A 270711-nucleotide genomic window follows, 5' to 3' on the forward strand; every position below is an offset into this window, starting at 1 on the left:
GATAAAATAAGTGACTGAATCAAATCCAAAGCTGTTGATGTATGATTTGCTGTCCTCCATTATTGTCACAGTGGTGGACGGACTCAGGCACAGACTGAGGTAGCACGGTTCAACAACACTTAATTAATCACTCCGATGCACTATATATGTACACGTGAAAGGGGGGACACCAGGGTCCCGGGGGTCAATAGGGGGGAAACACACGTCTTCACACTTGCTCCTCTCCTCGTCCAAACACTCCTCACACGAGCAACCCACTCACAGGGTCCAGGAATCAAAACGGGCGGGTCCAGATAAACCTATAAACATAGACGAGGGTAAGTCGGCGGCAAGCACGGGAACAACTAATTCACAATGAAGCCAGGCAATACTGATGAGGGTCACTCAGCCACTCATTCCAGTGACGAATAGCTCAGAGCCCCAGCCTTAAGAAGAGCCAGAGATCAATTGCAATTCACTCAAGATCAGCTGCAGGTGCGTGGGCCAAGGGCGGGAGCCCAATCAGAGCTCCGCCCAGGCAGACGGGTAGGAGGGAGAGAGAGAGAGAGAGAGAGAGAAACAACAAACACTTGTGGCCACACTGGGCTGGCCGGGGAGGCACAGGGACTATGACAATTATAGTTTAATGTCATAGCACACTAACATTTAGGTGAGGGATTCAGTGGCAACTTATTCTCTGATTAGAGAAAACTAGATAAGGTTTCTTTATCAGCTTTTGAGTGAATTGTAAATCTTTCATTTGATGCTCTTGATTCAATGAAATATATAAAAGATACCTTTTGCACCCCTTTTAGCACTTTTTCAGGTAACTATACATACATGTCTGCTAAAAAATGTTGTTGCTCATTAAAAAAAGAAAAACAAAGCAACCCTTGAGGCAGTCATTTCTTTTGTCTTTCTTTACTTTGTACATCAAACATGTGCAAAAATGACAACTCTGCAGTTTTGAGTTTCAACTCTTTCAACAATTCCTAAACACACAGAATCCAGCAACGCCAATAAATCCAAGCATTAGTTGTAGTTGATTTTTGTACTTTGACTTAAAATATGTAGACAAACTGTAATGCTGATTAAAATAATTAGATCACAATAGTTAAGGATATTCATCCTGAAAAGTATGTGAATATGTGCTTAATGGCCATTTATTCATTATTTGTAGTTTAACGTAACCAGTGAGCCCAACAGCATACACACCCATATGGAAAAGATATATATAAATCTTATAAAGTTTGTATCTGTCTTGTGTGAAACTTGTAGGAAAAGTATACAAGAGTGAAAACAGATATAAGATCCCTTGAAAAATCATATAAATGAAACTTGTATGTTTTGTATACTTACTAAAACAATATATGAAAGTAATGAGAAAGTGGCCACTTTCATGAGTAAATCATATAAGCCTTATCGCTATATGAAGTAGGCCACATCTTATGCAAGTCTTTTATACGTTTTTACTATTTCTTTTCTTTAAGGGCACAGGTGTACAGCATTATGTACATTAGAGCTCCTAGTAGACTTTATTAATCGTACTTAACTCTATTAGACTTTGATAGACTTCATTGTACAATCCCTTGAGTAATCAGCACTGATACCTGCCTGGTGTCATGAATGGGAAAGGGTAAACCGATTCATTAGGGTCATTAGGTGGACACCCTGCGTCCTCAGTGTTTTGTTGATGTTATGCCCACAACACTTCCTGAGGGCTCAACAGCAAAACCTGGTGTCCCAGATGTGCCCCCCCCCCCCCCCCCCATGCTATTACCCCTCAATGGTCATCACACTGCCCACTTGTAATTCTTTCTAGTATTTAAGAAGATGACCACAAAATAAGGTCTGACCTGAGATTAGTTTTTATTATCTCTGTTGGAAACACTAGTTTGTCATCGAGGTTGACCTGCAACTTCCAGTTAAGAAGGCTGATAATTTCACTGGGCATTCTCCTGCTCGCACAAAGGCAATGGTAATGGGCAGGCATTGGAGTGAATTGGTGGCAGATCTTCTTCCTTCTAGGATACATGGCAGTTGTCTCAAAACCTGGTTGTTCTCCAGGTATGGTGGCCTTGGGACAGTCAGCCAGTAAGGATCTGCCTAGAGTTGCTGAAGTTTGGCACAAACCACAAGTAGGATCTTTTGGGGGGTGTAGGAATTACATTATTGGTGGTTCTGATTATAAAGCTGATTCTGGTTCATTGTGACTCCCAGAAATCTTTCTAGGTGAAGTTTCGATGTTCCAGGTTTTCCCACTTTGTCTCCTGGCCCTGATTGGATTGTATAACTGCCTTTCTGCATCGTTCTCGACCTTCTTGACACCAAACCTGTTCAATTACCAGTCTTCTTGTCTGGATGGATGCAAAAATCTGATCAGAATCTGAATCAGAAAGACTTTATTGATCCCCAAGGGGCAATTAAGAGTGTGTGTGTGTCCTGATGTGTGGAGAGTGGGAAGACAAGATTATTTCCAGATGATGAAAAGTGAGACTTTGGATGGGTGGCTGATACACTTGGAGCCTGAAGCAGGAAGATAGAAGACCAAGGTAAGTTAAGGGGAAAAAAGCTAAACTGAGCCAAACTAGATATCACTAAAGTTTCTGTAATAAATTGGTGTGAGTGGGTGTTGATCCAGGCCTTTTGTTTGCAAGATGGGGTCCTAAGATGGGAGGCAGGTGCATCAGCCAGTGTTTCAGCCAGCAGGTAGGACCCTCTTCTAGGAAGACCTTGTAGGCAGGTGGGTACCATGTACATGAAGCAGGGACAGAGGAGAGAAAGACAGAGAGCGGCAGAAAAAAAGAGAGAAGGAAAGAGCCAGGCCACCAAAAAAAAAAAAAAAAAAATCAAATAGGATGTAAATAAGGTGGTAAATAAGGAAAGGTTGGAGATTACTCAGAGTTATTCATCTAGGAACCAGGAATGTTGGTTCCTAGTTGTAGTCCACATGATACCTCTGATCCACACAAATCCCAAGACCCATGGTTCCACAGAAGAACAATGGCAACACCATCAGTATACCTGTTGCAACCATTTTCTCACATGACTAATGTAGGTCATGTAATACAATTCATTCAGCCCACCTTCCTCCACGGGCACGTTCTAATACTTGCATGTCCTTTCACAGATGTCCTAACACAAGTCAAACACAGATTTGAAATTTTCAGCAATTTGTTCTTCATTTGCTCTTCTTTAGGATCAAGACATGAGCTAGTCTTTTCTCCCCACCATTCAGCTGTGGAGACCCAAAACGCTGCTGCCAGATCACTAGTTTTCCTTTTTTGGACTACTTTTGATAGGGACTAACACCGCTGCACCGACCCACTCACATCCCTATTAGACTTTGACCCTTGTCAAAGTTCCTCCTTGCTCTTGTCCATTTTTCTTGCTTTCAAAACATCAGCTTCAAGAACTGTTCATCTGTTGCTTGGTATATCCTATCTCTTGACAGGTGCCACTCTTGTTCTACTTCACTTGTCACTGTTTTTTATATTGTGGCCAACAGATCTATACTGCATGTTTGCCTGGGCTGGAAGAGAGATACAGAGATACTTAAGCCAGTAGACGCTCATTGAAGTTTTTCTTTTCCTATTTTGTTTAATCTCCCTTAGAAACAACTAAAATATTTGCTACTCGGAGCTGTAAGACTGTTAAACAATGCAGTCAAGTTAAAAACTCCTACCACCGTGTGAGTCAACATTTCTCTGAACGTTATCGAGAATAAAAGGGAAAGAAAATATTGTTTAAAAATGGTTAAAAGATTTAAGTGTTGGAAACTAGTGCATTATACTGCACAGGTTTTCCAGTAACAGTTGGGTCTTCTGGTTGTCACTGTAAGCCGGCTATGGCAGGGACAACAGTATGCTCTTTTGCATACACAAAAGCAATATCAGAGGGACTTTATGCATTTTAACAGCTGGATATCTTTCACTTTTAAAATATGCCATTTAATTACCGACTGGCAGCGTTCTTTTAATATAGTCTTGCTATGCTTTAACACAACATACTGTATGTTGTTGGTGATACATACATTTAAATAGACTCTGAGTCCTGGTTATTACTATTGTGGCACATATAGAAACTGTAAGAAAACTAGATTATTCTAGTGGACATTGTGCTTTGAGAAAAATTAATTACCTGTATAAATATATTCACATCTAAAGCCAGCATATTTACATTTTACTGTTCACATAACATAATGGAGTTAGGGGAAATGTATTTGCCACTGAAGGCTTGTGATAGAAATATATGCTCTACCCAAGAGTGCTGATAACAAACTCTAAAACTGTTTGTGTGTTTTCTGTTTCCTCCTGCTGGCACTGTTTATTTTGAAGCTCTTCGACTGGGAAAGCGTTGGCCAACATTTTTTCATCTGACTCTACACAAAACAAACACACACTTGGATTACAACTATGCCTACTTAGCACGTGAACAATAGCAGACAGAAGAAAACTAGCTGCGTCCAATTTTGTTGGACTGCTTTAACCCTAATCTATCCAAGGAATGCTGACTAAATTTGCTGTGTACAATTGTTTTTTTTTTTTTATTGTAGCTGCAATTGAAGCAGATTTAGAAATACGTTTTGTGTGTCCACACTTACAAGGCAAATACTGAGATGCAGTCTACAGCACTTTTTTCAAACCTCAGGTGATTTTTTTGTAAGTATCAGACCCATTAAACACTGACAGGGTAAGAAGCTTCCAGGCAAATCTTTTCTTTTTAATTTAACAGATGTTTGACAGGTAATGGAAAATATCCATTATTAATGCAGTTTGGGATGACATAGTATATGCTAAAGGGGGCCAGGGAACATTAGCATGAATAATATTTGTCAGCAGGTAACAAGTGCAATGACACTACAAGTTCAGAAGCCATTTAAAAACCAAAACAATAATTTTGCAGTATTACATAAATTACCCTGGTGTACTTAAGAACCTTCACTTTCTGTACAAATATATGACAACAGTGTCAGAAAGTGTGAGAGAATGTGCTTGACAGTGAAAGAGAGAGAGAGAGAGAGAGAGAGAGAGAGGGGCATGGGAGAGAGCAAAGATAAAAAAGAGTTGAAGTTTAAGGGCCATAGAGAAAATCATCCATCCATTTTCTTAACCGCTTATCCAATTCAGTGCCACAGGGGGGTTGGAGTCTATCCCAGCTGTCACTGGCCAAAAGGCACGGTACATCCTGCACTACTCCAGGGCCAACACAGAGAGGCAGATGGACTGTCATTTATACTCTCAGTCACACAAGTAGCCCAATAAGAATCACCAGTTAACCCAACATCCATGTCTCTGGACTGTGAACCAGGAATCCTCTTCCTGTGAGACAACAATACTAACCATTGCACCAACATGGCAAATGCAGAATTGGCAACCCAGTGCGGGGCCATTTAATCTGACGCAAAGCAACAACATATTTCTCAGTCTCCTTCTCACTCTCTCTCTCCCCCTCTCTCTCTCTCTCACTCACACACACACACACACACACACACACACACACACACACACACACACACACACACACACACACTCATTTTCACATCTTAATGAGGACATCTAATTGCCATAATGCTTTCCCTAGGTACTTACCCTAACCTTAACCATCAAAAATAAATGCCTAAACCTAACCATAACCTAATTGTAACCCTGACCCTAAAACCACATTTTGAGTCTCAAAAATTCCTACAAACTTGTGGGACAGGCATTTTGTCCTCATAAGTTACTGTTGGTCCCAACACGGTCCCCACAAGTATAGTGGCATGCCAGTTTTTTCTGTCCTCACAAAGATGTTTAAACATGCGCGAGCACACACACACACACAACCCCGTTCAGCTATCTTAGTGAGGACCTTCATTGACATAATGGTTTCCCTAGCCCCTAACCCTAACCATTAACCCCTAACCCTATACCTAACCATAAACTAATTGTAACCCTGAGGTGTGTGTGTGTGTGTGTTCCTGTCTAGCTATCATTGTGAGGACCAAAATCTGCATTCTACTATACTTGTGAGAACCAACAGTCACTTGTGAGGACACACTCGCTGGTCCTCACAAGTTTGAAGGCCTTTTTCAGGCTCAAAAAGTGGTTAGCTTAACAAAACAGTTTCCCACTTTGCCTCACTAGATGGCGATGTGTCTGGATCATGTTTACGTATCGTTTCTTTGCATGATACAGCTTCTGCCTGCATTTGTGGAAGGGTTCCTGAGTCTGTGAGGTCATTTCCATGACAGAATCATGCTTGCTTTTATTGCAGTGCTGTAGAGTGGCCAATGATCACAGGCGTCTAATATTGATTTTCAGTCTTCCCATATGGAAAAGAAATAGTAAAAACTTATATGTGATTACTCATGAAAGTGGCCACTTTCATGAGTAAATCATATAAGGCTTACATGATTTACTCATGAAAGTGGCCACTTTCTCATTACTTTCATACATTGTTTTAGTAAGTATCCAAAACATACAAGTTCCATCCATCCATCTTCATCCGCTTTGTCCGGGGCCGGGTCGCGGGGGCAGCAGCCTAAGCAGAGAAGCCCAGACCTCCCTCTCCCCAGCCACCTCCTCCAGCTTATCCGGGGGAATACCAAGGCGTTCCCAGGCCAGCCGAGAGATATAATCTCTCCAGCGTGTCCTGGGTCTGCCCCGGGGCCTCCTCCCGGTGGGACATGCCTGGAACACCTCACCCAGGAGGCGCCCAGGGGGCATCCTTGTCAGATGCCCGAACCACCTCAGCTGGCTCCTTTCGATGTGGAGCAGCAGCTGCTCTACTCTGAGCCCCTCCCGGATGGCCGAACTTCTCACCCTATCTCTAAGGGAGAGGCCAGCCACCCTTCGGAGGAAGCTCATTTCTGCCGCTTGTATCCGCGATCTCGTTCTTTCGGTCACTACCCACAGCTTGTGGCCATAGGTGAGGGTAGGGACGTAGATCGACCGGTAAATTGAGAGCTTCGCTTTTACACTCAGCTCCCTCTTCACCACGACGGACCGGTGCAGCGTCCGCATTACTGCAGCTGCAGCCCCAATCCGTCTGTCGATCTCCGGCTCCCTTCTCCCATCACTCGCGAACAAGACCCCGAGATACTTGAACTCCTCCACTTGGGGCAGGAACTCATCCCCGACCCGGAGTGGGCACTCCACCCTTTTCCGGCTGAGAACCATGGCCTCAGATTTGGAGGTGCTGATCCTCATTCCCGCTGCTTCACACTCGGCTGCGAACCGTTCCAGTGCGAGCTGGAGGCCCTCACCCAATGAAGCCAACAGAACCACATCATCTGCAAAAATCAGAGATGAGATTCTGAGGCCACCAAAGCGAAAGCCCTCCGCCACTTGGCTGCGCCTAGAAATCCTGTCCATAAAAATTATGAACAGAACCGGAGACAAAGGGCAGCCCTGGCGGAGCCCATCACCCACCGGGAACGAGTCCGACTTATTGCCCGCAATGCGAACCAAGCTCTTGCAACGGTTGTATAGGGATCGAATGGCCCGTAGCAATGGGCCAGACACCCCATATTCCCGCAACACCTCCCACAGGACACCCCGAGGGACACGGTTGAATGCCTTCTCCAAGTCCACAAAACACACGTAGACTGGTTGGGCAAACTCCCATGCACCCTCAAGTATCCTGGAGAGGATAAAGAGCTGGTCCAGTGTTCCGCGACCAGGACGAAAACCGCATTGTTCCTCCTGTATCCGAGGTTTGACTAGCGGACGAACTCTCCTTTCCAGCACCCTGGCATAGACTTTCCCAGGGAGGCTGAGGAGTGTGATCCCCCTGTAGTTGGAACACACCCTCCGGTCCCCTTTCTTAAAGATGGGGACCACCACCCCGGTCTGCCAGTCCACAGGTACTGCCCCTGATCTCCACGCAACATTGCAGAGGCGTGTCAACCAGGACAGCCCTACAACGTCCAGAGCCTTCAGGAACTCGGGGCGGACCTCATCAACACCAGGGGCTCTGCCACCAAGGAGTTGTTTAACTGCCTCAGTGACCTCGCCCCTGGAAATTGGCGGGTCATTCCCCTCATCCCCAGACTCTGCTTCCTCCTCGGAAGACGTGTCAGTGGGATTAAGGAGGTCCTCGAAGTATTCCTTCCACCGCCTGACAATTTTCTCAGTCGACGTCAGCAGCGCTCCGCCAGCACTATACACAGTGCAGGTAGAGCACCGCTTTCCCCTCCTGAGACGTCTGACGGTTTGCCAGAATCTCTTCGAGGCAGTCCGAAAGTCTTTTTCCATGGCCTCTCCGAACTCCTCCCACACCCGAGTTTTTGCTTCAGCCACTGCCCGAGCCGCATTCCGCTTGGCCTGTCGATACCTGTCGGCTGCCTCCGGAGTCCCACAGGCTAACCAAGCCCGATAGGACTCCTTCTTCAGCCTGGTGGCTCCCTTCACCTCTGGTGTCCACCATTTGGTTCGGGGATTACCACCACGGCAGGCACCAACCACCTTGCGGCCGCAGCTCAATGCAGCAGCTTCGGCAATGGAGACGCTGAACATGGTCCATTCAGACTCAATGTCCCCAGTCTCCCTCGGAATGCTGTTGAAGCTCTGCCGGAGGTGTGCGTTGAAGATCTCGCGGACTGGGGCCTCTGCTAGACGTTCCCAGCACACCCTCACTACGCGTTTAGGTGCACCAGGTCTGTCCAGCGTCTTCCCCCGCCACCTGATCCAACTCACCACCAGGTGGTGATCAGTTGACAGCTCAGCCCCTCTCTTTACCCGAGTGTCCAGAACATATGGTCGCAGGTCTGCTGATACGATTACAAAATCGATCATCGACCTACGGCCTAGAGCGTCCTGGTGCCACGTGCACTTATGGACACTCTTATGTTCGAACAGGGTGTTCGTTATGGCCAAACTGTGATTAGCACAGAAGTCCAATAACAGAGCACCGCTCGGGTTCAGATCAGGGAGGCCGTTCCTCCCAATCACGCCCCTCCAGGTCTCGCTGTCGTTACCCACGTGAGCATTGAAGTCTCCCAGCAGGACAACAGAGTCTCCAGGTGGAGCACCCTCCAGCACCCCCCCAGGGACTCTAAGAAGGCTGGGTACTCTGAACTGCCACTCGGCGCATAAGCGCAGATGACAGTCAGGACCCGTTCCCCGACCCTAAGGCGCACGGAACAAACCCTCTCGTCCACCGGGAAAAACCCCAACGTACCGGCAGCAAGCCGAGGGGATATTAGGATACCCACCCCAGCCCGCCGCCTCTCACCAGGGGCAACTCCAGACTGAGACAGAGTCCAGCCCCCCTCCAGGAGACTGGTTCCAGAGCCCAAGCCATGTGTAGAGGTGAGCCCGACTATATCTAGCCGGTACCTCTCAACCTCACGCACTAACTCAGGCTCCTTCCCCACCAGAGAGGTGACATTCCATGTCCCTATTGCCAGTCTTGGCAGCCGGGGGTCAGTCCGCCAGGGCCTCCGCTCCTGGCCGCCCCGCCACCCGGCACACAATGCACCCGACCCCTATGGCGCCTCCTGCGGGTGGTGGGCCTGCGGGAGGATGGGCCCATGTCTCCTCTTCGGGCTGTGCCCAGCCGGGCCCCATGGACTAAGGCCCGGCCACCAGACGCTCGCCCTCGGGCACCCTCCTCGGGCCTGGCTCCAGGGCGGGGCCCCGGTAACCCTATCCCGGGCAGGGTAAACTGTTCCCTCGGTGTCCTTTTCATAAGGGTCTTATGAATCGCTCTTTGTCTGGTCCCTCACCCAGGGCCAATTTGCCATGGGAGACCCTACCAGGGGGCAAAAGCCCCCAGACAACATAGCCCCTGGGATCCCTGTGACACACAAACCCCTCCACCACGATAAGGTAGCGATTCAAGGAGGAGCAAAACATACAAGTTTCATTATATAATTTTTCAAGGGATCTTATATCTGTTTTCACTCTTATATGCTTTTCATACAAGTTTCACACAAGACAGATACAAACTTTATAAGATTTATATGTATCTTTTCCATATGGGTTGTCCTTTGCACACAGAGATTTCTCCAAACTGCCTGAATCTTTCGATGATGTTACGTTGGTAAACAGCTACCAAACTTCACTTCTGAGAAACTCTTTTTATAACAACTCATGTTATACTGAATTTTTTATGTTATTTGGAAATAGTAGTTTAAATACAAATGCAAAGATTCAAATAAATGGTGTTGACACTGAAAGAGTCAGTGAAAATAAATTTCTGGGGGTAATAATAGATGAAAAACGTAACTGGAGAGCTCACGTAAGATATATTCATTCCAAAGTATCACGTAGCATTGCAATACTAAATAAGGCAAAACAGGTATTCGACAGAACATCACTTCATATTCTATACTGTTCACTGGTTTCACCATACTTAAGCTATTGTGCAGAGGTCTGGAGCAATAACTATAAAACCACATTACATTCACTTTTTACTCTTCAAAAAAAGCAATTCGAATCATCCACAATGCAGGTTATAGGGAACATACAAACTCACTATTTTTGCAGTCTGAAATAGTGAAAATTGACGATCTAGTGAAATTCCAAACAGCACAAATTCTATTCAAAGCAAAAAATAAAGAACTGCCAGGTAGGGATGGGTACCGGTGTCTGGCACCGGTTCTGACATAAACGGTAGTAACCAGACCGAAAAGCAGCGCACATTTCAGTGCTTTATTTCGGTGCTTTTTTTTCCTGAGCTGTGATACACTTTAGATTCTAGCCAATCATTTTACGTTTCCGAGGATAGTAGGCGGGGCCAGGTACATACGTTCTGTTAGAGCAGAGCTACAGATTAAAAATGTCCAAGGCGAAGCGGTCAAAAGTCTGGCTGTACTTCACAGCAAAATATGCAAACTCAGCAGCCTGCAACAAGTGCTTTAAGCTGATACTGTGATACTGTGAAACTGTCAAAGGAGGTAACACCTCAAATCCGATGAAACACCTGGCGACGCATAGCGTCTTTTTTAAAAGCCCAGAAATGCGCCGTATTTGATAGCTTGCTGCGAGACCTCACACCGAGCACATCTACTGCGGGTGGGTTGCCTGTTATGCAACATCCCCCAAAAACACGAAGAGGAGAGTCCTGGCCCCTAGCCCTGCCAGTGTAGCAGAAATGATGACGGATGATGGTGGCAGCAGCCGTTCTTCTCTGCGTGAGTAGCTAATTTACGTTGAGTAGGCTAACCACGTTATTACATTAATGCATGTAAGGTGAACTAGCAAACATCATCATAGCTACATGCGGCTGTCCTCTTGTTTGATGGCAGATGCTCCCTTCACCCTGGCTAAAAAGGCTAAAATGACCAAAGAAAAAGTGGAAAACAGTTAAACATGAGAGGTTTAGGACAAAGTTTGTGTTTTTTCCATTGTTTAAGCACTGCTTCCAGCCAAGAGTGATACCATATATGCCCCATAGCTGCAGAAAAGGCTAACATTGTTATATTTTTACAAAAAACAGCTGAACATGAGAGGTTTTTGGACCAATTTTGTGTTCTCCATTCTTTAAGCACCGGTTTGAGCACCGTTTAAGCACCGGCACCGTTTCAAAAGTACCGATTTGGCACCGGTATCGGATAAAACCTAAACGATACCCATCCCTACTGCCAGGTAATATTCTGAGTATTTTTTTTTTTTTGAACGAAGGAAGTTATAATTAAGGGGTTTTTGTAACTTCAAAACAAAGAAGGTACGTACTACAAGAAAAGGCTTTTGTGTTTCTGTTCATGGAGTGAAACTGTGGAACAGTCTGAATATGGAATTAAAGCAACGTCCAAACATAAAACAGTTCAAAAAGAGTTATAAAAATATGATCTTCTCGAACTATAAAGAAAGGGAAAATATTGAAATTAAGTGAATGTCTCTATTTAAAAAAAATACATAAAAAATTTCATAATGTGATATTATAGTTAGAAATGGCACGATACCACTTTTTTATGTCCGATACGATATCATAAATTTGGATATCTGCCGATACCGATATGAATCCGATATAGTGTTTTTTAATCAACAAAACTGTTTTTTTAATATCTTGCTGCACTTTGTATAAGTTCATACTCAAGTTTAAATAAACAAGAACACTAAAGCTATTCTGTTATACCTGTATGCAAAAAGTACACTGCACCCAAAATATTTCATAGTTCAGCAAAACTGATCAATCTAATAAACTTAAACCTACACCATCCTCCCTATTCTGGTATTTTAAAGAGTACTTAGCAGAAATATTAAGCAACCTAACTAATAGGGTTGCAAACTCCCAGCAAAAAAATAAAAATACCCCACCCTCCACCTCATGATGCTTAATCGACGTAATCAACTTTAATTTGATGCAGTGTGGAAAAAAAAATGCACAGAAATAAATTATTTTTCAAGAATAATTAAATAGATTCAACATCTTTCTTCAACAGAACTGCAGACTGCACAGATGGTATCTTCCCAACAGAAAAAGTACTATAGCTTACTAGGGTATATTAGACTTAACAGTTACTATATACAGTAATGGACTTCTATACATTTTACATCAGATTAAAACTTTGGGTGTAAGATTCAGATAATGATTTATTAAAAGCTAGACATTTTAAATGAGAATAAGAAAGAAAAGCATGTCTTTGTGCCCCCCTTTTTCCTGTTAATGCCCTATCGACCCCCTTGGCTAAACTTTGCTAGATCCGCCCCTGCACAGTTACCAGTAGTGATGTGCGATACCACTGATTTCCTTTCCGATCCGATACCAAGTAATATTCAGGGTGGTATCGACAATACTGATCAGATACCGATACTTTATTTATTGTATCTCAAATTATAGCGTTATAATGATTACAGGACATCAGATTACTTGTTCTTATCACTTAATCAGTAGCTGTTTTAGATACGGGCAACACGGCCGGTTGCCCGGGGTGGCACCGTGGTGGGGGGTGGCATCACGGGCATCGGCAAAAAAAAAATAAAAAATTGCTCGTACTCATGCTGCGTGACATCATGCCAGCACATACTGGGAATGGCATAGGCACCGATCGGTTTTCTATTGCCCATTTGCTGGGAGTAAGGGCGCCCTCCGTTTGCGAGGTGCGCCTGCTGCTTGCGGCACAGGGAGGAGAGGCCAGGGCGGCGGGGGATTCTCTGGCTGGCTGGAGCAGCGTCTAATAACCAACTCGCAAAATAAAACAAAATAAAAACAAACCATATAGTATATAGAGAGAGGTTGAGCCCCGGCTCGGACAGTCTCGGTCGTCGTGTCCTTGGGCAAGACACTTCACCCGTTGGTGGTGGTCAGAGGGCCCGGTGGCGCTAGTGTCCGGCAGCCTCGCCTCTCTCAGTGCGCCCCAGGGTGGCTGTGGCTACATCACCAGTGTGTGAATGTGTGTGTGAATGGGTGGATGACAGGTTGTGTAAAGCGCTTTGGGGTCCTTAGGGACTAGAAAAGCGCTATACAACTACAGACCATTTACCATTTAATGCACAATCCTGTGTGTGTGTGTGGGGGGGGGGGCAGAGGGAGTCTTCGCCCAGGGCACCAAACAGGCTAGGACCGCCACTGCTGTTAATAATGCAGAGTCCATCATATAGAAATAAAAAAACTGAAGTTGTGCGCTATTTGAACACCTTGCCTGCCTGCAGCACTAAAGGACTCCCTGAGAGACGTCTGTCTCGCCCTAGCAGCACCTGTCCCTCTCCTCCTCTTCATTTCGCCTCAATATTCTCGTCATATTCTGTGATACGATTTACTCTGAGGTGTTTGACAAGGTTAGTGATGTTGCCACAACCATACATGCCAACCCTTCCGATTTTTTTCGGGAGAATACCGAATTTCAGTGCCCCTCCCGAAAATCTCCCGGAGCCACCATTCTCCCGAATTTCTCCCGATTTTCCACCCGGACAACAAAATTGAAAAACCATGTCGGGTTATCGGGTTAAACATGATATATAAGTCACTTTGATAACTTAAAAATGTTATTGTTTGGCTTTTTCAGTGTTTTATTTGTTCGTGAGTAAATCGGTTTGGCTGAGATTAAAGTTATTAGATTAGATTAAATTAAATTTAACTTTATTAATCCCTCGGGAGGGTTCCTTCGGGGTTCTGATACAGATGAATAAATGTCAAACAGAAAATGATTAAACAGAAGAGTTTACGTCAGTGCCCGGTCATATTTTAGATAGAAAGGAGCAGACGGCAGAGCTTCACTTCTTTAGACCGCGAAGGCCGGGTCCTCAGGTGGAAGTAGCCTTTGAATTTGGATACTCCCGCTGTTTCGGGGCCGTCCAATAATAACGGTGACATTTAACGTATTTTGTCCGATAAATAAACACTGTAAAATGTATTTACCCCCCCCCCAACAACCCCTTTGAATGTCTCCCTAGTATGACACCTGTTCTGGGAATTTCTCCTACCCCGTAAACCGTCCTACCCGTTGTTCCTGAGCATGTGCACGCATGCGCACAACACAAAAAGGGAAGCTAAGCGCATCTGGCTGTGATTTCACGCTACTCCGTTGTCATATTTGCAGGAGAATAGGTAAGTAGTAAGTATTAGTACTTTTTTATTGACGTTGATACTTGATTTTTTAAGCCTTTGTGATTGCTTGTCAATATGAAAGTGAAGTCGCTATCTGCTTTCTGCACAAAACTGTCGAATTTGCAGCTTTGGTGAAGTCTGCTGTCAAGTTACTGGACACGTGGTATTTGCACAACACTTTTGAGTCCGCAGCTTCGGTGTTTTAAGGCTGTTTCGGTAATGTCGTTATTTAATAAGTTAAAATATTTGCATTGTTAACTGCACATATTGAAGCTCATAAGAAAATGTTTACTTACAATCGTAGATATGGAGAAGAAGTGGGAAGAGATTTACGCGTTCATTTCTGCGGGCTCCTACCCTTCAGGATATGACAAGGCTCAGAGGCAAAACCTCAGAAGATATGCCTCAAAATTCAAACAAAAGGGTCAGTAATTTATTGTTAATACTAACAACTCATATATGTGGTTAAATTAATTTCTAAATATATATTGTTTTACTGCAGATGGAGAACTCTTTGTTGGAACCAGAAGAGTAGTAAAAACCATGGATGATGCCAGGAAGATATTTCATGAGTTTCATTCCTCTCCAATTGGAGGACACACTGGCACACACAAAACGCTAAATGTCCGATAATTTGAAGACGCACACAAAGTATTGTTGCTAAATTGTTTGTTTGTTAGAGAATATGTCATTAAGTGTTTTCGTTTTGTTTTTGTTTTTTTTACAAATGAGAATGTTGAACATTTACGTGAACTCCATAAATATTTTTACCTTAAAGATTCTGGAATGTGACCAGTGTCATGAAGTTGGGAAACCACTGACTGCTGTGCAACCATTGCAGTGTATTCAGGTAAATATTATGCCCCGTTTACCCATCAAACTATGCTTGTAGCTCATATTCATAAAGGCAGGAGGGTTTGCCACCTAATTTTAACCATCAATGTCAATGTGTACATTATACAAATTGTTATTCAAATTATTAATTTGTCCTTGATAGGTGTCTGAAGTGTGGGAACTTATTGGTATAGATCTTACTGGACCTCTTCCTAAAACTTCAAGCGGCTTCCAGTATATACTTACTGCAACTGACTACTTTTCAAAATGGGTTGAAGCTTTCCCATTAAAAACAAAATCTGCATCTGAGGTAGCCCAGCACTTGTGCTCCATTATATATAGACATGGCTGCCCCAAAAGGATTTTGTCAGACCAAGGCAGAAAGTTTGTGAATGAAGTAACTGTTAAATAATTTTCAGTTACATTTTTTAACTTTACTTCACTGGGGTCAAAGATTTTTTCTTGTGTGCTTGTATAAGCAGTATAACCTTGTCCTTATCTGTTGAAGCTCAACTCTGATCTTTGCAAGTTATTGCAAATTGAAAGAAGTGTCACAACAGCATACCATCCACAGACCAATGGTCTAGATGAAAAGACCAATGACAACATAAAAAGGTATGCCTAATTTTTATCTATCAGTTTTTAATAACATTACTTATGTTATTCAAACTTAATTGTTACTTAATAATTTATTAATTTCTTTACTTCTAATTAAACTTTCTGTCTTACTTACTGTCTTTACATATTTCTATGCCTGCATTTAGAGCCCTCCGAAAACTGGTGAATGACCAGCAGAATAACTGGGAGCTGTATCTAGATCCCACCCTGTTTTCACTGCGGTCAAAAGTACACACCACAACAATATACACACCTTTTTTTCTGATGTATGGAAGAGAAGCAGTATTTCCATCAGAAGTGCCTGCTCAAGTGCCGGTGAGTGTTTGTCAAATTCTTTCTATGTTAGAACTAAGAATTGAAACCATTTAAGAAAAAAACCCAGTAATGTCTTTATGAATATGATATCATCTTGTTTTAATTGCTAATATCTACAAAATTTTAGATTTCCAACATCATTCTGCCAGACGACAAAAGGTACAGTGACTATGTACAGTCTGAAAGTGAAGCACAACATGCAGTTAAAGAAACTGCACAAGAAAACATTGCGAAGTCACAAGACAAGCAAAAGGTTGTATATGCCAAGCGGGCCCTGAAAAAGTACAAAAATGTTGTGTACAATGTAGGGGATCAAATTCTGCTTCTAAATATGAGGAAACGTGGGCGAAAAGGAGGAAGACTTGAACCGGATTTTTCAGGTCCCTACACAATTGATGACTTCAGTGGAAAATGTGTTAGACTGAAAAACGCTGAGGGAAATACTTTAAAAAGTCTATACAGTATTGACCACATTAAACCCTATAGAAGAAGCCACCCTGTCCAAGTCTCAACTCCAACTGAACCTGTTGAGAGTAGCACATCTTCTGAGATGTGGCCTTGCAGTCCTCAGCGTCATCATGAAGCGCTGCAAAATAACAGATCCTCTGTCATTCAGTTTGCACCAAAAATAGCTCAGGTAAAATCAGTCCAAGCACCAGAAGAGCTTGTACCAGTGACCCCCCAGAAACCCAGCGTGCAAGAAAAAGGTGGCATAGCTAAAAATCTCATTCTGATCGGTTGGTCAACTGTTGCCAGTTTGGCTAGTCGAATGGATAGAATGTTTTATTTTTTTCTCCCCTCTTACTAATTTTGACCTGTTGGTCCAATTTTGGCTAATTTCTGATTTACATAAAGCTACTCCCCTCTGGCATGTTTATTTTGTTGGCCCTTTGGCCCTTGTCTGCTTGTGGCCCATTGGCCATTGACCGTGATTTTCAAATGGCAACTGTTATTACTAAAGAAACTTATCATATTTTGTTTTTTAGTGAAGTGGCTTTGGGCTGCAAAGGACACCGGGCGTGTGGAGGCAGTGGTTGGGCCATGCAAATTGTATGACTCTTCTTTTCGCACACTGGAGGACAGTGGGTGGCTTTCTGATGAGGTAAGAGAAGTAATCATTTTTGGTCGTAGTGGTGGTCTGTAAAAATAATCTTCTTTTAATCCAAACAGGTCATTGATACATACCTGCACTGCCTCATTAGGAAACAAAAAGGCAAGTAAGAACGTATGCCGGTTATTTCACAAAGGTATTTTATACAATTTTGTAATCTTTTAAAAAAAACAAAATCTTGCATTTTTCAGAAACCCGTGTATCAGTTGTCTTGCGTTGTTGCAACCTCTCTGTTTTCTGGGAAGTTTAAATGTGTCAGCAAGGTAATGTAGATGTTAAACCTTTATAAACTTAAAAATATTCCACAGATGTTGTTTCCGGCTGAGGACATTTGGTTGTGCTCACTGAACTCTGGTGCACACTGGATCCTTGTGGTACATGTTCACACCTCATGTGTTTTTTCTCTTTTTTGTTTTACTGTTCTTTTTAGCAGCATATTCTTATTTTGAAAATGCTTACAATTGATTATGTTTACTTAAGTGAGTGTAATACACATATTCTACTAAATACAATTTTTATTTTAGGTTGTCAAAATCTCCTCACAATCTGTACTGCTGTTAGACCCTCTTGGAAATGAAGGTTGTTATGAAAGGAAAGTTATGCGTAACTGGAGGTATTCATCATTCATTAATTTTCTGTTTTGGGTTGTTTGGTTTGTGGGTTTTTTTTTTCTTTTTATTTAGAGCAAAATGCTGGCTACATTTTAAAAACTTGTTTTATTTTTATTAGGAATTTTCTGAGGATGAAAGGAAAGGAAGAGTCCCGAGTGGATTGGAAAATGGAGACTCTGCCACACAACAAGCAGATGGACTCCAGCAGTTGTGGAGTTTTAGTGTTGAAGGTATTTAATAAGCAATTGTATTTAATTGTATTTATTGTATTTAACTATTGTACTATTCTTAGTTAGCGTATTGTCTGTCTTGTCTTAATGTTGGTTTAAAATGGAGCACTGTAACAAAAAATAATTTCCCCCAGGGATCAATAAAGTATTCTGATTCTGATTCTGATTAACTAGAATTAAGTTAATCAATTCCAATTACTGTAACATATTTTACAGTTTGCCAAACACTACCTTCTGAGTGGAGAGGTTACTGTCCACTCCAGAAGCCATTGGGCTGCAGCGCACTGAAATTGCTTGCGAACTGCTAGAACATGAAAGTAAGTTGAGTCATGTGCTTTTGTATTGCAATAGCACTTTCAGTTTTGTTTAAAAACTGTTAGGTTGAACGCCAGTGTGTTTCTAGGTAATGCTGATGACTACTGTGTGGTTTGTTCCATGCTGGAAGCCGATCCTGAGTCCAGTATGATTGAAATGGTAAAACAAATAAACCACAAATGCAATATACAGTGGCTTGCAATAGTATTCGGCCCCCTTGAACTTTTCCACATTTTGTCACTTTACAGCCAAAAATACAAATCAATTTTATTGTAATTCCACGTGAAAGACCAACACAAAGTGGTGTACACGTGAGAAGTGGAACAACAATCATACATGATTCCAAACAATTTTTACAAATTAATAACTGAAAAGTGGGGTGCGCGTAATTATTCAGCCCCCTGAGTCAATACTTTGTAGAACCACCTTTATCTGCAATTACAGCTGCCAGTCTTTTAGGGTATGTCTCTACCAGCTAGAGACTGGTAGAGACATTGGTCTTTCACGTGGAATTCCAATAAAATTGATTCATGTTTGTGAATGCAATCTGACAAAATGTGGAAAAGTTCATGGGGGCCGAATACTTTTGCAAGCCACTGTTGTAATTATTTTCTCATCAAATTCACAATGTTGGTTAACACACTTACACCCCCTACCCTTCTCCCTCTTCAGGTGCAGTGCGAGTTTTGTTCCAGATGGGCACATTTTGGATGTGCTCAATATGAGAGCAGCCTGGTCAAACACCTGTGCGACAAATGTGCATAATTTGTACACTGTTTCTTTTTCAGTTCTTTCTCCCTGTGTTCTGTTGGATCTATAAATGTCAAATATATGTATCTGTAAATATATTCAGTAAATACAGTGGGGCAAAAAAGTATTTAGTCAGCCACCGATTGTGCAAGTTCCCCCACCTAAAATGATGACAGAGGTCAGTAATTTGCACCAGAGGTACACTTCAACTGTGAGAGACAGAATGTGGAAAAAAAAAATCCATGAATCCACATGGTAGGATTTGTAAAGAATTTATTCGTAAATCAGGGTGGAAAATAAGTATTTGGTCAATAACAAAAATACAACTCAATACTTTGTAACATAACCTTTGTTGGCAATAACAGAGGTCAAACGTTTACTATAGGTCTTTACCAGGTTTGCACACACAGTAGCTGGTATTTTGGCCCATTCCTCCATGCAGATCTTCTCGAGAGCAGTGATGTTTTGGGGCTGTCGCCGAGCAACACGGACTTTCAACTCCCGCCACAGATTTTCTATGGGGTTGAGGTCTGGAGACTGGCTAGGCCACTCCAGGACTTTCAAATGCTTCTTACGGAGCCACTCCTTTGTTGCCCGGGCGGTGTGTTTTGGATCATTGTCATGTTGGAAGACCCAGCCTCGTTTCATCTTCAAAGTTCTCACTGATGGAAGGAGGTTTTGGCTCAAAATCTCACGATACATGGCCCCATTCATTCTGTCCTTAACACGGATCAGTCGTCCTGTCCCCTTGGCAGAAAAACAGCCCCATAGCATGATGTTTCCACCCCCATGCTTCACAGTAGGTATGGTGTTCTTGGGATGCAACTTGGTATTCTTCTTCCTCCAAACACGACGAGTTGAATTTATACCAAAAAGTTCTACTTTGGTTTCATCCGACCACATGACATTCTCCCAATCCTCTGCTGTATCATCCATGTGCTCTCTGGCAAACTTCAGACGGGCCTGGACATGCACTGGCTTCAGCAGCGGAACACGTCTGGCACTGCGGGATTTGATTCCCTGCCGTTGTAGTGTGTTACTGATGGTGACCTTTGTTACTTTGGTCCCAGCTCTCTGCAGGTCATTCACCAGGTCCCCCCGTGTGGTTCTGGGATCTTTGCTCACCGTTCTCATGATCATTTTGACCCCACGGGATGAGATCTTGTGTGGAGCCCCAGATCGAGGGAGATTATCAGTGGTCTTGTATGTCGTCACTTTTCTGATGATTGCTCCCACAGTTAATTTTTCACACCAAGCTGCTTGCCTATTGTAGATTCACTCTTCCCAGTCTGGTGCAGGTCTACAATACTTTTCCTGGTGTCCTTCGAAAGCTCTTTGGTCTTGGCCATGGCGGAGTTTGGAGTCTGACTGTTTGAGGCTGTGGACAGGTGTCTTTTATACAGATGATGAGTTCAAACAGGTGCCATTCATACAGGTAACGAGTGGGGGACAGAAAAGCTTCTTACAGAAGACGTTACAGGCCTGTGAGAGCCAGAGATTTTCCTTGTTTGAGGTGACCAAATACTTATTTTCCACCCTGATTTACGAATAAATTCTTTACAAATCCTACCATGTGGATTCATGGATTTTTTTTTCACATTCTGTCTCTCACAGTTGAAGTGTACCTCTGGTGCAAATTACTGACCTCTGTCATCATTTTAAGTGGGGGAACTTGCACAATCGGTGGCTGACTAAATACTTTTTTGCCCCACTGTATATACTGTAACTATAATGGAGTGAGTTCATTGTCAAAGTTTATATAGTCAGGTGTTCCAATCACTTCAATAGTGACAGCTGTATAACTTAAGCACCTTGGCATGCAGACTGCTTCTACAAACAAGTGCCAAACCATGCTACTGTTGTGATTATAAACTAGAAGCATACTCTGATAGGAAGAATTACGTGCCAAACCATGCTACCTTTGTTAATATAAACTAGAAGCATAATTCTGACGGGAAGAATTGCGTGCCAAAACATGCTACCTTTGTGAACGTGACCTACAAGCACACTTTAATGGGTAAAAAGAAGTGTCAAACCGAACTGGCTTTATGAATATCAGCTAAAAACATACTCTGATGGGCAAAGTTAAGTGGCAAACCGTCATACCTACTTAAATTGGTGCTGGAATTATTGTTTGGCAGCAGAAATGTGCATAAATTTCGTACAGTAGGACATTTTGCCAAAGTAGGGCAGTTTGTCATATGGCAGCTTAAAATTATCCTACTGGTAGGACGGTTTGCCAAAGTAGGACTGTTTGTCAGGGGACACCGTAAAATTATCCTACGGGTAGGACGTTTTGCCAAAGTAGGATGGTTTGTCAGAACACCACAACACCTCACTCTTGGAGCACTTTTTTGCCACATGTATCGCTAACCACGTCTCAGCTGTTTGTGGAGGTAAAATACGTCCGCACAATTACGCTCAGCCATTGTTGTGCGTGCGCACACCAAGGTGCTGCGAGACATTTATACAGCCGTATTTCGGACATGACTATGAAAGGCGGAAGAGGAAGTAGTTCCTTTGAATGTAGACAATCCGAGTGTTATAGTTTCTTTCCATTGTGTCCCTGTTGATGATAAACTACAAATTTACTCTAAATTACTAAAATATCGATATTTTAATGTGAGAATCGATTCTAGAACATAAATGATTGGCATCGGAGGAATCTATATTTCAGGATCGATCCGCACATCACTAGTTACCAGCCGTCAGCTACATAGAAAAGGATCCTGGTGTAGAAAGTAATATTAAATAAATTCTAACAACAGCTGATCAAGCTTAAACGTGCTGCTGTTGTTCAGCTGCTGGTTTCCTCTTTCTGGTGCAAAGTGGGCCAAAAACAAAGAAGAGAGACGGACTCGCGACAGAAAAGCCGATCAGCTGATCATTAATCAGTTTCAGGATTGAAGCACCAGCAGGAGAAGGGAGGGAGAGAGGCAGTCGCTCCATATATCGGTTGTTAAGCTTAACATGGGAATGTTTTACAAACATTCAGAGATGAACTTACACATTTGCTTTACTTCTCTCTGGGATAACTTCCTCGGAGATGAAATGCCACAGGTTTGGTAGCGAGGCTACAAATACACACAGCCGCTCTATCACGTGATGCATACTGCTGCGAGGTGCTACGGGTATGAGCCGAGTTATGCCGTGTCACAAGTTTTGTGAGGTGCTCTTTTGATATTTAATGGATCGGATTACATTTTTTATTTCTCTCCGATATCCGATCCAGTAATTTATGTCAGTATCAGACAGATGCCGATATGTAATATCAGATTGGTCCATCTCTAATTATAGTATATAGTATATCAGAAATCTGTTCACTATTTTTTGTTACAAATTATATCAGTAAGGAAGCTGACTAAATATTAACTGATAATTTATGGCAAAGGGGTGGGATTAAATAAGTGTTTACTTCTTCCCACTCCCTTTCAACATGTAAATTAATCAGAATGTTTTTTTGTATGTATTTTGCATAGTATTTTTTCTCTCTTATTTTCTTTTCTAAATGTATCTGTATATTGTTCACATGTTGAAATAAATTACCAAATTACCAAAGAAAACCCAAAAAACTTAGTTACAGCCTTGTTCCAATCTTGCTGTGCTTCACATCACAACTTGTTTGTTTTTTTTTTAGATGTGTTGATGCCATTAGATTCAAACTAAGATTTTTATTTTTCACGAAACAGTAAAATGTCTCAGTCTAAACGTTCCATCCATCCATCTGTTTACTTCTGCTTATTAGGAGTCATGTGTCTACGGTGATTTACTGAGCATTTCATAAAAATGGTGGCTGCAGGACAAACTGAAGCAAATTGGTAGAGCGGTGACTGTCAAAATTAGTACAATGCTCTCCTTGCCCATCAGCTGCAATTACTCTACCTTCCCAGGAGTCTAGTTTGATCTCTTTTAGAGACAACATATCTCATCACCACACTGCTGGTGAATGTGTTGCCTTTTGGAAGGCAGTCTAACCGGGTTTTGAAATCAGACAAAGCAAGTTTCAACTACTTAGGTTTCATTTGGACTCTGGCACACAAGTTATCACTACTGAATTTCCAGGGTAGAGAGTAAAGACTTGAGCTGGTCCCTGAGCTTGTCTCTGAAGCTCTGGGTATGAACGCAGAGCTCCAGAGCTTCAGGAGGCTTTAATTAGCTCATCCTTTCAAATGTAATAAGGTGTCTGTTCACATCTGACTCATCAGTCTGTTACAGAAGGAATCAGTCATTGCCAGATGATTCATCTTCCACATCACACTGAGATACTGTGAGCCTAGAGAGCATTTTAAAACTAATATTGTCTGCTCTTGTCACTGAGGGGTTCACATCAGCCATCCCATTTAAGGCTAAGTTATTGAAGAGACTGTGTACAGACAGTTTATCAAACAGTTTACAGTCAAAGTGATACATGCAACTCATAATCGCAGATGAATTTTTAAATTTAAAGATGTTTAGATTAAAATGAACAAAAATTTAAATCATTTTCTTTCAACGAAACTAACACAGGAGCTATTAAGCCATATAAATACTTGACCCCTTAACAACAATCTCCTCCACTCAGAAACACAGCTACTCTGGCTGCTCCCTTATTCCCCAGGGGCCACCACAGTAGATAGCTCCACATGTGTTAAGTTGCCAGAATTGTACACTGGATGTCCCTCCTGATGCAACCCCAAAGGCTTGTGTCTCCTCCTGGGGGTTAAACTGGGTATTTTTTGCTTTTTATGCGAATGTGTAAACCACTACACTCTGGTCCTCCACTCAAGAATCCTGTTAAGCAAACAGTGACTTTTTTTCCCTCAATTTCTGAACACCCTCCACAAAAACTGTTTCCAACAGCAATTTTCTTAGCCTGTCAGTATGGCATTGTGCTGCAGAACAAAGAAACCAGCTAACAAGCCATCATTATCACTTCAGGGACCCAGAATACACATTCCCCTAGGATGCTGAAAAACACAGACGTAAAAACAAAAATATCATTAGGGATTTTAAAAAACCCACCAAACATATATTCCAGAGCAGAGTAGAAGTGTTTTTTCAGCAGAAGAGGTGCATAAAAACCACAGCCCTGTCTGTTTGCGGAGCTCAACAAGACCATTACCACAGGGATTTGCAATGATCAGCTTCACATTGCTACAAATGCTATGATTCATTTTGTCTTAATGAACAATTCGTTTGTTTTTCAGGGCTACGCCAGGTCACTTATGGCGGCATCCCATAAGGCTTTATTGTTTACAACTGCAGACAGAGTTGGGTCAAAGACTTCTTGTGTTTCAATGTCAGCAGAATAAAGAAAACAATGCCACAATCAGACCTGCCTTAATTGCAACACTGCAACCCATAAATCACACTGACGCATGGACACATGTAGGAAGACACACACACTTATACACACTGTGTGTGTATAAGTGTGTGTGTCTTCTTTTTTTAATATATATACACTCACACAACGACAGGCAAGCATGCATTATACAGTACCATTAGAAATGCACACTGGCCAGCGTACACACAAACTATAGTACTTCATAAGTTTCTTAAACCATAGTGCCTCTTCTGGCTTAAAGATAGATGCAGAATTTTGGCTTAAATTAATGAAAAGAGTAACAACAGGCTTACTTAGGTGTTCAAACATACAGTCAAGTAAATAAATACATTACAGGAGGGTCTTTTTGAATATCTTTTTATATAAATTGTATGTCTGGTAAAATTGCATGCCGTTGTTACATTTTTTTTAGTCTGCTGACTAGATCACCACCTTTAAATTTTAATTACCTAACCCTAAATGACTTTAGGCATGTCAATAATGGTCTAGAATGAAACCTACTCACTATGAGTTATAAATTATAAGTCACTTACCTGACTTATAGAAGTTTGTCCCATGACATCATGTGCACATTGCTGGAGAGATGTCCCCTATATTGGATGAGATACCACCATCTGTTGTGAGGGGAAATGTATATTCCCTAATGGTTGGTGAGTAGTGCTTGTAGGTTTCTGGCTGTCAGTAGGTGAAATTGGTCACGAAGAGGGTGCTGCACCAAAAATCTCCTTTGGTTTCTAGAAACTTGTTGGCCTCTTTCTGTAGCCAACATGTTTTTAAATATGCACCTTTTAACTTACAGTGGGGCAAAAAAGTATTTAGTCAGCCACCGATTGTGCAAGTTCCCCCACTTAAAATGATGACAGAGGTCAGTAATTTGCACCAGAGGTACACTTCAACTGTGAGAGACAGAATGTGAAAAAAAAATCCATGAATTCACATGGTAGGATTTGTAAAGAATTTATTTGTAAATTAGGGTGGAAAATAAGTATTTGGTCACCTCAAACAAGGAAAATCTCTGGCTCTCACAGACCTGTAACGTCTTCTGTAAGAAGCTTTTCTGTCCCCCACTCGTTACCTGTATGAATGGCACCTGTTTGAACTCATCATCTGTATAAAAGACACCTGTCCACAGCCTCAAACAGTCAGACTCCAAACGCTGCCATGGCCAAGACCAAAGAGCTTTCGAAGGACACCAGGAAAAGTATTGTAGACCTGCACCAGACTGGGAAGAGTGAATCTACAATAGGCAAGCAGCTTGGTGTGAAAAAATCAACTGTGGGAGCAATCATCAGAAAATGGAAGACATACAAGACCACTGATAATCTCCCTCGATCTGGGGCTCCACGCAAGATCTCATCCCGTGGGGTCAAAATGATCATGAATGACCTGCAGAGAGCTGGGACCAAAGTAACAAAGGTCACCATCAGTAACACACTACAACGGCAGGGAATCAAATCCCGCAGTGCCAGACGTGTTCCGCTGCTGAAGCCAGTGCATGTCCAGGCCCGTCTGAAGTTTGCCAGAGAGCACATGGATGATACAGCAGAGGATTGGGAGAATGTCATGTGGTCAGATGAAACCAAAGTCGAACTTTTTGGTATAAACTCAACTCGTCGTGTTCGGAGGAAGAAGAATACTGAGTTGCATCCCAAGAACACCATACCTACTGTGAAGCATGGGGGTGGAAACATCATGCTATGGGGCTGTTTTTCGCCAAGGGGACAGGACAACTGATCCGTGTTAAGGACTGAATGAATGGGGCCATGTATCGTGAGATTTTGAGCCAAAACCTCCTTCCATCAGTGAGAACTTTGAAGATGAAACGAGGCTGGGTCTTCCAACATGACAATGATCCAAAACACACCGCCCGGGCAACAAAGGAGTGGCTCCGTAAGAAGCATTTGAAAGTCCTGGAGTGGCCTAGCCAGTCTCCAGACCTCAACCCCATAGAAAATCTGTGGCGGGAGTTGAAAGTCCGTGTTGCTCGGCGACAGCCCCAAAACATCACTGCTCTCGAGAAGATCTGCATGGAGGAATGGGCCAAAATACCAGCTACTGTGTGTGCAAACCTGGTAAAGACCTATAGTAAACGTTTGACCTCTGTTATTGCCAACAAAGGTTATGTTACAAAGTATTGAGTTGTATTTTTGTTATTGACCAAATACTTATTTTCCACCCTGATTTACGAATAAATTCTTTACAAATCCTACCATGTGGATTCATGGATTTTTTTTTTTCCACATTCTGTCTCTCACAGTTGAAGTGTACCTCTGGTGCAAATTACTGACCTCTGTCATCATTTTAGGTGGGGGAACTTGCACAATCGGTGGCTGACTAAATACTTTTTTGCCCCCCTGTAGAAGGCAGCGTTCTCTGTTTCCAGTTTGAAAAACACTTTCAAGTTTTACTACTTTTTGGCTAATAGTTTGTGAGTAATGACTTGCTGTCTACCATGCAAACAATGGTTTGCCAGTGGTTGTCTGGTGATGTATCTGACTAGTCTTTAGGCTTGTGTAACTCAGGCTTTAGCAACCGATTTCCCAGCAGCTACCATGAACCTCGAGCAACTACTCATCAACCAGTTGGGGAAAAGTTTTTTCCTGTTGGTTGCTAGATGGTTGCAGACCAATCCTGTGTGACTTATGCCCTTACTCGCTTGCACCACCTTGACACAATGATTGTCACACATCCAAAAAGGGAAGACAGCACTCATATGTGTGCAAAGGCTCATGTTTCCAGTGGGTTACCAGCTGCTCTTTGACAATGGATTACAGCAAATCTCAGTGTAGGCATTCATGGTTAGACCCTGAATTTACGCCACACTGAACTTGGTATCTTGGGTTTCAAATAAAACAACTGGTGGACAGATTATCATGAAAATGGATGCATACAGTTATCAGACCCCTTTCAGTGTTTATTTATTTGCTGATCCACTGACTTTTTACCATCAGTTTCAACTTACTTTATTACAAAATACCTAAACCTAATCATACAAATCCCATCATCCTCAGCTGTAATGGGCTACATTACACCCACTCAACATGACAATTTTAGCATTGCGGCTTCTGTTGACTCGTATCATAGACTTGCTTTGTTATAGTCAATCCTTTTGCAGTCAAAACGATTGGTCAGCAGGAATATTTTATATATTTAGGATAGGAATCAAGGCCATGCATGGACAAACATAGACCTTACTTCATATTACAGACTTTGTATTGGAGCAGTTTTCAGCTGTGCAACTGCTTATACCAGCTAGCCAGCCTACATGTCAAAGAAACAAAATGGTAAGGAGAAGGGAAGAAGAGAGGGTCATGTTGAGGATTGTTGGCATAGCAACGGTGGGGAAAATGGAATGGGATAACAAGTGATGTATCTGCAAAATGAATGTCAGTGGAGATGGTTTGTGATAGTGAAAAGGTTCTGTTCCATTATACCTGACAGGTGCTCCTAGTTATTTAGTTAGCTAGAGTAGAGACCCTGAGATTCCTGTGTCAGCAAGAAGAGTACCTGGCACTTCAGCATACAAAGGACAAAGGCAGAAGTATAAGTCTCAGACTAAAGTGAATATGGAAGTGGAAGTTCAGGTAGAAGTGTGGCAGTGCAGGCTGTTTGTGGTCCAGTGTGATAACAGTATCCTCTGATGTGGTAGACAGATTTTGTTCTGACTGACTGAATTGTTCCTCTGTTTTACCTACAGATAGGTATAAGAACCAGAAAGTGCTAAATATAAAAAAGCAAAATAAGCGCATGATACCCCCAATTTTGTACATCTGCTGCAATGTATTGAATTAATCTAAAAGCACATCATTCATGAGGTCTATAAATGAAAATGTTTACATCCTTTCCTGATATGCACAGGTCCTCTGGGTTTATTTTAATTAGGGTGCAAATTATATCAGAGTAGGTACAGTAAGTGGGCAAGACAAATTGCATAGGAAATGCCACATTAACATGTAATAAGACTGAACTAAGTAATCCCTAATTATGTTGCCCTTTTAGAAAGGGGAGCGTGTCTGTGATCCTGTGGAAAAAGACCAATTTTCTGAGTATGCTACAAGTGTTTCGGGGCTCATATGCACTTAGCCTATAACCTTTTTCATCAGGAAATTGTTATACACAAATTATGCCCACGGGTATTATTACATGTAAAGAATGGTCAGTTTAGGCTGGCTCCAAAACCAAATAAATCCCCAAATGCCCTAATGTCATACTCAAATGCCCAGCATCATAGCAGAGAAAGGATGTGTACTGCCTGTACAAAGAATCGTTTTGGTCTTTAAAGGCAATAGCCCACTGTGCTGCTGCTTTGGTTCACGGTTCAACCCTCCTGGATGGTTTTGATCTTTCTGTGTGTTCTCCCTGGCTGTATGGGTTTTCCTTGGCTGTATAGGCTTTCCTTTGGTATTCTGGCTTCCTCTCACAGTCGTAAGACATATGGAGTTGGTTAATTAATGAGTCTAAATTTGCCATAGGAGTGGATGTGAGAGCGTGTGGTTATTTGTCTCTCTGTGTTGGTCCTGTGATGGACTGGTGACCTGTCAAGGGTATACCCTGCATTTTGCCCCATGAAAGCTGTGATGGGCTCCAGCCCCATCTGTGGCCCTAAGCTATATAAGAGCTTAAGAAAATGGATGGATGGAGCGAACTTTATTTAGGCTTAAATGTTTGACTGACAGGTGGATGCCAACACAAGCAGCTGTAGCCAGCAGCTGTCTGCCAGGCTCCATATCATCCAAAGAAGTCTGAACTCCATCTCTGATAAGTGAAATTCAATTATTTTATTTATAGGCTGCTAGGCACTAATTAGGAAGTATTTGTGTGATGAACCCATAGTGTCTGTGGATGCAGCTTGCTAATCGTTTCTCTGTGGTAAAAACTGATCCAGCACAGTGATATGAAGGTCGCAAAGTCTGACACTTTGACTGGAGGTGAACATTTTTTAAACAGGTACAACAACATGGGTATCACTTGCTCAATAGCATAGGGCCTGCATTTAGTCTCAAATTTGTAGTTTTGCTTGGGGAAAAGAAAAATTGCTTTTAAAACCCTGGTTTTGACTGGTAATAATGATAAGGTGGTGCGTTTGAGCCATCTGGTCTCACAGTTTTGCTCACACTGTTCCTCACTGATTTATTTTTAAAATTTTCAATATGAAAATTTAAATTAAAAAACCTACCTGGGGCTTAAAGGGCTGACCAGTTCTGCAAATTTTGGCTGTTAACTTGGCACACTCTACCCTCTCCTCTCATCTAACTCATCCAACTTTGGTTACTTCCAAAGACCATGCTTCCAAAGCAAACAAACAGACATTATGGAATCAAAACTCGTGGCTGACATTATGATGGTAAAAATATTATTGTGTTTATATTTTTTTCGGTTTGTCTATTTCAAATCACGGTGCGGCGTAAAGCCAATATATAATATTATCTTAACAGTATTCACTTGTGAAACAAATAAAAAAACAAACAAACAAAAAACATCTTTTACTTTTGCCTTTTGAAGAGAAATGTGAAGAACTCCAAAAGCTGCACCAATCATCGTTTTGATATCTGATGAAGCCACTGTCTCTGTGGTTATTCGTGAGAGCAGTATTTGATGGACTGAGATTGGAAAACAATGGCTAGGCCAATAAATCACACAGCCACAAAAAAAAAAGGAAGAGTCAACTTCAGGGTTTAATTAGTCCACCAGCCAATTTTAAAACAGACATACAGTAGAAAATGTTGGAACTGACTAATACTGCTTATGACAAAAAGCAAAAGGGTCAGATTTGGGCTTTCTTCTACAGTTTACAGGATTCAAAATGTCATACAGCAATTTGAAAAATCACTGTAAATGTGTTTTCTGACGTCCACCTAATTTGGGCCACACAACTTGAAACCTGGACAAGTTTTACGGGAAAATTATAATGAAGAATTTTTTATTTTTTTTTTATTTTTTTTAAATGTGATTGTCTTTGATACTTTTGGTTGTGTCAGTATATTTATATTGACTATTCTGATTTAATCAAAATTTGTCCTTTTGAATCCTAAAAAGTCAGTTTAATGTGAACTATGCAACAGGAGGTTACATAAACCAATATAAGGAGGGAAAATGTAGGGCCCAATAAATCTCTTAAACCAACATCAACATATTGAATTCAAAGCTAAACTCACCCACAGTGAATGACATGTCTCCAGGGTTACTGGTATTAGTTATCTACAAATTTTCAGTTTGCATACCAGATCAGACTCACATGCCTCCTTTTAAATAACATCATGCATGGATCTGCTTTCTGGAGACAAAACTAACTGAAAAGAAACTAAAGCAAAACAAAACCATACATCACTTTAAAAAATGTTGCTATACATACAGTCCTTCCAAATTAAACTCTGCTTTTATTTACAATACAAAATTTCTTTTAACCTTACTCTCCTAGATTCAATAATTTCTGACAGGGAAAGAAGCCTCTAGAAAAATAACAGAAAGTCGCAAAAATTACAACAAACGTGATATTAAAACATGGCGATTTGAAAAAACAAAACAAAGCGGTGTAGATGGTGCGTAGGAAAGAAAACTAGAAACAAAGAACATACATTTAATTTAAGCAACAATACTAATTTCACATTTTCTTCTTGATGCTGTGGTGTTGTGGTATCTTTTTGTAGTCCATAGCTCGACCTTTTCTGAGTACTTTCATGAAAAAACTGAATGCACCATCCTCTTGCTATGGTAAGGTGTACAGTTTAATAGCGGCTTCAGTCTCTTCTTCACCTCTCCTTCGTAACCCTCCTTCCCTTGTTAGTCTGAAGGCATTCAGGTGAGTTTCTCTTTAGTTCAATGAAAACACCCAGTACCCCCTATGCAATGTTCTTAATTGCGTTCTCATTAAGCTTTTCCATGTAGTTCCTAAGATCCTTTGAGTCTCCGAGCTCGATGTCTGGACATACCCATTTTATCTCACTGGTCTGCACTAGTGCTAAGGGGCTGAGGGCAGGACACCCATTACTCGACTTGACACTTGAAAAAGTGGTGAACTTCACCCTCTTTCTCTTGGTGGTGGGTGAGTTAAGTGACTCATTCCTGTGATCCCTCCCACTTGAGCTACATCCTGCTCCACCAGTATTACCTCGCTGGAGGCCTCCATTTAATAGCTGACTACCTTCTTCTAGGGTACCGCCCAGTTCATCCTGCTGCTGTTGTTGGAGACACAGCCCCTCCTCTTGGCCAAGCCAAACCCAGTCATGTGCATGAGGCATTGCCTCTGGAGCCTCCAAGGAGAACTGCTTGCTACGGTACTTGTATGCATAAGAGATGCAGTTAATGAGAAAAACCAAAATGGCCAGACAGAAAACTCCCAGCAGGGCATACATACCGATCTCCAAGTCCGTCAGGCCTCGTCGGGAGGTCAACAAGTCCTCATCGGTGCTGCGGCTCCGGGGCAGCTCGGCCTGATCGGGATATTCAGAGAATTCATTTGGAGCCCTTGCTCCAACTTCTGCTGAAAGACGGCCCCCACTTGGCCTTACTGGAACATGGCCCCTGATGGTAGTGGCTCCACGGTTATTTAACCCAGTTTCCATGTCAGAGATAGATCCGCCATAATATGGAGGGTCAGGGCGTGTACGTCGGCCACCTGGCTGTCTGAATTGTTCCTCTGTTTGACCAAGTCTTACATGTGTGCTCGCCATTCCTGTGGCTAAAACAGTATGTCGTTTTCCCTTCTGGCACATTTCTGATGGGCTCATTTCAACACGTACAAGCAAACCTTGACCTTCTCCTTTGGCAACAATGATAGGCCACTTCCATGCTGGACTTTGCTGCACCACCACAACCTGTTCATCCAATGAGGTGGCTGCCAGGGTAAAATGGGCAGGGTTGTAGTTATCTAGAGGAGTCATGGATCCGTCACTGAAATGAAGCCAAGCACTGATGAGGGACTCCTAAGAAATCAAAACAAAAAAACAAACAAACAAAAAAAAAAAACCCAACGTTACACAGTAAAAATAATATTCTTCACAATTCTTATTAATACATAAGGACCATAAACTAAAAACAGACACTAAAAAATAAAGTAGAGGAACATGGAGGACAGAAAAGTCAGTGTTAACAAAGGTTCATTGAAACAATTGGATAGAACGGATACAAAACTATTCTCCTGAAAGCTAAATATCCTTTCTAGGGAAAGAGACTGTAGCCTACCTTCATTTGAAATTATAATTATAGGAATAACAGAGCTGTTCCATGGTTAGAGATGCAAATCAAAGAGAAAGCTTTGTATATGAAAAGTGAATTAATTCTAAACAACAATGAATACCATAGACTTCGTAATAAACCTAATCCATTTCTAAACTTGCAAGCTATTATGACTGAGCTGAGCATAAAGCCAAATATGAAGCCAAATCAGACTCACAGAAAAATGCTAATTTTGCATCAACAAGTCCACTCTAGTCTTACTGTTGGATGAGCAGTTATTAGTCAAATTGCCATGTAAAATGTTTATATGTCTATATTACCTATATTATATATTATTATAGAAGTCATACCTGCTTGAGAGATTCAATAACTTCCTGTGTTGTTGCAGTGGCAACAATAGCCCTGTTGCTGCCTGGGCTGAGCTGCAGGGACAGAGTTAATCCAGATACCAACTGCACCCCTAGCTCTGTCACGCTCACTTTATCATCCACCACTCTGATGCTCCTTTCAGCCAGGACTGATGATGTCAGAGGGGACAGCACCTGGAACACATAAACAAACAAACAAAAAAAACCCTTATTGCTTTGTTACTAATGGTAGTCCATTAGGATTTTGTTGTTTATAGTGGTGTCAACGTAAAGGATCAGATGTCTTTTCCCACAGCCCTTCTGCTAAATCCTGGAATTTAAATGGAGTTTTGGCAAAGGTAGTTCCTTCTCAGAATACATATTTACAGAGTACGCCAACTGTTATCAAATTTAAGTCGGTATGTGCAATCACCACATATTGAAAATGCATGGTTTTAAACTGCTCTCCCAAATGACACAGAATAAAAGTATTTTGTGACAACCTGGTCGCCAGGAAGACATTGTTTGTCCATGTTTTTGTATTAGAAAAAAACAGTAGTATAAAACTAAGGGAGATTTTATCGTTGATTTCAACTGTAGCCACAGCTCACACTAAACATTCCTGACTTTGGAATAAATAAATATAATTGACTTCTTACTAAAGGAATAGAAAAACTGACCTTGCTAATGCTTAGGAAAGTATAAACTAGAGCAAAAACCACAGTTACAAACATAAAACACCATCCTATGAACAGACACATTATAAACACCAAAAGAAAAAAATGTTTTAATGATTTATCTTCCCTGTGAAGCCCTCAACTATACGTTGGCTTCCTAAATTGGCACTAAGTCATCAAAACTTTGAGAACTATGCCCTAAGGGTAGCGCCCCAAGAACTACATAACTTCAAGGGTTATTTTTCTGTTTGTATTCACATCACCAGTAGGAACATTTGAAATTATGTAACAGCCGTCTGGCATTTGGTATGTGTCACAGTTGGGATGTATTTCCTCCACAACATAGTCTTATTAAAGCCTTGGCTTCACTGTCAGTCCAATGTTTTACCAATGTTTGTTTTTTTTTCTTCTTTTTTTATCATAGCAAGAGCTGGTGTCAGTCTGATGCTGTGTCAATCAAAGGTCCCTGGTGTGCCAGGAGAATACGTACTGGGAGCTAGGAGCTCAGAAAAAGCCCTGAGAACTGACTTCTAAGGCCTTTGATGTTTCTTAGATCCTGCAGTGCAAGCACAAAGAAAGGCGGCTCTTCCTTCCACAATTATAAGAACTTCCTACGGTCTAAAAGCGCTTCATCGTAGCCATTATGACTTAAGAATGATTGTGGTCAAAGCAGATTTAGTTTCTTGAACACACAAAAAAATCATACTTTTTCAGCCCTGGAACAAAAAATGCAGTAAACGTATGCTTTTGATTGGTAGAGAAAGAAAATACTATTCTTTTGTATTCTTTAACCTAAACTTTCGTATTTTATGATTTTATATTCTGTGATTATAAAAACAGGCACATACTAACACATGAAGTGCTCCTGAACTCACATGGCAAAAACGATCTCCTCCCTAATAGCACACTCTCTAAGTCTCTGAGTTGCCAGAGGTGTAAGCATGTAAATAGTTGTGATATTGTTATGATATGAGAATCCCTCCCATCCGCTCCAATTAGGGCTCCCGTCTCTCCTCCTGCCGCCCCCACATGGCTGCATTTACCAGCCATAATGAACTGTCAGCACAGATCACTGCCTCATTTGTACAGACCAATTCCATGTTTTCTTCTCTTTGGTTTAGCTCTTTGCATTTTTTCTTTGCATTGCTAGTCACACAATGAAACTGATATCTGAATGTTAAACAGCATAAATGAGCATGGTCTCAAAACAGGCATCAACCTGATCTTTGATGTAAAAGCAAACATTAAAGAACCAGACAGCTGGTAAATATGAAGATTGTTGAATATTTTCAAAAATAAAGAATAATAAAAATAAAGATACACACTAATTGATGTGAAATCTGGGTTTTTCTTTTTTTACAGACAAAAAGGAAAGCAAAATGAGCAAAAAAAAAATACAGCTGCTGGTTTGTTATATTATTTTAGAGTTTGCAGCAGCCGTTTATTCTTCAAGTAAATCCACCATCATTATCTTTTCTTTTCCTCCAACATTGGATGCTTAGATCTATTTTATTCCACTTTACGATAAAATTAAATAAAAACGGATTTGCAGATGACGCATACTTACTAGGAACTTAAGATATTAAAATAGAAGCAAGGAAATTGGTATATAAGGCAAAGTTTGAGAAGTTAAGAAGAAGTCCATTTTGGAGAAGGATAAGAATGACCTGTATCATTCTCCTCTAAAGGTATAATCTATAAACCTACTATAGAGCTGTCCACACGATGTCAGAAGTGATTTTAGCATCGCTCAAAAAGGAACAATACTCCTCTCCACCAAACCCCAACTCCATACTAACAATGCCCACACTTTGTACTGCTCTCATCTTGGGATGTCAAGATTCTTTCCCCCAGTTCTGTGATAGAAGTCAGATCCCTTCTTCTAACCCCTTCATCAGTCTCCTTTGTCCATTTTTTAGAAATGTTCTGTCTCTGCTTCACACCATTAGAGAAACCGCAAACACTGCTTTTGGCCTACATCCATATTCGTGAGAGTCTCCCAGAAGACTTCCAGAGATGTCAAGTCCCTTCCTTATTCTGGCTCTAGAGTTTACAGATTCCTTCATTCTTTCTCGAGAGAGCAATTAAGTACTCCTTTCAGGTTTACCACTATCTATTCACAGCTGTCAGAGCTGCCTTGTCTTGTATGAACCTGAAATCCCATGTGCACCTGGAACTAGTCTGGTGCAACCGATACTAATATATAAAATCTACTGAGGCTCACACAATGAGTCTCAGACTTACAAACTAACAAAGGTTAATAGCTTAATGTGTTTTGCATGTAAGCACTCTATCCATAACATGTGAGAAAGGCAGTGCTTAAATGGATTTGTTACTTTCTTTTGCCACACTATCAAACTTGCAGCATAGTGTATATCGGCGATCACATTTCCAATTCCCTACCTGATATAGAATCTTCTAGAATCAATGACCTTTTGAAATCTTTGCCTTTAGTTACACATAATCAAAGTTTTCCATTATAATACTTCAAAGCTGAATCTAAATGAAACTGTATTACCACTCTATCATATGGTAGCACTGGAAAAGATAAAAGGTTATACTCACAGCACTTTATTATGTGGAATGGGCCTAAATTAATTTAGACTATTGGCTGATTTAACAATCTACACAACTGTCAGATGTAAAACTGTAAATGCTACTTTCTAGGTCTAACAAGACCTTGGGTATATTTTTTAATGGGCTTCCATTTATGAGTAACTACTTATCCTATTCAGGGTCCATGGCTCGTGTATTTACGAAGAAAAGAAAAAAAAAAAACCATTGCAACTTTGCTTTTCAATCTTCTTTTTACATATCTGAATAAAATCAACAGTAGAAGAACAAAAAAGACAAAATGTTTGAAAATAATGAGTATATGTTCCTCTTGCACATTCCTCTAATAAGCTACACTTGCGGGTTATTAGTGTAATACTACAATATGTCCACCTGTATAAATACTATTTTTAAAATTGCATTTAAGATGTTGGGAATGAACCAATATAACAAACCAAAAATTGCAGTTCTGCCTCTGTACACTGCCACAGTGTATTTTAAATCAAACAATCAATTTGTAGTGCAGACTTTTAGTTTCAATTCAAAGGGTTTCACAAAACTTTTCCATTAACACTTTAGGAATTACACACATGCACATACAATATACACAGTTCCCCATTTTTGGAAGCTCAGAATTAATCCGGTCGTTAAGTCTGACGTCACTAGCCGTGTCTGGACCTAAACTCCGCTGCAGGTCCATATATCAAACGATCACTATGGCATTACTGAGAGTTGAAAAACTGTCTAAAGTCTTTCATCTTTAATAAAATGATCAGCGTTCTGCTCTACCAGGTGTAACAATTGAGATTAACATCCAGGCATCCATGAAAATGGAATTTATGACATTTAACGGAGTTAGAAGTTAGCAGGAAGTTAGCTCGCTAGCTTCTATCTAAATACAATATAGCATGTCCTGACTGCGGGGTTTTGGAAACAAATTAAAACGTACAGCTCTGTTATCACTTCCAACATAAATGAAGACAGAAAACTAAACAGCAGTGACGTTTGTAGGGTTACTGAAGTTTGGCTAGCTGGTATATAATGATGTGCTACGTGACCGCTAGCGACACAGCTATGTTAGCATAATATAAACAAGCTAACTTTTTTTTCCACTCGATAAAAGTTAACGTGAGTGTTCTCGGTGGTCAGGAACAAATGTAATCGCATGGCAGGATGCTGTAAAAGGACCAAACTTCAGCCAGGAGAATAACTGAGATAATCCATCCACAATACGAGGTTAGTCATTCATATACTGCTGCATGGGCTGGGCTGTAGTTACATCCTAAGGTTTTAAAAACTGAGCTTAAATAAATGATTAGTGGTAATAAAAGCCGAGGGAGGTCAACAGGGATCACTGACTGTTTTAGGAGCTTTTTGAGATTAAATAGAAGAAAATACATAACATTAAACATGTTAACAACACAAAAGCCATATTAAACGCAGACTACTTTAGGCCTGGAAGTAGGATTCGTCACGTCATTACTTAACGACCGGATAGGACGGTTGACTGAAAAGCGGTTTCATGGTCAGGTGAGATCTGACAAATGAATTAGGCATATCTAAAGTTGACTCAAAATGTTGAATTTGTATTTAATTGCTTTGCAATGTAATTTTAAATATGAAAGCCTAACAGATGTGAGTGCAAGTAGGGGAGGTTGTTACTAGGTTGGAAAAAAAAAAAAACATAAAATAAATAAATCAGAAGTTTAGCAAAAAAACTTTAGTGTCCAACAGAACAATTTAATACATTATTGAAAAGAAGGAATGCACTGACTAGCTTATAAACACCAAAAGGCCTCAAAGACTACAGAAGACAACGAAGTTATTATTTACAACAGACTTATTTCCATGGTTAAGAAAAGCAACTTCATGAGATCTAACCAAGTCTAACCAAGTGAAGAACACTTGAGAGGGGGTAGGAATTCATTTGCAATGTCTGCAATCAAGAGAAACCTTAATAAATGGAAATCCAGAGTAAGGTGCAAACCACCGGTTTCCCAACAAAACACAATGAAATGAAAATTAACTTGTGCCAGAATAATGTGAAGGAAGGAAAAAGTACGGAAAAGGAAAAGAGCAACTGTAGTATACCTCATTACCTGTCTAACACGGCGGAGACAATGTTATGGGATGGACATGTAAGACTCAATAGCATTGATGTGACTGCTGATAGATGTAGAATGAGATTTTCTGAAATGTACAACATTATAATCTTCTACGGTTCAGCCAAATGCAACCCAAGGGTTAGTCAAGGCAAAGACATAAAATGTTTTTTTGTTACTGAAGACAAAACTGAAGGCTGAGAGAGAGAAGTGAAAGTGGCTGCAGTAAAGACTTAGCAGAAAATTTCAAGGGAGTAAACAGTATTTGGTGATGTCCATGAGTTCTACGCTTCAGACAGTCATTGACTACAAAGGACTTTGATCCAAGTCTTAAAAATAATCCTCATATTTTGAAATTATGTTTGTATGTCCGATTAATGTTGAGCCCCTGAAAATGGGAGACCATGGATAAGAATATCTCCACAGGAAAAAAACCTTGAATTAAAGCTGGAAGTGCACTTCAATTGATTTTTTGATTTAAAATCCACTGTGATAAAATGAGAAAAATTGTTTCTTTGTCCAACAAATTATGGACCTATAATGAGAAGCACAAGTCATAGAAAGCATGATGCTGAAATAGGTTGTGCTGATTTTAAGAGAAAATAAAACATAAAAAGGCTTGAATACCACCACCAGTAGTTCATTTGTCACGATCCACAGTGGCAGACCGAGTGGAGAGTGTGTGGAGGACTCAGGTGCAGACATGGGCGAAGACACGAAACTGAGTTCAAACGAAAAGCGAGCCTTTATTTTGGCTGATGACATGGGGGTCAAACAAGGCAAAAGCATAGTGACGAAACTAAACTATAACTAAACTGGGAAACTGGTACTATGATCCCACAGAAAACTATGAATGCAAACATGGTGGTTGAGAACACAGACGACGCAACACTGAACACAGCAAGGCTGAGGACTAAATACACACATGAGGTGATCAGGGGAAGTGGAGACACATGGGGACACAGCTGACCAGAATGAAACATAATGACAACACAGCAGAGAGTAAACTAAATGCAGTGAACAAAGAACAGACTCTTTCAAAATAAAACAGGAAACACGGAGACATAGATATGAAACGAACTAGACAACAAGAGCCACACAGACATGACACATAACGGGTAGGCACACGAACCAGGGAGACCGACTACAGGGGAAGATGACAGAAACGATAACATGAACTTGACAATATAAGACACACAGACATAAACACATGAAGGGCAAGGGAGACTTAACACAAGGGTAATACAATAACAAATGAGCTAGAAAAACTTAATGAACCTAAACAAACAATAAACATCAAAATAGACTGAAACTCAAAACACTGGGTCGCACGACCCAGGACCATGACATCATTAGGCTGACTGTTGGGCTTATGGAGCTGATTCTGTCATTTGTCCACCTACTACACTAAGCTTTAACATGATTTCACTCGATGAAGCCCATAAACTTTGACCTGACCAGCATGGCATGCCAAGCACTACACTAAAAATACATAAGCTGATAGCACACAGGCAACAACGTTGACTTAAAATGGACAGCTGGATAGCTGCAGACTATTTAAACTTTCTCTGCATTTTGATTTAATTAACACAAGCTTCTTTCATACAGTGGGGCAAAAAAGTATTTAGTCAGCCACCGATTGTGCAAGTTCCCCCACTTAAAATGATGACAGAGGTCAGTAATTTGCACCAGAGGTAAAAAAAACCCAATGAATTCACATGGTAGGATTTGTAAAGAATTTATTCGTAAATTAGGGTGGAAAATAAGTATTTGGTCACCTCGAACAAGGAAAATCTCTGGCTCTCACAGACCTGTAACGTCTTCTGTAAGAAGCTTTTCTGTCCCCCACTCATTACCTGTATGAATGGCACCTGTTTGAACTCATCATCTGTATAAAAGACACCTGTCCACAGCCTCAAACAGTCAGACTCCAAACTCCGCCATGGCCAAGACCAAAGAGCTTTCGAAGGACACCAGGAAAAGTATTGTAGACCTGCACCAGACTGGGAAGAGTGAATCTACAATAGGCAAGCAGCTTGGTGTGAAAAAATCAACTGTGGGAGCAATCATCAGAAAAGTGAAGACATACAAGACCACTGATAATCTCCCTCGATCTGGGGCTCCACGCAAGATCTCATCCCGTGGGGTCAAAATGATCATGAGAACGGTGAGCAAAGATCCCAGAACCACACGGGGGGACCTGGTGAATGACCTGCAGAGAGCTGGGACCAAAGTAACAAAGGTCACCATCAGTAACACACTACAACGGCAGGGAATCAAATCCCGCAGTGCCAGACGTGTTCCGCTGCTGAAGCCAGTGCATGTCCAGGCCCGTCTGAAGTTTGCCAGAGAGCACATGGATGATACAGCAGAGGATTGGGAGAATGTCATGTGGTCAGATGAAACCAAAGTAGAACTTTTTGGTATAAACTCAACTCGTCGTGTTCGGAGGACGAAGAATACTGAGTTGCATCCCAAGAACACCATACCTACTGTGAAGCATGGGGGTGGAAACATCATGCTATGGGGCTGTTTTTCTGCCAAGGGGACAGGACGACTGATCCGTGTTAAGGACAGAATGAATGGGGCCATGTATCGTGAGATTTTGAGCCAAAACCTCCTTCCATCAGTGAGAACTTTGAAGATGAAACGAGGCTGGGTCTTCCAACATGACAATGATCCAAAACACACCGCCCGGGCAACAAAGGAGTGGCTCCGTAAGAAGCATTTGAAAGTCCTGGAGTGGCCTAGCCAGTCTCCAGACCTCAACCCCATAGAAAATCTGTGGCGGGAGTTGAAAGTCCGTGTTGCTCGGCGACAGCCCCAAAACATCACTGCTCTCGAGAAGATCTGCATGGAGGAATGGGCCAAAATACCAGCTACTGTGTGTGCAAACCTGGTAAAGACCTATAGTAAACGTTTGACCTCTGTTATTGCCAACAAAGGTTATGTTACAAAGTATTGAGTTGTATTTTTGTTATTGACCAAATACTTATTTTCCACCCTGATTTACGAATAAATTCTTTACAAATCCTACCATGTGGATTCATGGATTTTTTTTTTCACATTCTGTCTCTCACAGTTGAAGTGTACCTCTGGTGCAAATTACTGACCTCTGTCATCATTTTAGGTGGGGGAACTTGCACAATCGGTGGCTGACTAAATACTTTTTTGCCCCACTGTATATCGCTTTATCTGTAATTTAAAGTTTCCTGTGACCAGCGGTGAAAGAAGCACTTGTTCTTGTCTCACACATTCACATACTACTAGCAGCCATGATACTAACAAGTGAAATAAATAAGGTCGGATCTGTTGTGGTGGCACAATAGTAACCCATGTGGATTTAGAGTAATACTGTAGTATAGCTGATTGAACATATCCTTGAATTTAAAAAGAAAATGGAAGGTTTCACAACGCCATTCGACTGCTTCAACAACTGATGTTCATTTAGTGTGTGAGAACATGTGCTATACTGAGAAACGCCTTATTGGATTATTGGATAAATAGTATTCTGAGATACACGGTGAAAGGGTCACAGAATGAGAGGCTGCACAGGTGCAAGCTTTTACAAGACGTGCCATGAAGGCATGTTTCTTTGTCAACTCATGATAGGCTTAAGTGTTTGTTCCATGCTGCAATCAATATAGTTGTTTTTATATCTTACTCCGTTTAGACTAAAAAAACATTCTACCATACTCTGCACAGACTCTTTCAGTCCATAACTGCTTCACCATATGTTCATCAGCTTATTGTTAACCTTTTATGTCTGTCTCTCTTACTTTCTATCCATCTATCTGATTGATATCTATCTTTATATCTATCATGACCCCAAATTGGATAACTTAGCCTCTTAAATGTGATAATATGATGATTATTTATCTGTGGCTTACAAGTTCAAATAACATTTTGAACATTAATATTGGAGCAGATGACCATTAACTTTTTAAAAAATGTAGTAGACTAATGGTATCTTTAGTGGAGAATTAAAGTTATGCTTTCTATGTGTGTCCTGTCCCTGCATTTATAAACAAACTAGAAAGCCACATTCTGCTCCGCATTGACAAAGCAAAGCGGCTGAGCACAGTTTGGAGCTTTTCAGCTTGAAAAAACTTGAAACCCTGTTGGGTAATATTGACTGTGACAATAAGACGGATAAGACCAGAGTCAACAGTGGTCCGACTTTTTCTATTCAGTTGTTTTGGTCCATCGTGCTTGTGCTTTGCTTAATTCATACATTTCTAATACTTCAATGTCAACCTAATCAAAATACTTTGCATTAAAAGAGTCTAGATGAATGGATTTGCTTTATTGCTTTTAGACTTCTCATTGTAATTTTCCTAATCCACTTGCCAGGTTACTTTACTGCTGCGTCTATGTCAGTTTATCAGTTCAAATACGTCTGATATTGTGCTCACTTGTGACCTTTTGTTTGGCTGCCAAAACAACCAAGCCAGTCAGGTCATTTAATCGAGTAAAGCTGCATGTTTCCTTAGTAACAACAAAGACTGTATTGCGATGGCTGATTCAAGCATTAGTTACTGCAGCTTCCGTGACAGTTACAATTTAGGTCTATGAGATGAACGTGTAAATCCCCACTGATCAGTCATGGCAAAACAATCCTGACAGCCACACTGCAGAGACATGCAGTACAACTTCTGCTTTAGAAACTGTGATAAAATATACATAAATACAACCTGTAGTTTGGTGTTTCCAGTGCTCAGCCCGATTACGACTTGGTCATCCAGAAGCTGGGCAACCTTTGGGTCCTCCACCCTCAGAGACTCCTTCACCAACTGTGTCACATCCACCTGCCAGTCGGTGCCCAGCAGGAAGGTCTGCTGGCCCAGTACATCTTCCTCCATGGCTCCTCTACTTTCACTGATGTCAGCCACAAAGTGGGTGAGGATGCGCAGAGTGGTGCTTTGGTACTGGGCAACACAAGCAGTCTCTGTCCTCCCCTCTACTGGATTGACACCATCCTTATCATCTGTGACCCTCTCGTACCTAATGAAGAATGAAAAGAGGAAAACACTGATCAACTGCTGGCAAGCCTGAAGAGCAGGGATATCATAAACCCATGTCAGACTGTGTTTGAGGTAAAAAGCGCTGAGAGCTCTCTGTGGACTCTGTGTCACCATTAGTGTCCATGAAGTAGAAACTCTCTGATGTAAAGTATTTACTGCTGTCAAATCATCTGCTGTGTGCTTTGCTGCAAGTTCGCCTGACTTTCCAAAAGTAATAGCCTCCCATTATTTTCAAAAATCCCTTAAAAACAGCTTGCAGAGAGAAACTGCCACCCGGCTTGCGTTCTCATTTTCTTTAAAAGAGCAACTGATATTTTTCTGTGTACCTGCTATTTATTTGGCTCACAGAAAACACTCTGCAATTTTGGCATCTCAGAAAATGTTTCCTAAAAAAAATCAATGTTTTTAAACTCACAGCTGGATATTTGTAAAGCATTTGTTCTACACTCTTGCTCCTATTTAAGTGGAGCTTATACAGCCCTTTATTTTTATTTATCTAAAAAAAGAAGCCAACCAACCCCCCACAGATAAATCTGAACATGGTGGAAAAGAATGAAGGAGAAATAATCCTTTAATGGTAGCAACTACAGAAATCCGTTTTTATTTGCGTGCTAATAGGTGCACACCTAGCCCAGACCCAAGATGGCAGTAAAATACAAAACCAGAAATGTTCAGAGTGACAAGTATTTGCAATACTTGCCAGACCTCACAAATAATTGCCTTAATCAGTATTGTTTGGCCTATAAAAGAGGTTGAGTCTTAAAGAAAAAAGGTTTAGCAGAGAGCTGAAGCTCCTCCTTGCCTAGTTTGCTAACGGCCAATTTTTTGGATCAAAGATTTTCATTTCCTGAAATTCTTTTTTCCCCATTCAGGGCTAAAGACAAGAGGGACCGCTTACCTGTTATCAACACACAAGTCAAGCATCCCTTATGGTACCAGCATGCATCAGTTCACATGCCATGAGTAACCTGCACATTTGGAGCAACATTTCCTGTCATTCAGAGGATCTTTTTTCAGTAAAGGCCTTGCTAATTTAAGCAGGTCAATGGCAAATCACATTCTGCTGTTATTACACCAACCTTAATTAAAAGTGTTTGGATATTAAACTTGCCTGCTGTCTATACCTGTCACCCATTTATAATAAGTAGAATGAGAAATATGAGCTCTCTTGAATTTTTATCACATATGAAACAAAAATGGACCCAAATGCTTACAGTATTTTAAAAAATGCAATGCAACACAGTGGTAAACATGCCCCTATTTGAACTTTGTGCCTTTGTGCTACTTGTTGTCTTCTGTTTTCTGAATTAATTGCAGTGTTTAAATCATTTGCAAAGGATTTTTTTTTACACACCAACTGGAAATGCTGTTGTAATAATAAAAATGTACATTTCTAAAATACTGTAAATATCCCACTGGCCTGTCTGTGCTGTATTTTCTTATTGGTATGTCTTACTATTCCTGTTAAGGCACAAGACACACACATTATTCTCATCCATCTCCACTTTATATTCCATTAGTATATATCACTCGCCTATAAATCAGTTTTTCTTCTCTCTTTTTTCGTCCTGTGCTATGCCATCATCATCGCTCTCACACTGTGTGTCTGCCTCATTCTATATTCTCAACATAAACTTGTTATTGGACTTCCTTGTAATCTATTTTTCCAACTTTCTTCCTCTGCTTTTCTCTCCCTCTTCTCCTTGCTCTCACCTCATATTGTCTTATTCTTTCAAGCTCTGCCTGCCTCTTTTTACCGGTCAGGTGGCCGGGGGTGGAGTGACAGTGACAGTTCCCATTAGGTTTAATGAGGTATGGCCGGTCTGGCAGGAAAACGGGCTGACAGGTTAACATGATGTGGCCCAATGGCTTGGCTTAGTTATAACCTGCCTTCCCCATCCCCTCCCAGGTTCTTATTCCACATCAGCAAAAGGACGGCACTTTAAACCAAGGTGACACTATTTGCTGGCATCAGAAACAGGTGGTCAGGACATGTTTGTTGCAGGAAGTGAGAGGTCAGCCATAGCACTTTTGTCAATGTACGCATAAGCACACTGACCCATGAAAGCATTAATAAACCAGTGCCACCCCTGTTAAAGTACACATAACACACGTTCTTCACACAGTGATGCGCTTGAAAGAAATGATTGATGTGATCTTGCTTAGGTAGCAGGGGGCATTTGTGTTAGAGTGCCACCCTGTGGGTGGTACGCTAACGTGAGGAAATGTGAGGTATTTCTGAGTTGAAATAATCTCTAAGACTCCTTAGTTAGCATTTACAGTGCTTTCTTTAATTGAAAACATAAATATAGCCCTCCAAGGCCTATCTCCCCTCACCACACTCCCTGCCGGTGACTGATGCCCTCAGGGGTCGGTGCATTGGTGGTTCTTGGTGTCCGGGGCTGGGTGCTCAGGTATGTATCAGCTCACTCCCGGTGGCTACTTGGCGGGGCCTGGCGCCTGTTGCTCGGTCAGGCCTCCTCCGGGGTGCGGGTGGCCCTCAGGCCTCTGGGCCTGCAGCTTGGTTCACTCTGGCACAGCTGGCTGCCAGCAGAGCCGGCGGGCACGCCGGTGCAGCCCCCTCTAGCTTCTGCTCGGTGGCTACTGGGTGACGCCTTGTCTGGGGATCCTCAGCCCTTCCCATGAGGGTGGCACGGATGCCCCTCCGGTGGTCCTCCTTGGGCTCTCGCACTCTGGGGCCTCTGGATGTCTGGGGCCTGGATCTCCTCCATGCCTGCTTCATGCCCTGGGGGACAGGGCTATGGCTCTCTACATCCTCTTGCAGACCATTACATGTGGAAACCATTTGAATACAAGCGCGCTGATCCACACAGGTATGCACACGGGTGTTCACTGTTCGTAGACTTAAATTACACCTTTCTTGGCTACTACTTCAAAGCACATTGTGCGCTGTCAGTCCTGCGTGCTGCACAACAACATTGAATATTTAGTATTTACTGCTGTTTACACTTAGCTAGATTAATGCGATGATGTTGTGTTTAGTATGTTGCTTTGGGTTCTTTTTTGCTTGTTTTCTATTCTTTCTCTCTCTCAACAGGTGATCCAGGAGATTTTATTATTATTTTTTCCCCCTTTCTCACTGTCCCTCTCCCCTTCTGTTTTTCTTTTCCTCTTTCTTTCTCCCTTTCCTATCCCTCACTCATGTCTGTCCCGTCTGTAACAACTGAAAATAAAATAAATAATAAAAACAAAGGTCGATCAAATGGACCAATACGGCAATGCCACGATGATCCATTTGGCAAAATAAATCCATTGGGTATCCTTGTTGGTCTTCAGACAACAATTCTGACGGCTAAAGAACCAAATGGGACAGGCAAAAAACAAAACAAAAAAAACAAACAAAAAAAAACATAAATATAAATTAAAAAGTGTTTGTACACATGATATATACACCATAACTACCCCTGTTGCAATAATGAATGACATTATTTTGACATATTTCATCATTACATACTACATAACATGTTTTCCAGTTCAAAAATAGTAAACATGGCCATTTTGAAAGCGGCGTCACTATTACTGAAAAAAGAACAAATTTTAAAAAACTGTCTTCATAAGAAGTTGGGCCAACACCATGAGTGTCCTGATGGTTGAGTTGGTGCCTATGAAAGCCATGCCATATGACCTACATCATATCAAACCACACAGACTGATTTGGGCTGACCCTTCCATCCAAGGTGACAATACCGATATCCATATAATCTTAAACTTACTTACCTTACCTATTCTGAAAGCATCAGAATAGGTAAGGTAAGTTCTTCTGTGTTAAGCACATTGAGTTTCACAGCAAACTGGGGCTCTAACTGTGACGACTGATTCTATCACTCATTACTCACTGCAACAAATCATGACGTGTATGTCATCTGCTAGCTCATGTAACCGCTGCTTTCATTCCACAGTATAATTCATGAATGTATATCTTGGCTCAAAGACAAAGATGGTAAACACTGGGGCGCAGGGAACAATCTAAATCTTGTTCACTTTATAAACACAACAGTGCTCTATTGTTTCTTCAACATAGTCACTATAAATATGATCACAGTAAATCATAATTATAAAAGCTATTATTAAATGTAAATTAGTCACTGTGCTTCACTGATCTTTGATATTGAAAAGGGTTAGTTCTATTTTAATCAGCAGAAATCATATTAGCAGAAAGATCATTAATTTAAATATTTTTATTAGGATCATCTTGTACAACTCACGCTGCACTGCACAGATCATTGTACACTATATCTCTTTACACCCTCAGGAATATGCTCAAGCTCTGTAATGCTCAAAATTATTAGTCATTCCTTATTCAGTATAAGTACTTTTCCCCCCCCTGTAGACCAGTCCAGTGAATTATTAGACACTTATTATGCAGCTGCACTTGCATTATGCTTCATATGTCTGCACCATCATTACTGAGCCAATTTCACGTGGTCTCCATTTTTATTTTTTTATTTTTTTAACCAAATGAAAAATATGATTGTCATAAAGGGATTGTTAAGAACTTCTCAGGTTTATGACCTACACAGAGAAATTTAGATTTTTGATTCTTGTGATTTTTTTAAGTTGCCAACTTTTCTTGTGATATACAGATGTGGGATAAAGCCCCCTCGGCCCATCGGAGTCAGTTTCTGAAGTGATGAAAGTGATGATGTGTTTTTTTTTATTACAACATGCAACAACATAGACACAACAGACAGTCATGACTTACCTCCTATTGCCCATACTAACAGGGACCTTCCAACCCTTAATCTGACTGAGCTCAGGGTCAGCCACATCAATTAGCAAGGGCAGGCGGGGCATCCATACGCTCATCTCGAGTTGTGCATTCAGAAAACTATAGGTGAAGTTAAGCATCACCCTGTTTTTTCCTCTTGTCTCCTTTCCATTGACATACACATAGTCACAGCGCTCTGACACCTAAAGAATAAAGGAAAAATTGCTGTGAGAGGAAGATAAGATGCAAACACACTATCTACAGTTCAGTCAGATCTCTCAAGTCATCAGGGCAGATCTTTAAACGGTTCCTATAATTAGATCTAAGCGTGATGAAGGTGCTTTCAGTTATTGCTGTCCTGTTCTTCGGAACAAGCTGCCTGCTGACCTGAAATCAATTACATCTGTGCATACATTAAAAACAGACTAGAAACCTTTTTATTAACACAGGCCTACACTCAGCACATGTTTTCACTGCCTTTGGCATTGTAAACCTACACAGGTTTTTATGTTCTTCTGTGTTAAGCACATTGAGTTTGCCATTGCCAAAACAATTTACATGACTTAAAGATTGCAAAGTACTCAAGAACAATCTCACTGCCAAAAAACAACAACAAAAAATAATAAAATAAAATAGGAATAAATAATAAAGCATAATTAGACTAGAGATGGCACGATACCACTTTTTTATGTCCGATACCGATACCGATATCATAAATTTGGATATCTGCCGATACCGATATGAATCCGATATAGTGTTTTTTAATCAACAAAACTGTTTTTTAAAATATCTTGCTGCATTTTGCAAGTCTGCAAGTTCATACTCAAGTTTAAAACAACAACTACACTAAAGCTATTCTGTTATACCTGTATACAAAAAAAATATTTCATAGTTCAGCAATACTGATCAATCTAATAAACTTAGACCTACACCATCCTCCCTATTCTGGTATTTTAAAGAGTACTTAGCGTAAATATTAAGCAACCTAACTAATAGGGTTCCAACTCCCAGCAACAACAAAAATAAATAAATAAAAAATAGGGAACCACCCCTCACGCTCCACCTCATGATGCTTAATCAACGTAATCAACCTTAATTTGATGCAGTGTGAAAAAAAAATGCACAGAAATCAATTATTTTTCAAGAAATATTAAATAGATTCAACATCTTTCTTCAACAAAATTGCAGACTGCACAGATGGTACCTTCCCAAAGGAAAATGTACTATAGCTTACTAGGGTATATATATATTAGACTTAATAGTCACTATATACAGTAATTGACTTCTATTCATTTTACATCAAATTAAAACTTTGGGTGTCAGATAATTATTTATTAAAAGCTCGACATTTTAAATGAGAATAAGAAAGAAAAGTATGTCTTTGTGCCCCCTTTTCCCAGTTAATGCCCTATCGGCCCCCCTGGCTAAACTTTGCTAGATCCGCCCCTGCACAGTTACCAGCCGTCAGCTACGTAGAAAAAGATCCTGGTGTAGAAAGTAATATTAAATAAATTCTAACAACAGCTTATCAAGCTTAAACGTGCTGCTGTTGTTCAGCCGCTGGTTTCCTCTTTCTGGCGCAAAGTGGACCAAAAACAAACAAGAGAGACTCACGACAGAAAAGCCGATCAGCTGATCATTAGCAGTTTCACGATTGAAGTAGCAGCCGGAGAGCGAGAGGCAGTCGCTGTAATGATAGTTGCTATTGTTGAAGCTACCCACAGGGGGCGCTCTGGAATCAATAAGATATACAGAGTAGAAGAAGAAGTTATCGTGGTAGAAAGAATAATAAACAGCTAGCTGAAGCTAGCACCAGGAGCAATTCTTGATGTTTTATTCATAGAGGAATAAGAACATTACATGGTACCAGGAGTCGGGTTAAGAAAAAGAAGCAACGCAACAAGATGGATGCAATAAAACCGCCAAGTCCGTTGAAACTGACTGGAAACGTGGATGCAAGTTGGAGGACTTTCAAACAGCAGTTCAAACTGTATATTGCAGCTGTCGGAGTGGATCGACGGGCAGATGAAAGGAAAATAGCCATGCTGCTCACCATCGCCGGCACAGAAGCAATAGAGGTCTTCAACACTTTTGTGTTTGCTCAGCCCGAGGACAAAGATAACTTTGATGAAGTCATGAAGAAATTTGACGAGCACTGTCTGTCAAAGAAAAATGAAACATACGAGAGATACGTCTTTCGCTCACGCTTACAGCATCAGGGTGAGTCATTTGATAATTTTCTCACAGACCTCAAGATCAAAGCTCAGTCCTGCAATTTTGGTGATCTCAGAGACTCTATGATACGAGATCAAATAGTGTTTGGAACTAATGAGAAGAAGCTCCGAGAGAAACTGTTGAGAGAAACAGAACTAACGCATAGATGACCTCATAGTCTGGGGAAATTGGAACGGATAATTGGAGGTGAGCTTCCCTCCCTCCAAGACATCTACAGGAAGCGGTGCCTGAGGAAAGCGGGGAGGATCATCAAGGACTCCAGTCACCCTAGCCATAAACTGTTCAGACTGCTTCCATCAGGAAGGAGGTTCTGCAGCATCCGGTCCCGTACCAGCAGACTGAGAGACAGCTTTTTCCATCAGGCCATCAGACTGCTGAACACGTCATAGACACCTCAGCTTCACTACTGGAACTTCAACATTATGCACTCCACACTGTATATAAATGCCACTTGTTTTGCACATATTCAACTCTGTATATTTTATATATTTTATTATTATTATTATTATTATTATTATTATTATTTTATTTTTTTACTATTTAATTTGTAAAAATGTGTATACACACACACACACACACACACACACACACACACACACACACACACACACGTAGGAAAATATTTAGTATACACATCCAGAAATGCATACACTATTATATATTGTACATATATTTATTAGTTTCAGGTTGGCCATTCTTGTATTTTGCTCGTTTGTGTTGTTGTGTTTGCACATCTCTGTTGCTTGTGGGGCTCGCACACAAGAATTTCACTCGCATGTGCTGTGCCAGTGTGCCTGCACATGTGATGTGACAATAAAAAGTGATTTGATTTGAAATACAAGGCAACAACATGATGAAAGGCTGGAGAAACTTTTGTGGAGAGTTAACAAGAATGGACTTAAACTGAATAGAGACAAGTGCCTCTTTGGTGTTTCAGAGATGACCTTCCTGGGAGATAAGGTTACAAGTGAAGGGGTGGAACCTGATCAGTCAAAGGTACAAGCCATATTGGATATGCCAGCACCCACTGACAAAAAAGGTGTCTTGCGAGCAATGGGGATGATCAACTTTCTGGGTAAGTTCATTCCTAATCTTACCTCCAAGACAGCATGCCTAAGGGAGCTGCTACAGCACAACACAGTGTTCGAGTGGACGGCCCGGCATGAGAAAGAGTGGAAAAAATTGAAGGAAACTGTAACTACAGAGCCAGTCTTGACATTCTTTGATCCATCAAAGCCAACAAAAATTTCAACAGATGCCTCAAAAGATGGCTTGGGAGCAGTTCTGCTCCAAAGGAACAAAGACAAGTGGCAACCTGTAGCATATGCGTCCAGATCAATGACAGAAACTGAACAACGCTATGCTCAAATTGAAAAAGAGACTTTGGGCTTAGTGTTTGGGTGTGGAAAATTTCACAGCTATGTATATGGATTACCAACCTTTACAGCAGAGACTGATCACAAACCTCTCATCTCGATCAGAAAAAAGAACCTCAACGACATGTCACCCAGAATTCAGCGCATGATGATGGTGTTGCAGCGCTATGATTTTGAGCTGATCTACACGCCTGGGAAATATATCGTACTTGCGGATGCTTTATCCCGAGCGCCAGCACCAAGTGGTGACAGGTTAGTCAGCGCTACAGCCGAGGAGGCTGAAACACATGTAAACATGGTAACTGCCTCACTCCCAGCATCAGATGTCATGTTGCAGCAAATTGTACAGGAGACGACAAAAGATCCAGTGCTGCAGAAAGTATCCCACCTTATACAGAATGGGTGGTCAAAAGGAGTCTGTCCAGGGTTCTACTCTGTGCGAGCTGATTTATGCATGGCTAATGGGCTGGTGCTGAGACAAAACCAGATTGTCATACCGCAATCCATGCGGAAAGACATGCTTCAGCGTATCCATGAAGGACATCTTGGAGTGGAGAAATGTAAAAGGAGAGCGAGAGAAGCAGTTTACTGGCCAGGCATCAACAGGGATATTGAAGAGATGATACAGAAATGTGAAACATGTCTCAAACATCACTACAAACAAACAAAAGAGCCAATGCTGGCAGCAGACCTACCCACTGCACCATGGCAAAAGGTAGGCACGGATTTATTTCATCTGGATGGCAAGGACTATGTTTTGGTGATTGACTACTATTCTAATTATCCAGAAGTGGCACAGCTTTCCAGTACATCAGCACAGTCAGTCATCACACACATGAAGGGCTTTTTTGCCAGACATGGAATTCCACAGTGTGTCATCAGTGACAATGGTCCACAATATGACTGTAGAGAATTTAGTGACTTTGCAAAACAATATGGATTTCAACATATCACCTCTAGTCCCTTGTATCCCCAAGCGAATGGACAGGCAGAAAAAGGAGTCCAAATAGTAAAGAGATTGTTCAAAAAAGCAAGAGACAGTAAGACCGACCCTTACCTGGCTCTGCTAAGCTACAGAGCTTCATCCCTGGAGTGTGGGGCATCACCTGCTGAGCTACTCATGCATCGCAAGCTCCGCACCACACTTCCACACATTTCCAAGGAAAATGACAATGCACATGACAACAAGCTGACCGACAAAAGGATGAAACTCAAGCACAGACAGAAAATGAACTATGACAAAACTGCAAGGCGTCTGGAACCTCTTCAGGAAAGAGATGTTGTGAGGATTGCAGGTCCAGATTTCTGGGACAAAAAAGCAACAGTTCTCAGCGAAGTAGGGCCCAGATCGTTTGCTGTTCAGACAGAGAATGGACAAGTGTTAAGAAGAAACCGGAGAAGTCTGTTAAAGACACAGGATGTTAAACATCAGGACACAGAGACTGGAACTGAACAACGAGGTGCTAACCCTGTTGAGCACCACAGTGAGCCTCCTTCAACTTCCCCAATGTCTGAGATACTGAGAAGGTCTACCAGACCTAAGAAACCTACAGAGAGGCTCATAGAACAAGTGTGAACTGTTGTGGTAAAGAATTGTTAAAAAATAATAATAATAAATCACAAGTAAATAACGGATAATAATTCATTTAGAATAGTAATTGTTCACACTTAATTGAGACCTACTGAGTTATAATGTGTTATTGACTGTTTAAGTTGTCAAAGGTGAAGAGTTCTAGTGTGCTCGAGGGCTGTATGGGATTCATTTGGCTCATTCTGGAAGATGTAAGGTATACATTTGGATTTATTTTGTTTGACTTGTGCTACAACTTTTGGTTATAAAAAAAAAAAGAGAACACTACTGAATGTAGTTTGTTGCACAATTTATAACATGTTGAATGTTAGACAAGAATGTTCAGATGTTACAGAGTAACAGTTCTCTTTGGAATTGTGCTTATTATAACACCAACCTGTTTGGATAGGGGATGTAATGATAGTTGCTATTGTTGAAGCTACCCACAGGGGGCGCTCTGGAATCAATAAGATATACAGAGTAGAAGAAGAAGTTATCGTGGTAGAAAGAATAATAAACAGCTAGCTGAAGCTAGCACCAGGAGCAATTCTTGATGTTTTATTCATAGAGGAATAAGAACATTACAGTCGCTCGTTAAGCTTAACGTGGGAATGCTTTACAAACATTCAGAGATGGACTTACACACTTGCTTTACTTCTCTCGGGGATAACTTTGTCGGAGATGAAATGCCGGGTTGCTAGCGAAGCTCCAAATGCTATCCAGACCACTGACAGGTCCCGCATGCCACAGCCGCTCTATCACGTGATGCATACTGCTCCGACGTTCTGAGGCGAGTTACGGCGTGTTGCAAGTTTTGTGAGATGCTTTCGTGATATTTAATGGATCGGATTACATTTTTTATTTTTCTCCGATATCCGATCCAGTAATTTAGGTCAGTATCGGACCGATACCGATACGTAATATCGGATCGGTCCATCTCTAAATTAGACATAATGTTTTCATATTGCCTATCTCTCCATCCATCTGTCTGTGCAACTCTAATAAACACGTTATTTCTTAAAGAATACTTAAACATGACTTAAAGATTGCAAAGTACTCTAGAATCTGATTGCCAAAACAATCTAACCGGGAAAAAATAAGAATAAATAAGCAGATACAAAAATCCACTGTAGAAGTAAAGTTGCTCTATTTCACCTTTTTTCTTACATAGTAAGTAAATCTGATCATTTAGGCTGCTTTGAAAAAGATTTAAGTGCTTGGATTACTCAATTTCTTTCAGTTTCTTTTCAGTGTGTGTTTGTGTTTGTTTCAGAACCGCTCTATTCTTAATGCATGCCTGTGTGTGAAGCATAGTATGTGCACAATTTATGTGACTTTGGTCCAACTTAACAGATGGAGCTACAAAATGACACAAACCTAATTCATCTAGCCAGAGAGAAAAACACTTGCTCAAAACAAATTATGAAGTGTCTGGATAAAGTACACCACCAGTCATTTGCCAAAGTTACTCTAATACATCTCCAACATAAAGAACTGATACAGCATGAACATCAGAAGTATCTGTCATTATCTCCAAAGCCCCAGAATCTCCTTATCAAACATTTCCCCCTTGACGAACAAATGTATTTAACAGTCTGTCATTGAATTTTGTTTGTAATCACTTGCATTTCATTTTTTTTCCACTCTCAAATACCATATAAGCTTGATTGGCACAACTGGTAATTTCAGCACATGTCCTCAATACTGACAATTGCTTCTTTATAACAAACCAGTCACAAGAAGACTGTCATCTGTCGCCACTTCTTTGCATATAACTTGGCAGCTTTACTCTCGAATGATGTCAAACCAAGCCCTCTCTCTGAGGAACAAAAGTGACAGCTTGCTGTCTGTCAGTTTTCTCCTCCTCCTCCCTTTCATTTCCCTTTTCTCTTTCTCTCCCACTCCTTCGCTCTCACCCTCAGCCTTCTCCAGCATTACTGCACCTCCTACATATTTCGTCTTCCTGTAATGAGAACAGGTTGGAACTCTGAAAGGAGGATTCTTAGATATGAGGGAAAGTTTAGGGTTTCACCTCGATGTATGCTAAATGGAAATGTAAAGCGGTATGAATGCAATTCATTTTCATTTAAAGTTTCCAAATTATTTGTCTTAACTTACACTTAACTCACACAAGGATAATTTCTTTGTTCTTGTGATTTTAAAGTATGAAAGGCAACCATCCAGAGAGTAAACTAAATCTATCTACTTCTGCATTTTTTAGTCTCACTTTTTTTTGCTCTTTTATTATGCCTCAATGCTTAAGACATAATGTTTTCAGATTGCCCATCTGTCCATCCATCTGTTTGTCTAATTCTAGCAAACGTGGTATTCTTAAATAATACTTAAACAGAACTTAAAGACTGCAAAGTTCTCAAGAATGATCTGATTAAACTTGGTGGCAAAAGACCAAGGTCACGGTGACCTTACACAGCACTTTTTTGGCATTAACCGAATAATTCACTTGCAAAATTATGATAAACCTCATACAAATGTCTACCATGCACTGCAAAAGTACATAAAACACACTAGATATTGAACAAAATATGATGGAACAGATCCAAACGTGACAGAAAACAAAACATGCCAAGGATTGCATCTGTGTTTTAAGGGAGAAAAACTTTTGCTCTTTTGCTTTTATTCTTGGTTTGCTTTGGTAGCATTTTTTGTTATTTCCACCTATTCAAGCACACTAAACACTGCATCATACTAATAGGATCTAATAACATTTTATAGGTTAACTTCACTGTGACATCATAATGAAAAGAAAAGTAAAAACAACTGTTTTCTTACTGTTACAGCAGGGTACACATGAGAGTTACTGACTGAAATAATTCTGTCTGACTAACCTGACTAAAACCGACTCATGAGAGAGCACTGTATTTAACATTTATGAAGTACTATGCTTTGGGGGTTGCAAAATTTCTAAAAGTTCCTAAAACCTAAAGAGCTAAAGCTTAGTGGTTTACTGGATCCGTCAAGTGTTCTACATTATTGGGATACAAGGAGAAACTGTAGCGCAACACTTTAAATCAGAAAATAATCATCAGAAAATAAAAACTTGCAGTGCAGTACAGCAATGATGGATCTATTGTCTTTTTTTTCCCCATTCTAAAGCTGTGACTTATATGAGGGGGCTCACAGGATTTGGAAACAATGAGCATTTTAAAATGGGTTCAATGGCAGTTTGTGTCTGGATTGCTATTGAAACACTCTTAAATACACCACGCTATAAATGTCGAGAGCAAGCCAGATGACTGGGTGAACTTCAACACAGTATTATTATATGTGAAGTGTAAAGAAGAGTACTTGCTGTGATTGAGGCTGGAAGTTACACTACATGGACAAAGGTATTGGTCCATTTTAAACCTCAGGTGTTTTCAGTCCTATTTTCACAGGTAAAATCAAGCTCCTAATCATGCATGCAGCATCTGTAAAGCAAGCGCTCACTGCATTCAAGTACCACAGCTGCAGAAGTCAGTTGGTATAAAATTTCTTCCCACTAGAAGATCTAGTTGCTATTTAAGCATATTGTGATCATACTGCCCTTCAGTAGAGATTCAAACTATAGACTGAATGTTTTTTGTAAAGGTAACTTTTTTGCTGAAGTTCATAAAAATGTATATGATTATTGCATTTTGTTTTTTTAGTCATGATTAACATGGCATTAATCATGTAGTGCAGTAAGCACAGCAGTCTGTTGAAGGTATTGTATTTGAATATAATGTTAGGCAGAAAACAATGTTTTATTTATGCACTGACAGGCTACTTACACTTTTTCGTGTCTTGTCTTGCAGGACGGGCTGCACATCTGGTTGTGTCGCTCCACTTTTTTCTTCCTAGTTTGATGTATTTTAAAACTTGGGTTTGTTTTTATGTTAACTGGGCCAGGCGCAATGTTAGTCGGGCAATGTGCAGTCCCTGAGTTGGGGTTAACGCCTCACAGGAATCAGGCCTTGCATTGGTGTGTATGGCAAACTGATTTGCTGTGTCTATTATAACTTGGTTGCAGTGGTATCAATTATTTCTTAGGGGTACACTTAGTGCATGTAATAAGCACCCCTGTGGGATCGTATTTTTTTGGGGTGGATTTGGTTAAAAAAAAAAAAAAAAAAAAAAAAAAAAGCACCTGTAAGTTTCCTGTTGGTGAAAGCGAGTTATCATGTGATTGCTACACTGCTGACGAGCTGCACCATTAAAGGTACATTATGGATCATTAGTGGTCTTTTATTATGATAGTCTGATTTGATTGCAAACTCTCTGAAATAATAAAATTGTATACATTTTGGATGATTTTGATCACTTGTCCCATTTATTCTGGACTCGTCCCTGCATGATTTCCTGACTGGAAGTTTGTAAGAGCAGGATCAAGGCCTCAGTGCTCACCATGGGTGTTTTTGATCACTACACGTATATAACTCTCTTATGTTTCCCAGTGTTTACCAGTTTCCTGTCTTTAATGACCCTATGTTTGTGTCACTGTTGTCACTTTGGGTTTCTTTTGGTAACTACATTTCCTTGGGCTTCTTTTGTTGTTTTACTCCCTATCTTTGTCCCTTGTAATTATCTGCTCTGCCCTTATTGTGTTCATCAGTTGCCTTTGCCTTGCTCTTCCACTTATCTTTGTCAGAGAAGTGCCCTTTGCTCATGTTTCACCTGTGCTCTCCTTTTATAGCACGTTGTGCCTTCCTCTGCTTCCCTTTTTTGCTCATCACTTTGCTGCAATCAACTTTAGATCATTTACCCTGTGTATTGTATCTGGATTACTTATCACCATTTGGACTTTATTTTTGAAGTATCAGCTTAGTGAAATAAAGCTCATCTTTTGTTTGCTTAACTTAGATTGTGTCTGCATTGGGGTCCTCCTTTTTGTCTACATATAACATAAAGAAAAGAAGGATTTAACTTCAAAGTCTCAAAGAAACAGTGAAGTGGGGAAAAATAAAGCTGTTTTATCTTGAGATGCCTTTGAAAATAGTATGAAGAAAAGATGGGTACTGCTTACTGTTCTCAAACCCGACGAGCGGGCAGGGGAGTAGACTACTGAGGTCAGCGTCACAATATGTGGTACTACTTCAGTTGATAATTAAACCCTTTGAGAGATCTCCCTCTTTTCTTCTATCTGATATGCATGTATAGTAAACACAACACACTTGTAGCACTGTTCTTTTTTTATCACGCCTACTCACAATCAAGAATAAACACTTTTATTTTTCTTATTTTTCCCCAGTTATATTTTTCTTGCTTCTCCTTTCACATAACGCCGCAGAGACGGATAATAAATCTGCTGTGGTGGTAAACAGCTCACAATTATTTCCTTATTTTATGTTAACAATAAATCCTTTGCAGCACTTCCCAAAAATTCAGTAAGGTTTCAGATTAATTGAAAATCAACTTACAGAGATTTAAAACTTGCTATATTCAGACATGGTGAGCAGTTTGTCACCTTGACAGTTTGATGGTGTTATGTAATATATAAGTGGTATGGATACAGACTCTCTTTCAGCATGATGATTGTTAATTATTCCTCCTTTAAAACAAGAGCAGAGTATAGAGTATGTAATCAGTGTTTTTTTTGTCTGTTTCTCACCAAGATTACACAAAAAAGCTGCCAAGCTGCACTTCATGGTGGCGAATTGGAGCACGAGAAAAGGATACCCCCCCCCCCCCCCTTCTAGGGTTTCTGTGATTTAAACCTGACTTTTTCAAACAGCTTTCTGTTTTTCCCTTGCCATTAAACTAATGTATTTTGGTACATGTTTTGATGTTTTGCTAGAAGAAAACGAGCACCTTCATTTTGATTTCACTGTGCGAAAAACTCTTGAAGCCCACAAACAGAAGTGTTATTCTTCCTGTTAACGTACCTGCATGCCACTAGAAAGCTGAGCATTAAGGATGAGATAAAGTGGAAAAAAAGAATTCATGTTGCACGAACCTTGATAACCTGTTCATCCGTTGACTTGCACTCCACTGACTCTGTAACATCAGAGACCGCACCATCCGTCCCTACAGTGACGACCTTCAGCGGAACAGCGACAGTACGCCCAGTGAGCACAGCCGTGTTGAGAATTTCAGTGTCCTGTCAGGTGAAAAAGAAAGAAACACACACATACTCTTAATATTACTATTATTATAAACTTTTTTGCTGCTGCCTCAATCCTGGTTTACCCCAAGTTAAGAATCCATTGGCTGATTTTCTACTAGATAAAGCAGCTGATGGGCTGAAAGTTGATGATGAAGCAGCAATGAAAAACTTGGCTACAGCTTTTCTACAAGATGACCAATAACATTCAAAGAGCAATCACCAGAGGTAAAACATGAAAGTGTGAAAAACATGTATGTTCTTGAAAGGCCACTCGAGGCTGGCTCTGAAAGCGGATCAGTCCCTGTAGATTCCAATGTTAAAATACAGCTAATATATGCTTTTACAACCTGCCACCAAATAATTTTCATTGCTTGAGTTGATTTCTCCCTTGACAATAACGAATGATTTTTTTTCTGGTTTTTTTTTTAACTCATCTGTTTATATTTTACTAAGGATTTAATTTACTTCTCTTTAGTAAATTTGATCGCCTTTAGGGGCGATCGTGGCTCAAGAGTTGGGAGTTCGCCTTGTAATTGGAAGGTTGCCGGTTCGAGCCCCGGCTTGGACAGTCTCGGTCGTTGTGTCCTTGGGTGAGACACTTCACCCGTTGCCTACTGGTGGTGGTCAGAGGGCCCGGTGGCGCCAGTGTCCGGCAGCCTCGCCTCTGTCAGTGCGCCCCAGGGTGGCTGTGACTACAATGTAGTTGCCATCACCAGTGTGTGGATGACTGGATATGTGAAGCGCTTTGGGGTCCTTAGGAATTAGTAAAGCGCTATATAAATACAGGCCATTTACCATTTAGCCCTTTTGGCATGTGGCTGTTTTGAGGGACAGGTGGGTGTTGATTAGGCCACTCTAAATCTGCTAGCCTTCACCTCAGCTAACTGGTGACAACGTGTTGATAGTGTTTGTGGTGTTGGTGCATCGGTGCCAGCAAGCCTTATTATTATCTGACAATATAATATCTGACAAATAACAAGGCTTGTGCTGTGTCTTCATTATAATGAAAGCTGGACCAAAAAGTCTGTGCTTCACTTTTGGTGTTTTTTTTATTTTTATTTTGTACGAATCAGCAGAGAGGTGTACTATGAATGGAGATTAGGTTAGCCAAGACTGTTGAGCTTAAGGTCAGAGTTTTCACAAAAGTGTCACTTTTTTTTACCTTGATAATCACCATGGTAGTACGTGCTCAACTCAAACTGGCTCTCAGCAGACGGTGTTTAGTATTTTGGTTTAAAGGGGGCTGGATGATCAGGAATTTTCTGGAATGCATGTTATAGATGCATAAACTGCATAAACTGCAGCTGTTGGAGCTCTGATTAGAAAGATGATTAGTAGATTTTTTTTTATCACCAGTAATTTTCAATCATGAAAATTAATTTTGCATTAATAAACTAAAGGGATTTCCACATCTCCTTTCCACCGACTAACATTTAATCCTTAAATGTATCATAATTTTCGAAGCTCTATTGTGCAGCTTTCCTGTACCCAGCAGCAGCGAGTGTGCACAGAGTGGTAAAATAAACACAAGTCAATGTTTTTTTTTTTCTTCCTGCTCAGCGTGTTTGTAATGATTGTGGAATCAGAAGATTAATGATCATCTGCAGCATTACTTTTTTGTCTTATTTTCAGCACCAGTTTTGCATTTTAATGCTCACTATATATCTTTATAATGTTCATAGATCTTTATTATTCATCAGTGTGATGATGTCTCTGATTAGAGTAGGTGATCCTCAATGGAAGCATGCAGCGAGCCTAATGCAGAAAGTCTGGTTTAACAGAGGATGCTGATAACCACCATCATGATACTCGTCACCTCTGACTGGGGTTTCACATTTTGTCTAGCTAGCTAATGCAAAGAAACACTAGTGAATGTTCTTCATAATATACCCCCTCAGGTCTCTGTCTCCATGGGATGCACCCCTCAAGTCCATGGATACAATTTACTAACCAATTTTGCTATAGCATTACTGTATCTGATAACTTCTGGCATTCCATCCTCTTGTCACTTCTGGTTACAGATGCCAATGGAAACAATGCAATAATGCATCCAAGACTTCAAAAAATGGCTCTAAAAACCAACAGCAGTTACATCCATTTTTAATAATCGAGTCTATGATAATATCACTTTCATGCTGGAATACTGAACCAGCATGAAACCGATGATCTGACGACTTTTGATTGTTACTTTCTACTGACACCTTCATCCTCCTTATTAGCCAAACGTTTGGTGTTGTTGATTTTACAAATACACAGGATCATTTTGTGTGTAGAGAAGGTTCTATTCTCGACCATCATCTTTGTTGCTATGAATATTTTTTGTGAGCTCCATCAAAGAGCAGAACATTTCCAACAATATCAACGATAAAGGTAACGCTAATACTCAAATACTGCAGGCAAATTAAATGTAAGATGATATGACATTTATGTGTAGACTTGGAAAAACACGATTTACTTACTGGCAGCTTTCCAAGTTATATACATAAACATAAACAGGATAACAATTGGCTAAAATAAAAAAGAATACAAATACATAGCAGGAATACCAGTGTGTTTCAAAATGACCTAAATGCTTTCTGCACACTAGTGCAAATAAAACAAAGCAACCAAAAATCTCAGTGGTGGCAGGGCAAGGGTTATTAGAAATGCCCACTGTGTATAGGCAAACTTTTGGCCTGTGGGGTGGGGGTCATAATATTTAGGCAAAAAGCTTTAGTGCTCAGTCTTTTGTTTTCTAGCTAGACCAAACAACACTTCGTGTATGTTTGCATACATTAAAAACATGTATTGTAGAAAAAAAATATACGTTTTATATTTATAGTGATATCCCTAATGAGTCTTCTATATGCTGTGAACCTAGTTTCAAATGCCATTTATTATCCGAAGGTCAAATCTCACGCAACTATAGACTGTAGTTATTGCAAAAGGTTTTTTACCTCCGCGTTCAAGTAGCCCATCATACAGTAAGGATGAGCAGCAGCTGTGAGAAGTGCTATTTACTGCTACAGAGATCCTGCAAAGCACAAGTGAGGCTGTGTGACTGTTCACTTAAAGATCTTTGAGAGCAAATAGTAACGATTTTTTAAATGGACTTTTGCATCAGTCAATAAGCCTGCTTTTTTCATTTTGTTTACATTGCATAGAATGTATGAAGCAGCAAGTCTTCACATTTAACAATCCTGAAATAACTAAGTGTGGCATTTTTTAAAATAACTCGAATGATTACAAGATTCTCAATCTCTGAACGATCAAAAATGCAACATTTCTATGTAAGAAAATATATATAAATCTTTATTCCATGCATTTTTTTCCTACCTTCTTAAAGTCTGATACCTACATCCCCACAATACAATATTCAATGATGGGTGTGATGGTTCAATCGAAGATTAGAAGCAGCTAACACAGCTCTGGGCTACAGAAATGTTGTAAGCTCACTTCTAATTCTCCCCTTGATTTTTTTTTAATTTGAATGTCTACTCTTTAGCCCAGCCGATACCGCCCCGAGAGACATCACTTATTAGTTTAAATCGATTTTGAACAGCCCCCTCTTGAACCACGTAGGGCTTTACATCACATATACAGTGCTAATTCTTCAGATCAGTAAACAGATGCCTAATATTGTTCCCTCTACTGGTTTACATTGCAGTGAGGTCACAGTATGACAGTTATTCGAGTCTTCCCAGCTATTCACCATTATTCCCCAGAACCAACCTTAATTAAAAGAAAAAATACAAAACATTGACAATAATGCTTCACACCAAATTGCAGTCATTCCAAAGCTATAGCTAGATTCACTTGAGAATGACAGCCCTTACAGAAGAGCAGGAAGAAGATAATGAGATCAATTAAGACAATGCCTGGTAATCCTTGAGCTCTCAGTGTGTTCGTCGTATAGAAGATTTGCTATAACACTAGATCATTCTCATCACTGCTCAGTTTAAATAAGACTACTAAGAGCCTGTGAATGCCAAAGGCATCTATTTGTTCATTAAAACGGTTGCCTTTTTGTTTTTCTTTGTCATTAACTATCCCCCGTATCTGCAGACATACACACAGAGAAACTGCTTTTTAACCTTGGTGAAATGTGTGGTGGTGATTCCATGCTGTTTTGTTTAAATATTTCTTGCTTGGCTGATAGAGCTTTCTCAAGGGATGTGTTTGTCCTGCCACAAGGGAAACAAACCCGAAAGTTAGAATGAACAGAGGGCAAATTCCTGCAAGTGAGCAATTTAGTGCTATCCTTTACAAGCACAATTGTTAGGCCTCTTGTACGTTTCAAGTTTCACAAAGACAAACAAACTTGCAAGTCTGCCTTGTTTGAGTTTCAGATCATTTATAGTATATTGATGGTAAAGCATGGGATATACAGCGCACAATTCATTTCCTGAAATGGATTTGAAAGTGAGGCTCGTTTTTCACAGATTCAAATGATATTCAAGCATATTTAAATCTCCAGCAATCCAGTAAAGCCAACACTCAACAAGTGAGACATCCATATAAACTCTAGTCCTTGTTGTGAATGATAAATATATCTGCTGCTAACTGCATGGTGCTGATGATACTAAGCACCTGTAAAAAGTCTTCTCTGTGTGATCACTACTCCTACATGTAATGGGAAGTACCTTTTTTTTTTGCTTAGTGAGCCATTACAACTGGAACAGCATGATAAAAAAGAGGTCTTAATGATCTTCGGCATGTATTGCGGAGACTGTCCATTCTCATAAAGAACTGAGTAGTGAACAAGATCAAATGTAATCCACATAATGACAAAAAAAGTGAAATTTAATAAGAGAGCATTAATGATGCATGAGGCAGCAAAGGAAGCGTCTTCATCTGTAAAACCCACCTACGTCTCATCAGCCACCGCCTGGCTGTTCAATATTTCCCCTGTGGATGAGAAGGTCTGGTGTGTATTCCTCATTGACGAGGCGTACTTGTACACACCAGCAGATAAGCATTTATGACTGAAAATGACTATATTATAGACTAATGTGCACACATACACGTAAACAGCTAAACACATAAAAGTGCTACATATATTGCATAGCAACCCACAGTATCAGTATACATATGCAACAACTTAACTTAGACACACACTTGCAAGCACAAAGACACCCTACTTTTTTTTGCCCAGCTCAAAAAAAAGAAAAAAGAAAAAGAGGCATGTCTCCCCCCTTCTCATGCTGCAGCTTATCTTAACAACCTCTCATTGCAGTGCAGAGAGCAGGGCAAGAAAAGAGAAGAAAGAAGGCGAGAGAAGGGAGAATCAATAAAAGGCCATTATATTTCTGAGCAGCAGGGGGTAGAAGCATAGAGTGTGTGGGGGCTGATATGGTTGTGGATGAATGATGTGTAAGGTAGCAGACAAACTACAAAAGTCCTGCTTGGAGAATAGTTACTGTATGTAAATGTGTAAATGCTCAAGGACAAAATCTGCTGTTGTTACCCAACTTTGATTTAATATATATGCTTTATTGCAAGAGGGCATTATTATTCTGCCACTTTGGTTTCAAGACCTGCGCAGATCAGACAAGTCCAATGAAAAATTAGGAACTGATGGCTCTTTTCACACATAACGACTACGCACAACAAACCCCTAAAGTTCCTGCACTTTTGGATAACCTCCCAGTCTCTGCAGTGGAGTCCCTCTTCTGTATGGCAGGCTTGTGTGAATAATGACTAATGTTTATACCCCTATCAGATTGTTTCATCTTACGACTGCAGCTTCTTTGCTCATTCATACAACATAACGTATTATTTTCCTCACATTTTTTTGCAAACTTGTTCACTGTCAGTAACAGTATTTGGATGCTAGAGCAAACGCTAGGAAATAGGGTAGTATTAATAGTAAAACACTATTATTATGAAAAAAAAACCAATATACAAAAACTACTGCTAATAAAATCATAAAATTGTGATTTTGTGTGTAGTCTCTTGCTACGATACACCTTATAAGCACAAGAGGTCTAAAGATGGAGTTAAAAGAAATTACAGCATAATGATAAGTGACTACTAATCCATATAGACTTATTCAAAGGGTTTAAACGAGCAGGGTAGGGACACATCTAAGATATGCTGGTCTTAGATGTGGCCCAGAACACCTTTTAACCATGGCTAGCTGTTTATTATTCAGTCACTGAACAGATGCCTCTGACCCACAGAAAACCACAGCTCAACTGTTTTCTAAGCAGCTGAGATTGGCAGGAAGCTCACAGGTCCTGTTCTGTGTTGGCCAACAGTACAGTAGGTTTATATTGCCACTGCAGCACTCCATCCATTCAGTTCATATCAATTATCAATCAAAAAGTCTATTCCCTCTAGCACCTATATAGTCTCCCCCTGCCACTCAAAAACTTTGGAACATCTTAAAGTGTATAGTAGGAGATAAAATGAAAGCAAAGGCAGGGGAATCAATGCCTCTAAGGATTTAATTTCTTTTTTCCCACTATTTTTTTTTTTGTTAGAAATGGTGATACAACAGAAGGAGAGAGCGGTGTTCATACAATGTAATCCTTTTACAGTTATGACTTGGGAAAAAAGGCACAGCAGCCAAGGTGTTCTGCACTGCAGTGCTATAGTCGGAGAAAAACCGGAGCAAGGTGCTGATAACTGAAGTGATGAGTGATGTGATGGAGCGAGCAAAAGAGGGAAATTACTATTTTGTTGCCAAAGTTAGGAAGATGACAGTCATTTTACGTGTAGCTGCTGAAACTTAGCAAATCGTCAGGGTTTGGAGTTTTCATTTTAGGGAGTGAACAAAAATACTCCATAGTACTTACAGCGGAGTATGCAGAAATCCTACATTTTGCTAGTAAGCTAGGTATTTGATGAAAACACGCTGAAAGTCAATTGAATCTGGAGTTTTTTTGAGGATGAAATAAGCTGAATAATCAGGTTCTGCGTCTCCGCTGATTTACCTCAATTGGCATAGCAGCTATAATTGCAGTATTAGCAAATAAAGAGTTGAAGGCAGTTTGGGGCCATTCTGCATTGACCATGAGTAAGAAATACCACTATTGATTATTAAATTGGGGCCTACAGTGATTTATACTCTCCTCATTAATTAGATATTGATTTATAACTTCTTGTCCTGGCAATGGGTTGGGTTTGTTATTGTGTACTGTGAGCTCTAAATACTTTTAGTAAGATTAAATATTAAGCGTCTGTTGTTTTTTCCTGCCTCATACTTCCTCACTTTAACATAAGGAGCGGAAATGCCAAAGTCAGCAGTGATAAATTGGCTGTCGCTGATAAAGCCTGTCCATATTCTGAGGACCTTTCTCCTGTCTCCGGCTGAGGCCATTTGATTAGAATAAACCAGAGAGCACTATACTGGACCATGGCCCGTGCTGGCCAAATAAAAGACCCTCAACCCAGCCTGACAGAATGAGGGAAAGGGTAAGGAAGGCAAGCCAGCAAAAAAGTAAACAAACCACAACAAATGACAGAACGGACAGGCTTAACTTCAAAGTAAAGCCTGACTGACATACATATCTTGGGCCCTGAGAGAGGCAAGAGAGACATGCTGGGCGGCAGAAGTGAAATAGTTTGTGTGTGAGTACAGAGGATATGCACACATGTCATCCTCATTCTCTGCCGCTCCGCTTCATGCTCACTGTTACACAACCCACCCTGAAAAAAAAAGGTTTTTGAGTCCAACCAATGTGATCATTCACATTCTTTAGATTTAGAAGTTGCGTGTCAATAAAATGAAGGTACCTGCTGACACTGCTATTTTACACTACTGTGCAAAGGTTTTGAGCCACCCTTCATTTCGTTCTTGCATAGGATATAGATTCAGTGATTCAGTGAAGCATGCACATGCAGAAATTGCTATACAGAAAAGACGTTCGCAGGATTTCGAAACTGGTATGACATTACTCAGTTTTTGGTTCCCCCCCCGCAAGATCTTTATAAAGTGTTTCCTTAGAGCCTCAGCTTTGGTGTCAGCTGGCCTCTAATGCAGGCATGTGCATAACACAGAAGGAGGGAAGGAAGGAAAAAAGAAGAAGCAAAGAAATTACAGTCCTAAACAACTAAATAAATAACAGAAACATTGTTATTTGAATAGAGTTTGCTAATTTTGATCTCCCTGACTGTCTGCTGTCTCATCTCCCTCTCCTGCTTGCTGTAGGATGATCAGGATCAACAATGACAAACAAGCCTGATGCATAAGGAACATTTTTCCCCAGAGCGAAGGTGATAAAGAGAATTTGTTTATTCAAAAAGCACAGCATAAAGATAAGGCAGAAAATTAGAGACCCATATATACACAAGAGGACTTAATTAAGCTATAAGGGGCATTATAGTTGCATGCAGATGGCTAATGTTGCCCTGAGGGCACTTAGCATGCCAATGGATAGCCTCACTGCTTCCCGATTAGTACTCTGTCATGTCATTTCCAAATACTGTTACTGACAGTGAAACAGTATGACTGATAGCATCTTGCTTGAAAATTGCTGGCAAGTTCTGATGCAGTGATAGCACTTTGTATAAATTATAGATATACGACCCTTTATTTTGGACTTGGTTTAGGCAGCCAAGCAGCATGGGAACACACAGGGTTTCTGCTTTCTCTTCTTCTTTTGTTCTTTTGATTTTCGAAAGCATTTGTCCATCAAAGTTGATTGCCAACTTAAAATTGCAAGGACAGTAAATGAGAACACCAAACTGGGTACAGTGGAACCCCGACTTACGAAATTAATTAGTTCCCGAGGGTCTTTCGTAAGTCTGAAATTTTCGTAAGTCAAAGCACCCATCGCGCCTTTTGAGTGAACAATAGGCTATAGGCTAATTGCTAACGGCAACAACAATACGTCGTTCAAGTGGAACAGCGAAGCGCAAGTACGAAAGCCAAGGGGTTGTCACATGATTCGGAAGGCATTGTGGACATTCTGGGCTCAGCCAATCAGAGCCAGCGGATTTCGTAACACGGGCAGAAATATTGCCGTTCACTATTGAAGTGAACAAAAGAACATTTGCTGTGCTTTGATCGCAGATGAGACTTTCTGAAAGCAGAAGCGGCTGTTCAAAGTAAATAATGGCAGACTGCATCGTTCCTTGAGAGTGTGCCAAAGTAGCCGCTATGCGGGTATTTTACATTTTTTTTTCCCTACATAGTGACAAAGACAGGTAGGCTAACAGATGAGAAGCCTTGACTACAAAGAAAGTTTCTCAGTTCTGTAGCAGAGAAATACTCTCTCTGGTGCTGACTTTGGGCTTTGTAACTTTACACACTGCTTAAACGTGGGACTATAAATCATTTAAAAAAAGGAAAACCCTCTTTAAAAAAAAAAAGTCACTTTAAACCACTGAATGGAGCCAAAATGAATAAATCTGAATTTGCCCTGGTGATTATAATTCTAGACAAAGGTGCTTAACCACGGCCACAAATACAGTTAATGCAGAGCTTCCTGCTAATGGTGCTGATTATAATGTTATGGGACTGTAAGCACAAAGCGAATGTTATTGAGTTTGAAATAGAGTGAGTTTCAGAAGCTATGAATAAAATGCTAATGATTACATTTGGGATGTACTGTAAAGAGCTATGGGGGCCAACTGGCTGTCTCTTCTAATGAGAGAACAGAGAGGCAGGGAGCAGCAAGAGAGGGATCAAAAATTCATGGGGGGATGCAATAAAAGTAGTGCACACTCAGCTGGCATGTTCTCTGCATGTACCGTCTTTCAAGCTTATTAATGAAACACCACCATCGTCTCTCTTTTCCTCTCTCTTTTCCTGTCGGGCCAGATTGTGTTCAGCCCTGCAGTTTTCTTTGATTGTCCCGTTAAAATCAGAGTAGCCAATATCACTTAACACAAACAATGTAGCGCCATTTGTCTTGGTGACGTCGAGCTGGCATTCACAGGTCCAGAGTTCAGTTCAGTATCTCAGTAATGCACGAGAATTCTCACACAGTAAGAGGAAAATAGCAGTGTCTTAAGTGCAGACAACTTCCTCTGCGCTTGTCCTCTATTAAATGTATTGATTTATGAGATTTCAAACAGGAGTGCGTTACAAACTGAAGACGAGAGCCACTGAGGGTTTCTAAATGGAGACAAAACTGCTCATCTGAACAACCCATACAATCTAGTATTAACTCCTAAAAACTACTCTCGTGAAAGCAGTTTTCAGTAGTACTAAACTCACAAATTTTCCAATAATAACTGCCACTTAATATTAGCAATGCAATCTCTCTATGATTTTGTCTTTCTTAAGGGTAGCAATAGATTACATATATCTACAAGTCTATTATTTCATCTTCAATTCAATTCAATTTTATTTATATAGCGCCAAATCACAACATAAGTCGCCTCAAGGCGCTTCATAGATACAGAGAAAAACCCAACAATCATATGACCCCCTATGAGCAAGCACTTTGGCGACAGTGGGAAGGAAAAACTCCCTTTTAACAGGAAGAAACCTCCGGCAGAACCAGGCTCAGGGAGGGGCGGCCATCTGCTGCGACCGGTTGGGGTGAGAGAAGGAAGACAGGATAAAAGACATGCTGTGGAAGAGAGACAGAGGTTAATAACAGATATGATGATGCAGAGAGGTCTATTAATACATAGTGAGTGAGAAAGGTGACTGGAAAGGAAAAACTCAATGTATCATGGGAATCCCCCGGCAGCCTATGTCTATTGCAGCATAACTAAGGGAGGATTCAGGGTCACCTGGTCCAGCCCTAACTATATGCTTTAGTAAAAAGGAAAGTTTTAAGCCTAATCTTAAAAGTAGAGATAGTGTCTGTCTCCCGAATCCAAACTGGAAGCTGGTTCCACAGAAGAGGGGCCTGAAAACTGAAGGCGCTCCCTCCCATTCTACTTTTAAATACTCTAGGAACAACAAGTAGGCCTGCAGAGCGAGAGCGAAGTGCTCTAATAGGGTGATATGGTACTACAAGGTCATTAAGATAAGATGGGGCCTGATTATTTAATCTTCACGTCAGAATTCTCCTTTCATATCCAGAAAAAAAAAGAAACACGCTTTGAATGCTAAATTACTTGCTTAGCGCACTCACACAAGATCCTCATTGTCTTCAGTATTCATCTAGCATTCTATAATATCCTGTTCTGCCATAAAAGGCACAAAATTGCGAGTCATCGGTTGAACTACAAATTGCTCTGTTCAATTTTCCTGGAAAATGCATCTCCTCTGAAATTATGAGCTTTGACCATTGCTGCGGGATGAATATCCAATACTGATCTCTCGCGCTCTCTTAAACACTGACTGCAGAAAGCTTATACCTGTAGAATTCACAGAAACATGTCTTCAGTAAAAATGAAAGAAAATTAAAAATGTCAGGGTATGCGTAAACTGATCTCACCCATCTTCTGTTTAAACATGCGCCTTCTTATCTACTCGTTCGTACTTGTTTCTTCTTGACCTTTTTGTGCATGCACACAAATGACAAATTTAAAAAGCAATTCTAGGCATTTTCAGCTGTTCAAAAAAAACCCTTGTAAGAACAACAAAAAAAAAAAAGGAAGAAAAAAAAAAGACAAGTTCTGCACTTCATGTTTGGCAGCCAGGAGGTACTGGGTGAGTGTGAGCATGCGTGTGCTTCTCTGTGGGAGTTAAGGCCAGAAGCACTCACGGAGAGATGAGAGTTCTCTTGAACAGGGGTATCTGGCATTCTGTATCCAGACAAGTACTGCTAAGTGCCAGGAATGATTGGTGTCTACCTACACATACATCCATCCATCCATCCGTGCATCTATTTTTTACACATCCTATCGGGTTCGGTGTTTTGGAGGAGGCTGGAGCCTATCCCAGCTGTTATTGTTCCGAGAGGCGGGGTATACCCTGGACATGGCCATCTAAGGTGCAGTTTGCTCAGACAATGACTCGTCTACCTTTAATTTATTAGCTGGCACTTAACAAGCAATATGTGCTGTCAAAGCATGGGTGCCCTTTAGAGAGCAGAATTTGTTTTCGGAAGTCAGAGAGACAACTAACGTCTCAAAGACTGCACCAAGACAGTGTCCTACATATGAGGAGTGAGCAAAACGTTTTGAGAACTGGCTAAGAGTAATTCACATGATCTTCTCTTATATTGCTTAAATATTTTAAATGGGGCTGCTGTTTTTAGATCACTCTGTTGAAGTACCATTATGCGCCCTTGTAACGTAGTTGATCCTTCAGACTTTTTGTAAAGTGGGCCAACTTGCCAGTGGTGCAGGTAGTGTGTGAACACTGTGTCGGTGTGGCCACAAACACAATCACAATTTTTAACTAACTTACAGCACTAGTAAAGATAGCAAAGTACTGTTGTTCTAAGATTTACCTTCGTTATTGCAGTGCACTTTTACGTTATCCAAAAGTTCTAAATAAAAATTCATTTTCCTGTTGTGTGGGCTCTTAGTTCATTTTAGGTCTTCAGCCTTGGTGTATTTAGGCTTCTTAGCTAAATATTTTACTTCATTTATTTATTTATTTTTATTTTGTGTGTGTGTGTGTGTGTGGGGGGGGGGGGATTACAGAGGCATACTGTTAATGTTATTGTTTCTGTTTTTTGTCACACATATTGGTTTTGCTTTACTCCTTCAGTTTCCCCATTTCCTCTCACCTTCTCTGTTAACCGGTTTCTATCTTTTTTTTTTGCCAATGTGTTATCTGTCTTAGAGTAACTTCCTGTTTTACTTTGAAGGTTATTTTCCTGTGTCTTCCTGCCTTTGTTTCTTCTCCTCACTTTCTTGATTATATTCCCACCTCACCTGAGCATGCCTTTGTCCCATTTCCCAGCCAGCCCTCTGTATATATCTATTATTTTTTTTTAACAGATCATTTTTTCCTTCCCGTTTCCGTCGCCTGCATTCCCGAGATTCCTGCTGTTGCCCCTTTGCCACCCCATGCTTACTTTAACACTAATTGGCATTTAAATAATGTTTAAATAAGACTTTAACAGAAAATGTTTATTACTACTACTACTATTAATTTAATAACAGCTAACTAATTAGACCTATTGACAAATTGTTGAATCTTTAATAAGACACATTTTCTTCTTAAATCAAAGTTTGCACGCTGTCAGTACTTTCTGAAATCTTTATTACAATACATCTTTGCATTTTTTCCATATCTCTTTCAATTAGTTGTCCATTAAACTTTTTAGTATTACTATTATTTAATACAATATAATTGGAGTGTGCATTCTCTTTTATTAAGCCACTAAAAGTGGAGAAATGTAGCCAAAGCCTTAAAGCTGCTCTACTCGCCACAAACCATAAATCAGCAGTGCACCGCTGCCTCACAAAATGAGTATGATAAAACTTTATGAAGTGCTTGAAAGCATTTGATTTGTACATGGACATAATCAATGACAAAAATTAAAACTGCCCTATTCTCTCTTCAGCACACAGAACGATTTTCCTCAAAAACAATTAAGAACAATTCATTATGTTTACAGTGTCATTATGATAATACAGTTAGCAATCATAAGCCACTTGCCAATTCATCCACATTTGGATTGTTAAAATCCAACTCAATTTAACTTCTCATTCTGCAAATTGAGAGCGGCGTTTAAAAGCTTCATGACGATTAGAAGTTAGTCCAAGCTTTGTTTTAAAAATAATAATTGGGTCTGGGTTTTTTCTTCAGGACTAATAAATGATGATTGCTTTGCCATACTTTCATATGGCAAATTATTATTCTTTATAAAGAGGCTAAATACTTTTATTTAAAGTCAGAATCAAAAAATGCACAATGGCCTTGCTAAGAAACTTGTAGACTTTAAGACTAAAAATGGGAAATGAAAATAAATGAAATACAGAGTGGCTCCTAATTAGACAATACCTTGTTGTTCACTGAACAGGACATGCTGCTTTTATCCCTTTTATCATTTATACATTATAAAAATGTTTTTAGTGTGGGAGAGCTGTAAACTCTTTAAAAAGAAACATGTTTTTTTTAAAGTATTTCCACTGGACCTTGAATGTCATAGTAAACAAGTAAAAGAAACAGTTGCCAAGTAACTGCCAAAACTATCTTGTTACAAGACATGATTGAATGTGGGTGTTCATCTTGTACTATGTTTAGCTTTAAGTTGATCTCACAAATCTAATGGGGTTTGTGAGGTTTTCTTCATTACAGCTCTCTTTTTGCTCTTTAACTTTCCAGTGCATCCACATCTCAGCATTATTAAGATGCCGAGACATTTTCCATTGTGTTGGGTTTTATGATGTCAAACTCAAAATTAGTTTAATTTGTTGACATGGTTCTGTTCTGTCGTATGTAAAACCAGAAGAGCAACACTCCTGTGCAGAACAGAGGAGACGTCAGTGGAAAGCGGCTTGTAAAAGGGCAGCAGTAACTATAAACTAAAAAAGCACTGGCTATATGAGATTTGCCAGTTAGATTTGTAGAAAGGAATCAGCTGAGCCAACAGCTGATATTCTAGCCTGCCTGAATTAACACCAGCCTCAATGCAATGGCCGCCAAGTTGAAAGTTTATCTTATTAATAGCTACTTTGAGCTGCTCCCTGCTCCCATTCACAAGGGGTTGCCACAGCGGGTAGCTCCGCATTGATTTGGCAGAGTTTTACACCAGATGCCCTTCCTGATACAACCCCAAAGGGACTGTTTCTCCTTTCGGGATGAAACTGGTGATCTTGATAGTTGAATGCATAACACTAGGAGTCCCAGGCTTCTACCTTTCTACCTTTAAAACCCTCCTACCAGCCAAATGGCTTTTAGCTAGGCTTTAGCTTCAGCCAAGTGGAAGCTAAATTGGCTAGTCATTCATATGTAAATTAGGTTGTTAGCTGGGAATTCTGGAGGGAGGGGAGTGGGGGTGTGTGGATGAGGGGGTGGGGGAGCTGCTAAAAGCTGTGAACTTCCTTTTGTGTTTCATCTTGATGCATTCTCAATCATCCAGGGAAATAAATCTCCAAAAGTCACCAACTTGGAGTGTTTCAGTTTGCCATCTTAGGGAGAAATCAACACACATGGGTGTTGGTCCTTTGTTGCTGAGATTTATTGATAAAAACAGTACAAAAAACCAACCATTTGTACACATATTTACAAATAATAATAAAAAGTGAGTGAGTACATTTCAACATTTTCAGCAATCACTCACAATCCTGGCACTGCCATGGTATCTGTAGTCTGCATTTACCACATGTGTATCTGTAGCAGTGAACACATCGCACAGTGGCATGATTGTTCTTGCAATTGTGTTTGACCTGACACATGGCTCTTTTTCCAGGACTAGGTGTGGAGGGTTGTGTCCGAAGCAACTGTTCTTTTCTTGCCTTCTTCTCAGCTACATGACAGTGAGCCAACTCTCTTGCAAGCTCCACCACATTTACATATGAATGACTAGCCAATCCACTAGTGGATTGAGGAATTTCCCTGCGAATCTTGTTGACTGTGCCGAGGATGGTGGTTTTCAGTCTAAGAAGTTTTTGCGCAAGTGAAAGCGATGTGAAAAAATTGTCCGTGGTAACATTTCTGCCCTTGTCTAGGAATGGTTCCATCAGCCTCATTACTACATTTTCAGAAAGTCTCTCCCCAGTGGGACGATTGGGGTCCTTGCCAAGATATGGGAAGACATTGCAAATGTACTTGGATTTTAGGTCGCAAGCCACCCAAAACTTGATCCCAAACTTGTCCGGTTTACTTGCAATATACTGCAGGAAACAGCACCGAGTCTTTGATGGGAAAAGCTGTTCATCAACGGTGATATGTAGACCAGGGTTGTAGCACGTGATGCAGTTGGTGACCAATGATCCCCACACACTGGAAATTGCAGCGAACTTATCAGTCTTTGCTCGATTTGCTCCATTGTGGCATCAATCAGACCACTGGTATAATGTTGAAATGTACTCACTCACTTTTTATTATTATTTGTAAATATGTGTACAAATGGTTGGTTTTTTGTACTGTTTTTATCAATAAATCTCAGCAACAAAGGACCTACACCCATGTGTGTTGATTTCTCCCTAAGATGGCAAACTGAAACACTCCAAGTTGGTGACTTTTGGAGATTTATTTCCCTGGATGATTGAGAATGCATCAAGATGAAACACAAAAGGAAGTTCACAGCTTTTAGCAGCTCCCCCACCCCCTCATCCACACACCCCCACTCCCCTCCCTCCAGAATTCCCAGCTAACAACCTAATATACATATGAATGACTAGCCAATTTAGCTTCCACTTGGCTGAAGCTAAAGCTTAGCTAAAAGCCATTTGGCTGCTCTCCGGGTTTTAAAGGTAGAAAAAGCCAAATGGCAGTCCGTGGTGATGTAAGTGATAAACCACTACATTATAGAGAGTTATGTTATTAATATAATATTACTTTTTGGGTGGAAATAAGTTCAAAAGCTACTAGACATCTAATATAATCTCTTGCTTTTGCTTTCAGACTACCACTTAACCAATTTAAGGCTGTGGGGTAGAAGTAGGGGGAATCTATCCCTGATTTCACAGGCACTCCACCAGTCTGTCACAGGACTAACACACTGAGACAGGTAACCTTTCACACTCACAATTTAGATTCAGCAGTAAACCTAGGAGTACCCCACCCTGGATTCTAACTCAAGACCTTCTTGATCATCCTTCTTAATCATGTTTTAGTCTTGTTCTCTGCAATTGAAAAACAGGCTTTGTTGGATATAGGTCACCTTGTTTCAACAAGCACTTCATTGATGCATTTTTAAAAAAAATGCGGTCTCATCTGCTTAAGACAACTGTCCTGCTGCATGGGTCACATTTAGCTCAAGTTTCCACCATTGTGTAGGATTATATATCACCTGCTACCCTTGTTTGAGCTCTTCACATGCCAAAGTGTGTTCTGTTTCTACCAGGTAAGGTCTGCCCCAGATTCTGTTTATCTTATGTGTCTCGATAAATCTTTTGTTTTCTTCTCAGTATGTCAGTGTCCAAGAGCTAAAGTTGGTCTGACCGAATCTGTTGATGTGCTTTTTTTGAGGCATTTTAGTTTCATGTAGACTTCTGCACTGGAAGTTGAATACACAGACGACTAGTATAAAAAGCATCACCAGGATGCCACAACCCTTATACATATAATATATGCATTATTTATCCTTTCCTAATTTCATCAGTCAGTTTCATCTGTCCCCTGTCAACCCCAAATGACCCGGGTATGCTGTTTTTTTTCTCCCGTTGTTTGGTAGGAGCAACTCAAATCGCTCTTTTGATGTTGAAGGTTGCTGACGACTGGTTTGGGGTAAAGTATCAGACACAAAGTAGTAAAACAGTTTATAACATTGGAAGTAACAACTTTGCAAACTTACTGTGGCTCTAACTATCTGTGATAACACACTCAAAAAACAAATGCATGTAGTGTTGATGGGTTATTTTAAGTTAGCCTAACACTGAACTTAGACACATATTCCCTTACGCACACATGCTTCCAATTTCCAACCAGTCACTCCTCACCATGGCCAGTGGCACGATGCCACCCAGGTCCTGCGGTGCCAGACGGATGAGAGTCTGCACTTCACTGGTCAGGGTGCGCGTGAGCGGATACTCGACCTGCCATGCCACCTCCCTGCTCCCCTGAGTTACCATCAGCCCATTTACCTCCAAGTCTACTTGTAGCACTCGCTGGTAGCCCACTGCCTCCATTCTGCAGAGAGAGGATAAAAATTTGTATGTCAGGAGTGGATTTTGATAAAAGGTTAAATAAAAGGTTGGAGTCAAAAGGGATAAGAAGGTAGCAGGGAAAATAAGGTAAAGCAAGGAAAAAAGAAGCAAACACAAGAACTTGAAATAATGTGAACACACAGGAATGATGGAAGGATTAACAGGAGGGGAAATAAAACATCGGTCAGCCCATTCAGGGAAAACTACCTAAAAAGAAGAATTACACTTTACATTTTAATCACCTATTTAAAAAGTTATGTAGCACAAACACTTTGATGGTACCATTAAACCATTAAAATTCCATGAACCACGATGTGTGCAAAAAATAAATAAATAAATCGTTGCAATATGAAGTCTGTCTTGCATACTGCCAGGGCCATGCAAATTATTTTCCAGCATCCGATGGAGATGCAAACAAAGCAGAAAAACAATGAATGTCAAAGAACACCCATCAAACTTATTTGATTTGCTGAATGCTTGCCTTGATCAAGCTGCTGCCTTTCACCTCTCTTTGTCGCAGCTAAAAATCAATGCCGCACCATTTTCTGAACAACCTGAGACTGATATACAGAGCACGCACTGTCTTGAATAATACAGTTTACCAGATTGGAAGTCTGGAAGTGACTCACAGAGGTAAGTGCTGAGGTTGTGAGAGTCTGCTACTTTAAATCACAGCGACAACAAAAGCTAAAAACAACTCAGATGCTTCCTATAATTTAAAAAAAAGAAGATAATAGGCATGAAAATTCAAGATGTTGTTAGCTTTGCATCTGTTTATAATGAGTACTATCCTAATTATATCTCTAGCCTAAAAAGTAGGTTTGCTTTTTCTGTGTCGCAATCAATACAAGGCTGGATAGAGTCCAAACTGAGGTTCAGGAGGTTTTGAGGGATAAGATCCAAGGTTTTTCTTGAACATATTTTGGCCAAGTCTGCAGTTAAATATCCCCAAACTCTCCCTTATGTTCACAGTTCAGACGCTAGCCCCATTTCAAAGTGCAGATTTAAGGATCCACTCCGGTTTAAAAAAAATAAAAAGAAAGAAATGCAAGGGAGGACAGTTTTGAAAACTGAAATCAGTGTGGATGAAAACTGCTTAAATAGCAATTCTAGGTCAGGCAGAAAAGCCTCTCAGTTTCAGTGGGTAATATTCTGAATTATACAAAAACATGCTTTCAAATAACCATTGAGAAGGTTTGGCTCTGGATGATCACAGAGGAGCACTGCTGTGAATCTGACCCCACAATGAGAAATATTAAGGTGCAGTTCCGTTTGAACAAAGCAGAATTTCACGGGTGAGTAGCATTGTGCCAAAGGTAGGGGTTGTTCTTTGTACTGTACTAACATTCACAAAGTTAAAAGTCATGAGATTTTTACACAAAGGATCTGCCTTCCCTTCTTTTATCCCCAATTTTTTTTAAAAACAAAAAACAAACAAATAAGACAAATACTTTTTTGCTGCATTGCTCTATTTTGTACACCCATTTAAATACAGGTTTTGAAATTCAAAGAGAAAAATGTATCAAAAATGTGCCACACTTTGGTGCCAGTATGGTTCACCAGGTTAATCCATATGCTGTAAGGCTACTGCAGAGACCTGGGTTCGAATCTGCCCTCAGGCCTTTTACTGTCTGCCGTCCCCTCCCTATTCCCATATGGAAAAGATATATATAAATCTTATAAAGTTTGTATCTGTCTTGTGTGAAACTTGTATGAAAAGCATACAAGAGTGAAAACAGATATAAGATCCCTTGAAAAATTATATAATGAAACTTGTATGTTTTGGATACTTCCTAAAACAATATATGAAAGTAATGAGAAAGTGGCCACTTTCATGAGTAAATCATATAAGTTTTTACTATTTCTTTTCCATATGGGTTGTTTTCTACTCGCCTTTACAGAAGTTTACAGGCTTCCAAACTCGTATAAAGTTGTTTTGAAATTGCACAATAAAAATATATATCAACTGAAGAAGAACGGATAAGATCTGAATGCTTTGTTAATCTTGTCATAGATTGGCGACCTGTCTATTGTGTAACCCTTCTTTTGTCCAGTATCAGCTTGAATAGGCTCCACTCTACGGATCGGTGGATAGCTGCAATTTGGTCTGTTTGAAAGCAGTATACAATTTATGAAGTGTCTGTTGTGATGCACAAGATCATGGGAAATGCTGGTAAATTTGAACGCAAACGTAGGTAAGATCTGCTATTAGCATACTATCCCCACTCTCTCAGTAGTGTTCAACCTAGCTAGAGAGCAGCTTTGATGGCAAAGATCCTACAACAGGTGGCCCTGAAATGTATTAATAGCAATAACATGGGACAGGGTTAGACACAAAAGATGGATCGTGCACAATGCCTGCCATGCTGGGCTGTTTTGTCTGAATACAGAATAAAAGCGTTTTGCTTTTTGAAATAAATAATCAGGATGCAGATGGCAGAAAAATGGATATTTGTAGAAGTTTCTGTGCAAGATGCAACAATCACAAACCAATTTTTGTACCTGACAGAGCTGGGTAAATGGCCCAAGCAAGGCAAAAAGACACCCAACTAACTAAATCATGTTGGAGTCTGATAGCATTCTTTTTGTGGCAACATCAGTTAAATATATCCATCACTTTCACGTTTTGGTAAGCCAGGCAGAAAGAATCCCTGTTAAATGCAGGAAGGCCTTTTAAATCCTTAAGTTATTTAGGAAAGACGTGCATACTAGCTATGTCCTTATTAATATATTGGTACAAAGTCTGTATGGCAAACAAATTCTAATGTTAAGTAAAGAACTGATAAAAGGAAACGTTTAAACCAAGTGTGCATAAATAATAAAATGTAACAGGGTTCTGAAACAATCCACAACTCATCAGAAATACCCAGTTTTTCCATTAAAAGTAGTGCAGAAAAGAACTCGAATTTATGCGATCTAGTTATTAACTCACACATTTGATCTCAGTGCTGCTCCTTTGCAAGTTGTGGCAAGTTGGAAAGATGAACTAACACTCATCTGTTTTGGTTTTCCACGGAATAGGATTTGAGAACAGTTGGAAAATATTGTCAGTAAATTTTGTAATGTATTCAGTGTAAAGTAAGGCCAATGTACCCCGCTTTGTACAAAAGATGGGGAGAAGGAAATACATTCTCCTTGAATTAATTACCCCATCTCTATCACATCTTTCTACTTATATTACTCTCTGTGTTGAAATTCTACACAGTTCAATCAGCATTTTTGAGGTTGGATCTGTGCCACTGGAAAAACTCTAAAAACTAAAATGAGGGATTAATAAAAAATAATAAAATCAAACGATTTGCCAAATATTACATTAGAATAAAAGAGTTGTGTTGATACTATATGAATAAAAAAAACATGCTTTCATGTAGGGCACACTTAAGCAATTTCTTGACCATTTTTTGCCCTTTGATTTCCCTTTTAAAGTAAAAACATCAAAAGCAAAAGAGAGGAACTGATGAGCGCAAACATCCCACATAACGCCATGCTGTAGATTTTAGTTCTATTTGGTTAGCTGTATTAACAGATTTGTTGAAAATCCTTACTTCTGTCTGCGGACAGAGTATCAGTCATTTGTTGGAGCTTATTCAAGCCCATCCATTACCTCTTTTTCTTTTCAGTTTCTTTCAGAGACAAAAATTTGGAGTGCCACAAAGCCACAGTATCCTCTACTGCCTGGCAGCATCCTGGGCTCAGCGGTAGTGACTGTAGTGATTATGTGATTTACGCTTTATGGTGTATAATTACATCCAAATCAATTATCGGTAACAGACAGTTTTGCTTTACAATGTAGCTGCAAGCAGTCAGAGCTTCAGTGCTGAACACAAAACGACACCCCCGCTTCTCCAGCCTGTTCCTCTTTGTGTTGGTTCTACAAGGTGGGTTTTTTCCCCTAATATTCTTCTCATCATCCCTTCTTCATCTTTAATTTATTCCTCTTGCTGACCCGCAGTGTGGTGTTACTCTCAATAGAGGGCAGTGCTCTCTCTCTCTCCCCCCTCACCCCTTCATCCACCATGTGTTTGGGATGATGAATGTCTGCAGCGCACCAGCTGGAGAGGTCAGGCCGCTTCTCTGTGTCTCATTAGAAACATAACTGCACCGTGTGCCCTTTTCTCACTGCGATTACCATACAATTTAATACACTCATACACTCACTGGCAACTATCACTGCTCTTGCCCTGAATTGTGCATGCGGATAAGAGCAAGAGGTTGACACGGAGATAGAAACAAAAAAAACACAGAGCAGAAACAGGGTTAGAAGGGCTCAGATAAAAGCAAAATGTCTACAAGGATCACAAAACTGGCTCTGCCACTATAAAAGCGAGTAGTGACAATGCCCTGGTATCATAGTGGGTTTGTTGTGGCAAAATGAGGTAGAAAATCGCTCATGTCAATTTGAGAAGGCTTTTGAGGTAGCTCCATTTGTCAGTCCTATTGTTGGATGTAAAAGCACAAACAGAACAAGGTAAAGGAATCCACTTAGATGAAAAAAAAAAGAAGCTCACACTTTCAATTCTGTAAGATACATTTCAAACACATCCTTGTAGCAACAAAAGGACTCTGTCAAAAAAAAAGTATAACTGGGAAAAAAAAAAATGACAAGAATGAAATTCCTTTTGTTCGTAAATAGGAAAATAAAAGTGGAGCTAAGGAACACAAAAGCCCTGTTAACCATACAGTCATGTTTTCCTCTTTTCACTCTTAAAACCTCTGTGGATATCTGTCTTGGAAAAAAAAAGAAAATCAGTGAAAGAAAAGTCTGCTGTCTCTTCTGGAGACCTGAGGGGGTTCGTTTCATGCACAGCAGTGATTTGGTTAGCACTGACAACAATGATACATCAAAGACCTGAATCTGTTTCAACACCGCAAATTGACAGTGAGTCCAGCAATGGAAGGAGAGATTGTGTGTGTCTTTATGTATTAGATTGTTATGTAAAACACCTTCTTCCAGGTAAATGTGAATATATAATTTTTCTTTTACTCATATGTGAGCAAAAAGAAAGCAGGACTTTTGCAGCCGGTGTGGAGATATGCTCTGCTATGGCTGTGGCACTTTTTGTGTAGTCAGATTTCAATGATAGATTTCCTTTCAAACTTGGTTTTGTTTGTTTGATGTGCTGTAGATAGGCCGCTTGTTTTTGTGACCCAGCACACATGATTTCCTGTGTGTTTGTCTACTGGGTCATACTAACAAGAGAACGGGACATCTGCATGAAAATGCATTCCAAGATGGACATGATAGACCTTTTGGCAGCAGGAAAAAAATGACCAGATGGAGGTATTGTATGGAGAACAGTGGGTACAGTTGTCTTGGCCATAACTGAATCCTGACTTGTGAGACCAGCGTTAATTTAAAAATGTGATGATGGGTAGGATGAAAACCCCCCAGCTGTCCATCTATTCTTGCATGAATCTTGCTTGGATTTCTCTCTGTTAGTAGTCAGATTTTCAGTTATAAATTAAAAGTAAGGTCTAAATTCAGAGAAGGCACTTCAATCAACTCAGTCACTAGCTTTATTTCTTGAAAATACCTTCTGGAGATTTTTCGAAATGTCCTCTGCGCCTGTCATGAAGGCTTTGTGGTGTGGAAATGGAAAACTAAATGCTAGTTTCTCCTGGTTACTGGAGTGTGTTAGCTGGGTCACATGGACCTCACAGGCACAAGGTGGATAAAAGTCACAGCGACAAGGTTTTATTATTCAATATAAAGCAACATCAAATGAATAATTTGGCATTATGGTAACAATGTGTAACCAAACAAAATGTGACAGAGGCATATTTTATGAGGAGTCACGTACTGGAGCTATTTCTTGGTAATGGCCAGTAGGGTGCCGTGGCTTCCTGTAATTTGCTGGTTGCCCGACTGTGACAAAGTCCAGGAAGTGGCAGCTGCAAGTGAGAAATAACGTGTATGTAACAAATATTTTTAATCTCTCTTTTCCGACACAGATTAGATAAATGAGCGTCAATAGGGAGCTAAACAAGAGCCACAAGGCTCATGTTTGCTCTTCAGATGGAGAGGGTATTAAGTGGAGCGCCAAACAATGCTGTATTATTCCATTAATGCAGTCCTTATCATGCTAAGAACTGTATCCCTCCCTGCTTTCTAAATGTCTTGGTGCACTGACATGAACGATTTACTTTTGCAGCTGTTTTAATTATTTGTAGTTCAATTACTCTCCAGCTGTGTGGCTGACTGTTCTCTGTGTCGGAGTCTAGATGTCTCTCAAACTGAAATACATTTTGATTCTAATTGGTTTGAAGACTTCAAGGGAAATCAGATAATAGCTCCAATGAATAAAAGCTGGTTTCAACAGGAGCTCAATCTGCTTCTTACTGTGACGCAGCTATAAAGGCCGTAGCATATTAATAGTAGAGACTACCTCTGACTCTACTAGTTCACCTGAAGCTAACCTAAATGTGTGTGTAATGAGGTCATTTAGCCTGATGTATTTGGGCGTCATTAGACTATTGGGATTAACTCAGGATCTGGTGGCGGAGATACCAGAAATTTTGTGTGCTGATGGCGTGTGTGCTTCCTAGGGGGGTTCAAGCTCCTCTCTAATGAGTTTCACTTCTAATATTTGCCTTTTCACTCTGATTATCTTATTGAAATGTTAACTTGCTAACAACATGCCTTCTGTAAAGACTGAAAGGCAACAGTAGGTCACTGTTTGGAGAACTGCTGAGTTATTTAGAAAGGACAGGGGAGTGTAAACCGGGTTTAAGTGTCAAAATATAGCTCAAATTTGGAAATGGCATTATTAATTGCCTTAAAAAGGGCCAGCTTTCTTAATAGATGACAGCTCACTGAGCCAGGTTACAGCCAGTAATAAATGTATGGAGCTCACAGAAAATCCACTCTAAAATCCCAAACTCATAGTGTCTGGGGAGCTAGTGGCTTCCCATACAGTGATGTCTGTTTCATCTGGTATCACTTAAACTCATCAAGTTTAAAGAGTGATAAAGACTGGCATATGACAGACAGATAATGAAAGAGATCATAAAATGAAACCATGTCAAGAGGCAGATGGATCGTAGAATAACCAATTTATGTATGTGGGAGATTTCCCTCAGGATCTATCAAACACTCCACGTCAGCCCTGTCCTTGTCAGTACAGATTAGTTTGCTCTCACAGTAGGACTGCAGACTGTGGATTGGGTGGGGACTAAAGGGGGGGGGGGGGGGGGGTGAGAGAAGAAGAAAAACTGAAAGAGAAATATTGGAGTCCCTCTCCAAAATTGCCTTTTTGGTTCGTCTCATCTTCAATATTTTCTGAAATAACCCCCCTCTGTTTTGGTCTTTTGTTGCCTCGCATGCCTATTCCTTCACTGACCTCTGTTCTTCCTTTTCATCCTCTCTTTTTTTCCCCTCTCTAGCTCATCTTTGCTGTCTCAACTCTCTCCTTCTGCATTTCTTCATATATTTTTTTTCCCCAAATGTTGTGTGAAATGAAACAGATGTGGCTCCACGCATCAGCCAATCAAAAGGCACTGTTGCCACTCTACACCATATTGTAACAAAAGGCAATCAGACCCTAAAAACGCAGTCGGGGAAACAGAGACGTGTCTTGGAAAATTGAAAATATTAACGTAGTGTAAAAAACCAAAAAAAAAACCCTCAAGCTCATCTTCTAAGAATTTAATATGAACCCAATAACCAGAAAGCCTTATTAACGCTTTTAAACTTGTGTGTACCCACAGCCATGTCCTTCTCTACTATATAAATGTGATTTTAGTCTGTTAGGTGGTCACCAGGCAATGTGACTGCATGATAATAAATAATATATATCTTTATATTATAGTTTGTTGATATGAATTTAATGTCATTGGTGTGAAATGAATTGATACAATGCTCTTATAGGTTTTATAGGCACATACATGCTAAAAATGGGTAATTTGAGAATATTTGAAGAAGGCTGCTAGGCAACATGATGACAACCTAGGATCTGGCATAGATGAGAACCTTAAGGAGCCTAAGATGTACCTGTGTCAAATTTGGTTGCTCGACTCAGGATTATGTAGGAGGAATTTGAGGATAAGCAGACAGACAGAAAGTTGGTGCATTACAATAAGACACCAGTGATGGTATTCAGTGTTGTAGTGTTTAAAACTCCACTCATGTCAAATAAGTGGAATTTTTTCAAAAAAAAAATAAGAGAAAAGGTCCGCATTGACCTCCTGATTACACAGCAATGATGGTGCCTACATTTAAAGGGAAACATATTTTGAACGCTTTCATTAAAATCTAAACATCAAACAGAAAACGTAATGCTTCTTTATATTGATGCCTTTGCAAACTAATTGTAATATTAACCTCCTGAGACCTCCTCTTTGATATTTGGGCATATTGGGGCCCGATGAATGTAAAAACAAAGAATTACCAGATTTTTTTTTTTTACCTTATTTTTGTTTTTAAGAGAAATAAGAGCCACATCTGAGGATATTCGTTTACATTTTTGATAGAACAGTAGCAGTATAATGTCCTTGTAAGTGGATATCAGGCCCTTGCAGAGCAAAATTGAGTATTTTGGGCTAAATAACCCAAAATGTGATGCCGACATATGTGGACGCCAGGTCCTAGGAGGTTAACTAAATGTGGTTTTTTTTTATTTTTTAGAACCATAGCCTTTATTGATTTTTTTCTGAAAAAACATTTCTAATTTGTTTTTCCTGCAGTACGTCCTTCTAATTACTTATAAAACAGTTTATTTCCCATTTTGTTTCACCAGTTGGAACTAAAGAAAAATGTCAACATCCACTGAATGGATGGCCATGAAAATTTGCACAAGCATTTGTGATTTGTGTAAAAGATCTTGAGCCACCTGACATTTCTGTATATTTTACTTCCTTTGAATTTTATAAAAATTATATGTTAATTCTTAAGAAGTTGGCAACATGCTGGTGCAGTGTGTCTTTAGCACACATGAGGAAACATGAGGAAGCTGGACAAGTTATAGACAAAACAAGATGAAAGGTGATGATGTTGATAATGTCAATCTACTGTTCACCCAAGCCTGATCAGAAATGATCTCAGTGGGAGGGGGAGGGTGGCGGGATAGAGGTACAACAGTGTCGTATGGAGGTTCTGCCGTGATTTGGGAATGCATCTCAGCCACTGGTGTTGGGAATCTTGTAGAAAGTGATGGAAGATTGTGATTCAATATCCAATACCATCTAGAAAGAATTTACAAAAGAATCTGTTGGCTACTGCTTTATTTTTAGCATGAAAATGCAGTAAAAGCATAGCTGGATAGAAAAACACAATAGAGCACTACCAGTCATGGATTGGCCACCCCAGAGTCCGGACCTCAAAAATATTGAAGCAGTGAGGGATCATCTTAAAATGGAACAAAAGACATTCATCATCCAAAGAAGAGCTTTGAATGTTCTTCAATAAGCCTGGACAATTATTCTCGAGGACTACTTAAATAAATAATAAGAAAGCTTTCTTAAGGTTCTACTGAGAAATATTTTCTAGCAAATTATAAAGGAATGAGAGGTGACTCAAACCAAAAGCAGGTTCTGCTTTTTTTTTTTTTAAATTTACTTGGCAAACTAATGACACACCCATTGCCCTGTACCTTGTGTTTAGAGCCAATTAGCAAATACAAGTTAATCCATTAAACTGTCCTGATCGACCCTGTCTCAACTGAATGTTAGATGCGCCATTGTCAGCACACAGCCTGTTGATGTTAACATTTGTCTTTCAAAAGCAACACTATTTCTAGGTACAGTTTTTCAGATCAGAAGCAAAAGATGAAACATATTGATTTTTAAGTATTTATCCAAAACAATATTCCTATCTTAATCATAACTAACTGGTTTAGTAGAATACACATGAGGTATAGATGAAAGATTTGTACACCTAACCATCCAGCAAATCCCATTTACATATTTTAGCAAACTCTTTTCAACTTAAATTGTTTTTCTACAAATAAATGCAGTTTCTGTAAAGCTTTTAACATTGTCCTTTGAGACACCTACAAGTGTAGCATACAAGATTAAAGAAATTTGTGAAAGCTGGGGAAGTAGCATATTGAAGTACAGCAGTTTTTTTTTTTTTAATCAAATTCATTTTTATTCAGTTTATCAGATTATCAAAGGCCACACAGTGCCAGACTGGAAGATACCAGCTTTCATCGTCTTGTAACTATTGGCCACTAAACCGCTCCCAAGGACCAGCTGGTGGTTGTAAGCCATGCTGAACACAGTGAAAATGATACAACGCAATCAATCAGTGTATAAACACCATCTTCGCTCCCTTTATTGATTTCAGAAAGCTGTAGCAGTGTTGGTAAAAATCTCCAGAGGGCCATGGTGCTCATCCTCTTATCCTGGACAATGAGATCAACTCAGCGTGACTGCCTAATCTCCCCCTTGGAGCTTAAACTCTCCACCAGAAATGGCACTTCCCCTTTTCCTTGTTACTCACACATATACACACACAGATGACAAGAATTAGATTAACTTGTCCTTTTCATTATTTGCCCCTGAGTTGGTCCTTCATACTTTTAAGGCTTGTGAGAAGCATGATTTGAGGCTTTGTGCACTGTGGCCTGAAAGGCATCATTAAACAGTGTTCTTGTGTACTTTTGTCTTTTCATCTTGCTTTTCTGATTTTGGCTTACCGCTCCAGCCACTTCGTACATTGCCTCTCTTCTTTTTTCCCCTGTTTTGAGTCACTTTATCTCTCAGTGGGCTATAACGATGTGAGAACAGAGGGAATCTAGCATGTAATCACAAGCTTCCTCCCATTTCACTTCTCTTTCCTCTTCTGATCTTAGAACTTCAGTAGTTATATTTGGCTGTAATGTTTATATACAATCAAATGGAGCATCTAATGCTGAAAAACCTCCTCTAACTTTAGAGTTTACTACAGTGCAAAAATGGTTCGCCAAAGTTTGCGGCAGGCAATTTACTGCATCACATAACGCTGAAAGTAAGTATAACTGTAATACTGCAGGTGTCTATGAGTGGTCATTAATGTGAGTAATGAGTGTGTAATTTGCACAGATGTGTTTTCCAAAGTTGTGATCACGATGCCAAAAATGTGACAGTTCATGTTTAAACTTAGATTAGTTCTGTTAAATAATATTTTTTAGTTTTTATGTTCAGAAATCAGCAATAACTGCAGGCTGTATGCATCACTTTCTGCCTTATGACTCAACTTGAACAATCTCCAGTTCGTGTCATTGCCCTGTATGTTTACTGGTTTGTGTATATGAGCAGAATTGGTGTTTTCAAAAGGTGAAAAGCTTCAGAAATGACGTTGTGACTTTTGACTTTCTATTAACAAATGGAAATGTGTTACAAAGATGCTAAAGTATAGACTTTTGCTAACATGTTTCTGTCAGAGTCCTGCACCTTCCTTTATATTTTCTGTAGTTTAGAAAGTCAATACACCTTCTGACTTTGGAAAGTTTTAAATTGAAAATGACAATGGTTACTTTTGTGGAGGGTTTTACCTCTCTGTATTTGCTTTGCATGTGTAATACAGGGTTTTTAAACAAAGGTCGGGTGGCTAAAAAAAGACAACCAAGTTTGAACTCAATATGGCAAATACAGGCCAACAAACACTGCTCAATGTTAGAGCTGTTTGGATCACAGAAAGAAAATAGTCTAAACAGATAAAGAACATGCCATGTTTTGTTCTTCTCCTTGATATCATTCAATCAGTGGTCTAACAGGCTAATTAGTGAGCTGCAAAAGGAACCCCAATTCCCATGTAGCTGTAGAAAAGTTACAGTGGGTGGCTGGTTTGATTTTAAATGACAACGTGAACTCAATATACAGAGGATGCAAGTTTCTTTCATTTGGACTAAGGCATTTTTTTTCTCAGACTGTGCATTTGATGATAAATGACCCAACTGCTGCAGACCAAATCTTTCTACAAATAAACCAATCTGAACCTGGAGATAAATAAAGGTCAGAGCCCTGGCCAAAAACACAAAAAGGTGGCAGCCGGTTTGGACAGCCTCACAATAGGTTATAGTGGCTTATCACCCTAAGTTAATTAAATAGTGAATGCACAAGAAAGAAAGAAGAAGAAAAAGCACTGCCAAGGCTTCCATCGAGAAATAAAAAATCAAAAATCCACAAAGCGACAGAGAACTGATGGTGCTGCAGAGGAGCTTGGTCTGTGGGACCAAGAGATGCTTTTGGTAATGCTGGCTTCTTTTAAACAGGGGCAAACAATCAATTGGTCCCTCCTGACAAAAGTGAGAATGAGAAAAGCTAAAACAGATAAAAACAAACAAACAAGAAGACACCAAAAATGGATTGAAGAAGGAGTGAATACAATGGGGATGCATAACGGAGCCAATAAAATGTATGTCCTCATAGCTTGCAAGTATTATACTTTTACCATGAATACACTGAGGGTGTAGTAAAATCTGTAAAAGAAATACTGCTTAAAATTATGAATATTTATGATACTTGTCTCAGCTCTTGTAGGTTTCCAGTGCAAACTGTTTTTTTTGTTAGCCTAATGTATATTTTGTGGTACTTGAACTTACAACCACAATTGCTAAAAAGTTGGGATGTTGTATAAAACAGAAAAAATAGAATGCAATGATCTGCAAATTTCATAAACTCATATTTTATTCTCAATAGAACATAGAAATCAAATATTTAAACTCATTAATTTTCCAGATTTTTTATGAAAAATATCAGGTTTGTTCAAATTTGTTGGCAACAACACATCACAAAAACGTTGGCATGAGAATAACAAAAAGCTGGGCTGATCTAGCTGGGGGAATCGCTTTGCAACCAATTAGATCGATTGGCAACAGGTGATATAACAAGAGCATCTTCACTTGCTCTGAAGTAAAGATGGGCAGAAGTTTACCAATCAGCAGAAAACTGCAGCTACAAATTGTGGAATAATTTCAGAATAGTGTTTCACAATTGTGAAGACTTTGAACATAGTATCATCTGCGGCACAGATAATGTCATCAAAAGATTCTGAGCATCTGGAGAAATCTCTGTGCGCCAAGGGACAAGGCTGAAAATCAATATTGGATGTCTGTGATCTTCGGGCCCTCGGGCGGGGCCACATTAAACACAGGCATGATTCTGTCATGGAAATCACTGCATGGGCTCAGGAACAGTTAAAAAAAAAATCACTCTCATGCCACCCACAAATCCAGGTTAAAGCTCTACCATGCAAAGACGAACCCATATATGAAGAAGCTCTGGAAATACTGCCATCATCTCTGGGCCAAAGGTCATTTAACATTGTTCTCCTCTCTTGTCTAAAGAAGAGGGGATGCTACACAGTGGAACTACAAACATGGCTCTGTCCCAACTATCTTGAGAGATGCTGCTTCCATCAAATCCATCAAAATGATTCTGATGATTTCTTGCTTCCTTAAAGTGGTGCATAAATGCATTTAAACATTTGATGTGAATAGAATTAGATTAGAATAAAGGCTTGTGAGATTTGCAAATCACATTTGCAAGTTGACATTCTGTGAACAATGCTACATGCATTGTTCACAGAATGTCAACTTTGAGGAATTCAGGCTGTACGCTAACTAAACACACACACATGACAAAGTAGTGAATAAAAGGCCATGCAACCCTCACTTTTTCTCTTTCCTTAATTTTGCTCAGCACATCTACACCTTATAAATACTCCCCCCCACCACCGCATTTAGTTACATTGATTCAGTTTTACTGATTAACTGGCCTATAATAGATATCTACACTTTCTCTTAAATTTCATTGCCTTTTAATCAGATAGGGTCCCATACATTGTAAAGAAGGTGATCTGCAAAAGTCGTTTTTAAAAAAAAGAAGAAAAAAAAATTGGGAATTCAGTCATTTGTGTTTAAATGTATAGCCTGTGGTGGTAGCACTGTGCCCCTGGTGTAGTGCTGTAGACTTTTTTGGGAGCCCTTTGTCCGAGCCTTGTTTACTTGTAAATTCTAATGAAGTCCATGTTTCATTCAAAGTAGTATTAGTGCCATTGTGGGTTATTTTATTATACTCATGGGTCATCATTAGACTGTTTTTTGTTGTACTTGTTTGGCTGCATCTGACACAGGAAATCAATATGAACACAGCATTAATTGCTCTTGACGGAAATTGTGCATTTTTGTTCTGTTTTCTTCATTTTTTGCCTCGGTACATGCCAGAGAAATGGTTGAACAAACTGTCAGTGGCACTAAGCCACGTATCAGACATCTTGGTTTGTATTGCTCTCTCATTAAAATATACCAAAGTGGAAATCTTGTTTATATCTTGAGGGTTTTACATGCATCATCGACTTGTATGCAGTGCATGCTTTCAAAGGCAGCCTTTAATATTTTATGCTACCTTGAACCACTCTAGACACCTGCGTGATTTCTGGCCACAAATCTCATACTCTGTCTCTCTTTCACACACACTCTCTGAAGTACAAACAAATGTAAACACTGGCAACAGACGCACATGAATGTTCAGGTCTGACACAAACATAAACAAACAGGCAGACGCCTCCCTGGATGAGTTCAACTGAATCGGTGTATCTGGCAGGGTTAATAAGAATGCTGACCCCCACAGTGACCCTTTTCTGATCTGGGCCCTTACTTCTTCTCCCCTGCCTCATTAATCTGTCAAGTAAACAGAATCCTTGCCTCTGGATAAGAGAAGCATTTGATGGGAGAACGAGATATAAAGGCTTTTTTTCCTCCCCCCATCCTGTACATTCTGCTTTTTTAAAGGTCGCAGTTCACTGGAAACTACTTTTCAAGCTTGTCTAAATTTTTCTCACTCTTTCATCACATCCCACTGAATTTTAAATGACATTCTGGGAATTCTGGTGATACATGACAATGTGAGTACTGTTATGATAAGTGGAAAAGGATGAGGTCTGCTAACTTCACTCCATACGCTATGTTTAAGTTGGAGTAGGGCTGTGTGCTGGAAATCCCTTGACATCTTCCTGCACCACCTCAAAGAGAACTCTAAAGCATTAACAGGGGCCAAGGTTTCAGAGGATGATTTATTAGAAGATGAAGTGGATCAGAGGGTCTAAGCCTAGGGTCCCAATGCCAATAGGCCTGCCTTATCAAACACCACCAGGTTCCATTGCCAATCTCCAGCTTGTCTGTGGGCAACACCCCACCAGCCCTGGCTTTGGTTGCTGATAAGTCAGATTGAGGAACTACAAAGCTTTGTTAGGAGGAGAGAAGAGGAGACCTCAGAATGAGGTGTATTCTTCATTCCTAAATAAATATGCTCTTAAACTATCAGGAAGAGGTTATGTTATGAAGATCTTTACACAAACTTTCTATTAACTTGAATTTTAACACTCCAGAAAGAGTTTAAGGAGCATGCCTGATCTGATTTGGGGTTTTTGATAAAACCTGCAGTGTAGGGCTCATGATTGGTAGTGAAAGCAATAACGTTAACATGTGGGCTTATGAGATATACAATATACAGTGAAATTTTCCACAGTTGTTTGGACAATAATCATTTATTTAGGCAGATCCCGCTCCAAATATTTTACAAACACCAACCTGTTAAAGAGCCTTAAGGTGATATCTGTGTTGCTCATAGTCACTTCTCTTCTCACAGGGCTCTCCAATGACGAAAAGCTCTACTGAGAGTAATCCGTGTCCTTGCCAACAACAGTTTTCTTTCTGAGACTATAATCCTTCTTCTGAAAACTGAGTTTATCTGGAGCCTTAGAAACTTTGCTTGAATGCATCCAGGTTTTTCTATAGGCGTTGCTTTATCCTGCTCTGTCTCTATTATTGCTTCCACTTTCAGCACACGCAAACCACAGCTTGCTGAAACCACTGCTGATTTTGGGGCAGAAGTCTGAAGTTTCAGTCTTATCCGGGACCAAACTTTCACTTGTTTAATTTTTACTTGCTGTTTGGTTACGTTTTGGCACAAAAATGAGAAAAACAGCACTGCTTCGGTGGACAACTTGATGAAAGCTGACGAAACTATGGGTGTGCAGGTAAGGTGTGGTAGGGCAATATGGCCAAAAATATTTATCATGATATATATTTGAAAATTTGCAATAGAGATAAGCGGAAGCGAATGGATGGATGGAAGTCTAACTTTACTCAATTCAATTCATTCTTTTTTTTTTTTTTTTTTTTTTTTTTTTTTTAAATGACATCAGAAACAGCAGTATGCGACATTACGTGATGGCAGAGCTTCAGTTCATCCTTTGTCATTTTTTTTTTTTTTTTTTTTTTAATAAATAGGACAGGGGGAATGAATGAGAGAAAGAGGGGGAGAGAAAGAAAGAAAACCAAAGGGGAGAAGAGACGGTGAGAAGGGGGGGGAAGAGAGAGAAAAAAAAAAAAAAGAACTCCTGGGTCACCTGTATGGAGAAAAAAAAAACAAACAAAAAAAACAAACAGAGGAGACAGCAAACAACAAAGAGTAACATAATAATAGAGAAAACAAAGCACCATCACAATAAACTAGCTAGTCATAGATATCAATATTTACTAAATAATAAACGATATTGTGCAGCACGCAAGATAGACAGCGCACAGTGTGCTTTGAGGCAGCAGCCAAGAAAGCTTTAGTCCGCGTCTGTGAATACCCATGTGTGCATACCTGTGTGGATCAGCATGCTTGCATTCCAAAGGTTTCTCCATGTAATGATCTGCTAGGGAGTGTGGGGGGGCCACAGCCCCGTCCTCTAGGGTGTGAAGCGGGTATGGAGGAGATCAAAACTCCAGACATCCAGAGGCCCCCAGAACACAAGAGACCATGGAAGACCAACAGAGGGGCAGCCGCGCCACTGTTCCAGTAAGAGCTGAGGAGAGTCCCAGATGAGGGCTCGCCCAGCAGCCGCGGAGCAGAAGTCAGGGGGAGTTGCAGTGACGCGCCCGTGAGCTCCGCCGGCCCCCAGCTGTGCCTGAGTGACCGAGCCCCAGGCCGAGAGGCCGGGGGCACCCCACCTCCAAAGGGGCCCGAGCGAGCCCCAGGCCCCGACAAGCGGCCGCCAAGGAGTGAGCCGGTGTGTACCCGGACGCCCACCCCCAGACACAAAGAACCACCAACACACCGACACCTGAGGGAGTCCGCCACCGGCAGGGGAAGTGGTGGTGGGTGGAGATAGGCCTCCAAACCTTGGAGGGCCTGAGGTGTCCCCAGAGAGGTGGCGTCTGATACCCAACCTGACATATAGACACAGACATACAGGCACACACAGACACAAACATCCATTCCCACCCTCATGCTCTCATATGCACTCACTCCACACTCAACCAACGTGGAGACAGACATAAAGAGACGTTGTACACACGATCACACTCCCCAAGCGTACTCTACAAACCGGGTCTAGGTACCCTTGCCCCTGGAGGGGGGAATTGCACCCAGACCCAGGTGGTGTTACCCTTTTCCCTGCGGTGGGGAGAGGCAGACCACCCCGACTCCGCAGCAGCAGGGAGGCCCCACACCCCAGACCGCAGTCGGACGGCCAACTCCTCCTACTAGCCCTCCCGCTCCAGCAGGCCGCAGAGAATGGGGGTGGGAGAAGACTCCAAACCTCCCTCCACCCGCTCATTGTAGTGTTGATGCATATGTGTTCTAAGGTGCAATTAAAACCCAGGAGGGTTCTTCTTGCTTCCTCCACTTCTGTGCCATTGATTCAATAATGACGGTATAATATGGCTCAATCCTAGCTATGGGTTTCTTAACTTCAGAAACACAAGTACAGTTCATGGGAACAGTTTGCAGAAATAAGCTATGGAGTCATTTTCTGTCGGAGAAAAAGGCTTGATTAATTTGCACTGTGCGCAACTTGTTTAGCAAGGGCTTGAATGTAGCAGACATAAAAGTAAAAGTCACGCACTCCAGTGTTAACTTGACAAGACTGAAATTGATGCAAGCGCCAAACAAGTGATAAAGGAGCACAGTAGAGACAGATAACAGAAGAAGTTATCCTCCTTCCTCTTCTCCTGCAGATTCTCTCCATCTGTGTTTTTTGGTGCATAGTCAAGGCCACATTCAAAGCCTCTGAAGGCTCAATCACAGATGATTTACTTCACACAGGCAGATACAGTAGTTCACTGATGTTGTGTAGTTCAAGGGTACGAGAAAATCCACAGCAAACATCTAAATTCATGTCTTAAGTGGTTAATGGAGAAGGTTAGATGGAGGAGAAGGCAGAGTGCTTCTACGAGGATGGGGCATAAATCATTCCCCTGAGATTTAATTAATTATATTTCATTAGTGGCATTTGTCATGTTGATTTCCATTAATGATGGCAGATTGGAGAGAATAAATAGGACTTGTGTTTTTATTTTTATCCCATTAGATTCAGGAGGGAGTCTTAATGATTAAAGTATGAGAAAGCCCAGCAACACATAGGACTCATCTGCCACTCATGTAAATTAAATTCTAAGCAGTCAATATTACAGATACAGCTAACAATCTCACAGACAGTCTGGCTTGGGCCACTGCAGGGATCTTCTTAATGTAAGAGAGGTAGTGTTTTTATCAATGCATTAGTGACCCTATGGGCAAATGCAGGTACAAAACGATATCCGAATGATTGCTTAAAAGGATCGTGGCACGTATTCATATATTTTTCACACTAAATTGTAAGCTACCTGTACCTGCGATAAGCCCGCTAAAGAAAACAGCAGTTCACAAACATACAAATTAGACCACCTGGGAGGGTAATTGCTTCGTCTCCCCTATCCATCAACTATAACATTGCACTTTGAAGACCCTTCGCATATCCAAGGACATGGAAGAAAACACATGCACAAACACACACCTACACACACAAATGCATCTTATCTCCTCCTTACACTGGATTTTTCATCTGTCTCGCACTACACAAGCTCCTTAAATCTTTCCGCTGGGCCTTTTACAGTAGAGGATACCGTTTTAACCACTGTTAACTGGGCACATTACAAAAATAGGGAAAACTGCTACACTCCTCCAAGGCTCTTTGTAATGGTATCCAATCCTTAAATTTCCCACCTAATCAAAAACACACAAATAAGTGTCTACGTGGCTTACGATAGACCCTTTGCAGGAAGGTCATTAAGATCCACGCGACTTGCTGATGTATTGAGAGTTCCTTCATTGTAATCAGATTGCACTGAATGGACCTTTGATTTAACTCCAGTTGTAAATGCAGTCCCACCGCTCCCGCTTGGTCTGGCCATTGATTGTATTTGTTCATTCGCCATGTGAGCTAAGCTCAGTGCAATCAGAAAGAACAGCTCGAGGCCCTCTGACCTCTTCTCGTGAAAGCAGGAGAACTGAATATTGAACTCCTTTCTCGCTCAATCTTCACTCATCATTGTTCTGTCAATTACACCAGCTACTAACAACTCTCTGGCATGGAGTGGAGCTGGCTTACAGACACACACACTCTCTTACCCAAACAATGCAAATGTACATAGGCAGAGGTCCAGTCAAATGTCACTGGTGAATAAACACACTGTTCTTTATGCAAGCTCTTGCTCTTGTATATGTATATATTCCCAAACTGAAACTCTGCAGCCTAATTTTGCATACACAAATTCTAAAATGGCACATAAGGAATATTATCATTATATCCATTGTGGGATGACAATATTGCTCAAAATAAAAAATGGCATCATATGCCAATGACAAATGTCTACTATTTTCTAATGACAGGATTTACATAAGAGAAGTCACACAATAAGTGGCTCGCATTTCATATCAGGCGCAGAGAAAGTGAGCGAATCTGTCATCGGGGTGGAGAGAAGAAGTGATGAGCAGGGGAAGGCGCAATCATCTCCTTCCTGACAAGGCTTTAGGCTATTATTACCGTATCATGAGAACAATCATTCAAATTGTGTTAAAATGTACATGTGGTTTCAGGGTCACTTAGGCTTGCGTAACAATATTATATATACAGCACAGATTTCATATAAGGGGAACAGAGTGGGCTGCTCAAAACCCTGGCCCCAAGTAACCTACGTGTGATTGAAGACTTCATGCAATACAAGGATCATTTAACCTTCCGTGTATTTTTTCGATCCTTGTCGTCTATGATTATCTTCTTATCTATTTAAATTAGATTGATAGATGAGAGGCCTTTATTGAGATTTTATAGCATAGTTTCCTCTCCATTGAGATAGATGTCTGTCTATTGAGATAGGATAGATAAACTATTATCTATCTTAGGCATTAGAGTCATCTTAGACAGATGGATGTCTAAATATTTATCTGTTCATATTTCTTTCAACATGGTTTTGCTGCTGGGAGTGTCCTTTATAGAATATGATATGTTTGAATCATATGTTAGAATGTGATTGTTTTTATATAAGAGAAAATAGCCATCAGGGGATTTCATCCAATAATTTTTCAAATATTACAATCCATAAGTAAACGCTACCATCAAAGGAGCCATAACACTGCTGAGGCACAAAGAACATTTACACAGTCAAATTCATCATTACCACATCAACAACATAACATGATGAGATCCTGTCATTATATGTTTCAGTGGAAAGTCGATATACAATTACTGTCCCTAAGGTCCACAACTATCCATAGATCTCAGCGTAATAATACACCATATGTGATTCACAGGACTCAAGTGATGTCTTGAAGAGCGATAAAGGAATGCCTAGCAGAGGCAATCTCAAACCTTTATGGACTTTTTAATACGGGAATTGTGATTTTCTCCTTCCTGGGAACCGAGTATGCTAATCATTTCAGTCTAAAACAAGTCTGCCATTCGCCTCAATGATGCTTGCTTCCTCTGTTTCACATAAAGACCCTTAGAGGCGCATGTCACATTCCCCAGCAGATGGCTGGGGCAAACATAGAATGACAAGCCTCGATTTCAGCAATGCTTAAAACATGATTTCATCAACTGTCGGAAAACAATTTGAATCTTTAACCTATTTTCACACCGGAGTTTGCACACTGAGCGGAGTCATCAAAGGCTCAGCAGTACACTGAGACTCTTTGTGCAACTTCCCTGTAATCCTACCCCTAAAATAAGTTCCATTAAATGGCTGAAACAAGTGCAAACATGATGAAACGCACGCACACACTGTAAAGCACACATTGTTGGCTCGAATTTAATTCCATTTATCCCGGTGTCTCGTTGCATTCTCACTCGAGACGTGTTGTTTGTAGATAGCGGCCCTACGAACTTTGGTTTGCAGGCTTGCATCATTGTGTAGGTGTTGTAAGGCTGTCTTGTCAATCTTTTAGGTTAAACCTTACTCCTCCACACTTACAGCAGGGGTTCTCTCTAGCAACAATAGACAAATTGAATGTAGTGACATGTGTCATGATCCCATAGACTTTGAAGGTGAAAAATGCTGGAGAGTTCTGTTTCTTCTGTGATGTTTGTTTGGGTAAGTGTTTCAGATAGTGCCCATGCTGAGTTGTACACATACAGTACAAGCGGGACTCTGTAAATATTTACATTAAGACAGCACCATGTAGTTTTGCATATATCAAAGCACATAACCTCATTTAGAGATGTACTGGTTTACATAAAGAGAGCTTCTACTTTTACATCTGTCAAGCCTGAATAAACACCTGAGCCCCTTTTTATGCAAAGGTCACATCATATGTTATACCTGGAGATTATTTATATTACAACACATAGGTTACAAATCTGAATTTAAGCATGATAATTTAAAGCAGTACATGAGGAGATAAAAGGGGAAGGATCCAAAACAAACTGGTCTGCCAGTATTAAAAGACTGCATCTTAACTGTTACTAAACCATGAACAATGAACAAATGTCACGCATGAGGAGACGTTCAGTTTAAATAGATTACACTGGTTTTGCAGTGTAGGTGCAGTAATCACATAACTACCAATGAACAAGGCCATTGTAAATTACTTTTAATGTAACTCTTTATCAATTAATTTACTTTCCTAGGAATGCATAGCATGTGGCTTGTGTGCGCTTTACTGGTCAATAAACAAAAAAGCAGCGTCAGTTTTTTTCATTCAAAATGTTTTTGTGAGAACATATTGATCTGCACAACAAACAGGTTATTTGCTCTGTGTGTGTATTGTTTGTTGAGTTTATGACTTGCTAACAGGTGTTGGTGAAAACCCAGTGCTGTTGGTATTTACAGAGAAAGTGCAGTGACAAGATTGCATGTAAAAGGTGGGACTGATTCTGTTGCATAAAAAGAGACATTTTGCGCCATGCAAAATATACAGAATATTTTAAAAACGCACGTAAAATGATTTATTATCATTTGCAACTCGCAATTTATTGCTAAGTGCACCAATATTTAATGCGCCAAAAAAGCATGTCTTAGTTCATTTCGATATTTTAGACTTAGACTTAGATCCTCCCATGACTTATGTGGCATATCGGGCTCGATCTTGTGCCCGGGCTTCAGCTTCTTCCAATGATATATTCGATGTCTAGGTCTTGATGGAATGACTTCCGCCAGGTGTTGCGGGGACGTCCTCGTGGTCTTTTAACACCCAGGGGTTGCCAGCGCATCGCTGTTTTTGGAATCTGTGCGTCATCCATGCTGAAGATATGGCCGGCCAGTGGGAGTCTTCGGCATGCGACGACTTTGTGAAGTTTGACCGTGCCACTCCTTTGCAGGACCTCCTCGTTGGTGATGTGGTCGGTGTAGCGAATCTTCAGAATCTGGCGAAGACATCGCTGCTGAAAGACGTCGAGCTTGGTGTTGATGCAGGTCGACACCTTTCAAGTCTCGCTGGTATAAATGGCGGTTGGGATCACGAATGAATTAAGCAAGCGGAGTTTGATCATTTCAATATCTACCACTAAAAATGTCTGGAGAGGGACCCTGGACATTTAAGCCCAGGACCTTCTTGCTAACCTCCTCCACCACATATCTGAGAGTGGAAATAATGCCTTGAAATACATGTATAGCCACAGGGTTAGATTTAAATTTGTCTCTGATTGTGCTGCAGTGTTCAGCTATGAGAGATTTTCAAGATCTCCTTGTCTAACCAGTCCACATGGACATTTAAGCACGCCTATGACACTGACAGTAGAACATGAAATTACCCTTTTAATGTTGTATTTTTCCCATAAGAGGGTGGGTGAATTGACACGCGAGACCACAAGGGTAATTTTCAGAGGGAACAGAGCTGAACATAATGAAGGAAATGTGAGGGCGATAGAGAGGGAAGACAGCATCTTAAGTAGGTTAGAAGGCCTTTTAGAAAAGCAGAAGAAGGCTGAGAAAAACACTTCTTATTTGCTAGATACATATCAGGAATGTGAGATTATTTTGAGTGGGTTTTAGCAAGGCAACTAGATTGATATTGAATTATACAGGTCTTAAAAATTATTTCTCTCTCTCTCTCTCTCCCTCTCCCTCTCTCTCTCTGGATACAAGAGTAATCACTGGAACTGCGTAACTACTTAATTCTATTAAAATAGGACACACAATATTTCTTAAGCGAAGTGGGATGATAAAATTCACTGTGAATAATAAAGTTTCTGTGAGCTCACACTATAAAGAATAGCCTTAGTTTTTTCTTTAATTAGCTGTAAATCTATGAAATTAATGTTGAAACAGTGAACCGAACATGTTTTCCTAGTTCATAAGATTATGGAATTCCTGTAACGAAGCATCTGATCCTGTATAAAATAAGTAAAATGCCTTCAGCAATTTAACACGTACTGGGTAAAAAATGAATTCCCATCAATAATAACAGAAAATAGAAGTAATTACACAAAACTGTGTACTGTAGCATTGGAGTCCAATTTAAAAAGAATATGGCAGCTAGCAGGCACCGTTCAAAGGGGTGCCTGCCTGAATATATAGGGATTCAACATCCATTGAAAAGTGCTGTGTGGTTTCAACTTCCTGTGCTAACTTCATGACTCTGATGAAGTGTTCAATAGTACAGTTTTTACCTGTGGTTATAGAAATTAATACAACAAAAAACTGAAACTAGTCAGGAACTCCATTTGTGTGCATGTTCAGATTAATAACCTCATTCAAATAAGGTTTTAACCCTGCTGTGAAAGCACTGACTTGTGAAGTTGGTCTGTAGTCCAACTTTCTGTAGAAGTCAGCATTAGTGAGATGTTTTCATCTCCCAATCATATGACATCCTATCTAATATGACCTTCATTTATCAGCACTCTGAATAACCTGTGTCATCTTTTTTCCTTTGAAGGAAGATAAAATTTGAGATTTTTCTTTTAATAAGAACCAATTTTCAGTCACCAGACCAGTGAGTTTGTCTGCTACACCTCAAATGACAGCTATCAAAATAATGTGTACTTTATTTGGAAAGGATCATAGGCTATGTTGCAGGTATTCCATAGTACTAGAACCACCAAGGGGGTCATTTTGACCCCTTTTCATTTTAGAATTGAGTAACTCTTACAATAACATCCAATAATCTCATGTTTCATGACTTTTCCTGAAATGAGTTTATCACGCAGTGAATTTGGGGGTGTGTGGGATAAAGAGAGAAAAAAAAAAGAAAGCTGAGCACCATCAAGGATGTCAGTTTGACTTCCATAGAAATCAATGTAAAATGCCGCAGTCAACATTCTTATTGTTGACATGCTTTTTCATATGAAGGCTGATATGACAGGAGCCAGAGGTAGCTAGATACGATTGATAGAGAAATAGGCAGTAGACTAAAACATGAATAATTAAAAGGTAGGAGCAGAGCAGAGCAGAGAGCCTGGCAGGTTGCTGGCTGTGCAGAACAGTGTGAAAAGTACTAATCTGAGGAAATAAAAACTAAAATCCCAACTAGAGCAACCGAATCGGACAGATTTCAGGCCTGAGGAGCAGAGCTGAGGAGCTGAAGGGCTGCAGACTGAGGCGGAGCAGTGTGGACGGTGGATAAGAGAGGATGACTTGGCTGCAGGCCTAGTGAAGAGGAGGCAGAGGTGGACAAGTTGATAAAACGTCACTGTTTTAATTTTATAATCATAGTTTTTGATATGTTATGTATATTGTTCTGTGGCACTGTTTGTCCGTTAGTGAATTCTAAAACATATTTTGTCTTTATGATCTGAAATGAAATAATCTCAAATATTTGTAAAACTAACGAAACCTCCATAATCTTAAATACTTATTTTCCCTGAAAAAATCCTTTTGCATTCAATTAGATAAATCTGAGGTTTGAATGAGGACTTCTTCACCCAAACCAAGCATCTGGAAAATCACGTCAGACAAAAAGAACATACACAGGCTTGAATAAAAACGTGCATCATTACTTTTTTCCCTACCTGTCACAAACTGAATGCCTTGCTGCTACCCACTGAAAAGGAACTGAACTTAGAATTATTTGTTTGTCATTTCAATATTCAGCGGTTTCAAAAGCTTCAGAAAATGTAATAAAATAAAAAAAAAAAAGCTGGCACATTCTTGATACAGATCCATCACTTTTCTGCACCCTTTTTCTGCACCCTCATGCGGTGCACAAAAGACCTCCTGACCTATGTAACATGTTGGCTGGCGCATCTTCCCACTCCATCGCACTCACATTCACTCATTCTGTTGTGGTCATTGCCAATGATGCCATTTCACATATAAAACTAATTCATCCACCCCCTAAATGGGAAAGAAATACAGCATAAAAAAGGTCATTTTGTGTTCTACTGTGAAAACCTTGTAGAATACTTAAATCTCCATGTGGATTGGATCACCATCTTTACAAACCTGCATAGCTGAACACTTCAGCGCTACTGAAAACACAACATAGTAGGGAAAAACAATATTTCACCTCAGATAGAGTTAATCAAAAATCCATTAAGAGGGGAATAGTCTTACTTAGGTTGATTCACTTTCTGCATTTAATTTTTGCCTGACACTAGAAAAACAGACAAAACAGACCAATAAGAGCAGGTATCATACTCAGTCTTTATTATTCTGAAATTGTTCTGCAATGTAAAATTATGATGACTTTAAATATCATCTATAGCACATAATGAAATGCACTATTAATATCATCACAAGATTCCAAAGAGAATCAAGAAAAATCTTTGTGCGCAACAAACAAAGCTGAAAATTAATACCAGATGTCCGTGATCGTTGGGCCCCCAGGAGGCACTGCGTTAAAAACAGCTATGATTCTGTCATGGAAATCACTGATGAAGAAATGCCCCCATTTTCTTTATACAATACAAAAACCGTGTGTGTGTGTGTGTGTACTGTATATATACTTCACCAACACAATTGATTTGATAAAAGTCTGTGCAATGCATTCATTTGAAGCTGTTTTTCTTTGCCGTACCAAGTAGTGGTTACATGCTGCTGCTCTTGACTCACTCTGTGAAATAAATTGACGTTCATTTATGCTCTCAGACAAAAACAAAACTAAGAAACAGATGATGAGAGTACATTTCTGTTGATATAAATGGGTGGGGATGTCACCCGTACAAGCTTAAAAATAAAACAGTAAGCAAGAAATAGAGATTTGAACTTAGAGACATCTAAGTAAGACCAATTCATCTGTCCAGATAATCTGATTCAGTTGTTTTGTTTATACCCCCTAAACCACACAGTACAACATTCCTCTGCTTTAATAGCAGAATGTGTCAACAATCTAAAACAGAATTGCCCTAATGCCTGTACCATTCTTCTGAGAAACGTGAATAAATGCAACTTTAAGAATTGTTTAAGGAGACATTCAAGGCTGGTAACCTCCAGAAATCTGAAGACCATGAAAACAGGTAAGTCAAGTATGAGGCACAAGTCATTCACAACTAAATACACTTTTTTTTAATCTCCAGGTTTGAAACCATAGAAAACCCAGAAAGATGCTGAGGTGCTGGAGTCTAAAAACAGTGGGCTTAAGATAGAGTGGAAGTCTCAGAGGGTCAGACTGCCAATGTCTTTCAACACTTCGATGAATGTAATCCCGTTTGCTCCAACAACATCAGTGCCTCTATTCTAAAGACAAACAGTTTTGGATTTACCCTGCTGTGCCAGCCCATTTTCCCTAATTTTCTCTCTCCACAAACACACACATCCATCCACACAGCCTGGGAAACGTCAAGCAGCCTAGTTCTACACCCCAAGGAGTGCAATGAGGTTTAACCCGTGGCCCTAAACTAAAGACTTAATAAGTAACTAATTAGAGAAACAGCTCTCATATGCTCTCTGATGCCACACAGGATAAACCAAAGATGTGAGAGCCGAACACTGAAGATGTCATTTCCACCCTTGTGCACCTTGTGTCAATATATCCACTATTACTTAAACAGCGTATAGTTGTGTATCCCTCAAACAGGGATCAGTCTTTTTTGTGTGTGTCATGGCCTATTGCCATTTACAATCAGTGCCTGATGTATAGCAGTTAAGTCCAATTAATTCTTTGGTTCTTATATTTGGAAAGCAACTTCAAGTTTTCTGGAAAGCAGAAAAATTGACCTCTGATCTTGACCTTGAGTTGAAGGTCACAGAGATTTGAACTCGTCTGAGATTTTTAGTAGATGTACCTGTGGTATCAATTTCCTACATTGCTTCATTCTTGAGTTGTTCACAAAGTTGGGTATCGACGCCACCCGCTAGCCTGCCAGCCCCACCAGTCCAACCAGCAGAGTGACAACATCAGACTTTTACACTGAGGGGTAAAACCATACTAAAGGAATCCACCTTGTAAAATCCTCTCATACCAGAAGATCATGAATAAGGTTTTTATCTGAAGCTTGTTCAGTTTGTTCTTTGACAGCGTGCATCCATCTTTGAGAAGCAATATTGTAATCTTTGATGTTGATTATGTCGAGGACGTTGTCATTGTCCTCGCTCTAACCTAGACACTGAGTGACATTTAATTTCTCTCTGTTTGTTATTTAACGCTGTTCATCCAAATTTGGCACTACACTTCCAGATAGAATGGCTATTGAGAAAAACAGCACGCATAAATTTAGCCAAAAAAATAGCTATTATCCAACTTATCAGTAAAAACACACAAATAAAGAACTGGCAGATGACACAGCATTTATCTTTTAGTGATTAGATCAGGTAATATATTTTATGGTCACTGATTGAACACTCAATTCACTCTATTCATAGTTAAATCTTGCCAACAGTGTTTAGTTGTTCACAAATTATGTCATATCAATTAGTGCAGATATGATATTAAGTTTTAGTCTTAATATACAGTACCTAAGTTATTTTGTACACTTGTTAAAACAGCAAAAGAAAGCATTGTATATGCTGGATGTACTTTAAAGAAAAATGTATAACTGTATAGGAAACTGTTGCTGACTGAGCTTAAGTTAGGTACAGTTAACTCAGAGACACCCTGATGTTGCCTGGGACATGATCTAGCTGACCTTTTTCTTTAAGACAGGAATCTAGGTTTGATGAGTTGACACATGGGGGTGTCCATGCGTCAAGAGGAGGGGTCCAGAATTAACATGAAACTATGTTTTCTATGATTTTTGCAGTGATTTGTGGGATTAACAGTTCATTTACAGGTATTACACCTATACAAGTGGTGCATCCATGTTCAGATGAGGCTTTGATGGTCCATAAGTGAAGTTCACTGAACTAAAGAATGTGGTTTGATGATGGTTGACGTGCTTTCCAAATAGAAGGTTTTTCCTCCTAGCAAGGAAATACAGGTGCAGCAGTCAGAGTATTGCTGAAAGGAATCTCCTGAGAAATTTTCAGAGGCCCAGTGAGAAACAAGAACCATTCCAGGCATAGCAGACAGCCCAGGCAGTGGTTGAGGTCGAAGGTTGAGCTGTTTGGGGCCCATCATGAGATCAGATTTCGGAGCCACAGCAAGGACCACGAAGCTGCGTTGGAATGAGACCTGTGCTAAGGGGGCTTTCCAGAGGCCAACAGAGGAGATTGTGGACAACAGACGGGCACCTGAAGGATTAGGGGAGCGTGCCAAGCTCCATCGACAGCGCAGGAGTCCAAGGATGGCATCATGATTCTGGGTGTTATTTTTGACTCTGAGCTTGGTTTTATCCCACATGTTAAACATGTAACCAAAATTGGATTTTATCATCTAAAAAATATAGCCAGAGTCCGCCCTATTCTCTCTCGGGCCAACACGGAGATGCTGATGCATGCTTTTATTACCAGTCGCATTGATTACTGTAATGCCCTGCTCTCTGGTCTTCCTAAGAAGAATATTTCAACTTTACAACTTTTGCAAAACTCGGCAGCTCGTGTGCTGACGAAGACCAGAGGGCGGGCCCACATTACACCGGTTTTAGAATCGCTGCACTGGCTCCCCGTGTGTTTCAGGATCGATTTTAAAAGTTCTTTTATTGGTTTTTAAATGTCTTAATGGTCTTGGGCCTTCTTATCTCTCAGATCTGCTTTTACCATACGAACCCTCGCGGACCCTGAGGTCCTCTGGTACTGGCCTTTTAATTGTCCCTAAAGTCAGGACACATACTCACGGAGAGGCAGCTTTTCAGTGGTATGGTCCTCGTCTGTGGAACAGCCTGCCGGAGGAGCTCAGGGCCGCAGAGAACGTACATGTTTTTAAGAACAGGCTCAAGACCCACCTTTTTAATTTAGCTTTTACTTAGCGTTTATTTATTTTATGCTTATTTATTCTATCCTGTTATTCTATTATTAATTTAGACTTTACCTAATATTTATTGATTTTATTCTTATTCATTTTTTAATCTTCTTACTCTATTTATATTTATATTGTATCCTGTTCTTATTTATTTTATCATTTTACCCTGTATATATCCTATTGTGTCATATCTCCAGTGTTTCCTCAGAGGGCGCTCTCTGCACCGGGGCTGTGATCGACTGTGGCTGCTGGGTCTCTGGGGTCCTCTCAGCCTGGCTGGGGGGCTCCTTGGCCTCCCTCCTGCTGTGTGCCCAGCCTGGAGGCTGCGGTCTGTGACCGGCTCCCGGTGCAGACGGCTCCCTGTTATAGTGTTTCCTCACTTGGCCCAGCCCAATTTTTACTCTTTAAGTGTGCTCGTGTGTGTGTGTGTGTGTGTGTGTGTGTGTGTGTGTGTGTGTGTGGGGGGGGGGGGGGGGGGGATATGTGTGTATTCACATCATTTATGTTAATGAGAGTGTGGGGAGTGAGTTGGAGGGTGGGGTGGGCTGTTTTTAACTATGTAAAGCACTTTGTGCTACATTGTTTTTTGTATGAAAAGTGCTTTATAAATAAAGATTGATTGATTGATTGATTGATGATTCTGTGAAAAGCACAGGAACCAGAAGCTATGGTGTTGCACCATGACCACTTCTACAAGACTGCTGAGGTGACTCAACAGGTGGGATCATAACAGCAGTAAAGATAACTGGATCCAACACTCTTTCCACAGAAGGGTTTTTCTGCAGAGGATGGAGAGTGGAGGAGTCATAAGTATCCCCCACAGGACGAAGGCCTGAAGTGAGGTGATGGGGGTTGGTAGAGGCCATAAAACAGGAGTGCTGACGAGGCCTGCAGCTTTGGAGATAGCTGAAAGCCTCATCGACAAACAAAATCAACTAGTATGTTTGAATGCCTATGCTACATACATTTGGACTCTGGTCCTATGGACAGTGATGGAAAAAACTGGAAGAGACATTTATGACGCCCTGCAGAACAATGTATGAACGTGTGATTAAAATGTGATTTTTTAGTCTGAAGTCTAAATTTTGTCATGGTGAGTTAAAATGTACTGGACCTGAGAACTCATGATACTACCCTACTTATTTAAGGTAGACACATTAACAGTTACTGCTTATTTCTGTAATCTCTATTTATCACGATTATCTGTGCCTTCTCGAAATAGCTTCCAAGTCCACCTTTGACTTTAATAGATCATGGCGCTGCAGAGATTTCTCTCTTCCCCTTTTGTGGCTATGTTGTCAGTTTTCATTACCTAAGAGGGAAAAATGCTTTCATCTAAATTCCCTAAAATCTATGTTTGCTATTATAACTTTTGTAAGGTTTTATATTACATTAAATCTTCTTGTTTCCGCTGGTCTCTTTAGGGGTCTGCCTACATCTCACCCTATCACATGCATCCTCTTCTGTCACACCTGCCCTCTGCATGTCCTCCTTCACTACATCCATGAGTCTGCTCTGTGGTCTTTCCTCCTACCTGGAAGCTACATAACAACATCCTTTGTCTAGCATATCCACTATTTCACCTCCGCATGTTTTCAGACCATCTCAGCTTTGCCTCTCTAACTTTGCCTCCAAACTGCTCAACCTGATTTGTCCCTCTGATATACTCATTTCTAATCCTGTCCATCTTGGTCACTCCCAGTGAAAATCTTTATCTGCCACTTCCAGCTCAGCCTCATGTCTTCTTTTTAGTGCCACTGCCTCCAAACTATACATCATAGTAGGTCTTACAGCCATCTTGTAAACATTTCCTTTCACTGCCATCCTTCTGTCACAAATCTCCCCTGACACTCGTCTCCACCCACTCCACCCTGCCTGCACTCTCTTCTTCACCTCGCTTGGACTCACCTCCCCTGTGCACTGACATTGGTATTACATTGGCTTTGGCACAAAATAAATATTGTGGGAAGATCTGCACTTTCCAACTTTAATCAACTGGTGGATTAAAGTTGCTCCTTTAGGCACCAAATTAGGGCTGCCACAAACGATTATTTTGATAGTCGACTAGTCACCGATTATTTATGCGATTAGTCGACTAATCAGATCATCATCATCATCCAAAATAAACAAAAAGTCCTTCAAAAATAAAATGCAGCAACCATCACTGGACGTAAAACTACAGCTTATTGCACCAGCAGCATCTGCTCTTATATAACTATCATTAGCTTACAGCTTTAAGCTTTTAAGGTGCTAACTAAAAATAAAGACAAGATGATAGTTTATTCAATTTTAATGAAATTTGCAGATTGTTTCGGTAAAGTTTAATAAACTCCTTGCTATCTAAAATATAACAGGACACCGGAGTATATTCTCCAGCATCTCACACTTCTGATGATCAGCTGTCTGCTTGACGTTTATTCAGCTGTGTAAAAACTATAACTTTAATCTCAGCCAAACCGATTTACTCAGGAACAAATAAAATACTAAAAAAAAGCCAAACAATAACATTTTTAATTTATCTAAGTGACTCATATATATTTAACCTGAGTCGCGAAAGACGGCGGTGGGTTTGAAAACAATTTGCCGGGAGTCCGGTGTTCTCACGGCGCTAGTGAGCCTAGCCCCCGGCTAGCTATCGAGCTAGTGGGTAACAGATGTCTCCGAAAACGTCGGAGCGCTTTTGAAAATATGCGGTGTCCTGATAAACTGAGCCGATATTTGAGGTTTACACAGCTACATTCTCGCCTGAAAATATGTTAAACGTTTATTTTGTGACCCAGAAAGAATAATAAGAGTAATATTAAAACTAACTAGCTACCGCCATTGTTGGAAACTAAGCTGGGCCGCGCTATGAATTCTGGGACACAGCTGCTTCTTCTTCTTCGGGGTTTAACGGCAGCTGGCATCCTTGTACATGCTGTGCTGCCATCTTCTGTTTCAGTCCGTTATTACACTCTTAAATCCTGCTATTATTCCTGCGTCTTTTGTGATCTTACAAAGCTTCAAACGACACGTCGACTATTAAATCAGTCGTCGACGATTTTGATAGTCGACGTAATCGTGACTAGTCGACAAATCGTGGCAGCCCTACACCAAATGTTTAAAACTTTTACTGACAGTAGTATGCAATGACACAGATTATAACAGCAGGAAAGAATAAAGCTAAATGTGTACAAGAAAAGACAGGGAACACTGCTGGAGGCAATGTGGTGTTGCTTCGTGGCCTCCAATGAAAGTGGGCAGATGAAGTGACAAAACCACACAAACTCTCTACTGAGGTCGAACTGCCCCGCCATCATCCTCGGGGTATACATCTTTGAAGCTCTCCTACTGATTCTGTTTTAATGCTCAGCAAAGTAGGTTGATGGACATCTGACCAATATCTTTTAGTCAATGCAGTCAAATAAAATGTCTCCCTGACTATGAACATACTACTGATGAGTACGAAAAAAGTATGTCAAAAGCAAGTACGAGAGTTAAAGGATTATACACGTATTTAAGTGAAAATTATTCTAGATTGTTTTTTCTTTTGTTATAGAGTCTCAGCCCACCAGCTGGGACTCTGACCAGTGAAGTTTATTTGAAAAACCTCTGGGAGACAGTGGACAATAGGATCCCCCTGCTCAGGAGACGAAGCATACTGTGATTTGTGTATTTTATGTTATTTACATACCTTTATTTTTTATGTATTCCACATATTTTTATCTTTTCAATAAAATAGAAAAAAAACAAAAAACATGACAGCTGCCGTCTACCAGTTTACAACCCTCAAAGAGATTCTTAATTACAGTTATGGTCATTTCATGCACAGGTGTAGTAAATAACAGAACACTAAATAAGTTACAGATTTTCCACATTACTCAATTTGATGAATAACCCACAAAACTTGAAAGCCCAGGTTCGTGGTCATTTCAATACTTCAAGGCAGTCTTTTGCTGAGTGGTGAATTGCAAGGTATAGTACGCAGTCAACATGTATGACCTTGATATGAGCGGTCCTGTATAATTCACTGTATCTTCCCCTCAGCAGGGCTGTGAAAGAGAAACATGTAAATGATAGATGACTTGTCTTTCATCACTGCCGTCACCTTGACACCCAGGAGGAAATAACAATCCAGCCAGTGGGGTGTGTCACTTCCTGTGTGGAGCTACTTTGTCTTTTCCTAAAGCCATTTAGCTGCAGAAGTGAATGTCAAGTACTGTAGACTGCCACGCACAGAGACACGCACACAGTTATCACTCACTGATTGAAAACAGCCACCTCTGAGCAACAATCACCTACATGCAGTGCTTTAAATCCTTTTGACACATAATGACTTTAACTAAGTTTGTTCTTGTAAATACTTTTAAGTAATTGCATTGTATAGTTGTAAATTAGAGGTTTGCTAGATTTCAGCATATAAAGTATATAATATTTATATACATTTTACCTGATAACCACTTAAGTGTAGCATAATTACTAGTTACCAGCACATGAAGGTTTCACAATCTCAAAATGTTTTTAACACGTCCAATAATACTTACACATCTGTGTCAGTTTATCTTATTGTCTTGGAAATCTGATTTTTATACTAACAGCTCTTTGATATTTCTTGAATCCTCTTTATATGTAACACTAGTTGTCTCTGCTTGTAATTAGAGTATCACACCATGCTATAGACATTTTTGGATAGAAGCTGCAAAGGATCAAGTATCAGTACCAAACTGCAACAACGTGAAATCTCGAGAGGTGTCTGCAGTAAAACAAAGTCTAAATAACTTGCTTAATGTAATGTATGTATACTTGACATTCAATTAATTTTATAAGACTTGAAAGTTTGCGATAGTACAAGATGTTAACTGGAAAACCATATTTGTTGTTCACCGTTTTCAGCTGTGCATTTGGTTTCCCATAGCAGGACTGTTCATGTTTGACTGATACTTAATGCATCATGCATTATGTAACAGTGGATTTCAATAAGCTGTGCGTACACAGAAGGCGTAGTGTGCCGAGATGCTCAGTGTGACTATGTATGTGTGTTTAAGTCCAATACTAAATTTAGGGTCGGCTGAGGTTTTTCGAAGTGCTCAGTACCTGAACCCCTCTAAAAGAAATTGTACCTATGCAAAACATGCTGAAAATAAACTTAAGTGTAACATTTGCTTTTGTTGCATTTGCAGGCAAAGTATATGTATTTTGATGAATGACTTTAATGTGCAATTACAATGCTACATGTTCAGATATCCTTTTAAGTATCTAATGGTATGTAGACAGAAAGAAAAATATCAGATATTACCAAAATTATCCTTTAAGTCCAAGCATACCTTAGACTTTATGTTCCTCAAACAATTCATTTTATTGACTACACTTGGGACTAGCTGAGAACCTGCATGAATGGCAGTGCCAAAGATTAATGTTTAATAATGTTCTCCTTCATACTCTTTTTTTTGCAATCGCTCTTTCAGCACCTGAGAAACCAAGCGGGGTGCTGCTGTTTGGTTGTTCAGCAGGGATGTAAGGTTATTATTTCAGTCACACACTCATTAATTCAGTAGAAGGAGGGAGTCAGACGGACCTTTGACTGAAGCTGTTCTCCTTCCTGTGGCAGTGCAGGGTGACAACTCTGTGACCTTCACTTCTGACATCCTGACTCACCGTCCACATAACTGGGTTACTGGCTCTAGCTCCCAAGAATGCCACTCCATCTTTCAGCTTGACCCTGAAACACAGAAATATACTGGTCAAAAGTCCATCCATCCATGAGCATGACAAGGAATGGATGGAGCCTATCCCAGAATGGTGGTGGTGGGGGTGTGTGTGTGTGTGTGTGTGTGTGTGTGTGTGTGTGTGTGTGGAAGAAAATGTGGCAACTCCCACTAACAGTCAATTAGGAAGAAGGAAAACGGAAAAAAATGAGAAGAATCAGCAGCTGAAACATTAGAGACTGTAAAGGTTAAGCACAACACTTAAGAACCGTCGAATGCTGCTGGATGGTCTATGCTTGAAAAAGTTTACAAGTCAGATTTATTCTATTAGCAGTCGTAACACCAGGATGACAGATGGCATGCTAGCTGAACTAAGGAGTCAGGGTTAGTGAGTTTAAATTAAATTCTGCAAAAGTTAAACAGAATTAGCAAACACACTGTAGTATCTTGTATGGCAAGTCTTGTTTTGCAAACAAAAATAAGGGCAACAACTTGGCACCAAGCACCATTTCAGACAAATTGTGTCCATTTTTTTCCCTCTCCAGTATCTACCGCTTTCATGCCACTTCTACCTGCGTCCCACCCTTTTCCCCCCTGCAATCGCTTCCATTACTCATGGTCACAGTCTGTGGGAGGATACTGAGATAGTGAGAAACCATGACCTCCCCTTCTTCCAGTATGTCAGCAGCTGCTTTCTGCATTTTCGTCTGTCACATGAAGTTACTTCCAGTTCTTTTACAACATGCCAACCCGCTCTTTTTCAAACCTTTGGCACAAATGTAGCCGTATGTATCAAGTAGAAAAGGAAGCAGAAGAGGAAGATAGATGGCACGTGAAAGCTGCTCTAAAGTAAAACACCGGAAAACAAAAAGAAAAAAAAGTGAAAGTGAAAAGGAACATTTTCATTCACTAAAATTTCAGCGCTGGGTAATTTTCCCCCTACATCAAAATAATTGAAGACTGTCCTCATTCTGCATCTTTGAAAGACTTGTAAAGGAAGAAAAAAACATGAACGTTAACGGGGGGAGATGACATGACATTCTGTGAAGCAGTGCTTAGAAGAGAACAGTCATTACATCTTCCATGTTCAACCAGTCTCCTTTGATCTTATCATGGTCGCTGCTGCGGTAATAACTGGCCTTGTGTTGGTCGCTGCCTCTGACGAGCAAAGATAAAGGCCGCTGGTGTGGAAGGCGCAGGCAATAACTAGGAGGAGACAGCTGATTGCTGTCTGCCCCCCTGTATCCAAGTTGTCACCTTAGCCACAGCACAGTAATTACCACAAACTTGCAAGCAGATGTAGCACTGACAGAACTACAAAAGGACCAATAATCAACTAATTTCATGCAGCATTCTGTATGCTGCATTGATCACATCTCAAACTCCAATTTCACAGAATAAATGCACTGCATTTTCCTTATTTTCCACATCAGTTTCTAGCTGGTGCAAAATGAACTTGAACAACAAGTTGATTTGTCTGTTTATGCTGATACCTGCATTTACAGGGGGCGGTTGGCCAAACTTAACTTTTACAATATGCTCTGCATTTCAGAGTAAATGATCAGTTAATCAATACGTTGTAGTTGATGAATTACACTCCACTACAGTGTCGATGTGCTCTGTGTTCTTTCTTTCTTACTATAATATTCTATTTTTCCTGAAATTCATCCACTCTTTGACGTAAAAAACAAAGCATCTCCTATAGGGTCGGAGCAGGGGGCTGAATTAAGAAATGGCATGTTGTAAATGAGATTGGTTTGGCTAATGTGATTTCTGGGGGAGGGAGGACAAACGGGGGGGAGGCAATAAAGGAAAGCAATTTGAAGGGAGCTCTCCTTTCACATGCATCAGCACATGAAGCTGCCTCATTAATTCCATGAAACCGTGCATCAGTGGGATGAGTATTTACAGATGAGATGAGGTTGTCAGAAAAGACAGGTTTCAACTCCACCCAACTGAGGCTCAGAAATGACACACCAGAATGGCCATAGTCCAAATAACATGTCAGCACACCTTCCACTCTTACATCCATCTTGCATACTGAAAGAAATACCTATGTGCATTAATATTAATGCACTTTACACAGCAGGAAATTGAACAGGATACAAAAACACATTGCAAACATCCTGTAAGATCAGGTGTTGTACGTTACGTATTTCAATCTGGTAATTGCCCTGGATGATTAGGTAAGGAATTGCCAGCTATTGTGGATAACTATTGTGGCTTTGGGGCTTGGGGAAGTATGCCCGTTTCAAATATTATTGGAATTCATCTAATATTTCACTCAAAAACAGAAATCTAATAGTGGTGCTGCAGAAAGTCATTAAGAATTCTCCTTTGAGCTCAACTGCACCAAATGTCATGACAATCTAGCCTACAGTTGTTGAGACTTTTCACTCTGCTGGACCAAACTGGGTGGCAGACAATCAAACCAACACACTGAATAAAATATACATGCATGCATTTATGTTTTCAGATGCCAGCAGTTCCAGCTTAGCGGCCCCACCAGTAAAGGCTGAATCACCTTCATACACTATTAGGGCCACTTTCTACTAGAGATGGCACGATACCACTTTTTTATGTCCGATACCGATACCGATATCATAAATTTGGATATCTGCCGATACCGATATGAATCCGATATAGTGTTTTTTAACCAACAAAACTGTTTTTTAAAATATCTTGCTGCATTTTGCAAGTCTGCAAGTTCATACTCAAGTTTAAAACAACAACTACACTAAAGCTATTCTGTTATACCTGTATACAAAAAAAATATTTCATAGTTCAGCAATACTGATCAATCTAATAAACTTAAACCTACACCATCCTCCCTATTCTGGTATTTTAAAGAGTACTTAGTGTAAATATTAAGCAATCTAACTAATAGGGTTCCAACTCCCAGCAACAACAAAAATAAATAAATAAAAAATAGGGAACCACCCCTCACGCTCCACCTCATGATGCTTAATCGACGTAATCAACCTTAATTTGATGCAGTGTGAAAAAAAATGCACAGAAATCAATTATTTTTCAAGAAATATTAAATAGATTCAACATCTTTCTTCAACAAAATTGCAGACTGCACAGATGGTACCTTCCCAAAGTAAAGAGTACTATAGCTTACTAGGGTATATATATTAGACTTAATAGTCACTATATACAGTAATTGACTTCTATTCATTTTACATCAAATTAAAACTTTGGGTGTCAGATAATTATTTATTAAAAGCTCGACATTTTAAATGAGAATAAGAAAGAAAAGTATGTCTTTGTGCCCCTTTTCCCTGTTCATGCCCTATCGGCCCCCCTGGCTAAACTTTGCTAGATCCGCCCCTGCACAGTTACCAGCCGTCAGCTACGTAGAAAAAGATCCTCGAGTAGAAAGTAATATTAAATACATTCTAACAACAGCTGATCAAGCTTAAACGTGCTGCTGTTGTTCAGCCGCTGGTTTCCTCTTTCTGGTGCAAAGTGGGCCAAAAACAAACAAGAGAGACGTACTCCCGACAGAAAAGCTGATCAGCTGATCGTTAAGCAGTTTCATGATTGAAGTAGCAGCCGGAGAGCGAGAGGCAGTCGCTCGTTAAGCTTAACGCAGGAGTGCTTTACAAACATTCAGAGATGGACTTACACACTTGCTTTACTTCTCTCGGGGATAACTTTGTCGGAGATGAAATGCTGGGTTGCTAGCGAAGCTCCACATGCTATCCAGACCACCGACAGGTCCCGCATGCCACAGCCGCTCTATCACGTGATGCATACTGCTCCGACGTGCTAACGTTCTGAGGTGAGTTACGGCGTGTTGCAAGTTTTGTGAGGTGCTTTCGTGATATTTAATGGATCGGATTACATTTTTTATTTTTCTCCGATATCCGATCCAGTAATTTAGGTCAGTATCGGACCGATACCGATACGTAATATCGGATCGGTCCATCTCTACTTTCTACTCACTGTAGAGCCTGCAACAAAATTGTATATCGTTTTTCATTAACTCTGATTTCCAGTTTATTGTAAGGGATTATACAGGTTTTGCCTCAGTGCAATATAAAAAAAAAAGGGTAAAATAAAAAAATAAAGAGGTGCCATTAACTTTAAAAAAAATAAAATAAATACTATTATGAGTACTATTCACGATTTCCTCTTAAGACACAGGGGATCCAGAGAAACATAACAGTGCAAACAGTTAAACATGCCATAATTGACATACAGGTAAAGGCCCCAGGAGACAGACTGGATTAAGCATAAAGCAAACCTGTTTATTGAAGCTGTTTGCAACGTCAAGGCAAAACTAAATCCACACACAGGGCAGAGGGACAGATCACAGACACTCTGACAAGAAAGGTGCAAGTTATTTATACACACAGGGTTAATTAGGGGAAGTGGACACAGGTGGGGAAAACACACATGTGCAAACAGTCAAGGTACTGTGACAAGGAGAAGTAAAACTGAATACAATACATATTCAATTCAATTTTAATTCTAAAGTGCCACCTTACCCCAACAATAAGACAACCCGCTTCAAGCAAAAGCTTGGCCACAGTGGGAAGGAAAAACTCTGTTTTAACAAGGAAAAACCTAGAAAGCAGGCCCAGGGAGGGGCCTGTTAATGAAGTTAATAAATGTGTGAAAATGACATGAGAAACAAATTGTCAAAATAAAATGTGCTGCAGTTTAAAAAATAATAAATATTCCTCTACAGTAGATTCAGGAGAAAACAGCCTTTGGCTTTCCTACAAAGTGCCCCTTTTTAACTCTCATTTGAAGATCTCCATACAGGGAAGAAGGAAACATCCATTTGCTAATATCAGGAGTAGGACTTTAAAGTTTATGACTTAATATATTTGTAAAAATGGAATAACTATGTGTTCACGAACTCCAGATTCAAACTTGTGAATGATTATTTTTTTCTATTCTTTTTTTTTTTTTAAACACAGGAGTGTGGCTGCTAATCTCTTTCAGCCCTTCACAGCAGCTGCCAACAAAGCCAACAAAATGTGAATGTATTTTCTTCTAGAGATGTCCATTATAACTGCAGGATGTTGCAGTTAGCAGCTTCGGTGCTGGAAGTTAACAATTTGAAAGAAGAAGCTGCATAACTAAACTTTGTCACGAATTCGAATGTCAACGAACAGGCAACTGTTTGACACACAGCATGAATACTTCTAGGATTTTTGGTGAGCCTCCTGCCACTGTGAACACATTTCACTTCTCTTTTATTTAGTTAACGATAGTTTTGACCCTGAAACAGCTGTGTTTAGTGAGTTCATGAAACGGTGAAGCAGAACGAGATCTGGATGATCTCCTCAAACAGCGTCATCTCTGCTCTCACAGATTGCAAGCGCTAAAAGTCAGTTTCTGATTTGACTGATGTTCGTGCTGTTGACTGTTTCAAGAGCTAAAAATCAGAGGGAGGGGGTTGAATATTTATCCCCGCAGGAGATAAAAAATAATCAAGCAGAGGGAGGGAAATCCCTCTCTCCCTAAGCACACACCCTGGTAATACACAGTTGATGATCACTAACTAGGAGATCTTTTTATTTTAACTGCTGATATTGGGATCGTTGAGAGTTATAAATATCTAGGTGTGGTACTTGACCGTAAACTGTAGTGGCATCATGCTGATGCCACTACTAAAAAAGTTCAACAAAGACTGTTCTTTTTAAGGAAAATGAAATTTTTTAATGTCTCATCTGAGATGTTGTCTTTGTTTTATAGAAGTTTTATTGAATCTGTGATGTCCTTTTGTATCGCTGCCTGGTTTGCTAACTTGACGGTGAAGAATAAGAATCGGTTGGGACTTCTGGTAAAAACTGCTAGCAAAATTTCAGGGCGCTGGCAAGATGGAATTTTGGCCATCTACAATAGAAATGTGCTTAGAAAGGCGCTTTCTATTATTAATTGTTTGAACCACAGTGAGTTTGAGTTGTTGCCGTCCGGCCGCCGTTTTAAAGAGACCCTGGGGGGAAGACTAAAAGACTCGAGTTTTCTTTTATCCCTACAGCATCTTGTCTCCTGAATTCCTGAAGGCTCTGGACATTGTAGGGCTGTCCTGGTTGACACGCCTCAGGGCGTGGAGATCAGGGGCAGTACCCCTGGACTGGCATACCGGGGTGGTGGTCCCCATCTTTAAGAAGGGGACCGGAGGGTGTGTTCCAGCTACAGGGGGATCACACTCCTCAGCCTCCCTGGGAAAGTCTATGCCAGGGTGCTGGAAAGGAGAGTTCGTCCGCTAGTCGAACCTCGGATACAGGAGGAACAATGCGGTTTTTGCCCTGGTTGCAGAACACTGGACCAGCTCTTTATCCTCTCAAGGATACCTGAGGGCGTATGGGAGTTTGCCCAACCAGTCTACATGTGTTTTGTGGACTTAGAGAAGGCATTTGACCGTGTCCCTCGGGGTGTCCTGTGGGACGTGCTACGGGAGTATGGGGTGTCTGACCCATTGCTATGGGCCATTCGATCCCTATACAACCATTGCAAGAGCTTGGTTCGCATTGCCGGCAATAAGTCGGACTCGTTCCCGGTGGGTGATGGGCTCCGCCAGGGATGCCCTTTGTCACCGATTCTGTTCATAATTTTTATGGACAGGATTTCTAGGCGCAGCAAAGTGGCGAAGGGCTTTCACTTTGGTGGCCTCAGAATCTCATCTCTGATTTTCGCGGATGATGTGGTTCTGTTGGTTTCATCGGGTGATGGCCTCCAGCTCGCACTGGAACGGTTCGCAGCCGAGTGTGAAGCAGCGGGAATGAGGATCAGCACCTCCAAATCTGAGGCCATGGTTCTCTGCCGGAAAAGGGTGGAGTGCCCACTCCGGGTCGGGGATGAGTTCCTGCCCCAAGTGGAGTAGTTCAAGTATTAGTGGTAGGGGCTCAGAGTAGAGCTGCTGCTCTTCCACATCGAAAAGGAGCCAGCTGAGGTGGTTCGGGCATCTGACAAGGATGCCTCATGGGCACCTCCTGGGGTTGGTGTTCCGGGCATGTCCCACTGGGAGGAGGCCCCAGGGCAGACCAAGGACACACTGGAGAGATTATATCTCTCGGCTGGCCTGGGAACGCCTTGGTGTTCCCCTGGACAAGCTAGAGGAGGTGGCTGGGGAGAGGGAGGTCTGGGCTTCTCTGCTTAGGCTGCTGCCCCTGCGACCCGGCCCCGGATAAAGCGGAAGAAGATGGATGGATGGATGGATGGATGGATGGATGGATGGATGGAGATGGCATCTTGTCTCCTTAATGGCAAATAACTGTCCTTTGACTTTTTTATCACTATTATTGTCATTATTTTATATTATTGCTCTGTTTATTTTTATCCTGCTGCTAAACTAATTTCCCCTTGTGGGACAATAAAGAAATTAAATTGAATTGAATTATTCATGAATTTTAAAAACATATAAAAAGGAAGAAAAAAAAAGACCATTAATGAAAGACAAGGATCCCAGTAGTAATATAACATCCTCCAGTGGCAGTAGCAAGGAAGATTTCAAAACAAAAGCTTGCTTTGGATACGATAGTCTGATTTTAATCACTCTGACAGGATAGACAGTCACAGGATTTGAGACAGAAAAAATTTAAAATGCAGGAATAATTGCCTTTAATGACCTTTAATAGAGTACACACATACTCATTTAAAACTGAGGCAGGACAGATTTGGAATAAACAAAAAACCCAGGACCCAGAAAATGAGGAACAGCATATTACCTTGAAAGGAAAAGTTCACTTCAAGATAATAATAACTAGACGGCATTTAGCAAATGATTGCACTTTCAGGTATTATATCCTGCTGTCACTCAAAAGCATCCTTTCTTACATGATGTGTAAATGGCCTTTTGATAATAATGGAGGAGAATAGGTTAGGTAGGTGGTGGGGGTGATGTTGAGAGCATAACGGTCTCAACATCAGGGGAGATCTTGGTGTTAAAGGTATGTGAGCAGAAAAACAGATTAGCTGTGAGGATTAAAAAAGAAGGGTGTTGTGTCAGGGTGGGTGAAAAAGGCCAGAGTATGGGGAAAACATCCAGCAGTGGAAAGAAGCTAAAGTGAGAGATAATGGATAAGAAACTGGAATATTATATATATAGCAATGGCATTTGCTGTGTGTTCTGATTATACATTTTCAACCAAAAGAGACAGAAATTTATGTCAGTGCCATTATCAAGAGGCTACCTGAAAGGTTTTGAGCTCTAAGTTATAATAATTTTAGTTTAAATGAAAAGAAAAGGGAGAGAAATTATCCCTTGTATTACCCTTAAGGAGAAAAAAAACAACAACTCCCTTTTAACAGGAAGAAACCCTCAGCAGAACTAGGCTCAGGGAGGGGTGGACATCTGCCACGACCTGTTGGGGTGAGGGGAGCAAGAGAGGACAAAATCATGCTCTGGAAGAGAGCCGGAGATTATTAATAATATAATTGTTTCATCGCAGAACAGGTAAGGGTTTTGATTTTTGTTCTAAGAATGAACACATTAGGGGAAGTCAGCATTAAAAGAAAACTTTTAGTGAATATAAATGAACGTGAGCACAACAGTTTTGATTTGAGCTGTGTCACAAAAAGTACCTTTGGTTCCTACATCACCTAACACCTCTTACAAAGGGGTGTTAGGTGATGTAGGGTCACAGCACTTATATATACTTGAAACCAATGAAAGGGAAAAAAATAGATTGCAAATTGCTCTGGTTGGTAAACTCATTGTTAAGCATATTCCAAATTGATTTTAAAGAGGTATTTTAGCTGAATTTAATCTACAAACAGAAGGGTAAAATTGGCCAAATTGCATTTAGGTTATTTAGTCAGCCTGTGTTCCATAATTCTCAAACACCTGCAGCTAAATCCTGTTACGAAATATAAACAGACAAGCTGTTGGGTATAACAGCCTAGATTTTCTTTAGGCTTTTCTCTGTTGCTCTATATCCCTGTCCTCAAAAACGAAATAATCTTCACCAGCACGGGGTAAAATTGAATTAGAAAGTAGCCCCTGACAGCACAACCAGGCTGGGACCTGGACCAATAAATTAGGAGAATGAAACAGGGCTGCACAGGAGCTTTGAGTCAATTAGCTGAAGAGTAGTTGTTGGCGGAGTGTTTTTCGGGGCGAGTGGACACAGGCAGATGTGGAGATAAAGAGAGAGCTAATTCAATTAATGAGTTTGATGCTGTTCCTCCCATTATCAAAGCTAGTTAAAAGTGCTGGTGCGTAGCAATGTTGAGAACTGAGGACAAGATTACCACTATCCAGATAAAGAGTGCACACCAGACAATGCTCATCTCCACCCATGCATGCCGCTGCGTTTCTCTCCATCTCAACCCTTTGTGTCTTTCTCAGCACATCTCTTTTCCCATCTGCTTTTGTCTGTCTTTATCTTTTTCCTTTGAAACATTATGCTCCTCCTCACTGCATCTACACACCCAAACCTCCCTCACCTCAACTCCATACCTCTAGAGTTCTCCATCTGTCTTTGGTGTTCTGCATTTATTCATAAAAAAATGAATCACACATCCTTGAATCGGTCATGCTTATTAATTTTATGTAATGACCTTATCTTGGTTGATAAATTTTCATCAGACAATTTGAAGCACTAATGAGTGAAACATGTTAATTAAGAAAAGCGTGTACAAATAGCCGACAGTTTGCAGGAACTCCTTCCTAGTTTGCAGTGTTTTGGTCCAGCACACCTGTAATTAGGACTTCATAGGGTATGAGACCGCTGCTGAAAGTGTTCACAGGTAGTCTTTCTACCACTGTGGTCCAAGCTTTGATGAGAAATATACCACAAGCAGTAGCAATGTCTCAGCTGTTGAATTGATTAAGCAACTGGTCATGTTCATGTGGCTTTAGTTTACATCTTCTGCCATTACTACAGTAGGTTAAATTTCAATTTGTCAGCACTGTCTTTGCTTTCTTTATGGTAAGTATTAAAAACCAACACAGGTTTGTTTCTGCTGTCTCTTGTAATCATTGTGCATAAAATCAGTTGGTGATCAAATCCATAACCTTTACATTTTGGGACCAAAAGACGTACCAAATACGTCTGTTGGTTCAAAAAATAAATATTTGTTTTGGACTTTAAAACAATTCAGACATGAATGATTGACATCTTTATCTGTTCAAGTGATCAATCGCTCACCTAATCATCTGCATCCATGATGATTAGGTGAAAACTGAAAAGTGCTGAAACTAAAGGCTTAAATGGCCTCTAACTTTACCTTTCTTATTTTCACTTCTTTCTACCATTCCATGTGCGAAAGATACAGGGAAAAAAAAACTACCATGTTTTCGTGAGTTATGCTTCATTTTTTTTTAGTTCTTTGGGTAACTGCTATAGCTCAGGAGATCAGGAGATCAGGAAATCAGGAGATCAGGAAATCAGGTAGCCCTCAGCTGGAAGGCTAGTGACTCCTCCGGTCTGAATGCCAAAATGTTCTCAAGGAATATGAGTGTCCGTTTTAGATAAAGCCCCAGTTTAACAGGTCTAGAAACCAGCTGGCCACCCTCTAGTACCTACGACTGCTAGGGGAAAAAATTTATATTTCCCAAATGGTTTATGAATGGTTGTTCCAAGTGTTAGGTAAAATTGATGACAAAAAAATAGTAGATTGCCACGGTCGGTTGTAGTTACATTGAAGACACCAACCTGTCTACAAACACTTGCCTAATACTTCCTGAGGAGTTGTGAAACTGAAAAGTGCAAGAAACTAAAAACAGAGACCATAAAGTATAAGTTATGCCTATTGTTATATGTTGGCTGTAATGGTTAGACAACTCTTACTTTGAAAGAAAATGTTCTCCATTACACTTTTTCAGTTACACTACTGCACAACGAATAGTTGGCGACTGTTTGCAGACAAGTTGGGGGTCTTCTAACTTGTTGGCATCTTGCTAGCAAATTGTCAACTTTGGCAGTCTGCTAGCCACTAAAGCAATCACAACGAGGTTTTTCCTCTCTGTGTGACCAATTTCAGCTTGTGACAACCAGCAAACAATCGCCAATCATTTGGCCACAACATTTTTCCCCTAGAGGCAGCCAGGAAGGTACCGAACAGTCTCTAGGCATAAACTGGGGTTGCACAAATGTGTCCATCTGCGTATACATTTCTGTTCAGACAGCAAGAAGAAGGGTTTTTACCCATCGCACACATGCTCCCGTGCAGTCCTCCAAAATGCTAACTGATAATTGGCTGACATTGGTTTGATGAGAAAAGGGAAAGGAGTAACAGCAGAATTCAATGGGAATGGTACAGTAGAACTGTGAAAAAACTTAAAAGATCAAAAATTTCAACACAAAAATCACAGACAGTGGCTGCAGTCGACATTTTTCACTGTTGTTAACCCTTGTTTCACTTCAGCTCTTTGTCTGTTATAACTCCGCTCTTCTTCTGATAGACCAACAACAACACAAATAAGATTGACCCACAGACCAGGTGTACCACATGCACTGCCGCCATCTGACAATGAAGCTCTCTGCAGGGACACGGGTCATCCGCAGACTCCCAGTGGACCGCAAACGTGCTACCCTCGCTGAAGGATAAATTCCACTTGAGGCCACACGTACTGTTTGCATAAACTATAGAACTCTGTGAAGCTGGCTTGTACTGTCAAGTGTAGTAGTGTATATAGTGTTCATAGTGTCAAATGTAGTAGTGTATATAAAAATGTAGAGAAGTGCTAAATAAATCCCGAGCCATTTACAATAATTATGAAATTATGAAACAATTATAAGAAAAATTCAAAGGTGGACTTTCATATGTAAATCACACTATCAAAGATATGTAAAACTAATGAATCCTACAATACATATAAAATATGTTTTTAACTTTTCAACTTCTTTTTCCATATGCATTGACCACCTCGTTCTTTACAGAATACGATCCTAAACTAGACAGCATATATATTCGTTATAAGGACATGTTAGCTGTGAGGGTTAAAAGCTACCAATCTATCAAGGGACAAGGATGATCAGAAGTAATACTTAAAGTGCCACTCAGTAATTTCAAACTGTGGTGGATTGTATTGAGTGCTACTTAATTGAGTAGATGTTGTCTTTCACTAAACACTACCCACATTTGTGCATGTGGCTATACAAGGTCTGCACTACCCAAGAAAATCAGTTTTCACTTGTAGAGGAGAGAAGAGCACAAGATTGCCTTTAGCCAAAATCTTTCTTCATCCATAGCTCATCCCCGAATAACACACAGAGTGTGGTTATGCCTCATATGCAGTAACATCTAACATCTCTTTTGGTCTTTTTTTAATTAAAGGGAAAAGCAGGCAGATGACTGACATATGAAGCTTGGACCTGAGCTCTGGGAACAAACTCTCGCCTTTAAAAGAGAACATGATGAAATAACTGTCAGAGAAGTGTGGCTGACTTCAAATGAGAAGAGGTTAGAAATGTGAGCTGGCCATACCCTCATGACACGAAAGAATCCATGACAGATCAAGAGAAATCACATGGGCAGGAGCACTGAGAAATGAATTTGAGTGAAATTCAGAGAAGCCCCTGAGCGGGGAAAGGAACATTTAATTTAAAAACCCAGGTTTAATACATACAGCAAATCTTAAATATAGGACATCTTAGTACTAATAAAATCATTATTTTCCTGCAGCAAATAGCAAAGGTCCCAAGGTCATGATGGCCTTTGATCCTTGAACAGCTGAATTGATATAATTTACACTCACAATGAGCAGTCCTATCATTCTCAAGTATACTTTTCACTTGTCACACAGCACCATTTAAACAGCATCTGAACAGTGATCAAAATGCACATGGCTTCTATAACTGAGGCAATGAAAAAAGGAAAATTCCCAATGTAATGGCTAAAGACCAAATTCAACCAGCCACATACTTAAACAAATGAGACAAATTGGGTTCTAAAAACATGACTCTTTGAGCAAAGGCCTCAAGAGTGCTATGACTGTAATATGATGAGATAGCACTAATGTTCCAATTTTTGTACAATAAAGGACTGCTGTTTTGGCCCACAGTGCAATCCATAGAGAAACCATACTATAAAAGCGAGGAAAGAAGATGTAATTAATGCATTATTTCTTTTAAAAATGTAGGAAATGTAGAAATTGTAGCTCATTAAAAATAAAATTCACAAACGCTTACAGCTTAGAGCAATCAATGAGTTTCTTTAATCTCCCCCAAGCTCTCATTATCTCCCTAAGTCACATTATTTTTAATGCAACAAAGAATATGTTATTCTAAATAAAGAAAAAAGGCTATATGTGGGTGGGTATTGACTGAAATGACAAGGAGATCCTTGTGTGTGCAGCGACTGTGTACATGAAAGCGGGCCAACGGGATGATGACACCAAGGGGCGTGACAGTGCAACACCCACAGTGGCCAAAAGCAAATCACCTCCAGTATATCACAGCTTGGTTCTCATCACCATGCAAGGCTTGAAATGTAAAATTCAGGAACATTACCAATCTGGTGCCCTACATGTAGCATATTTTGATCCTTACTTGAGTCATGGGATTGTGAAGCAAGCACAGGATTTCAGACACACAAATTTGAAATATGTGTCACAAGGGTTTTCCTTTTCATATTTGATGTTTGTGCAAATGTACAGGATACTAAAAACTTCCAATTTTCAATTTGCTTTAATGCTGGATTTCAGGAACTTACTACACTGCTGCTGTAGATTATAGCTGAAGGAATGAGGTCATGTTGTAGCAGACAGAAGCTTGATCCCTATGGCTGCCATTTGAAAAGAAGCCTAGCCAGTTAAATAGGGTAGGAAATAGGGGATACAAACACATGCAAACACTGCTTCCAGTAAAACCTATCTGACATAAGGTTGCGTTCACGGGATAAAAATTAGACTTTGCGTTTTCCTCCATTGAGTTCGACGGATGATCCAGGACTGATCCAATATTTGGATTGGTACACAGTATAATCTCACGATATAGTAGGTCAGATTATGGCAGACTGGTGGACCTGATGGAGAAAGGGTTACACTGATTAACACTGGTGCTATCATTGCTCCAAGCATTGGGCACATACAAATGCAGTGCAATGAGTAGTCAATTGGCTTTTCGTCAAAAATCACAAATCAAAGCATCAAATGGCTGCACAGTTTAATGACCAAATGATGTCTTCTATCCTTAGACTGGTGGTTCAATAAAGAAAAGTCCCTCATCAATGAAGAATGAAGGATAGTGTCTGTCCATCCATGTATTCTCTTCCACTTATCCTTAACAGGGTGATGAAAGATGGCATTAAACTTAAATTTAGTTTAATCACTGATAGTGCACATTTTCAGGCTAGAATTATTAACCCACTCACAATCACTCTTAAGCCATGCTTTAGTTTTTTCACTGTATTTTTCAGCTGATTTAATACTTTGCTCCAGAGTAAAAAGGATGGATTACTATATAGAGAGGATAAATATTATATGGACTAGTTCTTGCATAGCACTACTACTCAGATGAGCACTTTCTACTACAAGTCTCATTAACCCAATCACACACGCATTCACACAGTCCATTTATGTATGCCTAAGCACTTTCTAACATTCACACACAAGCATACAGCACCTGGCATTACCAAGAGGTCTGACATCCAAGTACTAACCAGGCTCGACCCTGTTTAGCTTCCGGGATCAGACATGCTCAGGGTGGTATGGCTGTAAGCCATATTACTGGCATACATCCATCTATCCATTTTCAACTTCCACAATTTGGCGCCATGGGGTTGCTGGGGTTTATCCCAGATGTCATGGGGCAAGACGTGGGATACACCAGTCTATCATAGGGCTAACACAGAGAGACAGATAACCAGCCCATTCAGAATCCCCAGTCAACCCAACATGCATGTCTTTGGACTGTGGGAGATCCACACAGGCACTGGGAAAACATACTATATATAAACTGAAGCCAGCCGTTGAGTGTGAGGCAACAGTGCCAACCATCACACCTACATACCACCTACTGATTTACAGTATTTACAAATGGCAAATTGAATCACATTTATAAAGCTCTCATAAATGGTCTTCAAATTGCTTAAAGCACAGAGGTCTGTTTTGCCTGTATGAAGCTAAATGCAGAAATTTCATGACAACATCTGGATGGAATTTGATGGAAATGGATACAGGAGAAAATATCTGTAGTTTTCACATTTTCAGTGAAATTTGTTCAAGTCTACAACATTTATTGTCATTGTAAGAGGGTAAAAATATATCATGTCAATGTCCTTGTGAGAATGCCATACTCCCTACAAACACAGATCGGACTAACATATATGCATATATATCTCTATATATTTATCTATATAAATATAGATATATATATGTGTGTGTGTGTGTGTGTGTGTGTGTGTGTGTGTGTGTGTGTGTGTGTGTGTGTGTGTGTGTGTGTGTGAGAACTTCATATGTCAGTAACCTTAAAAAAGTATAAGAACTTTCCTAAAGCTGAACTATGTTTTAGATGCGATATTTGCTATATACTTTGGCAGAAAGTTATTTCTAGACAGAAGTGTCAGAAACAGTTTTTGCAAATCAAGCAGATGAAGAGCAGAAAAATCCTAATTACCATATGTATGCAAATTACATCAATCTGAAGCGATTACTGAAACAATTAATCTTTAGCAATCACTAAAACATTTTAATCACGATCGTTACAAATGGTTGACTATTCATTATGCCCTCTAATTAGATCATAAATTGTATGAGCACATTGTTGTGGGAGGTTTTGAAGGATGTGACACACGGGGGACAAACACAAAAGCCAGCTAGGACTAATGAAGTGTGCTGCATAAATGGCACTGGGAACTAGGGTTGCTGAGGTGGGACTAAATGCCTGTTCCCTCCTGACTTCATCTATGAGTAATTTATTGACTGGCTCACTGAAGGTTTGAGCTTGCAGATGTGTGATCAGGTGATCGGTGTCAGATGTGTCAGTAAGTCATTTAGCTGCCCTGAGGTTAAAGAGAATATTCCAGATGTAATTGATTAAATGCTACCTGCTGGTGTGAGTGAAATGTGAGAGCCCTGCCAAAAGTAGACACATTCTTGGTCTAAATGTCATGTGTTGTTGTACTTGTCAGTACTGTGACATTTCTGTGAAGCAGTGGGAAGGAGGTATCATAAGTGCTGGAGTGCCAATGTGACAAGGTAGATGACAGTTACCATACTAAGACAACATTTCAGATGATGTCCATGTACGGTCTGTCATAATAGTGTCACAAAATCTGAGAGAATTGTCTCTTGCTGAGAAAATACAAACTTCACCTTGGTTTCATTCACTGTTTCAGACTTCCTCCAGGGACAGAAAAAGAGGCATATGTCTGAAATTACCACAAATTCGCCTCAGCACCTTGCAAAAATTCAGAAATAAAATTTCAGATGAATTGATTCAGGGCTGAAAAAGCTAGTATGTCAGCCAGCCCATTAGTCAAATTTTCACTTCGTTATATGCACCAGTGGACAGTCAACATCAGCAAGCTCCACTACATACAGGAGACAGGAAAGAAGCCCAAGTCACTCCAAAGACATGAGTTATATCGTGTGGCTGAAAATGAGGGACGTGAAGGATGTGATGTGACAAAGAGAAAGAAAGGCAATCAAAGAGAAGATGGATTGTTGATTTAGGGGTTGAATAACTGACTATGATGAAGGCTTGGGAAGAAAAAAACAATACATAACCCCTGCTGATGCATTTGTTGTTTTGCTTTTGTCACAAAAGTATAGACAAAGTAGAACACTGAAGATGTTTTTGCTGCAGTGTTCGTTTTTCAGCGAAGCTACGCTATAGCTCTCCTTAAAAGGAAATAAAAACAAAATCTTACAGGAATATACAGACAGATATTTTCCTTTGATTTTTGTATTATTTAGAAGTATTTGTCAAACATGGTGCTGTGTTATCATTAGCATCACCAATAATAAACTTCTCAAAACTAGTGTTTCTCCCAATTGTAGGCACTCTTCCCCTCATCATCCTCTCAAACTTGTTATTTTCCCCTCTCAGGGCTCTGATAATAGATCTGAGACAAAGGAAAACAAAGTCTCCTCATCACTCTGTGTGAAAGTAAGTAGTTTTTTTTATTTCCTCGGGAGCAATGGATACTCACACTGCATTGCATATTTGTGTCAGTGAAGAATTTATAGGTGATTTATAAGAAGTGGAAAGTCTTACATTGTAATATTGGTGATACTAAAAAAAATTTTTTTTCAAACTGCCCACATGAAAACAGGCATTTACTGGTACCTTTGTTGTCTTCATTTGGACTTCTAACAGCCATTTGTATAGTGCAGGACATTTTAGATACTAAGAATTTAAAACCTTCTCAAATGCGTTGACAGATACTTTCATTCCATTGCGTAGCAGGTGTTAAACACAAATAACATAAACTTAATGACATATTTTTTACTGTTAACAACCTTGCAAGGGAACATTATCCTTACAAAATGGTTTCATCATGCAGTGCTCATGGTGTGCATTTCAGAGACGCCGGAGTAGCATATTTTATACCCGCTGGAAAGTCCATGCCTCACATCTTCAAGGAAGAAGGAAGGGTGAAATTTAAATGAAGTTTAAGGCTTACAAGCAAGGCAACCGCTTACTTGCACAGAAAAACAAACAGTACACTTACTCTTTTTATGGGATGAGAATATATATATATATATATTATTTATCAGTGGCAGATATCCAAGAAAGGGTCTCCAGTATGAAAAGTTAGATAGCATCAGGACCTGACAAGATTCACACCTACTGGCATCTGGCAGCACAAATGAAGCTGCTGTTAGTGAGACACACTTGTAATGGCTAACTGAAGGCCGGATAGTTCGGATCCCCAAGGATCCCCAAAAGAGACCGGTCCCATCTAACTACCAGTCAATAACCAGCCTCAGTACTGCATGGCAGCTCCTGTCAGGCATCATAGCAGCTAAGATGAACAGGCACATGGCTCAATACATAAGCAGGGCACAGAAAAGCATTGGCAGGAACAACAGAGTGGCAAAATATCAGCTACTGGTAAACAGAGCAGTCGCTTTACACTGCAAGACCAGGCTCACCAACCTGTGCACCACCTGAATTGACGAAAGCCTATGATTCAATGCCCCACACATGAATCCTGGAAGGTCTAGAACTATACAAGATTATCAGGACACATAAAGTAGGATAACTTCAAGCTTTATGCCAGGAGTGAATGAGACATCAATTCACTGATCCATACCACTAGGATATACTGCAATGAAATCGGAATGTCATTAGGACTGGAGAAGTGTAGTCGCATGGTAATGAAAAGAGGGAAAGTAGTCAGAACTGAGGGGATAGCAAATCCAGAAGGTAACATTGCAGACATGGAGGACAGCTACAAGAACCTGGGAATCCGCCGGCATGTGGGAACCATGAAGAGCCCGCTAGGAAAGCCACAACCGCCAAATACCTGCAGAGTAAGGAAAGTCCTGACGAGTCAGCAAAATGCTGATAGATAGAAGCCACTGACATCAAGACAAGGAAACTCCTTACCATGCATGGAGGATTTCACCCCAAATCCAGCATCCTGAGACTGTATCCTAAGCGGAAAGAGGCCTAGTGAGTGTCAGAACCACCATCCAGGATGAGACAAGAAACATCCATCCATCAGGTAGATGGCAACAATTGACTGTGTGCTTAGTCAATACCTTAAGCAGTACAAACCTGAGCAAGAAGAGGAGCAAGGAGAAACACAATCATAGAAGGCTAATGGGCCCTGCACCACCAGCAGACACCAGCAGATAGTAGAAGGGCCTGACATCCAGAAATCACACCAGTGACTGGACAAAGCTGGACTGATAAACAGCACAGAGGCACTAATCATGACAGTACAGGAACAAGCCCTGAGCACAAGATGCATAGAGCCTGGGGTCTATCGCACCAGGCAAGACCCGAGGCCTAGTCTGTGCAAAGATTCCCCTGAGACAATCCGGCACATAACGGCAGGGTCCAAGCTGATAGCACTCAGGGCATACATGGAACACCATAACCAAGTGGCCGGCATAGTATATGGAAACATCTGTGTCAAATATAGCCTGGAAGTCCCGAGGTCAAATAGACAGACAAACTGGTGATGGCAACCAACCGGTCATAGTAGCGGTGGACAAGCAGTGGAAGACAGACGTAGTGACAGAGGGCTGAGAGAAGTGCTTCAGAAGATGTGGAGGGTGAAGGAAACAGGGATCCCAGTGGTTATCGGAGCACTCAGTGCAGTGACCCCAAAGCTGGGTGAGTGGCTCCAGCAGATCCCAGGAACAATATCCATGCAGTCCAAGGAACAACAAAGATACTGCACAGGATCCTCAAGCTCCCAGGCTTCTGGCAGAGGACCCAAGCTTTAATTTCCATCCCAGTATCTCACAGTATGTGCTGATAATGTGACTGTGTTCATGGATTATGGAATTAAGCTTTGTGCCAAGGAGCATGTAGAAAAGAGAAAGATGAGAGTCATACAACATGATCTCACAGATGATGATCTTTTCATAGCTGGTTTGTACATTTCCAGGCTTCAAGCACAAAATTTTTAATGCCAAGTATGCCCCCTTTTGTGCAAAATTCAGTATTTCCACTTTCAAATCCTTCTGTTTTCTTTGGTCATAGGTTAGGCCTAGGCTGCCATAATGCCTTGAAAAGACAGCTACTTCCACTTTATATTGCTCAAGGACACTTATGAAAAATGGGTTTACACTCTGAGCCCCTACCAGCCACGGGGACACAATTTTGATGTCACAAATCGTACTGTTTTGTGACAAGGAAAAAATCATTTTCTCATATCCATTGAAAGTTACACATATGACTGTTTTCTGATCCAATCTGTCTGTCCTAAACATTGTTTATCAGTACTATTAAAAATGTTAAATAGTGTTTTACAAACTTCGTCCTTTATGATTATGGACTGGATATAATATTTTATTAAAAATAATTAACCCTTACATACTATCTGCTTCAAATATGATGTGAAGTTGACACTTGAGAGATGAAAAAAATAAACTAATTGTCAATTATTGTGCCTGAAATTTGATCACTTTCCTAAAATGGCACAAAAAATATAAAAAATAATCTATTTAAAAAATTTTACACTGTTTTAGACACGCTACAAAATTTTGCACACTGAGGATGTTTGGGGTCAACTTCATCCTGTATTTATTCAGAAGGATTTCAGATCTGCGAGTATAGATCAAATCAAGGTAAGTGGTGCTTTTAGGAAATCTTGAAACTCTGAGCCTGCCATGCCACATTTGTGTGTATTTTCTAGTTTTACATTTGCCCAGGTTCTCACAGAAACAGGAACTTGCTGGCCTTTGAAATAGTGAAATAGTAAAACAGCATAGGATAAAATCATCATTTTGGTGAGTGTAGGAAACACGTGTGCATAGAAACAAAGCTTCCTAGCACTGCTTTGAAGGCATAGCTAAGTTTGCAATGAGTCATTTTTTTGAATGTTGTGTGTTCTAAATGTTAATTAATGTTATAATATGTAAGCAGTGGCTCCACAGTGCAGTGGTTTTACATACGTACTTAACTAATAAATGAAAGAGCCCTGGTTTGGTGCATGGTTATATATTAAATCCCACTAGTTCCAGATCACCGTATTCCATCTGTTTTTGATTTCAATAAGATATATTTTAATTATCATGCCTTCATCTCTTCATGTCTTAGGTAAAACAAGGCATTAAGTTGACAGTACAGGTTTTTCTCCAAAAATGAGTGTTGAAAAACCTTAAAAAATAAACTCTGCCTGCTATCTGAAACATGAATTAAGGATGGATTATCCATTTATTAATGTTAGATAGGCTATTTATACTTTCTAAATATATCTGCAGTTCAAGTTAAAACTAATCAATCCCATACTGTGAAGGCATGGAATATTAACAGTATATATAAGTAACACTTATGTGGCTGTTGGTATTAAATAGGATCTCTCCCTAACATCTCTCCAGTATTTTTGTTACGTAATAATTCTGCTGCTCTTGTGCTTCATCTTCTTATAACTGACCTGCCCACCTTTAGTATACCTTTCAGCTTATGATACTGTATAATTGATTTGATTGGCCCTATATGTACACACCTGAAAACACACAGTCTTGTACCTAAGGTGCAGAACACGTCATGCCCTTCCGCCCCACTTTACTTCCCCTGCAGGAGTTTGAGCTTTCTCTTAGTGTTTATCAGCGGTGTTTTAACAGGTATGACCAACTCACTTCTTTACTGCATGTTAGTGGAACTTATCACCAAGCACCATGCCCTGAGCACTGCTTCTACTTCACAGGGCCACCAACACCTCAACTGCCACTGGATGTTTACACTGATCCCTTCATAGAGGACTCCCTTGGGCTGCTCTCTCTGTTTGTGTGTTTGTGTGTATCTGCATGACTCCCTTGGGCCACAACACAGTGTGTCTGCATTCAGCTTTGTGGAGTGACAATGCTGGGTCTGTTCCTCCGGACCACAGTCAAGCCCTGCGTGCCAAAGGACAAGTGATGAAAGAACGAACAAGGACAACAGGTCATTCGATTGAACTACCTTGACATATAAAGCGAAAAACAAAATATAGCAGCTGCACGCTTTTAATACTGCAGTGCAAATATTTCTTCTCAGATTTAGAATATTAATATGTTTTCATATTTAAATAAAAAAAAATATCAAAGGAGATAAATATGACTATATATAAATATATAAGGTGTAAATGCTTCTGTTGATTATACTATGTTGGTCTAAGCACTGCTAATGATACTCAATGGCAGTTAAGGAAACAGGAGTAAAAGGCAGCGCTGTCTTCTTTTATTTTGCTTTTTTTCTTTACCTTGGCCAACTTTCCACAAAAGTGAAAATTAATCCTAATTAATCTTGTACCACAGCTACACTCACCTTTATAATCATATTTTGAGGGAGATGGTTTCAGTTATAAAAACTGACACATGCTCTTCAGTTTGTTAAGTAGCACACAGTAGCATTTGGCTAAGCAGTGAGAAAGCAGTCAATAGACTGCAGCCAAAAATTTTAACTATTCTTTTTTCTTTTTTTCTTGGCCATACTTGGAAAAATCTTTCACTGAGCAAATCAATCACATCGAAGCAATTCAAACAACACACTGAAGCTTCAGCTGAGCAGACTGCATTTAATTCATTTTGCTTCCTGCTGCTCATCACTTAACACCTCTTTCAGGCCTAATAACAATGTAATGCTCATGGCACAAACCATCATCTAAGTGTTTGCTGCAATTGGCAGTATCACTATTAATATTGGCCGTGAACAAATCTGTCCTTAGTCAGAAAAAATGTCCTTATCACAACAATAGGCAACAGCTAGATCAGAAAGATGACAAGCAATACGCTTTTATCACATGTCAGGACAAACTAACTCAGACTGGAGCAAACTGAGCCCAACCTGCACAGTTGTGACCCCCAAATGTACAAAACTATTGTAGTTGATACATGAATAAAATTACAACAACTGTTCCACCGAGTGGTTTTCTCACAGAGCTAGGATATGCAACATGAATCCTCATGCCAGTATGGACATGAAAAAGTGACCTTGTATGGAAGAGGGTTTGTAAATGGACTGGAGCACATTTCACGATGCTCACAAATATACTTAGCAGCTACTAAAGGAATAGGAATAGCAGAGAAAGATATTTGACATTTGTGTCAGTGTACTGCTTGGTGTGTTTGTGTCGGCTTGCGTGTCACAAAAATGAAACAAAGAGAATCAGAGTGAGTCCTCTGGGCCATAACACAGCTCATCTGTGCTGAGAGAAGTGGAATGACGCTGCCAGATCTCCTCCAGTCACCATTACTATGGGCTCGAATACAGCCGACTAGTGAGTGAACCAAGTGAAATGATCATCCAGGACTTTACAGGCCTTTACATAATTGGCAGAAACGACAGGAGAGCAGAAAGCAAACGTACATCGGCATTGTAAATTCTCGCTGCAGGGTTTCTGCAGCAGCATTTGAATCACAAGCGCCAGGCGCAGATGACAGTGAAGGCTGTTTTGCAAAACACAAAGGGCGTTTCACCCTAGAGTGAAGGCACCCTTTTCTCTTAGATTATACTGAAAATTGAGGAGGTGCTGTCTTGTGCAGCCTGTACGCACATAGAGAGTAACAGTTTGTAACACCAGGAATCAAAACAAAACCCTTTTAAAAAATGATTTAGACTATTACCCCAGACTTAGTTATTTATAGCTGTAGCAGATGAATCATTCCTTGCATTCTTCTACAGCTCTACCTTAATCAACCAGCACAGAAACTGTGACAGTTTAGCATTCAATCTCTGATATATTAAGAGTTTAAGTAAATAAAAAATAAGCATTAATAATTCAATTTGCTTGCAGGCTTATTTGTTTTTATAAAGATTAATTATATACTATCAGCCCCATAACATTTCATGAACAAAATTAGTTTGATCCAACTCCTGAAAGGGAAGTTTGTGATTCAATAATGAGAAATTTAGCAGAATGACGTACTGACATTAGTTTATCTTGAGCAAACAAGGCTGCCTTACCAGAGTGATTCTAAGAAATCTTAAAGTTTTTAAATTAGTTCCCAACTTTGAAATACTCGAGATCTTTAATCTTTTAGCACAAGGGATTGTTGCATCATATTCCATGCATTGTTAATGAGAATCCACTTTAAATTTTACTCTGCAACTAAACCAGGGTGGAGATTAAGGGGGGGGGGGGGGGGGGGGTGTAAAAAAGAAATCCTGGTGTTTCCGAGTCCGACTAATATAATGACAACTGATTTATCCTTTTGTGGTAACTAGACAAAAATCAGTGCTTTAGCTTTTCTGAAAAAATGAAATCTTTTAAAGTTTTAATATTAACATTGCATTTCTTTTATGTTCCACATATGCCATTACCCAGTCATTTTCCTCACAGACCACAAATCTGTCAGATTAGTCAATTGTTATGGCAGTGCTGACAGCCCTGTGGTGTTTGTAACAAGTAGCAGTGCTATAGAGCAATGCTTTTATGAGTCTGCATACACACTTGTACAGGAAGGATACACATGCAACAGCATGCAGTGAGATACACGTTCCTTTTCAGTGTGGCGTTAACTGATTGTCAGTGGGTGTCTATAATGCGCCAATAAACTTTGCTCTTTGTGGCAATGTGCCAGCAAAACAAGGTAAAAAACCAGACAGACGGAGCCAGAAAATATAGAAGTAAACAATGAATACAGTCGAAACAAGAATCTGCCTTTTTTAAGTGAAGAAGATGCATTTGGTTACGTTCCAATGATAAAACTGTGGGTGAAAAACTATCTGTATTTCTTTGTTTACTCCACAAGGTGCCCTCATCTTACCCAGGTTCCTTTTTTTTGTTGTTCCTTATAGGATAAAACCTGCCTCACTTTCTATTTCAACAAGTACTTGAAAATCTACACTGCAACAATAATGGAAAGAGACTGTTTTATGTGGCAGGTTTTTAAGTATAAGGTGGAATTAGCAACGTGATGACAAGGCCGCTCATTTTTAACGTCACTAACTAACATTTTAAAAGGCAGCCACACAGCTGAGTCATTGAGCCGAATGGTCAGGCATCAGAAAAACTTGATGTCACTTTTCAGAAACAATAGACGTGAACAATACTCAAGTTGTTCAAATCGCTGCACAGAAATTCATGTTGAAATATTCCAGATTTCAGATTTGTGGCTGTCAGATACAGAAGCTGTCACCTGGGGTAAAATTAAGGTGCAGCGTGCCAATGAGTGTGACCACTCATGAGGTTTTTTTAATTCTATCTATAGCGATTCATGCTGCCACCGCTCACCTAGAAGTTATTTAATGTAATGCTTTGTAAGATAATAATTAATTTTACCATAACTGTATTCATGGGTGCTGCCCACCTTATTTCTATCTTACCTATCATTTATCTCTATATTCACTGTTATTATTCACTCTCTCCTGCAGGACTGCGATTGACAAAACAAGAATCGTACAGATCACATGCATCAGTATACGCACACAAACAGAGCGCAGCCACACTGGCACACACACAGATTGAAACCCCTGAGCAGATCAAGGCTTATCCACACACAGTGGTAGCTCTGCAGGATCATGAAGGCTTGGATCCAAAGTACCAGCTTATATCTTCAGATCAATGGCTGACCTCCCAACCAGCTACAGCCAGACTGACCAACACTACGTAGCTCAAAGCCCAGCCAAAGGCACTGCTCCAAGCTGCATGCTGAATGTTATATCAGCCTAATGATTCACCCCAGAAGCCCAAACTCTGTCAGCTTGTCAGTTCTTTTTTTCTCCCTCTTTCTCTAGGTCATTGTCACTGCTTTTTTTGTTTTTGTTTCTGTTGTTGTTGTCACTGCCACAAACTCTGTATTTTTCGCCTGTGTCTGTGAGGGAAAGGCAACCTGTTCTGGGAGTAAAAGCAAAAAACAAAAAAGAGCAATACTTCTGGGGGAGCAGAAGGTGAATTTTACCATTCAGTAATGCAACTATCATAGCCAGCTCCAGGAAAATGCTTTTAAAAGTATGAAAGCAGGAATGATAACTGACACCCCTACAAACAGTAAGATGCCTCAAACCTTCATAGCCAAAGGCAGTGCTGTTGGTCAGCAAGAACAAACAGCATATACAGTTTTAAATCTAACTAGCTACAAAATATAGTATAGTATAGTATATATAGAAAAGACAGAGGTGATCAGATTAGGTACAAGTCAAAATACATGTTCTGAATAACAGAGAAATGCAGATTCAATAAATAAATAAGGTTTTTATCAAGTTTTTTTCTAGATTTTTTAGATGTGTTTTTTTCTGTGTGTTTATCAGCAGCTTCTGTTGCTACTGCTGCATGAAAACACAGCGATTTAACTTTTAATACTGGCTAGTGGGGATGTTTCTGCAGGAGACCGCAGTATTTTAGGGATTAACATACTTTTCAGACACTTTCAGATTTCATTTGCAGCATTGAGACAACTGTAATTTTCTCTAAATCTATTAGGGAAAGTGATTCCAGGCCTACCAGACTATCTAGCCCAAGTCTGCGCCGTTGTCAGGCAGGAAATTGATGGAATTTGGCACCTCGTATCCCCCTTTTCAGTCAGTCCAGCTCTTGGCACAGATCTGTGTTTGAATTGCAGGGGGCTAAACAAAACTGATGAATAACCATTAGCATTTTAGTTCTGCAGTGAATAATATATAAACAAACAAACAAACAAAATAACACACTCATGATTCAAATAGAAATGACATTTAATGTCAAAGACCATTTTACCCATCTGTTTTTGGATGCCTGACTTTTTCTACTGTCGATAATTTGGACATATAACGTTACAGTATATGCAGTATGCTTTTTTTGAATGATCGTTACTCATTGTTGCTTTATGTTTTCCATACCTATATGCAAGTATTTTCAGTTTGAATCGGTTGAATCACACTCTTCTAGACTCCTCCAGAGCATTACGTCTTAAAGTGTTGGGTAGACTAGGTCTCAAAAACGGAAAAATATGAACCATGTAAAAACTTAAGGGTTTTATTTTGATTAGATTAACTACTGATATTTTTTGTTTTTGTGGTAAAATATTTGCTTAATATAGCATGAAAATAAATGAACAGCAAACGTTATTGTGCGTTATTGTGAAATTCTATAACTATATAACTTTCAGAAATTGTCACTCGTTGCCCTTTGCAATGTGAATGTGTTTAAATGTGAATGTTTAAAAAAAATAAACATCATTGCATTGAATGCAAGCATTTGACATATGAAGCTAGAAATTCACAGTAATCATTACATCTGTCCAAACTTTCCAGAAATTTTTATGGAAGTCAGAGACAGTCAACTACGAAGCCAACGATGATTTGACATGAAATGAACCAGATGCTTTGGAGTTTTTGGATTCTTTTCATCCAGCTGTCATGGGACAAAAGGCAAGGTACACCTGGACAGGCTGACAGTCTATTGTAGGCCTAATAGAGAGCAATCGACACCCTCTCACACACATTCTCAACTATGGTAAATTTAGACTCACCACTTAATCATAGCTCCATGTATGTCTTTTGACATGAACAGAGCATTGAGGAAGCCAGAGCACCTGGAGAGAACCAGCACAAGCACAGTGCAAAATCCACACAGAAAGGGCCAAGCCAGCTTCTTGTGCTGTTTATTATTAAATGTTTTCTGTTTGAGTTCATCCTTTGTCTAATATGTCTTGTCTTTTGATTATGTTTAGTCAGAGTTTTTCATTCATCGTTTTAATTTCACAATCATTCCAGTTATCTTGAGCACAAGATCTTTTTGGATTTGAGTTCTTGTTATCTTTTAATGTCTATGGAGTTTGTCTTTTCATCTGAATTACCCCCTCAATTAAGGGGGGTGTCTGTTTTTTTCAGTTATAGTAGTTTGCTTCCCATTTTCTTCTGTTAACTAGTTTTCTCTTATATCTGGGTTGTACTCCCTTGATCGTCTCGATTATGCTCAACTGTGCCTTGTTCCTCCTAATTTTTGTATTTTGCTGGGAAAAGGGGAACCATGTTTAGCAACTTACTGAAAATGCTCCAAACATAAATGGAAATTTTGTATTTAAGGTGAAAAAAAGAGTTTTCACAATTACAACAAGCTTGAAAGTAAGTACTTCATGAGCACCTGTGTTGTGTAGTATAGCCTGAACATTCTTGGGCAGACTTTCTCATCATTTCTTTTCATTGCTCTTCAATGAAAGAAGGGCATTCTCCTCCACTGTGTTTTATAGAGGTCTGTAGACACACACTATTTTACATCTTCTGTGATCCCTCTGATTTTAAACAAAGATTTGGATCGTCAATCTATAAGATATGTTGTGACTGATTTTCAGCTCATTGCTCTTTGGGAATCACCTTGTTGGTGCAAAAATACTATGTTATGCCAGTAAAACTGGGTTATCTTTGGGATTTTTCATAGATTCAGCTGAAGGACAAATTACGTGTTTTTGAGACAGACTTTCAGTAACTGAGCCTAAAGACACAATTTACAATCAGTTCTTTGCTGAGTTGTCCGTTTAGTGTAGACAGAACAATAATTTATTCCTTGAATTATGTGGCTTTAAAAAATGCAAAAATCTTTAAAAGATCTTCAGATAGCAAGTGAATTATTATTAAACTATTGGAGAACTATTGCTTAAAACCACTTGAACAGTTAAAGAGTTGTTGCTTTAAACCACTTTAAAATTACAAGAAAGTCGGGTTCCTTGAAAGTAAAACATAAAGGAATGTGTGTGTCTCAAGAGTTTTGCACATTGTACTTTGTATGTTTCATATTGTCTGTTGTGTGAGTTTTATATATTCCTAGTTTTCATGTTTGTTATTTTTCTGCAATTTTTTACTTGTGTTACCTTTTGTGTTGCCTTTTCTGGACTTTTTATAAATTATATATAAAAAGCTCACTTTTTATTTTACTTCAGTCTCAGATCTATTTGGGTCCACTTTTCAACATAACGTGCATGACCCAAAGCTCAACACACAGGCAAAGTTGTGTTCATGGGCAACTGAATGAACTATTACAAACCTTTCTTTGAAAAGAACTCACTCTTCCATGTGAATACTTGTGTCTTTTAATGACTTATTAAAGAAGAGAAGAATACAGAGGCTTTTTTTGTTATAGGCAGGCGAAAGGCAATGCTGTAAAATAGAAAAAAAGCAACAGAACATGCAGCAGGAAAAAAATCCTAATGTGGACGGCTACCAAAGATAACACCATGTCAGCTGCTGCAGTTTCTCCTGGTGAGCTCTGTCCTTACTGCACAAACTGATCCTCGCTAATTTGGACATAGCTTTTTTGATTCCCTCTTTTTGCAGCCAAAGCAAGGCATCAACTGAAGTTTAAGTTGTGTCACCTTGGCAAAGGCTTGCAGTTCAAATGAAAGCTCATCTTTCTGGTTTCCACAGAAGAGGGAGAGTCTTAATGATTTGAATTTGAAATTTTGTGAAGAAAGCAAAAAGCCATGGCAAATAAGTCATACTCAGACCTATTTGATTTTCATTTTTCCCTTTTACAAGTGACAAAAATTCTCTTACCATTGCTTACCAATGACTTTGCTGTCTAGTTTCTCTCATTCCCAGTATATTCTTTGACAAAATTTCAATCTTTCAGAGTCATCTCTCAACCCACAATGCATGAGGAACTTTGCATATAGCTAGGATGAGTAAAGTGCATTTTCTATGTTTTTAGTTGTTAGCTATCAGCCTCTATAAAAAGACTGCAGTTATGACAGCCAACACATAATCTCTGTCTTTATTCTTTTCCCACAAGTCCACATTAAAATTTCTCTGATTTTGAGTTTGTGTTACAGCTGTCGAGTCTGTGGAATCAAACTTTCAAAGTAAATTCCTACAAAAAACATCAAGGATAAACAAGTGATTAAAAGGCCAAGCTTATGATTGTCTGAGAGAGACAGAAAAAGAGAGACACATCCCCTCACAGTTAGCTGGCAGAGCTTATTCTGCCTGTACTGCCTCACTACCTAATCTCACACTGTTTGTCATCCCCTCTAGTCCTATATATATCATCTTCAACTCAGATTGCAAAAACTGGAGTTGTACAAGTTGTAGCAAAAAAATATTGCCTGAAGATGTTAGCAACTGCAGGATAAGTAAAGGAATTGCAGCAGTAGATAAAAAAAAGAAACTAAAGAAAAGAGTAATCCTTCATGACAACCTCGGCTGCTTCTTTACAGGGACATTTTGTTGTTACAACATATTTATGATCACATGTGTTGAGCTATGTTCCCATTGGATCAAACACAGTGTAAGAAAATTCATCCAGACGCTATCCAGATTTGATTTGACTGAGATTTTAGTTGCCAAGGCTCATTCTGTATTGCACAGCACACACAGAACATAGCTGCCACAATGACAGCTAAATCAAGAAAAGTGTATTTGTGGCAATTCTGAATATTTGGGGTTTAATCACATGAGCTGTTTCTGGATTAATACATCATTACTCACTGTTAATGAATACAGTCTAAACAATTCTATAGCATTCAAATGTTATCTGTCAACCATGCTTCAGCTGACTGATGATGAAAAAACTAGCATCATGGCTGGAGAAAGATGCTGGCAATATTGTTCAGAGATATATTCAGCTCTATATTATTTTTTGGGTGAATAGCAATACATCATATATGTTTAAGCATCTTCTAAATGTTCAGTTCTAAAGGTTTTTTTTTAATAAAGCAGACTGAGTCAGGATTCCCATATGTATTTGAAAGTCTACTGTTTTCCCCCATTATGCAAAAGTTTATCCAGCGTTTAACGGAAAGTTGCTGAAGTTTATTTTATGTATTATGATGTTACATACTACAGTAATTAGTGCAAATTAACACACGAGGTCGATGCATCATATTTGCATTCCCTGTACATCGGGTTGCCGCCTCCGCTCTGCACTCTCAGAAATAGAGGTACGAGAGAAGAACATTTTTGTACCTATAGGTACATTTTTTAAAAATGTTCCCTTAAAAGTACAATACTGGTCTTTAAAAGTCCAGAAATGCCCCTTTAAAGGTACAATTTGAAATAAAGTACAAATCTGTACCATTTTGACCTGTACTGCAGTGACAGTGACAGAATGTGGTAATGGGTCAGCATGGGAAAATCTGGATGGGCCTGGTTAATTGTAAAATTCATATGAGATGTGAGTGTGCTCATAAAAGCTACATGTTATAATCAAATCTGTTGGTCCTCTCCTCTGTACATAAATTATCCTATGATGCAAAGAATATCTGTAACCTACCTTTGTGTAAGTTATGTTAAATTATATTTTAAAAACACACACAATGACATGCAGGCACAACCAAATGATGTTAAAAAAAACTGGTCCATTTCCATTTTATTAAGTTTCAGTTATAATTTTTAATGTTTTAAATCTTGGTTGTAGCCTTCAAAAACGTGAAATCATATTACTGTTATGTTTGGCCATTTACTTTTTCGCTTTTACTACATCCTAGAATTGTTCATTAATTGGGAGGTTTTTATGGAATTTGCAACATCAAGTTAAACCGAGGTTCTTTGGAAGTTAAAATGTCAAGCAGATTTTTATGTTACGGTGACTACATTTTGTAAGTTACAAATATAGTTCGCCAAGACAGCATAACGGTTTCCAAACGCATTAATACCACAATGTCCATGTATCAAGTTCGCAACGCGCATTAATCCCAAAGGCTGAAAAGCCAGCAGCGATGAGTGCTCCGCCTCCGCGCTGACTAGCGTTGACGCAGAAAATGACTCTCAGGGGGTTATCGACACGGAGGAGCTCCTTAAAAAGTTGATGGAAGAAGGCATTGATGTCAGACGACGAGGCGCAAAGGTTTAGAGGTAAGTCGGGTGTGATTTTGTGTTTTTATAAAAATTACAACGTGTAATTTTACAGTAGAGTTAGCAAAAGTCCGAAGAGCTAGCTTTAACATGGGTGAATGCTAGCAGTTAGCTAAGTTTTAAACAAAGAAAGGTACAAATGTGGACTATTTAGACTGTTGGTGGAATGTTCAACGTCTGTCTGCCCGCCGTATTCCAGTGTTTTATCAATAAATAGTCACTAACCGTGTACAACAATGTAAAAAAATCAATAATTTCTCAAAACATGCTAGTATGTAAATATAGGTATTAACAAAATCGTTCTCTAAGCAAAATTCATCCCATCTAACGTGTTTCCCGCTCAAAGGGATTTTAAACAATGGAAGGTACACATTTGTACCATTCCACCTACTTAGTGGGATTTGGGATTTTCGAATATGAGAACTGTAAGCTCTGTGCAGGGACACTGTCTGCAACCCAAGAATTGTTAAGATGATTGGGGAAACAGCTAATGATTTTTTTTTGTCTCTAAATCTGATTATTATTATTTTCTGTACTAACTGATTAATCAATCTGTTTATTAGCTTTAGAATTTTTGTTCAATGGTTAAAGCACTTTACATTTATCTCCAGTCTGTGTCTTTAAACATGTCAAAAGTTTAAATCCTCAATGTAAAATGTCATTCTTTTGTCTATTCTGCTCTTTTCATTTCCAGTTGTGTGATGAGGTTGATTTAATGCATCCCTGCCAAGACAACATCTGTCGCCGCTTTAGCAAAAACTTCACTGCTGTTCTTCAAATGACCAAGGATTTGCCACTGAAGAAGGTCTACATGGAGGCAAGAGAGAATGCACTGGCTGAAGACATTACAGGTGCTAATTTGACCTCATACAAATAGTAAATTTTGTGACAATTCATTTGCTCTCTCTTCCAAAGATAATTGATGTACCATAGTGTCATGTGAAGAGCATGTTAATGGGAATTTGCATGCTATCAAAATCTAATGAAGTGCATTTGCATCTGTATGACCTAGGAATTGACTTCAAGGGGGCACTTCTCTTGCCATCCATCTTCAAGGAGAAGATAGAAGATTTCATCATCCTTGGAGAGGTAAATGCATGATGCAATGCATAGCCTTTGGCCACAAGTTTCATTCTTGGTGTTTTGTTGGCATGGAGCTGAATTCAGCTGCGGTTCAGCATCACAGCTAAGCTAATGTAGGGGAAACACTGCTGTTAATCCACAGTGCTGCTGTGCTCTTGGGTTTTGTCTGGTGTTTATATAGATAGATAGACCTTTATTGTCCCCTTAGGGAAATTCTTCTTCACAGGTACTGTCACTGTCAGGGGTGATTGCTTTTGCCCTTGAATATTATGTCAAACTTTAGCAGCTTATCAAACACTACCACAACAGTCATTGGTCAAGAAGCTTTTTGTTTGGAGTATGGGCCATGTTTACAGGTTATCAGAATAGACAGTTTTGTTTTCTAGCAAATAAAGAAGGTAATTTGAGGAATCTGTTGAAAATCCACTTGGCACATATTGCTTAAACATACTGTATACTAATGTTTTTCTTCCACTTCTGCAGAATACTCCCACGAGTCCATACCCAACCATTCGAATGAAGGATAAGAGTTGGACAACTGCCCTCTTAAGACAGTGTCGCTGTGTTGTGACAGTTGAAGGAGTGGATGTTTGCTCGTGCCGCTCGCTGGATGAGGCCTACATCTCAGCATTCTCCACCTTCTTCGTGTTCAACATGACCTACCCTGCATACTTCAAGAAAACACTTGTCTTTCTTCAGAACTGCATTGTCAACATAGGAGACCAGGGAGACAAACCCCTGCCAGTAAGTGTCGCCAGGGTACTTAACCAACTCTATTAAATACGCCCCCACCCAAGTGTCACTACCTTATTGACTACCCAATGCTGATTTTGATGTATGGTCCTCTTCGCCCTTTGTGGTGTATGAGATATGAAAGCAAGCATCAATATTTCAAAAATCTAGCGAGTAAATGCAAAAACTTTGTAAACATCACTGCAACTCTTAGCAATCGTCATCAAATGAAACAGTGCTGGGAGTTTTCTTCAGATAAGTTGCTTGTTGACTTTGAACATTCACTCAGCACAAGTGTCAGTGTGCCATTTTCATCTCTGCCAGGTGACTTACAGAATGCTCTGGGAATGAACAAAAGTTTTACAGATGTGCATTTTCAGGATAAAGTGCTTCAGCGTGTGTCTGCTATATCTGTCAGCAGTGTCAAATATGAACTTGAGGATGTTTTTGTAGTTGGCCATGTACACACTGAAGCCATACCTCAATTCTTTAAAATCAAGTATATTTTGAATGTTGATACTTGTTGGGTATTGTGTGGGAAACTGTTACTTCCTTGCACTTGTGAATGTCATTTCCATGCTTACCAAGTGGCAGTTGACAATGACTGGATCCTGTTCAATCCAGGAAATGAATTAGACTTTCAAGCTCTAGACACCTATTAAGTTGATGATAGGCGGTTTGTGTCCTTGAGGTATTCTGTGTGACGTGATTGCAAGAACATTTTTATGTATGTATGTATGTGTGCGTGCGTGCGTATGTATGTGCGTGCTTGTTGAAGTAGAGCAAAACATTTGTGTGGACAGTTTTTTAAATACATGCCATCTCTGTGATCCGTCAAAACATTGTGTTCAGGTGTTTAATGTCTTTATGTGATTGTTTACTTTTTTTCTTCTTTTTTTTTTTTTTTTAAATGAATGTATTTTTCTTGACATGTCCTATGGCAGGGGTGTCAAACTCAAATACACAGTGGGCCAAAATTCAAATCTAGAACAAGGTCGCGGGCTAACATTAATATTTATTGAAAAATATCTTCCTCCAGATATAAGAATGAATCTCTTCTTATGGACTCAAACAAGTTTTGGTGAAAAACTGAATGTGGAACAAGCAAAGCTTAATACTAAACAATGTATATATTAGCTGTATAATACCAGTAGGCCAGCTCTAATAGTAATTTGGTATGGCTTCGCGGGCCAAATGTAATTAGGCTGCGGGCCAAATTTGGCCCGCGGGCCAGAGTTTGACACCTATGTCCTATGGCAATATACGAATGTAATCAAGGATGTATTCCTGTGGTTGTTTAAGTGCTTTGATGTGATTCTATTATCGAAAATAAATGGTTAAATAACCAAATATTTTGAACTATTGGGGGTACATTTTTGTCTCTTTAGGTACGAAATAGGTTGTCGCTGGGGGGGTACCCTCATAGGTACCCTATTGTACCCTTTTCAAGGGAACATTTCTGTACTATAGTTTCAAGGTACATTTATGTCTTAGGAAAGTACATGATTGTACTTCAGATGGTACAACTTCATAAGGTACAAAAATGTACCAAGCCTAAAGGGTACAGAAATGTCCTTCAAAAAGGAACACCCCCAGCGACAAGCATTTGTACCCTTTTTGGTACACTTTGGTACCCCTATTTCTGAGAGTGTGTGCTCAGATACTGTATTTCACTTTTGAACTCCAAAAAGTAATTCTGAAACTTTGTGAACAATGTGAAGCTAACTCTCACTACAAGGGATTTTTAATATTTTATTTGTGGATAGTGTGAATCAATTAGGGAAAACCTTTTTTTAGTAACAGTTAAATGTGAGAAACTCTACCAATTATTGTTTTGTTTTTCTTTTACTTCTCTTTTTTTAAGACGTACTTTCTAATAGAGGCCTTGCAGAGACATGAAAAACTGTGCATCTTAAACCAACATCAAATATTTACACAAAATCTGAAGCTGACATTTTAAAAATGTATAATAAAAAATATAAATTTTACTGTAGTGTAAGTATATTATCTTTTTATTGTTTACTTTATGACCCATCCTAATGTTAGTTTATATGTGTTTTTTTTTAACTTTTAAATACTATTCAATTATAACTGTAGTAAGAACATAAGCCTAGGTATGAAGATTATCTAATGCACAACTTATGGGTTTATCATCAGGCCATTATTATTTGCCAATGTTATTTATTTGCTGGTATCTGCATTTATAGCAGCTGTTAAATTGAAATCAAAGTAAATAAAAGACAAGAGAAACAACCATCAACTATTTTATGACCACTGACCTTGCATAGTTTGCCTGTCAGAGGGCAGATCAAGTAGAGCATTAAAAATGAGGAAATTAATAAATACACATAGTAAATGTTGAGATAATCTGCTTATGTTTTGTGTGTCTGCAAAGGAAAATATATTGACTGTTATATTAGATTCTTAAATCATCAAATATCAATATTAGTATTGGTCTTAAAATAACACACAAAAGAAATCATATATTGGTCGGGCTTTGACAACGTCTCCAGAAATGTAGAGTATAAATATTAGCCAAACGCTTCTACTTAAATGCACTTTATTAACTCATTATCAGCAACGGTTATGAAGGCAGGAGCTTTAGTTTGCTGATCTGCAGCAAAGCTTTATACAACTCCAAGGAGGAAAGACAACAGCAATGACTGCAGAGAAACAGTCGTTACTGCTCATCAATCTGTCTGAGAAGGGTTATGAGGCCATTATGGCTTTCACAGAAATCCATTCCTTGGAAACACACTACCTTTCAAAAGAAACAAGGGTGAAGGGAGAAGGCAAAAACAAAGAAGACAAATTCAAGAAAAGAGCAATGACAGAAAGTCATTATGTTAGAAATATAATGACTTAAATAGATTGCTATTTGATAATGGCGATAGCTTTGTTTTGCAACACCCTATAGAGAGTAAGATCTCCATAGTGAATCTCGCTGGATTTCTAATGCTGTATAACTTATTAATGAGTAGATGAGGTGCTGTCAAAGTAAATAACTTTGGCCAACGGGGCTAAATGTCAAAAAGGAGCTAGGTAAAGAAGACCAGACAGCTTTAAATACAATTAGTTTTTTATTCAAATTTCTGAAATTTCAAGTCGTGTCTATCTCAGACAGAATTCTGGGGTTTTCTCACAGTGTTTCAGCACAGAGCAGCTCAAAGAAGAGAAACATGTCAAATTCGGGGAAAGCAAGAAAAGGAGAACGTGTATCAGGAGAGAAAGGTTAAACAATACAAAGAAGAGAGGGAAACCAAGACAGAGCAGCAGATAAAATACAAGAAAGAGTACAGATAAGTATAGAAATGAAAATGGAAAAGAGACATACCTATCTTGGGTGACCTTTACCAGGAACTGAATCACGGTGGAAAGCAGTCAAGATAAGCTGAATACACTGAGGAGGACATCTTTATTCCTGCCTTTTCTCCTGCTGATATTTCAGCAAACAATTGCCAAAAACAAACAGCCAAAGCACAAGACCTGTAAACCTGAACTGTATTAAAGATCAGAATCAGCTACACACAGCACTGAATCATTTCTGCGTAACGTCTGAGCAACAACAAACTGGCCTTAGCTAAATCAGCTGCTTCATTCACAGGGCAGCGATGAACCTGCCCTCTCTCACCTCCTAAGTCTTCAGAAAACAAAACTGCTCGTGCTGGCTGTTTGGCTGGCACAGCAGCTTGAAGGATCTCGTACTTATACCTTCACACTCTCAGATATTAGAAATTCATTTGCATTCATCAGCAACACCGCCCCCGAGGGGATCTGTGGAAATATGTTGAATTGTTTAGTCAAAATTACAATACAGCTGGGGCAATTTATCTTTTGAAAAGCCTGTTAATTTGTTCAGGAGGAAATAGTGTTTTCATTTGCATGTTGAATAAGGAGTAGCTGGAGAACCCTTTACCAACCTGTTACACCACTCTCTTCATGGCTAATGAGGCAGGGAGCAGTGAATTACTGATTCCACCGGGAACATTCAGCATGACAAACACACCATGACTTTACAGCTGGCAGAGAGAAGGTCCACATATGTATGTGTGTGGGTGTCACTATACATGTGTGCATGTATTTGTCTGCAAATAGGAGTGTAGATGTGAAAATTCATGCCGGTGTTGTTTTCTTTTCTTTTTTTAGCTGCTTGGATTAAAGCCTATAATTACATTCAAAATAATTACATTAGATTAGTTCAGATTAGATCAAACATAGCCAATTATATAATAAAGCAGAGGGAGTTAAATGCACACATAATATAGCCCTTGGTAAGAGTGCTAATTAAGTTGTGGAGCTAAAGTAACAGGACAGGCATCAATTTATGTGATCAAATTACAATCACTGTGCTACTTTAGAGGATAAAAACTTTTTCCAAGAGCTGTAACACTGAGATGCAAAAAACTATCTCAAGGACGCCAAAAGTGAATCTATGATTTATGTGAAGCATTAAAATCAAAATACAAGTTTTAAAGGAGTGAAAATTAGCGTTCTTTAAGACTAACTGATCTCGATATTACAAATATTCCATTTGAGAAATAAACTAGTCTGTAAGAATACACTAGATTATTAGCAATATGCCAAGCTTTACACACTTTTATGGAGATTAATTGTCGCAATACTCATACACTTACTCTAGAGCAGTAAATTCCAATATCTGGGACAGGGCCCCCTGGTGGGATGCAAAGGTACTGCAGGGATGAACACATAACATACGTGAGGCTAATTGGCTGAGAACACTGGAAATCAGTTGATTCTTTGTATACTTTTCTCAGCTTCAATCTGAGGCTTTAGGAGAAACACACCACCTTTTAGACACAAATAATTGTGTTATCATGACAAATTAACACTGTCTATCAAAGTTACAGGAAGGACTGATAACTTTGCTGCCTAGCTCCAACATTAGCATCATCCTGTTATTAACCATAGCCACTACCTTAGTGATAATGTGGCTATCAGATGTGCTCTCGCCAGATTAACATTCATAACTGTTTAATATTTTATTGTTGTTAAAAAGGGATCTTTAGCCCCCCTAAAGATCCCTTTACCACTTAAATTCCTTATTAAGTGGTGTTCAGCATTGTGATTGTCAACTACTGTTCATGTGTTTAGCTGCTAGTGAGGGGAGGGGCTTGTTGCCTGCCTGTCTACAGTAGAGCACCTAATCAAATAGCAATTTCGATGCTGATTAGCAACTATTACATTTTTGACAACCCTACTGACAATTGTGAAGACCTTCATGAACCAAAAGATAGAATAGTAACCCCTGTTTATCAAATATAAGCCTGCTGATTGTTTCTCAATTAAAAAGAAAATATACATTTTTGAGGGGAATTGAAGTCACTGTGACTTTGCTGGGAACAAATTTGAAAAAAAAAAAACCCTTCAAAAATCACCTTCACAACAATGGGATGGACAGCATGAAAACAGAATGCCTCCTGTCATAGCTGTCACTGGTGTGGAGGCATATAAACACTGATTCCAGCTGACAGCAGCACATTTAGGAGTAAATGCTATCTTGGGAGAGTCCCACAACTCTTTTGTCAAAAGTTAACTGGTGGAGGAAAAGGAGGAGGGGTTAAAAAGGAGAGAAAGCGATAATGTGGAGAGGAAAGGAATAACCCTATAAATAGTTAATGATGTATCAGTGGCTGGGGGAAACACACCAAAGCTACTTGTAAAGTACGCTTCTCATAAACACCCACGGCCTGCATAGGCAAACATTGCTTCGAGCGAGAGGGAAGAAAAAATAAGGATCAACACAAACTCCAGCAACCCGCTGGTGATGCCGAACTTGAATTCACACCTTCACCATGGGCATTTCAAATCCTTAAAGGGTATTTAAAGAAAGTTTTGTATTATCAGAAAATCCAGCAGCTGGGAGAACACCACACTGAATAGCACCACAGGTTTTGTCCTATAAGATAAAAGCAACGCACAACAAAGCAAATGCGAGATTAATCATCAGCATATGGATGTTCAGCTTGACATGCTGGTAGTCAAGTACTCTAAAGTAGCCTGTGATTTTTTTAAACACTTTGAGGCTTAATCTTTTGGTTGCTAATTAGGTATTTTGGCTGAATTTTAAGTCTTTGCTATCCCTATGGAAAAACATAAAAAAGATGAACTTCTGAACGGTTGGGGTGCAACACTGGTGCAAAAGAGGCACTAAAGGAAAAAATACCACCTTTAAAGTTCCCATTCCCACATGCTGACAAATGTGATAAACACACACTGTGAGCGCTAATACTTCATGGGAGTTCATCATCACTGGAGTGAGAGAAAAAGCAATGAGGCTTTTTGGCAGATTTCCTGCTCACCCAGGGTTGACAAATTGCCAAGGCTCTCTGTCACAGCTCCACTTTGAGGCCACTAACCATTTCATCTGCCATGATTTAGATCTCGAATAAAAGTAGCTTGATGGAAATGCATATTCCTTACACCTTAATTTGCATCACGCAACATGCAGCAATTACAGTCTCTTTGAAAAGTCATTTGTATGAGACAAAGCTCAATGAATCAAGTACATTTTTGCTGCCACTGTGCAGATTCAACTCAGATTTATTCATTTATTTTTTTAAATCATGATAATTTTGAGTGCGAACACATGAAACAGTCTTCATAAGTAGCACAAATGTGTAATTAAGGTGTTATCCACTTCACTGCAAACAAACTCCTATATGAGACGTAAGCGCTGTGGGAAATCTAATATCCTTCAATTTAAGTTTGTAGGCACACAAGACAAACAAGCTGATTGTATAAAACACATCCATCACAGTTTTTGTAAAAAATTATATCGTTTTTCCGGAGTTCTGTTCACTCAGAAGAAAACAGTGTCTCGTTCGCTGGAAGGTAAGTGTAAAATGCTTTGCTCTTTCAGTTTTCTGGAGCATCAATAAAATAAATCAAGCACAAAATCTGTTCAGAACAAAAAAAGAATATTAATCCAGGTGATATTCAAAGCATGCTTTTTTTGAGAGAAAGAAGTTATAATTTAAGGGTTTTTTGTCACTTCGAAACTGTGAATGTGCGTACTGCCAGGAAAGGCTTTTGTGTTTCTGTGCGTGGAGTGAAACTGTGGAACAGTTTGAGTGCAGAGCAATGTCCAAACATAAAGCAATTCAAAAAGAGTCATAAAGATACGATCTTCATGAGATAGAAAGAAATGGAAAATGATGAATATCAGTGAATGTCTCTGTTTAGAAAGTTGTTATTTGGTGCTTATTTGGATTGTACAGTTAACTTTTCAAAACTGGAGGTACCGGCTTTGTTGTGAGGAGGCAAAGTTATGGAGTTACAAAAACATATTGATATGATAATAATTAATATTTTATGTGGTGTATATATTATATTAGAAATATGTTCATTGTTATTACTGCAGATTATATCAGTAAGGAAGCTAAATAAATGTTAAGATAAGATCATCTTTATTAGTCCCACATGTGGGAAATTTGTTTTGTCACAGCAGAAAGTGGACAGTGTAAAGTTATACAGCAAAAATTAGAATACAATAAGAATAATATGCTGTACACAACTGTACAGAATAGAATCAAATAAAATACTATAAACAGTAGAATAAAATAGAATAAAATATAAAATAGGATAAAATAGAATACAAATGCTATATTCAACTGAGTAAAAATACAACTTTGTCAGAAAAGAGTATTGCACTTAGTCTTATTGCTCATGTGCGGGTTTGTGTGTGTTTGATCAGCTGCAAAAGTCTTTGTTGTAGAGTCTGACAGCAGTGGGGAGGAAAGACCATGTTAACTGATAATGGCAAAGGAGTGGGATTAAATAAGTGTGCACTTCTTCCCACTCCTTTTAGACATGTAAATAAATCAGAACAGGTGAAATGTATTTTCTTTTATTTTGTAAAGCATTTTCTTTGCTACATAATCTCCTGTATATTGTTTACATGATCAAAATAAGATTTACCCCCCCCCCCCCCCCACACACACACACACACACCCACACACACAGAAAACTTTAACATAAATGTGCTTTTTAAAGATTTCAAGTTGTTGTGGAGTCAGTAGTTGTTTAAAGTGAAATTAGCATTTGCATTGAAGCAGTGCAATATATTTACCCTTTGAAAGCCTACTTGAAGTAGGCATTTTCCTTCCTTCATCTCAATTCTGGTAAAACTGACATTTCAGACAGTTTTTCTAAGGGGGTCAGTCAGTATATCAGCCCCCACAACCTTGAAACTCACATCTCAAAGCTCATCCAATCTTGTTTCCGTCACCTAAGAAATATTGCAAATATTAAACCTTTGCTGTCATTCAATCATCTGGTATTTTTAGTTCACACTTTAATTTTCTCCCACCTCGATTATTGTAATTCCCAGCACGTGCATCAGTCAGTCCTCCATAGCCAGTTTCCAATTAGTGCAGAACGCAGCAGCAAGACTGCTGACAAAAACTAGCCAGCGGTCAAATATTACACCTGTTCTTGCATCCCTTCACTGGCTCCCAGTGAAACTACAAATCCACTTTGAAATTCTGTTACTAACACATACAGCTCTATATAGACAGGGCCCTGCTTATATAGCAGTGCTTCTGAGACTTTATCATAGCACCCGGCATCTCTGATCCTCTAACCAGGGTCCCCTAACTGTCCCTCGCTCTGATTTTAAAACCAGAGGGGATCGCTTTTGAGGTTGTTGCGCCTACACTGTGGAACAGCTTTCCTTAGTCAATCAGGTCAGCTGACTCTGATATTTGTTCTGATAAAAACTCATTTTTACAGGTTAGTTTTCCCTTAATCTTTTCCCCTTTATTTTCAGCCATAGTTTGTCACTATTTGTATGCGTTGGAATGAATAACTGACCATATGGTTGATTATGTGTCAGTATGTTTGAACACGTACACGAGGGGTCGGCAACCTTTCTGATGATGAGTGCCATCTAAAATTTCCTCAGAAGTCAGTGTGCCATATGATTGCATTAGCAATAAATTTAATAACGCTCTATATCAACAGTTACACACTATATAGAACAACTTTATAGAATTATATTTGTTCGCAGATGTTGGCAACTATCAGCGAATAGTTATCAGCTATTTTGAAACAACAAAAAATAAACACTTTTTATCCATAACAAGAACTCCACAACAGAAAATGCAAATGCTATTTATGGTCTCCTCACAACAATGATAAGAAAAATAAACTGGGCCAATATGGCATGTTTGTTGATACAGGGATACACATGTTAATGTGATGTCTGGTCTCCCACTCAGAGACACAGGTCTCTAAGTGTCCAGCATTCAGACGGCGACCTGAGGACACTATTCATGTGGGAGAAAATCTGCTCACACAGATATGTAGAGCCAAATATTGTCAATAAGGCCTCTGCAATGTTCTGAAGACAGTTAAACTTGTCAGGTAGTGATGTCCAGCAGGTGAAAATGCAAACTCCATGAACACGCACAGCTATGGATACCAGCTGCGTTCGTAGTTCTGCAAACTTTGACCCCCACAGAGTCGAGCTTTTCAGTTCGGTCAGCTGCATTTCGATGTCCTCTGAGTTCAGCCAGTTAATACAAGACAAATCCAGCTGCTCATTAAGCCTTTCTGGTTTGATCAGAAAAGAAAACATTGGTCCATACATTGGTCCATACACCTGAAAGTCCTGAAAACACATTGTGACTTCTGTCTCAAGTCTACGGATGTATCCGTGTATTTACGTGGTGCTGATGCTGCGCTGAGCGGACAGCTCCTGAATCATGTTGGAATGTGGGAATTTCAACATCGCTTGAAAAAGGTGCCAGCTAGCAATGTCCCTCTCATGAGGCTAAGTGATTTTTAGCCAACTACAAGTTGAATCTGGTAGTTGGAGTTGTCAGCTAAGATACCATCATTACGAAGTGGCACAACTAATGTGTCTATGTGAGCTAATTTGCAATGTTCACCGCTGGCACGGCCATTTATTTTTTAATGCACCTTCTCAGATTAATTCACTGCGTGTAGTGCCCAGGGCTGGACTGGGACAAAAAAAATCGGCCCGGGCATTTTGACTAGAGACTGGTCGCCCAGGTATTATAGGAAAAGCCATAAAGCCTTTGAATGAAAACGAACGCTGTGACAGTGATGTACAGTCCTGTTGATATATGTATGATCTCTATACATTTTACATCAGATGAAAACTTTGGTTGTGAGATTCAGATAATTATTTACTTAAAGCCAGACATTTTAAATGAGAATAAGAAAGAAAAATATTTCTTAGTGCCCCCCTTTCCCTGTTAATGCCCCACCTGGCCCGTGGCAAAACTTTGCTAGACCCGACCCTGCACAGTTACCAGCTGTCAGCTACTTAGAAAAGGATCCTGGTGTTATTCCCTTCAACTCATTCATGTCACCTAAAAGGTAAACCTGTTTGTCCATCACCTTTTCAGCTCTGATGATTCAGTAACATCAGGACATCTCCTGGTTTCATCTTCATGTTTCCCTCTCACCAGATAACCAAACCGGTATCACGCAGCTTTTACAGCTGTGGTTCCCGCAAACATCAACTGATACTAGAAATTAATAATAAATAAATTCTAACAACAGCTGATCAAGCTTAAACGTGCTGCTGTTGTTTACCGCGACGTCCGCCGGTTTCCTCTTTCTGGCGCAAAGTGGGTGATAAACAAACAAGAGAGAAAAGCCGATCAGCTGACCATTGATCAGTTTCATGATCATATGAGCTGTTCGCACTAAAGTAAAAAGCACCATCACTTCATGCGGATACCCTTTCAGCACCAGCTGCGGTTGCAAGGCTGGAGCCGAACAAAAGCACCCTGATAACGACTGTGTTTAGTCTGTTCCTTCCCATTCCATGCAAGGCCACCTGGGTTGGCTGGAAGACTGTTTACTTAGCCTAGCAGGGCGAAGGACACTGTCTCAGCTGAACTCTGGACACGCACACACATACATATACACTGATATGCACACACTCATCCCCCCTCCCTTTCCAAACGCCTTCGATGCTTGTTCCCTCCTGGGAACACGGCGGTCTGAGCCCGCACTGGAATGGTAGCGCTGGGCAGGATGGCTGCTGTGTTTGCTTCGGATTACTCCTCACCCCCCACCCGACCCTGTGGCTTGTCACGTGTTCCATAATGTTGTGCTGTGGACATTTATGTGCTTTCTTGTGCAGAGGAGTTTTTCTGTTTCCCGTTCTCATGCTGTCCTCCCAGGAGCCCAGCATGAGTAGAGGTCTCTTTTTTATCTCTTGTACTTTCCCATTGTAGTGTATATTTCAGTGTTTTTTTTCTGTAACGCTACCGATCTCCGACCTGTATCCCCATGTGATGTCTGTGTTGTGTGTGTAAGGTCGGGGGGGGGTCCTATTTTACTGCAGGACAACCTGCACGTGATTGATTGATTGATTGCTTGATTGATTGATGAAGTAGCAACAGGAAAGGGAGGAGAGAGAATGAGAGAAGAAGAGGCAGCTGTGCAGCGTAAAGGTGCAGAATAATATAGAAACTCTCTCATGCTAGCTAGTACGCAGTACGAGTTATTCTAATTGACTGTAAAAAGTCAGCACAACGAAAATACACTACACCTGAACTTGGTTTATACCTGAGCCAGATAGACTGCAGGCCATATCTTCTTACCTGAAGTTCAGTTCACCTGACACTCGGTCCGGCGGCCGTCTCCTCCTCCTGCCTCCCCTTTCTCTCATCCACCTGCTGGCCTCTGTGGAAGCTTCGCCATAGCCACCACCAAACAACTGACTTAAATTTACACATCTGGCCAATCCACCACCTTTCATTGTTTATGCCTTTACAAAAAAAAAATAAAAATCATCGGCCCATAAAAAAGAAAAATCACCATCGATGGCCAGTCCAGCTATGGTCGTGCCATCAGTTAATCATGGCATACGTGACCAGGGTTGCCAAGCCCTGGCGTACACTATCTTCAATATGTAGCTTTTATTCAAACTGTGAAGTGCTTTGTAACTCTGTTTCAAAAAGTGTTACATAAAAAAGTTATTAATTTCATTTACTTATTTATGTTTAACTTTTTACATTTTTTTACTGATATGTACTGAGGTCTCAAAACTTGTCATCAAGCGTAAAGCGCAGGTCGTCATCTTTATGGGGAAAAGAGCTTTTCCAGACCATAGTTTCTGGCCAAAGGAAATATGATAATTACGCTTCACCTTTTCTCCCTGTAGAATATGGTTTCATGAACAAGAGCGCACATTTATCTGCGTAATATAACTACTCAGACAGTACACTGTTTTAGAAACAATAATATTTTGTTATTTTGCAAGATTAGTTCTACCCTGTCTGATGCTTTTTACAGTGTGACAATGACCAAGAACTTCTTAAGAAAAGTTTTATAAGCTTAAGCACAATTTCAAACATGGATAAATTGTAAATGTTGTATATTATCGAAGGGTTGGATGTTTAGTGTTCTCAAAGGGTTTTATATATCATTTGTTCTTTTTATAAAATTCAAATGAAACCCTTCTTTTCAACTGTGTGCATTTCAAACAATTTCTGTTTGAATTGGAGAATGGAGAATGAGAAAACATTAGTACAGCTGCAAAGTAAACTGCGTTCTCCCTGGAGGAGGTTGACTCACCTGAGGGTGAAAATTTGTACTGAAGAAAGAGCAGATAGAGCCAGAAAAGTTGAGACTGTTTCTCGCTGCCGAATGGGTTTGGAGGGTGCCATCACCACAAAGTTATTGTCTAGTTTCAGCTCCAACAGTGGCTGAAACAGTCTGACACTTCCAATGCGCTGCATAGGGGTATGCCCTGCAAAGTACCCTAACGGCCTCGGCTGGTCTGTGAGGACAGAGCTGCCCTTTCTTGAATCCTCTGAAGTGCAGTCTCCGTTATCTGTGGTTTGAACCATATAGTAGAGCTCCACCGGAGTGCCTTGAGCTTCCTCGGAGACCTTCTGCCTACCAGGCCTGACAGTAGGTGGGCTGAACCAGCTGGCCAGGGGCTCCAGCTCGGCAACACATATCCCCAGATCGCCTTTTAGCTTGCATGTTCCACGCACCTCTTGAGTCTCATGAAAGGCAAACATCCTGATACAGGGTAGCTTGTGGATGGTGCTGTAATCATCCCAGTCCCTGCCTGCAATATAGAACAGCACTTGAACTTTCGGCCAGCTAGGGTGAATCCTCTCGCTGATAATGTAAGTGTGCACCTTCCAGTTGAATGTAAAGAGAGGCGATGCCGACACTGATGTTGTTGAGGATGAAGTGAAAGAGGGTGTGCTAAAGGGCCCTGGCGAAGTCTGTAGCAGCTCCAGGGGGACAGGCTGCTGGACAGACAGTGGTCCATAGCTAGCATTGACAAAGGGCATCTGCCGGGCCTGGTGGATGAAAAAGGACTCAGTGCGAGCCTGGAGGCTGGAGTTCCTCATTAAGTCCTGGTTTGCCTCCTGTAAAAAGAACGCTGACTCTGCATTGAGGATCCGGTAGCTGACAGGTAGATATATTGGTGTGGGGCCAAGCCTCTGCAAACCCTCCAGGATCACCTTGGTGTCCACGACTGAAACAAAAACATAAAATGACAATAACCTGTTAGCCTTTATTTCACAGACTGGAAAAAATCTCTACCAGGGATCTAGTAGCTGTGAAAGTAAGCTTCATTTTGCAAATTGTATCAGTAAAATCAAATTGAGGTGTGAAATCTAAAACCTTAATGAGAAAATTTGGATGAAATAATTCAGAAAAGGGAAGCCAACACTTCATATTTTACATAACATTTGCATGCATTGCCTGCAACCTGAGGCAATCATATCTACAGTCAGTTCCAGCAGTGAATGTTAAATGGTGTGTTGGAGACATTTCCATATGATATCACTTTCATGAGCCACTGCTCTTATTTGGAAGAATTTGCTCGACACAATCCAAAACACTTACGTCTTTCTCAGTCACTTGCTTATCAGGCTTGTCCATGTTCCCTCCTGCTTTCAATCCTTTTCATTATGGTGCGCTAACTCAATCTCCCACCCCACCCCCACTCTCCTTTAATTTCTCCGTCCTGTTATTTTAACTTTCATACATTGTCATCTTCTTGTTTCCGGCACTCCTGTATGTTATTCCAACATTTTCATTTTCATATTTCACATATATCAGATATGGAAAGTTGAAGTCTTCCAAACTGAAAATATTTGAATATTTGGTACGTAGATGTGCCATAGATAAAAAACAAAGAGTGAACAACTTTGTGATAATGGATAGTATTGGAGAAACGTTGGAGAACAGCTGGGTTAACCAAAGAAGAAAACAGCTGTTTGCCTTTGTCAGCTTATGTGACATATGGTTTTTGGATGAACCCTACTTTGTATATATCTACAGAATATTTCACATCTTTGGAAAAGCATGGCTCTGTCATATGTTTGTGCTCAGTATGTGCTTGGTTTTGGTGACAAAACCCTTTCGATTTCAAAAGATGCAAAGGCGTTCATCTCTTTCAGTATTACTCTTTATTCTCGTTGTTTGGCTAAACATGCTCTTAAATCGGGCCTCACATGCCCCTAAAACCTATGGCGTTATTTTTGTGCCACTATTCTGAGCTCACCTAAAAAAAAATTGAGCGCATGTAAAAAAAAGTTTGCAGGTGCAAGTGTTGCATTTTGAGGAGAAATTTATTTTGAGCGAAGAAAAGCTGAATTTGAGTGAACAAAATTCATTATTTTACGTGCGCTCAATTTTTTTTTTACTTGCGCTCAGAATAGTGGCACAAAAATAACACCATAAAACCTGCTTCCATCTCTCCCTCTCCTCATTCTGCAGACCTGACCCCCACCCTCTTCTCTTCACCATCAGTGCACTGATGGAGTTGCCCATGAGAGTCCATTGATTTTCTGTCCTGGACCCTGCATGCTGTGGGAGATGTGGCATGGTGGTGATTTGTGACAATCCATGGCCCAAAAAGCAATGACAAGCTTGCCAGACGAACAGCACCAGACAGAAGAGCAACACTTCAGAAACAGTGCAGTAAAGGGTTAAACTAGCTTCCCAAAACCTTACATGAAATGATGAGGGAGGGAGTTTGGGGGTAGGGGGATTATTCTTCCTTGAAGAAATGTTATTGTCATATGCACAGTAAAAATAAACACAGCATTTTACACTGCAAAATGAAATTCTTATTTTAAATAAGCCTTAAAGATAAAGGTAAACCAGGCAAGTGTTGTGAATAAACACAATTTACCTGAATTTGTTCAGCTAATGTACCCCACTGTGAATCGTTCCCTGTTGCTTCTCTCCTCTCGCACCAGCAGCAGTGTATCTTGAGTCTGGAGAAGTGAAAGCTGCAACTACACAGCTCTGTTTTTCCAACTTAGCCGCATACTATGCAGTACTGCAGGTGGACACTGCAGGTGTCACAGGTGTTAACCTCATAAGCAGCACTGTGTCTAACATCTTTCCTGACGGTCACCCAACTCTCACGTGGACTGCTGTATTCATCCATCCTTTTTTTCCCCTACAGTGAAATGTCTATTGTTTGTTTTTAAACAAATCCATAAGTGAATGATTTATAATATTCCCGGTCTTTAACTTCTTTCACATTACACCTGAGCTACAATTTAGCATATACCTTCAGATTACCTATTTAAAACTTATAGTTAAGCAACTGTTTATGCAAGAGCTGCCCCATTAAAAAACTACCAATTTCTAGGCTGTGCAAGCTACTTTAATGAGCTGTAGATAAAATCTAAAGGTAGGCATCCTCTAGCTGCCAAATAAGTGTTAACATTTACACCTTTAAATTGGGCGGCAGGGAAAAATCGAGCTTTCACATTTGTATTTAACCTTGCATAGGTTGTTTCAAATAACACAGCAAAAAAATTATGAGCCTGTTTAAGGGTTATTGATAAACCAGGAGGCCCTCTATCCCCTCATTTCTACCTCTATATCTACTAATCTGTTTCAAAGTCATGCATTATGTTGTGAGAAAAGTTAAAAATGTTTCTACAATATGTCAAGGACTTTCACTGTTATGTATCTGTATAATTTATTTATCTGTTGCCTTTGGCTGTTGGTTAGTTAACTACCAGTTCCATCTAGCCTAACCCCCTGGGAACTTACACCATCGGACTGGGAATCACAACAGTTTGGTCTGTTGTGGCATTATTGAAATGCAGGTCAGGATTTGTACTGAAAAGTCAGTGGCAAAAAAAAAAAAAATCAGCAATCAAGCACACGGCTTCCATTTTATTCTGAAATAATTAAGTATTGTTCTAAATATTGCTTGTGCCACCACCCCAGCTAAATAAAATTGTGTTTGCTGCCTAAATAACAAACACCCACACAGCTGAAGCTAATTACAGGCGTCTTTCTTCTTTATAATCATATGCATTAATAGTAAAATGTCTGCCTCTGATAAATGAAAAAGAATAAGAATAAGAATGAATCATAAATATGAATTAGTTTTCTAAGCAGTCGCTTTCATGTTTGTATTCATGTGGCACACCTTCAAGCTAATCACACCTTAAAATTAGTCACCCTCTGTGTGCCGAGACAGCGTACAGTCAGTGACTGCTGCTGCATAGCTTTTACTCAGAAAACTGTGTTTGCGAGTGACAAAACTGAGACCGTGGTCAAGGGGCGAGCCGGCCCTTAGTCGGTGCTGGATCACGCTTACAGCCGAGTGAAAGGATTTTCCTGTCTATCCTTTTCTCTGGGGGATGTGACACACTGTCCTAGTTTCCACTTACTATGACACAGATGAAACTAAATACAACAGGAAAAAAAATGCTGTAATTTGTAACTTGAGATTTAGAATATGTCCCTTTCTATGACACCAAGAGGACATCGTAAACAGAGAGGCAAAGTCAGTGTGATTTGTAGCCTTGAGTTGCCCTTGGATTTCATGTAAGCAGCACTGTACTTGTAAATCATGTCTGTAGGACTGTTTCTGCAAATGAAAAAGGGAATGATTTGTGTAGATAGCTTAACTCCATGTGCTAAATCCTGGCTGTAAACTCTACAGGAGTAATTTTGGGCACTGCCAATCCCTCAGGATGTGGCCTGAGGAATCTGATCACATATCAAACAAACAGCTGAACCAGACCTCATCATTAGACAGATGTGAAACTTGGGATTTACTGACTTGATGTTATATACATGCAGTATGAGGCAAAAGGCCTATGGCAGCAATGGGAATGGAGATTAAAATGTTTTTTCCCATATCATTTCACACCATGCAGCAAGCAACTTCTAAAATAAACCCCAACATGGTATTGACGCATTCGTGTCCCCAAGACAGACATGTGTGGCTCCAAATCAAACCGTTTCTTATAATCACCTGTTTTTATCCCTGGCGACCTAAGTAGAACTTCACCCAAGAAATATAAGCCCTTCATCTCCCTTCAGCCTCCCTCCTACTCCTCCTCCTCTCATCCTATCTTTATCCTCCACCATGTGTGCATCTTGCAACCACTCCCTGATCAAACATATTAGGCTGGCCAACTTCAGTAAGTCACTAATCAAACAGCATTTTTTTTTAATGAGATTTATAAATGGAGACTGAGGTAAGAGGTAGGAAAACCCGAACAGCAACAAAGATTGGAATGGGGCAGGGCAAGAGGGTGGTGGTGGTGCACTGTTTGTGTTAAGAAAAGTAAAAAATTACAGCAAGAACATTACAGGATGGGCCGCATGCCTTTATTATGATACTCTGATTACAATTTTGTTTTTTGTAAATCTAGCACAACATTGTTCTCACCTCCTTTAGAAGCACCTACAAAGGTTTAATGCCTCCCAACCTGCTGATGCTACTCTCCCAGGCTAATGTTTCACAGAAATGAAAACAATTAGTGGTCACTGACAAAACTGGCATGTAAAATCTAAGGTCTCCAATCATATAACTGTGCCCATGGGAACAGAAAGTCCTGTAGGTGATCTCCTGACGCTGCTCTAATTTATAAACAAACACGTAGATAGCTCATTTCAATAAAGAGCTGCATTCTTAAAGGGACAGTGAAATTAAATGGTCCATGATGATGGGATGAGATGAGGCTGCACTATATCTGCTAAGAAAATATCAATAAGAGACAATTGAAGAAGAATCTGGTACAAAAGTAGAGTCTTCTGGTAAAAAGACTGCTTGTGAAAACTGCAGTCTGTTACACCATATAAAGCTGAAATGAGTGTATAACTGCGGACATGTGACAAACATTATTTAGCATCAGATATAGAACCAGCCCAGTGTTAATGAAGTTACTGTTACCGCGCCAAGCGCACCCCTCTTTAATTTTTTTGCAGCGGTCTGAGGCTGCAGTCATTTATTAAAGTCAATAAAATATATTGTAACATTCACACACTGATCTAACACTTCAAGTCTGCTTCAGTCTCATTAATTGCTGCATTCTGACCAATATTTTAATCTGACAACAGACCTGATACCAGGGAAAAGATGTTTTTTCATTGAGGAGCTTTCTCTGTGTATAAATGTGACTAAATTCCTGGCACACTGCAAACCTCATCTCTGTAAAGAAACCCGGCTGCCTATAAAAAAAGAAGCAACCTTCTATGCATTTCGTAATGGGATTCTCCTCTTCTCTCTGACGCTCGGCTCAGTCCAGTTAAGTTAGGCTCTGTTTTATCAAAATGCTAGTTTTACTGAAGACAAGAAGCATGTAGGATTCATCTTTAAACATGCAGGGTGGAGGAGTCAGTGAAGAGTTACAGGACATGGCCAAAGCTTTCACAGTGCACGGACAGCTCTGAGCCATCAACTCGCACCAATTATATGCTCTTTCTGATAAACTCTACCCTTCTCATTCTAAATAAATGAATTTTCCTATTGGCAGATATCTCAGCTACACTGGGCACATAATACATGATTTTTTTCCAGGCATTACATTCAGGACAACTTGGAGTAAACAGTGGTGCAACCTTTGTAAATCATATTTGTGTGATTCATTTACATACTCTCCTCCCAGAATTTTGCACTCTGAAAAGGAAACTTATAGTAAGTAAGATTACCTGCATCCACGTCTATCAGTTGGAAAACTGCCCCTGCTTTAGTAAATACCTACAGAAGCTTTTTAATGCCAAAAGAGGATTTCACGATGGCACGAACGGTTAGTAAATCCAGTCCTAAATCTGATCTAATTCCCTGTTTAGCTCAAACGGTTCTGCTTTAGTACATGATGGGTTCTAAAATGTCCTAAGACAATGTTATCATCAAAAGACCACAAGAGCCAGTCTTTTTTTCAGCATGTTTATTAATGGCATCAAGCTCAAGTCCTGTTTAAACAACACTTAAAAATTACCAAGGTGTGTGTCTCACCCATGTAGCAGCTATCAACATTAGATTAATACACAGGTGAATGTAAACCCAAATAAAAACCCTATCCCACAAAGCAAAATTGGTATGGCCCACACAATGGCCCACACATGGCCCACATACCGCAAAGAATGATGGCCCTTTGGTGGCCCAGATCTGGTTTGCCAGATGAGGCCCACACATGGGCCAGCACAAGGCCAGTTGCAGACACACTATGTGGTCCTGTGCTGGCCCAGAACAGTTTCAGCTCTGGCCCCAGATGTCAGCCTAATGTGTACCTTAATCAAGCCATGTAATAACAACATGTGCCGGAAGATAATAGTGCAAAAGTAACATGACAAAACTCTATTCAGACAGTGAATGGACTGATTCTTTTATACCGCTCCTCTACTGTCTGGGATTACTGAAAGTGCTCTATCCAACTATTTGGGTCTTCTAACTAAAATAGGAAAATAGGAACATAAACAGTGCCATCATTGCCAGACCTGGCCCACATCTGGTTGACATACACCCTGCCATGACACCAGTCAGTCAGAAGTGCCAGGTTGATGCCAGATCCGGGCCAGACCTGCTTGCTATGTGGGATGTTTGTATAACAACTGCATTAAATCTTTAGGAAGCTCACTAACAGTTTAGCCACTATACCTGAAATGTCTCAGCAAACACTTTCATTAAGTGTCATTCAGACATTTGTGTTGTCACACCACTATGTCAACGTCTACAGACAGACTTTTAAAGTATTTTTTTAAGACACACATGTTTATTTTTCAAGGTACACACAGAATAACTCAAAATTATGAGTTACCGTGGGTGCACTCTCTACAACTCCAACCTCTGCTTTCTTGTAAGTGGCAGGCAACCGGAGCTGTGGCTTTTCAGCATGTGTGTGTGTCTCTCAGGTCCGAGTGCACTACCGAATAAGAAGGGAAGTGGATTAGAACGTTCACAGCAGGCGTGCAAATTGCTCCACCTGGCACTAGTCCCTGAATCACTGTGCCCCACCTTTCCCTCTCCAGCTGGCTAAAACTACACCCCACCACATGTCTTGGGATGAACTGTATTCAGATGAATGATGATCAATTAATTTTTATCTCCAGTGCAATCCTTAAGTCAAGAATGTCTTCTCTTCCACTTGATGAACAAATATTTCCTTTTTTAAACTGCTTATGCTGGGCTTACACTGTGCAATTTTTGACCCATTTTGAGCCGATTTTTGAGTCATGCGACCGTTTTGGCGATCGGCCCGATTTTGGCCTTCATCGTGCGTCGTGCATCGTGTAGTATACGTGGGGTAACGAGAAGCGATTAACACCTCACGACCAGCTCCCGATCATCAATTGCTTGGTCGTGAGGGTGTCACCGCAGTTTCTCACACTGCGCACGCGCAAACACAAATGTCAGTGAAAAAGACGGCGCAGCACGGCAGTGCAGCGTGTGATCTGGACACAAGCGATGGAGGCACAACTTGTAGAACTTTGGAAAGCTCATCCGAGCCTTTTCCATGTGGCCTCACAAAATTATCGCGACCACAACAACTGTGAAAATAGTTGGATTTACAATGCTGCTCAATCACAGCTGCCTGATCATGTTTTTCATTAGCAATTTAGCAAAGTTGATGGTGGTGGTGGTGTGTCTGTGTGAGTGAAAGACAGAGAGGGAGAGCGAGCGACAGAATTTCTGTTATAACCTTCATTTTATGGACGCACAGTGTGAGCACTCAGGTCGCATCAGAGCATCGAGCCGTATAGTGTGAGACCCTGCATCGTGTCCTATGAACTTCTAACCCCTGCGAGTCAATCGTACAGTTTGAGCAGGAGCTGAATCGCGCGACTGAAAAAATCGCACAGTGTCTGCCCAGCATTATTCAACTCGGGGGCTCAGAGGTGCTTAAGCCTGGGAGACTCTTGTAATGTGATTTCAGCCACTCTTAAAGTGAAGCATTTAAATTAACTACTGGTGGTAATTAACTAGTTAGTACTCTACACTATTGTACATTCAGAGTTCCTGAATAACATTTTATTAAGAGACAAAAGCTATTGTTTACACTGGCTAAAATTAGGCCTTGCCTGAGGATAATTGAAGTGTATTAAAATCCTTGCGTCTCAGTAATTGTATTACTTCAAATGTATGAATACTTCATTGAACTATTTACAAGTAATAATGCTGCCTGCATTTTCTGCAGCTGTGGGGCAGGTTTAATATTAATCAGGACGGTATAGGTGATGCCGAGATTTATAATTATGTGATGTTGTCCTGAAGAAGGAGAGGGAGGTCAAGATGATAGCCAGTAAACAGGAGGTCAGAATGAGGTCAGAATGAGGCAGGTAATGAGTGATTTAAAAAGACGGTATTTAAGGTTGCATGTCATCATACCAAAAATACAGAAAAAATATTACTACTACTTGCCCATGTACCCCTACTGATACTGTCTTGTAATATTGTAAAGCTTTTAATGATGTTTTCGCTGCTGCCTGTAAAGACAGCATTATAGCATTATTTTCTTAACCTTGTGGGTTAGCAAATAATCATGAGGGCCAAAGACGCTGGAAATCTGCCATCACTTTGATGAAAGTGATGATCGCTGGACAAGCAACACCATAGCTGGAAAGGCACTGACCTGTGACTGTATATAAAGGATTGTAAAATGGAATAAAGTTCCTGCTGAGCTGCATAGACTTTGTGTTGTCACTGTGTGACAAAGCACCAGCAATGCATTTTTCTAAATAACAGATCAATGGAGTAGTGGCAGTAGTCACAAAAAGACACTAAAACAACACGTGTTCATTTATTGCCATAAACAATAGACAATAGAAAATTCTGACTGTATTATATAAATGCAGAGCTGCAAGTCAACCCCAAAGGCTCAACGGTATATTTTAGCCAGCTTGTTTTAAGGTGTAAGCATTATTGTTAAGAGAGCAGGGAAAATAAATAGCTTCAATTTTTCACTGACAACCTTGTTCAATTACTGAGGCACCTTAAGAGGTCTAGTTGCCTATAAAAGCGTGAAGAGCTCGTCTTGTCTGATGAGTCTGGGGTGCACAAGATGACCTCCTTGGCAACCTGACCAGAAAAGTGACTGAAGATTTCAGAGGGTGTAAACTATAGGAGACACAGGAGCCTCTCCTGAGACTCTGAAGAGACTTGTGATTGCCATTAAGACGCACTTCCAAAATCTACCAGATGTAAGAGGCGATTTTCAGCCGTTACCATGGGTTCCACACATTAACTTTCAGTTCTGAGGATGACAAATAGGAAAGCCCAGGAGAGACAATTCAAACCAAACTGTTTTAAGGTTAGACTGATTTCACAGGATATTTTGCAAACATTTGCCAAGAAACTAGACCATGCAAAGCTCGTCAGCTGTCTTCTTACTTGGAAAAGACTTCAACAGAAAATATCAATCCAAATGCCTATAATGCCATAATATCTTTTCCTTTTATATTAATGGCGGAGATATGAGTCACCCCAGCCTTGACTTTCAAGCTTTCAGACCAAATCCAACCTTATTGTATTATTTTAATATAGTGAAAGGAAAGGTAAGGACTAACAATGCAAAAATGCTCATTTGTTTTTCCATTCTTATTTTTTCAATGAATAGTCTAAGAAAAACAGATGATGCATTTAGACAATTGGGCTACGCCTTTAATGTCGGTCTTCACTGTATAGATTTGTATTGGAAATAACTGCATTTCAACTACTCACTGAGCATTGTTGCAAATAGGGCTGCCACGATTAGTCGACTAGTCACGGTTACGTCGACTATCAAAATCGTCGACGACTAATTTAATAGTCGACGCATCGTTTGAAGCTTTGTAAGATCCCAAAAGACGCAGGAATAAGTAGTAGGATTTAAGAGTGTAATAACGGACTGAAACAGAAGATGGCAGCACTGCATGTACAAGGATGCCAGCTGCCGTTAAACCCCGAAGAAGAAGAAACCGTGTCCCAGAATTCGTAGCGCGGCCCAGCGCAGTTGTCAACAATGGCGGCAGCTAGTTAGTTTTAATAGTACTCTTATTATTCTTTCTGGGTCACAAAATAAACGTTTAACATATTTTCAGGTGAGAATGTAGCTGTGTAAACCTCAAATATCGGCTCAGTTTATCAGGACACCACATATTTTCAAAAGCGCTCCGAAGTTTTTGGAGACGTCTGTTACCCACTAGCTCGATAGCTAGCCGGGGTTCAAGGCTCACTAGAGCCGGTGAGAACACCGGACTCCCGGCAAATCGTTTTCAAACCCACCGCCGTCTTTCGCCACTCAGGTTAAATATATATAAGTCACTTAGATAACTTAAAAATTATATTGTTTGGCTTTTTTCAGTATTTTATTTGTTCCTCAGTAAATTGGTTTGGCTGAGATTAAAGTTATAGTCTTTACACGACTGAATAAATATCAAGTAGACAATTGATTATCAGAAGTGTGAGACACTCGAGAATATACTCCGGTGTCCTGTTATATTTTAGATAGCAAGGAGCAGACGGCTGAGTTTATTAAACTCCACCGAAACAATTTGCAAATTTAATTTAAATTCAATAAACTATCATCTTGTTTTTATTTTTAGTTAGCACATACCTGAAACACTTAAAGCTGTAAGCTAATGATAGTTATATAAGAGCAGATGCATGCTGGTGCAATAAACTGTACGTTTTACGTCGAATTGATGCATGATCTGACTAGTCGACTATCAAAATAATTATACAAAAATGTATAAATAAATGATTTAGGTGTAATTATGTTTAGTGTTAAAAATATATCTTCAAAGTCCACTTTTAAACAAATCTGTCAAACAAACCACAGTCGAGCTTTTCAGAGAACTCTACAAGAAATGCAAAAAGAAAATCTGAGCACCTACTCAAAATTTCTGAGAAACAAAAAACAGTCTTTAAAAAAAAAACCCAAAAACAAATAAAAAACCAACAATATGTTATTTTGATGGTTGCTAATGGTGTTGCTCACTTTTGCATCAGGTGGTGCCCACATTTTTACTTTACTGATTATGGTGTTTTGAAGAAGATGGCACATCTTGTTTTTCCTCTTCTAATACTGACATTTAAAAAGCTTTTGAAATCCCAAATTTTCATAAGTCCACAAGGTAAAACATTAGGACGTGATCTTTACATGGCATTTCCTTTGGTTAAACATTTGCTCTATGTGCACTGTAGAGAAACTGCTTAAGGGACCTCGAAGTCATTATCAATGGACCTACTGTCGGTCAGTATGAGAGGTAACTTTCTTATTCTCAGCCACAGAACAATGAAATCTTAAAAAAAAGGTATTTTCGAGCTCATGGAGGGCTGGATATAAATGTCAGCTGCTCCTCAGATAGAGAAAATGCCACTGGCAAAGTCAAGAAGTTTAAACCTTATCAAAGACAGCTTCTGATAAAGCCTTATGAACACATAAAGGGGAGAAATAGGCTGAATGTGTCCAAAACCACTAAGCAGCACACCACTTAAGTAACACTAAGTTACTGGAGAAAGGTATTTCAGTTGTTATAAACGAGTGTTATGCTATTACAACACCCAACCGCTCAAAAAGCTACATAAATGCATCATCACCCCATAATTTATTTGTTTATTGCTCAAAACAATCACCTAATTTACAAATGCCTATTTTTTTACAGCCACAAAGAAAAAAAGTTTGCCATCTTCCATTCACTGCTGGCTACTAGATATAAAGCTAAGCTCCATAGCAATATAATCCCCTGGTTAGAGAAATGACATGGATGATATGTCAACAAAATCCAAACACACAGGAACACTAATCACTCCAAGTGCCCATCACATGCACTCCGACACTGCAGGAGAAGCAGGGCACAGCAGAAAGCCCTCTCCTAGCTGGAGGTTAATTGGATCACATAAAAGCAAAGCACACCTCATCTTTCATCACTAGGCAACACATTTACGCAGCAATCGATAGGTGGAATCATATTTTCCCCTTTCAGAAAAATGAGGGAAAATGAAGTATTGTGACCCGACTGAGATGGATAGGGCATGGCTTCATACCCTACAGATAGCAGCGATAAGTCTGCGCCCTGTGTTTGTTCGCGACTTGAGTTGTTTTTGCTTCTGACAAATCATATAGACTTTTTAGTTCCAAAATGGCCTTTGGTTATTTATGTCGATAAAATCTGAGTCTGAAAAAAACTGTCTTTCTCAACTCACCTTTCAAACACACAACATACACATGAGATCGAACGTCAACAGATTTAAAGATATTTACTTTTAGAAAGACAGACAGGTAAACTAACAGCAATTCTAAACAAGTCTCCATCATAAAGGAATAAATATTCTTTCAAATATTAAAAATACATATTTAGATTTTCTCTCAAGGCATATTCGCACAGACTAGAGGCCAGTTAGCAACCACCTCGCAACTAGAGAATATGAGTATTACCCAACTGGCTGAGAATGGTTGCTGGAGGTTGCTGGCAGCTTCTGTGAAATCATTTGCTAAGACCCATTCCCAAAACTGATGAGTAACCTCATGATAACCAACGGTTGTTAGGCAAAAATTGTATATGGTCACAAAGAGCTATGCGGTCCTGGCCCAGAATCGTCCTTGCGATTGCTTTGGTTGTAGCCTTCTGTAGTTTGCATGGAAGACACTAACTTGTCCTCAAACACTCATCAACTACTCACTGAGAAGTTGTGAAACTGTTTGGAGAGCGATACAAACTGTAAATGAAAATAATTAACCTTCAAACTAAAGTTTGCGCCATTTGATACTTGTTGGTTTCAGACTTTGTGGTCTTCGTTTCTACTTTGATTTGCATTTTTGTAAAGTTTCCCTGTCACTCTGTGGTAAGTTATCAAGCAACTTTGCAGACAAGTCACTGTCATCCATGCAATCTACAGGCAACTCTGACAACACGCTAACAACCAAAGTAATCACAAGGAGGTTTCTGTGACCAGTTCTCCTAGGATCTAGCACTGGCCAGCCTATTAGGGCACAATTACAGCTGCGATTCACAGCAATAACAATGAGAAAGCAACACAAAATGACTGGAATAGCTGTTATGACACATGAACACCAGCATGAACAGTCCCATGAGTCTTTGGGTTAGTGACCCCCTCCCCTTGAGCCGTTACAATACATTCTTCCATAGCAACTGGAGGTTGCTCACTGGTTGCCCAAATACAAAAATGTAATTCCATATAACATGCTCAAAGCAGTCGTGGAAATGAGGCTGCCATATCTTCAACCACGAATGTGTTGCAACACAACCTGCCTCAATTAGATCCTAAAGGTGACTGCTACAGAGAATGGCATTTAAAACCCATCCTCCTTCTCTGCTTGCGTGAGAATAATGTATTTGAGCATCACAGGAATCCTAACAAAATGGAAACAAAAAAGCTAAAGTTCCTGTTTGAGCATTAGTTATGCCTGACTGGGGAGAAATTTCACTAGCTTCCAAACATCTCTCTGTCTGCTTAAAAAACTTTTTTTTCAGTCATTTTGCAAGGCATCACATCTCCCTGGTGGAAGCACTGAGAAACAGCAATCAACATCCCTTTGCCAGTTGTGCCGAAATAAAAAAAAAAAGAAAAACCTCAAAGCTCTCTGCCTTGAAGACACATTTGGGACATAAATGGGCTTTTTATGACACTTCAATTCTGTCCATTTTCTTTTTGGCCAAGTGTTGTGCATTGTACAGTGTCAGAAAGAGAGGAGGAGAATGGCGGCACTGGGAGTCACAGAGGAGCCGCCGGTTGTTTAGATGAGATGAGCGAGAGACGAGAGCTCTTGAAGGAACGGGAAATGTGCTGAGCAGAGCAGAGCAGCAGTTAGCCTTCTTACGAGGGCACCCACAGGGGTAATCGAAGGCTTCAACTCTAACTATGTGTGCTCTGCTGTTGTCATTTAGGCTCACAGATTGCCTCGGTGCACTTATGAATGTGACCAGCTCTCTCCCTATCTGAAGTAACCACACTTTGAAAGTGAGTCAAATAAAAGCAGTGACAGTGACAGATGATGCGGCATTGTGCCTGGATGGAGGGGGTCCCATGTCATAAATAACAACGAATCTCAGTACTCAGGTATTCATATTCAAGTGAATCCATTTGAGGTATACTGCATATTATACACCGGGGTGCTTTTTTGCAAATATATACAATCAGATGCAGTTAAGTGGGTAAGAATAATGCATTGAGTTGGCAAAAACGAGCAGGGTGAGTAATGTTCTGGCATTTCCAGCAGGGTTATACTGTAAGAAAGTCAATGGGCCTTGGACATCAGGCACTGCAGCGGCTCCCTGATCTCAAATAATGTAAACCACAATATTAATTATGGTTAGGTCAGGGGATGGGCACAAGTTCAACATTTACTTACTTTACTTACACTAGGAGGTGTATGTATATATATATATATATATATATATATATATATATATATATATATATATATATATATATATATATATATACACACAATTTTAACAGCTTTACATTACAGAATAAACCGAAAAAAAAATCTTACTGTGTTTTATTTAACCTTTGGTAGTGTCTATATTGGTACCTAACATTCTGTTTATTTTAGCCTTTTGTGTACAGCACTTTGTGACTGGCTGTCTATGAAAAGCGCTTAATAAACAAACTTCATTTACATATCAGTTAAATGAAGATCAGTTGCAATACATTGTTAAATATGCTTCATGTGCTATGACTTATGATACATTTAAAGGAATAACTGGGGCAGAGATTATCATAAGAACATCCAGGTGACTATTATGAACTAAAGACTGGGATGGGATAGGTGTTTATTGATGTCAGCAATTAAAGTCAAACCACAGCTTCAGTAGTCTTTTGTACTGTGAAACTATTATTAGGCAATAGAAAAAGATAAAATCACTGCAACTCTTATTGTAATGTCTTAAGTACAGAAATAAAGTTATACTTTGTCATCGGTCAGTCATAGTACAGAATAGAGCACGGGTGATATGACCAAAAATATTATACATTTGAAAATTTGCGATAACGATATAACTGACGATATAATTGATGCTAGACAAAATACTTTACAACTCCCCGACTTTATTAGTGCAAAAAAACAAACATCAATGTATTTTCACTTAAACAAGCAGCTGTTTTTTATGTGCATTAACGTTATATAAAAATTTTACAGTGCAAATGCAAATTCCTTGCTGACAGTTTAACCAAGAGGCATTTCCAGTGGAAATTGGCCGACATATCCTCAGCACAACCATGTATAATATCCACAAACTTAAAAAGAGGTTATACAGACACACAGTACAGTAATATTATGTTGAAGCACAGTACGTATCACTCCATGAGGCTCCTGCCTACGGTAGCCGTATTGCTCCGACAATCCATCAAGCGGTGTGGCTTCGTAGCTTAGAAAAGTCGCACTAAAACATTTGACAGATTTTCGAGCGCCGTGTACCACATAAAATCACTTCGAGGTCAGTAAACACAACCAGAATTCATACATAAGGCACACAGGTTTATGAGGGGCACTGTCGATTTTCAGAAAAATCAAAGGATTGATTTTAAGTGTGCCGCATTTTCCAAAAAACACGGTAATAACGACAGCTCGCTAGCATGCTCTACCAAAAATAGTGCTTTGTTGTGTATCTGATGGACGAAAGCTAAACCAGTTCCACACCACTGAAGTTGCAGCATTTTTACAAACCAGTTCTGGTTCATCCGTTTCATTAATCTCACTAATCTCAACACTGCATAAGGTCATTGGTCCCTTGGTTTGATGAGCGAATGACGTGAGAAAACTTTGCAAGATCAATGTCCAGAAAGCACTTTTTTCACTGAAGAGTGCTATTCTGAGAGTAAAGATAAAGCATTGGTGCTTAAATTTAAGAAAACAAAGATGTCTCCTGAACACGGAACAGCTGTCTGTTCCAAGAAATACTCTGACAAGTTTTATTTATACTTTAGAAAGGTAGAATAGTGGAGGATGGCAGTCTGTTATTTTGTCTTCTTCAATACAAGTGTCACTGTTTTCATGTTCTCGCTCAAGCAGAAAGACAACTGCACTTGGCCTTCCATGATACCGGGTTACAGAAATTCAGGTGAAAAGAGCTGAGATATACAACTGTTCTGCTTGAGTGTTTGTGATTAAGTATAAGAAATGTGGGCCGTCAAGTGACTCTAAAAAACTGAATTTCAGGCAAAGATAAAAACAACAATAGAAAAAAAAGCAACATATTTCGTAATATAACTACTGCAGAAGCAATTTTACAGCTCAAGGATCTTTCCTTTTGTAGGGGGGATTTAAACATGACTTGGACAGTTATTAGGAGGTGTTTGCAACAATATCAGATGTGCTCTTTGTGTAACAGTTGGTGTGAAGATTTGTGTAGCTCAAAGTGGAATATCCTACAATTAGACTGTGTACAAAGATGTACAAAGTTCAGTTATATTCAATTCTATTTCATTGCATTTATGTAGCAATAATAAAGATATACATAATGCAAATACACTGTGATATTTTAAACAATAGTATAGAAAGATCTATTCAGGGTTCAGGGAGTCTGATGACTTTCTCAATCGGTTGGGGTGAAGAGAGATAAGACAGATATTAGGGCTGGGCGATATGACCCAAAATTCATATCTCGATATTTTTTAGCTGGATGGCGATATAAGATATATATCTCGATATATATTTTTTTAAAGCCATAAAGTAAGAACAAAAAGAGAGTTCTTAGTCAAAGCTGTGTCCCAGATGTCACACAGGCACTTTTATTAACATAGAGCAGATGTACATAAAATTTACTCAAAAATAAATTATGAGCATTTATTAAATAATAATGCTCCATAAATAAAAGAAAACAATGTTGTTTTTGTGCATAACAAAAAGCTCACAAATGTGCAGTCAAAATGTAAACTAAAAGACGAGCACTATAACAAGGACAGATTTCACAGCTGCTCTGTTCCCAACTTGTACTGCGTGACTGACAACCTGGAGTTTGAAATCCGCTTCGCAACCACGTCTCTTAACAGGTGCCATTTATGGTCCTTATACACAGTACGGTAATATTACGTTGAAGCACAGTACGTATCACTCCGCCAGGCTCAGCCGTAATGCTCCGACAATCCATCAAGCGCTGCAGCTCCGTAGCTTACCAAAGTCGTACTAAAACATTTTTTGACAGATTGCTGAGCGCCGTGTTCCACATAAAATCGGTGCGCGGCCATCAAGCACAACCAGAATTCATACATAAGGCGCGCTGTCAACTTTTGAGAAAATGAAAGGATTTTAGTCCGTGCAGCACCTCTGGGCTGCATGGCGTTAGCGTGGTTAGCTCGTTAGCGTGGTTAGCTAGCTAACACGTTGACGCCGTCCAGCCCCACGCACGGGGCGATGCGCAGTAACTCGTTAACGGATTTGCCGTGTCCATCTTGTCGCTTCCTGCAGGTGAAGCGATGGGGGAGTTGTGTTCAGTGAAGGAGAGGCGAGGCCGAGTAACGTTGCGTAAAGACGAAAGTGGACGAAAGAGAGGCAAACTTGCGGCTCCGCAAGTATAATTATAACGTAACATAGACTATATCGATATAAAGGATATTGTCACATCTTATATCTCGTATAAAAATATATCGATATTTTTTAAAAACTCGATATATCGCCCAGCTCTAACAGATATGGTTATAAGGACGATCTGATTTCCTCGTGTCAGCATTGTTCCCAGTCGCAAAGGAATGACGTCACAAGAAGGTGATTGGTCACTTGCAATGTTGAACCTGGAACAACATTAATTATGATGATGTGGGAACAATGCTGACACGAGGAAATCAGATCGTCCATGGTTATAATGCCTGTGTGTATTTGTGTGTGTGGCAGCATGCATGTGCTGCTTTTTGCTGTTTTTGTGTGTCAGAGTTCATGTTTATATCCCTGTTTATGTGCGCCAGTGAGTGAGTGAGTGCGACTGTCTGACCATGAACGCACTTGGATTACCTTACTGCAGGGGTCGGCTACGTTTCTGATGATGAGTGCCATCTAAAATTTCCTCAGAATTCAATGTGCCATATGACCGCATAGCAATAAATTTAATAACGCTCTATATTAACAGTTACACACTATATAGAACAACTTTATAGAATTATATTTGTTCGTAGATGTTGGCAACTATCAGCGAATAGTTATCAGCTATTTTGAAACAAAAAAAGACACTTTTTATCCATAAGAAGAACAGCAAATGAACTGTACAACGGAAAATGCAAATGCTATTTATAGTCTCCTCACAACAATGATAAGAAAAATAAACTGGGCCAATATGGCATGTTTGTTAATACAGGGATACACAAGTTAATGTGATCTCTGGTCTCCCACTCAGAGACACAGGTCTCCGAGTGTCCAGCATTCAGGCGGCTACCTGAGGACACTCTTCATGTGAGAGAAAATCTGCTCACACAGACATGTAGAGCCAAATACTGTCAATTAGGCCTCTGCAATGTTCTGAAGACATTGCAGAGACATCACGATATCATGACCAGCAGCTTTACAGCTGTGGCTCCAGCAAACATCAGCTGATACTAGAAATTAATATTAAATAAATTCTAACAACAGCTGATCAAGCTTAAACGTGCTGCTGTTGTTTAGCGCGACATCTGCTGGTTTCCTCTTTCTGGCGCAAAGTGGGCGATAAACAAACAAGAGAGAAAAGCCGATCAGCTGATCATTGATCAGTTTCATGATTGAAGTAGCAACAGGAGAGGGAGGGGAGCGAATGAGAGAAGAAGAGGCAGCTGTGCAGAATAACTCCAGCTTTGTGTCTTTTTTCATCCTAGCTGAAGTACAGGACAAACTGTTCCTTTTCAGCTCAATACGAAAAGCATAATATTTTCTCTGGATACGAGACGATTCCATTTTTTTACGGGACGGTTGGCAACTCTACTAACAAACCTTACGAATAAAATAAAGTTCACTATTCACTAGTAACATCATAGCACCCACCCAGCTGTATAGAAACTCCGTCATGCTAGCTAGTACGCAGTACGAGTTATTCTAACTGACTGTAAAAAGTCAGCACAACGAAAATAAACTCCACCTAAACTTGGTTTATATCTGAGCCAGACAAACTGCAGGTCATAACTTCTTACCTGAAGTTCAGTTCACCTGACACTCGGACCGGCGGCCGTCTCGGGTCTCTCCTCCCCCTGCCTTCCCTTTCCCTAATCCACCTGCTGGCCTCTGTGGCAGCTCCGCCATAGCCACCACCAAACAACTGAGTTATTTTTACACATCAGCAATCATCTGGTCAATCCACCACCTTTCGTTGTTTATACCGTTACAAAAAAAAATAAAAAATCATCGGCCCATAAAAACGAAAAATCACCATTGGCCCACCGGGCAGATGCCCGATGGCCAGTCCAGCTTTTGGTCGTGCCATCAGTTAACCCTTCACGTGCCAGCTGTGGCACGCGTGCCCAGGGTTGCCGACCCCTGCCTTACTGTCATATAGCCTCAGGCAAGCAGTGTCAACAGATACTTGGAATTAGAGCCAGTATGTACCCCACTGGTCAAACTCCAGATGATCAGAAGGTAAGCCTCTAAAGGCCTAACTATAATATCTGTCTAGCCCAGATGTATTTTTTTGAGAGTTAAGGAATGTGTGTAGTGCGGTGCCTCTGGCAGAGATACAGTGGACTGTGTTGATCAGTGGCACTGGATGAGAGTTGTGTGCCTCTGACAGCAGTGAGGTGGTAAACAGCGTGGAACAGAGGAGCCTGGTAGCCCATGGCCCCGAGGAAGTCCACTGCACGCTCCAGCAGGAGCCGAGGGAGAGAACAGACAGTCATTTCGCGGCTGCTCAGAAATTCTGAAATGAGATGAACTCAGAGGTCTCTCCCTGCAGCAAGAAATGCTCACGGCATGCATTTCTTTATCCATATCCTCCCCCAAAGTGCCACGGAGAATTTTGAGTCTTTGAGTGAGCTTAGTGGTTAAGGGAATAAGCAGAAAATGGAAATAAAGATGCCAAGAGAAAGGCTGTCTATCATTTTCACTCAATGCTCAGACCTAGTTTTATTTGTCAGCTCCATCCTTCTCTTGCCAGATTTTGTGACTAACAGAAGCTGTGAAAGGTTTAGTCAGATAATTACCTCACAACCGCCTTAGGTTTTTGCTGAGAAAAAGCTTTTTAGAAAGTTTCTTCATTTTTTTATAGCCAGTCGTAAACTAAAAATCTGCGCATCATAAAATGTCTTTACATCACTATGGTTCTCTTTAAACAAAACTGTCCCTCTTTGGTAGCACTCATGGATGAAATACAGAGGCCCAAGGTCACCCGCTCTATGGGCACACAGAATAAATGTAAAATAAATCAAAAGTAAGTGATTGAAAATCTGTTATTTCATCTTCTTCCAGATGGCAAAACTATGAGAAAGTTATATTTTATTTGCCCCCTGCAGTCATTTCACACGCACGAAAAGGAGAACTCTGTGGGTCCTCCATAATAACAGGTTGTGGGAAACTACAGGAGGCATATGTGGCGAGAGAATTTTCAGTTAGAAAAAGTGAAACACTCTTGACTTGAATTTGTTTTGAAAAAGTTGAAAAGTCTTATGGTATAGAGAGGACAACTATAACTTATCATGCTGCACTTTCAATTAAATCTATCCCCCTGCTGAGGATAAAGAGCATGTGCATGAATGAATGAGGGTCTTGTGCTCATCTTATGCTCACATTATCCATTCATCCATCCATTCGCATCCGTCCACCCATTCTTTTCTGCCTATCCAATTAATGGACGCAGGGTGGCTAGAGCCTATCCCAGCTTGCTCACAACACATGCATCTAAAATGTCTCATTACAAGCTTAAAAATATGAAGCTTCAATTCAGAAAAAGGATCAAAGTAACCTCTGACAGCCTTACTGTTTGCATGAGCATTATGTCTGTCCCAAGGACAGAGAGACTACACACAAAGTGTTTCTTCAAAGAATTTAGCCATAAATTTTGCTTTCATTTTTGCATTTTTAAACAATTTATTTATTTGTGTATTGCATTCTTGTGGTATACTTTTCAACAAGGACTTATACTGTACTATTTTTTGATCAGTTGAGGGCTACATTACAAAAGTTTATTATGATATATATTTTTTCTTTCTAGGGCAGTATAGTGCCGCAGTGGCTAGCACAGTCCAAAGATATGACGTTAGCGGTAATAGCTGATTCTAAATTGGCCGCAGGTGTTAATGAGAGTGTGAATTGTCCTATGTTTTCTCTCTGTATTAGCCCTGCAACAGACTGGTGATCTGTCCAGCCTCTTGCCCCATGACAGCTAGGATAGGCTCCTGCAGCCCTGAATTGGATAAATGGAGGAAGATGGATGTATATATATAACAAGATATCAGTTTCTGTGGCACCCCGATTGTCTCAGCTTGACCAACCTTATGCGGCGTGCAGCTCGGATCTCAGCTGACCCTTCTCACCCTGGACACAGTCTGTTTGACCTGCTCCCCTCAGGCAGGAGGCTCCGGTCCATTCGCACCAGAACCTCTCGCCATAAGAACAGTTTCTTCCCCTCTGCTGTCGGACACATGAACAATAACCGTATGACTGTTCCCACCACTAACACATGACCCTACGCTGTGTTCACTGCATCATTCCATGTTTGGCACTGATCACCACCTGCACTCATGTATATATCATGTATATATCTATCCACTTAGCACTTTTAATTCTTATTCTTATTTTTATATTTTTATGACAGTATGTTTGCACTGAAGCACCGCAGCAATTTCCTAATGTTGTAAACCTGCTCAACATTTGGCAATAAAACCCTTTCTGATTCTGATTCTGATTCTGAAAAATTCGCTCCACTGTTGAGCAGGAGTGGGTGTTCCTCAACAGCTAGACATACATGGTTGGTTAAGGTTAGAGGTAGAACGCCCACTTGTGTTATGCAGCAACTCTTTACTCCATTACTCTTTGGACTTTGTTTGGACTGTGTGAGCTTTCAATATAGTTTTTGTTTTGGTTTACTTTTCTCAGTGTTTGTTATCACATTCTATAAATTGCATTACGTTAAACTTCTTTCCTTTCTCTATTTATTTAGTTGCATTCCATCCTGGCTAACTGCTACGCATGTTCTGCATTTGGGTCCTCATTTCTCCCCTCATCATTACAATGATGTTGGGTTTTATAGGGCACTTGGTTGTGTTTTTCTTTCTTTCTGTGACACCAGTTGAGCATTTACAAGTATTGACTGGTGAGTTGATGAGGTGATATTGTTTTATAGACAATATTTGAATCTTAAAGTGGTTATATGTTTGTGTCACTTGTAATAAAACTGACCTTTTTGCTATATGGGGTGAGAAACAAAACACAATAAAACACTGGTCTGAGATTATAAAGTAAGTGTCTTTCTTCTGTGACAAAGTAGGAAAAAGATTTAAAGCTTAATGCAATAACACAAAGTTACATTATATACAGTAAAGTATATATATTGTACTGTATGGTAAAAAGACCCAGTAAAGGTCAGCACAACCATTATAGCAGAAAGCTATAATTTATGTGTGCAAATGTGTACATCTACCACAGATCTATTTTTAGCTTTGCTGTCATACGTTCACTTCATCTTTCTTCTTACATCATCATTCTTTCCATAGCCTTCTCAACTACACGCATGTCCTGACATATACAGTAACATGCAGCCGCACTGACATTTATGCCACAGCCTAGCACTTCCACACTGATTGGTGTCCTTGGAAATCACTCAGAATCGCTCTCATACTTTTTATCATCCAAATGCCATCTAGGTCAAAACCTGCCCTCTCTTTACTTCTTAATGTTAACATTAATCTGTTTATCATAAGGGATAATTGACTGGACACTTTTGTTGATACTGATAAAAAATGGTGCATTAAGAAGATGGGCACACAGCCATAATGGCCTGTGATTAGGCAAGGGCTATAATGACTACACTTATATAGTTCCTCTTTTAATTAACTCTATTAGGGCTTGCACGAGGGCATTTGTTCTTACATGCATTGGTATTCATATCACATGTCCTGAAGTCCAGAAAACCAAGAAGGCTCTCAGAGAAAACCACTCTGTTGGTGAGAGCAGATCAATATCTAAGCTGTCTATTATTATCTCCAACCAAACTGGGAACCTAAAAATGATTTTCACAAGTTAATGACCTTTCCTAAATATCAGCACAAGAGACCTGGCCTGTTTATGTTAGCTTAGATCAATCTGACACAGATTGTGTGGCCCTGAACATGTTCTTTGTAATCATATCAGTCCAGATAAACTAAAAACAATCTTTGACTGTGACTGTGATCAGCACCTCCAAGCATGTGGCAAGCCAAGCAACAGCCGAAATCCACTGTAGAAAAAAAAAAGATGTATTATTTTTTCATGACTTTGCGCGCAGTATCGTTAACTTAAGTTTCACATTGAATGGGTAGTTGTTTTTTAACAGCCCAGCTGAGCAGTTCATGAGCCTCATATTGGGCATCATGCCTTGCAACTTGGCAGTCTGGCATAGCTCCCCAGGCCACCAGCAAGCTCTTGTTGTTTTTTTATATTCTCACTTCAGCAGCAAGAGCCATCAAAGATAAAAGCACAGTTGCTCTTTGTCACACAGAGACAACAGTCATGAAATTTTAAAAGCTAGAAGTACCAATCTAGTAGTGGAGAAAAAAAATGCTCCCTGAGCAGAACTTAAATTCAATGGCACAGATTCAGGCAAATAAAACATATAAGACTATCTATTAGTGGACAGATTGGGGTTGTTACAGTGTCTCTTATGCATTTTCTTTAAATATAATATACAAACAAATTGACTGGGGAAAACATAAAAAATACATAAATAAGCAAAATCCATTAAAATCATCAAATAATATGAAGGTCCAAAACATCCCTGTTTGAAAGTCTTCACAACACTTTTGAAGTTGGGCACCAAGACACGAGTTCTACATCCTTTAAGTCTTGCAAGCTGCAAGCTGTTTTTTCCAGCATATTCGACAAATGCTTGATCAAACTGAAATCTGAGGAATTTGAAGGCCAAGTCAACACCTTTTTCAAACCATTTCTAAACTGCTTTTGCAGCGTGACAGGGTGCACGGCCCTGCTGAAAGGGGACACCACCATCAGATAATATCAATGCCATGAGGAAGTGTCTCGTACATCACTATGACTTTGTCTGTTTGCCTTTTTCCCCATAGTGCAACCAATTGCCATTTCTTCCCCAGACAAATTATACACATGCGACCCGCTGTCCACAAGATGTTAAAGATAACGTGATTCATCACATGAGGTCACATTCGTCCACTGATCCCTCGGGCACCCGTGACCCTGTCGGCAGTTCACCGGTTGCCCTTCCTTGGACCACTTCTGGTAGGCACTGAAGACTGAGAACCCCCACAAGACCTATCGTTTTGTAGAAGCTATGACCCAGACATCAACCTAACATAATGTGACCCTTGTTAAAGTCATTCAAATCCTCACTTTTTTTTCCTGCTTACAATACATCAGCTTCCCTATTCCCTTTCCCTCTGTAAGGCATGGTACTGCGTTACTACTGCAAAAAAAATCAAAAAGCAGTATTTTTGCTCATCTTTCAACAAAAACATGACAATGAATTGACCTTGGTCAGCAAGGCAGAAGAAAATTATTTTCTACAGGTATTTTTTTTAAAGTAACATTACCAAGTCATTAAGAAATGTGCATTTTATTCCTCATCTTACAGTTGTCTGCTTTGCCTGACCTTAACAGCACCAAACGCATATATAATCAGCTCATTTCCACATTTGATAAATCTTTAACATTTCTGCATCATAAATTATGTGAATGTTGCATATCTGGTCAATTTTAACAGTCAGTTATTTTAATACTTAAATTAAAAAATTATTTTTTCTTCAAAATAATGATGAAAAGCCCCGAACAGAACACACTATCAAAAACAGAAACAGTAGAAGCGCCTTTTAAACAGACGCTTTACAAAACTGGTTTTGAAAGCACTCCAGTGCAAAGTACGCACGCAAGCTGATCTGCTCGTCTCCTTCAGCACACTGCAGTCCGTTAATGGCTACCGAACGCAATCCAAAACCTCTACAAGGATGCTGTTCATAGCTGGGCAATGTCTCCAGGGCTCTCATTCACAACTCAGCATCACTGTGAACTCATTTCTAAGCCACACAGGATGCTTCGCGCTCCTCATTCGGTCAGAGATGACATGGTTTCAAAGGTCACACTGTTTTCTGTATGAGAGGTCTGCTGGGCTCACAAATAGAAATCGCGAGTGCGCGAGCCTCCAGTGTTTTGTGCTTAAACGTATACAGGTCAGTGGGTGTACTAAATGTGTATTACGTATCTGTACCTGTGTTTGCAGATGCGGCTGTAGATGAATACCTCAGAACAAAACACGGACCTGCTATCTGAGTGGGGTTTTTGTGTATGTATGTATGTATGTGTGTGTTCCAGATCTTCATACAGCCCCCTGTAGAGATCAGTGGGGCATGCAGAGGAGTGTCTGTTCCTACCAGCACACGCTGAAGCTGAGCTGACAGCGCACACTGTTCAGTGACTTGGATATGAAAAAGAATATTGGACAGCTTAAGGCGGTCTTAGAATTCGAAACGCACGGTCCCAAGTCACTCCACTATTGTCTCTCTTGATCTTACAGATGCCACAAAATTAGCAGCGGGCATCTCTGGATTACAACTCTCGCTTACAAACTCTCAGTTGTCTCGATATAACGATTCAAAGCTATTCCCAGAAACTACCCAAACCTGTAGTGCTGCCTTCTATTATTCACCATCTCTTTCAAATTCGTATTCAAATTCTCTCTTTTCCCTTCATGCATCATTTACTGTCTTCTGGAGAACTGTCCTTTTCATCTAGTGCATAGCGTCTGTAGCTATTATAGAAAACATAAGGTCAGAATGACATCGTTTGTTAGTACCTTCCAAGACGCATATGACTGTTACTGGAAGTATTTTACTGAAATGCATATAATGTAAGTCTTCACACAGAGATCCTGGAGTGTTCGGTTCAAGGGACAAATACTGGGAACTAAAGACTCCTGCAGCCCTTTGTTATCTGCTTTAGTACCACAGACTGGAGCGCTGTTGTAGTCAATGTAACAATGTAAGAAACATTGCTTTTGGTGATAAAGACTGGATAGGAGTCGATATAGTCAGTTATAGCTTGAACAGAAGGCACTGAGGTTAACGAGAAGCTAATGAGTTACAGGATACCACTGTGTGATGATGGGTACTGGTTGGAATGAACACTTTAAAAATCTACACTCTTTAAACCATAAGACAGATGTGAAGCGATATAAAAACAGATGAAAACCCAATGTAAATTAATTTGTTAATTACATACATCTGAATGACTAATCAGAAATTATTTTCAGTACTGGTACATCTGTGACATTCAGGCTAAGAAAGTATAAAAACTAATTCTACTTGAGATTACAGCCTTTACTCTAATTATAAGCCAAAATGTCAGTCTTTATTCCTCGCTAAAGCAAATTTTTACAACTCCAGTGTTTCCTGACATCAAAGAGTGATGCAAGAGAACCTTCATTATTCAACACCGAGCAAAGTGGATTAATGAAAATATAACCTCAACATCCAATTAACGTGCACCTGAGTCTTTATTGGAAGTGATTGCGGCAGCACTCTGGCAGCTATAGTAAAAGCGAATGATTTTCTCTGTCTTTCGGTTGCTTTGTTGAATTCAAAGAGCTAATATTCCAATGGATTTTTGACAAGTATATTATACAGGGACAATTTACATGTTACTGTTTTTGTTTAAAGAAGACAGAAACCGATAGGCCTCCAGTATGGCATTTGCACTCAGCATAGTCTCGAGCATCGCTGCTCTTCTAAACAAATGTATAAATCTTTACACTCTACCGAGTTTCCAGCTGACACTTAATTAAATCCATTTAATTCATTTTTTAGGTGCACTGGTTTTTATTCATCATGGAATAAAGTTCATTTTAGGAGTTCATGCACAGTAAATATGAGTATTTTTGATCAAAACAGTTTTTTTCCTCCCGTTATCTCTCTCCTATGTTCTTTCCATAAGCCCCCTATGAATTCTAATTTTTTCAGCCTTACTTCTTCTATTTGTCTCTCTTCTCTTCTTCCCTTTTCGGTTTCAGCCTATAACTAAACCCTGAAGAAACATTCCCCCAGGTTCCCATCAGCACCACTTCACACCGACTGTGTAGTGACATCCGTCTGCAGTATAGCCTGACATCCTGTCAGTCACATGCATACAAAAGCACACAAAATTGTATGCATAGTTTCATGCGTGTACACGAATAGACTCTGGATATAAAGGGAACATGTATACACAGAACACTAAACAATGTTATAGATCCCCCTATTTATAACAAAATGCTACGGGCAGTATCATAAATTGACTCTGTATACATACAGCGACAAAGAAAGACAAAGCAAAACAGAGACTCATCCATACACCAACGCTGAGTAAGAGTGGATCCATCCTCAAACACACACGAAAACAGACTTTGTATGGCACGCTGAGAGGAAGTGTACAGTGGCTGTCACAGCTACTGTCACGGTCAGCCTTTCTCAATGTGCTCTGCTCACTATAAACCCAATCTACAACAGTCAATATTTACAGCCAGCCAGTGGAGATGATCCCTGTTGCTAAAACCAACCATTTTACTACACCTGCTGCTTTGGCTAATTAGACACATTTGTCTTTCATTTATCCAAGCTTGAAGTGTGGGAAAGCCATCAAAGAAAAGCAAGCAGCAGCCGTCGTTTTCAATTTCACTCGACGACTCGAGCTGAGAAAAAAAAAGGGAAAAAAAGACAAAGAAAAAAGAAACAAATATCAACAACAACTTTTTTGGCCCTTTCTTCATGTCTGAATTTGTGAGGGAAATCCCTGCAATCGCTATGAAAAGTGCAATGACTAAAGGCATCGCTAAACCTCTTGGTGACCATTTAGTCTCGACAACTACCTGCAATCAGTTGCAAGAAATCTGCAACCTGTTGACTGTAGAGCAAAGAGTTTGGAGTCTTGGTGATTGCCTGCTTGAGTGAACAGTGTTGTTGTCAATTTCCAGTTTGTTCTCCTTTTCATCTCTTGTCCCTGCGTCTAAACTCTAATCATCTTTTGTCAATGCCCCTCTCAAATTTTGGCCCTGGTGAGTCTTGTACCACTTCACTCTACATGAAACAGATAAAATCACACTTTTGAAAATATCTTGTCAGCCCACAGTGCATTGCTTTGCTCTGCAGAGCCTGTTCACACTACAAAATAATCTGCACAGGATGCCAGGATGGTCAAGTCAGGTGTAGAATTACTGTTAAAACCATCTGGTGTGACCTTGGCTCAGAGCACAAATGGGAGGGTTCTGGTATGTAATAATCATGCTGAGATTGCAGGGGCTTCAGCTTCCTTCACCTTTCTTCCCTTTTTTCTCTCTCCGTCTCTTTTTTGTCAAACACTACACCAACAAAGACCTAATGTTTTCCCTTTTTTGAAATCAAATTAACTTTTTTTCTAATTGAGATAAGTGCCGTGGGCATTAGAAGTAGGTCTATAGATGCTTGGGGGAAAATGCCCAATTTGCTATAGCAAAATCACCTCAATGAATTTATCTAATGGGCAAAGTAAAAACTGAATTTAAATTAATTTCCTCATTATTCATGTTCAATGTCTCAATAATGGAGCAATTAACAGAGGCTCCTTAATTGCTGGAAGCAATTAAAGCTGTGAAATTACATGTTCAAATAGTTTTGGGCAGTGGGATCAGACTGGAAACATGATTTAATTAAACTGCTCATTATTAAGGAACTTATCTGCAATATCTCGGGGTTATCAATGAGTAACGATATGAAAGAAGGGAAGAATTTTATTCACATCTGCACAGAAGAACAAACATTTTACATTTGTGTCACTTTCTCTTATTTATCTCCCAAAATTGTTTCATTGTAACTGCCTGAAACAGTTGCTGAACTCCACAGTGGGAGACTTGGGCTTTCAAAGGGATACAAACGCACTAATGAAAACACAAATCTAGCACATTCCTGCAGCTCTAAAACCATACTGATGGGGATATTAATGGAAGATGCTGCTACCAAGAGAGAATAAAGAGAAGACAAAGTGAAGTTATAAAACAAACACGCAAAAACAAATGGAGCTTACATGTAATAATGATGTGAATTGTAGAAAGTTTTTTTTTTTCATCAGCTTCTAAACAGGTCAAAACTTTTTTTTAAATCACCCACATGAGAAATTTCTGGTGGAGAAAATAAAATGCAAAAAAAGAAAAAAAGAAAAAAGAAACTGAGCGGGGGTGTAGCGCAACTCACCACCAAGCAAAATTACTGCAGCTCCGCTGACAGCAGAGAGCAGACAATCTGTTTAAGATACAGTCTATGCAGCTACAGTAAACTGACAGCATCCCATCCTTCGATCACTGCTCCTAGTCAATATCACAGTCGGGCCCAGAAATATTTATTAAAGGAAGAGCAGATTTTATTTTTTTTTTATTTACTATGTGCACGCTGGAAAAGGCGAGAGGGAGAAGGGTGAAAGAAATTGGCACTCAAACAAACCTGGATGGATTCTGTGCAGTTAATTAAGATAAAACGATTCAATTCTAGAGAGATTGAGGCAGCGATTCAGCGCGCGTGGCACGTGGGGGCCATTCTGATTAGCAGCCAGCCAGCGCATTCCTCGACATTTTGATGCGAGACAATCTTTTGCATTTTCAATTACACACTCCAACAGCCCTCTAACTACCAAAACCAAGCTGATTTGCATGATTGAAATATAATTATGGTGTGCCAAAAACACAGTTCTGTTTTGGTTTCTGTTACAATCCTTTTCACCCTGCCCTGCTTTCCCACTGAAATCAATCTCCAGTGACAGGCCTATAAGCCAATACATCAAGATAAAAGTTTGACTCAAAGCAAAATAATAAAACTAATGAGAACCTTTTCTGAATTAGTTTAAATAAGGACCATAAACTGTAACTGAACTGTTTCTAGCCTAACAATGCAGTAAATGTAATTGCTGATAGAGCTAATGGCTATTATTATTTCTAAGCAGCACCAAATTGAATGAAATATAAAGATCTGAATAAAATTGGAGTCATATTTCAATATTTCAGAAGGACTTTTGTCTCCGGGTGTCAACTTGGGGGCCTGAGTTATTGTTTGTGCCTCTTTGAATCACTATTCCAACTTAGCAAGGACACCTGACCGCTGGTGTCAGTCGTCAATTTTATGTTACCTGTGGTAATAGCTTCCAGAGTGATGGAAAGACAACTTCACTACAAATCTGGGATCAAGCCAAATATGCCTCTTTTTAAAGTATTTTTGAGACCTTTTGGTCTTAGCCAAACAGCTCAGGGCAGATTTTAACCCAAGCCTCTGCAATAGTGTTAGGGTCACGTGCTCAACTCTATGAACTACAGCAATGTCTATGCAAAATTTAACTAATCAGATGACTTCAAAAGTGATTGGTAAGTAACTGAAATGACAATTTCGTCCTTTAAATTTTGAATGTGCCAATGAGCTGTCCACTTATAGCAACGGAGATCTTTGGTATTTTAATTGTCAGTTTCTAGAAGTAATCTAAAGACATTTTGTTAGCAAATGCTCACCAAAAAGGACCTCCGACTAGTTGTACTGTTTTTTGATGGGGCCTGCAGATGCCATATGGTTAAGCCATTCCCACAACAGGTCAACAGTTGTGAAATCAGTGACTGACAGAATACTGGGTGAATGCTACTTTTGATATGTTTAATGTCTTATAAATGTCTTGTTTTTGGCTGTTATAACCCAAACTACAACTAATAAGATTTCTCTGTACATGTTTTTTTTCCTAATCCTCCTTTGTTCAGCGCGGGCATTATTTTACCCATTTTGACCTTTTTTCTTACTGGCTAGTCTCAGATGACTTCATTTGCAACTGCCTGGAAGGCCAGCATCCATTAAAACTGGTGCTTTGCGGGTACCATTTGAGCGGCTCCAAGGCATTTGTTTCTCAAACTGCAAGACAGTGATGTAGTTGTCCCCTTGCTTAGTTTTGCACTGCTCAGTGATCTGAAACTTTGATCTCTGCATGTTTTGTGGTTAGAAGCTAGTCTGAGCTGTTCTGTGAAGTGAGTAGCATACACAATTTAATAAAAGCTTCAGTGTTTTTGGCATTTTTCTATACATAACAGCCTTCATTTCTAAAACCAATAATAATCTAATGAGTTTCAGAAGAAAGTTCTTTTTGTTACCATTTTGAGTGTATAATCAAACCCACAAGGGCTGATGCTCCACACAACAAAGCCAAATTTACTGCTTCTTTAATGAGCGCAACAGTTTTCGACTGCACTGACATAGCTAAAAGAGTTTTTCTAATGAGCAATTAACCATTTAACATATTGAAGTTGATTTAGGTAACATAGGGTGTCATTTGAACACAGAAGTGGAGGTTATTGAAAATGAGCCTCTGAATTCCATGTGGATAATCCATTAAATAAGAGATAGTAGTGATAATTAATAAGTAATCATTCATTTTCATGAATTTTTGACATTGTAATTTTTTTAAATTTAATAATTGTGTGTGTGTGTGTGTGTGTGTGTGTGTGTGTGTGTGTGTGTGTGTGTGTGTGTGTGTGTGTGTGTGTGTGAGACAGAGAGAGAGAGAGAGAGAGGGAGAGAGAGAGATGGGAGAGACACAGAGGTAAAGGACATTGGGAAGAAAAAAGTTAAGTGAGTGTTTTTTGACATGTTGACATGAAACTGCTCTGTATGCCCCACTGGCTTTCCCTTCTGCTTAGTCAGGATATTTATTCATAGAACCAATAGAGGCAGAGCAGATGGCTGTTATGACACTGTCATATTTTTTCATGGGTCACTGAGCAGCTCCTTGGCATTAATCTGCTGTCTGTTAGCAGCATGCTGGTCATTTCCCTGCAACACACACACACACCTGTAAAGGCGAGGGTTTCGCACCTGGACACAGATGGTATTTACAAACTATTTCAATTACTATCAGCTGGGACAAGTGCTGCAGTGATCGTTCAGCAACTGGATGCTTGATTATGTGTTAGCGTGCGCGTGTATTTCAAACACATTGATTTGAACATGCAGGGTCAGCTCTTGTTGTTGTCGTCGTACACTAAAAGGTTAGGATGTAATCTTTAACACTTAATGAGGAAAATTAGTGGCCAAATGCTGTTTATTTATTTCCCAGCTGGTGACAGCAGTGACCTATGATAGAAGTGATTAGTAGGCAGAAGCATTAGTTGACAAGTTTCTACAGAAACTGTAGCTTGAAGCAAGCAGGCTCTACAAACCCTAATATGATGTCCAAGAATAGGATACATTTCTGATAATCACCTAACAGCTACCTGACTTTACAGGTTTAATTTAATATTTGCTTTGGATTTGTTGTTGCCATTGTTACATAGTTATGTCATATACCATGCTCAATACAACACACAGCCAAGAACACTGTTATTGCTCCATATGGCACAAAACTGGGAAAAACACATATATATTTCTATGAGGTCATCATGACTCAAACCTTTGTACCCTGCCTTCAGTAATTATATATATATATATATATATATATATATATATATATATATATATATATATATATATATATATATATATATATATATATATATATACATGAGCGGGACACAGAAAGGAATTGGCAAGAATACCAGAGGTGCAAAACACCAGCTACTGGTAGACAGAACAATCAGCCGAGACTGCAAGACCAGACTGACCAACCTGTGCACTGCCTGGATTGATTACAAGAAGGCCTATGACTCAATGCCCCACAGCTGGATATTGGAATGCCTAGAATTGTACAAGATCAATGGGACCCTAAGAGCCTTCATCAGGAACTCAATGGGGATGTGGCGTACAACACTAGAGGCCAACTCCAAGCCCATAGCACAAGTCACCATCAAGTGCGGGATCTACCAAGGAGATGCTCTGTCCCCACTGCTGTTCTGCATAGGCCTGAACCCCCTCAGTGAGATCATTAACAAGACTGGCTACGGATACCGACTACGGAACGGAGCAGTTGTCAGCCACCTCCTGTACATGGATGACATCAAGCTGTATGCCAAGAGTGAACGAGACATCGATTCACTGATCCACACTACCAGGCTATACAGCAATGACATTGGAATGTCGTTCGGACTGGAGAAGTGTAGTCGGATGGTAACAAAGAGAGGGAAGGTAGTCAGAACTGAGGGGATTGAACTACCAGAAGGCAACATTGCAGACATAGAGGACAGTTACAAGTACTTGGGGATCCCGCAGGCGAATGGGAACCATGAAGAGGCCGCTAGAAAAGCTGCAACCACCAAGTACATGCAGAGGGTCAGGCAAGTCCTGAGGAGTCAGCTGAATGGTAAGAACAAGATCCGGGCCATCAACACGTACGCCCTGCCCGTGATCAGGTACCCTGCTGGGGTAATAGGCTGGCCAAAGGAGGAGATAGAAGCCACTGACATAAAGACAAGAAAGCTCCTTACCATGCATGGAGGGTTTCACCCCAAGTCCAGCACCCTGAGGCTGTACGCTAAGCGGAAGGAAGGGGGCCGGGGACTGGTGAGTGTCAGCACCACAGTCCAGGATGAGACAACGAACATCCAAGAATACATTGGGAAGATGGCCCCAACTGACCAAGTGCTCAGTGAATACCTCAGGCAGCAGAAACCCAAGAAAGAGGAGGGAGACGAGGAACCATCATGGAAGGACAGAGCCCTGCACGGTATGTACCACCGGCAGATAGAGGAGGTGGCTGATATCCAGAAATCCTACCAGTGGCTGGACAAAGCTGGACTGAAAGACAGCACAGAGGCACTAATCATGGCAGCACAAGAACAAGCTCTGAGCACAAGATCCATAGAGGCTGGGGTCTATCACACCAGGCAAGACCCCAGGTGCAGGCTGTGTAAAGATGCCCCAGAGACAATCCAGCACATAACAGCAGGGTGCAAGATGCTAGCAGGCAAGGCATACATGGAACGCCATAACCAAGTGGCCGGCATAGTGTACAGGAACATCTGTGCCGAGTATAACCTGGAAGTCCCGAGGTCAAAATGGGAGATGCCCCCAAGGGTGGTGGAGAATGACCGAGCTAAGATCCTGTGGGACTTCCAGATACAGACGGACAAAATGGTGGTGGCTAACCAACCGGACATAGTGGTGGTAGACAAACAGAAGAAGACGGCCGTAGTGATCGATGTAGCGGTTCCGAATGACAGCAATATCAGGAAGAAGGAACACGAGAAGCTGGAGAAATACCAAGGGCTCAGAGAAGAGCTCGAGAGGATGTGGAGGGTGAAGGTAACGGTGGTCCCCGTGGTAATCGGAGCACTAGGTGCGGTGACTCCCAAGATAGGCGAGTGGCTCCAGCAGATCCCGGGAACAACATCGGAGATCTCTGTCCAGAAGAGCGCAGTCCTGGGAACAGCTAAGATACTGCGCAGGACCCTCAAGCTCCCAGGCCTCTGGTAGAGGACCCGAGCTTGAAGGATAAACCGCCCACAGGGGCGTGCTGGGTGTTTTTTATATATATATATATATATATATATATGTGTATATATATATATATATATATATATATATATATATATATATATATATATATATATATATATATATATATATATATATATATATATATACACACTATGGAATGCCCTTTAGGAAAATATTATATATATATTCCAACCAAAGTCTGAATATATAGTATGATCTTTTGAATATATAGAATGAAACTTGAGTATATAGAATGAAACTTGAATATATAGAATGAAGCTTGAATATATAGAATGATCTTTTGAATATATAGAATGAAACTTGAATATATAGAATGATCTTTTGAATATATAGAATGAAGCTTGAATATATAGAATGATCTTTTGAATATATAGAATGAAGCTTGAATATATAGAATGATCTTTTGAAAATATAGAATGAAACTTGAATATATAGAATGATCTTTTGAAAATATAGAATGAAGCTTGAATATATAGAATGAAACTTGAATATATAGAATGATCTTTTGAATATATAGAATGATCTTTTGAATATATAGAATGATCTTTTGAATATATAGAATGATCTTTTGAATATATAGAATGAAACTTGAATATATAGAATGATCTTTTGAATATATAGAATGAAGCTTGAATATATAGAATGATCTTTTGAAAATATAGAATGAAACTTGAATGAACCTCATTTTTAGAGATGATGTGTTTCTGAATTCTCTGCCTTTACAAAATGGCATCAGCTGAACTATTTCAGTACTTTTTAGAGCTTGACAACTGTTTTGCGACAGCTGTTCAAATTGCAAATGGTAGAAATAATTTGAATTTATACTACATCACCTTGAAGAACACGTTTTCATTATTGCAACATTTCTAGTGCTCATGAATAATGTTCAACAAAATGTTTCTGGGAGAAGATTATGCACACTTCTTGAGGGAATTTATCAATCACTGATGGAGATGTCAACTGAGCTAACACTTCGAGCAGAAGCTGAAGCACATGTTATGGGCTCATTATATCATTCTACATCTCAAAGAGGAAGGTCAAGGTAAGTGATAAAAATGGAAACAAATTCATTCATAATGTGTATGGCACTTGAAAGAGTCAAGAGATGGCAAACAAGATAATGAATGCAAGAAATAAGAAAGAAGTTAACATATTTCTTCTTTTGTTTCTAACTCTTTTAGGTACAACATACCAGCTACTGAGCTGACTGATATGCGAGACTTGGGGTTTAGTTGGATGGCCATATCTCAAATGTTGTCAGTAAATGTTCGAACACTGTACAACCACAGGATACAACTAGTGGACTATGGAAATTTGCAATTTGAACAGCTGTCGCAAAACAGTTGTCAAGCTCTAAAAAGTACTGAAATTGTTCAGCTGATGCCATTTTGTAAAGGCAGAGAATTCAGAAACACATCATCTCTAAAAATGAGGTTCATACATTCTATATATTCAAGTTTCATTCTATATATTCAAGCTTCATTCTATATATTCAAGTTTCATTCTATATATTCAAGTTTCATTCACATATATATATATATATATATATATATATATATATATATATATATATATATATATATATATATATATATATATATATACACACACATACATATATGCGCACTGTGACAGGAAGTGTGACAAGACGTTCTTTAAGAAAAAGTGGTGAACAGTAACAGTAATATTAACGCAGGAACATCCTCCATATTCTGATGGGATGCCCTCTGGCAATACAGACTGACCTGACTCAGCAACCACAGTCTGCTGGGAAGCCCAACTCCAGCTTCAGCTATTGTTCTGTATTGTACAGACAACTTGCTACTGGTTTTTTATTGGTTAGTAAGTTAGGGGTTTTTTTAATAATGAAAAAACCCATGAATTGATTACGTTTTATTTCAGACTCAAATTTGTAACGTTCTTTACTTTGTGCAGTAATGACAGTGGCATGACTGGCCAAGTGAAATTTATTTTTACTTTGACTTAACTCTGTCTAGAGTCATAGATGTAGTCTTGGAAGTTCACAAAGAGTTTAAAGTATGTTAAAGATTGGTTGAAAGTGGCCCGATCCCCCTGTTTCAGGTGTTATTTACTCTGTTTATTGGTCATTGGGCTGTTTACGATACGTGTAATATGTATCTTCTTCAGAGAGATGGCCGGTGGGAAACTTGATGCAATGCAGATTGTGGACTGCTTCTCTAAAAGCTGAGGCAAGACATCCAAGGTCATGTCGTCACTGAATGAGGAGCAGCTGCATGAATAGTTCTTTGACCCTAGTTTTCAAACAGTTTTCCCTAAGGCCTTGTCACAAACAGTGTGGCTTCTTTTTGCAGCCCCGGGGCTCAGTAAGATGCCTGGATGAAGTTGACTGTCTCTAGTTCTCTGATATAAAAGTACCAACAAAAGGTAGAGAAAAGTTCATACTGTGGGTTGTTGGCTTGCACAAGTGCTATGGTGCTGATGCAGGGTCCCATCTCCATTAGGGATTTAAATACCTTACACGTTGTCTCATTTACTACTGATTTTATCACTTTATTGTTTGCTGACACTTGTTTTTTAAGTATTTGTTCCTTCTTATGATCTTTGAGACAAAACCGTCTTCTTCGTTGAATTTTAGTCACTTTTTAAAATGCAAATCAAATACTCACTGAGATCTAATGGTCTCATTTGTTTGCATTACTTACACCAATGTCCCAATATTAATGTGCCAAATGATATGCTTATGTTAAATTACAGCACTTTTAAAGTTTTTTATTTCAATTTAAGTACAAATGTATGATCATTAACATCGGTTGACATACACAAGCAGTTCCCCAAGTGTATTTTTATCCATCAGACCATCTTTCTGTGTGAGCAGAAATGAAACTTATGTTTGGGAGAAACGTGAAAATATAGGGAAAAAACGTTTTCTTTTTCCTATAAAGAAGACATTCTTGGTGGCTATCATTTTAGACTTGATGTAATTGTGTGCATCAATCCAGGCAAAATTACTGGATGCTTAAATAGCTACTAAGCACATTTGTTTATATTAGTGGACATTTTGATTTGTACTGGATAAATCTTGATGTTTTGATATTTGTATCCATATGCTTCTCATAATGAGCAACCCTTTGCGCAAACACACCCAAACACCCATTGATCATCACTTTTTTTTTTGTGTGACCTTGTCCGATGATGGACTCATTTCCCATTCAGAACCTGCCGGGGGGGCATTTTAATGTTCCTCCTCTTCCCACATCCCACAACATTCTTCTTCATTACAATTCTGCAACACCACGAACATGACCTGCACCAATAAAGTGTTCCATTAATTCGATCACAGCCCAGAATAGATTCTCAGCAATCTTTGTGCTGAGGCAAGGACTCGACACAATGCGATGCATTGTACCTACATTACCATACAAAAGAAATATAGAATAAGATTCTCTTATTTCACGCAGCCCCTCATCAGACACTTGTGCACACAACACAGCTGCATCAAAGCAAGAAATCAATTTATTTTCTGCTCTGCCTTATTCAGTCACCGCATGTAGTCCCCAAGTTTATGAAGACACACATTATAATTAGTCTACAAAGACTCACTGAATATTCAGTGGTCCAGATACACTGCCTCATTTTATCACAATGTGCATGAAAATAGATGAGTACATAACACAAGTTTGGGACTGATTTTTGATTAGCCAAGCCAAACAACACTGCGGTGCACCAAAATAGATCAGTATACATAATGAAAATTAGATGAAAATACATTAATTTTCCTTTCATACATAGCTTTGAAGGATGACCCATCCAAAAGTATTATATCACTAATAATACATAATAAGCTTGTTTGATGATTACATTATATTTAGTAGTTTAAGCCGCATTAAACTAATATCTTCGTAAAGCAAAATTAGGCTTGCAAAGCCCTTTGTCCTTTAATAACATCATCAACCCATCATTGTATGTGTTTCCTTTTGTATGAGGAAGAAAAGGGGAAAAAACATCCTTTACATTCAACTGAAAATTTGAAGCTCCCTGGCTATGCTGCGCCACAGTAGCATCACAGCCGCACAAAGCTCGACAAGCACTTATGCCCCCTCTCAGTGTCTGCTTGTCAGCGTCATACTACCAACAGAACTGTGTGCCCTTCATTTTTGTCCCTGCTCCCAGTTATGGGAAAGTGCATTGGGATTATGTACAGAATTCTGTGCGCAGTGCAGGAGCTTATACTTCACACCATAAGTCTGATTCCCATTGAGAAGCCTGTAATACCTCACCTGCAGAGCTAGATAAGCCCTCAGTCCTCCCTTTTATTTCTACCACTATTATTCTTCAGCGCACTATCAAATCAGGAAAATAAAGCTGAAAAAAAAAATCATTATGAAAGAAAAGCTTCAGGCAAATGGAAATACAGTGTCAATTTGTGATGCTAATATTCATGTACACACCTCATCCTGCATGTTTTGGATGCTGGAAGCACTGCAGGGAGTGCGGCAGGTTATTCAGCCGTAAATGTTTAACAGTTAAACTTACCTCTTACTGCATGATGTTAGTGTTGCATACTGCCTCACTAACATCATAATCAGCTAGCCGATCATTCCTCTGACAGCTGGAAAGATAAAGTGTTCCTTTTTTCCCCTATAAAATTGCAGTCGGGGGTGGTGTTGGTGCAGAGGAAGTTTGACAGCAGGAAAAACGGGGGCTCGTGATTGATGGCTACCTCTCTAATCTTTTTTTCTCACGATTAGATCCACTGTATTCTTTAAACAAGCTAACTTAAAACAGTCAGTCGCCCTGTCGATTCATTCATAGGCAAATTTCAGCAAAAACAGTTTAAACAAATAGAAACTGTGATGTAATGACTATTGCTCTGAATCCACAAAGTAAAGCTTTTTGCCTGTGAATCTGTTAATTTCACAATTAAATCCCATTCATCAAATTTTAATTCAAAACAATCAATTTGAGGATGAGTTAATTGCTTCTAAACTAAAAAGCATTCTGATTTTCTCAAAAAGAAAAGATCAATGAAGTGACCCACCTACAAAAATGGTATTCTGACTCTACACAGCTGATGTGGCCCAAAATACTGACTGTCTACCATAGTTCTTTGATCTCCTTTCTGACCCACTTAATTAACCAGCCAGACCCATTACAAAACTATGAGAGTGTTTAATATAGCAAAGTGAGCCATAAATTTAAAAGCAGCATGGTGCCATTTCTTAGCTTTGATGAGCAGACAAGACTTTGTAAGCATGCAGTGCTGCGCTGGTAGAAAACCGGCCAGGAAATGTTAGGTCATCACAATCCTGTGATTGTAGTACCCGCCTTAAGTGGGTTCGGGGGGGGGGGGGATGGAGCACAAAAACATTTCTAAATGTAAATGCAATCCAGTGAGTTACCCATGGCATAATTTAATCATATCTACATATGAAAGAGCGTCTGTACGGCCTGTACGGCGTCATGATGGACGTGGTGGTATTTTGTTTTATAGGCTGGAGGAAATCCAACATAAGAATCTCAAGATAAAAGTTTACATCATGTTATCCAAGAACACACTTTAGAAGAGCGAGGAAACAGCAAACGGGTTTTGAAGTGTTTAATGAAAAACCTTCAAGTAATCAAAATGCAGTTTTTCAGTGCCACGATTCTTCAGAAAAGGTGATGCATATTTTGTTTTGGGGTTTTTTTACCTTCTCACATCTTTACTTGTAGCTTCAGCTCCTTCACTTGGTCCTGTTTTTTATGCTTCACTACCTTTTATTTTACCTTATAGAGGCAACATACCTGTCTCTAGAAGGGTTTGCCTCGATGGCATGCAGCATCTGCTTTAGATCATAAGCAATGCTCTGTTGCTTAGCACAGCTTTCTTTAATTTGTACGGCACACAGATGTCGAAGCAACTGTTGTTTGCGCCTTCTTTTGCCAAATAGAGCTAAAGGAAAGAAATCATCTACAAATGAACCTTCATAATGAGCTGCTGGACAAGGTATGCCATCTTCGAAGCAGGGCGCTACTTCCTGCCACAGCCTTGTAACAGTAACCAGGGGGCGGGACATCATAAGCTGTGTGCTAGTGTGGCAAGAGGCTAAAGAACAAACTGTACCCAGTCAGCTTTCTAATTAATCCTTTTTTCAGTGGTCGCATTCAACAAGCTTCAGCCATTGTTGCATGACTGTTTCATTCATTGACTGCCTGTCCTTCAACATGAATAAGAAGAGGTCAGAATCATAAACTGCGTAAAAGGCACAAGCTCTTGACAGCATTACTTCCTCAAATGCACCTGACTTTTCACTTTAACTATCCTCTGAGACAATTCTTAACCATACCTTTCCATTTTAGTTCTTTTTATTTAAGATCCAGAACTAGAAAAAAGTTTGGACGCAATATGCGAGTGCGTTTGAAGTTTTGACCAGTGCTGTACTCTCTAGAGTTTGCTCAACCTTATAACTGCAGGTTGCAATAAGACACCTTTGAGGGGAGGAGATTCTAAAAATATACCTAATCAATACTGAAAACAATCACTGCAACCACAGTTGATGACTTATAACAGTCCTTCCACTTTAAACAACCTCTGCAATGTGATCTATACTGCATGTTTCACTGATATCTTTCTTTTTCACTGACGTCTGTCTTTTCGAACAGATTGTTTAAGCAAACTGACAAACGGTTGTTTAAACAAAGGCTACACATCTGCTGTTGCAGATAACCGTGTAGGACAGGCAGTCACCACATGGAAATCCTGATCCTACACAATACACGCCTAGTGTACAACATCTTCCTGCCAGGCTAACAATTGTATTGCGTACTGTGCTGAGTACTGAGTCTAAATGTATTTTAGGATTTCTCAACATTTTCTGGCTCCGGAGGATGCTTCTTTTCCCAAAAACATTCATGACACAAGCAATTAGACAGATGCCAAGTTGTCAGTCGAATCTTGGCTTGGCAAAATGTTACATTCGAGAAAACACAAAGGTTTCCACAAAGATTATAAAAGGATGATGATACACCTATTTTATATGGAATTATTTAAAGCAAAAGTCAACATCGGTCACTGAATCTCCCTGGAAACCATCAAGCAAAGAAAACCACAGGGGACTAAAACAGGGCGAGAAGCTAAAGAAAATTAAAGTGCAGATAGAAATCGCACCTCAGGCCCTCGGTGTTAAGACTTGAGCGGACCATGTCACTCCAGATATTTACCTCATCCGTTACCTTAAATAGAAGTGCCACGTGTCCTTCCACATCTTTGGAAAATGAGGAGTGCGCCTTTACTGTATTTATGGAGATTACACTAACTGACCGAAAGATTCCTGATTACCTGCTAGAAAATGCTGCCACCAAAGAGATCCAAGACTGGTACCAAGAGCCCACATAGGGCTCAGATACTCAGCTTCATACCCACAGTGAAACAAAGGGGATTTCACGTCTCTGAATCCTTCAGCTTTGGATACTTTTCTTCTCCCTCTGTATGGACATTTTAGGAATTGATTTATCCTCTATTACTGAAGCACTGTGCCCAGATCTGGCCCTGGGCATGCTCAGTGCAGCACTGTGTATCACTCTTGTGAAAAATGGGGACAAGACGACTAAATAAGAGGCATCATTAAATCACTGTTACGGCCTTGGATAGGGTGCAGGCACACGCTAAGCATAGATTAAAGCAATAGAAATGCACATTATGGCCTCTGATCAGATATGTAGGCTAATCTGATCAACCAATTTTCCAAAGCATTTGTCAACAAACAGATTTGAGCTGTTTGTTGACAAATGCTAGCACAGCATCCAGATGAGTCAGAGGCCTCAGAAAGAGATAACTTGGTCTATTTTTACTGAAGGCACACAGGAAGGAAATTGCAATATCAATGAAACAAGTTCTGTCTTCTTCACTTTGTCTGTCAATGGAGCCATTGCAGCCATACAGAGCAGGTGGTGGATTGGCTATTCCTCTTTGATTCTGGTGAGAATGTATGTTAGTTGGTCTGGTTACCTTTGGTAATTAAATTCTAAATTGAGTAAATTGGTAAAGGTAATAAATTCATGGAGGCGGCCTGGTGGATGCATGATGGACAAAGTGAAAACGTGGGTAAATGGTCTGAGCATGGATTACAGTACTAAAGCAAGATGTACAGATCCTGTAAGACAAGGACTCAACCCAGCAAACATCTGTGATAATTTTATAATGTCTATATGATATTTTCCTAATATTATAGTACCAAAGATGGCATATATTAAATAAACAGGTCGAATATTAAGGTGTCAGTGCATTGACAATAACTCTTTATTTATCTCTTCATTGAAGCTAATGCAGTGGTTTAGTATTTACCTGGTGTAAATTATTATTAACTTTTAATTCACAGAGCTAAATGACAGAACTGGCATTATCCTTGTGAATCATGTTAAAAAAAAGTTGAAGATGTAGTCAGCAGGCAGTCGTCTCTGCTTAGCATTAAGACTGACTTCAGGGTGAACAACCCAGTCGCATGGAAGCTCATGATATTGTCACAAAAAATCAGTGATTTTTAATGAAAGCAACTGTGATTAATGCAAATATTTTATGTACGTACCATTTATGCTGATAGTAGGGCGGGTATTGCCATGGCAACCAGAAAAAGTTTTAAAGCCAATTGTTGCATTTGAACCCAAACCATATTTTTTATTTCAGTTTGAATGCCTAACCTTGTACAATTATACACCTAACCAAGTAACATATTTGTAAATAATAACATATTACAAAGAATAATGTGTCCAACTCAAACGTGGGTCTCTGGTGTGATAGCCATCCTGACTTACATGATTACTTTTTTTTCTCTTCCCTTTGATCGGTACATATGAAAGGAACTGATGAATGTTGGAGTTCAAAAAAATTAAATAATGTGGACCAAAATAATGTTAGAAAATTCCCATCCAGCAACACAAATAAACAGATTAAAGCTTGTTACTATATCAGGAACTGCCGTGAGCCCAGGCTGGGGTAGAAGGTTAGCCTGTCTTTGTCTGAAATAGGCAACCTTTAGCACACTAAAGTTGTATTCCTGGTGGGTCCTGGTGGTTTAACAACCTGACAGTGATGAAGGCTGTACATATAACCCATGCAACGTGGGTTATTTGTTTCAAATAAGGCAGCAAGGGGCTCACTAGTAACTGGCTTCAAGATGTGCCATTTTTCCTGTTTCCAGTCCTGATCCTACCTTAATTAACTGCTTGCTGGAGCTTCTTATATAAAATAGACACACAAGAAAAAGATTAAAATTAAGAGTTATTTACCAAAATGCTGAACTTCATTTAATGTCTTCACCCCTGTTTTTTTTTTTTCTTTTTTTGGGGGGGGGGGGGGGGGGTGTCTTTTAATTATTTTTTCCTTGAAATGTTACAGTTGCACTCCTAACAGTCTTAAATATTCCAGTGCATTGAGGAAAATCACAAATCTTGCTTTTTAATCTTTCACTTTAATTTGCGCATGTTATTTCATGTGAGGAAAAGAGAAAACATCAATGAAGCGGGAAAAGGCCACAGAGGATAAGAGGACTCAGAGTAAGATGTGAAGGTGGAGGTGGTGGGGAAATCTAGTAAGCAGGGAAAGGAGGGTTGAGCACAGGATGGATGAGGAGGACGAGAGGAAGAGAATACATGGGGGGATAAAATAAATAAGGGCCATATGTGCTTATCAACATATCTGATTATTGCAAATCAGATTCATTCTTTGGAAGGCTACACCGAAATTGGGAAGCAGACGTGTATGTCAGAGTTGCTATTACACACACACACACACACACACGCACGCACACACACACACGCACGCACGCACGCACGCACGCACACACACCGTTCTGCTCAAAAACAGATTTTTCTCATTTCATGATGGCATCTGCTCCACTGTTGCACAGACTGCAATTTTCTGACCTAATAGGGCCTACCAATTGGCCATCAGCACATTTAACGTTAACAAGGAATTAACCAATAACAGTTTTTAAGGCTGCTCACAATTCTGAGCCCAGGTCTGGCCCGAAGCCCACAAATCGATCAATATCTGTGTCTCATTCTTCTGGCCAATGTATCAGCCAGCCAAGTGAAACACAGATACACATAGATGCAGCTACTGAAATCCAAACCTTGGTACTATATAAAACTGTTTATGACCTTATACTTTGTTCCCGCACAAAGTAATACTGAAGAACCAGTATTATCTGGCTATCAGAAGTTACATGCACTAGTGCACATTTCTGATAATCTGAAGCAAATAGTACCCAATTATTAAGTCTGAAAAGTGCCAGACTATTTAAATCTATTCATCACTATGGTTGAAGTGTTCTGAGCTCCCCTTTGCTTACTGGATCAAACTATTAGCACTTATACAGATATAGGTTTGGGAAGATGGAAGTCCTATTGCTAATACATTTTTTTTATTGGATAGGGCTCTCAGTAATGTTTACCTCTCTTGAGGCAGTGTTGCTGAAAATTGGTAAGGGAATTGAGTCCCGGTTTGGGAATCACATTCCTAAAGGTGTGGAATAGTTTGCCCTTAGGTTTCAATTCTGTAGTGTCTATCAAGTTGGAAATTAAAATTTGCCTCCACTTCCTCTTTCTTTCTTTCTTTCTTTGTATTTTGTGTTTTTTGTGCTGAGGCTAAACTTTTCCAGTGGTTATTTTTCTGTCTCTTAACATTTAATGAACTGGGCGGTAAATTAAATAATGAGGATCAGCTCTTCACCGCAGACTGACACTCAGGTGAAGCAGCCAATAATGAGCATGAAAACAGGCAGCAGACAGACAAGAAGAAAGGAGACTTCGAAAGATGAACTGCGTTGGGACTTAAGAAGAAAAATCTTTTGACGTTGCCACACGTCCGCACTGTTTCCACACTAATAGAAGTAGAAGAAGAAGAAAAATAACACAGGGAATTGCTTACTTTTCTGACCTAGGCACGTAATACCCCCTCTTCCTCTACCTCCATATTTGCCGCATTGACACACACAAAAACTGGCAAAAATGATATAACCATCTTCAAGAATACAAGAAAAGAAAAAACGGTTATTGGCTTTCTCTGACAACTTATTGCACTACTCTTCTGGCAAGTGATGCAGTGTGAGGACATCTCAGTGGGGGGGATGAAACCCAGGTGACAGACTTGCAAGAGAGGAAAGCACGTACTGTACCTCCATTGTCTTATGGGACCAAAGCTGATGAAGTGAGATAAATATGTGATCTCTCGCTGTCAATCTGTCTTGCAGGAGGTGCCAAAAATGCTGTTAAAATTCTTTCAATGCTCCGAGTGGGTAGGTTCATTCCCATTTCCTTCTGATTTACTGTGTGTGTGCCGAGTGTTCTGTTAGTTATGCTAATTGTCTCTAGACCTCCCGCAGAGTGCGATCTTTTCCTAGTTGGATGGCTGTGAAGTTGTTTGCCCAAGGAGATGAGGCTGTGTGTGCCTGTGTGTGTGTGTGTGTTTACAGTGCACAGCTACAATGTGTCACAAAATCTTTAATGATTCTGTGCACACGCGTCTGTGTGTGATTATGTGTGTCGAGGTGAATCAGCACAGATCTTCATGCTTTGGTTAGGCATGGTGTAATCCCAATCCTCCAAACACTAAGAGTGAAGAGGGGAAGCAGGGAAGCATTTCATCATTACGCTGTCATATATCGATTATTCTCCCTTTCATCTTTGCTGTGTTTCATCCTATTAGTAAAGAGAAACCTGTGGGAAAAGAGAGAAATTTTACATCCATTTTTTTCTTCAACGAATTTTCTGTGGAATTCTGGAAAAGGAGACGACAATGCTGCAAGAGTGGAGTTAATCACAGAGGAGTAAAATCCCTTTATGACATGTTTTCTGGAGCCTCAATTTTTAGAACTGCCAAAAAAGACTTTTTTAAAAATCATGTGACTTTGTTAAAATTAAAACCCCATCGACTTTTCCTTAAGTTGTTTTATTCTTGGGGTACATGGGATAAAAAAATATGGCCGATTCCGTCCAATACACATCAATGTAAAATGCTGCGCTCAACATTTGCAGCATGCCTGGTTGCCTAGCAATGCGTGTTGTTTACATTTTGATATATGCTATGACATAAGTGAGAGCTGCCTTTCCTCTCTTACTGATTTCTTTTTCTTTTGCATATTTGTCACACTGATTTCAGATTACCAAGCAAATTTTCATATCGCACAAAGATAACCCGAGTAACACAAGTTTTAAATTAAGATGTCATGTATTTGAGTGAAAATACCTGGCCCTATATCAAAAAGTAATTAAATCATGATTTAACTGTGATTAACCACACCCAGACCTGATTACTGCCACGCTTGTTGCATTATTACATCTGGTGAAAAACTAACACAGCATTTCATACAAAGAACATCACACCAGCAGTCAAACATGGTGGCGGTAGTGTGATGGCCTGGATTTGCTTTGTTATTTAAGGACCTGGACAACTTGCCACCGTTGATGGAACCATGAATTCTGCTCTCCACCAGAAAATCCTGAAGGAGAATGTCACCAGTTTGTGTCCTGAAGCTCAAGTGCACTTGGCTTATGCAGCAGAACAGTGATCCAAGACATAAACAAACAAACAAACAAGCAAACAAACAAAAAAAAACAGAATGGAGGCTTTCCAGTGACTTAATCAAAGTCCAGATTTAAATCAGATTGAGATGCGTTAGCATGAGCTTAAACACGCTGCTCATACTCAAACACCCCCCTCCCCCCATCCCCAATGTGGCTGAATTACAACAATTGTGCAAATTCCTCCACAGCGATGTGAAAGACTCATTGCCAATTACTGCAAAAAGCTTGATTGCATTTCTTATCACCAAGGGTAGCGCAACCAAATATTCAGGTTAGGGGGTAATTACCTTTTCAGACAGGGCCAGGTGGGTTTAAATGGCTTTTTCTCCTTAATGAATGAAATCATCATTTAGAAACTGCATCTTGTATTTGTTTGTGTTATCTTCACCTTTAATGTTAAAACTTATTTGATGGTCTAAAACTCATTGGAAGTGTTTAGGGCCTGAGGAACAAAGCTGAGAAGGGCATCAGACTGATGGGGTTCAGCAGTGGTGAGACTGCAGGTGAAGTGTCAAAAATATATGGGACGATCAGTGTGTGGGCTTATTGTTCCATCAGCATCAGCAAAAAGAAGAGCAAAATTCATAACGTGCAAAGAACTAACTGAAATTAAGTGTTGAAAACAATAGGCAGTGTCCACTGCAGCTATCGTCTGTACTTTTCGTATTACATTTTCTGATCTTTGATCATTTTTTGTGTTTGTGATGAACTCTGCTGTCGCTCCCCTCCCCATTCCAGCCCACTTGTAAACAAATCAGCATTCGGCCAACGCACAGCATCATTCACACTGAGCACCATATAGGTGGGATTTTGGAGGACTACATGAGAGAAATAGGCAAATGCCTCTGCAAACAGACACAACCGCAGTGGCATAAATTAAACATCTGGCAGAGCAGTGTGCACGGTGGATGAGAGAGCGGCTGCAGAAGTGGAGGCAGACGTGGGCAAGATAGTAAACTTTGACTGTTTTACTATTACAATAATTAATTCATTAAAATTTGTTTTTTTATTTTATTCTAGCCAACTGTGAGGTCAAATTTAAAATGTAGGCAATGACCCGTTCAATCTGTTTAACAGCGGGCCCTCGGTTTTTCATTTCTTCTTTATTGCGTAATGAAAACAACACATTATCCAAAATTCATTTTTTAACAGTTCCATAATGATCTTCTACAATAATTAAATTACTTATATGTAATATTAAGTAATGTGTTAGTTGTAATTAGTAGATTCTAAAATATAGTTTACCACTTACCATCTGCAAATAATTAAGCTAAATTATTTATAAAACTTAGCACCTACAATGTAACCTTAAAAAACTGTTTTGTCAAATCCTATTCCTAATTCCCAAAATATATTGCTTAAGAAAAACACTTTTTCTGCTATTTCTGCTGTTGTTGCAGGATAGGGTCAGGCAAGACTGAGCATCACGTCAGGAGAACAACACAATTCTCTGTCATTACTGTACAAGTTCTAATGAGAAAATGCAACTAAATGAGCAATTACAGTGGACACAAGTCTGGAAAAACAAGAGTCACCAATATTCCTGTAGCTTTAATTCTCAGCACAGAGAAATGTGATGGAAAGTCACTGTACTGTAAAGTCACCATGCAACAGCAAAGCCAATTCTCGTCAATCGCTTAGCATGCACAGCTAATGATATTAGCTAATGCCTTTAGCTAACTAAAGGGGAAAAAAAGTCAATATCAATTTCAATTACAGCATCCTTAGCCTGATGCTGTTATAACTTTCTTTTCTTAAGCAGCAGCTATAGTTACTATAAATGTGTCAAAATCTTATACAGCATGCGCCACATGACAAGAACAACCTAAATATGATGTTACTAAAACCCCTTAAATGAAAAGTCATTCATTGCCTAATACAGACCTTCCCAAAGTGTGGGGCCCATGGCAGGGGGGGGGGGGATGAAAAGGGGGAAAAACAAAACAAAACGCTTGAACACTGCTAGCCCGGGCGCCCACACAAACGCAAAGCAGGAGATGAAGCATCGCTGAATATGTTTCCAAACCAACTTCATTCTAAGCCAAAGACTAGAAAATATGGTGAAGCATATCTTCCCTTTGGTTTCACCTGCACAAGTGCCGAGGTAGGTCTCCCCTGCAGAATTGCTTTTCCCTTTGTCGGGAGCACCGCTGGGCTGTTTACAGTATCCCACATTGTTGATTTTTAGTTCACAAACACTTGTTGTAATGACTAACTACTCCTGACATTTTGGAGATGTTAGCTCTTTATACAGCAAAGTTACAGTGGGATACAAATAATATCAGGCTGATCCTGCCACAATTTATTCCCCCGGTTCAAATCACGGACAGTATCCCGTGATGCCTCTGCCTTTGTAAATGGAGGGACAGTAACTGCGTGTGTATATATAAGCATGTAAAACCTGAAGATAGTCAGATTAACAGTATTTTGTCTCTATCTGCCATTCTGCGGTGGGGGGGCGCGAACATTTTTCTTGTAAAACAAAGGGGGGCCTAGCAAAAACAGTTTGGGAACCACTGGCCTAATAGATGGTGTCAAAACTGTCAAAGTTGGTTTTCCACAGGTTATAATTTAATCTATGTTCTGATTAATATTTACCTTACAGTCTATGTAACACATATCTTCAATTCATAACTAAGAAAATATACAAGCATTGCATTAAACCCTGAATTGTTGTTTTTAATAAGTTTGGGGACAAGTTTTATACGTTTCTATGACAGAATATGAGAGCTCAGGTCACCTAGAGTGCAAAACCAGGAGACATAAACTGGGGTGGTACACTGCCGCCTCACAGCAATAAGCTCCTGTGTTTGAGTCCAGCCATAAAGGTTAAAGCAATGCAATTAAATTCATGAAACTCAGGTTTGAAAACATTTTTTCTTCTTGGTCAGCACGTGTTATTCAGCAATAAAAAGACATGTTAACAGCATGCTCAGGTACTCTGTGCAAACGATGACAGCGCCATATATTTTCCTGCAGGCCATCACTGTTAGCACATTATTCGACAAAAGAAAGGATGAGAGTAATCCCCCCATGCTCTTCAGACACAGACTCCAGTGATGAAAAGGAGGAAATCATTTTCAGGCAGCACTGCGATGGAGCCGGCAAGTGAGGATAGTTCTACAGAGGAGTGTTATGATGAGGAGGAGGAGGGGAAAAAGTTCAAAAAAAGCCAAGGGATTTAGGTTACAGTAGGCATATACTTTGATAGAAATAAGTGAATTATTTGTTAGCATGTAAGATGTGAAGAAAACAAGGAAAAACAAGAATTTCGATAAAGAGAACATTAAAGTGTCTATGATCAGGAGATGGCCATCAAAACAGCCTAAATAAGCAATAAATATAATGTGTGGAAATGTTGGGTAAAATGGTAAACAATAATTTGCCTGTAATGCATAGAAACATTGTTTGGACCACACAATTTTTTAACAGTTAAAGAGTAGATGTGTTTTTTTATAATTAGGTTTACACATGCACTTTTTTTAGATTTGGGAGCTTTGCTCTACCATTGAAACATGTAACTATAGTTTTGGATAGAATGCTACATACTTTATTATGCAACCATAATACATTTTTTAAACTATCATAAGCAAAGGAGCCATCTATTTTCTTCTAGGCTTGGGCCTGTCTTAGAGCAAAAAGTGGGGTACACCCTGAACAAGTCACCAGCCAGTCACAGGGCTATCACGGAGACACATTCACACCTACGGCCAATTTAGAATCACCAGTTGACCTTGTGAAGCATTTCTTTGGACCGTGGGAGGAATCCAGAGACCTAAAGAGAGCCCACACAGGCAGAGAAAGAACTTTAAAATCTCACACAGAAAGACACCGGCCAGCAGATGGATTCATATCCAGGACCACAAGACTTCAGAATTTGAAGATTTGACTCTGATGATTATTCAGTCCTGCACTTTGGATGTCCCTGTGAACCCTATGACTTGCATGTGGTACAAAATCTTAGGACCTTCTATTCTGGAAAAATCATTGCAAGTGAATATTCAGTTGTGTTTCTTACAAAATGTCAGCCTATTCTAGAGCATCAGATACTGCCAATCTGTCATAGTTGCTGCAGGGACATACACAAGGTATTCCTGGATATCTGTACTTTAAGAGTGACTGTTCAATGTGCACCTTTTCCTAAACCTAACCAAGAAGTTTTGGCACCCAAAACTAACCATTCAGTGAGCGAAGGTAAAGTAAACAGAGCACAAACTGAATTCAAACTTGTCATTTGTGATATTTTTGAATAATTTTCCTCATAAAAATATTTGTATATTGTGCCATGGTGCAATGTGACAGGCAGAAAACACAAGGGGGAAATAACACACAAAAAAACTAAGTTTAAAAACTCAAAAGTTTTCCTAGAAACTGGCAGAGGTTAAAACAAAGCTAAAGGAAGGTTAAGATTTGCATTTATCTGAACATCGTGACCCAAAATGTACGTCAATGAAAGCAAAGCAAAAGCAATGCAGCTTAAGTGTTATAGTATGGTTAATCATTTATATCATAATTTACTACTTTCCCATTAGAGTAGCACTGGCGCACATTTACATGTTTACTTGGTCCCACCCATTCTGCAACACCAGAAAAACAACCCCAATCATACAGCCTAAGTCATAAAAAAAATTTTTTCAGCAGCAGGAAGAACAAGAAGTCCTGGAACAGATGGTGTGGCCCCCACAGAGCCCTGATCTCAACATCACTGAGTCTGTCTGGGCTTACATGAGTTGATGGAAGCAACTGAGCGACAGCCTAAATCCACAGACGAACTGTGACAAGTCCTCTACGATGTCGGGAACAGCCTACCTGCCAAGTACCTTAAAAAGATTGTGCATAAGCATACCTTAGCAAAGAGTGGTCATAAACTTTTTTTTTTTTTACTTTTTACTGCACCGGTTATGTTTAGAGCTAAAAAAATAAAATAATAAAAACTAAAAAAATTCCATCTTTTCATGATAAAAATATGCAACAAGCCTTTACCATACTTCTCATCTTGTGACTAGCCTCCCTGTGCTGTAATCCATATAAAACTTATATCATGACTTATGGCTCCCTCCTGTAGCATTCCTTTCTGCTGCTCTCTGAAGGATTCGTATAAAATTCAATTTGCTTTATTCGAGACAATGGTGCGCAGAAGCTTTTTGAAGCATACAAATTTGATTGGTTTGTCTTACAATTTGTTCTCAACATAACTCTACATCTCTTTTCATTTTATGACTTTTGTCTCTGTGTTATGATCCATACAAAATGACATATGGCTCCCTGGTGTAACATTTCCTGCTGCTCCTCTCTGGAGCCTCGTGTAACTACAGTGCCACGCAGGATAACCCAAGCTTCATCCATCAACTTACAATGCAACATTTCATTCACTGTACTTTTTCTTTTTTTAAATGGATTTATCAAATTATTAATAACTATGTTTCTCCTTTGACTTATAGCTTTAGAAACAATGCAGTATGTCTTTTTTCAGTGTGGTAAATGTTGACTTTGCCCCAGGAAAGACCCTCAATAAGACTCGCTCAATATTTTCCTTCCTGGACAAAACCCTTCAGTAAAAAGTACCTACGTTTTTGTTTTATGGTTATCGCCATTATAGCACTTAGAACCCATTAGAGGGAAAACAGGAGAAAACGGAGAAGAAAAGACGAGAGGTTATTTTATATAAGACTTTTCGACAAAGTCAGCTAATTCCACAGGCCTCTGCTGTTTCTTTAAGTAAAATCACTGCCCAGAACCACACATCCCTGCCAACTCCCTCCCAGAATTAATCCAGGAGATGTTAAGAGCCAACAAGTAATATCCCATGAGACTTTACTATCCTGGAGGTAGTTGCCAGTTTAGATTTCACAGCCTTAATGTGTGTGCAGGGTCACTTTGGGCTCTTCCTCTCTCACTTTCTTTCACAGTGGCATGAGATAATCAGTTTTAACTCAGCTTTTGGCCTGTTTCTAAAAACACCCCATAGAATGACTTTAATCCCTGTCAAATACACTTTGGCATCTAAAAGTGGCGAAGACACTGTTTGCTTAAATCAGCTGATGTCAGTACGAGTTTTAATTTGCGATTTCAAAATCGTGGAAAAGTTACAGGAAAAAATAATATACAGACGTTGACTGAGCAAGTCGGCGCGGGCGCTGTAAAAGCATTACCTCTGACTAGAGCTGGGCGATATGAGATTTTTTCATATCACGATATGTTCTTTTCATTTCAGGCGATAACGATATCTATCACGATATAAGCCAAATAACTATATTTGTAAGATTTAAATGTGCTGTTGCTCACAAGTAAAATGTGAAATAATCAGCAGCTTGTTTTTATTTAAATATTTATTTCCCATAATAAGTTCAACAGGGTAGATGTACTTAAGGAACATGAGACTTTTTCAGATAAATAAAGGCAAATATTGCAAACTACACAAAAGGCAGCCGCTAAAGCGTTTAAGTTTCAAAATAGAACAAATGAAACAGACTAAATTGTCAATTCCACTTAGAAACAAAATATTAATTCTAAAAATAAATCTTAGTTTGTTTTACAGAAGAACAGACAAAACTGACTAACTTTTGTCAATATCAAATAAACTGAGAACTAAAAGGAAATTCTCAATCTCTCCTTGTTGTATAGCTTAGCTTTTCAAACAGTTTTAACAGTTACTTTAGTCTGACAAAAGCCGAATGACGAATTAGCGCTTCCAGTCAGAGACTGAGGCTACGTCCACACGTACACGGGTATTTTTGAAAAAGGAGATTTTCCGTTTTCGTTTTAAAAAATAATCCCGTCCACACATAAAGGCAGAAATGAAGGAAAACGCTGCTATGAACATGCCAAAGCAGCAGGTGGCGCTAGATTCCTAACCGTGCAGAAATGTTGGCCAATCAGAAGTCTAGAAGCCTCGGTGGGAAAAAGTAAACAAAGCTGGGGCATAGAAGCAGAACCGAGTCGTATGTGTGGAGGGACAGTAACTGTGTGTATATGTAAGCATTTAAACACTGCAGAGAGTAGAATTAACAGTATTGTAGAAATTCATTTCACCGAAACAATAACGTGGCGCACAGTGTGACGCATGCACCAGTTTATTGTATTTCCAGACTTGCTTTCGGCACATTTACAGTGCACGCTACTCTGTTTTTGTCAGACTTGAAATAGCCGAAATACCTTCCCACTACGGAACTTCTATGGCTCTTCCGTTCGACAATCTCTCCGGCATTGGAACCATCATCTGTTTTCTCTTCGGTCACGCTCGGTTGATTTTTCTAGTCGGCACACTCATTTCCTCCATTACGCGCTGGCTCCATTACCCGCTGGCTGTTTCCCAAACAAACACACGTGCGGCTTGGCACTTGTGCTGTACATAACAAGTCACGCGACGTGACGCTGCGGCTGTGATTGGTTCGGCTCTGCGCTACTTAATTTGGATTGGCTGACCTTTTTTTTTTTTTTTTTTTTAAAGAGGACAAGAGCGGCGAGGTCTATCGCGATAGCTTAATTTCTCTATCGAGTAAAAGTTATATCGCGATACATATCGTTATCGTTCTATCGCCCAGCTCTACCTCTGACGTGAAGATAAAAATTTATCAGGGTAACAAAAACGCATCCGTGAAATTTGACGCAGCAGGCAACAGCAACTGATGCTTGAACGTCACCAAACTCTAATTATGCTATCACAACAACTGTCAATGAAGCTGAACTGACTAAAATTCCTGATGGAATATATTGTGACAACAGCATCAAAACTCACTGAGCTACAGAATGTGGAGATAATCTCTTGCCTCTGGGGGCACATGTAGAGTTTCTTAATGGGGCTTTTGAACTTTACATACAAAGGATCACCTTTCAAACATAAACCTTCCACTTTTTATAACCTTTTATAGGAGTACAGAGGTTATGTTTGCCCAAGAACCATTTTTAAGCTTTTATAGGGGTTCCAGCCTGTTGCCAAACTAGAAGGCAAAAAAAGGAACATGAAGTCACCAGCACTTTGTTAGGAACACCTGTTTATCAAAGCGGATCTCGTTAACCCCAATTTCTAATTAGCCAATCACATGGCTGCAACTCAAAGCATTTATCCATGTAAACATTGTCTTGAGGACCTGCTTAAGTTCAAACTGAGCATCAGAATGTGGAAGAAGGTGTGGCATGGTTATTGCCACCAGCTGAATATTTCAGAAACTGATTATTTCCTCAGAGAAGTTTTCTCTGCCTGTTTCGCTCTCTCCTTCGAGCCAATAGGAAGGAAACGGTATCTTAAATAACCAGTCATTACAACCAAAGTTTGTGGACGATTATCTGTCAGTGCACAACACGTCAAAACTTGAAGCAGATGGGCTACAGCAGCAGAAAATCACACCAGGTGCCACCAGATGAAAAAATGTTGCCTGGTATAATGAGCATCGATTTCTCCTGCAATATTCAGAGAGTAGTAGTTTGGTGTAAACAGCATGAAAGCAGTTATCCATTGTGCTTTTTATCAATGCTTCAGCTCGGTGGTGGTGTGGGAGATATTTTCTGGGCACAGTCTGGATCCCTGAGTACCATTTATGCTAACCATGTCTTTTATGACCACAGTGTCAACATGTCACAAAGCTCAAGTCATCTCAAACTGGATTCTTGAAAATGAAAAATAGTACATGATACTCCAATGGCCTCCGAAGTCACCAGATCTCAACAGAGCACCATTGGGATTTGGTGGAACAGGAGTTTGTCATCGTGGATGTTAAGCAAACAAATCTGCAGCAACTGTGTGATGCTATCACATCAATATGTGCCAAAATGTCTGAAGGATGTTTCCAGCAACCTTGTTGAATCTATGCCATAAAAAATTAAGGTGGTTCTGAAAGCAAGGGCAAACTGTACCTAACAAAGAGACGAGTGAGTTTAATATTTATGTACAACAACTTTTTCCAAATAGTTGGGATACTCAGTAAAATATAAATAAAGCAGATAAAGACATCAAGTGTTGAAAACACTTTTTTGTGTGTGTTTTATTTGAAAAATATATGATACATACATTTTAAATCTGATGCACTTGTTCCAAAACAGCTCTGTTTGAAAACCGCAGAAACCAATGAACCCAGTGCTTCCTGTTGTTACTCGTTATAAAATTTTAGCTTTCTTTGTTAAATTTTTCATTCCACAGTGGATTAAATGTTTTCAGTGGATTATATTTATGGTATTTAGCACTCGTCCCCTTGATAAAGTCTTCAAGACCGCCCCTGAAAAGGACAAACATCTATATATCATTCAGCATTAATGGAACCTAAGTTACCCACTAATACACCCCTGTAGCATCATATTATTATTGAACAAGCCAATGATTGCTCTCCTCTTCAGCTCAAAGAACGTGTCATCCACGATTTCCAGAAAGAAATCAGAAAGAGCATCTCAATTAAGCTCATAAAAATAAAAAAGGCCAGGAAAAGTTAGCGGTATTCCAAGATTTTTTTTGCATATTTTTTCTTGTACGGTAATAACGTAACTTGCATTCCCATAGCAACAAACTGAAATTGTTTCTTAACCCTTTAAGACCTACCATAGAACCAAGTCCGCCAGAGCTTATATTATATTTTTACATGGTGTGGTGCCATTTTTGGGAGCATTTCAAGTTGCTATACATCAATACAACCATTACAGCCTAGATTTTAATAATATGTCTGCATTAAGTGCATAGTAATTACATAAATTGCAAAAAAGTGCAATAAACTACAAAAAAATTGAAAATCGTTTTTGTTTTTTTAACATATATTTCTAGTTAGAGAACTTTAAGAGGCTTATCCCTCAAAACTGTAAATACAAAATGTTGCACAAACTAGTTTCCCACCACAGGAAATTTATTTTGAGTGTCTTCATAGTTTTATTTTTGAAATACACCAATTTGTATATACTGCAGGAAAAACGAAAATAAATATTATAGTGCAAATTTGCAAAAAAACAGCATATGGATCAAAATACACTATTTCCAGCAGTGCAATATTAGTTCTAAGCATCCCAGAAACAACACAGAAAGTCATAAAGTCAAACATAACCTTTAAAAACACCAGTATAGGCCCATGAGACCCTGATGGTAAAAAACTACATTTCCGCGAAAATGACGTCACTTCTGGTTTCGGGCAGGTCATGGCGGACGTGCGATAGTTCGCGCTGACGTTGCAGGAAGTGTTATGAACAGCTGATCGGAGCGGCAAAGCGTGTTTCTGGAATATCATGTTTTTGTTGCTGCAAGTGCTTTTTATGCAGTTTTTGCAAAGCTATATGTGGAAGGAAACTGTGACCTAGGACAAGCTGGTGGCATAAGAAGTAAGTACAACTCCTCTGGTTTCATATGCAAAAAAAATTATTGCGCTAGCTCACGTGGTTGCAGTGCTACTGGGATTTAAAAGTAGTTGTGCAAAACGGAGCGTGCCCGCTCTGACCGGTTTTAAAGGGTTACAGACCTCCTGAGACCACTCAGTGATTTTGGAGCCCAGAGATCACGGCCACTCAATATTGGTTTTTAGCCTTGTCCCCTGTGTACAGAGATTTCTACATTTTTTCTCAAATATTTTAATAACATTATCTACTACAGAGCCCCCCACATGCTCTATTTACATTGAGAACTGTTGCACTTAAATATGTGAACAATTTCTATGTCATTTTTTTAAATTCTGAACAATTCAGACTGAGCTTCCCTGTATCATCTCAGAGATGCAAGAAAGACTTCTATTTTTATTAGCTGGAAGCAGCTATCAGTCCCTACCTTAATCAAACATTTCTAATCCTTATGACTAACTTGACTGTTGTGTTTTGACTATTCTGTTTGTTGCCATGGACAAATAATGCTGAAAGAAAGCATGTAACATTTTCAAAGAGGATGATCTTTACTGAATCATATAATTTTAACATTGTTGTTTGATGATAGACTGGAATAGACTTAAATAAACTGTGTTTACACTGGCATTATGTACTTTATATGAGTAAATCAACTCTACTGTTATTGTTTCAACACAATATTGCGTGTGTGTTTGTGTGTGTGCTCATGTTTATACATCTTTGTGAGGAACAAAATTTCGACTGTTACAATACTTGAGGGAACCAACGGCCCCTTATGTGGCCCAAATTCCAGGCCTCACAAATTCGAAGGCATTTTTGAGGCTCAAAATGTGGAGGGTTAGGGTTAGGTATTCAGTTCTGATGGTTAGGGTTAGGGTAAGCGGCTAGGGAAAGCATTATGTCAATTAGATGTCCTCGCTAAGATATAAAAGGCAAGTGTGTGTGTGTGTGTGTGTGTGTTTAAGTGAGAGCACAAGTGAGCTATTATTAAATTAATGCTGAATGAGTGTTTTGGTTTTGTAACTTTTCAACTGTCCATTCCAATTTCCCCATCGACTCTGGCCAGACCCACACACATACAAAGAGCAGGCAAACTTCAAGTGAGAATCCTCCCACGTTTAGTACAGTGCCCTTTATGCCAGGCACTTAGGTATCTTTTTAGTGCTATGATGAGTAAGTGATAATAAAAACTGTACATTGTGCAAATAAGGCAATTTAAATGGCAGTGCCATATGACAAAGTGAAGGAAAAAAAACATCCCTGTAAAGGTAATTTTTCACCCCGATACTTTTTTCTGTTTGACAAAGAGCTCCAATCTGCAAAAAGTGCCAGCACCACATCCTACTGCATGCCAGGCTGTAGATATTTCCAAATGTCCTGATGGCTACTCTGACAGTATGTGAGTGTGTGTAGGTATGCTCTACAGTATGTGCCTGTCAGTGTGCTCGCCTCGCAGAGACAACCTCTGGGTGAAAGCAATCAGGTGGCTGGAGACATAATATCCTCAGAGACTGTGAACAGCAGGAGGTTGACTGACAGGACAGGATCTGTTTTTTCTTCTTCCTTTCCACTTTCACCTGAAGAGGCTGACCAAACTGATGAGAAATGGATCAATCTTTGGATACCTTCATATTTTGGAGTGGCTTTCAGCTTGTGAGGAGAATCACTTCCCTCAAGAAATTTTTTTTTTCCCCCAAAACAATTTTCAGTAAAACGAAAAACTTTTTTTTTTCTAATCAGGAATTCACAGAGGGCATCATCACTAGAAAGGAGTCCATTAGAGCAAATGAGGAAAGTCGTTACATGATCACAGAGATTTGTTAAAGCAAATTCACAGTTTAACCAGCATCAAAAAACGCACAGCTCTGGTAGGTTCAGCAAAAAAGCAGCTTTGATACAGTAGATCTGAGAGATATTTACAGCAAGAGTTTAGGTCACATTATGAATATTTATCACTATTTGCACTTCTAAGTTATATTTCTTCTCCTAAAAGAATATAAATGCCTCTGCTTATGTCTTTTGTATTCCAGGAAAGATGTGATTTGCCTTGGATTAAAACTGGAAACAGAAAGATTTGACTCGTTCTGAAGGTGACAGAAAACCAGGAAGACTCAGTAACATGTTTTAACCTGCTGTCTGCTTTCAGCTGCTTCCTTCAGGGGTCGCCACAGTAGATTATCTTCCTCCATCTCACTCCATCCCTTGCATCCTCCTCTGTCACATCAACCCTTTGCATGTCCACCTTCAGTGCATTCCTCTCTGTGGTCTTCCTCTTTTCCACCTGCCTTCTTCACTAATGTCCACTATCCCTCCTCTGCACATGTCCAGACCATCTCACCCTTGCCTCCTTTAACTTTGTCTCCAATACTGTAGCCTACTTTAACTTTTACTAAAAACTAGCTATGCCCAACAACTTAAAGTGACTCTTTAAGCATTACATACTATTAAAAGTTAAACGTAACCTAATTTACCTGAATATAGTCTTTGGATACATTGTGTATTTATGCAAATGAATGCTTTGGATAATGAGGTTAAATTACTAGTGTATTATTTTTAAGTTTGTGTGTTAATGAATCCAACTTTAAGCTGTCTGCGTTCAAAAATCTGCACATAAATTTACACATAAATACAGAGTAAGTGTTTTGTATTTGAGGCTAGAGATGATTTCTACCTATAGCAAAGTAAGAGAGGATGTTCAACATAGAGCTTCAAATAGCATTTAAACACTCTGGATTAAACTGATTTTCCCTGGATTGGCATTTTAAATCGAATTTCTCCACAAGCCTGTGCAATTTTTAAAGTCACACAAAGCTTCATCTCACAGTAAAATGCATACACTTAGGCATCCTGAACACAATGGCTGTCGCTCACAAGTACACATTTACCCTCATATATTATTTTTTCCAAGAGCAGAGCAGCTCAAACTTAATGAAAAGATGCATCTCTTCTGCTTTGCTGGGTTGTGTCTGCAGCCTGTTGTTATTCCTGGTGCTCTGCAGTGCCACACTCACACACTGCATCCTGCTCCAACAACCAAACCCACACTCTCTCTAGGCAACTGTCATTGTTCATTCATGTTAATATTACACGTCATTTTGTATTCTGCCACAACAGCTTACAGCTAATTATATGTCTCATAAATTATATATGTCCTGCTGGCTGAAAGGACATCATTAGGTGAATGAAATCACTCAGCAAAGGTTGATGTATTTATAGTGTCTCTTATTTCATGACCATTAACTTTCATTTCCATAAATCTTGTGCAGATGTATGAACACAAGTGCTCACTGTGGTTTCGCATGGGGGTCGTACCTGTGCACAGGAGAAGCGCGGTGAGTCCCATCCACCGGAGCGGCCCCATGTCTCTCCTCGGACTCGTGGTAATTCGGTGGAAGCCGGATGGATAGCTCCCTCAGCAGAAAGCAGCACAACTTTGCACACAATTTATCCCCTCTGAGCAGTTCTCCATTTAAAGCAAAACTGTTGTATTCCGTCCGAAACCACCTGCCATCACAGACATGAACACAGAGCGTCACCCCAGTGAAACACAGAGCATGTAGAGGGCAAACAGCAGGGAAGTAAAGTCCGCATTTTTCGTTTTCACTCCCAAAATGGAGAATTTATATTAATCAACTTTCTTTCAGCTTAAGGTTTTTTTTTTCACCCACAGGACAAAACAGGTGCTTTGGGACGCGTGAAAACAAACCGTCTGTCACAAATCGCACCAAGCACCCAAAGGATGCTCAATATTTGGCAGACCTCTGCTGAATTTGTGCCATAATTTTAACAGCTTAGAGTCTCACTATCTTTCTAGAAAATAAACACGTTTTTTTTCAACAACTGTCGAGTGGGAGGCAGCGAATAAAGCAACGCAAACGTCAATCAAAGGAAATAAGAACAAGTGTGTGAAAGTGTTGCGGTGTTTCTCTGTGGCTTCTTACCATTTCTCTTATTGCACAAGATCCGGGCGCCGCGGTCTCATCCAATGTTGGCATGTGGTTTGAAATTCGAGCGGCTTTTCCTTATCAGGCTGCAATTTGTACATATATATAAATGTTTTCCCTAAATCAACGAGGTCAGCAAAAAAAACAATCCTCGAAAAAAAAATCCAAACACTTTGTAAGACATTCTGTTTTCTTCTTGTTGTATTTCACATAGTGGTGGATTTACAACGGTCCAGATCGCCTTTGTAGTTCACACGGAGGGCTAAGTGTCGTACAGGACTTGTATTATCTCACAAATAGTCCTGCAACTTTGCGCACGGCGAAGAAGCGTGCACAGATGACAGCGAGCGCGGGAGAAAGGCGGTGGTGAAGCGGATCCTGTTGCCGCTCTGTAGCCTGTAGTTGTGGACCGGAGAGTGTTGGTGCAGAAACTGAGGGGGTGGAGGTGGAGGGAGGTGGAATGGGACGCGCACTCCTGGCTGAATTGGCAAATTAGAGGGTTTGCGGGAGTCACGTCAGCAAGTATAGTCCCATCAGTTTTCTAAAGCTCAGATCACGAGACGACTGCGCTTTCTGTCCCACATCGTTGGAAATAAAGATAATAGTAATCATAATAAATAAAGTTGGCACATTAGAAAGGAGCTTGGCACCTCACGATGCAGGGTAATTACGCTGTTGGTTCGGGGGCGAAAATGAACATATACACGTGACTCACGGCGGAATAGACACTAATTAGAGTTGTCCCAGTGGGGAATGGAGATAGGAATTATTTAACACTGTTTGGAATAAACCGATTTTTACATGAAAAGCTCAATGTCATGTGCACTGCCTTGCAGGAAAAGACAGCTTGAGGCACGCGTTTACGTTTAAAGCATTTTATTAAAAATAAAAAATCAGGTTCAGCTGGTTAATTATGGCAAAACATAATTTCCCATTTCTCCGCTCGTGCCTGTCAAGTTGGCTGGACAGCGAATGTACACTTGGCGAAGAGAGAGTGGAGCACTGCAACCTGTTGTGCCACAGGTCGTTCATGAGAACCAACAGTGCCCTCTATGGGACACCTCTGACTGCAAACAGCTGCCCTGGCTCAGCTTCATGACTCAGACCTTGAGAGTGCTGCATAATTATGAGTGTGTCTTAGATCAGCTGCAGGCTGAACATGATGGCCAACCTAACATGGCACAACGACACCATAAACACTACTGTTATCAGAGCTTGAGCTCTGGGTTAAAGAAATCAGTGACATTTAGAAGATGGCGCATTTAACCTTGTTTTTCTATTCTGCCTTTTTCAGTGGATGGAGCCGATCAATAAAGAAAAATAATGTTTATCCCAAAATCTCGCCACAGTACTCTTGTTAGTATGTAAAAAGGTTAGCTAGTGAAGATTTTAAAGTCAGCGTTCCCTGCTGGGTGAAAGCCCAATGGCCAAGCTGTCAGTGTTCACATTGACTATTCTTTAAGAGAAAAGTGAACAGGCACACAAACCAGAGTCATGTTGAAAAGTATCAAAAGGGTGACCCTGCAGCTCAAGCCTCTTCACATCAGTGCCAAACACCGATTAAAGACCATCAGCAGAGCAATGGAGGGACCCTGTGGGTTTGAAGGAGAAAAGTTCCCTCCTTTATCCCCTTTCCTGCTTCTTGCTCCCTGCTCCTATAGCACCATTCAAGTAGAATAAGATATCAAAAGAGAAACAAATTATGCTTTTCCCCCGCAAAGCACAGCGCCAGAGGAGATCTTCCCATAACACACATCTGATTCGAGGTTAACATAAAAGATGAACGGCACATTTTATTGTTGCTGGAGTCTTGTGCTGACTTCCACGATGATGTACGGCTTCAGCTGCTTTCAGGATCTTGCCGTGTCACATCTTCTCTCAAGCGGCAAATCCAAACATATAATTATCATTTCCTGCACTCTATTTACAGAAGCCACTATATGTCCTGTAATATGTTATTACTCTAAAAAGAAAAAAAGGATGCCTGAATGATGCCAAATTAATGCTTTACAGATCGCTAAGTGGCGGAAGGTGTTTGCCAATATTCATGTTAGAACCAGCAATCAAAACAATGTCACCAGCTAAAAAGAAGTATCCTTGAATTGTTTCTTACATAAGCCTCTCTGTCTAGCTTCCTTCCTCTTTGATTATGCGTCTCTTCACACTTTTTTACAGTCGCAGACATATTCTGAAACATCGTGGCTGCGACCTAAACTAATCATTTATGGCTGCTTGTGAGAAGTTTATTGCACTTGCATTGCAAGTTGATGAGAACATATCACATTTTAAACGTCTGGTTTGAGCAATTGTGCGACTCACACGCAAGGTGTTCATGAATTGGATTTTTGCATATAGCTGCATTAGGAAGAATTGAACTACTGTTAATTTTACAGAACTAAAGTCATCGGTTTCACCTAACAGTTTGCACAGTGAGTGTTTAATAAAGAAATGATAGAAGAGGCAAAAATACACTTAAACAGATTATCTGATGCCAGTGTAAGGCAAGAGATGAGTTTGGGCATGATCCTGCTCAGACACACAGCCTCCAGGAGAAAGCTTGACTGCCGTTTTCCTCCTGGTGAGCATGAGTCCCATGAGATGACACTTGTTTGCTCTGAGCGTCTCCTGGTTTTGTTCTGGGACTGGTTGCTATGCTGCATGCTTCAAGGCATCAGCTCAGCTTGCAAAATGGTGAGAGGTTCACTGAATGGGTTGACTTTCTTAGCATTTCTCTCTCTTTTTTCCCTTTCTTCTAAGGAGCCACAAAAATTGTGATGTTTGTCTCATACAACAGGCATGACCAGAAGGACAAACTCTAAGCATTCAGTTCAACTCAGTTTTATTTATATACTTCACACTTTACCTTTTATACTTCACCTCGAGGCAATAACAGTTCCTTCACTGTGCTTTATGTTGCAAGGTGAAGGCCCTGCAATATCTGAGACAAACAGATGATTGCCTTATGAGCAAGTAGGTGGCAATAGTGGAAAGGAAGAATTCCCTTTAAACAGGAAGAGATCACTGCCATCTACTGTGGCTGGTGGGGGTGGGAGGGTGCAGCTGAAAGAGATGAGAAAAAAAGTAGAACATTGGGAGACCAGGATAAAACATAAACTATGGGACCAAGTAGAAAAAGAGATGAGTGGAGATGAGCGGCTCAGTTCATTGTGGGACTGCTCCAGCAATCTGACCCCATAGTAGAAAATAGTATCTAGTACCAAAGGGTGGTTCAGGGAAATCCAATCCACCCCTACACACTGTGGATACCCATTAACCATTGAACAGTACAGAGCCTTTCAGCAGTGGAGCTATGCATTTAAATTATCATCAAGACAAGAGTGACACGATGAATGATCTCTGTGGATCGGAGACAAAAAAGATCTGTCACTAGCAACTGTAGTTATTCAGGGACAACTATTTTACTCATATCTTAGTTTTTTAAGTTTATATTTTGTTAACTGTGTATTTGTGATTAGTTGTGCCTCTCAGTTATCTTGCGTTTTTCTTGAAGTTGCTTACAACATACAGACAAATGTACTGGGCCACCTGCACACTGGAGCTGTTCAGCCATAAAAAAACAGGTTATGACGCTCCTGGTGCTCAGTTTTCCTGCTGATGTTAATGCCAGAGGTAGTTCACAGCTCTGCAGTTAGTGTGTGTGTGTGTGTCTGTATGTGTGTGTGTGTGTGTGTGTGTGTGTGTGTGTGTGTGTTGGGGGGGGATTGCTATGCACCTCAGTGCTTGGCGACCGTGCTCTGTAATTTTAATTTTGGTCGTCCACTTGGTGGCTGAGTTCCTGTGGTTATTAAAATTAAGAGGCATGGCTCAACACTTTTGTCCAGAGATATATGTATGATCTCTGTATGATTGCCATGCTCCCTTATCCACTAAGTTCAGGAACTTTTTATGTCCTGTCAGCAGTATGCATTTGTGTAGGTTTTAATGGAACATTGGCATGGATGCATAAAACTGGCATCTAGAGGGGCTCCTCGTGGATATTTCAAGCATCATATCCTTCAGTTACTGCATTATGGCTCATTTTTATGCACCAATTTGTGCCTAAAATTGGTGCATGAAAATTTTATACAATTTGTGCATCAAATCTTTATGCGATTTGTGCATAAAATATATGGAGGTAATCTCAGTAAGACTTTTCTATCACATATTGATACGCAGAAATTTATGCAATATGTGCACATCAATATATTATGGAAATGTGTCAATTAAGTGAACACACAAAATACAGGCAGAAGGTGGCAATTCACAATGTAATGGAATATCACATAAGTCAGCAGTAAGCATTCTGTAATTCTTACTTTCCTCAAGTAATAATATCCATATAATGTCCTAATATAACAACCTCCTTTTCTCTTCAGGCTCCTCCATGCTTATCAACCTGACTGCATGCACACTGCATCAGAGGAGAAGAGCATTTGCGTCTGGCGGGATAATTACCTTTGCAAAAGAGTGAGTCATTGTATGAGTTCATAATTCATATTAATATAGTTTTTTTTTCTTGCCTAAAAAAGACCCAGTTATGAAGCAAAAATGAAACACTCCTGTCTATGTATGAGTGGCATTTTATCGACTTTTATAAATTAAATAATTAAATAAAAGATTCTTTTTCTGCTTACAATCATAAAGAATTGCAGATATTCTCAACATTTAGGAGGCAAGTGCAGGAGCCACACTGTGCAGAGCTTTGTTTTGCTGCTGGGATGGAGGGGGTCTTCCTTCCAACCCCAGTTAGATCGTAATGTAATGTCTTAAATTATCATTTTTACAAGACACTTAAGATGCTTGTGTCTGGTTTACAGCAGTCCTTACAAGTTTTCAAGTGAACTCTGATAAACACGACTCAGAGTCTCATCTCTTTTTTACAGGGTCGTCCGTCTGACATGGGCACTGTTAAAGTGCACAGACCTTGCAGTGCGAATTTTCTTGCAGTCATGTATTTGACAGCTTTCTGCCAGCCTGGGATAATGTGTCGTGTTCGATCTGTTTGCCTATACTGCTGGCATTACAACTAAAGTTCCTGTGAGCTGGGATCCATTGGTAAACACTTATGTGGTAGTTCTTTGGTGCGGTTCCGTTCTCAAGTAAGTCTGTGTGGCTTCTTATGCAGCAGTGGAATGAAGTAAAGCATCTCTTCTGTCAGTGACCCATACATCATAACGGAGCAGCATAAGTGGCGACGCTGAAAGAATCCTAAACGGTGAGTGTAAAGGCTGAGTGGAGTATTAATCGCACTGCACTTTCTCTATAAATGTTAAATTGAGCTGGTTAGCTGTGAGCCCAGCTCCATTGTTAAGGTTTTACAACAAAAGATACCGCAGTTCATGTATTTTCTTCATAATGCAGTAAAACCTGAACCCTCCTACTTAAAGAGTAAAGGGGAGACAAAAGGAGTGAGTAAGCACTGATATGATTAAATATCCCCCCAATATCTCTCTCATACATGCACATACATAAACACACACACACAATTTAGGGTCATTACCAGAGGCTGACCTGATTAGGGATTTAAAAAGAGAATTGTTTTATGCCCTTATGCAGGGGCAACACAAACAAAACAATATCATAATGTGCTGATGAATGAGAGTGGAAAGACAGACGCACAATGACGGCGATGCGTTATGAATAAAAGATCAGATGCCGCTGCGAAACCCGTCTTCCTTCACATTGAGATCCACCTTTTAGGTATTCTTCGATGCAAATGAAGGACCGAAGAGTTCAGAGACAGAGTGTCAATGTAACTCATTGAGAATGAGAAAGAGATAGAGGAAAACCATTAGTGAAGGAAACATATTGTCAAGCTGATTTATCTCATCACAATGCTTTCCACTTTGACTACTAGTACAGGGATTTGTTTCCCCTAAATCTGTGCTAGGTTGGAAAATACCTCCAACCTGATGCAATAATGTGATGGTGCGAATGGATGGGGTCAAATTTTTTCAGACTCATTCTCAGAAAAAGTGTTACTGCCAAGCAATCCAGCAGTCTTTTAGTTGGAAGTTAACGGCATGTTGGAAGCTTCCTGCCAGCTTGAACTTTGACAATAACAGAGTGCTCCTGAAAGCCAAAGGTTTCAAAGGCAAAATGATTGCTCACTGTCTTGTAAAGCTAGGTGAGATCAATACCTGCAAATTATTGTATTGTTTCAGTATACAGAACTGAAGAAATGAATAGCCTGGTTCACAGTGATCTCTGTAGGAGCGCCTCATTCAGTTGTTTAGCGGAAGAAAAAAAAAACTAAAATAAAAAAGAATAATTTGAATGTGGGGACACATACAGCAGTGTTTTTTAACTATAGGTGTGGTGTCATTGTGAGGTTGCACGAATACAAATAAACACATTTCTTAATTACAAACCATAATTCTTTGATTGGTGAGTCCTACTGATGGCCTGATTAGAAATCTATCTTGACTCCTCTGTCAGGTTTCTGCTTGCACAGTTTTGTAAGTGCATCCAATATTTTCCAGCTTCATTGCTCATCTTGAAGCAAACAATATTTGGATATACTCCAAATCGCTACTGAAAGTCACCCACATTTGTCTGTTCAGAAAAAAGATGAAGCCTTTAGTGTGAGGAGTTTGGAAATAAATCAGCTGGACTTCTTTAAGTTTCCTGAAGAAGCTTCTTCAGTGCTAAAACCAAATGGTGGCGAGTCCCAAGTATTTAATCCCTAGTGGGAGTTGTCCATTCTTTCCAAGCTCCTTAACATGACCTGGATGACTGAGAACCTACACAGACACGATGGAGCCTTTTCTTTTCAAAACGTATTTGTGCACAGAGCACAGAAAAGAGCTAACTCTAAAAAGAGAAAGCAAGGATGAAACTTCCCACGAACAGACTTTTAACAAATGATGACAACATTTAAACCGCATCAGTGCACGAACCTCCTTTTGACTGTAGCGTGTTTCCATGGTAGAAGAGAATTAACACAGGCTGCAAAACATCATATAAAATAAAATATAAGAGACGCATCTCCCTTATTTGCTGTTTTCATATACAGGATACCAATTTAAACAGCTTGCATAGATGTGGGTGATGTCCACAAACACTGCCAAAGAAACCTCAATTAGCACACACTTATCTCAATATCATTAACATCAGTTTAGTCCTGATCCTATTTTTGCTATACATACAGTGAGCTCTAATTGTAGTCTATCCTTGTGGCTGTCTGCTCTTCTCTAATTGTGTCTCTCTTTTTCTAGCTCACATGCACAAAAATGTCGAGCCTGCATCAAGTTGTGTGTTAATTTGAAGAAAAGATTTCTCTTGTAGCGGTTCTAGTTTTTCAGGTGATTAGTGTTAGAATTTCTTGAGGACTCATCAGCTGGTTCACTCACAGAGCATGTGTTCTCTTCGAGGCAAAATCACTGAAGTATTGATTAGCTGTATCACATCCTTGCCACTTCCACTGGGCAGACTCAGAGCAAGGCTGTTAGCTGCTATATTGATTAATGAGGACAAATAGATGGACGATATGCCCCTGCACCAAATAAATACTTATTTAATTCCCCCGGTTAATACTTGCTTCATTTTTTTGGCCTTTGACTTAAGTGGTTCCGGTTCATAAACCTCAAATCATAGTTACTCCTGTTTAATTTGTTTTATGATCATTTATTGGGTCATGCTGAAAGGTCATTTTTGATTATTTTGTATGTATTTCTGAGAAGCGTGGTTTGTGCCACAGTGCTCCACCATTGTTCAAAACCTTTAAGGATACCTCTATCATTTGCTCTCTGACAATATGCATGGGTTTATTAAGACCTGGCTACCCATAGCCAGTAGTAGATGTAGATGTGAACCAGTTCTTGTTGTTTGTTTCCAATGCAGACTGCTTGACAGTCAGTGTGTTCAAGTGCTGACAGTACAGCTCTATCGATTTTATTATTTTTATATTTCAATGTTGGTGAAAATTTCTTTTCTTTCGCTTTTATTCCTCACATCTTCTATTTCTGTCAGTTTTAATACCATGACTATACTAACACAGCAGCACAACTTCTAAAACATCACGCGTTTGTCAAACTTCCTGCCCTAATGCTTTTCATATTTGTTGTTCCTTTGACACTCTTGTTTCAAAAGCTCTAGCTGAAAACCCTCTACAGCCACTCTGTCAGTTTTACCTTTTAAAGAGATATATAAATTTAAAGGGGAGCCTTGGATTTATAATACACATAAAAAATTAGAGCACCATTATGAAAAGAAATAAATGTTTTATCTTGAATAATGTACCACTCTTGTTTTTGCAATCCTAGGGCACAATTTTTGTAATTTAATACACAATTAGAAGCCACTTTATTAGATGTACCTCTGGAGTTTAAATTCAGCAAGGTACCAGAAATATTCCTCAGAGATTTTTGTCCATATTGACATGATAACATCACACAGTTGCTGTGGATTTGTCAGTTGCACATCCATGATAAGAATCTCTTGTTCCGGCACATCCCGAAGGTGCTCTAATAAGATCCCTTGACTGTGGAGGTTATTTAAATACAGTGCACTCACTGTCATGTTCAAAAAAACAGTTTGAGCTTTGTGATGTGGTGCATTATCCTGCTGGAAGCAGCCATGGGCAAATATCGAAAAGGTCGGCAACAATACTCAGGTTGGCTATGGCACTGAATCAATGTTCAATTTGGTGCTAAGGAGCCCAAAGTATGCCAAGAAAATATTTTCCACACCTTTTCATCTCTACCACAGTCCTGAATTGTGATACAAGGCAGGATGGATCCATGCTTTCATGTTGTGTACACCAAATTTAGACCCAACCATCTGAATGTTGCTGCAAAAATTTAAGACCAATCAGACCAGGTAAAAATTTTCATCTATTGGCCAGAATCCATGTGAATTGTAGCCTCAGTTTCCTGTTCTTGATTGTTGTAGCCCATCTGCTTCAAGCTTCAGTATGTTGCGCATTCAAAGATGCTCTTCTGTATACCTTGGTTGTAACAAGTTTGAGTTAATGTTGCCTTCCTAGCTTCATGAAGCAGTCTGGCCGTTCTCCTCTGACCTCTAGGATCAATAAAATATTTTTGCTCAGAGAACTGTGCATTTTCTCTTTTTTTAGTCTGTTCTCTGTAAACCCTAGAGATGGTTGAGTGGGGAAGTTACTGCAGATCAGGAGTTTCTGAAACACTCAGACCCGCCACAGTCAGAGTCTACGTCCCTAAATGCAAAGAGCTGCTGCCATGTAATTGGCTTATCAGAAGCGTCACCTAACAAAGTGACCAGTAATTTAAATCTGTCAGTCGCACAGCTCTATAGTTACACAAGCATCCACATGAGCATGCATTGTTCAGAGTGGGCAGTTTAAACATGGCTTAAGTTTGGTTGCTGAAACTAATGCAAAGTGCATTTTAAAGACTGGCCTTTAAAAACTCAGACGGGGCTTTGTGAGGTAAAGACGAGTTGTTAAAGTTTGCCAGATAATAAACCAAATAGATAGTAGACCAAAGTGAATATTTTACTGCACTCGTCCAGCATTTTAATTCAGTTCCTTTGGACTCAGAATGTGATTTTAATTAGATTTATAAAAAGGTAATAAAAAAAATAAATACTTAAAATACAAACTAATATGGGAAAAAAATGCCTCATACTCACAAGTAATTCCCCTTTCTCCATCACCAGCTCCTTAATTTGCTGCCTGGGTTGCGCTCTCTGACTGATGTCAGGATTGAGTAATTAACATTTATCAGTCTCAAAGAGAGACCTTTCCCCCACAAGAGGAGATTGATGTCTAACCTGCCATGGTCTTTACTTGCCCACTACACCACTCCCTCAGCCATTACTAACAACAGACGGTCAGGGAAAGAGCTCATATCAAGGCTGAACTGTCATTAGCTGCCATTATATTCTGTAGAGCTGCTAATACTGAGTGACTGGCCAATTTGATATGGTGAGATCTACTTGGAAAGTTCATGACCAGCAATGCAGCCATCAGATCTAATGTGCACTGATACAAGTAGTGATAAATTTCAAATATAATATTATTAAAACTGCCTTATCATTACCAGCCCTGCATAAAAAGAAAATACCTCACTTTATACTCACCTTGTTATGAGTGCAGTTAATAGGTTGATCCCATCTGGTGATGTGCTGGCTACCATAAAGTACTGACAGACAGGCTTTCACAGGAGGATGAATTTCTGATTATATATGAGAGAGTCTTATCAGTTATCTGCATTATATCTGAGTTTTGTTTTGAATACGGGAACTGAATAGCCTTTTTTCTCTCTCTTTCAGCTGGTTGCAAGATTGCAACTGGATAATATAGAAAAGAGCCTCCTACTAAAAAGCTAGGAATCTATACTCCAGCAGAAACCACAGTGTACAGTGCAATAAAGAGATTAGAGATGACTGTGGTGATTAATTTGGATTTGCTCACTCTGTGCGACACTACAGTGGGCTGCATTCCAGATAAAAACAGTAGAAACATGACGTACGTCAGTCTGCACTGAGGATCTGTTAATGAATTTAGAAAAAGCACATTTCCTGACATCTATGAATATTTATAAAAATGTAACCAGACAGTAAACCTTAAATAAAGTAATAAATATATAAATTATGAAGATACAAGCATTATGATTTCTTGTTGACTTTTCAGACTTGTGAATATAACTCCTGATAACTGGAGACCTTTGGCGAGAGAAGCTCGCTGCTGCGTTTTGCTTAATTTTAACAATGTATGTCTCCTTTTAATGTTATTCATTGTTTTGCAGTTTATTCACTGTTCAAATATACATGCTGTTTATTATCAAGCGTACACTGAAAGCTCCAGGCACTGTGGAGTAACAGCAGAGCATTCGAGAGAAAACTACACTGTTGTGCAAAACTCTTGAACCACCCCTCATTTTTTTATACTTTGTTTCCAAGCAGCCAAAGTCTGTTGTAATTTTTTTAAGCTGTGTAAGTCATTAGTTAGCTTTCAAAAGGTCCTTCAAAGCTTTTTTTAATTGGACATTTTATTGACTGTTTTCCAACTCATTTTCAGTCCAGCCCTTGACTTCAGCATTTTCAGAGTAAAAGTTGTATTATTGAATGTGTGTTGTGTCTACACGTAACATACAGTTTACCAAAGAACAAATTTAAAATGATATCTTTAAGCGATTTGTTGCAAGCAGACTGTTGCAAAAATGTCTACTATGAAAAATGCCAAAGATACCTGATAAAATAAAATAAACTAAAAAATTGGATACTTGAAAAACAAAAGAAAAAGCAGTAGGCCTAAAAAAAAAAAACTGTCTACAGCAGACAAAAGGTATCTGAAAATCATGTCCTTAAGAAACAGGGGGGGAAAAGAGCAAAAACCTAACATGACACACTGCTTTTCTTCTATGGGCACTGACCACTTAAAATGCTAGCTGCTTTTGAGTGTAGTTTGTGCATAATTGATTTTTAGTTTAAGAAAATGGTGTTAATACCTTGCAAAGAAAAAAGGGAGAATTATAGCAAATGGCCCATTTTTTCCTTTTCTTCTTTTACCAAACTGATTTTTTTTATTGCCAACGTGCTGTAACTACAAGAAACCAGTACATGCAATATTACAAAATACTAAATATAAAATGGTTAAATTTTTTCTCCAGTCTTGTTTTCTTCTGCTCTATATTTAAGTCCCAAAAAGAAACCTTTTCATACTATATGGTTCAGACTTAATGTGTGACATGTCAACATATCACACCACTAAACTGTAAGAACCCTTAACTGCTGTTGTTCAGACCATTTGTCGTGAATGCTAATTAGCAAAATCATTCATGAGGTTCAGGTTTCAGTGGAGTGTAAATGAAACAAAGAGTAAAACACTGTCATATCGCTTAACACAACAAAAAACAACAACAACATGAAAAACAAGAAAAAGATGTAGGCGAGCTGTGAGCGAAGCTAAAAGTGTATAATTTATGTTGCTGCTCCTCTGGCTGTATAAACGATTTTACATCTGAAGTGAAGCTGTATTTGATGGGAAGCTCTCAGGTGAATGTTGCTTTCTTTAACTTTTAGTGATTGCTCTTGGAAAGATGGATGGGAAGTGTAAGAATTGATGAGAAACGTGCCACTGTGTACCCACAGACTCCACAAAATCACACAGAATTCACTTGCAAATAATAATAAACAGCATACACTTTGAGTCACTTACACAAAAAAAACCCATCTAAAAATAAATCATCTAAAGAAAACCTGGCTTCATTAACTGCAGTGGGAAGGGCATTACTTTTGAGCACACAGCACCCGCAACCTTTGAATTAACTTATAATCTTCCAGACAGTAAAAAATTATGCCTTCAGACTATTTTCATACACCTTGAGACAGAGACTTACACTTCAATTAGAAAGTACTTGATGAGTCATTGTCACAAAGTCATTTGTAGTCAGAAAAAACTTTATATTTTATAACATCAGGTAGGAGGAGATAATCATTGGTGTTTGATTTGCATGCGAGACAAGTCAGATACACTGAAATTATTACTGCAAGCACAGAAGTGAAGAGCTACGGGGAATATACAATGTGTTTCCACAACCTGACACTATCATGAAAGAGCCTGTCCCACTGAAAGAGGGAATACACACTATTTTCTCATCATGCAGCATGTGAAAATAGCAGGAAAATGCCAGACATGTCTGGAAATATATCAGAAAGAGCATTTCTAATGTTGGTGCTTTTAAAAAAAAAAAAGGTTTATCTGAGAGTGAAGAGATTTTCCTTTTCAGCTTTGTGATATGGAGAATAGCCCCGTATTTGCCAAGGTGCACCTATGTAATCTCACTTTTTGTAGCGCCGCCAAACATGAGCTCCCCATTGCAGTGCTTGGCTAAATGGGACCGACAGCAACAGATTGCCCCGCAGCCCATTTACCTTTGGTAATAAAGGCCTCAGTTATCCACTCAGAGTCATTTAGGAGGCTAACTGTAACACACTTTGCCTGTAACCTCGAGCGCAAATCACAAACGCTCTTTTCTAAATGTAATAAAATACTTTTCTGCTTCAGTGGTAATTAATAACAATGTTTACAATGGATACTTTGATTCTTAGGCCAGCTATGATTAAAATTCATGCAGTGTCTTAAATAGATTATTATATTATATTATATTATATTATATTAGATTAGATTAGATTAGATTAGATTAGATTACATTACATTACATTACATTACATTAGATTATTGATTTTGGATTATTGTTAAACATTAATATTTTTGTCAAGACTATACTAGACCACAAAGTGGTTGGTCCTCGTTATCTGTTGGGTTTGTTGAACCTCTCTCTGCTACTAGCATCTCCATTTCCTTCTGCTCTTCTTTGTTCCTCTGTGTCTGTTTTCATTTTTCAGTGTTAGCTATATGCCTTTTGGTCTGATGATGATGGTAATTTTTTCTTATATGTTTCGTTGTGGTCTTACCTTTGTTATTTTTCTTTCTTCCCTGATTGTCTGCTATGCCTTAATTGTTTCTACCTGTGTCTTATTTCCAAATTAGCCCTGCGAGTACATTTAACCTTGGCTTTCCTTGTCTTTTTTTATTTTAGGATCATCTGGTTTGTGAGTATGTCCTATGTGACTGTGGTTATTAGCTTTTCCCCCCTTCCTTTTATTCAGTAAGTAAAGCTCAACTTTGGATTCATTCACCAAGTTTGTTTATCTGCATTTGCATCCCGGTTTGAACTTATGTTAGCTGCATCTACAGCCTACTGCACAACATAAAAACACAACTAGGGAGTTTACTTTATTATTTTACAAAGTAGTAGATACCCCATCAGTGGAGCTGAGAGGAAATAGATGAAAATTTTGGGGCGATTTTCCAGAGAGGACTTGAAGTAAGCCAGGAACAGGTCCTAATCAAAAACTGTTAATTCCAGGCTAAAATAAAATTAGCTTTATCAAACAGACAATTGCTGACTACTGACTCCTGAGGAGGTGTAATATGAAGCAATATTAATGGGTTAGCACATTTGTACATTTGTAGGCTATTTATCACCCAAATTAACTATCAATAAAATCAATTTCAGTTACCTGCTACTGGTGCAACAGCACGAGAATAGATTTAGTGTGTTCTTGGACTCTGTTTTCTCCCCGATAAAGACTTTTATGTGAAATCTAACCACACCATGGAGAATAAAGATATTTTCATTTTATATGATAGTGCAGTGGATTTTTTTGAAGAAGTTGAAGTGTTTCAAATCCAGGAAGCACTCCTTCTTAACAATTCAAAATTAATTTCTGTTGAAGAATTACAGTGATTTCCACATCTCCTTTATAAGGCTGTGGGAGAGTGACAGACCTGAAGACACTGAGTGTCAAACTGTAACATGTAGCTCCCATGTTAAACAGCAGCACTGAGCAGTAAAGCAAATATAACTCAAGATAATAATGTTTTCCACTCAGTGTGCTTCTGATAATCATAAACTCACAAGATAAATCATTTTGAGCATTAGTCCTTTATTTGCAGCAACAGTGTTGCATTTGACTGTTTTTGATCTTTATCACCCAATCATCTGATCATGTCCTGATTTGAGTGAACGATGCTCTGCTGTTCCCGTGTGTGCCGAAGAAGAGTCAAAGTCAAGCCTCCCTTCTTGTAAGCTCACACATAACCTGAAGCAAAGAGCTTGTGTATAGAAAGACAGTTGGTAACCACCATTATTTTTATTTTTATTTAACCTTTATTTAACCAGGAAGATCCCACAGAGATTAAAAACCTCTTTTTCAAGGAAGACCTGGCCAAGATAGGCAGCAGCAAGTATCTCACAATTGTGACACTGTTATTTTAGTAAAGAATGTCTAGCCATGTTTAAGTTTCTTCAAGCTACACCGCTCTGGACTGTAGAGTACTGAATTATAAGAAGATTTAACTAAAACCACCTATGCTAATCTGAATGAGGTGGAACAAGGTTTCTTATAAAACAATGAATGAATTTAGAAACCTTGTTCCACCTCATTCAGATTAGCATAATTGTACCATAATGTGAAGAATTCTATTTGAAAAAAAAAAAACTGCACAGTCTATGGAAGATAAACTGCACGCATCAGCTGTAGAAACAACGAAAATGAAAGCCAGGATGTCTATTTGTAAGGACTTCACTGAGAACAAACAGCTAAACAACTTCAAGTATCTCCTTATTCTTCTGTGAAACAAATATATTCACATTATAATACTTATGCCACACAGCTGTTGGGGAAGAATATAAACATTAATCTAAAGATATCTGCTGCTGAAGGCTCAATACAGACATTACAGATTGGTGGGGGACCTGCAAATGAAGACCACTTGGATGAGTTACTGACAGGAATACTGGAGTGCCAGCAACCTTTGGACAACACCAGGTTATGTCCATCTAGATAGTTTGCACATATTTTCTCCTGTTAAATTTTCTGTTGTTTATGTGTGTTCCTATCTCCTCATTTAATCTACATTTATTTGAAATTTGTATGAATTATTCTATTTCTCAGGTGACAAAACACATGGAGGAAACTAAAGGGTTGCAAAGCAGTTTAAACTTCAAATCCTCAGAGGCAAGGGTAGCAAGGTTAGTGCTGGTCATTTACTATCCATTGAAAGCCCAGCTATTGAATTTCATGAACTTAAATTAAGGTAATTTAGGGAGGAGCAGGAAATGAAAAAATAAAGATACTGCTAGTAGATCTGGAAATGAAGGCGAGAGATGCACCTCTCATTTCAAAAACGTAGACGTTTTCATTACTGATGCTGGAAATCTGGGGTTTTTTTTCTGTTTCTCTGTGGTAATTAATTCTACATCTGGACTGGATCAGACTGTTTTAAACCAAGGATGAAGGGAGGGAGGTCAGTGCAGTTGCTGCAATGAAGTGTGTGCATGAGCCTGGTTATAGTGCCATTACTCAACTGTCATGGGGTGCAAGCATGGTGCTCTGAGCACACCCACTGTCACTGAGCAGTACTCTATTACAATGTCCACTTTACCTTTTAACAGTGGAAAACTATAACTGAAGGGTGCATACATTTTTTTATTTGTTTGTATGAGGCTCATATTCATGGATATTCATTTTAACTTCTAGCTAGCCTCAAGGCAGTCTATGGCTTGTCCTTTTTGTAGCACTGCATACACTGTGAATGTCTTCACATACGAATCATTCATTGATGTCACCAAAAAACACCTTAAATTTAGAGGCACCTGGTGCCAAATTGGTACAGGCTGTCCTCTTTGGTTCACGGAAGTGAAATAATCTCCGCTGTATTTCCTTCATGCATTTGAAAATGATCTTGAAAACTCCTTTCATCAAATTCTTGTTTATCTTAATTAATGCAGTCCAAGTAATCCATATGTTTTCTTCGACAAACATTAACCTGTGGTTAAACCTACATCCCTGGAGGTTTAGTTTAAGCTTCAATTTAATCCTAGAGAAGCACCAATCTTCCTTCAGAAAATTGCCAATTTCATTCAGGACTAAGCGTAGGAGAATTTCAAAGCATGATTGAGAAAACTTTTAGATGGTTATTTTAGTCTAGGATTTGACTTGATGTCTTGGAAGCCATCCCTTAGTGTTTTTGAGACATCACAAAGAACCTGCTATGGCCATAGCACATCTTCACCATGGTGAAGAAGGCTGCTATATGTCTGTACCTCTGAAAGAAACTTGAAAGGGCTAAACAGAAGTCAAGTTCTTCATCTGAAGTTAACTTTCACAAAGAAGCAATAGAAAGCATCGTAACGGGAAATGTCACAAACTGGTATGACCTGAAGGCTGTGCAGCAAGTGATTGAAACTGTGCAGAGGATCACAGACACCCATCTCAAAGCATCCGTGATATCTGTGAAGTGAGGAGTCTGCAAAGAGCTCAAAAGATAATGCTAATAATATTGATAATATCAACCCCAGCCACAACCAGCCAATTAAATGATGCAATTATGAAGTGTTAGATTTATAAAATACAAAGTGATGGTTGCCTCTCCTTTATATATGTGTTTGTATTACATTTGCAGTGCAAAGTTAGGCCTGTGAAAACAGTGAGTATGAAAGTTTGGCATTTATATGCAAAGAAACATGATATTAAACTGAGTGATTTTGTTCACTCTTATTCATCCAAAGGGTTTTGGCTACTTTGTGCCACAATGTCCTATATATTAGATGCACCTTGGAATACTGTCCATGATTGCATGATACTGTCCATGAGCAAACGTTGCAGGTCATAGGAGGAGACAAAAGCTTAACATAATGACAAGCACCAACAATGTTCATCTTATGTCTCTATCTGGTATTGGTCCTTTCTGAGGAGGCTGTAGCTCAGGTGATAGGATGGGTCAGTTCCCAAATCGTCCAGCCACAATCCAAAGTATCCCTGGGTAAGAGACTGAATCCCAAGTTTCCCCCCAATGTGAGCATGTATGTGACTGTTAGAAAGCACTTAGGCACAGAAAAAGTGACTGCTGCAGAAAGCACTTTGAGTGCGCAGTTGAGTAGAAAGGTGCTATATAAGTACCACTCCATTTATCATTGTGTTTTATTTTGGTAATCACTTACTTTCTGTGTCTCTAATGCTTTTGCTTCCTGCCGTTGTGTTTTTCCCTTCATTTTTGGATTGTTTGCTCCTCCCTCATTAGGCTTAGCTGCATCTATGTATATTTATATCCCATCCCTCCCTTTGTTAGTTGTCAGCACGTCTGCTTGCTAACATCCTTCCCTGTCTTTATTCCTGAGTTTGTTCTTTTAGCATGATTTGGATTGTTCTTCATTATCCTTCTCCTGCCTGAACCCTGAGGCATCTTTTGCCTTTCTTCTTCAGTAACTTTCATGAAAGTTTGTTTTGTGTTTGTTTGTGTTTTGAACTATACCAAACAATTATAGTCTCTCTGAGAATAACACTTTTATCTTTGAAGACAACGATCATGGTAAATCTTCACATTTATATGGTGGGTGTTTAAGGTCCCTGAAACTTGCTATATATATTTTTTTTTACATTATCCTCCTATTTGACTATATGAAGACCATCATTTACAAAACAAATTCCAAGTTGTATTTAGTACAAACCTAATAAAAAAAGAGTTGTGGTGCCGTGTGAAAGTTAAATAAAGTCAGAAAGCAGTGATTTGTAAATCTTACAGACCCATATTTTATTCACAATATAACATCTCAAATGTTTGAAACTGATTAAATAAACAAATTTTAAAAGAAAATATTAGCTTACTTTTACTCCCTTTCATAAATAGTACTTAAATGTCTTGCTATAAAGACACTATAGCTGCTAAAGTAGGCAAGGCCTTCTGTGAAAAATAAATTGTCTGGATGGGAGTATATGTTGCTCTCAAAAAACTTTCAGCACTGATGGTGCCTTTCCAGATGTACACGTTACCAATTCTAGTTCCATTTCCAGCTGCACGTCCTTCTTCTCTATAGTATGGATGATGCAGCATCCATAGTTTTCAAAATTAATTTCACAATTCTGTTTATCGCTGCAGTGAACTGTGTTCACAGACAGTCAATAATGCACCTTTTTAATACAGAGTTGAGATCTCAGATTTCCGATGCTGATTTTCAGCCTTGTCCCTTGTGTTCTATAGAGTTCCAATTTTTGTGATATCATGTAGTGAAGAAGTCATGTTACTCCTACCAGTCAACCTAATTCTTTTTTATTAATACTTATTTTATTAATACTGCGACCATCATCAGGAAATGTTATAAAGAGGTCAAGGGAAATCAAGAGAGCAGATGGATCAGATTTAGAGACTTTCCGAAACTATTCATGGCATTTTAATCACCATGTTGGTAACTCTGGCATTCTGTTTTGCCAAACTTTCATTGTTCAAGCATAACTGCTTGAATTGGTATCTTGCAAATTAATTTTGGGCAGATAAACTGACAACTAGAGACAAAAATTTAATATCAGTCAGTACTGGCTAAAACTCTTTTGAACTTCACTTCATCTAAATACAGCACTTTAAGCCATTAAGCGGGGTGTAAAACTCCATCACTCCATCACATAATCAGACTGTTTTCTTTGAACTTGGCATCATTATGCATCCCCATTGTTTGCACTGATTTGATCAAAGGACAGCCGCATAACACTAAGCTCTTCAAATTCTCCCCTAATATGTCCGTAACTGTAGTGAAAGTTAATGGTGACAATGCAATCAATCAAGTTGTGCAGGCATCTTTTCTCTTATATGTATAATCATTTATTTCAAAGACTTTTTGGGGACAAGAGTCCCTCAGTGGGCATTCTAATTTTCTTCTTAGACAACAACAGAGACACATTTACAGTGTTTCATTGTTGCCAAATTATGTCCTTGATCACATAGTAGTTAATGCAACTGGATCACATTTTCTACTTTTGGTGCTTTTTATTATATGTGGTCACATGTTACTGCAATCCAGTCACACGTGTTCCATGTTAATGGTTTGTAAAGCTAGTCTACTAAAGGTGGTTTGGAGCAAAAGAACAACCAGATCTAAAAATTTTATTTTTTTTATGCTGTCTCATCATGATGGCAGTTGCATCGACCTTAAGCCACAAAATGTGTTCTGAGCAACAAATACTCTAAAAAGAAGATATTATTGGGAAAAATTGTGTCGTCTAGATTTGTGTCACAATGTCTAGACAAGCTAATACAATGCCTGCTGTCCACCTCACTAATCATGACATCAAACTGTATCAGATGAACTGTCTAACTGTGGAAGAAATGCCTGACAGAGTGTTTACTCTGCAGTCCCTGCTTGTGTCAAAGTGACATATGAAAGTACTTAAACCCTGTTAAACCCAAGGAGGTGGTGTGGCTATTCACGAGAAAGTTGAAAAGGTGTTCAAGTGCAGGAGCAGCATGTTTATAATGAGAAGAACAGGGTGCACTGCAGCAGTATAAAGAAAGAGCTCTATTGCACATTAAAGTCTGGAATGTTTTACAGAGGGTAATAAAGCCCCCGGCTAATCACAATCACCAGGAGTGCACTATCTGTCAGCCAATGACCGTGTAGAATCACCGAGGTTTACCCCAATAATATATATATATAGATATAGATATATATCTATATATCTATATCTAGAGATGGAGATGGAGATAGAGATATATACACACTGGCTGTTGCACTTTAAGGCTAAAACTAACACCCCCAAAAGTTGATTCTGTTCCTCTGGACATAGCGTTTTGAGTGGTAGAATGATGAAGAAACTGACCTCACAGCCCATTGTTTGCCAGTGGTACTAGCTTACCGGTGAATCATTATGCAAATGTACTGTTTAAAAGGTTTGGGAAACCTGCAGCTGAGACTCAAGTCACTTGGATGAGTGATGAAAAATTTCTCCCAGTAAAAACACTGCGTCCAGATCAACAGAATCAACTTTTTGGGTTGATGATTGAGCATGCAACAAGACACTATAACAAACATCATCAGGATGTACTCCACAAGTCCTCTCTGTGTGGAGTTTGCATGTTTTCTTCAGGTACTCTGTCTTTCTCTCACCGTACAAGGACATGCATGGGGTTAGGTTAATTGGCTTCTAATTTGCCCATAAGTATAAATGGTTGTCTGTCTTTATGTGTCAGCCCTGCAACTTGCCCACGGTATGCCCTGCAACCCTAAATTGGATGAAGAGAAGAAAATGGATATATTAGAAAGGAAAAAATAAAATTAGTGTAGCATGTCAAAAGTAAAATAATCTAAAACTTGGTTTGTATGCAAGGATCAGCAGTCCACAAGCACCATCGGCTCATTAGCTAACAGGTTATTTACTATGTCACCATGACATGAATGCAGGCCAGCCTAGTCTATTGTTTAGTTGGCACAGTGGTGACACAGTCACATAAGTATTTTATGATTCATTTAGCTCGTGAGGATTCGGGGCAATTAAGAGTATCATTCATTAGCAGCATCATGCTGAATTGTAAACAGAAGCTCTTGGTGGGAAAAGATGAAACAGGTCTGCTTTTTTAGACTGACAAAAGCACAAAAGCAAGCTTTAATCAGTTTATTCACCATCCAATACAGTTATCTTCACCGATAATACTTGGCCTTTCACTTCCTACATTCAATTATTATTATGTGGACTAACTTATGGATTCATCTATCTGTGTGCTTAAGAAGATATTTTCAAACACAATATTAGATTCTTAATACAGCGGTTCATTACAGTGAAACAAAGATGAAGGTGAGTCATATCATGACTCATGTCCTATTGCACCAACTATTTTCTGGGAAAGAGTTTTAGCTTTTATTGTTTAGAAATGTTTAAAATGGGAATAACAATCATATGGATGATATAAACACCCGTTTATGCTCATACATTTGACAAAATTGACAAAGACTAAAAACGAAAGACATTTTGATTATGTTTCGTAATCACAGGGCTTCAAATAGTGCTGTTTTTACAGATGTCATTGGTGTCTCAGAGATAAAGTGAGGGTATTATTAGATACCAATAAATAATGGTTCTCTCTTGAAATGGATGTTGAACGGGGAAAGTCACGAAAAAAGCTGTGATGGGTGTCACTTAATTTATTTTCACTTGCTTTTTCATTTTGCTTGAAGCTTTATTAGGTTCAGTTCAATTCAAGTTCATTTTATTTATATTGTAAGGTAAAGAGCCTACAATAATACAGAAAAAACCCCCGAAATCAAATGCTTTTTCTTAATCCTTATCCTGGGGAAAAAAACTGCCAGTGTTTCTTGCTTTCTTGCTCTTTTTATTTTGTGGTATCACCTTCGGCGTGAGTGGCACCTGTGCAGTCCTATTTTTTTGTTTGTGCCACACAGTTAGCATCATGACAGGAAACCATGGGATACCTTTCAGGTGGAAACCATGGCTGGTTTAAAGGACCAAAAATTACTTGGTCAGACTATTGTTTGGTTTAAAATATACCCTTCCACAAAATTAATCCTAAAAGTGCTCTTAAAACTAGCTGCTTTAATCTGTTCTGCCAGACTTTGTCCTGAAAGCCATTTTTAATGTATGATAACTCTGTGGCTGAGTAAGAGGTTATTCATAGGTTCTAAATTTGCGTGTGGTTTGTCCAGTTTCTCCTTCTGGCTCTTGTGTCAGTATACATCTGTTTCTTTATTTGTTGGTTTTGTAGTGTTGGGTGTGTGTGTGTGTGTGTGTGTGTGTGTGTGTGTGTGTGTGTGTGTGCGTGCCTGTTTATTTGCCTGGTTTTTAACCTGCATACATACAAATTCATCTGGCCATCCCTGACTGAATAAAGGAATGCTTTTATTCATTGTTTTTTGCTACTTGTATGCAAGCGTTGACCTTTAATTGTGATTTGTACAACATCCTTGGGTGACTGACTTGAAATTGGCTTTTGTATAAATAAGTACAGTATATTGTAGACAGCAATATGTAAATGTTATGCATCCTTCAGTTGAGGCTACAACAAGAGCATAACCTAATAACCTAGCTGAGTTTTTCTCTGTATTTTTTGCATACTCTTCATATCTTGGTTGAAGAAGATCACAACATGCTGATTAGAAATGTTTAGTAGCAAAATCCAGAATTCATCCTTAATAGATAAACTTACAAAAGAAACAACCCCCATCAACAAAAATTCAGGTACAGCGTTTAAGGGAATCATGTGGCAATTAAACAGGAAAGGAAAATTATCAACTTTTTAGATGCCAAAAAATTGTTTCAGTGAGAATATGTGTTGCCCACAAAGGTCTCCCTAGCATGTAATCAGGTAATGTTTAGAGGGTTTATGATAGTATAATGACATATAAACATGTGATTTGCCATCACATTCAGTCAGCCAGAGTGAAGGAAAGATAAATGCCTCGCTGTGGTGGGGTTTGCAAACGCCTCCGGCTCACTAACATCTTACAAGGAGCTTTGGACTTTACAGTAAAATGAGTAAAGGCATAACATATTTTGAAAATATTCAAATGTGCATCACAATAACAGAGTTCACTACAGAAGGGCAGCATCTGCAGAAAGGCATCAAGACGGAGTGAACAATTTCCCTGCAGCAATCATTAGAGCACCACATGGGTTTGAGCCAGAGTAAAGGCTACAAAAGACATTGCTCCTTCCATCCAGCAGGGCATCTGTGTTTAAATCATAATATTTGCATAACTGTACACATTTTTTACTAAAGAAACTTTATGAATATATGATGTAAACCGGACCCAGAGATGGGATTACAACTTAAGCCTTTAGCAAATGCTAAGTCAAGTATGCAGAACAGTTCCAGCTGTCTTAATGAAAGACAGTGAAGAACATGAGTGACAAGGAGCAGCTTTAGGCGATCTGGCAGGAGAAAGAGGTACAAAGGATTAATTGAGGGCACAGAGGTGTTAAAGAACTGTAAAATGAAATTTCTTCCTTTTTCGAAAACAATTTGGCTCCTATTCTCAGTAGTCATGCACACCATTGGTTTGCATTATATGACAATCTGCCATTATGCTGGTCTAAAGAAGTGAAGGCAGGAATTGCATGGTCAAACTCCAAAATGTTCAACTGACACAAAGGAAATACAAAAATCATAGTTATTACTATCAAAATGTCTAGTTTATAGGTTAGATTAGGAAGTGATTTCTAGTACCATCTCCACTGTATCTCTTATTGCAAAAACAATTTATAACTAAAGCATCCTTACGGTGGCTGGGAAGTGCAAATCGCAACAAATTAAAAAACCGCAACAAATAAAAAACAAACCACAACAAAATACAAAAAGCCCACAACAAATTACAAAAAGCCCACAACAAATTACAAAAAGCCCACAACAAATTACAAAAAGCCCACAACAAATTACAAAAAGCCCACAACAAATTACAAAAAGCCCACAACAAAATACAAAAAGCCCACAACAAATTACAAAAAGCCCACAACAAAATACAAAAAGCCCACAACAAATTACAAAAAGCCCACAACAAATTACAAAAAGCCCACAACAAATTACAAAAAGCCCACAACAAATTACAAAAAGCCCACAACAAAATACAAAAAGCCCACAACAAATTACAAAAAGCCCACAACAAATTACAAAAAGCCCACAACAAAATACAAAAAGCCCACAACAAATTACAAAAAGCCCACAACAAATTACAAAAAGCCCACAACAAATTAAAAATCCTTGACGGAAAGGGATTGTCTGAAATACCGGAAGTGACACAAGCGTGATGTCACGAGAGGGGGCGTGGTCAGGGTTTTTGGTTGAGGCGCCACATTTCTGGGCCGAACAAAGCGCTAGCGAAAGAGCGAAAGTACACGGATAACACCAGCTATGGTTCGTACTTGCTGTGCGGTCGGTTGTAAAGTTAGATCGCACGACCGGCAAGGGAATAAGGTTGAAAATGGTTTATCTTTTCATTCTTTCCCCACCTGGAAGCAACATGAGGCAGCTCATGTATCGGATGTTACCAAACGAAGGCGTCTAGCCTGGATAGCAGCTGTGAGACGAGCTGATATCCAGTTCTCTTCCATCTCCAAATATCTGTTGGTGCTCCAGACATTTTCATTCCGGTAAGTTCTAAATATGTTCATATCTTTATAGCCTATTAGTTTTATTTTCGATGCACTCTGAGGTCATAGAAAATTAGAAAAAAACATCCTACTGAGTGATTTTGCAGAACTACCTTCTATTTATAGAGTTACTAATTATTTGGCATTATTGCAGCAAACCAGCCTATGAAATGGATGAAACATCGTGACTGAGTTCCAGCGCTACACAAGGGACCTGCTTCAAACATACCACCATGCCAATCAGATTACTTCTTCCATGTGAGGGTGAAGAGGTGACCCTTCTGGATAAGATGGTGAAGGTTTGCTGCCGTTTTGGTGAACAGTGTGGTAGTAAAACCAGGGGAAAATGAAACTTGCTCCTGTTAAATATTCTTTAGTCTTGTGCTGTATAAATAGCGGTAATTTTTCAGAACATAAATTGAAGTAATTGATAGTAAATAAAGTAACGTTAGTAGTGGGTGATATCGTGTAAATGCTGTCATGATTTTGTGTAAACATTTTGTCCTTTATAAACTATGACATGGATTCTACATTGTAACTGATGTGATGTTCTGTAAGGTGGTTTTAATAAAAAAAAAGAGCAAAACTTAGTTTGTTTCTTTATTCAACTTTTGAACAGTGGTACTCAGTCAGTACATATTCAGTAAATGCAAATTATTTACACGGCAGTGCACTTCAGGCATAAATCTAGACCCTTATATAAAACATTATGGGTCATTCCCACAACCCACAGCTTTACTGTGTTCCAGCAAAGATTCCAATAGCAGTGACAACTCCTCCACAGTAGCAGGTGGGATTTTTCTTTTTTGAGGACGGCTCCTTTTACCTGTCACTACAGATGGTCTGTTTATGTTTTGATTGAGAGCAGTTTTTGGTCAGCTGAAGAGGAGAAGTCCATCTTATGGCCAACCTCTGGCTGTATCTTGGTCATATTACCCAGAAAACCCCAGTATGCAGGTTCATCTGTAACAGTCCTTGTGCCACAGATCTGCACTGTTGCTTCTACATTAAACAGAAGAGCAGCGCCATGGATGCAGGTCTCCAGGACTCCGGCCATACAGGTGCAGTGGGCGGCTTCAACCTTCCCTGTGATGCTCACAATGACCCAATGCTGGTTCATTCAGTCTTTGAGAGTGCAGCACCTGAAACATACAAAGTTAATTTAAAGACAAGGACTCTAATGAGCCAAGGCCGACATAAATTTGTTTTATCTACTTTCAAATCCATTTTATCATAAATGTAACAAAGTATTTAGAAAGTTAGCACATACATGTAATTTTCCATTTTTTTATGTATCCATCTATAGAACGCTGCATGTTATATTCCAAATCTGCCTGTTCTCTTTCAGAAACCTGCCTTCAGAAAATGAACCTAAAGTATGTAATGCAAGGATGTCATCACTTTCAAGATGGAGAAAGCATAAAGTTTGACTTTAGGTGACAATTATGGACACGTAATATGATAAGGAGATTCTGCAGGTCATTAATCAATGTATTATAGTAAAAAATTTATTTTTTGTGACACAGGACACAAACATGGAAGCAAGATATATAATTAGGATTATTTATAATAAATATGAATAAATAATTGCAATTTCTTTAACCATTGAGAATAACTAAATCCTTCAGGACAATGTCACATCAATGCACTGAACTCACTATGGCTACGTTCACACTGCAGGTCTTAATGCTCAATTCCGATTTTTTTTTTTTTTTATTTAAATCTGATTTTGTGTCTGCTTGTTCACACTACAAATAAAATGCGACAGCAAACGCAGTCCTTTGTGAACCCTCAAAGTGGCCCGCATGCGCAAAAGAAGACGTCACACACAACGCGCTCTGTTTAGACCAAACAGCATTGTTTGACTGATGGCCCTTAATATAAAGACTTGTTTCAGACTTTACGTTGTCCAATTTTGCTTTAAGTTATTTTGTTATTTACATATGGCCTAATAATGATCCTTATTGTTGTTTTAGAGAGGAACGGTGCTTCAAAGGATAGTTGCAGATTTATGTCAGAATCTGCAGATTATACAGTACAAATAAAATGTTCACGTTATCTTCCCAACAGTTTCACTAACATCTGCACGGGATGCACACGAAGCGCTCATGTGTTCTCAATGTCTTCTCCAGCGCTGATAATTGGCATATGTTTTGTGTCAGTGAAATAAAAGACGGATTTAATGCGTCATGACCATTCAAACAGCAGTTGCTTCCTAAAACATCAGATATGTATCGGATTAAGTTCCACATACGAAAGTGACCCAGATCGGATTTGAAAATATCGGATTTGTGCTGTTTTTACACAGTCATACCATGATTGGATATGGGTCGCATACGGTCAAAAAAGTCGGATTTGATGCGTTTTCGCGTGCAGTGTGAACGTAGCCAGAGCCTCCACGTGTTCTCACTCTAATTTGCACCTCATGAATGAATTTATGATTGCACTAATTTGAATGTTCGGGAGGAAATCAAACGCATTTTACTCACAGTGCCCTACAAACGTCACTGCTGTTTAGTTTTCTGTCTTCATTTATGTTGGAAGTGATAGCAGAGTTGTACGTTTGAATTTGTTTCCAAAATCCCTCATTTAGATGGAAGCTAGCGAGCTAACTTCCTGCTAATTTCTAACTCTGTTAAATGTCATATATTCCGTTTCGTTTTCATGGATGCCTGGATGTTAAACTCAATTGTTACACATGGTAGAGCAGAACGCTGATAATTTTATTACAGATGAAAGACTTTAGACAGTTTTTCAACTCTCAGTAATGCCACAGTGATCCTGTGATTTATGGACCTGCAGCAGCGTTTGAGCCCATGCTAGTGACGTCAGACTTAAAGACCGGATAAAGAGTGATATGAACATATCTATAACTTACGGGAATGAAAATGTCTGGAGCACCAACAGATATTTGGAGATGGAAGAGAACTGGATATCAGCTCGTCTCACAGCTGCTATCCAGGCTAGACGCCTTCGTTTGGTAACATCCGATACATGAGCTGCCTCATGTTGCTTCCAGGTGGGGAAAGAATGAAAAGATAAACCATTTTCAACCTTATTCCCTTGCCGGCCGTGCGATCTAACTTTACAACCGACCGCACAGCAAGTACGAACCATAGCTGGTGTTATCTATCCGTGTACTTTCGCTCTTTCGCTAGCGCTTTGTTCGGCCCAGAAATGTGGCGCCTCAACCAAAAACCCTGACCACGCCCCCTCATGACATCACGCTTGTGTCACTTCCGGTATTTCAGACAATCCCTTTCCGTCAAGGATTTTTAATTTGTTGTGGGCTTTTTGTAATTTGTTGTGGGCTTTTTGTAATTTGTTGTGGGCTTTTTGTAATTTGTTGTGGGCTTTTTGTATTTTGTTGTGGGCTTTTTGTAATTTGTTGTGGGCTTTTTGTATTTTGTTGTGGGCTTTTTGTAATTTGTTGTGGGCTTTTTGTATTTTGTTGTGGGCTTTTTGTAATTTGTTGTGGGCTTTTTGTAATTTGTTGTGGGCTTTTTGTATTTTGTTGTGGGCTTTTTGTAATTTGTTGTGGGCTTTTTGTATTTTGTTGTGGGCTTTTTGTAATTTGTTGTGGGCTTTTTGTAATTTGTTGTGGGCTTTTTGTATTTTGTTGTGGTTTGTTTTTTATTTGTTGCGGTTTTTTAATTTGTTGCGATTTGCACTTCCCAGCCACCGTACATCCTGAAGAAGGAACACAGCATGACTAAACATGAAGCAGAGACAGTTTAGAGCAGAGGTGTCAAACAAAAGGCCCGGGGGCCAGGATCAAGCCGGTGGAGGCTCAAATTCACCAGAATTGGACAGCTTTAGGTGAAGGAGCGCAAAGATTTTGAACTATTTTCATAAGTTTTACATGTTTTCCTGATGATAAAAACAACCAACCACTATTGTTTTTCATTCTACATCAAAGTAACAAATAAACAGTAAAATGAAAGGAAAGTTCCTGTTTTTCATCTGTTAATGGGTCAAAAACTTAATCTTTTGTAATTACAGGACACTCTGTTTATATTAAATGTTATAGTAAATTAACAAAAACTTAGATGTTTTATACTTACAGACAGCCTGTGCATTGAACAATTACAACTTTTTGTAATTTTACACATTTATCATGTAGTTTCAGTACTACTTAAGATCAAATTGGGCTGTTTGAGTTTGACATCCCTGTTTCAAAGAGTGCCATCAGCGTAGGACAGTGTTTCAACAAGGCTGGATTCAGCCTGCTTTGACTGATTGGAGCAGCAAAAATCAATGGAGGGGTCAGCAGAGAAAGAGAAAACAAAGATCTGCTCCATTCTCTTTACTCCTGCTCTCTGTGGTGACAAAATACATTACAAAGTAATCACATCATAGTGACCTATAGTTATTGGGCTTGAGCCAGCAAAATGAATAGGACTGACTCTGATGTGTCGCATCTCAATAGGGAATTTTGAGTTGCTTGAGTTGGCCCAGCGTCAGCTCCAGAGCAACTCTGCCCTCTATCTGACCAAAGCAGGCATGAGCTTATCCCTTCAGAAGTGTTGGTCATTGGTCAAAAAATTGAAATAATTGAAAATCTGCTTTTTTTAGTAACTGTTTTATTAAATTGCAAATATTCTAGTACATCATATTATTTATCATTCAGAATATTTCCTCACCCATATGTGTTTTTTAGTGTTGATCACTGATCCATCATTATCAATGTGCCCTTTTATTTGCATTTTCTAATTGTGTGACGCCCTCACTAATATAACCAGCTGCCCCAGTTGGCACAAAAAACTATATTGATTGATTGAACATCTGCTTTCATTGAATTTTCCCTGTAAAAAAACTCTAGATCTGGCTAAATCATCTGTTTTCACTTTATATTTTATATCAAAACACTTTGTGAAACATCTAAACCAAATACTTTGCTTTCTTGCTGTTTGTTTGCATGGTTGAATAGTGGTACAATTTACTGAAAAAGAGAAAAAATTAAGTTTCTAAACACATCAGGTGTTGTTCAGTTTTCCACACCTAATAGTTAGATACAAGACTACAGTCAGCAATCAAAAATCATTCAGAAAAATCTAATAACAGGGGAAATGTGGATGGGTTTTTTTCCAGACTGATGTCTAATAAACAGACAGGCCTGAGGCAGCCTAAGAGCAAGTATAGATGCAGTGCAATGAGTTTATGTGTGTCGCTTACCGCTTTCATACTCAGTTGTCAGTTGTAATCATTCAAATAGCTGTGCACTTACATTACATATTTTTTTCTTTGCTTGCAGAATAGCAGTTTCAAATGAAACTCAAACAGATGCCAAAGCTCCAAGAAGCAATGTGTTTATTACACTTGAGCTGAGGCAACAGTCTGAATCTATGGCTCTGAATTCCACTTGTCAATTCACCATTGCAGCTATATTATTTGTAAGTGCCCAAGATGGAGCGGAAGACTGAATTCGAGACATGAAAAAGACATAACATTACAACGGAGCAAAGAAAAGAAATGTAAATGAAATTGTGTATTCACTTTGACCCCATAACATCTCTTTCAAAGGCTGTATTATTACTCAGTAAACGAAACCACTGAATATGACTGCCAAATGTAGGCATATGAATATAAACGCAGAACAATCAATATCATTACCTTTTGTCATTTTCTGTTTTGCTTCTCTTCCCGCTGTCTTTGGTCTCAGTTGGGGAGGATTGCGTTTGAGTCTTTCAAAGAGAATCACCTGCCGTCATACCTTCGGGCATCAAAAGACTTTCAGAAAAGCTCTCTAAAAAACCTCTAATAAGACATCATGAATTATGCTCCAAGATAGCAGAAACAACAGAGCTGCTTTTCTGACATGAAGAATTGGTGCCAGGCAGAAACTGGTAAACATACAACAATAACAAAAATGTATAACTATATCCCACGCTTTAACGATCTTTATAACAGACAGTAGTTTTTGCTTTTAGCAGTGTGATCAGCATGAATGGAAATGTAAGTTGGTCTTTCTGTCGTTAGCTTTCTGTGAAAATTCCCCAAACTCTTCAGTGGTTAAATACCATGTCTTTGGCAATAATGGGAATTTTTCCTATAGTTACACAAGGGGGTCTGCATACCTTAGATCCTTAACCTTCCTTTTCTGTTGGCATACTTGTTACCATTTTCCAAGTTCTTGTAAAAATTCAGTGATAGACAACATTACCAGTTGTTCATCATGAACTACAGAGGTCAAAGGTAGGTCAGGAGAAAAGTTATTTGGATTAGAGTACACAAGCCTTTCACACAGAGAAATGGAAAGATAGTAATCAGTGGGTTTTTTCCTTCACAATCCTTGTAGTAAGACTTCCAACTTAACAACACAAACTCTTTCATCTGGAACATGTCCTTGCCTGAGATAGATGACTTCTGTCAAAAAGAGCCAACCCCCATCTGAACTATGGCCAAGACCCCACCTGATTTACATGAACGTGCAGAACAACACCATAAACACCCCACATCCACTTAATCCCTTCATGGATGTGTTGAGCCCCTCCCTGACCGGCTTCTGACAGCCTTCGTGTCTTAGCTGGGCTGGAGCCACCGAATCCATCATCTTTCTCCAACTCTGCCGGTGCAGCCGTCTGATCAATGATACCACTAATAATAACTGCCACGCTGTCACCTCACCTCTCATCATCCCAACTGGCACAGCCGGGGGCAGCTCTCTGCAGATTGCCTCTGCAGATTAGGACTCCATTAGTGAAGCTATTTACCCACCTTTCCTCCCCTCAGGCTCCCCTTCACTTTGTTTGCCCACTAAAAGACCCCATAGAGGGCAAAATAACTTTTTTTTTTCCAAAATGAGAAATAATACTGTTTCATGAATATTGCTCCAAAGGTATCTGATAAATCTAGAGTTCAGAGTTCCTGTTCGGCTTACCACTATAGGCAGGTTCTTCATAAAGTTTCAACTTCAAGGCTTATGGTAAGAAACTGCATCCAGCTTTTCTCTCTGTGAGCCCCATTCATCATTTTGCCAGTACACACCTCCATGGCATCACCCACGCAGTCAGCGAAAGGTTAACTTGGCACACAGCCACTCCTCTTCTCTTCTCTTTATATAGCATTCAGCATGTAGAACCACACTTGGCTTTGCAGGACTGAAAAAAGTGCATTATATATGAACATAGAGGCTGAAATCTCTGGTTTGCCCCTTCATGCAGCGTCACTGGCACGACATTCTGTAAATCACTGGCCCTGACATCCCAGCCCATTACAGCAGTCACTTAAACCAATCATTAGAGAAAGAAGAGCCATTGCATCTCTGCCCTTCTCTTCCATTATCACTTCTATATTAATCATCTGCAAAGAGAAGGACAAAGAGAACAAAGGTTCCAATTTGGTTTTAAAAAAAAACAACAATATGCAAAACTTTGTCTGCATGACTAAGTTGATTCAAACGAATGTGAAGTCAAAGCAATGGTCAGAATATAAAATGCTGTAAAATATGAAACCTTAGTATATAACCTGAACAGTATATAACTTCTGGAAATGATGAACACTGGCGCTTGTAATTATGCACAATGAGTCTTGCAAATCCAATATTCACCCAATATGATTTGTGGAAGACCAGCTCCTATTACACAATAGAAAAATAGGTATTTAAGCAGATACAAATGATCTATTCTGATAATGTGACTGCTCTGCCTCTCGGATTTCCCAAAAGACAGTGAAAGTGTTTTGAAATTTCAATGCCAATCTGCCCTTACTAGGAGAGAGAAATTACTATAGTGAATCTCTCCTCTGCCAGTCCATTATCGGACCAGCTTCTCTCCAGGTAATTTCACTGGCAAGCGAGTGTACTCCTGATAGACAGAATGGAAAAGAAAAATGTCATATTTCCCCCCACCACTCTTTAATTCATGAGTCCTCTGCCTTATCAGACCACTGGAGTCCTGACCTGTTTTACTTTCTGCAGGTGTCCATTATGTGTGTGGGTGTTCTTCTCCCAGAAGACTTCAGTTTTTTTCCCTTTCCTTAACACTGTGCAGGCCGAGGTTCCCCCGCTTCCCCCAAGGGACTGATAACACCTCACACATACTGAGTCAAGGGGATGGGATGGGATAAGTCTCTCAGAATTCAGAAATGGTTTTCCCTAAATTTGATTAGCGTTTCATAGTGCTCAATTTTCTTGCCCTGCACCAAGGGCAAGCCGTGGGATTATGCAGTCTGCTACGCACATGCGAGGCACACATAAAAGTAGTGTTGGCCAAAAATACTTTGCATTTATTTCAAAGTGCTTAGGGTGGCAGTGGCTTAGTGCTAGTGACAATGAGCCATAGAAGGGGTATCAGGATGGTAGCTGGCTCTGCTTTGTCATAATTTGGATTTGTCTTTTGAAGTTTTGGCAGCCTCTGGGGGGCAGTCCATCTTCTCAACCTGGGACCAGGAGAGAACTTACCAGGAGCTCTTAGTTATACAGGCACAACTGCTCCATAACAGAGGAGAACGTGAGATTGAGGTGGATAAGAGCTTTGTTTGGGGTGATAGAGACACTCTCTCACCTAATGGTTAGATTTTTACTACGATTTATAATTTTCCATTTTGAATTGGTATGATGCATGGTTTGGTTATGTATGGTTTTTAACACGTTTGACTCTTTTATGTTTGTTTGGTTGTTTTTTTTTAATTCTTGATGTTAAAAAAGCATTCCCTGATTACCAACCTTTGTGTCATCTATTCTTGAGCAAAACCAGAATTTTTCTCTGTTTTTGGCCATAACCCCAATCCACAGAGGACGCCATCGCCCACGTCCTGCACATCACCCTCAGCCACGTGGACAAAAAACAGGGTAACTATGTGAGAATGCTGTTTGTTGATTACAGTTCAGCGTTTAACACAATAGTGCCCAGCAGACAAAGCTGAGGGATCTGGGACTCAACAGCTGTCTGTGTGCTTGGGTGTTGGACTTCTTCACTGGCAGAACTCAGGTGGTGAGGGTGGGTAGATGCGTCTCTAACAGCATCACCGTCAACACAGGAGCACCACAGGGAAGTGTCCTCTCGCCACTGCTCTACTCCCTCTACACTTCAGACTGTGTGGCCACCCACGGGATAGTGTTCGTTAACAGTCTGAATGGACCAGGGGAAGAAGTTGTTTGTGAGTCTGGAGGTTTGGGACCTGACTGACCTGAGGCGCTGACCAGAGGGCAACAAGTCAAAAAGGTGGTGCACCTGTGATGGGCATGGTTTTGCTGAAACAGGAGGATCTGGCGATGGCCTCCAGGTTCTCTGCTCTGCTCTTTTCTGGGACTACCCCGAGGGGGTAAAAGAAGAAGTGGCAAGGGATTGGATCATTTGGGCTGCTTTGGCTATAACAACTAGCCACAACATTAAATCCGCCATTTTTGGCAGCTGATCTTTGGAACCTGTGAGTTGTGGGGCCATTGTGAAATCTGATTTTTCAACCAAGTTTTCTTCAACCAAGGCTGAACTGGGTGCATTGTAATGTTTAAAGAGAATATTACTACTCTAATATCGGACACAGTGTGAACAATGTGTGCTGCATGTCAAGGCAACCCAAGCTTTCCACACATCATTGTAAACTGCTGTCTTTATGATCCTATTCTGGATTGCTAGAGTTGAATAATTACATCAGAATATACTAACCACTTTCATTTCTGAGATTTCAGAATTCTTCAACATTGCTAAAAAGAATCGAGTGCTGCAAAAAAAACAACAACAAAAAACCCCCCCACGATAATCAGGTAAACCAAAGTCATCTATAAAAGTAATAATGACAAGGAGTAACTTACTGTTAATCATACATACACATCTTGCTGCCATGATGTGTATAGGCGCTTCCTATGTCCCAGGTAATGTCTCCAATCAGCCCAATGACACAAAGCAGCTTTATGTTAATGACTATTCACGTAAAGATAATATTGCTGCCTATGACGGAGTATGAATAAAAACAGAGGTTAATTGCACTGTGATTGAATCGAATCAAGTGAAAGCAGAGCAGTTAAAACATAATTAAGAAGGGGATCTGGTTGTAGATGGGCTTTCAGTTAAACCCATAAGTCATGAAATTGATTAGGGAAGATGAGCAAAGATACCGGATGCCCAGCATGGATGTCAGGGAATGATAGATCACAAGTCAGGCTGATCACTCTGCATCATTACGGTATGCACTTCTGCTATCAAAAGATGTCAGCTGGAAATGCTGTCATAACTTTTGACCTATTGGTAAATTGATGTTGATGTCAATTTGAGTCAGTAGTGAAGAGGGAACCATTTCATCAGTTTTAATATAAAGGTAGAGATATACAGTAAAATCTATGTTATTCATATTGACAGAAACACAAAGTTGGATTATGGTAGCCGGGGAGTTTGGATATCTAACCATTATGGATAGCTGCTTGTGTGCAATCTGGCAAGAGTGAGGTATTACCTGAGGACAGACTTCCATCAATCATATCAAGCAGAACAATATATAAAACTAGGGAGGCACAGCTAAGAACACAGCACCCATTTGTCTTGTCCTTCATTATGGTCTTTCTCAATTTGCATTGATTGGCTACAGAAAATGAATGTTGGCAGTGAGAGAGAAGACTGAGCAAAACAGTGAAAAAAAAGAGGAACTGTGTGCAAAGAAGAGATGGGGAGGGAGACAAAGACATAGTGTCAAGATTAGAAGGGTAGAAAAACTCAAGCCAACAGTAATAAAGAAAAAGAAAGGTGAAAAAATAGATAGCAACAGCATGTCAGGATGAGGAAAAACAACAAAATAACTCAGGGCTTTAGTGTGAAAGTAGAAAAAACATGCAGCCCGATTGTGATGCAGGTTAATCACAGGCTTGGCCCTTGTCCAGCTGCTCCTGGTCACGGAGAGGTCAAGTAGGCCACATCCATCAGCAAAGGAAGGCAGGATAGACTCTTAAGTGGCCTGGTTCCTCCCCTTCCAGCCACTACAGAGTGATGACGGCCTTGTCTGAGATAAAGGGCGATCCGTTGGCCTGATTTGTAGCCAGTAGAACAATTTCAATACCCATCTTTGGCTTGATAGATGAGGTCCCTGTTTGATAAAGGGCCAATTTGCCATTGGGCCAATAGGGATGAAATTGCAGCAGTCGCCTTTATTTTGTCCTCTCCTCAATCCATAGCAAAAACAAGGATGAAGGGAAAGAACCACATAATGCAAAACAGATACTCTAAAAATTAATCTTCATGGAATATTGCTCTGTTTGCTTGTGATTAAGTCTGAGGTTTGCTTTGATCACAAGCGTATCATGTTACTTTAAACAGCAACAGTCAGATTTTATTACATGAATGGCAGAAAAGACAATAAAAACATCTTTAAGGGGCTAGGCTGCTCAGCGGTATACATGGAATATTAAATGTCTCAATCAATAGGCCTGGTTCAGCTGTAGTAAAATAAGATAGCACCAAAGGATCTGCTTCAGCCTCCTGTCAATCTTCCCTCTAGACTTAAGCTTACACTGGATAACTGTTAAGTAGGGAGATGTGTCAAACTTTGGTTGCCAATCAGAAATCTACAGAATTGATGTCAGCTAGAGGGTATGCCTGTCATTACTACTGAAGTACCTGGATCGAGTTCTCTGGATTCCAAATTACACTAAAGCAGCAGCATACTGATTGAAATCTCTGGAGATATCCATGATCCAGAGGCTGTATATGCATCTTTTCAATTTGAAGGAGTCAAGCACCCAAAATTGCCAGAAGCCTTTGGGAGCACAGTCTTCTGTGTTAACTCCCAGAACATATCTGTAGTAATTAGGACTATATATTCTTTAACTAGCAAAATTGAGGACAAGGAAGTGTGGTAGGACACTTTAATGTCATTCCTCATCTAAGTATGCTGTGCACACTATGAGATCAGAAAAAAAGACCCAAAAATTGTGCTATGAAGAGTCTCTAAAGTTTTTTTTCTGTTTTTATTCAGTCCATGTCACATACCGGGGCATGTGATGCAAAATAAATACGCTCTTGGTGTGGGTGACAGGGCTCGTGTGGAAATGCTGAATATTCAAGAAAAAAAACAACAGTAACAAAAAGAGTTTATGATTGCCAGGAGCTGGCTTCAGGACACTGAGGACTTGTACGTTTGCACATTCTGAATGCTGTTAGTTTGGTCTTTGGAAAAGAGAAACTGATTATTTAGCCAGTTCTTCCTTTTATGTCAGCGATTTCCAACAATTCCAGTCGGTAACCTGAGCAGTGTGGGAATGGACTCAGGTAATTCATAGTACCATAAGTTGAGTGACAAAAATTGGATGGACTAGTTAACCATCTGAAACGCTGTTCACATCTACTTATTTTATTCTTATTTTATTCTACGGTACCGTACAAAGGTAGTAGTCTATTCCTCATGCCTGGCTGGAATTTTTGTTTGTTTTTTTGTTTGTTGAGCCACTTAACGTTGATCTGTTGAATCATTCAAGTGTAAAAAAAAAACTTTAGACACTTTTTGTTACTACTACATCATCTGCTCCCATTTCTTTATCTGAATCTACAAAAGATGCCAAAGATAACATAGTTTGACAAACACGGCATTTTTGCACCAACAAGGTGATTCTTAAAGACCTATTATCAAAAAACTCAGCATATCTTAGCAGGGTGTGCAGTGTGTCCTCTAAAAACATATCAAAACCAGACACGTGGAGGACAAAAGAAAAGTGAGAGGCCTCAAAAACACTATCTAGCAAAAGAAAAGTATCTGAACCCTACGTGATTAAGAAAGAGGAAAACATCAAGCAATGAGCTGAGACAAGACCTAAGAGATGCAGTTCTTCAGTTGATCCATCTGCTGTTTGCCAATGCCTCATTAGAAATGGTCTCAATGAAAGAGTGGCTGACAAGTAGCCATCGTTAAGGAAAAGGAAACAGGGACAAAAGGCTGAGGTATAACAAATTACACAAATTGAAAATCAGTGGCAACAGGTTTATGGAGAGTGTTTGTTTTAAATTCTCTTCATGTATATGGAGGAGGACAGGAAGTCTAAAACTGCTTGAAGAAGAAAATTTGCTTGAAAGAGTTCAGGCTGTGCTGGAGACGAAAGATGGTCACGCTTAATATTGACTTTCAAACTTGTTACAAATGTACAACTTCTGTTTTACCTGAAATACTTTATTTCCATGTGTGTTATTATAGATTTCAATAGATCACTGCATCTATTACCAGTTGGCTACCAAAATAGTTTGCTATTTATCCATTTATCTGAAGAATTTTGAAATGCTATTATTGCTATAAGTTCAGTATACATTGGACAGAAAGCATCAAGTATATTATCCATCTTTGAGAAACGTCCATAGATGAATGAAACACTATAGTGATACCATGACGATAGTGTGTTTGCCATTTGTGAGATGTGCCAAAAGAGAGGAGAAGTGACATGATCTTCTGTAAGATGTGATATAAAAATATGTGATTTTTGACAATTTTTTACAATCCTCGAGAATACTTTAAATTCAGACATATTGATGCAATATGTTAAATGCAATTACACTAACCATTGTTCTGATTGCACCACCTGCCTTCATTAAAGTCATGTTGTGGAGTAATACATCAAAACTCAGCTTCTCAGACAGAGATTATTAGTAATCTTGTTTCTGCCTCCTGAGTCTCGTTATGCTTGAGAATTTCCTCCATGTGCACTCTGAAACATCGATGGTAAATGAATTTTAAAGAATTGGTCATTCAGCCTATTTTTTACAGACACACGGCGAATGACACGGAAAACCATTCAATATATTAAAATGCTTTCAAAACATCAACCGAAAACCAACGTCTACAAAAAAAAGAAAAAACAAAAGTGTGAGAATATCTCCCCTATTAACACTGGTCTAATTTAAAACACTTGAAGAAGAAGAAATAGGAAAAGAGAAATCTTCCATTTAAAATCAATGGTACTTATGCACCCTAAATCAAGGGCTTTCTTCCTCAACTAGACATAATACGGCATAATCATACTTTTTCCCAAAAGTAGATTAATATTTCAAAGTGTAACGCTCTTTCAGTGGGATATTAAACTAATTTTAAACCCGGCTGCTGCCCAAGCCATTTGCGTGCATGAATGATCTCCGTTAGATGTTGCATTATCCGAGCCAATTTTGTTTTCATCCTGTAATCATGTTAATCAATTCAGCTTTCTCCTGTGTCATAGCTCGTTGCGTATTCGTGTAAGTAAATAAATAGGAACACTGATGAACATTGAACACATGCAGCCTTTCATTCACGGTCACCAGCTGAGAGGACAATCAGGACAGCAGCTATTCCTGGTCACATGCCTGAGGGGGCCCTCTGTCTATTACTTTGCTAGACAATGCTCAGTGATAGAGCAGTTGGCTTTTATAAGCACAAAGCAGTGAGTATTGCCCTGGTTTTCGACAGTAAGTATTTACAATGTCAGTTCTAAAGGTCCTGTACTGAATGTCAGGCAGCAATAAAAAACGCATTAGAAGTCTGTTTTGCATAACAGCTGAAATCTGTCTGCTGTCTGGGGCGTATGAGGTGTTATCGTGTGTATTTGCATTTAATATATAATTTATCTTAGATTTAAAAGTCAAGCACTTTTACAGAGCTGAAGTGCTGTATTTATTTGCAAGTCTTTTTTCACAAGAAATCTTTTAAGTAAGAAAGGCGTTTGTTTTTCTTTGACTTCTTGTATTTGTTTTTTATCTCAGCAGAGCAAGAATTCAGGTTGGATCTCTCTTTTTTTTGGTGACTCATTATACACATTTTTGTAAAGCACCCCTAATACGAAAACCTCAGTGTGATGTGTCGCCTATACAGTGACAAAATTAGATTTATTTACCAGCCATTTATTAATCATTTTGACTGGCTCACTAATTTCCGGGCAGAACGGGTAGACTCCGAGGATGTTTGTGAGGGATGAGTGCATTTAAATCAAAGCAGGATGTAATCAGCCATGCAGGGTTTTGCGCTGTCCCCGGGGGGATTTAATACTCCATTATTTAAAGCAAGGCCCCATCATTGTGAAAATAAAACAAAAAACTGGCAAAGGTTGCACCGAGCTGTCAAACATCAGACTAACAAAAAACACCTGATTTGTAATTTGACAACATATCAGATTAGTGTTTTTAACTGGAATATTTAATCTTTTGTGATGACTTTTATGCTGGAACATTTCTCCATGAATAAAATTTGAACCTCACACTTTTATCACAAAAACTATTTGTTTGCTGTAACCTTTCATTTTCTTTTTCCTCAAAGCGCACTTTTTTTTCTCGCACATTCTGAATGATGTCTTAAAGGCTTAGGCACAAAACATATCCATACTCTTTCCAAATTAACACCCTATGCTCAAATCTACAACTGTGCTGCTGTTGTGACTGGAGTTGCCCTATATTGTTAATCTGGTGGGAATCAGCCTGAGCTATCTGAAAATGCCAGTTTTCCAATTACTTCTGTGTTTATTTATCCATCCATCAATTTTCTTAACTGATTATCCTGTTCAGGGCTGGAACCTATTCCAGCTTTCGCAGGGTGAAAGGCAGGTTGCACCCTGGACAGGTTGCCAGTCTATCAGAGGGGGACAGATAACCATTCACACCAATTTAGGATCACCGCCATTAACCAAAGATACATTTCTTTAGACTGTGTGAGGAAGCCAGAGTACCTGCAAAGAACCAATGCAGGCACATGCAGGGAGTACATTGTAACGTGCGGTGGAGATGAAGCCAGCCGCGGAGGTGTGCAGGTGGATAGCGAATGAGCAACAGCTTCTGACTTTCCAAAAAGTACTCATTTATTTACAATATCAAAAATAAGTGCTACCTCTACCACACATTACTGAAGAGCACACTAGTCCGCGTACACACGGGAGCATCCATTACAGGAGGAGTGCGAAGAAGAACAAAAAGGGGGTGACACCAGTCGTGAGACAGGAGGCGCCGCCATGTGGTGATACACTGCATTACGATAGCAACTGTTACAACATGCAGGATGGGACTGAATGGCACTGTTAACCAATCTGCCATCCCATTTTTTAAAACCTTTTTTTAAAATCCTAATTTAATTTTGCATTCTATTTACCGATTTACTACTGTTATGTATATACTACATGTATCCATTTATTCATGTATTATGTCATGGAGACATTTATTTACCCAAACTAATTTATTTCTACTTTTTCTTTTTACATTCCTTTCTGCTTTATAATGGAAATGAGGGGGCTGTCACTGCAAGTGCACCTATTGATGATCAATGGAGGGGGCCCATTTTAACCATAGAACTAATAAAGACTGAGATCCATTTAGTTTTATTTAATGACTTTTGTTATTATTTTCTTTCAGTTTGCTCCACTGTATCTCATCGTCAACTGAAGATGAAATCCTTTATGTTGTACAAATTGAAATTTGTACAGCATAAAGGAAAATCTATTCTGGGATGGCAAGATTTACACTGTAGCTCACCAAAAGAGCGGGAGGAGTCCAAAGTTCTTATCTATAACATTTAGAGGAATCACTGGTGGTTGCAGCAGACTTTTCTCTAGTGTGTTTGTCCAGCAAAATTGTACAGAAAGTTGCACACTAAGCAACCTCTCTCTTGATGGAAAATACCAGACAAATAGATATGCTGTCAAATCATTTAAATCACATAAGTTTCAACCTGTGTAGTCTTAAACTTGTAAATCTAAGGAAGCAAATCCTTCCCGTGTAAAATTTGGTTCACACTGCCATCTACTGAAAGGTGACATCAACCCTTGCCACATGTGGACCTTTTCAGAATAGGAAAGCTTTTTTAATTGAATATGAATCTTACACACCAAAACGATAAAGTATTATGCATGTTGTTAGAAATGTTATTTTAAAGTCACTTTTGTGGCAGTTGCATACAAACTGTCCCTGATAGGGGCTTGTAAGCTATGCAACTGACATTTTATCATACAGTAAATGTATAATTTCACTAACAGGGAAATCAAATTCTCCTATTAACCACTTTAGAATCTACAAATAGCAAATAAGCCAATGTGATTTGATGCTCCTGGAAAGATGGTACTATTTAAAAAAAGAATGAAAAGAAAATAATGTTTACTTAATCCAGCAGAAAGTGGCTCTCGCTGACTGATGGCTGCTGGGGCTGTGTGTGGGTTGTGATAAAGAAACTAGCCTGTGCAACAATTCCTTGTATCAGTCTCATGAGAATGAAGGTTGTTAGCCAAACTGCAGTGTGTCATTCAAAAAAGTAATTAAGAATGACTTGTAAGTTTTAAATGCCATATAAACTACCACTGCTTTAAATTAAACTTTAATGCTTTGTTCTGGATGAATAAAACTCCTGTTGCGTTATACTACACATTGTTGTTACAAGCAAACAAACCAGCATGTAGTGAATGATTGTCTATTATGCAGATAATAATGTAAATGAGATGAGTGCTTAAAACTGTATCTCTCTACAGTGCTGACATATTCAATCCATATTCTCTTTTTGTAGCTTCCTGTGGTGCTGAAACATTCAACAAAGATAGCAGTTGGTTCTATAATGCCCTTCCCCAGTGTCTTCTCCATAGTAATGAAATATTATCGCCACCAATCAGTGATTATAAATACAAAAATTCTTTAACTAATAACCACAGGCATAGACTAGTGCTGCATTGCAAAACTCACACAATGATTAAAATGTGAAAAGATTGTTAGAATAGAGAGAACTTGATCAGGATTATATGCAGGTGTACAAAAAGTTCAAGGATTCATAAAATGACCTCGCTTCAAAATCAAACAATCACCGAAGGGTAATCAGAAAAAGTAAGAGCGTGTCAGCGGCACTTGTGCTAAAGCAATTTTATACATGAAAATGTGTTTCATTGCCTCTGTAATTATGCCATTATCAGCATTAAAGTATTGCTAATGTTTCAATTAAATATGTATTCTGAGTGGAGATCATTGGCTCATTACACCTTGATGAATACAACAAGAGTTAAAATGGGATTTGGCAGGGTGGGGAACCATAAGATCCGGTGCAGCAGTGCAGTTTGAGCAAAAGAATCACTCAGAAATAAGTCACATAATATCTTGTACTGTGAGTTCTAGTAAAGATTTTTTTTATATTTTGGTTCTCATCAGACTTGTGCTGCTACTCACATATTCATTGCTCTAATTCAACAAGATGTGAGCAGATGTTTTATGAGCCATATGGCTGATTTCCAACCCTTAGACACTATAAAGCTAATATAAAGGTGAAATCCAATGAGTGAATTGAATCAGCATCAAACTGCCTAGAATAGTATTTTCATATAACATACAACAGAATAGTTATAAGCGTACTTAATTTTATTTTGCAAGATTTAAAAAAAAAAACATAACTCATCAATCATGTGTAGATCCTGTATTTGATTTAAAAGCTTTTAATTTGACTATTACAGTGGGGCAAGAAAGTATTTAGTCAGCCACCGATTGTGCAAGTTCCCCCACCTAAAATGATGACAGAGGTCAGTAATTTGCACCAGAGGTACACTTCAACTGTGAGAGACAGAATGTGAAAAAAAAAATCCATGAATCCACATGGTAGGATTTGTAAAGAATTTATTTGTAAATTAGGGTGGAAAATAAGTATTTGGTCACCTCAAACAAGGAAAATCTCTGGCTCTCACAGACCTGTAACGTCTTCTGTACGAAGCTTTTCTGTCCCCCACTCGTTACCTGTATGAATGGCACCTGTTTGAACTCATCATCTGTATAAAAGACACCTGTCCACAACCTCAAACAGTCAGACTCCAAACTCCGCCATGGCCAAGACCAAAGAGCTTTCGAAGGACACCAGGAAAAGTATTGTAGACCTGCACCAGACTGGGAAGAGTGAATCTACAACAGGCAAGCAGCTTGGTGTGAAAAAATCAACTGTGGGAGCAATCATCAGAAAATGGAAGACATACAAGACCACTGATAATCTCCCTCGATCTGGGGCTCCACGCAAGATCTCATCCCGTGGGGTCAAAATGATCATGAGAACGATGAGCAAAGATCCCAGAACCACACGGGGGGACCTGGTGAATGACCTGCAGAGAGCTGGGACCAAAGTAACAAAGGTCACCATCAGTAACACACTACAACGGCAGGGAATCAAATCCCGCAGTGCCAGACGTGTTCCGCTGCTGAAGCCAGTGCATGTCCAGGCCCGTCTGAAGTTTGCCAGAGAGCACATGGATGATACAGCAGAGGATTGGGAGAATGTCATGTGGTCAGATGAAACCAAAGTAGAACTTTTTGGTATAAACTCAACTCGTCGTGTTTGGAGGAAGAAGAATACCGAGTTGCATCCCAAGAACACCATACCTACTGTGAAGCATGGGGGTGGAAACATCATGCTATGGGGCTGTTTTTCTGCCAAGGGGACAGGACGACTGATCCGTGTTAAGGACAGAATGAATGGGGCCATGTATCGTGAGATTTTGAGCCAAAACCTCCTTCCATCAGTGAGAACTTTGAAGATGAAACGAGGCTGGGTCTTCCAACATGACAATGATCCAAAACACACCGCCCGGGCAACAAAGGAGTACAAGCATTTGAAAGTCCTGGAGTGGCCTAGCCAGTCTCCAGACCTCAACCCCATAGAAAATCTGTGGTGGGAGTTGAAAGTCCGTGTTGCTCGGCGACAGCCCCAAAACATCACTGCTCTCGAGAAGATCTGCATGTCTCCTCTTTCTCACGCTTCTCCATCTCTGAGCGATGCACATTTCACTTTCTCTCTATGGGAAATGGCTACCGCGACTGTACATTTACAAAATTTTACAAAAACTGCATTTTCTAAAAAGGTTATTCCATTCACGCTCACTCCTCTTCTGCAGCGCTAGCTAGACGCTGAGTAGCACAACCAAAACTTTATTTGCCTCTGAATTATGAAAGCATCGCAGGAAAGGGAAGGAAAAAAAGAGATGCGTTGAAGGTGTAAGCGAGTGGTAGGATGCAATTATTTTCTTATTAGTGAGCAAGTGCAAATATCTTCATGCCATCGCTGGAAGTAATGCCAGGCCGCAGCACATAAAAAATTAAATAATTTGACAGTAATATGCATTAACCTGCCTATCAGATTTAATTGCTCATTAACTGAAGGTGCTGGAACGGTGTTTCAGATTGTTCCGGTGCTGAATACAACTAATGTCTCCCTTTTTTAAGCTTTTATTGACAGGATAGTAGAGCGAGTAGACAGGAAGGCAGAGAGATAGCATTGGTGGGAATGACATTCAGAAAAGGGTCCGGTGAAGATTCAAACCCAGCCCCTCCCTCCAGTAGTCTTTGGCAAATGGGTCACCTGCTAAACCCAGGAGCTATAGAAGGACCCCAACTAATATTTCTTGAATTAGTGCTGATTAATCAGCTTTTTATTGTGGCTTTATTTAACTTATTAGAGCTATTGAAACAAATCTGTTCTTATCGGTTAAAACAGTTGAGCCAGTAAGTGAGAATCTTCATCCTGAGCCCATAACTTGCGCCTATCACTTTCAGAGGGAGGGTCAAGGGGTCAGATTTATTTTCTTTCAGTGCCTGAAGGTACATTGCAAACTTCTTGGCAAAAATGTGTGTTGTGCATTGATAAAAACAAATATATGGAGGCAAGTGTATAATTGCAGAGCTTTCACCTGGTTTCCTAAATAATAAGGTGTATGAAGTTTAATCTACCCATAGGCACAGGCACTGCTTGTTCGAGGCAGTGAATCATTGTGAACCTTTAACAGCAATCTGAATCGCATGAGAGTAAGTAATCCCACTAGCTCTGCAGTGCAATACTAGGAACAACCTTTTCACTAATTGCTTCAGCAACAGCATGGCGACTTTCCATCACAGTATTCTGCAGTTTCATAAAGGTCAAAGATATTCTTCATGCTTTATCTAGCCCTTTTCCCCCAAAACTGTAAATGGTTCCATGACCACAATCATAACTGAATTAAGAAAAGTTATACTAACTTGTAATTGCATTCTTTGTATATATATACATATGTATTTAAAAAAAGCAGTCTGCTGAACCAGTGCATTTCAAATTGTTTCAACAAATAGTGAAATAATGGAACTGACACCATGTTTAGTAGTAATTGCTGCTACCGTTACACTGGCACAAACAAGTTTAGTAACAAGCAATTTCATACATACATATGCTCATTGATCATTTAAAGCACCTCAAAAACAACAGTGCACATGGTTTAACTCAAAGTTAAGACTTCTGATCTATTCAGGCCAAAACGCTGTGTGAAACTGTGCACAACAATTGGCGTCTACTTTAGCTTTGATAATACTGTCAGGAATCACATTGCCATCTGTGTTGAGAAGCACATGAAGTAGCAAGTGTTGGACTGTTTTCTTAAAGAGGAGTGCCTAAGGCTCAAACTTGTGCTTGCCTTTCAACATTCAAAGATACAATGTTACCTACTGAGTTCAGAGGGCGATACACTACGAGGAAAAAAGAAAACTCTTTAAAGATGTTTAGAGCGCCTTTGCCATGCAAGGTAAAGAGATCACACAAACAGCCAAAGCCTGAGACCATAAAGACAAAGTTGTTTGTGTGATGTGTCTAACACCACCAGATAGGAGTGTACCTGACTGAAATGCTTAAAACCACTTCTAAGGAAAAAACAGCTTTTATTGTTAAGAGGTGCTCCGATAAGATCTAATAAACCAGACAAGCACAAACACAAGTAATTAAAATCATTTCTCTGAGGTACTCATAACCTGCCACTTCATCGTTTTCCTCATCAGAACATGCTGACATTTCAGTGAAACACAGTGAGTATGGTATATCTGATTTCCAGGCTTCAGCCAGCCACAGCTGAATTACAAGGAGTGGGCACTTTTCAACCATTGTCACAGAGGTCTAAGTAAATTATCAAGTAAGAGGTATAGGTCAGCAGCTAGTTTGCCTTCTCAGTGCAAACTCCACTGTGATTTTGAGACAACTCTAATCAGTGCAACAAATTACATTCTAATAACCACTGCCCTAGACTCGGTCTTTTCTCCCAGTGCAGTCTTTCACAGATGCAGATGTATGCAGCATTTTTACCATCATCATCCTATATCATAGTCTAATGATATGGCATTTAATAGTACCATAACGATAATCAAACCAGCATATATACAGTAAGTACAGCTTCTGTTTAATACCATGGTTATTTTTAGTGTGCTGAGTTAATATCACACTTCCCAAGAGCTCCATTACATTCACTTATAAAATGGATGTTGCAACATTGCCCCTCCTGGACCCATTGTTTGTGCATTTGTCTTTATTTACTGTTTCACTGTAAAAGATAAATGTGTCTGAAATTGATTGCTTTAATCTGCATTTTGCTTACAGCACCATCTAATGTTGCAAAATGTAAAAGCTTTGGATCTTTTCACACAGTCAGAGGCAAATAACAGTTGATACCCAACCAGGCCAAAACCATCAAAGTATTGCATCATTCTTCAAAGGAAGCATAGCTTACATTTACATTCCAGGCACTGTTAAATGGAGAGGGAGTATTTTATGATGCTGACACCAGCACATGCAAATTGTATGTAAGTTAAATAAATAATAAATTGCAAATTATGTTGGGTTAAGACTACAACAGCCATCCATCCATCCATCCATTCTGTTTCGCTTATCCTTGACAGGGTCGCAGGGGGACTGGAGCCTATTCCAGCTACGATAGGGCGAGAGGCGGGATACACCCTGGACAGATCGCCAGTCTGTAGCAGGGCAAACACAGAGAGGCACAACCACTCGCACTGACATAAGACTGCAACATTTTTTTAACTCTTGTGTTGATTTGGCACACTATACATTGATTCCTGCACAATACTGCTCTCTTTTGGACAAAAAGAAACAAGAATTATAAGCAAACAATGGCATGAGTGGTATTGGCTGCCTTGTGCTAAGCCTAAAAAACTAACACCTCCCTCTCGCTGGGCCAGGGGCCGGGGGCGCCCTTAGTCAGGGCTGATTGCCTCTTCCGCTCGCGGGGGGGTAGGCGGACTCACCTGAGCGGCATTCGCAATCATGTCTCGCTGGCTTAAAGGGTGAACTAGGTCCTGCAGTGTTCTTGTTGGTTGACTGGGAGCTGCAAAGTTGCAGCTGATTGTGAAAACAGCAACCGTAATAATAACGTATGCGGAAAAGCATGAAAATCGGGTTGGGTCTGCCGTGGAGCTATTAAACAGACCAAAATGGAAACATTTGGCTATAATGAAGACCATTACATCGGTCAAAAACTAATGTAGCATATGAGCACGACCACCTCGACTGTTTACCAACTGTGTGCTTAGTTTTCCACAGGACTGCATAAAGTCCTGTAAAAATTTCTTTTTCACATGACTCAAAATCCTCTACTGTTCACTGACTCCTGACCAGAACCAAATCCCACTTCATTCCTCACTCTGACTAATGCAATTGAGGTCTAAGTTTTTGGCTTTCTGGTATAGACAGTAACAGTCTGAACCCAGCTGTAGTGTGTTTAGGGTTACCACATTGCACATTTGCACAGTTATGATTCTATACTAATCAGCAAATAGCTAAGCAGCTGCAGGATGAGACTGTGGATGTAAAACATGAACTGAGCAACCAGTTAGTTACTGCAAGCTTGACTTCATTGCTTTGGATGAACCAACACAGAGAAAGATGCACACATCCAATTTAGACCCTGCCTTACCTATTTTAAATGTTGGACATTTAGATGTGTTTTTGTTTTCTGCAGTTTCCTGCAATGTGGGAGTTATGGAAAGCAGCATAGGAAAATGACAGTTCTTCTTCTTGTTGTTTTTTTAGTCAGGATGACAGCAGGATCTGTGAGCATGCAAAAAAAATTCACCCTTAAGACCAACTGAAGTAGAAACTCCTCCTGATACATATTTGATTTAAAAAACTGTCTTTTCTCTGCATTTATAATGGGTGCCTGTGGGCCAAAACCAAACAAGTCTGTAAAGGACCACCTGGGGTGACTAGAGTGCTGGTTCAGGCAGCATGAAATTTTCTGGAGAAGTCACAAGTTTTAGAGGAGCCGAACAAACATGTGAAAAGAAAACAAGGGAGATTAAGGGAGATCTTAAAAAAGTGAGGATGTCAGTTAGGGTGCTAATTAGTTAAAGTCCATGACATTTAATGTGCTTATGTTTCTGTCACTAGGCAGGGAATCTAATGATATCTTTTTAGATAAACACAGATTTCACACATTCTTCTAGGGAGGAATGACTCATGTGATAATGCAGATGGTTAGAGCAATAGAGTCAACTATAAAAAAAAAATTTGCATTGCATTACAGTGTCATAGGCTCAAAAACATCAGCGGGGAAAGCATGTAATAAATATTAGGGAGAGTAGGTGAACTGGAATCTAAACATGTATTTTATTGCACAAAATGATTAGATCAATAAATTACTACACCAGAATGGCCTTAGGGGTGGAGACTAGCAATGCAGTGTGAAATATCAACGGATAGCATGCAGTTTTTCAATTTCAAACCAAGAAAGGTGGCCACATACTAACATGCATACAGACCTAATGAATCAGCTTATCCAAGTCAGGGACCAGAGGTGGGGAGCCTATCCCAGCTGTCATGGGACAAGAGGATGGATAAACCCTGGACACGTCGCCACTCAATCAGGTCTAGCAAGGAGAGACAGACAAGCATTCACACTCATGTTCACACCTACAGCTAGTTTCCATCCATCTATTTTCTTATCAAATTCAGGGTCGCAAGGAGGCTGGAGCCTATCCCAGCTGTCACTTGGGAACAAGGCAGGGTACACCGTGGACATGTCGCCAGTCCATCACAGAGCAAAAATAGATAGGCAGACAACCACACCTATTGCCACTTTAAAACCACCAGTTACCCTATTGTGCAGTCTTTGGACTTCAGGGAACCAGTGCAAACTCCACACAAAAAGGTTTCCAGTCAATTCAAACTTCTGACCTTCTTATTGTGCAAAGCCCTTCACCACTGTGCTGCCAGCATCTCTAATGTGTAAGATAATGAAGACAATATTAAATGATGGCAAGCTAAAGATACATGCCCTGAGTAACAACATTGGAGCCTTAAATAAATCTTTAAGAAGAGAGGAAAAATAATAGCCAAGACGGTGAAAAGGCAAAATATGTGGAGGCTGTAAAATGACTGAAAGAGAATTAAGCATTTCACCTTCACAGTATAACACATGGATATCTATTTCTTAGAGAAGGCTGCTACAACCACAGATGATGTTTTAAGCCCATGCATTGACAGCATGATAAAGGGATCATTTTTGGTCAAGCCTGGAGTCATTTTAGAGGTTTTTTGAAGATCTGTATTGGGTGTTTTTGGAATGTAATGGTATTTTTAGAGATCAAAGCACATGTAGGCGTGGAATGCTATGAAGATGTTGCTGTAGCAAGTAAAGAAGCAAAATGAGATCAGTGTATTTGAAATCTGACTTAAAGGGATTTAAAAGCGGTCAATCATAGAGGAAAGTAACAAAGAGACAGTAGAGGGAGTGGGAGGAGAGAATGGACATATATGCTAGATAAGAGTTGATGATGGTAACCAGCACTATTATATCCCACTATATGAGTTTAGTTCAGGTTAAAAGGCCTGAATAGAGCAAAGTTTTTATATAGGCCATTTCTGCGAATTCAGTCATCCAACACAGAAATATAAAGGCTTTAAAGTCTTCAAAGTACCATAGAAAAAACAGTCTTCTTATTAATGGCCTTTATGTAGTAAGTATAAACACTATGTAATGAAAGCTTTCCAACTATTGCTAACCCTGACTAATATTTCTGTGTGTTGATTTCCACTTTTTTATATCACAGAACAGTTGTAATTCAGTATTCTGTGTCAACATTTGCCTACATTTGAGTGGTTGAATTTACTGTGAACAATTGTATCCAGAGTAAGTCTGACAAGACAAACAAGGGATTTTTACTTGCTCTCCATATATCACAAATCCATGCTAATTTTTTTCTTGTTGAGCATTAAGATTTTTATTTAAAAAATTTCATATCAAAATAAGGCTGAGAATATTTTTTATTGTATGAATATATTATTTAGAATATAAATTTCTAAAGTTCTTTGTGTCAATATATTTAGTGCTAAGTTGTCAACTTTGCCCATACTGTTGTGTAGTGTCTGTAAAAGTGTATAGTGAGTGATGCAACAGCAAACAGGACTTTATCATACTTACCTGTACTTAATAATGTCTTAAATCTCAAGCAGGTATGAGGATAAATTATCTAACAGGTTTGTGGGTTGCTTTTATGCATACTGTATATCTCTTAACAGTAAAGGTTATACATCAGAGGGTTTATATATATATAGCCGTGGCAATCGTGGCTCAAGAGTTGGGAGTTCGCCTTGTAATTTGAAGGTTGCCGGTTCGAGCCCCGGCTTGGACAGTCTCGGTTGTTGTGTCCTTGGACGAGACACTTCACCCGTTGCCTACTGGTAGTGATTAGAGGGCCCGGTGGCGCCAGTGTCCGGCAGCCTCGCCTCCGTCAGCGCGCCCCAGGGTGGCTGTGGCTACAATGTAGCTTGCCATCACCAGTGTGTGAATGTGTGCGTGGAT

At 39.6% G+C, this 270711-nt stretch overlaps 3 protein-coding genes and 1 long non-coding RNA gene across 6 annotated transcripts; 2 read left to right on the forward strand and 2 right to left on the reverse strand.

Annotated features, from left to right (window-relative positions):
• The first annotated feature begins 14306 nt into the window (after positions 1 to 14306).
• LOC146665928 (uncharacterized) lies at positions 14307 to 20037 on the forward strand. 2 transcript variants are annotated; one of them, XM_085411243.1, is made up of 12 exons: positions 14307 to 14454; positions 14581 to 14670; positions 14759 to 14878; positions 14957 to 15903; positions 16053 to 17323; positions 17392 to 17434; positions 17641 to 17706; positions 17857 to 17945; positions 18062 to 18173; positions 18390 to 18490; positions 18577 to 18647; positions 19161 to 20037. In XM_085411243.1, the coding sequence occupies exons 5-10, from the start codon at positions 17274 to 17276 to the stop codon at positions 18459 to 18461; spliced, it is 432 nt and encodes a 143-aa protein (XP_085267369.1). In that variant the 5' UTR covers positions 14307 to 14454; positions 14581 to 14670; positions 14759 to 14878; positions 14957 to 15903; positions 16053 to 17273; the 3' UTR covers positions 18462 to 18490; positions 18577 to 18647; positions 19161 to 20037. The 2 variants fall into 2 exon arrangements, with proteins under 2 accessions (XP_085267369.1, XP_085267368.1); XM_085411242.1 differs by lacking the exons at positions 17641 to 17706; positions 17857 to 17945; positions 18062 to 18173; ... (1 more) ...; positions 18577 to 18647; positions 19161 to 20037 and having other exon boundaries at positions 14957 to 15304; positions 15797 to 15903; positions 16053 to 16221; positions 16349 to 17323.
• Positions 20038 to 30236: 10199 nt separating this feature from the next.
• On the reverse strand, positions 30237 to 220160 carry LOC146665929 (transmembrane protein 132C-like). Its single transcript, XM_085413739.1, has 10 exons — positions 219810 to 220160; positions 219181 to 219372; positions 157830 to 158751; positions 112026 to 112169; positions 76826 to 77015; positions 59282 to 59425; positions 48163 to 48371; positions 43110 to 43419; positions 33087 to 33278; positions 30237 to 32483 (listed from the first exon to the last, which is right to left on the reverse strand). The coding sequence occupies exons 2-10, from the start codon at positions 219227 to 219229 to the stop codon at positions 31401 to 31403; spliced, it is 3243 nt and encodes a 1080-aa protein (XP_085269865.1). The 5' UTR covers positions 219230 to 219372; positions 219810 to 220160; the 3' UTR covers positions 30237 to 31400.
• On the forward strand, positions 142868 to 146576 carry LOC146665930 (uncharacterized). 2 transcript variants are annotated; one of them, XM_085413740.1, is made up of 4 exons: positions 142868 to 143435; positions 144130 to 144286; positions 144448 to 144524; positions 145002 to 146575. In XM_085413740.1, exons 2-4 carry the CDS (start codon positions 144151 to 144153, stop codon positions 145296 to 145298), a joined length of 510 nt encoding a protein of 169 aa, XP_085269866.1. In that variant the 5' UTR covers positions 142868 to 143435; positions 144130 to 144150; the 3' UTR covers positions 145299 to 146575. The 2 variants fall into 2 exon arrangements, with proteins under 2 accessions (XP_085269866.1, XP_085269867.1); XM_085413741.1 differs by lacking the exon at positions 142868 to 143435 and having other exon boundaries at positions 145002 to 146576.
• Positions 220161 to 244816: 24656 nt separating the features above from the next.
• LOC146665931 (uncharacterized) lies at positions 244817 to 247667 on the reverse strand. Its single transcript, XR_014912696.1, has 2 exons — positions 247108 to 247667; positions 244817 to 245371 (listed from the first exon to the last, which is right to left on the reverse strand). It is a non-coding gene; the product is annotated as an uncharacterized LOC146665931 (long non-coding RNA).
• Positions 247668 to 270711: the final 23044 nt, after the last annotated feature.

This window comes from Rhamphochromis longiceps, linkage group LG7 (assembly GCF_057381845.1).
Source record: "Rhamphochromis longiceps isolate RC_006_pf linkage group LG7, R_longiceps_female_GT1.1, whole genome shotgun sequence".
Classification (NCBI taxonomy): domain Eukaryota; kingdom Metazoa; phylum Chordata; class Actinopteri; order Cichliformes; family Cichlidae; genus Rhamphochromis; species Rhamphochromis longiceps.

Bases quoted from the DNA above. Each gene is read 5' to 3' on its own strand.
- LOC146665930 (XM_085413740.1), top strand. From the start codon at position 144,151: ATGCATCCCTGCCAAGACAACATCTGTCGCCGCTTTAGCAAAAACTTC. The intron at 144,287-144,447 runs GTGCTAATTTGA...TGTATGACCTAG, and splicing joins ACTGGCTGAAGACATTACAG to GAATTGACTTCAAGGGGGCA. The intron at 144,525-145,001 runs GTAAATGCATGA...CCACTTCTGCAG, and splicing joins ATTTCATCATCCTTGGAGAG to AATACTCCCACGAGTCCATA.
- LOC146665929 (XM_085413739.1), bottom strand. From the start codon at position 219,229: ATGGGGCCGCTCCGGTGGATGGGACTCACCGCGCTTCTCCTGTGCACA. The intron at 77,016-112,025 runs GTCCGTCTGACT...CTCTCTCTGCAG, and splicing joins GAGAACAGCTTCAGTCAAAG to AATGGAGGCAGTGGGCTACC. The intron at 59,426-76,825 runs GTGAGGAGTGAC...TTCACCTGACAG, and splicing joins GCATCGTGCCACTGGCCATG to GACACTGAAATTCTCAACAC.
- LOC146665928 (XM_085411242.1), top strand. From the start codon at position 15,140: ATGTCATTAAGTGTTTTCGTTTTGTTTTTGTTTTTTTTACAAATGAGA. The intron at 15,305-15,796 runs GTAAATATTATG...TATCTGTTGAAG, and splicing joins AACCATTGCAGTGTATTCAG to CTCAACTCTGATCTTTGCAA. The intron at 16,222-16,348 runs GTGAGTGTTTGT...ACAAAATTTTAG, and splicing joins AAGTGCCTGCTCAAGTGCCG to ATTTCCAACATCATTCTGCC.